The sequence below is a fragment of the Spermophilus citellus genome (genome assembly GCF_964194105.1).
Source record: "Spermophilus citellus genome assembly, chromosome: 1".
Taxonomy (NCBI): domain Eukaryota; kingdom Metazoa; phylum Chordata; class Mammalia; order Rodentia; family Sciuridae; genus Spermophilus; species Spermophilus citellus.
The window spans coordinates 152,657,925-152,946,282 of record NC_138182.1 but is presented as its reverse complement, the minus strand read 5'-3'; the positions used below and the strand labels follow the sequence as shown (position 1 = coordinate 152,946,282).

At 36.7% G+C, this 288,358-nt stretch overlaps 1 protein-coding gene across 1 annotated transcript; it reads right to left on the bottom strand.

Moving 5' to 3' along the window:
• Nucleotides 1-42,965: 42,965 nt before the first annotated feature.
• Nucleotides 42,966-45,827, bottom strand: LOC308655107 (S-phase kinase-associated protein 2-like). Its single transcript, XM_081304928.1, is given in 2 exon segments — nucleotides 42,966-45,424; nucleotides 45,426-45,827. Coding segments are annotated over 2 exon segments (1,275 nt in total). The 5' UTR covers nucleotides 45,744-45,827; the 3' UTR covers nucleotides 42,966-44,467.
• Between the last annotated feature and the right edge of the window lie 242,531 nt (nucleotides 45,828-288,358).

The following is a 288,358-nucleotide window of genomic DNA, read 5'->3' as shown; positions in this document are numbered from 1 at the left end:
TTGATGTATGTATAACTAGATTGAAACTCTAAAATTTCTGTTTCATTTAGCAGTGTATAATCAGCCCCAGTTAATAGTACCTGAAAAGCTTAGTAAATATTGTCCATATAGATGAATATTATGTAATTATGAGTCGTAGAATATATACTCACATAAAATGTATCAGTAATTTAATCAGTAAGTTAAAAGAATACTATAAAATTAATAATTTAAACCAATTTATATAAAAATGTACCTATATAACAGATAAATAGGAAACTATTGACATGATCTCTGTGGATTAATAATTTTCTTTTTGGTTCTTATAAAATTTGCCTTCTATTACAACTTCTACAATTGAACAATTGCAGTTTCTACATTTGAATCATTGAATAAGTAGCAGCTGAGTGCCTCTCACCGTAGAAGTTTTGTACATTGGTATATGGACATGAGCAAACTAATGACAATTGGGACAGGAGAACACTGATGGGGATCTCTCAAAGTTTGAAATGTGGTCTGGAATGGATGAATGATTAGAGTTGGTCTCACATCAATTCCAGTTGGTTTCCCCACATGACTATCTTGGGTTTTTGCACAGAATAAATACTGAAGCTGTTAAAACATTTTACGTGGTAACTGGCTGTCTCAGTGTGCACATTTTAAAAGATTTGGTTAAGAAGCTGCCAGTTTTTTTATGATCTGGTCTCAGAAACCTACCAACATACATCTGCTCTATTTTATTCATCATAGTATGTACAGATTAAGGGAGGGCATGAAAGAATCCTGTTTTTTAATAAGAAATACACACAGTGTAAGAGAAGGAGAAGGAATTGATGGCTCCATTTGGGAGACAAGATAAAATGTGTTTCAATCTATACCTAAAGTATGTATCTGGTTTTGGTTTTCCTATCCACTCTTAAACCCTTTTATTGATAGATGAGTTATTTGATACATGTATAGCTAAGGCAGATGGGTTCAGATTTAGTTCATCCTTAATATGATGGGATACATGTTTCCATTTTTTGTTTCAATTTTACATATTTTATATGTAGAGTATAATTTATTTTCAGAGATTTTTAATGCCAATATTCATCTTCTTTTAATAATTTAGTCGGCTTATAATCTGTTTTACTTGTTATAGTTTCTGCCTTCAGGACAGTTTACAGAATTTCAACATATTTAAATAAAATTATTTTTGATTCAACAACTTAAATAACTATTTAATCACTGTGGTGGTAGAAAAATAAATATACTTGAATTTCTCTATGTATCATCCCCTTGGATATCAATTCTTGATTCTGGTTGAATACCTTGATTTATTATTTCCTTTAGTTTCTATTTAAACCACGCATTTTGATCTTTATTAGTTGTGTGATCACCTTTTCCTAATCTAAATATTTTAAATACTCAAATGTCATAATTGAAATCACTGACAATATTTAGCTTAATCTATCTGTTTAAATGGATTCAAATTTTCCTACTGTTAGGTAAAGTTCTATTTTAACTGTTCATTTGCTGAAACTCAAATAACTATACTTCTTGACTTCAGGCATGTAAGCACATGTCTGATTATTATTTAGTCTTTAATAACAGCTGTCATCCTACTTCTGTCACATTTTTCTTTTCTGAGAAATCTATAGGGATGCACATATTGCTCTACTCTCACCTAACATTGAGCATTTTACCTTAAATATGTCATTATGCAAAATAAGTTTATATAATCATGTTATGGTATATTGAGGGATATTTTGTCTTCCTTATCCAGCATTTAAACCTTATTTATGATTTTTTTAATTTTGGTAAATCTTTATTTTTTTAGCATGTAACAGTTGGATTGATGTGCATGAGGACATTGAAAATTTAGATTCTTTCAAAGCCTCCAGAGAAGCAGAATTGATCTCCACCTTCTTGTTAGAGGACAGTGGCTTAAGTGGCCTACAGACCTTGAAAGACCTTACTTGAAATAAAAGCTTTATAAAAGGGGTTTTGTCCTCTCCACAATATTTAACTCTGCTCATTACCTCTTAGTCTAAAACTAAGGACAAGTCTTGGCATAGCCAAAAAAAAATAATAAAATTTAATCTCTTTTGTAAAAAGAACATCTTACCCCACCAAAGAACTGCAAGCCCTGTCTGGCCAGGGCAACCCTTCTGTTCAACAGATTACTCAGTCTCTCTCTGTCACTCAATTTTGTCTACCTTCTGCTTGCCCAATGGGTTTTGAAAATAATAGTCTTGATACCAAGGATGAAAATTGCTCATCAGCAACAAAACGTGGATTTCCTCTCACCCATGGCTAATCTAACTACAACACTGAAAATCTAAAGTGTCAATATAGAAACCAAAACAGCTTAGATTTCCATTATTTCAGAGATCAATAACACACTTCCATGTTCATTAAGAAGAAGGCAGACATTTCTCTTTCTGAGATTGATACTGAATTTGAATGTAGTTTGGTTTTAATGCTCAGTAACACTGTACATTCACCTTCAGAATACCTTATGTGATGATATGGCATTGTGTATGAGATCCCTTCTTATCAAGGAATCCAGAATGGTATAGATGAGTTATGACACAATAGTAATCATAAGAAATATCAATATTATGATCCAATAAGCTCTCAGTCACATGGTGTGTTGAAATGACCTTTGTAAGCCCAATGAAGTCTGTAACTAGTGGATAAAAAGATATGTGAGTAAGGTACTGTTTTCTAAAACATAATATATTGTTGAGATGATGGATTTTTAATGATGCTATCAATTCACAACTTCCAGAACTGTGGAAAAAAGAATTGGACCCTGTCACTAACCATGCATTGATGCACTTGGGGAATTTGTTTTTCCTATCTTCAGATCTTAAACCCCATTAGAATCGGATACCCCAGATAGAGGGGGAGCACAGTATGGGTTCCAATGAATTTAAAATCCATATCTGTCATCTGATAAGTTACTTGTGCAATTAGACTAGAGAGAAAGGAAAGGATTACTATGTTTCCAAGTAATAAACCCTGATTATAAGGAAACACTAGAATTTCTGCTGTATAATTACCACAAAGAGGAAAATATCAGGAACTTGAGGAAATCATTGGAACATATTTGGTAATTCCAAGCTCAGAAATAGCAATACATAGACAATTGCAAAAACTATGCTTTGAAAATTAAAAGAATTCCAACTTAGTGTTAGTGGAGGTCAGTGTCATGCTACTGACAAATGGAAATTCTAGTTGAGGCCAAAAGAAATATAAATGAATGTATAGAAATAACATGATAAGAAAGTAAACAGCTTATTCCTCTGACCCTTCAGTTTAAGAATTTTGTACAGGTTATGGTAAGTATCTGCCCAGAAGCTTCCCTAAGAAAATGGATTCAGTACAGAGTATAAACAGATCTGGGTTTAGTGTAGCCAATTCTCTTGATATCCTGGTCCATAACTTTTTACTTCACATGTTCTTGAAAATATTATCCAGCATTTTCAATTCCCCATCTGCTACATCTAAAAGTTTGCTCAGCCATAGTCAACTGCAAAGGGAAAATATTGCATTCAGTCTCCCAGTAAGTAATATTCCCTACATTGATTTCACCCAGTGCACAGAATTAGATAAAAAAAATTTTCTCAGCTTCTATGTTCTTTCAACACAATTCTGAAGGATGTAGCTCACCATAGTATGTAGAAAAATGCTCATTTGTTGAGTTTTCCTCTTCCCATGCCTCATTTTTCTTACTTCCTCAGTTATACATAGGTCATATCCCAGATAAATGATCTTTCCCCAAGACATCTCTCCAGGTCTGAGAGGATCCTAAGTTTGCATGCATGCACACAGACACACACACACACACACACACACACACAAACACACAAACACGCACACACACACGCACACACACACGAGTGCTTTCATATATATCTATATTTATATATTTATACATGGTGGTGTTTAGGGGCTATAACTTCAGGAAGAATGTACACAAACACATATTTATACATAATTCTGGGTTGATTAAAAGCAATTGCCAACTCTCATATTTTATCATGATGCAATGTTCTATCTCCTGCTTATATGAATATCTACTTATTTTCTATCATTGGACATTTTAATTTAAAATATTATGTAAATCAAATCATGGCTCACAATAAGCTATTCTAAGTTTTTCTCTCTCCATGTTGTGCATGTAGCTAAAGCAGATTTACTGTCACCACATTAACCCTAGAAATATAAGCTACATCTAAGAGTAAGGCAAACTCTTTCTTGTAAAGACTTTTTCGACATTACCAAATTGCTTAATAAGAAGAAAACATATAATCAGACAATGGAAAAGCACACTAATTTTATCCTAACCAAGTTTAAGCTCATTATCACAAGAAAATTAATATTTAATAAGTTGTCTCAGACTTGAAGCTTGCATAAATCAGGTTAGACTGTGAACAGTATTATATTTTCCATTTGTGTGTATGTAATTAGATTGTCTTGTTCAACAAGCTGCAGCATACTCTATTTCACACCCAATATCTGCTAGAATACCATTAACTACTCAAAGCATTATATATTAAGCCATGATTCATATTATTTTGTTTATCTTACATTAACTTATAAAGTCTTTTAAATTGAAATAAATATTAGAAAATCCTACCTCACTACACAGCTAAATAACACTTTCCCTGGGACTGAATTAGATCTGGAAGAAAAGTAAGAGAATGCTCCTACTCTTTTTATTTTTATTCAGTATCTCTGGGGATAATATTTAAGTAAAAATTACATTTACTTTTAAGTTATTGAATACATTGATAAGTGTTAAGTGCAAATTGAATTATCATTTTGTTTTCATGTTTCTGTCCCTGAAATTTTTATAATTATATATCTTTGCATAGATACAAACTATTTGTTATGTATACCCTTGTTCCTCATTTTCATGAATTCCATAAGGGATCCACTATGTACTAAATCATATGTGCAGACTGTATGAGATAATATTGTACAACCCTTAGAATAGCACCTGGCCATAGGAAAGTGTTTTATTACAGTGAAAAATTAGTTTAATTTAAAAATAACATTTTTGTGAATGAAGGAAATAAGATAAAATGGTAACCCAGAAACGTTCTTTCCTATAAGAGTAAAATTCTTACAGTTGTGCTCATCAAAACAGTACAGACTTAATTTTAAATCTGTATAGAGTTCCTCCTAATAAAATTTAATCCGTGAAGAATTTAAGTGTTTACTTATCTCCCACACAAGTCATTTTGTTGGGAATTTTAAAGTTCCTTTAGATAAAAAAGATATATTACAGTCCCTCCTCCACATTCCCAAAACAAACATGGGTTAGCAATTGAATAAATAAAAAGTGGGTCAGAGAACATAAAAAAAATGACATCTTTATTACTGAGAAGAACTGAATAAATGATATATCTTGCATCAGTTAGATTATTTTATTAATGCTGAAGTTCAGAATTATTCAACTGTAAGCACTATTACATGATCAATACTGAACCCTGGGCCAACACTTCTAAGATGTTGGGTTCCATGGTTCTCATTTGTCCCTGGATAGATGGTAAAAGTTCTGCTCTTGGCCAGTGTCATGCTTTAGATATGAGGTGTCCTTCAAAAGCTCATGTGTGAGACAATGCAAAAAAGTTTATAGAGGAAATGACTGGGTCATGAGAGCTTTAATCTAATCAGTTCATTAATCCTCTAATAGAGACTAACTGGGTCATAACTGTAGGCCTGTAGAGTGTGACTGAAGAAGGTGGGTCATTGGGGACATGCCTTTGGGGTATATGTTTTGTAAACTGAGCTTAGTCTCTCCCTGCTTCTTAGTGGCTAGTCTTTAGCCACTTTCCTCCATCACACTCTTACACCATATCATGCCACACCTTGGGCCCAAAGGAAAGTAATTGCCATCTATGAATTAAAACTCTGAGCCCCCAAATAAGTTTTCCTCTGCTAAAATTTATCTTGTCAGGTCTTTTGTTTACAGGAGTGAAAAAGCTGACTAAAACAGCCAGAGGCATATTAGTTCCTCTTTTTCTATGTACTAGGTGAACTCTAATTTTTATCAATTGAATATATAAAAATTAATTATTTATTTAAAAAATAAATGATAAAAGTTGTAATTTGAGTACTTTTCAGGTTGATTCCAAAGAAGCTATGCAGCCTTCAAGTCAATCCATAGAACTATTTTCAATGGCTTCTTGAGTCTCCATTTAAGAAGTTCAACTCTCCTGAGACTGAAATAGTGAAAGGCCACGGAAAGACATACTAGTCAATAGTTCTTATTTTGAATGGTCATCATTATCACTTGAGGTGATATAGAAATACAATCTATATCTAATGTATTTTCGTAAGGAAATTTTCAATCAAAATGTTGAAAGTGCTGCTTTCTTTTAGCCAGGAATAATGAGACATGAATAGAGAAATGAGCTATGAAGGAAATTGCCTAGTTTTCAAGCACAATTTAAAAGAAATATAATGGAGTGAAGGATTGAAGTATTTGAAAATAAAATTATTTCTTACTCATAGCCTTGTTTGACAGAAAAATACTCTTAAAATGAGAAATAGCTTTAGGGCAAAATCATGTTAATTTTGAGGCTTGAGGACCAACTGAAACTTTGGAAAGATTTAAGGATGTGTTTCATACATATTCCCAACTAGATAAAAAGTTTTCTAAGAACGTTAAACTTGTTTCTGTTAGACCACAATGCAAGAAAAGACTACTGACTCCAATTAAAATCAAACTAAAGCAAGCTTATTATTTCGACCGGCCCGGCTGCCTTGCCCATCAAAATTGTGGGAGCCAAGGACAGCCTCGAGGCTTCTTTGTGGCCCAGTTTTATAGCCCAAAAAGTTACACAAAGGGGGGTTACAGATAACAACACTCTGAGGAGCATAACACAAGTTTACATTTTTGCTGGCCCCGGCATCAGAATTTATGGAGATCTTAAGGACTCAGAGAGGGTCGTTATCTGGCCAGGGAAGGCCAGAATTTATGAGGCGTCACTAAGGTTTAGGAAAGGGTTGTTATCTGGTCAGGGAAAACAGGACATGGGTGAGTTCAGGGCACGGGCAGGCATTCCAATCAGCTACAACATCAGCTAATGGCCAGGACATACAGACATCCTGATATTTTTACAGAAAATAGAAATGAATCCTTCATAACTTGTGACAAGCTGGCTTCTGATCTAATGAGATAACTAGGCTAGGTGTATCAGTTTCCACACAACCTAATGATTCTCGGCCCCAATGAAAAAATACCAACTTCAGAGACTTTTGTGATTAGATATTTGTTTAATGGACCAAAACTAAATAAGATTCACAGGATGCCCATTCTTGAAAGAGATTTTGTTTGGTAGAAGCAAAGAGGCAGCATGAGATAAAAAATAAAAAAATAAAAAGACCTTACTCAATGGGAAGGATATAAGCTGAAACTGTGTGTCTGTTGTTGGAAACACATATAACAGCAGCCACACCCCAAAAAACCCAACATGGCGCCTGAGGAGCTTCTCTTCCTGCCTCTCCCTTTCCCGCTGGCGCCAATTCTCCCGCCAGCACCCATATTCAAATCCTGCTGGCGGGAAACCTTAGCCCCAATAAGAACTAACTTCTTGGGCTCTGGAACTGACATCTGGAAGAACTTACCAATAACTGGGTAACCCGTCATTTACCTAACCCTGCCACCTGTCCTTAGGTCTATATAAGCCCACAGCCTTTTGTAATAAAGCGGAACCTCTCTGGTGATTTGTGTCATGTGGTGTCTTTCATCTGTAAACTTGAGTCACCAGTTATGTAAGAGAGGAACTCAAAGAGAGGCACTGAGACTTCAGAGGGCTGAGGTAAGAGATGTAAGGAGTAATTCTCAGGAAAGCAGCCCTGAGCCCTAACCATGAAATTGGTGACAGGTTCCTTATACAATTTCAGAGTTGTGATAGGGTATTTTGTTTTCTTCTGTATTGTTATATTAGTTTCTGTATTGAATAGGTGTCCCAACATGTGACTGACTTAGGGTCACTGCAGGTTAATTGGGCTAGCTACTAAATAACCACACAGAGACAGAAAATATGTTTTGGGGGGCTCAGTGATGACTCCTCGACTTCAGCTCCCACAAAGGAGGCAAGAGAGACACGTGAAAGAGAGAAAGCACACCTAAAATCCTCCTATTTATTGGGAGGAAAGACATTCGAGAAAGTTACACCCAAATAAGGCAAGGAATTGGGTTTCAGGGGGTTGCTTGGAGATATCTTGTGGTCAGCAGATTGACTGACATCTTGGAAAGCCACACCCATTTCAGGTGCTGTGTGAGAATCATAGGCAGAGCAATCAAAAAAGGCTCATACATGGCACAGCGCAGTCAGAGCAGCAACATCAGTGCAGTCCCCTCCTGTACTCATATGTGCACAGTTCACATACACAGCCTATGGATGGCTCTTGACAAATAGGAGTGTTTATTGTGTTCACTCTGTCTTTCTGACACCTTTGTATATTGAGTGTATGGGTTCTTGAGTCTCCATATAAGAAGTTCAACTCTCCTGAAACTGAAATAATGAAAGGCCACAGAAAGACATACTAGTCAATAGTTCTTATTTTGTATGATCATCATTATCATTACAGGAAGAGAAACTGGTTTCTAGTTCAGAGGTCTTCAAGTTGAGATTAAGAACAGTGAGAGATCCTGTCCAAAGTTGTACAATTCTGGTCTTCCATTTGATTCCATAGTGAGACAAGATTTTGGAGGCCCTAAAGAAAAGATAATGGTACTTTTTAAGTAGGTGTAATATAAAAAATCATCTTGATTTTTTTGCGCAGAAGACATACTAGATAAAATAGCAAATACTTGCTATTCTATGGTTGAGAGGTAGACACTAATTCTCTGCCATTTCAATTTAGCTAGACTTGATAACATTTTTGATTAAATAATAATAAATAATATGGCATCTCCCTCTTCATGCAAGATGCAAATGACTTGTTTCTTTTGTATTGGTTTCTTGAAACATTCTTTCTGGGAGACAGGGGTCAACATGTAAGAAATTTGACTTCTTTGACATTGCTCTGTTGGAAAGTCAGTTCAGGCACTCAATTTGATAGTCTCCTCAGAACTAATCCTTCAATCCAACCTCATCAATCTTGAAGACATCTCAGCTAAGGTAGTTCCATCTTCAAGTTGGGACTTGGTGGCAGTCCCATCTGCCAGCAGAATAACATCAGTGACATCCATCAATCACACGAAGCAGTATAATTGCCTAAATGATCTCTGTCCGGACTCGTACTGCATGAGTTCTGAGATACGACAAAATGGTTGCTGTTTTAGCCTAAAAATTTATGAAATATCTTGTTAAATAATAGTAGATTGCTAGAATAAATGCCTGTCTATACATTGTGCCCCTAAATCAAAAGAGCATCATTCTTTATGGTCCAACAGAATTGGATTGCATTGGTTTCTTATACAATATGCACATTATCTTTATTATGTCATGCCTATGTTGCTATTTTACTTTTCTTGGTCAAAAAAGACAGTGATAAACCTGATTAAATACTCTAGTGCTACTGAGAAACTCATCAAATGTCAAAGAACCTCCTTTATTAGGGGGCCATCTTGGTATCATTAGGAGACTTTAAGGTGTTAAAATATCATCTTAACTATATTCATGGTTTTAATTAGGTATACCTTCCCTCCAGTTATCCAATGATCTTTATTGCCATTGACATATTTTTGGTAACCATTTACTTGTATAAATACATCCATAGGAATGTAAGTCCCATGATATTATAGTTCCCATGGCCTATTCACTGATTTTTATTCTGAAATATTTACATAATTGCTCATGTCTCTATTATAGTAACAATAACAACAAAAAGAAACTTTTCACGTTAATCCATGGTGTTTCTACAGTCAAGTTTGGTTGTGCTTTTGACTGTATCATTTCTGTTGGAGCAGTGAGAACTGTGAGGGAGGTTTCTACTTCCATGAGTGAACAATTCAGTTTGACTTACTATAAAATGAGGAAGTAAGGCCAGAAAGTCACAAAGTGATATCATAGTTTTTCATTTTCCATAGGCAATTTATTCTAGTATCTTCTACAGATACCAATATCTCTGGATGTTCAAGTTTTATATAAAATTGCTTAGTATTTGTATATAACCCACACATATTTTCCCATATACTTCAAATCATCTCTAGTTTGCTTTTGATTACTGGTACAAGGTAAAAGCTATGTTAATAGTTGTTATACTATTGTTTATAGAGTAATGACAAAAAAAAATGTCTGAACATGTAAAGTACAGAAGCAATGTTTAAAGATATTTATAATCAAGTTTGTTGGATCCGTGGATGTAGAAACTGCAGATATAGAGCACCCACTGTGCTCTACAATAGGCCCTTCATATTATGATATATTTGCACTCTAGATGATAGGATAATAAACACATCTCTGCTCTCTAGGAACTCTAACACATTTTTAGCCTATTTCTTTCCCTTAGTTTCCCCCCACCCTGGTCTTGAGCAATTTTGTTTTAAATATATGTTTAAATTTAAATTTTGCTTTACATATATATTCTGTTTTGTTTTAGTGGATTAGCATTCTACTAAAAAATTGATATTGCAATAACAACCTGTCCTACAAATTTATCCATCTGTGCGTTCTTGAATCTAGTATTTTGTTAGGGTCTGTAAACAAGTCAAAATGGTGTCTGGCATTTTGCCAGAGGGAGTGGTTTGTGAAGTAACACCAGCAAGCCATTAAGTGTGGAGATTCCTTATTGGTTGACTGCTGTATCTAGTTTATGTTAATTAAGATAAGCTTCAATGATGCACAAAATTATAAGAGGTTGTGAGGGGCAAGGGGGAGGGAAAAAAGGGGGGAGAGAATTGAACAACAGCAGAGGAGGTAGAGAGGGAAGATGGGAGGGGAGAGGAGAGGAGGGGGGATAGTAGGGGATAGGAAAGGTAGCAGAATACAACAGTCACTAATATGCCATTATGTAAAAATGTGAGTGTGTAACAGATGTGATTCTGCAATCTGTATTTGGGGTAAAAATGGGAGTTCAAAACCCAATTGAGTCAAATGTATGAAAGATGATATATCATGAGCTCTGTAATGTTTTGAACAATCAATAAAAAATAGCAATAATAAAAAAAAGATAAGCTGTGTGTAATGTATATATACCCCTCCTGTGCTACAATAAATGTCTCCCACTCCTGCTGTATCAATGTACACAAGTTGTTTGTCACCCCCCGGTTCGTTTGCTGCAGCCAGACTGTGGCAGTATTTCCCCCCTTATCCTAATAATTCTGAAAGCTCTATTTTGGTTGTACTGTGAATTGCCTTCCATCAGTGAGCTGCAACAATTGCAGGCCTCTCTGCTCTCCTTCTTGCAGAGATCATATTCTTTTATGCTTAATAGGTAATATTTGACAATTATTGTTTAATTTATATTAATATGTATTAACTCCTTTAGGTTATTGTTCTTTCTTTGTTTTTCCCCAGTTCCTTTAAAAAAAAAAAACAATTGGAAGTTAAAACCTGTTCCTATTAATCCAGAAGCAGAAATTTCTACTTTCTAGTTTAGATCAACTGGAAGGATTAACACAAAGTGTTTTTATAGTATATCTACATTTTATTCTCCACAAATCAGACATAACTATATGGTATTTCCACCATTTCCTATGCTTGACTATAATATTTTAAAAAGAGCATTATCTGATGTCTGCATCCTATCTATCAAGATTGGGAAATAAGCATTATGTTTTTCATGATACAGTGCACAGTTCAGGAAAACAATAGAACTGACGCTTTTTTTGGGGGGACACAAATTTCTGCATTTTCTGTTTTGTTTTTTTTCGAACAATTATGCATTTATGCTTATTATAACAACTTAGAAACCATATCTTTAGCATGACATTGAAACTAATTGGATAATATTTTCTTTGGGGAAAAATATTTTTGAAACATTAGAATTAACTATACTTTTCAAAGGTGATTTTTTTTATTTTTATTTATTTTTATTTTATTTTTTTATTGGTTGTTCATGACATTACAAAGCTCTTGACATATCATATTTCATACATTAGATTGAAGTGGGTTATGAACCCCCAATTTTACCCCAAATGCAGATTGCAGAATCACGTCGGTTACACATCCACAATTTTACATAATGCCCTATTAGTAATTGTTGTATTCTGCTACCTTTCCTATCCCCTACTATCCCCCCTCCCCTCCCCTCCCATCTTCTCTCTCTACCCCATCTACTGTAATTCATTTCTCTCCTTGTTTATTTTCCCATTCCCCTCACAGCCTCTTATATGTAATTTTGTATAGCAATGAGGGTCTCCCTTCATTTCCATGCAATTTCCCTTTTCTCTCCCTTTCCCTCCCATCTCATGTCTCTGTTTAATGTTACTCTTTTCTTCCTACTCTTCCTCCCTGCTCTGTTCATAGTTGCTCTCATTATATCAAAGAAGACATTTGGTATTTGTTTTTTAGGGATTGGCTAGCTTCACTAAGCATAATCTGCTCTAGTGCCATCCATTTCCCTGAAAATTCTATGATTTTGTCATTTTTTATTGCTGCATAGTACTCCATTGTGTATAGATGCCACATTTTTTTAATCAATTCATCTATTGAAGGGCATCTGGGTTGGTTCCACAGTCTAGCTATTGTGAATTGTGCTGCTATGAACATCGATGTGGCAGTATCCCTGTAGCATGCTCTTTTAAGGTCTTCAGGGAATAGTCTGAGAAGGGCAATAGCAGGGTCAAATGGTGGTTCCATTCCCATCTTTCCCAGGAATCTCCAAACTGCTTTCCAAATTGGCCACACCAATTTGCAGTCCCACCAGCAATGTACAAGTGTACCCTTTTCTCCACATCCTCGCCAGCACTTGTTGTTGTTTGACTTCATAGTGGCTGCCAATCTTACTGCAGTGAGATGGTATCTTAGGGTGGTTTTGATTTGCATTTCTCTGACTGCTAGAGATGGTGAGCATTTTTTCATGTACTTGTTGATTGATTGTATGTCCTCCTCTGAGAAGTGTCTGTTCAGGTCCTTGGCCCATTTGTTGATTGGGTTATTTGTCAGGAAGTGTGAATCAGGCGGTATAGTGATACCAGATTTCAAACTATATTACAGAGCAATAGTGACAAAAACAGCATGGTACTGGTACCAAAACAGGTGGGTGGACCAATGGTATAGAATAGAGGACACAGAGACTAATCCACAAAGTGACAACTATCTTATATTTGATAAAGGGGCTAAAAGCATGCAATGGAGGAAGGATAGCATCTTCAACAAATGGTGTTGGGAAAACTGGAAATCCATATGCAACAAAATGAAACTGAATCCCTTTCTCTCGCCATGCACAAAAGTTAACTCAAAATGGATCAAGGAGCTTGATATCAAATCAGAGACTCTGCATCTGATAGAAGAAAAAGTTGGCTCTGATCTACATATTGTGGGGTCGGGCTCCAAATCCCTTAATAGGACACCCATAGCACAAGAGTTAATAACAAGAATCAACAAATGGGACTTAATTAAACTTAAAAGTTTTTTTCTCAGCAAGAGAAACAATAAGAGAGGTAAATAGGGAGCCTACATCCTGGGAACAAATTTTTACTCCTCACACTTCAGATAGAGCCCTAATATCCAGAGTATACAAAGAACTCAAAAAATTAGACAAAGGTGATTTTTTTAAACAAATGAAAACTCTGTTATAGGCTACAGTTTAGACAGTTTTCCTGAGTGACATATTAAAAAGAAATATCTGCTGAAAACAGAAAATTGCCCATCAATGCAAAATGTATTGTTAATGGATGTCTGTTAATAAAAACTCACTACATAAATGTAAAATAGAGAAATATGCTGAAAGATGTGATAAAATTGAATACATATTTCTGATGAAAGCATAGAGTATACTAGAAATAGAAGAATGCATTGTTAACATGCTATCTTAAATCTGCAGCTCATATGCTACTAAAACTGAAAATGTTAGGCTTTTCTATTAAAATCTGAAATATGATAGAATATGTTCCCTAGTTCTTTTATTAAGAAAATAAAGGATATCGTTTGATAAAGTGGATGAAACTTATTACTATTTTAGATTATTTGAATGTCTAAAAAATTATACAAAGTAAACAAGGTTCTGTAAAATCTCATTGTAAAGAAAAGAAAAGCATTTAAATACAGATGTGTCCAAAATTATCTATAACATCAACATTATTACTATTGTAGATTTTTGAATATCTAGAAAATTATACAAAGTAAGCAAGGTTCTATAAAATCTCATTATAAAGAAAAGGAAGGCATTTAATACAGATGTGTCCAAAATTATCTATAACATAACTGCAAGTTAAAAATATACTTGAAAAAACAAAGGAAACTTGTCTGGTAAGCTGTTTTATTCACTTTTTCATTAAATTCATTTGAACGTGTATTCTGAATCACAATGAAGTTATAAATTAAAGAGAGAAAAGTCTATGGATCAAAATTCATGCATAATATTCACTAACAATACAAGTGATAGGGGAACTCAACTAGTAAAAGGCAGAAAAGACAGATACAGATAAACAAAGGTTTTACTCCGTGTTTTTTCATCTAATTCACATACACATGTGCTGAGCTAACTATAAAAAAATAAGTATTTTAAAATATCACCTGATTCTGATATATATGAAGCATAACCCATTCAGATTTTTTCAAAAATAATATTTATTTGTTTATTTATTCATCCATTCATTCATTCAGTACTGGGGATTGAACCCATGGCTGCTGTACTACTGAACTATATTCCCAGCCTGTTTCAATTTTTTTTTTTTTTGAAACCGGGTCTTGCTGAGTTGTACAAACTTGCCTCAAACTTCAGATCCTCCTGTGTCAGCCTTCTACTGAGATTATAGGCTGCACCACTGTGACTGGCTAAAATTTATGTTTTTTAATTGAGATATTAAAATTGTACATACTTATAGGATACCATATATGTTCCAATATGTATACATCATGTAATGTTTTAATCAGTTTAAATATATCTCTGCAAACATTTATCATTTCTTTATTGTAAAAACTTTCAAAATACTTGTAGCTTTTAAAAATATGAATATATTATCATCATCTATAGTCACCTTATTATGCAACAAAACCCAGAATTTTTTCATCCTCTTAACAGTAACTTAGTTTGCATTCATCTACCTTTCCTATTCCACCTTTCTCTACTCTAACCACCATTCTACTCACAATATCTATAAGATCGAGTTTTTTAGGTCCCATATATGAATAATGTAATGGGGGTACTTGTCTTTCTGTGTCTGGCTTATTTCACTTAAGGTAATAATCTTTAGTTTCATATGTAGCAAATAGCAGGATTTTATTCATTTTTATGGCTAAATATACAGCATTGTATACATGTACCAATTTACCCATTTATTTATTGATTGATTTTTAGGTTATTTCTATATCCTAGTGCTTGTGAATAGAAATGCAGAATACTCAGGAATACTGACATAATAAACATGCTGATTAATTTCCTTTGAATGTAGACCTAGTAGCGGGATTGCTGGATCCTGTGGAAATTCTACTTTTAATTATTAGAGATAACTCTAAATTGTTTTTCATTGTAGTTGCACTAAAATAAACTCCAACCAACAGTATGGAAGTTTTCCCTTTTTTTACCCTCATGCTTACCAATACTTTTGTTTTTATAATAGCCATCTTTTTTTGTTAATAACTATTTTTATTAGAGTGAGGTGATATCTCATTCCAGTTTTGATTTGCATCTTCCTGATATACCTATTGATTATTTGTATGTTTTTTGCATGCATTGTTTCCTTTGTTATAGTTTTTAAAATTAGATGTGATCCTATTTGTCTATTTATGCTTTTGTTTCTTGGGCTTTTGAGGTCTTATTTTAAAAATTCTTAACTATCCCAATATCATGAAGAATTTCTCCTATTTTTTCCTACTAGTTTCAAAATTTTAGGTCTTACATTTAAGTTTTTCAACCCATTTTAATTTATTTTTATAACTATCAGGAAATATGGGTCTAGTTTCATTCTTATGCATGTAGATATTCAATTTTCACCCCATCACCTAATGAAAAGATTCTCCCATATGTATTCTTAGCAACTTTCTCAAATATCTCAAATATCAGATATCGAAGTGTAACAACATTTTAAAACATTTTAAAAATATCCTTCTAATATCACCTTACTACATTAAATTGTGGAATGCAAGCTCCAGAAAACAAGGAAGCATAAAGATAATGGAAAGGTGTTTTATTTGCTAACCTTGGTAACTTATTGGAAAAAACAAATATGAACTAGGTATAGATGGGGAAAACATGGGAAAGTGTATATACTGGCAAGTATTGTAATGTTTAAGCAGGAATCTTCCTCTTATAAAATGTACCCTTTAAATCAGAAAGATTCTAGGAAACAAGTTGCTCTGAACTAAATTAATGCATATGGTAAAGGATTAATTGAAACATGATTTTCAGGAGATTCTGAGCTTCTTGTATTAGAAAGAAACCTTGCAGGAACCTACACAGAGAGTAAGGTCTAGAAGGACAATATTTCTAGAAGGACTTCAATATTTCTTTATTGTGAAACTTTGGAGCTACTACATCTATTCTGTCAGAAATCAGTACAGAAAAACAAGTTCAATAATAAAACTTAAATATTGATTAAATCATAAAGAACCATAAATTTTTGCTTTCTACAAAATTAAATGAATAGTATATTTCTGAAAAGAACATTGCTGAAACAAGTGAAAACACTACAGGTTATTTCCTGGTTTCACAGACAAATGTAGTAAGATAACACTCATATGAAATAAAAGGGATAAAGCATTTTTAAAGTAAAATATGGTAAGATCATGAAGAACATAAAAGTAGCTTTCTGGAAAAATAACTAATAAAAAAACAAACAAACCCAGCTAAAATCCGCATAAAGATGTTAATGATTTGCAACAATATTTCTGCATTCAGGAATACATGCAACAATAAATGTTGGCAAGGATGTGGGGAAACAGGTACACTCATACATTGCTGGTGGGACTGCAAATTTGTACAACCATTATGGAAAGCAGTATAGAGATCCTTAGAAAACTTGGAATTGAACCACCATTTAATCCAGCTATCTCACTCTTCACTTTATCCCTAAAGGACTTAAAATAAGCATGCTACAGTGACACCGCCACATTAATGTTTATAGCAGCTCAATTCACAATAGCTAAACTATAGAACCAATGTAGGTGTCCTTCTACAGATAAATTGATAAAGAAAATGTGATATATATACACAATGGAATATTACTCAGCCTTAAAGAAGAATGAAATGGTGACATCTTCCAGTAAATGGATGGAGCTGGAGAATATCATGCTAAGCAAAATAAGCCAATCACAAAAACAAAACAAAAAGCTGAATGTTTTCACTGATATATAGATCCTAATTCACAACAAGGCTGTGTGTGGCTAGGGAAGAATAGGGTTACTTTGGATTAGGCAGAGGGGAATGAAGGGAAGGGAGGGGTTATGGAGTTAGGAAGGATAGTAGAATCAGAATGAATCAGTCGGTATTATCCTGTGTACATATATGACTATAAGACCATTGTGATTCTATATCATGTACAACCAGAAGATTGAGAAATTATACTCCATATATGTTTGATGTGTCAAAGTACATCCTGTTGTCTTTTATAACTAATTAGAATAAATAAAATAATTTTAAAAACAGAACATAGTGCACATGAATTCAAAATGTGCTTTTCTACATAGCAAGAAGTTAATATTGGCCAAATTATATATATATATATATCTGCAGTATTTTTATTTATATGTCAACTCTATTTAACTCAAAGTGTTGTGTGTGCACACACACACATGAAGGTTTAATGAGACAATGCATGTATAATAATTGCACAATAATAGTTTAAAATTAAAATAATAACAGCAATTATATTACCAATAGTATAACAATATTATATTTAAGAATATTATGTGACAAACACACAATATAATTTTCATGAAAATTATTCATAACAAAAATAGATTTGTTATGAAAATAACAAAAATCTCTGTCATTGATTTTTGAATCCATTTGGAAGTTGATAGCAAAACTTGATTTAAAAATGTAAAAACTCAAAAACATAAATTTGTATAAAAATAGTATACTATAAGCAAAGAGGCCCTGACAAAAGAATGCAAGGACAGTGCAACATAGGAAATTGTACTGATACGTCATATCAACAACTAAAAGGAGAAAATTATAATTATATTAAGAGGTTTTTAAAAGACATGTAATAAATTTAGTACTCATTCAAAGAAAATTTCTCATTAAAATTTGAGTAATGTATATACACATGGGAATGTCTTTCTTGAAGGAAAGAACATATGCATCATTCTAAAGATAGAATGGAAAAAACAATTTCAATAATTAGCAAGGTAGAGTGCAAAAAATAAAATTATTTTAATTATTTTTGTATTTGCTCTTTATGATTTTTAGAGAATGTGTTAAGACTAAAAAATAAAATAGTTGATGTACTTGTTATAAACTATGGTAAAATGACACTTGCAAACAGCAGATATTTCATAACAGTCACTGCATGCAAACTAAATAAATAAACAAGTCAATTTATGGATTATTTTTACAATAATTAAATAATGGGAATTAAATATAAATATTAAATTCATGATAGCAAAAATATCAAGCAATAAGTTTGATGAGAGAGCAAATCTAAAAGAAAGTTTTATATATATATATATATATATATATATATATATATATATATATCTGTTTTAAGGATATTAATAAAATTATTTAAATAATGAATACAATACCATTTATTTGCTTGGGAAAAATTTGATTCAAGATTAACAATTCTCCAATGCAATTATATTTATAATGTTACTCTAGTTAGAAATCATGTCTATACTAGTTTTAAATATATTTTTTCATTAAAATAAAAATCACTTAAAAATATTTTTAAATAAAAAACTTTTGAGGGTTAGTGCTGTAGCTCAGCGGCAGAGCACTTGCCTTATACATGGGAGGCACTGAGTTCAATCCTCAGCATCACATTAAAAAATACACAAATAAAATAAAGGCATGCAGTCCATCTACAATTACAAAAAATAAATAAATAAATAAAAATTTGAAAATTACTTATGGATAAAATATCAGCATTGAATATTAAGTTGGTTCAATAGATAAATATATAAGAATAAAAGAAATTAAAGTATTAAAGTGCAAAATTAGCTTCCAATATATTCACAAAACTATTTTATAAAAAATACAACTTCAATTATAATTTACACTACCAAAATTTGTAGATAATTTTATCTGCGGTCCCATTTCCTGACTCTGCATTTACCAACCACATTTCTTGATAACCCTAGTAAAATATATACTAATTTACTGAATTATATAGCTTTATATTTTCCCACATAAAATAACAATCACTAAAAATTCTAAGAAATAAAAATAAAATTTACTTTTTCCATTGCAAAATAAAAGTGACCACCATATTTACTAAAAAGCAGATTTCAGAAAGTAATGTATAAATTGATTTTCAGGAAAAGATATTAAAATACTTTTCTTCTTAAAACCTGATTTAGGGTAAAATTTTATATACATCAAAGAAACAGTATATCATAACACACTGAATGGAAAAGCAACTAAAAAAACCCAGGAGCTTTCATTGAGACAGATTTAAAGAAATTTGCGAAAAATGTAAAAAGTGCTATTATCACTTATTACAATTTATTTTTAACTATAATTATTTTTCACATAAATTTGGTTTTTGTTAACATGTAATGTGTTTATTATTGTTATTTTAAAGGAATTAACAAATATTTAAAATTATTCTTCCTTGTAATTTTTATGCATTTGTTAATGAAAAATGTAATTTACACATAAAAATATTTCTTTGAGTGTTCAATAAGTTTCAAGGTTGTACAGTAATCATGACACCAGAATGATAAATGTTGTCATTAAAAAACAATATACATTTTGCAGGGTTTTAGGAAGGTTGTACTTAGTACAGAATCTAGTACTTAATAATCATTCACATTACTGTATCTTTTGTTTTTGTTTTCCTTCATGATAATAATGTTCTCTACAGTACCTTAAAAATAATTATTGCTTGAGAACAAACATTTAAGTATTCTTGAATTACATCTAAGTACTTTAAGTAAATGTCACAGTACTATTCATTACATAATGTAAACTTTAAATATTTTATTTACAATCTATTTGAAGCAAATGAAAACTGCATGCAGTAATTTCAGCTACAAAATCTATGTCTTTTTACAGCATTTAAATTGGTAATTTACTACTACATAGTATGTATTGGAATTAATAATTTTTAAATCAGTCATTATTCTCCCTCTATAATGCTTTAATGAAGATATAAGTAAGAAATAAATATTTAAATATTTCAGAAGAATCATATAATGGCAGTCTTGACAACTGGAGATTGTAAATTCTATTTTCACTATCAGGGATGAGTGAGTGAACCTGGATTTGGCACCATCTGTTTTAATATCCTCCTCTATAAAATGGGAATGATGCTAATGGTTCTACGAGGTGCTCTGAGAATAGTAGGTTACTAAGTACTATGATATTCCCAGATATGAAGTGTCACCCTAGAGCAGTGTATTATTAAAAACTTGTAGAGTTATGAAAATATGTCAGTTAAAAGAAAGAATACTATCACAAATGTGTTTTATTTTATGAAAGGAAGGTTAAATATGAAATCCTGTTTAGTCCTGAAAATGGAGAAATTAAGTACTTATTAGGTATTTCATTTTTGTATTAGTTGTTCAAAACATTACATAACTCTTGATATATCATATTTCATACATTTGATTCAAGTGGGTTATGAACTCCCATTTTTTTAGATGATGAAGTATTATTTGGTTCTTCTAAGAAACAGTGGGGATTAGCATAATAAATTACTTAACTCTGAATTGCTAGCACCTTCCTCAAAAAACCCAATCATTTCTGTACATTTATATACAGGTGGCCCATTTTGGGACATCTCATCTATGTCAGGGACTATATCTAGTTTGGTTTTGAATTTTCTTTCATGCCTTGAAACATATTTGACATGCTTAATAATTTTGCAAGTGAATCATATTGGTGGAATAATTTAAATAAACTAAGCCCTGTTGAGAGGAGGGAGATAATTAGAGAAAAGAAATCTAAGTACTTGTCCTAAGATAAAGTTTAATATAGCTGATAACACATGATATCTAAAGGAAATAATAACAGATTGATTTCTTAACATTGGACTCTAGGGCAACATGGAATAGGGAAATCTCAGTGGCAAGAGTGGACACCATGAACAGGATAGGAGGTGGAGTTAGAGATTAACAAGTAGGACAGGATTGTTTTTTCAGTAGTGTTAACATCTTCAATCCTTGTTGTAATTATAAATATAAAGTCAATAGTAATGTTTTTCATAACCTTTTGATCTTGTTGATCTATTTCTGTTTTAAGCACCATTTTTGATTATTTACAACTCATAACCAATCATAGCAATAAGGAAATGGAATCACAAGTGTTGCTTGACTTAACATCCAATAAAGAACAAGTGTGAGAATTATTTATTAGCATGATCTAAATTAAAAGCATCATGCATTTAACACCAATATTGATGCTTTTGCCTCTGCAGTAGTGTCTTGAGAATCATGGCATCAAATAGAAAATTAGAATATTTGAGATTTTGAAAAAACTGACTTAAGAAAAATACCTAAAATGAGACCTAGCATTTGAAGGAGGTTTTACTGAAATTTTAAGCTTGTAATAAAGGCAGCGATGTCTATCCAGTCACAGTCTATGAAAGAAAACACTAATTCATAAATATCTTTTCAATGAGATATGAAACATTGAATTTGACAGAATAATGGTCCCTAAAGACTTCTGCATCCTCAATCCTGGAACCTGTTAGTACATTGCCCTATGTATGTGGCAAAAGGAGTTTGCAGGTACAATGATATTAGGCTCTTCTTGTGGGAAGATTATCCCAGGTCATCGGAGTATAATCAGTGTAATCAGAAGGATTGTTATAAGTGAAAGAGATGGAGGAATCAAGAGTAAGAGATGGAGAAGAAATAGGTCAAAAAGACAAGTTGCAGCCTTTGATGTGGAAGAGGGCCACGGGACAAGAAATAGGAACAGTTTCTAGAAAGTACTAAAGGTTAATAAATTCCCTAGAATTTCCAGAAGGAACACAAGACTACCAAGACTTTGATTTTAGAAACATTTGACCTATTTCAGACAGAACCACCAGCAGTATACTTGATAAGTTTGCATTGTGTTAAGACACTATTTTGTGGTAATTGGTTACAGTAATAATAGGAATCCAATAAATATGCAAACACCAAAATTAACATCTTGCTCAGAAACTTTCCAGTTCATTTTTAGTTCACAAGCCTTGAATACTGGATAGCAGGTGCAGACCATCTGGTCTTCTGTTGTAATTAATACTACTTAGTCTCTACTATGGTTCCTAAAAGAACTGAATATTGGATTTTGCAAGCATAAATTTTCCTGAGATAATTGTCTTAGAATCTAAGGATTGTACTGCCTTCTAAATTGTACAGGTCTTGAGCCTCTGCTAGTCTTAGGTCAAGCTAAAATGTTCTTTTAAGGCTTTAACCTATAAAAATGAAGGAAAGGAGGAATTTGCAATCAAATTACTATAATTCCCAGCCAAAAGAACTACACCTGCTCTGTAGGCAAGATAGTTTAGGCCAGATGCCAATGTTGGTAGCCTCATTTCCTTTCAGAAATCAAGAAAACCCTGGCACACTCTAAACTAGACAAGAAAGTGACTATCATTGTTTTGGATTTTATTTAATTTAGAATTGTGGATGTAAGGCTTTTGATATTCAAGTTTTATAGCAAATGATCTTGAAGTTCAATTCCTTAGAACCTTGGATTTTAATTTTCAAAGGGAATTACTATTATAACAGATTCTTCCTTCGGAAATTTATGAGACGTATTCATATTTAAAATTGGTTTCATCTCTATGTTGTTTGCATGTGATTATTGAACTACCTTTATAGATTTTATTTTAAAGTGGCCTTTTATTTTTTAGTTTTATATGTGCTTTGCTTAAAACTCCAAGGCAAAGAGCTTTGAGGGTGTTCTTACAGAATGAGTTCTGAACTGTCTATTACTGTCCTGTTTAGCTGCCTGACTTGGAAAAGGTGGTAACTGTTGTTCCAATTTGTGATTACAACAGAGACAAACCCTGGTGGGTGTGCAGTTCTGTATTCCTAGAGCTTCAGATGATAACAATAATTTTCGTGAATTTGGTCATTATAAGCAAATTTAGATACATGTATTGCTATGATAATTTTCTCTCTTATGAAAGGTTTTTTTTTACATTTTTCTAAGAATGTGTAGATAGGTAACTATGTACTTAGTATTCTTATACATTGAAGAATGTGGGAAAGAAAATAGAGAAGAAAATACATGGCATCATAAAACCAGTGACTTATTTGATTGATAAATCAACAAAAATAACTGTGCATATTGGGCTCAGCTCATTCTTCCTTTGAGAGGAAGTCGGCTCAGGGTTTCCTTTCCAGCTTGTCCACGTAGTAAATCTTACTGGGGACTTCTACATATCAAGAAGCCTAGTCAAAGAAAGTCTGCCTGTGATTGAGTAATAAATTGTTCCAATTCTGCAAAGCAGCTCACAGATGTAAACAATATCTTCCAACCTGGCCTTTATTTGCAGTAAAGTTTATGTAGCAGCCTCCATCTTTACATTCTTTATTGACTAATTCATATATGGTCAGAGAAGAAGATTATAATTTAGTGGGTCTACTTCAGAAATGCCAACATATTTTATGTCCAAAATAAAATAATATACAGTATTTTTCAACCAGGCCATATTAGGTTAGAAAAGTGAGGCTATGTGTGTGCACACAAAACAACCAAACCTGCACACATCAGAATAGCTCCTTGGATGTGTGGGGTTGTGTAGTGCTTTTATTTAGGTACTTTATTCTTCTGAGCCACTAAACTTCAAAAAATAAAAAAAATAAATGGTTACTGAAGACAGGGCTAAGGATAAAAGTTGCACCTGAAAATTACAGCAATCTTATCAGAAGGAACATATTGCCAAGGCCAGAAGCAAGACAAAATAATGATAAAGTGCAATAAGTAACAGAAACAAACAAATAAACCAACCTTGGTTGGAAGCCACTAGAAAATAGGTTTACCTTTTGAAACAGTGTAATTTCTTGGAAATATTATTCTCTCTTTTTAAGCTCCAGTGCCATCAGGTTCAATGACAAATCTTTAGCAATACAGCAGGTTTTCTTACATTGGATTCTTGATCTGTGCAGGCCCATTTGCACAATATGACACCCTACTGTTAATGAAAAGTGCAGGGGACATCTATGTTGAGAGTTTGCAGAAGAGAAAACCCGCCATCTGTTAGTGCAGAAAACTTTATGAACAAACACCCAAAGTACTTCAGAAGCAGAGATTCATGAATACCTTACACCAGGCAACAGAAATTAGCCGTCTGAGTTCTGCCTTCTACATGTCTTTTCTGCTGCTGTGAAAGCAGAGTGTTTCTATAATGATTCCAAAGTAGGACGAAGTAACATGTTCAGAGATAAGTGTGAGGGCAGGTCTATGTCACACTCAAGATACAGAGATTATGAAATAACTACTAATATATGTAATCTGGAAATTTAGGAAAAAATTAATTCAACTCCCCCAAAGATAGTATTTCAAAAGAATGCCATAACCTTCTCATGGGTTTTGTGTCCTGTATATTTCCCACTTCCTTTGACTAAAGTCAACCTGTTATTCTATTACTGGCTTAAGTTAGCACCATACTGATACATTGCAGGTTTGGAAAATTATAATGGTTGAATTATAAAACCTCTGAACATTATTATATTTCTTACAATATATGAAAACATCTGAAGGCAGAAGATGCATAGTGTAATGATAACAAGAACAGTCCCTGGTGCTAACTTTCTGAGATTAATGCTTGTCTCTTCCACATTGTAACCATGAAATAATGGGCAGCTTCTGTGTCCTTGTTTCCCTCAGATTACAAAATCGGAATAAAAATAATTTTTCTTATCTTGTAATGTAGTTATTAATATAATTGACTCCAATACCCAACATTGTTTTGCACAAGAAAGCAATATATGCCTGTTAAAGAAAGTTTAATAATTGATATTTTAGAAGGCATCTTATGTTCTTTGAAACACTTATTGTCATCTAGAAACCAAATACATTCCCTTTTTATGTATCACTAAATATTGTACATTTTTTCTTTCATAGAATCTTTTTTTGTTTTTAAAAATGCTTATTTATTATTTACTTTTCAATAGAGTATAAAAACATTGTTTGTCATATTACCTGTTGATTACCTAATACTTAATAGAGTGTATGACAAATTAACTGACAAATATTCATTAAATAAATGATTGATGAAATGATTCATGTTTCAGATTATCTCCGATACATATATATATATATATATATGTGTGTGTGTGTGTGTGTATACACACACACACACACACACACATATACACATACACTACTTGTTAGGTACTCAATATTTGTTAAATTGAACTGAGTAATTTCTCTACAGGCTTCTCAGTCAAAATATCAGAAAATTACTAATTGCGGTCCTGTGTACCTTATAATATATTAGCTATAAGAAAGCAATGAGCAAAACTGTAAAAAAAAAAAAAAAGACAGCTTGAAAGTGTAATTATAGAGCATTTCTATTCCCTTCCTCTGTCACTTCAAAACTTCTAAAGGGTAGTAACTAATTTTTCAATCTAAACACCATACGAGAAGAGTTCTGGTGGATTTGTTAGGTCTTCGACATTCTCTATTTCCAGAGTTCCACGTGCATTACGTGACAACTAAATTGTGTGCAAATTTGGACATTGCAGAAAAGTAAATAATCTACATATTTACACATGTTTATGATGGGATATATTTCAAAAGAAGTTAAGTTGTACATTTATACAGGATATTTAACTATTTTTATTATATAGTTCTATGAATTAAAATGCCTATAGGTTCATTTAACCACCACAATAATCAATACACAGAATAATTCCATCATCTCAAATTGTTACTTCATGCTATCTTTCTGAGTCAAACCTCTCTCTACCACTGATTTTTGTCATTGCAATTTTTGTCATTTTGAGTATTCCATATAGGTGAAAAAGCAAGCTGTTTCGGCTGGCTTGGTTCACTTAACATCATGCTTCTATGATTCACATTATGTTTTTTCAGGTTTCAACACTTCACTATTTCTTTATTCCTGAGAAGTATTTCATTGAGTGAATTTGCCACTCTATTTACTCTCCCACTGAAGGAAACAAGTTGTTTCCAGTTTGGTTGATTCTGATCAAATAATTATAGAGAACCTACTATGTATCATGGGTTCTAATGGAAGGAATATGATGATGGCAATGGTAGAAAAGTTGAATCCTCATTAAAGTCCATTAAGTTAATTATGATTTAATATGCTACTCATATATAAAATAAGGGTTATGCTAGAATTATGAACAGAGTGTATTTTGTTTGTTTTTTGGTTAAGGGTAGTTTTTCAGAGTTACGAAGGCAAGAGCAGGCGACGTTTTGTTTAAGCCATTATAAATGAGTCTGATTAATACTTGGGGTCAAATTGACTGCTCTAAATTTTTCAAATAGAAAATCCAAGCAATGCTTACTTATATGTCACTTTATTTATTTATTTATTTGGTACCAGGGATTGAAACCAGAGGTGCTTAACTACTGAGCCTCATCCACAGCCCTTTTTTTTTTGTGTGTATATATATATATATATATATATATATATATATATATATATATATATATATTATATAACTAGTATATATATATATAAAATATTATATATACATATATATGTATATACATTATGTAGAAACTAAATAAGTTGCTGAGGCTGGGTTGAATTCACAATCATCCTGCCTCAGCCTCCAGATCCACTAGGATTATAGGCATGCATCACCTCACCCAGCATTTGTCACTTTAAAGACATTAATATAATCTAGTGGCTTCACTACTTAACATTAATTAGTAGTATATGATCTCATATTAATCTTCTTCCTATTAATGTATTGAGAGATACATATATCTATAACTTGACATTGATACCATTATAAAATAAGAGGCTATACAATGAGAATTTCTATAGTCCCCAAAAAGAGGATACACCAGTGTCAGCCTTCCTCTAAGACCTTTCACCTAAGGTATCTTAGAACAATCACATACATGCTCATCTTTCAGTCTTCTATCCTAGAAATCCATTTCTGTGCAATTATGATCTTTACATTAAATTTATTAAAAATCTAAATTTAATATATCAAATTTAATATATCTTCCAAATTAAATTTTATATTTAATATAAAAACCTAAATTTAATAATATTTGATAGTTTGAGTATCAAATGTGTCCATTCTGTAAATTTTAACCTGTTATTTAAATAAAAGAGTACATGAGTGTCTTATATTGCAGTTGAAATTCTCTCTTTAAAAACTCACCTATTTTCTCTTTTATCTGGTGGTATGAGATGTGCTATTTAAATCCTATATGTTTTACAAGAAATAAGTACAGATTTAGACTCAATCTAACCCAACAGGTAGGAGGGCAGCCAGAAAGAGGTGACAGTTTATATGAGTGTTAGAATAGTTAAAGAGAAACAAGGTTAGTATGAATTTCAGTAATTTTTTGAAGCACAGCTTTTCACCTAAATAACAATATTTTTCTCAAATCAGACTATATAGGAGAATTATAGGCATAAAATTTATAGATCAAATATATTTTATTATCATTGACCAATTTTTCTGTAAAAAACAATATCTATGATCATAAAAAATAGGAGACAAATAAAATAAAACATATGTTGCTTTTATGTAACAAAACTACTTCTATTTATGAACAATTACCTGTTGACCTGAAATGTTCATTCAGCTGATATCTTCTTTCTTTTTATGTATGGAGTTATTAATAATAATATCAATTACTCAAATATTTTAAAGCCCTGAAGCTCAAAGTTTGAGAAGAATGATCTCATAAGTTCCCTCTCTCTCTCTTATTGGAGAGATAATTGCATGATTGGTTTGGGTGAATTTCTGTAATATTCAACTTGAGACTGAGACTTTTTTTCATCCAAATGAATTTTAGAACACATTTTTCTCACTCTGTAAAGAATGTCATTGGTATTTTGATGGGGATTGCATTGAGTCTGTAAAAAATGATCCTATGGCTATTTTGGTAATATCAATTCTGCCCATCCAAAAACATGGAGGCCTTTCTATCTTCTAATGTCTTCTTCAATTTCTTTCTTCATGGTTTCATAATTTTCACTGTAGAGATTTTTCACCTTCTTTGTTAGATTAATTTCCAAGAATTCTTTTTTGAGGTTATTGTGAATGGGATAGTTTTCGGATTTCTTCTCAGCAAATTGATTATTGGAGTATAGGAGAGATATTGATTCACGTATGTTGAACTTATGTCTTTCTAAATTTGTTCATTAGCTCTAGAAGTTTCCTGGTAGAGGTTTTGTGGTCTTCTAGATAAAGGATTATGTCATCAATAAACATAATTTGACTTCTTTTCTTAATTGTATTTCTTTAATTTCTCTTATCCGATTGTTCTGGCTAGACTTTCAAGAACTAGGTTGAATAGAAGTGGTACATCCTTGTCTTGTCCAGGTTTTAGAGGAAATGATCTCAATTTTTTCTGTTCAATGTGATATTGGCCCTGAGTTAGTCATATATTTTTTTTATAACATTGAGGTAAGCTCCTTCTGTTCCTAGTTTTTCTAGTATTTTTACCATGAATGGACCCTGAGTTTTGTTGAATGTTTTTATTGTATCTATTGAGATTATCATGCTTCCTGTTCTTAACTCTATTTGTGTGGTGAATTACATTTATTGGTTTGTGTATGCTGAACCAACCTTGCATTTCTGGGATGAAACCCACTTGTACTATCTTCTTGATGTGTTTTTGAATGAGATTTGCCAATTAAGGACTTTTGCATCTGTATTCATCAGGGATATTGATCTGTAGTATTCTCTTCTTGGCATGTCTTTGTTCGGTTTTTGTATTGGGGTGATACTGACTTCATAGAATAAATGGGAGTGTTCCTCCACTTTCTGTTAATAATTGGAGGTAGAATTGGTGTTCACTTTTATTTGAAGATCTGATAGAACATGTTTGGGACTCCATCATGTCCTGGGTTTTTCTTTGTTGGAAGGCTTTTAATCTCTACTTTAATCTCATTGCTTCAAATAGATCTGTGTAGGTTTTATATATCTTCATAGTTTACTTTGGGCAGGTCATGGGTATCTAGACCTTCTAGATTTTCCAGTTTATTGGTGGATAAATTTTCAAAACACTTCCTAATGATGAAAATGGTTAAGTTCATAATGGTGACCACGTCAAAAGAAGGAAACATCAATTTTGTGTATTAAGGTTAAGGAAAATAAAAAGGAGTGAAATTGAATGATTTACTTATTTCAAGTAAGTATTAAGTTTTTATATAAGTTTTTAATTCCAGTTTCTTTTCAAAAATTTATCTAGGTTACTGGGAGTTCCTTCTGAAAGATTTATTTATGTGCTTAATTCATTTTAAAAAATGAAATTTAAAAAAATTGTCTATTTTTGTTTATAATCCAATGAACTTTTCTTTATGCCTTCTCTTTTATGCAAAATCAGGTTAAAATCATTTTAAAGTCACACTCATTGATGACATTAACTATTACCCCTACACTTAAATAGTGACAGATGATTCTGTTACAATTAACTATTTCCTTGGAACATTAAAATTCACAATATTTGAACATTTCATCCCAAGCTTCAAATTTAGTTTACAATTTTTTGTAATACAAATGCAGTTATACATTAAAAATGTCACTCTCTAAACATATCCATGAATTATACTTTAAATGTCAAAAGGGCTGGTATATTTACATGATTTTTCAAATGTTTTCATTTTAACATAAAAACAAAAACAAAATCACCAAATTAATTAGACCGAAGATGTGTTCCTAAAAAAAATTATAACTCGTTATCAAAGGGTAATTTTTTTTTTTAATTTTCATTTTTGCTGCTTCTTTCCTCTTAACTGTACAGGACTCATTCTCAGTGAGGCAGGTGAAATGATTGGCTTTCCCTGTAAGGACTTCAAAATGAAAAAAAGATTATTTTCATTACCACATCTGGGGGAGGCCAGATGTCTAAACAACCAAGAACACAAAGTTTTTTTAGTTTATTTTTTTGTGATATAAATAAGAATGAAAATTTACTGCCTTAATCATATTTAAGTTCACATACACATGCATGATTGTGTGTACCTGGGTGTATACACAATATATGCTATTTTCCTCCTGAAAAAAAAGTTAGATACTATAAAATGTCAAAGTGAACCTTCAGAGCAGGTTTAAACCTAAGACTATAATAAACCTGAAATGTGAAAACAGAACACACATGCAACAGAAGAGTTATTTAATTTTTAATCATATCACACATTTGCGATTTTTCTATTCTAATAAAACAATTAGTTTCCTACTAGTTTTGAAATATGTGTAGTGGGTAGAATGGTTCATGAAAACAAAGTGTGGATATTTTGTTTTTGATATTTTTGTAGTGGCTTGGTAAAGATTACAATAGCCACGATGCAGGTTTATAGTTATATTTTTAAATTTCTCTCCACACATGTCATGTTTTCTCTGTGTTTTCTGTTATTATTATTCTATTCCATTTTAGGAATAAAAAGACAAATCTAAGTGACCTGCTTAGTTTCCCAGAAACATTTAGTGGTAAAACCAGAGCTTTAAACAAGACTTTCCAACAGCCAAACACATTCTCTTAAAATACATTATTTCATGATCCTTTGGAAAGACTTTGATGAATATACTAGAAATATTAATGGCTCAATGCAGACAGATATTGTGGACTTTAAAATTTTGCTTCTAGAATTATATATTTTTTAATGAGGTTGATATTGAAATTTATCCCATAAAATGTTTTTGGGAAAAATATATTCAAATGCATCTATTTGATCCTTCACATATTGTTGCTTTTCTTTCTATCTATATTTGTTATACAACTCAGAGAAAAATAAGTCATGCGAAGTTGTAATAAAATGTCATAAGAGTCCTTATAATGCCTCACATTTATTTAAACTAACATCAAATTATAAATGCTGTTTCTCTCATGTTCCTCTTAAACATTGAGTGTTAACCTATTCTAGAAACAAATTATTTTAAATGATTAGAAAATTAAGTTCATGAAGACATTACAAGGTATTGATATGCAGGGAATGTTAACTCAAATGAAAGAGAAATTTTGAGATCTAACCCAAGTCTCTTGGGAGACTACCTGGGAGCTTTGATACTGCTTCATTGCATTTTCACATTTTTCTTTTTAATTTATACTCATATATAGTATTCATTCAGCAAACACAATGCTCAGGCATGCCACCAGTAAACTCATTTGAGTACTTAATAACATTTATAACTTTGGTCTTCTAATTTTAATTGTCAGCTGGGGATGTAGCTCAGTTGTAGAGCACTTGCCTAGCATGAGTGAGCCCCTAAGTTTAATCTCCAATACTAAAAAGGAAAAAAAAAACAAATTTTAATAATCATACATCCATTCTTCATAAAATAAAGTGGCTCTCTGGGTAATTCCAGGAATATGAAATATTTTCATTGACTAATAGGATAATTAGGGCAGAAATATTAAGTTTGATAGTTTATTTAAGAAGAGAGCTGCAAAAATCTCTGTATACCCTAAAGAAATCAAAGCTGATTTGTGAAGTTCTCCAAGTCAGTGGAGCTCTGTCCTCTCTTGTGATTCTCTGAAATAAAAGAATAATTAGAATTTTGAAAATTAAGGGTATTCTTTGAGGTAAGTAATTATAGACCCTAGCCAAATATATCAGTAAATTTAGAAATTCAGACTTTCAGAAATTTCCCTACAAGTATCACTAATTAATCTTGGGACCAGGTGCAAGATAAAACTATAACTTTCAAACACTCTCCATTTTCACCCAGAAGCTAAACATTATCACTTGTATTAAATATACTATGGAAATCATAAACTTATAAACTTTAAAGAACTCATACAGCTTTGTGTATTCTGGTCTCTGAAAGGAATCTCACCTGCAAAGCCTGTTCTCTAAAAGTGATGTGGCAATAAAAAGTAAATCTTGGCAGGATATGATACATCTCCACACCTCTGACGGTTCAAGTACATAGTTTTGTGTGGTGTTTTAAAGCGAATTCTTTCTTAGTCTTCAGGAAATAAATCAATTTTGTAAATTTGAAACTGTGTAAATTAAGTTTTTAAGGTGCCAGAAAGATCATGTATAAGTAGGTGTTTAATTGACTTGTATTAATCAAAGGTGTTCAAGTTCCATAGGACTTAATTTATTCATAGAAAACTTAATGGAGCAGGATTTTGCCTACATTTTAAGACAATCTTTTAATCTTAACTCCTCTTCTGCACTTTTTTTACTAAACCCACTAACAACTAAAATATAATGTAATTTGAGAAAAATATATTCAAATGCATCTATTTGATCCTTCACATACTTATTGCTTTTCTATCTGAATAAATATATAATATATATATTCCAATTTCTTTAAACCTTCTCAAAATATTCATAGTGTTACAACAAAACCTATATAATTCTCTTACCATTTTGAGTTACTGAATTAAAAAGTGACCTTCTGAAGCTTTTCATACAATACATCATTTTCATTTTCTATTACCCATGTTCTTTTAATTTTTTTTAATGTATTATTTTAATCATAAAATAGCATTTTGCATAGATGCCTATGCTATTTAAATAAAAAAACTGCCCTTGCTGTTTATGAATGGTTCTCCAAATAGCATAAATACTTACCATGAATATCACTTCTATTAAAAATAAATTTAGAACAAATAAATGTATCTCAAGATGAAGTTCACTATCACATTGACTGGAAAGACATAACCTAGGGTGCCCATTACCAGCATGGTGATCATGCACTCAGACAAATCATCTTGTGAGGTCAGAGGTATTCTTAACCTCATCTGGGAACACCTCCAGTTCCCACATGGCTCAAGGTAAAGGTCTTCTGTTTTATAACAATGTCTATATAAGGTAATGAACGTAGAGGAACATAGATATAATTATTGCAAATATTCAAAGTAAAACAAGAGAAAAATAATAAATTGCTTGGAATTATTGGTATCAGTAAGAAATACTGAAAGTCTAAGCCAGAAAAAAATAAGGAACAGAATATATATAATAAGTTAAAACCAGTAAATAGGAAAATAATGAAAAATACTGCACTAAAATATATATTCATAAGCATTCCATTATCATTTACCACCTTAATTCTTTTTTTACTAAATCTCTTTGTTGCTAATTATTCTAGATGATTTTAAGTGTGAACATATGGTCCATGCTGTAATTAAAGTCAACAAATATTAAAATCTTCTTTAAAATAATCATATACCAGCTAAGGAATATATCACATATACTTACTTGTTTAATACAGAATTCTCAATGGAATCTATTTTGAATATATTTGTTTATTGAATCAATCTGTGAAATATGGTATATTAAGAACTATGTAATGTTTTGAACAACCAACAATAAAATATTATAAAAAAAAAAGAATTAATCTAAATTGTATAAAAATTGTATAAACAATTTCCTGCAATGCCAGTCAGAGATGGTTAGTTCCTATTTTTCAACATTTGAATTATTTGTAGGAGATAATAAATATTATTTTTATTTATTTGACTTCAAAAAAAAAAAAAATCAAGGAAGGACTGTAGCTGAGTGGTACAGTGCTCACCTAGTATGGGTTTGATTCCTATCACTGGAAAAACAAAAACAAAAGAAGGAAAAACTAAACAAAATACAAATAACATATTAAATTTATATTATGCTTCTTTTCTTTTTTATAGCATTCTAAGATTTCCTTGAAACCTGTTTTTAAATCCAAATAAAGCAATTTCTATAGATAAATGGTTAATTTTGTTCATGCTTTTTTTCTGTCTCTGTTATTTTGCCTCTATCTCTGTCTCACTACACACACACACACACACACACACACACACACACACATAGAGCATATGTGTGTATATATATTTGTATATATATATATATGTGTGTGTGTGTGTGTGTGTGTGTGTATATGTGTGTAGACATATATACACATGTTTATACAAACATATTTGTGTGCATATATATCACAAATATGTATGCATTTGATTTAAAAATTGGTTTTAATGTTGCTTCTTTTTTAAATGTCTTTTTTTTGGTTGTAGATGGACACAATACCTTTATTTGATTTATTTATATGTGGTGCTGAGGATCGAACCCAGGGCCTCACACATGGAAGGGAAACACTCTAGCACTGAGCCACAACCCCAGCCCTGAAATATCCATATTTTTAATTTACTTTTTTTCTTCATTCTATGAGAAAAGTAATTTCTAGCCAATATCATTATTTATGTCTTACCTTTATTTAGGTTATTTTTCATTATCTAGACTAGGAAGAATAAAGCATTTGGGTGTTCAAAAGAAAATAAATGTAATTGAATTGATATTTTTATTCTCTCAGTGTAGCTAAATTATCTATACAAAGTCATTACTAATAGAATATATGTGTTTCATTTTAGTAGAAAGTTATATTTGTGTAACTTACTCTATTATGTTTACCATAATAAAGTTTTTAAAGTTTTACCATGCTCTAGACTAAGCTTAACATAGACTGATATACTTTATTTTTCAGCATACTCTAATAACTTTATATTTTTTTCCACTCTAGATACTTTTTTATTTATTGAAGTATGTGGAGATAGGTTTCTATAAAAATAATAATTTTATTGTCAAAATAGGTGTTCAAATAATTCAAATTTTGAGCTTTCAGTAAATTACAAGATGTAAAGAGAATGGAAATGGATTATGAAATTTTGTCTTAAAATGAAAATAGCTTTAATGACAATTTGTCAATGGCAATCATTCAGGATATCAACTAAAACCGTTTTGTTAAATTTGTGCAACTTTTGTTTAGATATCTTGATGTATTAAGCAATGTTTAAGATAAGTGATCTAATTGGACAAAGATTAATCATACTAAATAGAATTAGAAGGCATTTAAGTTAAAAAATAATTTACTTTTTTTGATCTTTTCTAAGCCCTTAGGTTTATGTTTTTATCTAGCTTCAAATCTGGTAGATGAGTTGCAAGTTAAGGCATTTCTGAAATCAGTGTTATATACCAATAACCAAAATAATATTAACATCTAAAGCTGGTTAGACAAGTCAAAATCTCTCTACCACATTATCTAATGACCTCATAAATATCTCTAAATTTCCTCCAGAGTCACAGTAAAAGTAGAAGTCAAACAGAGTTCTTTAAATCCCTTTCTTGGATCACAACTAGATGATGGTAATAAGCATATATACAATATTGGGATTTAGTAGTTTTCTGAAATACACAAATCTGTTGTAGTTGGCAGAGAAATTGATCTAGGTATATAGCTAATCTATGTGCCTGATTTTTCTGTTTGTTTGGTTATAAAATTTCAACCCACAGCCTTGCTTATGCTAAGTACATGCTTTACCACTGGATCACAGCCCAGCCCCTATTGATCTGAATTTCATTATTTAAAGTGATAAATACATGTAAATATCTTATTTTGCTAGCATTGCATGCTTATTTTATATAAATATAAAATAATTTTAAATGTTACAGTTCTTTAAAGAATCTTACAATTTGAAATATTGTACACTATTTTGAATTATAATGTATGACCCAAAAAGAGGTTTGGGTAAAATCTTGTCATTTAAGGATCACTTGGCATACACCTGTTATTAAATTAAATAGTCCCCTTAGGGACCACTCCCTTAAGTGGTAAGGATCTCACTGGTTAGTTTACACAGTCACTTTTCATAAGAGTCAAAACAATGCTTTCTAATTTATCATGAATTGAGTCTTGATATTTCCTACATTGGAAGATATTTTGATCTTTGTTGTCAACAATCCTTCTCTTATGTGATTTATAAGCAATGTTGAGAGACAACAAGTAAACCTATTAAATTAAAGAAGAACAATGAAGATACTACATAAGACAATGTATCAACAATTCCTATTAATATGTATATTTTTCTATAGGCTCTTGTGATAATAAAAGTTTGCATTATATGGGAATAAATAACTTGGTAGTAGGAAAGCTACTTTAATAGTCATTATATGTTGAATTTTATTATAAATTATATATGTAATACATACACCAATACTCTAGTATAATTCCTTTACCAAATATGAATTTTGGAAATATTTTCTTCAAGTAATTATTTTCTTCAAGTAATTATTTAATTTTTGAGGACATTAAATTTGTCAATTTTTATTTACATATTTCACCCCCTTTGCAATTTACATTTGCCTAAAACAAAATCACAAATATTTTCTCCATTTTATATAAATACAAATAACTTTAAATGTTATAGTTTTATAGGTTTAAATTTAAGTGTATGATATGTTTTTGAGTTTAATTAAGGCTCAATACTCTTTAGCTTTTGTAATAAATATCTGAATTTTTTAGCACCATTCTTTGAAATATTATTGTTTGTTTATCGTCTCATCTCAGTAGTTTTTTTCTTAGTATCTGTGTCTGGTTTTATAATCACAAATGGGCTTCATGTATCTTGGGTCTTATTCTGGGCTTAGGTAGGATTGGATTATGAAATTTTTTCTCACTGTTATTACTTTAACCTCAGTTTTAAACCAACTTTCTGTGACTACACAACAAAGGCAGTATTTCTCTAAGCTCTTTCCCTTCCTCCAGCAGGCAACTGTTATTTGTTGCTTAGTGCTTTCTAACTTTGTGGTACAGGGGCTGGGATGGTTTATTGTCCTGGAACAGCCTGAGTCTCAGGCAGGATCTGCATCCTTAAGTTCTTGGAGCTGGGACTTTCTCAGTGGCCCTTCCCCCACTTTCAACAGCAAGAATCTATGTCAAGACCTACAACCGTTTCCTGTCGTTCTGTTAGAGCTAAAAATTCATTTACTTTCCATCTTTCCCGGAGGCAGTGAGGTTCTTCATCTGTGTCCTGGGTGTGATTACTGAGGTTTAAGATTTTGTTCTTTAATACAGAAACAGGTGGACTTCCCAGTATTATTCATAACTATATGCTGTTTAAACATACAATGAGGGCTGTGTTTTAGAATCATGTACAGAGGGTATTTTGTTTATTTTTTTATTTGTTTTTTTGGTTGAGTATAATTTTCAGAATTACAAAGGCAAGTCCTGGATACATGCATTTTGTTTAAACTCTCATAAATGATTTTGATTCCTCTGGGAATAAGAATTAATGTTAGAGGTTTGCTCTACTGTCTTGATCTGCCCACATTGTTATTATTGCCAACCTATAATGGTCTCTGGAAAAAGCCTTGGAATGTGTACAAATTCCCCTTGAAATAATGACTCTGATGAGGTCTATATTCATATGCTCACACAAGCCAAGACTTTATAAACCCATTCACAAATTTTATTTGAATTCTCTATCCTTATGAATAATGGATTCATTTTCTTTGGGAGCCTTGCCATAAGTAACACCATGTTTATATGTCATCCCTCCTAAGGATACCTACCTTACATTATATTATAGGCTAGTTTACTGTCTTGCTGTATCACCTCTATGAAAGCTTCAAAAAGTAATGATTTTGTAGATAATGTAGATTTTTACCACCTAGAACGTTGCACATAGGAATTAATTATTTGCTATTTCTCTTTTAAATTTTACAGTTTAAAAGACTTGTAAACCAGTTTAAACCATACCTCTCTGAAGTCTTCTCCTGGTGATGAGATTAGCTCCTATTTCACAAAATAGATGTAAAGTCTAGGAACCACTCTCATCAGTCATGTGCCATTTCTGTACAAATTTTTCTGTGAGGGATAATTTCCCAGATCCCATTTATGAAATTCATTCTCCAGTATTTAACAATGCATCGTTTTGTGTGGTTCCTAAAAGATACCTGGCTTTATTTAAATATTCATCTGTAGATCAGATGCCTTTCCTCAGTTTGAGAAACTATTTCTAAGAGACTAATAGATATTTCTTGACTGTTTAAAGATACAATAAACTTCAAAACAAAATCAGTAACTGAGTGCATTTTTCCTTCCTATCCAACATGATCAATTTTGTGTTCAACATCTCAATTAAGTTTACCCCAATCAACACAATCTTTTGGGTGTATAGTCTTGCCATTAGCCTTATATAATTCATAACTTTATATATTAATAACTTATACAACTAACTCATAACTAAGTTTTATCTGTCTCTTATTCAAGAGCAGATAAATTTTTTTTCAATAAATTTTAGGGGGGCTGGGGATGTGGCTCAAGCGGTGGCACGCTCGCCTGGCGTGCGTGCGGCCCGGGTTCGATCCTCGGCACCACATACAAAGATGTTGTGTCCCCCGAGAACTAAGGAAAAATAAATAAATATTAAAATTCTCTCTCTCTCTCTCTCTCTCTCTCTCTCTCTCTCTCTCTCTCTCTCTGTCCCCCTCTCTCTTACACTCTCTTTAAAAAAAACAAATAAATAAATTTTAGGGATGCTAATTCTAATCTTCATCTTTATATCTTTACTAGTTGACCTCATATAATCCTTGTGGATCCACCTCACCATCAAATTTCATAAAATAGTGATCTATCCACCCAACCTCTGTAACAACTATTTGAAACCTATTAAATATTGAAAATGACAAATATTTTCTCCCTAAGTTAATGTGTTTAATAATTCTAATAATAAGATAGCTCCAGATAATAGTTAGAATGAGAAGAAAGAAACAATAACATATATAACGAGCTTAAGCCATGAAGAGTTAAAACTTGACAAAGTCAGGTCTAGAAAATGATGAAACCAAGTTGTGTTTTGGAATAGAATATCAATACTAATAGTTTTATGTGAATGATACCTTACTATGTATGGAGCTGTTGTAAAGAATTGAGATACAATAAATATATAGCTCTTGGAGGTCTGGAAATATAGGTTATATTATGTTTTCTTTAATAAATATGGACATAGAAATAACATTTAAATCATTATGATCAGTTATAAAGAAATCTGCTGTTTTCATTATTATATAACTATTGTAACATATGAAAAATTATGTAATTTTAGTACATTTGCTACTCCAAAAACTTATCTAGAGGGAATATTTTACATCAAATTTATACCTAAAACTATGCAAGCTAAGTGCCATGCCAATATTGAGTATTTTAAATGTTCATTGTATGTTATGAACTGATAGGCATATATGTATTTGCTTTCACATAAAATGGCAGATACAGAATAAATAAACAATAACAAAAAACATAGATAATGATAATAAATTTGTATATTGGTTATTTCCTTTCAGATGCTATTAATTTAGTTAAAACAGCCATCTCTGGGTGATCTGTTTTGAACTAGAGTAGGCGTGCATTGCTAAAAAGCATGTGACCTAATTGAAATGGTGTGTTATTCATCCTTTTATTCCTATTACCTAGAGCAAATCTTGACAAATACACAGGCAATACTAAATAAATATTTTTAAAATTAAAATTTAATTGTTTACTTTGGATTTTGTATATTAATCAAAGATTTTTTTCTACCAGAAATTAATATAACTCATTTGTATGCCATTAATAATCAATACCATTGACTTTTGATTAATTTATAGCATGAATAATTATCGAAATATTTTGCAGTACAAATAGACTTGAGAAAGAATTCTATAATAGTCTATTTATGTGATAGTTTGTGATTTTATAAACTATTACATAAAGTTATCTGTCTATAAATTTGGCTGATATACAGGAAAACTATAAATATAAACATTTAAAAGTAAATAGCTCTCTTTAAAATTGCTGTGATTTTTGTCTGTGCATTATGAATGTGCATGAGGCTGGGAGTGTTGCTCATTGATTCAGCACTTCCAGAGCATGTGCCAGTAGACCAAGGCAGGGCTCTAAGATGAATGTATATGTATGAAATAACTACCTTCTCTGATTTAAGTTCAAGGACTACTTTCTTGATTCAATAATGACTTTGGCAAATTCTGTTTAGTTACCTCCACACCTAATTTATCATGCTATCTTTGTTTGATTATAGTTAAAATGTAATATTTACTACTTGATGATATGTTTTGGAAAGTATTAAATAGGTTTGCTGCTTAAAAATGAATCATTTTTTATTTTATTTTTTTTTAAATACAGCTCATTAGGAACCTTCTGGGCAGGGAAAGATATGTTTTAATCATCATCATCACTATTTTTCAACAAAGATAGAAAGGGAGAAACCCAGGAGGTAGTTAGAAAGCAAGACTTGATCTGAATTCAGAACATGAACTCCTATTTGCTGTTGTAAGTTTTGCAAAGAAGTTTTAGCTACTGAATTATTAAAACTAATACTAATTTAATATTTGACATGATTTTTTTCTATAAAGATAGATTTACCTAAAATTTTAGTGTACCAAATTACTTCTAAACTGTGCATTAAATTTTTATAACAATGTTAAAGATGTTGGGAGTCAGAGAAAGTAAGGTTCTTGGTTGAATAAAAGTAGTATTTTCAGTGCTCAGTAAATGTTTTATTAGTCCAACTGGCCCAATGTAAATTTTGCTCTCGAATGGAATTAAACGATGTAAGATTTTCTAGCCCCTCTTGAGGATAACCTTGAGAACAGGTTTTGAGAAACACTGAGCTAATTCATCCAATATGGGATCATGTTCTGGAGAGGAAGTCCTATAGGTCCATATTTAAAGAAGCCTCCCTAAGCATCACCTTCAAGGAGATTTTTGAATTTTTCCTAAAATAAAACATTAGTGCTTTAATCCAAACTCTCAGCTTTTTTCTCTTTTCCTTTGTTGTACTTCCTCCAGCCACTTCTCTGTAGTTATATAACATATATGTTCTACTTCACTTATACTTAATGTGAATTTTCTTTCTATAATTTCTTTTGATTTTTTTTTCTCTTAATTCTTATGTAATATAAAGGAAAAGATTTTTGGTTTAGCCCCTGTATTAGATTTCAGTTCAATTCAAATGAAAAAATAAACTAAACCAAAAACAATAATTTAAATTATGTAGATAAATTTTTCTTTCTCATGCAAAACTCTAGGTAAATGGCAGTGTTGCTAAGATGTTCATGATGTAGGTAAGACTTAATACTCATTACTCCTCATTCTTTCTTTGAGAATGGCCTTGAAATCATGGTCCCTAGTAGCCATTTTTACCATCATTTACATTTCAGTCACCAGGAAGGCATAGAAAGGTAGAGATAAATAAACATTATATACATCTGATCCATTTTAACCTCAATAAATCTCTACAAAGTTCAATATAGCTGGAACAGGGATTTAGAAATGTGGATTTGTGGTGTCAAGGTGTTCAATTTAAATATGTACAATATAGAAATTCCATCAAAATTCATCATAGTCTTTCTGTGTAGTGAAAATATGTGGTAAGTACAGAGGGAAAACAAAGTGATACAGCATGCTTAAAATCAATTATAGCTGAAGACATACCAATTCATAAAAATTACTCCACTTTTCAAGGTTATCACTAACACTTATAGTCTGAAATTAATGGGTCTATTCATTTTCCATCTTACTTGACCTATGTATTTTCCCTTTTTTTATTCCTATTTTCCTTTCGTTTTTTGTCTTTCAACTTTTTAATTTAGGAGTGTTTTATGACTTCATTTTTGAAACTCTTCTATTATTTACATTTACTATCTTGATAATTTCCTTTAGCCTTCTCTTTGTAAATATCATCAAAGTTGATTTTAAAACATCTCCTCTAATCTCATTCCTTTATGGACTCCTCCTATAAGTACTGTTGAAAATCTGATAGATAGCCCAGTTTTGTTTGTTTTTCTAACAGGGATTAAACACGGGAGTACTTAACCAGTGAGCCACATTCCCAGTTCCTTTTTATTATTTTTATTTTGAGAAGGGTCTCACTAAATTGCTGAGGAGAACTTTGAATTTGTGATCTTCCTGCCTCAGCCTACTGAGCTTCTGGGAGAAGCTCAATTTTACCATGACCATACTGACCTGTTAACTGTTTCCTAAAAATTGTTTCTTCTGATATTTTCCCAACTCAGTTGAAGGCAACTCCATCTTGCTGTTCCACAGAGGAAAAAAATATTTCAGGAGTGTTTTACTTCTCTTTTCATCTACACTCCATGGACATTTTTTCAGCAATTACAAATGGCATAAAATAAAATACATAAAAATCTAACTCCTTCTCACCACCTCTACCACTACTTCTCCAGAACAAGTCAACATTATGTCTTCTGTACATTGTAGCAATGGTCTCTTAAATGGTCTCATGATTCCAAAATTGCCCTTATAGTTTGCTAAATAGTCACCATAGTAATACTGAAGTAATGCAAGCCAGATGAAGTGATATTTTTGCTCCAAATATTGCAGTGGTCTCACATTCTATTCAGACTCAACTTTCAAGTGTTTAAAACAGCTTCTAAGACTTTCCCATACCCATCATTACTTCCTTCTGTTTTCTTCTTTCTTTTCTCTTCCCTAAACACATTGACCATTTCTGTTTCCTGGTTACAGCCATCAGTATACTCTTGTTGAAAGGATTTTACTCTGTAATTCCTCTGTCTACAATGCTAATCACTTCTTTCTGCATCTCCAACAGTTTTACCTCCTTCAAATATCTTATGCTCAAATAGGCTTGCTTTTGTGATTTCATTTAAAATATCTACCACTATTAAATACTCCTAACCTTACTTTTATATTTTTTTTATTTCCAAGTTATTTTTTTTTCATTTTTATAAAAATGTGTTTTATTTTAAAACAAGTTTATAAAAGTAGAAATCACATACAAAAATACAGATTACTCCGACATGTTGGCAAAATAGCTTATGGCTGGACTTGAGTTTGGAAATACAGGCACTGTATGTTTGAGGGCATCTGGAAGTAAGTCCAACTGGATCCTACCACCAGCCCTTGTCACTAATCTGTAAACAATAATTTCAAGTAGTATTTAGCACTTTTTAGCTAATAAGAAATAGACACATCATCTCCTTGTGTAACACTACTTTAAAATTTTCTTCCTTAGGTCTGAGCAGATAAGGGCACTTCATGCTACTGTTTTTAACATTTAAAATCTTTGATTAAAGTAAAACCAGTTAATAGAAAAATGATGGATTTTGGCTTTTTTGGTACATTTTGCACATATGGGGAGGTCACTGACTTAAAATTAGTGTTTTTGTGATTTTTAAAAAGCAGAACTTGATCTTTTTGCCTTGATGAGAGGTTTTTAAAAAAACAAACCCACTCGTATTACTAAAAGGTTCAACACCTGAGTACTAACTCTTACATAGGTGCCAGTGCAGACTGTCCTGAAACTGCATGGAAAATACACTTGCTTCTAGTGTGTACTTCTGATTTACCGGAGCAAGCAATTCTTAAGATCAATAACCCTATAAAGTGGGTAGTTTCAAACAATTATTGCAAAATACCATATTTTAAAAAGGCAATTTAAAATACTTGATTCCAGAGTAATATACAAATAAACTTAGCACTAAAGGAAAACAGCAGGCAGTATCAGTTCAGAACTCTTTCAATTTTTCAAGAATAGAGACTGATTAGGTTAATACCACCTTCCTAAAACAAAGCAACTCATTTAAAAGCTAAACAACTCATGTTAACGTAATTTGATTATAAAATTAGAAACCACAATTATATTTCAGGAACACAGTACCTTAGTGATATTAAAGGATACTTCTGATTAACCTGGCATAGAAAATTACATCTTGAGCCTTCACATCCTATACCAACTCTATACCTCTGGCCATATGTTTAATTTGTTTGAAGGTTTAAGATGTGGGGATATGTTTCTGTTAAGCTAATTTCAAATCTTAAGATAGAAATGAAATGTTTTTTTTTAAATTCCCAGATACCTTAAATGCTACTATCTTATGACTCTTTCTGTTCAGCTCACCCTACACATAGCTTATTGTTCTTCCAAACTATGTCTTATTAAACAATACTGAAAAATTAAATAGATAAAAAAGTTATCACAAAGGCTATAAAAATCATTAGCCGTAAGTCATTTTTTAAGCTTGATTCTAAATAAGACTTAATCCAAAGGGCACTTGGAGAAAATGGCACAAATTTTGCTATGTAAAAAAGTAAATTGAAATCATAGGCTCAAACTCCTAAAATTTCTGATGGCCTACAACTTAGGTTCTTAAGGGCATAGCGTTGACAGAAACTTTTATAGTTATTTTTAAAAAAGGCAACACTTCATTGTTTTCCCTTGAAAATGGTTTCCTAATTTACTTGCAGGATAAAGGCTAAGAGAAAACGAATAATAAAAACTAGCCCAGTGCTCAGTAATTGGGCTTCCTGCCTACTTTCCCCATTCCAAAGGAAGAGGAGACACCATCCTACAAGAAATAATTTCATAGACAGCTGGGCTTTTGCAGTGTCAGTCGGCACCTGATGCCCCATATCTCCTGGTTCTTTTTGTTTCCGACAGTTGGCCTGGCAATGGTGGTGAAATAGGAGCAATTAATTTGCAGATGAGGAAGGGCTTCCCGTAACAGTTGAAGGGTACCATCTGGCACGATTCCAAAAACTTGTAGTGTTTTTAGTGTGGGAATTTCTCCAAGTTCAAGTAGAGTTTCAGGAATTATATCATAGCACCGACTGAGTGACAGGTGTTGGAGGTAGCTGAGCTGGAGAAATTCTGGAAAGCAGTCATGCTTTAGCATGACACTGTCACTTAAGTCCAGATGGACAAGGTTGGGGCATCTTCTAACTAAGGTAGAGACATCTGATTTCTGAAGATTCTTTCGGTAGCCACTAAGATTCAGCTGGGTGATGGTCTCTGACACATGTGCGACAGCCACCTGCACATGCTTTTCAGTGAATTCATAGCACCAGGAGAGGTTCAGCTCATCCAGTCTGGAACAGCTGCTTAGCAGAGTCTTCAGGGCAGACTCAGAAAATCCAGAACACCCACAAAGGTTGAGTCGTACTAAATTTGAGTTCTGCGCAAGATTACTGACAATGGGATCAGAAAGCTGTAGGCCTTCCAGGCTTAGATTCTGCAACTTGGAGCACTGAGAGAGAATGCCATGGAGGGTAGATACGTTTATAACTGAGTTAGACAGATCCAAGTGCTGGACACGAAAAGGGCTGCAATGTTCAGCCAAGGGTTGGTCCACAAATGATCGGGGGCAGCGGAAGGCCACCACGCCTCGAGACAGCAGACGAACAATCACATCTGGGTGCAGATTTTTACCTGTGAGGTCCAGGGTTTGCCAGAGAGATTCATCAAACGCGAGGCAGTACCACCTCTTACAAACGCCGGAGACTTTCAGCAGATCGGGGAGGCAGAGGCAAGAGAAGATCCCCCAGGAGCAGCTCATCTGGGAGGGAGTCCCACGAAACACCGGGGAAGTTCTCTCGATTGAGTTTAGGCCTGCGGATGATCACAAAGTCTTTGTCACTCCCTTTGCTTTTCAGCCGTTTCCCTGTGGGGCTCTGAGGGTGGCCCAGGTTAGAGAGCAGTTCCTGGGGGATGTTCTCACTGTCCACCTCCTCCTTCTCTAGGGCGGAGACCCCCATGCCTGACAGCAGTTCAGAAGTCTTGCTAGAATCCCATCCCCACGTGAAGCTGGTGGTAACGTTGCTACTCTGGTCCGGAATCTCCTGGAGGTGCTTCCTGTGCATGGTGTCCACAGGTTCGGGAGTTTAAAATACCTGCATTAATTGCACAACTGCCCGCCTCCCAGATTCCCGCTTTGGCGCACGACAGCTCCCAGCGTGCAGTTCCAGCCCCCTATTTCCAAGTTATAAACAGACTTTATAAGTTACTCTTATTGCTTACTAGCTATTATTTATGTTCTTCTAAAAGAATGCAAACTTCATAAAGCCAGGAGGTTTTTGGTATATATGTATTATTTGTTTAGTAAATAAATAACTAAGCAAAAAAATGAAATTAATTAATTTAACCCAAATAATAATCTGTGAATTGCAAGGAACCTCACCTTTATGCATAGGTAGAAATAACCGATTAAATATAAATAAATAGAAGAGACAAAGTAAGTCCTGTAGAGGAAAGAGAATGAGAGAGGGGAAGGAGGGCAAAGTTCAGGGAAAGGGAGAAAGAAACAGGGGAATCATGAAGTGAAATTAAATTCCATGCATGTAATAGTAGTTGGGTTCATCCCAACAAACTCAAACTATAAAACTCTAATTAAAAAAAAATACTGTGAATGGGCTTTTAAGTCATTTTATTGAAGTCAGATTCAAATTTTGATAATTTAAAGATAAAAGTAGAGATTCAGTATGACTAATTTACTATAAATTATAAAACTGAATTTAAGTTATAGTTTTATTCTAAAATTTAATGTATTTACATGATTATGATAGCCAATGTTAAGAACTGAAAATGCAAAAAAGAAATATTTAGTGGTATCTTACTCTCTTCAGGGGAAGATGATGAGCTGATCTTTTGATAAGTGTATTTGTGCTCAGCAGATCAATATATTCTGTTAACATTATCCTTATGTTATACAGCAAAATCCTTAATAACCAATTCTATATTTATGGAAGAGTATTATCATGACAATTTTGCTTCTCTCACATTTTTAGATAATAAAAAATATAGACATAGGCCAAAGCACTCTATTTGGCATTTATAAATTAAATTTTAAATTATTAAAAGATCTTCCTTAAATGGAAGTCTAATACATTTTTAATGTAAATTAGAATTCCTGATTACTTCTGATTTTACTAAAATGTTAGTCACTGGACTTAAAAAGCTAGTGTAGCCACCTAAGTGTATGGAATAAATATATGCCTAGGTAACTAAACCCTTTTGACTTTTATGTTAAGAATAAAGTTAATATGATAGCATGAGGGACTTTCACGCAGAAGGATAAACATGGTTTAATTTGCTGGTTTTGAAAGACATCTTTATTTTCTATGTACAAAATGCAAGATAGGGCAAGAATAGTGGTAGAACACAATTGGTAAAACCATTGCATTTACTTAAGAAAGATATGAATTAAGGTTGTGGTAATGGGGGTATAGATAAGTTGATAAGTAAATAAAAATTTAGGTGGCAAAATTGACATAACTTTGGAAGACCATATTATGTAATAAAGTCAGGTGTTTTAGTCAGCTTTCTCTCTGCTTTGACTATAGTATCTGACCAGCAAAACTGTGGAGGAGGAAGAGTTTATTTGAGGGCTCATGATCTCAGAGGTATTAGTCCATAGAAGGCCAGCTGCATTTCTTAGGACTCAAGGTGATGCTGAACATCATGATAGGAGAGGGTGGTGGAAGAATGCAGCTCAAATTTTGGTGCCCAGGAGGCAGAGAGACTCTACTCTCCAGATACAAATATACATCCAAAGCTATGCCCCAATTCCTACCTTCTCCAGCCACATCCTACCACTTCAGTTACCATTCAGTTAATGCCTATCAGGGGATTAAATCACTGATTGGGTTAAGACCCTTACAACACAATCCTTTCTCCTCTGAACCTTCTTACATTGTCTCACATATGAGCTTTGGGGGCACACCCCACATCCAAACCATAAAATCGGGCACCTTGCATTTTCTACTTCCTGAATTCTCCCTTCTTGGACAAATTACTTATTGCAGAAGCTGTTGTTATCTCCACAGTGATAATAGTAATTATCTCAGAGTTGATTAGATAGTTAAATGAGGTTATGAGTATATGCCTGACACATAAAACTTAATAAGTAACTAATATTATTATCGTTCATATTAACATTAGATGTTGATTATGTATGCAGTGTTAAAATTAGAGAGAAAGAAAAAAATCTTAATATTTTTACCTGAGGAGAAAAGTTAATTATCAATAATGGAAAAACTGAAGAAAATCCAAGATTGGAGGGTTGAGTTAAAATTGAAGATACAAAGTTTAATTTGAAAACATTCTTATAGTACATTTATGTGTGAGAGTTGTAATTCTGACTTTTCAGAGATTACTAATAGAAGCATTAGCTAATAGCCATAGTAGTCAATTCTATGGTTTTCTCTTACTCATTTCTTACAAGGTAGAAGTTCCCTCACCCTCTGGATGCTAAGGATAGCATGAGCATTGTGTCCCAGTAGAATTCTGGGAGACAGATTGGAGGAGATATTCAGTTCTCTCTAAAACACACTTGTCTACCAGTCTGGTTATTTTGCTGATGTTGACCACATAGCTGGTATTCTAAGCCTGTAAATGACAGATGTAATTAATCTTTCAGTAGCATTTGTTTGTTCACTTGCTATAATGTAGGATGGAGCAAATTAGAATCATGTTAGAAATTCAAATTATGCTAGCCAAAAGGACCACTATTTTATGTTTACCATAATCTTAAGTAACCTTAAAATGATAGAGAATACTGATAAAAATCAGGGATGAGGGAGGGAGAAAGATTGCTTAGCAAACAAAACAAAATAAAACAAACAACAAATCATCAAAAGTAGAAAAACAAAAATTCCGGATTTGTGTCCTTTCCTCAAATATGCAGGTAGCAGGATTTTCTATTTCAAATACCTTCCAATATGTCAAATAAAAAACTTAAGTGTTTTCCTTAAGTCCTTACTTTGTGTCTCATCACATATTCAATATATCAGCAGATATTATTAGCTTCATATTCAAATTATACTCAAAAATGATTACCTTTATCACCCTCACAACTATCAGTCTGGTCTTGGACTCCTTTATCTCTAGTCTGGATTAGTGTAATGACTTTCTGTCTTGAACATGTTTTTATTCTTGGCCTCTTTTAGTCTATTCTTCATCCATTAAGGATATCATTTTTAAATATAAACCTTATTGAATTATTTCTCTGCTTCAAACCTTGCAATCTGTCTTCTCACTTCCTTTAAATTAAAGTTATAGATTTGACAATTCCCTCAGATCATACATATTCCATTCATTTTCCTGATTTTAAGTTCTACTACATTACCTCCTTCAGCCAACCTGGCCTCCATTATTCTCCTTTGCTCATGTTGGGCAGCCATCCATCATAGGTACGTTTTTCTTGCTGCCTTCTCTTCTTGAAACATTCCTCTATGAAATACTCATCAGCATTGATATCCATTATGTATTCGGTAGTTGCTCAAATATCACCTTCTGTATGAAACTCATCCTGATGATTCTTGGTAAAGTGTTAGAGTATGCTTAACATGGAAGCTATTTCCCTTACTTTGAATCAGCTTCCTATGTATAGAACATAGTCCATTTCAACATGCTAAACTATATTAATCATATAAATTTTGGGAGGTGGGTGGGTACTAGGGATTAAACTCAGGTCAACAACTCATGTTGACCACTGAGCAACATCCCAGCCCTATTTTGCATTTTATTTAGAGAGGGGGTCTCACTGAATTGCTTAGCACCTTGCTTTTTTGCTGAGGTTGGCTTTAAACTCATGATCCTCCTGCTTCAATCTCCCAAGCCACTGGGATTACAGACAAGCACCACCATGCCCAGTTTAATATGTATTAATATTTAATATCTATATTCTCTTCTTGAATATACTCTATGAGAGCACCAAACTTTATATTGTTTATTGACAGGTACAAGTATATACTAAAGTTTCTAGCACAAATATAGTAGTTCTTAAAAAATTTAACAGTAAATTAATGAATAAGAGAAAGGTACAGGAAAATTATGGAGACATTCCTATAGGATTGGCTTCTAAAAAAATCTGTAAACAAATCAATGGCAACTTGTTAGTTGTATTATGCTAGTTAGAGCATCAACCTGTACTTCTAAGTATAATTCAGGATAAAATCAGAGCATAATATAGGTGATTAATTGGAGTAATGTGTTTTAATATACAAAGTAAGTTCCACTGTCTTTAGGTTCAGTTAATTATGTACACTATCTTTTATTATAGAAATAGGTTCATATTTATTAAATCATGCTTATACAAAAATGCTATTCAATAATATATTCAATGTATATATTGTCATATACCATGTAATACAGAATAATATCATGATTTATATTATCTCATTATGCAAAGCAAAAACAAAGACTGACTCAGAAGAGCAAAGGCAATTTATTCAGAGTTTTCTATAGTAAGGGAGACAGCCATTGTCACCCATATTTTGGCAGAGACCCAAACAGGTAGAGGAAGGGAAAAACATTATAGTCAGAAAAAATTCATGGCTTCAGTTACACCTAATTTGAGGCTATTGGTATGGGGAAGTTGTAGATGAATAACAGCTATTAAAGCAACCAGTCGTTAATCAAGTGTTGGCCAATTGGGACTGATTTTTACAGAAATTATTTAGCTTGCAGTATTGTTACTAGAAATAGCAATCTGACTTTTTTACAAAACTGGAATTTTGTAGGCCTGCTTCCTGAGTTATCTACTATGGTAAGTGTTTGGTTTTGTGAGCAACTGATGCTGGTTATAGTTTCAAATCTAAATACACACACACACACACACACACACACACAAACACACACACATATATATATGTAATCTCCATTGTCCATTTGTGAATTCAGCTCTCAGTATCTCAAAACATTTATTGATCACTTATTATAAAATTATGTTATCTTCACAAAACTCTATTATAGATTTTGTACTTTTCAAATCTACATTTTATTGGTGAGATGTGACAGGTAGCAGTTTGGAGATTCAGCTTTGGTTACATAGTTAAAAGGTGGTAACAATTTGATTAAAATCTGGATTTATCTTGCTTAGGAGTCTTAATAATTTTTTTAACTTAATAACCGTATACTATCTGAAAGACCTAGATTTCAAAAGATAATTTAAGCATGATAGAAAATTTTCTCATAAATATTATGCAACAGAAATAAAGAGCTAAGAATCACTAGAAATATTCAAACTAAAATCATACTAATATATATAGCATATGTATTTATATGTTTGTGAATATATTTAAAGATACATATGTAGATAGCAATTTCAGTTTATTTAGGTATAAATAGGATCATAATTAAATTTATTATACTCTTTCAATTAAGTTTTAAACAATAATCATAATTATCACATTTCAAAAGAATATAACAAGTTTTGGTTTCTGTGGATTATATCTACTTTCTGTACATTATATTTTGAAATAAAATTTTCCTGCAAGGGCTATATATTGCAATTTCAGTATGATAAATATTCATAATAACCACATAACTGGCTTCATGTAAAAAAAATCTTATTTAATCTTTCAGCAAGTCTGCTTTCATGAAGAAATAATACATCCACAAAGTAAAGCAAATTAATATACCCACAAAGTAAAGCCAGAAACTAACCAAACTGAGGCATAAAATATCCCTAAAGTAAAACTGACAACTTAAAGGTGATTTTCTATATTAAGAAATATAGTATAAGTTAAATCCCAATTAAGCTACTAGATTCTTTTCACAAAATTAACTATCCCAAGTCAATATGGGTAAGCTTTCAGTGAATTAAAATGCAAGTATAACTAATGGAACTAATCAGTAATCTTATATTTGCATACAAAATATAATGTCAAACTACAACTTGCTTTTAGAACTATAAAGTTTATTTAAAAATCCAGTATAAACCTATCAAAATAAGGGAACTGAAATCCAATAAAGTAAGTGGTATATCTCCAGGAACATGCAACTAGTAAAAGAATGGAGTTAGGCTATAGCTCTCTTGACTTCCGGTTCAGTTATTTTTCTTTATTATCACTCTCTCATTACCCTGCCATAAATGCTTCCATCCTTTGTCCAGATATTATTTATAGATTCCAATATAATTTTAAGAGGTCTTGTTCAGTGGAGCACAGAACATGATTTACACAAGGCCATGACACCATAATCCCTTAGTAATCACTTGTATTCAGTGGCCCTGGAAATTAATAGAGTCAATTTTATATGTAGACAATCTAGAATAGAAAACCTTGTGAATTATATTAATGGCTATATTATAATCATAAAGATCTTTATGTCTCTCAATAATTAGTATTTGATAGAAGCAAACACTAGTCAGATCCAAAAGAGAAAAATCAACATTAGTATAAATATGCTTATTGTGCTTGTAATTTTTATTATAACTGGCTGAACATCAACAAATCAAAAGAATCAATGTTTACTTAAATACATTGTAAGTTTTAAGTTTAGTGCCACTAACACTAACACTAAATATTTTCATATATTTTTGCATATATTTGTATTATCTTGATTACTTAGGATCAGTTAACCTTGTATAATGAATGTTGTATATAAAATATAATTGTACCTGATAAGTACATTTGGAAATAAGTTACTTACAATATTTTGAAATATGACATGTACCTTGATTTTATAATTTTAAAATATGCTTTGGTGAAAAGGACTACAAAATTTTCAAAATTAAACTTTTACATATGTTTTTATGTTAATGAAGATTAATAATAATAAAAGTTAACAAAGCCACATTACGGTGATTACATGTTGCAGTAAGTAATTAAAGTACTTATTTATAATACAGTTTACATGTAATAATTTCAGTTTAACAATGTAAACTGTGTTATATTAATTATTTTAAAAATAATACATATAATTGTGAAATAACTTAGTCAAAAGCACAATGTTTTTAACATGTTTCTAAAATCTGATGTTTAGAAATATTTAAAACAATATTTCTAACTATTTTCTTCACTTATTAGACAGCTTATGAATTGTTTCTATGTTAAATTTCCAACATCCTTTTCATAATTTCACTGTACTATGATTTTTATCCTTTTAGAAAAATTGACCTCAAAATGATGAGTTTAGTTTTTGATCTCTAATTACACTTGGAATTAAATTATAAACCCCTTTAACTGAGAATTGAAATCACTCTCTTCTCTCTCCTACCTTATTTCTCTTTTTCTTGCTCTATTAAAAAAAACTGTGCATAATATTTTCTCAGGAACTTACTTGTCTTTTCAAATCTTTAAAGACATAGCCAATTCTACTGAATCAGTAGTAGTTTTTTTTTTTTTTTTCCTGTCTCATTCATAGTTTGTGGGTTACCTCACACTCAAGAAAGAAGAAATTTGAAGTGTATATGTATGGTAAATTTCCAACATCCTTTTCATAATTTCACTGAGCTATGAAAAGTGTGTATTCCACATTTAAATATGCTTATGGTGCTTGTAAATTTTATTGTAAATGGCAGAATATCAACAAATCAAGAGAATCAACACTCAATTAGTGTATATCATGTGATAAATCTTAATGAACACCTATATTATGCATAGATATGATATTTTATTTATAAAGTTAGAGATAAGTGAAAATTTATAAAGAAAATATTTTTGCAAGATATCAATAGGAAAGGATAAAAAAGGAAATAAATAGAAAAAGAGGAAAACAGAAATAGGGAGAAATAAAGCACCATAATCTCTTTATTGTCTCTGGCAATAATTATTAGATATGATGATGGATGAAAGGGAGAAAAGATTGTGTTATTGATTTTATTCACTTCTAGTTAATAACCACATTAGTCTGATAAATCTGGGAATAAATTTTAGATTGCTTCTTTTGCCCATTCCATTATCCCACTTCAAGAAATATATTACCTAAATATACTTCCCACATAATTAGTATCTGTTTTTCTCCAAATTCTTTTGATCATTAAAAACATATTATAGATCTGAGGTCTAGATTCAAATGAACCATTATAATATGTTTTAAATAGTGAAACATAAGTAGAAAATATGAATTAATTATTACTTTATTTTGCATTCATTTCTACAATAGAAATGCAAAAATATTAAGGCCCAACACATTGGCTATTGAGTAATTACCCATTTCAGTCAATCTGTGATGCAATATACTTAACTAATATTTGAGGAAATGAATTTTTTAGAGTTACTGCTTTCACTTGTTTCACTTGGCACTTGAAACACACCTTCATAAATAGTATTATTTTCTCCAATCTTGACTTCATTTTAAAGTTTATTTTACCACTTCACAGATCCTTTAGGGAGATGTTAAACCCTTTGAAAAATCCAGTTATTAGTTAGAGCACACTTAATCATGCATTAGTAAAAAAGAAATATTTCTAAGTCATTATAACATTTACAGGGCTAGGAAAATGAGTCATTGATAATTGGAAGGGATGACATTTTCAAATAAGACAGATTAGATAATCCTTGCATACTGCAAACTTTAAGTAATTTAGGAAACTGATCAGTTAAAACACCAAGATTACCATGTATGGCAGCTTGAAAACAATATCAGTGATCCACGAATTGTTTGACCCAGGATGTCATTCCATTTGTATATTATTGGGTGTATATAGGCATTATACAAATTAGTGCTAGCAGAAAGATAAAGGAATAGAAATCCACTAGGATTACTGTCTGAACAATGACATTAGTGTATAGGTGTACCAGTCAGTCATGTGATTTTTAAACCAGCATTTTAATTTTTCTAAGCCTCAATTTTCTTGTTAAAAATTTGAATGAGAACAGTTGCCTTTCCTGTCTCCCACTGGCATCATTGATTTTCAATGGAGAAAAGTAGATGAAAGTTTCTATTAAATTCCCAATACCATTCCTCATTCTTTTTATTATCAAAATAATGTAATAGCTATTAACACCTGAGACTCTTTTTGCCTCTGCACGTCTCAGCAATATGTTCCTAATTTGTCTCCCAATCTTTTGTCTTTATATCTTACTTTTCTCTATTGTGCTCGTAGTCATTTTTCTTAAATTTCTGTCTGTGTCAATCTTTTGATAAAGCAGCTTAAGTAGATTCCACTTGCTTGTAAATTAAATTCCACAGGTTTCCAACTTCATGAAATAAAATCCATTCCCAACATAATAAAATAAAACTTTGCCTCTAGGCAAAATTCACTGTAAAGGAGTCCTCCCTTATAAATAGAGGATTCCATCTCCAGGGCTCCCAGTGGATACCTGAAACAACAGATATTACTAAAATATATATATACATATAGATTATCCTTTATACAAATTCATCAATAATGTTTAATTTATAAATTAGGCATATTGAAATTAACTACACTAACAAAACAACAATTTAAACAATATTCTGGGATAATATACCCACAGACCAAGCAGGTGGAACATCATTAGTCAGTTGGCCATAGGAATGACTCTACCAATCCACACTCAGCCTCAGACACCAAGCAGGGAGCAAGAATTTAACCACTGGGGAGCAAGCCATGAAAGCTAGGACAGGACTTTGCCCTGGAGATCATTGAAGAAACTAGCACAGTAAAACACAGCATCAGGCATCAAATAAAGATCCTTATACCCAGGTCAGAATTTATGTATAGATCTTTTCTTCTAGCTTTTTTAACTATACAGTATGTTATCATCATCTCTAATTATCCTTATTATGTAATGAAAAACCATAACTTCTTACTCCTATCCAGCTATAATCTCAGTACCTATCAATTAACATTTCCCTATCCCTTCCCTTGGTAATCTCTCTGACTGTTCCAGGAGCTTTGTGTATGTCAGTCATAGCTGAGCACAGGAGTTGTGGGACAACACTAGCATTGGTTTCACTGGCAAGCTTGGTACTGAGCTTCAGGTCTCAGACCTAGACACAATTCCTTCCTCCTTTCCCATTGGGAGGTATCCTTCACTCATCACTGTGGTCTGGAATTAAGAGAGGTAATGTGGGCAACTCTTTCCTTTCTGTTACCTTTGAAGCATCTGTTTATTGCACTAAAATCAGCCACTATGGTCTCTTACATGGCTTCCATAGTTAATTCTTATGAAGGTCGTTCAGTCAATGAATAGCTGTTCAATCTGGTGTGTATGTGGGGAGACGACCAGTGGAGGATTCTTACTCACCCACCATCTTGTTCCACTCCTGTTTTTTAGGTTTGTGTTGCTACTAACTTTTCTAATTTAAAAGTTCCTTATTTTTAAACAACACTCAAGAAAAATTTTCTTAATGTGGGAGATTGAATGATGCTTAATAAAGTTTTTTGGTGTGTAAGATTTTATTTCATTTCTTTCTTTTTGGTACTAGGAATTGAATCCAGAGGCACTTTAATACTGATCCCAAAGGCACTTTACTGCTGAGCGACATCCCCAGCCTTTTCTATTTTTATTTTGATATGTCTCACTAAGTTGCTTAGGGTCTCACTAAGCTGCTGAGGCTGGTTTTGAACTTGTGATCCTGCCTTCCTCAGCCTCTCTAGTCACCAGGATTATAGGTGTAAGCCGCTAGAAGATATTTTTAAAAAATCATAAAAAAACTTTGTAAATATATTGCAATTTTTTTTGTGATTGGTGTGTATACCCCTTCACGTGTATATGTGTGTCTATCTGTAATCTGTGAGAAAAAAATAAGATTTAAAAAACACCTCTGTCTTATTACATATGCAGTTCCAAATATTAATGCAAACTAATACTGATTAATGAGGAAAAGGCAATAAGTTTTGGATTTTTATTATAGCACTAGTTTTACAAGATGATGAATTAATGTTATCTTTGGACTCTGATACTACTATAGAGAGCAATGAGTAGAAATGATTTTCACATCATTTCAATGTAATGATTGTCACCATTACATTTACTGAAAAGTAATAAAATTTGAAAAAATTTTTCTCAAGGCATATTAATTAGTCTCTTCAAATCTAAACATACTTCTTCTGGAATTAAGGTTCTATGTCTACATACTCTCCATATTCTAATTGTTCATGCAGCCTCTGGCACATCAGTTTCTTCTTTCTAATATGTTGTACTTTTTGTATTATCTGAATTTTCATTCTAGAGTATTTTTCACCATTTTCCATTTAAAATATTTTTAAATAAATATGTCAAAAATGACATTTTAGAATCAGATTTTTTTTCTGCTTCATGTTTGAATGAAATTCTAAAACAGAAGATTTTAAGGTGAAAGGTATGACCAAGAGAAATCCATTTCAAACAAATAGCAGTCACTTCTAAAGACAGCGCATGAAGTCCTTTCAGGTACATCAAGCATATGAAAGGCATAATAAAGGATTTTGTGGGGAAGGGGACACATGCCTCTGTAGAAGAAACTATTGATGTTGTGGGAGTTTCTATGCTACACCCACATGAGGGGAGGAACTTGCCTTGAGTATTTCCTGTACCTCAGATATTAAAACTGCAAAGAATTTTCCTGTTTGATCAGGAAACACTGAAGACAATTAAGAAGTGGTTGATTAACCTGTTTCCCAAGCTACTGCAATAAGACCATTCTGTTCTTTGCTAGGTGTTTGAGGAGAGTGAGGCCTTTAAAAGGATTTCTCATTGTGGGAAAGGACCAGGCATGGAATGGGCTTGGCTCCTGTCCTAGAGAACTAAGGGAAAAGGTGAGAAGGAGCAACCAGAGATGCAGGGGGCGGCCTTCTCTAGACATACAGTGCTGAGGGCTATAAGGATACCCAAAGGAGATCAGCATTATTTTAGAATCAAGAAAAATGCTAAAGAGTGGGGCCAGCAGAGCATCCTTTGAATTGCTTTAAATAAATATGCACATTTAATCATTTTCCAGTCCTTGTACTTCAAGGTGTTCACATTTCTTCCATCTATGTCCACTCTCACCTGGTATTGAGAAGTCAGACTCACGAATAGCAACATTTTCCCTTCTATATGTTCAAGCATCATTTATATTCACCTTGCTTAAAAATTGTATTTGGATTCACTGCTTAATACAAATTTGTGGTGGGCATATGTGAAACAAAATATAAAGAAACGAGACTGAGACATCAAACATTTTTTTTCTAGCATGTTTTTGAAGTTCTGAGTTACTTAAAGGGAAATATCTTTTAAAAACTTTTTTCTCTTCTCTTTAACTTGTGGATTAAAAAAAAAAAAGAATTTGATCTATCCCCTGAGGAAACACAAACTCAAACAAATTCATCCAAAAAGCATTTTGTAGGCTATCCTATGTAAATATTTCAATACTAAGACATTTTATGCCAACATTATTTAAGAACTCTTTATTAAAGGGGATATAAATTTTCATGAACTGGAGCCATATTATGCTTTCCTTTCATCTAATTTACATGAATCACTGCCAATAAATAATATCCTTTGAATACCTGCACCGATTGTGCAAACCCTGTTGATCTTTCACATTATTAATTTCATTTTTTTATAATAATATAAACTTATTTTCACATTCCTTTTTAACTATGCTCTTTGGATTTGGGATGAATAATTTATTTGAAGAACAGCTAAGGTTGTATACAATGAAAATATTTTAGACTTTTGGAGAGAACTGAGTTTGATGTGGTCAAGAACAATACAATCTCAAAAGATAATTTTATTACTTTTTAGTTAAATGAGTATTGTATGAACATGATTCTGAAAAATATAATATGCCTAATAAGTAGGTACTATGTGAAGTCATGCCCAAAGATTAATAAATAAAACATAATCTCTGGAATAAAAATTATCATTTTTAGGATAGGATACTAGAAAAGAGAATTGATATTGAAACATTTTTTAAGATCAACTTTATTCTGCATACAATGCTTTTTCTTTTAATAGGAGAGTTGGGTTGATGTGTGCATGTGTGGATAAAGCAAGACTTGGGTTTTAAAGCCATTTGATTTATACTTGAAGTATCATCATTAATTTACTAGACATACACTTTTAAAAATGACTTCATTAGTGAGATCTTGTCTCAAACTAAAAAAATAAAAAGGGGCTGGGAATGTGGTTCAGTGGTTGAGAGTCCCTGGTTCAATACCTGGTACCAAAAACAACAACAAAGACCACATATTTTTAAATCCTTAAAACTAAGGTAATAATATTTTTGTTTAATAAAAGAGCTATTTATTTATAATGTTTAGAATATTAGGGTAGTCATGAATATCCATCTTGCACTTCACCTGTAAAATACAGTGAAATGAAGCTTGAATCCCTGCATGCTTTTAATTTGCAACGTGAGGTAGTAATTATTGATACCTTCTTATTAGGAACTTTTAAATTTAATATTCTAAAATTTAATTTTTATATAAATATGCATTGTTATATATAAATGCACACAGAACACGAATGCATGTGTGTATATAAACATACACTTACAATATACATATATACGTTTTCTTTTTTAAAATTTATGATTTTATACTTAAAAACAATTCATAAGCATATTATTTAAAATTGTCATTTTATTACTTTTTAAAATTTTTCTTAAATTATTATAAAGCAAATGCCTGTTTAACAAAAACATAGACTAAAGATTCAAATTTTCATAATTTCCTAGAAACAGAGGTTTGTGTTTCTAGAAATTCCCAACACATTGCCCAGTGTAATGCTGTAGACTGAATTATTGGTTGCTGGCAAGGTAAAATAAAGTAAAACTAACTCATGGAGCAGTTTAAACCATGAATGAGCTGAGCTAATGAGCAAATGACTCATCATTTTCGTATTATGATAGTTATCAGCGTTACATGTTAGCAAGCAGGAACTATAAAAATATAAGACATTTTTATATTCTTATGCCCATTTTTCCTTTCTAGATAGTGTCATGATTTTCTAAATTCAGATCCCAGCTGATAGTAGGTGCAGCTGTATTTCAGAGAGGGTGGTTATCTGGTCAGTTGGGCGGGGGGAGTCAGGATTTATGAGGTTCCACTAACATTTTAGAGAGGGTTGTTATCTGGTCAGGGAAAGCCAGGCAAGGGTAGGAATTCCAAACAAGTTTGGAAATCACAGTAATTTATACTAAAGCAGAAATTAACTTTTCATGATCTTGTGATGAGATAGCTCCCAATCTTAACATGGAATTAGGCCAGGTTCATCAGCAGAAGAGACTCTTCAATCTTATAATTTCTGAAGTTTTAAATCCTGATTCTTTTGTATTTCAAATATCAAGATATATTTTCAGAATGTTGGCCATTTGGAAGTCTTGCAGAGTGCTAAAAGAGAAACAGAATTCTAGAGTTTAAGAGTACCTACATTGTGAATCTCTTGTGATAGCATCTGCCTTAAATGTAGGAAAAGTTTATCCTTTATATACCACATCATGGAGATATGTAGCAAGATATGTGCTTTTTTTTAATCATAATGAACATTATACCTGGCTATAAAGAGCCATAGTAACTCTAGAATCTAGAAAGTCTGCCACAGTAAATGATCATTTGTCTTAAAACTGTAACAAAAAAAAAATTAAATTGCTGAGCACTGAAAATTATAATTATTTCCATAAATAAGCCTAAAAATATTGTTTTCTCTCATTCCCAAATGCTTTCTACTTTAAAAGTGAAATAGAAATGCCTCCAAATTGTTTTTTTTTCATTTATGTTTACCACATTTTATATTCTTTACCATTCTGAATCCATGTTTAATTAAGTTCCACCAATAGTTATAGAGCTAGAGTGCTCTAAAATGTTTTGTTTCACAAATTCTTAGAAATGTCTTACATTTGTTGAAATGTCACTTTGGAATCAGTTTTAAATAGATGTTTAAATTCCACAAAGGTTTCTTCAGGCTTCAGGGTTCCATTTCCCAAATGGTTGGTGTGCTTTGGATATAGGGGTAGAGAAAGGTCCCAAATGCATCCCAGGAACTTCATCATAGAGAAAAAAAAAATGAGAAATACATGATGAAGATGACTTTTATATTTCTTTACCAGTTGAATGGCCAGATACTTATAGCACCAACTACATAATTTCATAAAATTCAGGTGTTTCTTGGTAAATAGGTCAGGTCTATTCTTAAATCCCACTCTATATTTATGTAATCAAATAACACTCAAGATAATGTAATCTAGCTTGGCAGGTTTCAATTTCTCCTCAGGCCTGGAATACAATACCTATTGGATACTTAAGCATATGTGCATACATGCACGCACACACACTACAGAAAATGTTTTTGTCTACATGTAACTTGGTTTTCTCTCATCTGTTTACTTGGGAAGTTAAAAATCTATGATTAAGAATATTTTTCTTGGGGCAAGTAACCAAAAAAAAAAAAAACTTTAAAGAAACATTCTGATAGGTTTGCACCCTTCAGATAAGAAGAGGTCAAAGTCAAGCCCAAAAGTCCCTCAAAGCTTCTGCATCTTAAGTGTTACCACAGTGAAGCACAGGAACAGAATGAATTTGGGCAGCTTCTCTACCATAGTGTGGACTGGCACCATATTCTCAGGGGACAGCTTATTTTTTCTCCACCTCTTCTGCCTTCAGCCCAATTTGTTTCAAAGCATCTTGCTCTGATGCATCCCTTCTTACTCAACCTCTTCAAAATCCATTTAATAATGGCTCTCAAATTGCTATGCTATATGCTGATATACGTGTTGCAGTCTATTTATTGTCAAATAGTGGTCTAAGTCCCTGCATCAAAATCACTTGGGGTACTGGTTAACTATGTCATCTTCTTGGCCCATACTGTAGACCAGCACTGTCCAAGAGAAGCAGAATATGAGTTCCATGTGCCATTTTAATAAGTGTTCTGGTAAACACTTGAAAAATAAAGAAAATAAGTGAAATTATTTTATTTTAATCAAATGCATGCAAATATAGTTTTGATTTTTAATCAATTAGAAAACATATTGTGATATTTTATATTTTACCCCTCATCTTTGCTTTCTGCAATTTATAACTTTGTACCTGCAATTTATTTCAAGTGCTTAAGAGCCACTTGTCAATAGTGACTATCAAATTGGGCTGGCCTAGCCTTGGGGAGAGAGGATTCAGAGCCTGGAATTTTCGAATACCCAGGAAATTCTACATACTCAATTCTGAGGACCACCATCTAGACTTCCCTATACACAATCCATTCTTCAACCATCACTGACTAACACTTAAAAAACATTCCTTTAACAATTCAATCCTAAGAACCTGGAAATCCCTGGTACCTTCAGTTTAGTCTACTCAGATGCCATTCAAATTTCCCTAAAAGTGGCCTTGCTCCTTTATGCTACCTATTCTCCAATTAGAAAACATCTTGGGTTCTTTCTTAAAGTTTTCCTAGACGAACATACAAATGCTCATTTGTTAAATAAATATCTTTAAACATATTTAAGGAATACCATCATTCCAGGTGTAAAAGAAAAATCAAAGTGGAGGACATAATTTAGACATACCTGAAGTCAAGTGCCATAGCCACATAGCCAAAATTTATGTCATCTGATCTCTCAAAAAATTCTCTATTTAGTCACAAACACAAGACTCAAGATTTATGGCCATATACTTGACAGTATGAGTCAGTGAAATCAAGCTAATATACTATAGACAAGCCAGTATAAACAGCAGTTGGCCCTAAGAAACTAATTCAGCATGCAAAATACAATCACAAAAAAAGGTCACAGCACTTCCTCCTGCTCTTGACACATTTTGCTTGGCTATGTCTCCTGGACAACAAACTTTTAGATTCACTCCCAATTTGACCTTATTGTATTTTTGACACACAGTGGAAACATAAATAAATTATTATGTGATTGTTAACAATGAAGGAAATCCTTTGAAGCAGACTCGTGTGATGCCAAACTTCAGGTCAAGTCCCTAAACTATCTGAGGGTCCAAAGCAAATTTCTAACATTTAGGGCAATGGTTAGGTAAGACAGACATGAGTCTATTAGAAATGTGAACAATGAAAGTGTATTCTTAGCTAGAGCAAAGCACACGGCAGTAGCCCTGTGTGGAAATCCCATGGATAGCCAAATGTGGAAAGCAATCATGGGCCAGATGGCTGTGGGGACAAGTTCATAAGAAATGCAGCATTGCACACTTGCTCATTCCTTAGTCATCTGGAGCACTTGCACCATTACAACACAGGTTTCTGTGCACCTGTGCTTCACACCCACACACAGCATACTGTATAAACCAACACAATGTCACTAGGGTAAATCACTATTTGAGCATCTCCACACATACATGTACCTCAATATAAAAGGCACAGTAAAAGTACTATGGAGGACTTTTATATAACAATTGTACTCTTATGGGACCACTACCCTGTTAATAGTGATTGCTGTTGATCAAAATGTCATCATGCTACAAATGTCTGGCCTCTGAAAAACAGCCACCAAGCTTTCCTGCAGACCCTGTACTGTGGGAGCTCCACCTCCCAGGTAAGATCATGCAACAACAACAACATAGGCACCACACCAACTGAGATTAGGGAGGCCTGAAAATTTCCACTGTTATACCTTCCCTTCCCTTCACATCTGTGCTTAAAAGGAGGGTTGGATTCCTAGGTTTCTGACAAGACCCTCGTTCTCCCACATTGACTGGAAATTGTCTCCTCAGATCTGCCAAGAATATTTCCCCTGAGCCATGTGGCATTGTGTTTGCATGCAATGCCCTGTGGCCTGTAAAAACTGTGAGGTGTTTAGGACTTCCTGACTTCCCCTAGGCTGTGCCTGTCTGGCAAGTTGCTTTACCACAGGACTTCTCAGCAGGTCAGACCTATGTCTAGGGAAAGGGGTGGAAATATTTCTTCATTTGTACCTTCTATTCCACCCTCTTGGAGTTCTACCTGGTTATACTGTGCATGTATAAATCATGATCAAAGTGAAGTTGATGCAGATATACTAATGTGCTTCTTTCCACCAATCAGAACTGTTATTCTGACTCTTATACCCATGGCCCATTTTTAGTAATACCAATAGCTTCCTCCATGTACATTCATGACAAACATTTGTTGTTTCCTTCAAAGTTCAAAACTTATCTGACTCATTGGCACATGCATTTAATTCCAAGTAACTCAAGAGACGGAGGCAAGAGGATTCCAAGTTGAAGGCAAGTACCAGCAACTTAGTGAGATGGCCTCAAAACTAAAAATGAGCAAGGCCTGAAGATGTAACTATATTATAGAATGACTCTGTGTTCTTTTTCCATAACTATAAAATAAATAAATAAGCTAATTAATTAAATTTAAAGGGTAAAAAATTTAAAAACTTATGAAAAGTTTAAGGGTTTGATTACATTAGACTACAAAACCCTGGTACCACCTATTAATGATTCTCTGCTTACTCTTTTCCCTATACTGCTCACTGGAGGCTAGGGGAGCACCTATTTTGAGATCTACAAGCCATTTTTAAACTACATATATTTGGCCACGATGAGCACTGGCCCTGATGCTTTCAAATGAATAATGTAAACCTGGTAATGCTACAGGGAACAATTCCTAACACTCTGTCATCTTAGTAAGAACCTGCCTTTGGATCCCTCTGCCTCTTGTGATTCATTGCTTCTCATACAAGTTGTTTTCAAACTGCACATATTCAGTCAAACTATGTGGTTAACCTACTAAGCCAACACGAAGAATGTGAATCTGTTGCTGTAACAGGAAAAATCACAATGACCTCTCTGTGAATGAAAGTACCTGCCTTTGGGCTCTCCCAGCCAATACCCTTTCTTTGTGTGTGTTTGGGGTGAGGAAGATTACCAGAGATTGAATTTTGGGGCACCTGACCACTGAGCCACATCGCCAGCCCTATTCTGTTTTTTTTTATTGGTTGTTCAAAACATTACAATGCTCTTGACATATCATATTTGATTCAAGTGGGTTATGAAATCCCATTTTTACCACGTGTACAGATTGCAGATTCACATTGGTTATACATCCACGTTTATACATACTTCCATACTAGTGTCTGTTGTATTCTGCTGCCTTTCCTATCCCCTTCCTATCCCCTCCTCTGTTCCCCTCCCCTCCCATCACCTCTCTCTACCCCATCTACTGTAATTCATTTCTCTCTCTCTTTTTTTCCCTTTCCCCTCACATCCTTTTATATGTAATTTTGTATAACAATGAGGGTCTCCTTCCATTTCCATGCAATTCCCCTTCTCTCTCCCATTCCCTCTTACCTCTTGTCCCTGTTTAATGGTAATCTTCTCATGCTCTTCCTCCCCGCTCTGTTTTGAGTTGCCCTCATATCAAAAAAGACATTTGGCATTTGTGTTTTAGGGATTGGCTAGCTTCACTTAGCATAATCTGCTCTAATGCCATCCATTTCCCTGCAAATGCCATGATTTTGTTATGTTTTAGTGCTGAGTAAAGTTCCATTGTGTACAAATGCCACTTTTTTTAATCCATCTATTGGCAGGCATCCAGGTTGGTTCCAAATTCTAGCTATTGTGAATTGTGCTGCTATGAACATTGATGTGGCTGTATCCCTATAGTATGCTCTTTTTAGGTCTTTGGGGAATAGTCCAAGAAGGGGAATAGCTGGGTCGAATGGTGGTTCCATTCCCAGCTTTCCAAGGAATCTCCATACTGCTTTCCAGATTGGCTGCACCAATTTGCAGTCCCACCAGCAATGTATAAGTGAACCCCTTCCCCCATATCCTCGCCAGCACTTGTTGTTGTTTGACTTCATAATGGCTGCCATTCTTACTAGAGTGAGATGGTATCTTAGAGTGGTTTTAATTTGCATTTCTCTGATTGCTAGAGACGGTGAGCATTTTTTAATGTATTTGTTGATTAACTGTATATCCTTCTCTGAGAAGTGTCTGTTCAGGTCCTTGGCCCATTTGTTGATTGGGTTATTTGTTTTCTTGTTTAATTTTTTGAGTTCTTTGTATACTATGGATATTAGGGTTCTATCTGAAGTGTGAGGAGTAAAAATTTTTACTCTTATTCTGTATTTTATTTAGAGATAGGATTTCACTGAGTTGCCTACAACTAGTCCTATGTGCTGCCAGGTTCAAGGGAGCGTTGGAACATGGGTTTCCTCTGGCCTTTCCAACCTGTATGACCCCCTGCAAAACGGTCTCCATGCCAGAAATTCTCTGTGCCAGAAATTCTGCTGATTTGTTAGGCTCAGTTTATAGCTCTTGGTTGGTGTCTGCTGAATTCATGTATTGGACTTAGTGCCAAACTCATGGATCTAAGTTCCCAATCCAGTTTGGTGCTACTGTTGCATGAAGATACCATGCTGGGCTTAGACAGACCCAACTGACTTTCATGCATTTTAATGAGCCAAATAGCCTCTAGATTAGCTCAGTGCAGGCTTCCCCTCTGATCCTGGAATTTCCCATGTCAAGAATTCCCCAGCACTTTTTAATATTTTTCTCCATTTTGTCTACTAATTTTCCTCACAATTTCCAGGAGCTCAGCTAAAATTGTCTTCTCATCTTTGTCTGATGTACTGTCAGTTTCCCAGTCTTCAAGCTTATCTGTCCACTATTGAGTATCAGTCAAGTGCTTTTTTTCACTCCCCTCAGAGAGAAATAGTTTTCTCACTGAGTTCAGAGTCATAGAGCTGTGAGAAAAGCCACTTTCCACTAATCCCAATGGAATATTGCTCAGCTATAAAGAAAAATAAAATTATAGCATTTGCTGGCAAATGGATGGAACTAGAGAATATCATGGTAAGCAAAATAAGCAATCCTCACCACCGCCCCCACAAGAAAAGGCCCCATATTCTCTCTGTGGATACCACACAATAAGGAGCAGGGGGATGAAAGAATACAAGTTCAATTGATTAGACAAAGGGAAATAAAGTGAAGGGAGAATGGATGGGAATAGGAAAGACAACAGAATGGATCAGACATAACACTCCTATATTCATATATGAATATAAGACCAATGAATCTCTGTATCATGTTCAATTGCAAGAAAGGGATCCTAATTAGAAAAAGTTATGCTTAATGTATGTACAATATTTCAAAATATAATCTACTGTCACGTATATCTAAAAGGAACAATTTTTTTAAAATGAAAATGAATAAATAAATAAATGGAAGGACAGTAGTGCTGGACAAAGGGACTAAGGGGACAGAAGAAAGCATGAAAAGAGGGAGTACTGAGTATTGAAATGAAGAAAACTACGTGTATTTATGAAAATGTTAACCATGACCCCACCATTATTTATAACTGGAATGCACTAAAAAACAAAAACAGGTTCAGAATTTGTATTTTTTAAAAATCATTGAAATTAAATAGTAGTACATTTAACAAAAAAAATCTAAATTTATTATAAGAACGGCAAATATGTATTATATCTACAATAAATTATATAAATAAATTATTTAAGACATATTTAAATAAAAAACAAACTACATAAAGTATAGAAAATGTAATTAATTAAGAAAAATTAAAAATAAGCCGCTGAACCGGAAGTCTCCTGTCTATCAACCGCTGCCCTCAGCATTGTTGCCTCTGATTCTGCAGCTGACAGCCTGAGACAACCTGGACGTCTTTTTTTCTGGACTACCGCAGAAGTCACTGCAGCGCTGGAGGTCTCTTCTCTGGGCAAGGCCTCAGTTACCTCTGAGGTGAATTCCTTTGCTACCTCCCAGGTAGCTGCTGCTGAACCGGGAGTCTCCTGTCAATCAACCGCCACCGGCACCGCAACCGCCATTGCTGGCTCTGATTCTGCTGCCGCCAGCCTAAGATCACCTGCAGGACTTCTTTCTGGACTACCACAGAAGTCTCTGACGTTCCTGAAGGTCTCTTCTCTGGGCAAGGCCTCAGGTCCCTCGGAGGTGAATTCCTTTGCTACCTCCCAGGTAGCTGCTGCTGAACCGGAAGTCTCCTGTCACTCAACTGCCACCTGCACCACAACCGCCATTGCTGTCTCTGCTTCCGCTGCCGCCAGCCTAAGATCACCTGGAGGACTTCTTTCTGGGCTGCCGCAGAAGTCACTGACGTTCCCGAAGGTCTCTTCTCTGGGCAAGGGGTCAGGTACCTCAGAAGTGAATTCCTTTGCTAACTCTGGGGTGGTTGCTGCTGAACCGGAAGTCTCCTGTCAATCAACCGCCACCGGCACCGCAACTGCCATTGCTGGCTCTGATTCCGCTGCCGCCAGCCTAAGATCACCTGGAGGACTTCTTTCTGGACTACTGCAGAAGTCTCTGACGTTCCCGAAGGTCTCTTCTCTGGGCAAGGCCTCAGGTACCTTGGAGGTGAATTCCTTTGCTACTTCCAAGGTAGCTGCTGCTGAACCGGAAGTCTCCTGTCAGTCAACCGCCATTTGCACTGCTAACTCCATTGCTGCCTCTGATTCCGCTGCCGCCAGCCTGAGATTCTATGGAGGTCTTCTTTCTGGATGCTACTGCCACAGAAGGAAACCACTGCCTTGGATGCAACTGAAGCCTACACTGCTGCTGACCCTGGAGATCACCTAGATACAATGCCCCCTCAATTGCTATTGTAGCTAACGCTGCAACCACCACTACTGCTGACTCCCTGCCAGCAACTACCACCACTACCGCTGCTACCATAGCCTAGAGGACTACTTCGAGGGAGACTTAAGGTTTGGTTGCATGTGGCTGCACCCATTTGGGGACACCAGTCAGTGCGGGGGCCTGGGTGCCAGCAGGTTTACCACCACAAGAGCCTCTGTCTGGGGACTCCCGCTGGGACATGCAGGTCCAGTGTGGGGGTGCCAGAAGGTTTGAAGGAGCCTGGGGTCTTCCTGGTGAAAGTGCTGGTGGCCATTGTCTTGCTGCTGCTGCATCTCAGAGTTGCTCCTTTGCATGAGTGTATCCCTGGTGGTCTCTCAGCAAGTATGAGCAGCATTGAGATCTTGGGACTGCAGCGTGGCCAATCCTGAGGAATCTGAAGCTCAGATTGGTGGGATAGAGGCTGGGTTTGCAAGGGCTGATCTGGGTTTGGTGATCCCAAGAGATGTCAGAGATAGGGCTGAGAAACTGATGAACACTGACAGTTCGACTTTACAGCATGATTTGTTTTATTTTATTTTATTTTTTAATTCACTAATCTCTCTACCATATTTGGAACAGCTTGTTTTTTATGCATCAGTGTGTGGAGGACAATGACATATGAATGGTGTTTTGCATTTTTGTTGTACTCTTATGGCTTTATTTTTTTCCTCTTTGTATTCTTCCTTTATGTTTTCTATTTTCTTGGAATTTCTTTCTCCAACCAAGAGTCAATCTCTGTCGGTTATTATTCCACACTTCCTGTGAATTTTTACTTCTAGCTTCTATCTTTCTCCCTCGTGAATATTGCATACTACACTACCTTTGTTCTCTCATTCACCATTTTAAATCATAAATTGTTTTAGCGAATATTTTGTTTATACTATAGATAGTTATTGAACTAATTATTTTTGGTTCTATGTGAGAAAGCAGTAGATGTCTTAGTGGGAGTTATTAGGTTTAAGGGAGTTATTAGGTTATAAGGTTAAGTTATTGTGTTCATTGGGTCCTGTTGATATTGGTCTTACCAGTAAAAGCAAAGCACCAGAAACCTTTAGGAATACTATAGGTCTACAGGGTAGAATTTATCTTGACTTAGATCCATACTTTTAGGTAGGAAAGAACACTAACAACATGAAAAAACAAGGGAACAAAGCACCCCAAACAAACCAAGATGCTTCAACAACAGAAGTCACTGATAACACAGTAGAAGAAATGTCTAAGAAGGAGTTCAGACCGTATATGGTTAAACTGATATGTGAAGTATAGTATAAGGAGAGAAATCAAAGAAAAATACTGGATGTGAAATACCACTTCAATAAAGAGTTAAAAAATAAAAATCCTCAAAATGAAGGAATCAGTAAACCAAATTATAAACACCAACAGATTAGATGACTTGTAAGGCAGAACCACAGAAAATGAAGACAAAATATATAACCTTGAAAGTAGAGTTGAACATGTGGAGAAGATGGTAAGAAACCATGAAAATATCATCCAAGAATTATGGTATAACATGAAAAGGCCAAATTTAAGAGTTATAAGAATAGATAAAGGAGCAGAGATACAAACCAAAGGAATCCAAAATCTTTCAATGATAGAATAGCAGAAAAATTTTCAAACCTAAAGAATGGAGTGGAAGATCAAATACAAGAGGCTTACAGGACCCCAAAAGTACAAAATTACAGCAGACCCACACCAAGACACGTTATAATGAAAATGACTAACACAGAGAATAAAGATAAAATCCCAAAGGTTTTGAGAAAAAAAATCAAATTACATATTGGGGGGGGGGGGACAATTCAGATCCAAACTGATTTCTCAGCCCATATCTTCAAAGCTAGGAGGTCCTGGAATAATATATTTCAAGCTCTGAAAGAAAATGGATGCTAACCAAGAATTTTATATTTAGAAAAATTTTCAAATTTGAAAACGAAATTAAAACATTGCATGATAAACAAAAATTAAAAGAATTCACAACTAGAAAGCCTACACTACATAGCATTCTCAACAGAATATTCCTTGAGGATAAAGGGGTGGGGGGAGTGAAAACCAGCAAAGGGAGGATCTACAGTAAAGTGACATTCAACCAAATGAGAAACTAAGACAAATCAAAAATCAGAAATAAATCAAAATGACAGGGAATACAAATCATATCTCAAAAATAACCTTGAATGTTAATAACCTAAAGTCATCAATCAAATGACACGAATTGGCAGATTGGATTAAAATGTAAGATCCAACAATATGCTGTCTTCAAGAGACTCACCTCATGGGCAAAGACATCCACAGGCTGAAGGTGAAAGGATGGGAAAAAATTTACCACTCATTTGGATTGCATAAACAAGTAGGGTTCTCCACTCTCATTTCAGATAAAGTAGATTCAAACCAAAGTTAATCAGAAGAGGAAAAGAAGGGAAGTATATATAAGAAGAATATAACAATTATAAATATTTATGCCCCAAACAGTGGAGCATCCATGTACATCAAACAAACCCTTCTCAATTTCAAGAGTCAAACAGACCAAAATACAATAGTACTGGATGATTTTAACAATCCTCTCTCACTACTGGACAGATCTTCCAAACAAAAACTAAAAGAAAATTATAGAACTAAATAATATAATCAATAACTTAGACTTAACAGACACATATAGAATATTTTGTCCATCAATGAACAAATATACTTTCTTCTCAGCAACACATGGCTCTTTCTCTAAAACAGATCATATCTTATGCCACAAACAACTCTTAGTAAATACAAAGAAGCAGAGCTAATGCCTTGCATTCTAATAGACCACAATGGAAGGAAAATAGAAATCAATGATAAAATTTAAAAAAAATAGAAGCTACTGTAACAAATGGAGACGAAATAATACACAATTGAATGATGAGTGGATAGTAGAAGATATCAAGGATAAAATTTAAAAAAAAATCTTAGAGGTAAATGAGAACACTGATACAACATATCAAAACCTTTGGGACACTCTGAAGGTAGTACTAAGAGGAAAGTTTATTGCATTGAGTGCATTCATTAAAAGAATAAAAACCCAACAAATAAATGGCCTAACACTACACCTCAAAGCCTTAGAAAAAGAAGAACAAATCAATACCAAAAGCAGAAGACAGGAAATAATTAAAATCAGAGCTGAAATTAATGGTACTGAAACAAATAAACAAAACACAATTGAAAAAAATGACAAAACAAAAAGTTGGTTCTTTGAAAAGCTAAATAAAATAGATAAACCCTTGGCATGCTAATGAAGACAAAAAGAGAGAAAACTCAAATTACTAAAATACAAGATGAAAGAAATATCACAATGAACATGTCTGAAATACAGAAAAAAATTGGAAACTTGCAAATTTATACTCTAGTAAAATAGAAAGACATTGACAAATTTCTAGAGACATATGACCTACACAAACTGAATGAGGAGGTTGTACATGATTTAAATAGATCAATTTCAAGTAATTAAATAGAAAATGCCATCAAACGCCTACCAACCAAGAAAAGCCCAGGACCAGATGGATTCTCAGCCAAATTCTTCAAGACTTTCAAAGAATTAACACCAATACTCCTCAAAGTAGTACATGAAATTTCCACAAAACAGAAAATGGGGGAACCCTTCCAAACTCATTCTGTGAGATTAATATCACCCTGACACCAAAACCAAATAAAGAGCCATCAAGGAAAGAAAACTTCAGATCAAATATCCCTGATGAATATATATGCAAAAATTCTCAATAAAGTCCTGGCAAGTCACAAACAAAAACATACTAAAAAGACAGTGCACCATGATCAAGTGGGATTCATCCCAGAGATGCAGGATTGGTTCAACATATACAAATATAAACATAATACATCATATTAATAGATGTAATAGAATTAAAATTAATAGACTTAAAAACAAGAATCATATGATCATCTTGACAGATGCAGAAAAAGCATTTGACAAAATCCAGCACACCTTCATGTTCAAAATACTAGAAAAACTAGGGATAGTAGGAACATACCTCAACATTGAAAAAGCTATATATGCTAAACCCAAGGCCAGCACCATTCTAAAAGGAGAAAATTGAAATTATTCCCACTACAAACTGGAACAAGACAAGGATGTCTTTTTTCACCACTTCTATTCAACATCATCCTTGAAACTCTAGCCAGAGAAATTAGACAAAATAAAGAAATTAAAGGGATACAAATAGGTGAAGAAAAACTCAAACTATCACTATTTGCTGATGACATGATTCTATATCTAGAAGATCCAAAAATATCAGCAGAAAACTTCTAGAACTAATAAATGAATTTAGCGAAGTAGCAGGATATACAATAAACACCTATAAATCATACATGTTCCTATACGTCAGCAAAGAATCCATTGAAAGAAAAAATTAGGAAAATGACTCCATTCCCAATAGCCTCAAAAAAATAAAATAAAATACTTAAGAATTAATATGATAAAAGAGGTGAAAGATCTCTACAGTGAAAACTATAGACCACTAAAGAAAGAAATTGAAGAAAACCTCAGAAGATAAAAAGATCTCCAATGCTCCTGAATATGCCAAATTAATATCGTGAAAATGACCATACTACCAAAAGCATTATTCAGATTTAATGCAATTTCTATTGAAATCCCAATGGCATTCTTCATATAATTAGAAAAAAAATCATAAAATTTATTTGGAAAAATGAGACCCAGAATAGTTAAAGTTATCCTTAGCAAGAAAAGTGAAGCAGGAGGCATCACAATACCAGAACTTAAACTATACTACAGAGCTATAGTAATAAAAATGGCATGGTATTGGCACCAAAATAGCCTTGTAGACCAATGGTACAAAATAGAGGACACAGAAACAAACCCACATAAATATGGTTATGTCATACTAGACAAAGATGCCAAAAGCATTCACTGGAGAAAAGATAGCCTATTCAATAAGTGGTAGTGGCAAAACTGGAAATTTGCACATAGCAAAATGCAATTAAACCTCTATCTCTCACCCTAAACAAAAATCAACTCAAGTGGATTAAAGACTTAGGTACTAGAAAAGAGACCCTGTGCCTAAATTGTCTAGAAATAGAAGAAAAAATAGGCCCAAATGTTCACCATGTCAGAATAGGATCTGACTTCCTTAACAAGATTCCTATAGGGTAAGAAGTAAAATCAAGAATAAATAAATGTGATGGATTCAAATTAAAAAGTTTTTTCTCAGCAAAGGAAACAATAAGATGAGGATTGAGCCTACAGATTGAGAGAAAATCTGTATCACATCCACCTCCAAAAAAAAGACAAAAAAATAACACAACCAATAAATGGGCAAACAGTCATTTCACAGAGGAAGAAATACAATTGATCAACAAATGTATAAAAAAATGTTCAACATCTTTAACAATTAAATAAATGCAAATCAAAACTACTCTAAGATTTCATCTCACTCCCATCAGAATGGCAATCATCAAGAATACAGGAAACAATGTTGTCGAGGATGTGGTGAAAAAGATACACTCATACATTGTAGGTAGGACTGCAAATTGGTGCAACCACTATGGAAAGCAGTATGGAGAGTCCTCAGAAAATTGGGAATAGAACCACCATTTGACTCAACTGTCCCACTCCTTGGTTTATACCTAAAGGACTTAAAATCAGCATAATATAGTGACACAGCCACATCAATGTTTATAGCAGCTCAATTCACAATAGCTAGACTATGGAGCCAAACTAGGTGTCTCTCAATAGATGAATGGATAAAGAAAATGTGGTACATATAATTCATGGACTATAACTTAGCTTTAAAGAAGAGAAAAATTATGGCATTTTCCAGAAAATGGTTGGAGTTGGAGAATATCATGCTAAGAGAAATAAGCCAATCCCACAAAACCAAGGATCAAATGTTTTCTCTAATATACAGATGCTAATTCTACAATAAGGCAGGGGGTAGTAGGCAAGAGTAGCATTGCCTTAGACTAGGTAGAAGGAAGTGGTGGGAGGGGAGGGAAGGGGACATGGGGATAGGAAAAATAGTAGAATGAAACAGACATTATTACTGTATGTATATATGTGAATTCATGACCAATATGATTCTGCAACATGTACACTCAGAAAAATGAGAAATTATATCCCATCTATGTATGATATATCAAAGTGCATAATCAAAGTGAATTCTACTATCAGGTAAAACTAATTAAAACTAATATAAAACACAGTATTGTTGATTAAATAAAATAAAAATGATACTATTAAAAAGTGAAACCAGGCAAGGTAAGCCATGCCTCTAATTCCAGAAACCCAGAACAGAATCAAGAAAAGCACAAGTTCCATGACAGCCTCAGCAATTTACTGAGACCATGTCTCAAAATAAAAATAAAAATGTCTTCGGATGTATCTTATGGTAAAGTACCTTGGGTCCAATCCCCATTAATTAATAAATAGATTATTAATTACAAATAAATAAATATCAGCTTGAGAAGAATTTGTATGATGAACATAACTTCACCATTGTTTGGGGCATAGGCATATATATTTATGATTGTTATGTCTTGTTGGTGTATGATTTCCTTGAGCAATATGTAATGCTTAACTTTATCTCTTTTGATTAACTTTGGCTTGAAGTCTACTTCATTTGATATGAGGGTTGAAACCCCTGCTTGCTTCTGCAGTCCATGTGAGTGGTATGATTTTTCCCAACCTTTCACCTTTGGTCTGTGTATGTCTTTTCCTAGGAGTTTCCTGGAGGCAGCATATTGTTGGGTCTTGTTTTTTAAATCCAATCTGCTAGCCTATGTCTTTTGATTGGTGAGTTTAAGCCATTGATATTTAGGGTTATTATTGAGATCTGATTTGTATTCCCAGCCATATTTGATTATTTTTGTTATTTACCTTGACTTGATTTTCTTCTTTGATTAGTTTTTCCTTTAGGGTACTACTACCACCCTCTGATTATTTTCATTGTTGTTTTTCACTTCCTATTCATGGAATATTTTTCCAAGGATGTTTTGCAGTGCCAGTTTTCTAGCTATAAATTCTTTTAACTTTTATTTGTCATGGAAGGTTTTTATTTCATTTTCAAGTCTAAAGCTTAGTTTTGCTGCATACAAGATTCTCGGTTGGCACCCATTTTCTTTCAGAGCTTGATATATGTTGTACCAGGATCTTCTAGCTTTCAGGGTTTATGTTGAAAAATCTGCTGTTATCCTAATTGGTTTTCTCCTATATGTAATCTAATTTCTTTCTCTTGTGGCTTTTAAAATTCTCTCCTTATTCTGTATATTGGGCGTTTTCATTATTATGTGCTGTGGTGTGGATCTGATGTGACTTTTTGTATTTGACACCCTGTAGCCTTCTTGAATTTGTATTTCCAATTCATTCTTCATGTTTGGAAAGTTTTCTGATATTATTTCATTGAATAGATTGTTCATTCCTTTGATGTGGACCTGTATGCCTTCCTCTATCCCAATAACTCTTAAATTTGGTCTTTTTATGCTATCCAATATTTCTTGACTGTTCTGCTCATGGTTTCTTATCATTATCACTGTGTGGCCTCTGTACTTTTCAAGATTATATATTTTGCTTTCATTGTGTGATGTCCTATCTTCCAAGTGGTCTATTCTGTTGGTGATACTTTAATTTGAGCTTTCAATTTGGTTTATTGTTTCTGGATTTTTTTTGTTATTGTTGTGGTTGTTGTTTTTTTTTTAGAACCTCTATCTCCCTGTTGAGATGATCTTTTGCTTCCTGTGTTTGTTTAAGTACCTTTTTGTCAAAGTGATCTTTCACTGCCTGTATTTCCTCTCTTATATCTTCCTTGAGTTCATAGAACATTATAACCATGTACACCCTGAACTCCTTATCTGTAATTTCTTCTGATGTGGCTGCCAATGATTCTAATGATGTGGTGTCTTGATTTATTTGGGGCATTTTCTTTCTTTTTCTTTTCATGTTGCTCATGTGTCTTCCTTTTCATCTCTGTGGGTCTGGAGTGTTATTGGTTTTACCCTATAGGTTTTTAGTGCTCTTTTAGGGTTACAAGACCTTTCCTTTGTGGGGGTCTTTTCCTTTGTGGGTAAGGACAATGTTAACAGAACCCAATATCAATAATATACCACCTATGAACAACTTGTTGTTATTAAGACGTTTACAGTTTAGTCTCAATGTACAGAAATGTTGGATTCAATTATTATCTAAAATATAATAAGTAGTTTTGTAAAAAGGTTTACTGTCTCTGCTGGTGGACAAATGAACTGGGAATGGAGCATAAGATGATATCCTGAGGAGGTAGGATGTGAGGATATAGAGTTAATATACCTTAGGAGGTGTAAAGAAGAAATCTAATGGAGAGGGTTAGTAGCAAAGGAATAGACAGGAGGTAATTTAGGGTAGACAAGTACTTGGGAAGACAGTAGAGTACATAAAACCAACATATATATCTATATATATATCTATATATATATCTATATATATCTATATCTATATCTATATATATATTTAGAAAAATGCACATGTTAAAATAGCAAATTATGGAAGGGGAAAGAAAAATGAAAGAAGAAAAAGGAAAAGAAAAAAATGAGATATACAACAACTCTATACTATATTATTCAGATGACTCAGTCCTCTAAGTCCTATTTCATGCAAAGTTCTTGTTTTCACATATGGTGGGGATGTGAGGGCTGGAGGATAGAAGAGTAGAAGAGGGGAAAAAATCTCAAAGGAAGAAACCGGGGTTGTTGCTAATTTTAGAGATCTGTATCATTCCTGCTTCTCTTCTCATCCAATAGAAGGGGTTTTCTGTTGTAAGCTGGTGTCTTTGCCCTCAGGAGGGTGGAGGTAACCAGGGTGAAAAGATTGGTTCTGGTGCAGGGATTCTGGAAGCAGGGAGTTGCACCTGCCAGTCCCTGCAGGGAGACTGCACCTCATGAGTCTCTTTGGGGGGTCACTTCTATGACTTGAGCACCTGGTACTATCTCCCTATCTTGCCTGGAGATTCCCTAGTTCCTGGTCTCTCTGTTAGGCTCCAAACTTTCATCCTTTCTCCCTTAGAAGTTCTCAATTGAGGAGCCTCTCACACAGGGGCTCCTGTGGGAAACTCCCTGGTCGCACTGCACACCTGTGTTAGACAGCTACTGTGTTGGGTTAACAATGCTGAAGAGGGGGGGATGTTATTTTGGTACCTGGCTGCTGAAGATCTGATCTGGGAGCTGCCCCCACCTAATATGGTGAGACTGTTGAGCCAAAATGGAGGCAGTCTTCTTTCAGTGCCAGGGTATCTGGTGAGGTGGGGGAAGCTGGATGATGGCGTTGTGCTGTGGGTAAGTAGCAGCTGAGTGACCTACATGGGAGTAGAGCAAAGTCTTGGAGATCTGCAGATGTGTTGATAGGTGATTCTGCTAAGGTGCTCATGAGTCCTGTTTTGGCTAGAACTTGGAGCTTTGGGTTCTACTCAAATGCCAAGTGTCCTGCTCTAAAACTGAGGCCCAGAACCCTGTGCAGGGTCACAGTGCTGGTGATTTCTGCAGAGAGCAGGTGTATAGGAGTCTTCTAACACTCTCAGAGATGCAGTATTCTGAGTAGGTGAGATCTGGATCACAGCGCGATCCAGAATGTTGCCTCCCTCTAGCCCTCCATCTTCCTCCCTCATAAATAAATAAATATCAGTGGAAAAAGTCTTTCCTAAGCTTTACACCTTGCCCTGTGATCCACAATAAATCATGGACTGATTTAAAATGGGAAATTAAATAGAAGAAAAGAAAGCATATAAGGAAAGCTAGTCCAAAGGGAAGGGGCAGGGGCAAGCAGAAATGCTTTTTATTATATCTGGAGAATTTACTGGCTTCTCCCCAAAAGTTTGTGTCTCTATTACTGCATGTGCTAAATTCCCCTACAGCCATGCTAGGAACCAGGTGGATGTGGGAGGGATATATAGATTTGAGGAGACTGTGTTATGCTAGTTTACTTAGAGACCAAGCATTCATAATCCTGATGTTCTGATCTACCCTGTCATCAGCCTCTGGTGTCTGGAAGGCTGCAGAGCAGGTACCCTGGACAAGTTCAGACTTTGAGCCATCACCTGGAGCCTCATCCCAGTGTCCTCATCCTTCATGGAGGTAAACAACTACAGCTTGGAAAGGGCAGCTGTCTTGGAGGGGGTATCCCCAGTGACACAGGGACAACTGAACTGGCAGAATCTCATTCTTAGCCTGTGGGTGTCTGCTCCAGCTCAGGCAGGGTACTTCCTGGCATACTACAGGGCATGAAACATGGTGGAAAATCTCAAACCATGACTCTGAGCTGCCTAGGACGCTAGAACATAGGGACTCCAAAGAAGAGCTTGGCCAGAGCATAGCCCACAAAGAGAGTGAGCCCAAACATCACTCTACCCTCTCTAAACTGCAGACTGGCCCCTGGGTCTTGGGGACTCCAGGTGGCCTGCCATGAATGTTGGGTGCAGCAGTGTGGCCTTGGAGGTAGTGAATCTACATGCCACAGATTGTCCTTCCATAAGCTCAGGTAGGTCTTCTCCTTGCACCATGCTCAGTAAGTTTTGTTTTGGCACCATGAGGCTTAAATTTCATCCAGCTCTATCTCTGCTGCTTGCTGCTGCTACTGCTGCTGCTGAAGCAGCAGCAAGCTGTGACGTTAAGGTGAGACTTTCCTTCCCCCACCAATATTGGGATGTATTGGGCCTGAGGCAACCACTTTTACTTCCGCTCTAGTGCCACCCATAATACTGCATATCCTACACTTCCATCTACTACTGGACAGAAGAGCCAATAGCTGACTAGTAGGTGGTTGAGTCTGCCAGGAGCCAATCACTGCTGGCCTAGCTGATTCTATCCAGCAAGAGGCCCTGCCCCCCACAAACAGTTCTGTTTATTGGTGTTGCCTGGCAACGGCTATTTTCCCGTGGAGAGATACTAATCTCCCAGCGGCTGGCTATACTGTTGGGCGCTTTGCAGCGATTTAGTTCAGCTAATCTTTATTTCAAAGAATGCGAGTTGGAGGCAGAGGAAGCCCCCAAGGGGAGCGAGTATCCAATGCCTCACAATGATATCGGTCTGGAGGAAAATTGTTGCCTACCGCTCGGAAAATAAGGTTTACAAATTTCACCAGGCTGTCAGAAATGGTGACTTACCTCGAGTGAAATATTTCCTAGATCGTGGAAGTCACGTTGATGACACGGACAGAAAGAAAAGGTATGGGATCTGGGAAGTCAGGGGCTGAAGGACAAGGGGCCAACTGGGGAAAGCAGGGTAATGGGTCTTCACTATTGAAGCTGTGCCCATGGGGGCAGAGCAGGAGGGAGACCGACCCTTCTTTCAACAGGATACTCGACTTTCATACCCCCATGGAGCTTCTGTACCAGGCACCTGCAAACCTTGGAGGTCTAGCACCCAGGCAGACTTAATGAGCCGTAAAACAAAAACAAATCTGTAGCTGGTTTCCCAGGGGCATATAATTCCTAATTGTTAAACTAATTGTTAACGATTAAGTACATACAGCAGTTTATTGTTAATGTACACACTTTCACAATAGGTCACATACATTGCAGAAAAGTAAATAATGAGAAAAAAATATTACTCATAATATAGCAACAAAAGGGATAAAAAAATTCTTCAAATATAACCCACTACCTGTTGTCTACTGAGGAACATTTATTAGAACTCTTTGAATTAAGAACATGGCTCCACGTTTGTTGTTGTTCTTTTGTTTTTTACCTTACTTCGCACTAGTACATTTAGGAGGAGCACTTTCACTCCTCACTAGATATTACTTATTTCTCACATGCCTAACTCACTATTTCATCAAATTCTGAAGGATAACTTGATGTCATCTTCATTAGCCAACCAACTTCATAACAAGGCTTGTTGAATAGCCCCGATTTTTTTGCAAATATTCCATTCACTTAATTTACTTTTCAAGAGAGCAGACAATAGAGTTCACTGGCAGCCTTCCCACTTTCCAAGCATCAAACACATGTTGCTTTTCTAATTTTGTACACTTCAGGCGGATTACACTTTAAAAAAAATGTGCCAAAAACTTTCTGCACAAAATTGTTGATTCCCCTGTTCCAATATACTTTCTGTAGTTATCTTTTAGTGTTTATTTGTTTATTTAAACAGGAGAGCAGAGCATTGGTCCACAGGATCTGGCAGTGCAGGCCTTCAGTCAGAAGAACAAGAGAGCAGCAAACAGAAGGTTCCCAGGCTGCACAAGCTGCCTGCTTCTCCCCTAATGTCCCTTGCTCTGCCTTGTTCTCAAGGGACAAAGGCTATCCATAGTAGGTCTGTGCCCTGGTGACAGTGTTTGTGAAAAGGAATATTCATTGTCTCCAATGTGTGAGCTCTTTCTATGGTTCCCAATTTCACAAAAATTTTAAAATAAAAAATTAAAATATCAGGGTTATAACATTTTTGAGTCCCACCTGCATGCAGTATTTAAGATCATGATGACACTACAAAAATGTTTATGTAGTAGACAAAGTCTTGCCAATCTGGGTATCAAAATACATTGTAAACTTTTATGAATTACTTCTTTGCCAACAGCCAAAATATAAGTGAGTATATCAGGATAAAAACAAAACATGAAAATATCTGAAAGTATATTTAGTATACTAGAATAGGTGGGTAGAAACATATACTTTCTAAATGTTGCACAGAAATTACCATCAAATCATCTATTTGAGGAGTGAGTCTTAAGTAGCTGAACCTTAAGCTGCAGAGTAAGTGCAACTTCTCTGCATCCTCAAAATTTTGAAATATATTTCATTTCTTGTTAAATTAAATTCCTTCCCTTACAAGAAGCACAAATAGTTTTTTCCTATGTTCATATGTTTCTTGAGCATCTGGAAAAAGAGTACTTTGTCTAATATAATTCATTTTGGCTTTAGCAAACTCAAGGCCATGCATTCAATCCTCAGCACCAGAATCAAATAAATAAATAAATAAATAAATAAATAAATAAATAAATAAATAAATAAAAGATTTTAAAAAGAGGTAGGAAAAAAGTAAGTCTTCTTTTAAGTTCTTTCTTTCTTAGGAAAGTTCTTGCCAATATAAAATGTATAAAGAGGCATTTGTGTTTTCTTCTAGTACATTTCTATGTAGAAGCAAAGGGGAACTTTTCATCTGTGCTTATAGATATTATTGCATTTCTTATATATATATATGTTTTAATACATGCATGCAATTATATGTTACTAATTCTGTTTTAGTGGCATGCTGATAAGAAAGAGAACAAGTAATAAAGATTATTCCTACTGCCAAATTATTGCTTTCCTTCATAATTTTTGCTTTAAAAAACTGAACTCAAGTATACTTATCTGTTCTTTTATTTTATTCATTTATACCCATACTCTGAATACCTAGTATGTAATTGACATAATGACTCTTAAGACTCTTCCTTAAAAGATTTATGTTTGATCAGAAATTTAAAACTTCAGAGAGAGGACTCAGTTTCAAGTAAAACTTTTCCTCTTCCATTTCAAACAGAAGCACTCTGGTGGTAGGAAATTGTAAACTGCCCATTTTTAAAGTTGAGACAGTGTTAAAAACTTAACATTGGAAATACCAGATTTATGTATATCCTGTAAATCTAAATATTGAATAGATTGAACCATGCTAATTCATTTGAGTCCTACATTTCCTTTAGCTTTAAATTACTTTAAAAAAAGAAAAGCAAGGATTACTATGGTTTTAATTTGGTCTTTTATTATTGTTTTATCATTCATCTCTCCTTACCTATAGTATTTTTAACAACTAAAATTAATTTAAGTGTCACTCATATGACTGTAACCACTGTAGACCTCCTGTGTATATCACATTTCACTTAAGGTAAGGTACTGCATGATGGTCCTTTATTTCATGTATGAATAAAAAAATTGAATGCTGCCATTATACTTGTAGTGGCTTTCCAATGTCAGTGATGTCAAAATGATAGAAAAAAAGAGCATCTAAGAGTCATTGAAATACATAGTCCCTACAAGATATTTGTAAAATCACTATAATAGTACTTCTTCATTAAGTGAAATACTCTGTTGATTCATAGTAATGGTAATGATTACAATAGCCAACAATTATTGAGCTGTTGATTGTGCTAGAAACTGTTCAAACATTTTACATAGATTTTAATTTTAAGCATCACACTATCATCCCAGTAGGTAACTACTAATTTTAATCAGTATTTTATTGATGGATAGGAGAACTAAATAGCATGTCACAGAGATTAAAGTAGAATTTAAGCAAATGTTGAGCTAAATTCAAGGTCTATGCTCTTTCTAGGCAAGTAGGACACTCTGGGATGGGATATAGCTCCATGGTACAGACTTTATCTAGAAGGCTCCAGGTCCTGGTTTCTATGCCAGCACCAAAAATAAATAAATAAATAAAAAATAAAAGATCAATGGGACCAGACCCAGTAGCTCATGCCTATATTTCTAGTTACTTGAGAGAATGAAGCAGAACCATTGCAAGTTCAATGATAGCCTGGGCAACTTATGGAGACTCTGCCTCAAAATTAAAAAAAAAAAATCATCATAATAAAAATGGGCTTAGGATATTGCTCCTGGATTGAGTGTGCCTGGCTTCAGTCCCTAGCAGTATCCAAAAAAGACAAAAGAAAAAGTCAACAGAATAGGCTGCTCATTTATTAACTTAGTGTGTACTAACAGCTAGTAAATATTATTCTTTCTTTAGAAAATAGTAGAGGACTTGCATACTATTTAATGTTGATAATTGAATAAATAATCATGTATTTTGAGAGGATGCTTTATGAACTTCTAACAAAGCCTCTTGCCTTCATAGGACTGCTCTACATTATGCCTGTGCCTTTGGCCACCCAGAATTGGTGGCTTTCTTAGTAAAGGAAAAATGTAATGTTCATCTCTATGACCGTGATGGCAACACACCATTGATGAAGGTAGATGTAGCCAAGGATATCTGCAGAAAAAAATGATAGAAATGCTTTGAAGAAAAATTGATTAATTCTATTTAATATGATTAATTAGTAAAACAGATGAAATGTTTTTCTTGGATTGTCAAAATTTACAGTTTATTTCTTGGTATAAACCCAACAGGCCCTACAATATCTGGAAGAGAAATGTGCAACTATCCTTCTAGAAAATGGTGCTGATCCAAATGTTCACAACAACCAAAATGAAACTCCTCTTCACTTTGCTCTTTCTATGAAGAAAACATCACTAGCAGAAAAACTGCTTTCACTCAATGCAAATATAGAAGCCAGAACTACGGTATACACCAAAGATGATTATTTCCAAAATATTTAAAATATGTTTAAGTGTGACATTTTTCAACAAATGTGGATTTTTAAGCAGGGTTTTATTGATCAGAATAGTAATAGTTGTTGAAATTTCTGTCCATCTTCTCTTTATCTCATGAATTTATTTAATTTACATCTAAGCATTGTGTCCATATTTAAAATTAAGATGACTGATGCAGAAACCTGGAATCCAAGCTTCTTTTAAGAACCAAATGAGGTCCCCTTTGAGCCATGTTACTGTGTGGTGTGGTGGACAGAGAGTGCCTCCTAATAGCATAGATGAGTGTTCTCTAGTTTGCGGCTGGCAAAATATAGCATTCACTCAGATGATCTGTTTTCCTCAATAAATAAATATACATAAATAATTCATACTTTTTTGGTATTTTTATCAATTAAAAAGAATTTGGATTGTATAACAAACTATAAAAATCTTTGAAATGGGATTAAATTTTAGAATTTAGAAATTGGCAATTTTCTTTCTTTTAAAATCATTATTATACTTTTATAATTATACATGGTACTTTGTTTACTTTGACAAACTTATGTGCATGGGCCTCAATTTTCCTCTCTTTTGTTCCTCCTTGGATTCTTGTTGATAGTTCAGGGGATTTATCTCCTCACTTCTTTGGGTTAAAGTAATGTGAGGGAATGTTTAGTTCAGCAGTACATTTTTTAACCTGTGAATTCTTAGTGTCCCTGTGGCTTCTCAACACATCACAGAATAGGGTTCAAAGAAACAGTAGTGATAACTGTTCCAAATAATATTCCACAGAGTTAACGTTAATACCTAGATCCTGCTCTGATGTCTCAACATTAAGGTAGCCATAAAGAGGAGTAGTGAATTTAGCAATTGTCAAATTATAAACAATATCCATGAACTACCTGTGGCTTTAAAGCCAATAGCAGGTGTCAGTCATATAACCTACAATACTAACGATTGTATTAGCATTAAAGGTGGGGGGGGCAGGAGCTACAATGTTAAAAATGCAGTTAAGTAGAAAAAAAGAAATGTCTTACAAAGTTAGTTAAGATTTATAAGAAAGTGGACAGAGAGAGTGCAGAAGATATTTGGCAGTAATGTTTAGAAGAAGATAAGGAAAATAGAAGAACAAAGGTATTGGGAGAGAGGGAGAGAGAACAATAGAATTTGGTTGTTACCAGAAGATAAGAGAAAATGAGAGGGCTGGGATGGTTATGCAGTCGTGGAGCACTTGCCTAGCACATATGAGGCACTGCATTTGATCCTCAGCACCACATAAAAAATAAATAAATAAAAGTATTATGTCCATCTACAACTAAAAATTATGTACTGAAATTATGTGTAACTTTTAGTTATGTACTGATAGAGCAAAGGAAGTGGGTGTTAACCTCTTCCTGCTTTTTTTGTTACTAGTTGGAGTGGCCTAAGATTGAAGCTGTTTTACATAAGAGACATTTTCTTCTTTTCTGCATGAAGGGGGATGAGTTAGTAGTGTCCATTAAGACCAGTTTGATGCACTCCTGGGCTACCACTTCTGCAGCTTTCTTTAAGGGGTGTTCTAGCTGCTGGCACTGAGATCTAGTTGGCCTCAGGTCTAATTAGGTTTTGTTGCACCTGGCTTTCTTTGAAGAAACTAGATTGACCTACTCTTAGGCTACACAGCAGCCAATTTCTTCAATGGATCTGGTTCTCAGAAGCCTCCCAAGAAATCTAACTGTGGTTCATGGGGGATGATTCTACACTCACTGGAGCCCCAGAGCATAGCCTTTCTGGATTTAGTCCCTGACTGCATTCCCCCTCAACCACTCATATTGTTGGCCCCTTTCAGATGGTCTTTGAGCTGCCAAACACAAAGGAGAAATGAATAGAACTCCCCTTTCCCCTTCCAACAGAGCATGATTTTTAAGCATCTAGTGCAGTCTCTGGATCACATGAGTTTAGGCAGTGTTTCTGATGTGAGATTTCTCTGAATCAAGAAATTCCAAAAATGCAGCTTGCAATGCAACCTCCTTTACTCCCCCTTATAAGTCAACAAGTCTGTGCCAAATCCACTTCTGGCAGCCATTGGTCATGGGTAATGGCACTTTCTTTCTTCAGTTTTTTTAAACTCAAATTTTGGAATCCCTAAGTCTCTTTGAATGTCCAATATTTAATTTTTGGTGAAATTTCTCCTTTACCTACCTAGGCTGAGAAGCTGTATACCCACTTATTTGGTCTTTTAACACAGCACAGCTTGAAATGCAGCTTCCTTTATTCTGCGATCTTCTTCCAATTCTCATAAATTAGAATTTTAAACACATTTTCTTATGTATACTATAAAAATCATATTCCCATTGGAATTTTTAAAGCCTGTTTAGGTTACAAATTGTTATAAATTTAAAAAAAATTATTCACACTGTAAGCAATACTATCTCTTTCTCTTCAGTTTTGTCCCAGAAAAATGCAAAAGATTTAGTGTCTTTCATTATGCAAAAAACAGTTCATCGATATAGATCACTATGAAGCTCATCAATTTGCAAAATTTCTGAGTTACATTTTGCCTCAATTTATAAATTGTTTTAAGTAGCAACAAAAATGACATAAGATTAAAAGAATCTTGAAAACCAGATGTTCATTAGGGTCCCAGAATTACCATTAAAACTGAGGATATATGTTATGATCTTATTTTTATTAGATTGTAATAGTTATACATAGAAGTTGAATGCATAGTAGTATAGTCATTGTTACAAAATTATACATGCATGGAATTTGATTTCAGTTCAAGATTCAATTCCTTTCCTGACCCTCTCTCCCTCTGTCCTTCCTGTCCTCCATTGTTCTCTTTCCTCTACTCTGATAGACATATGCTCCTTTCTCTATTTATTTAGTTTTGATTGGTTCTTTTTACTTAAACAGAAATATGACATTTCCTGTGGTATATTTATATATGTACATGACATAATTTTTGAAGAATTCATTATTTGTTGACTCTCCTTTGTTATCCTTCTACTTGGCCCCTCCATCTTCTCCTACTACACTACTGATCTTCCCTGTATCTTTTTGATATCCTATCCTTCCTTCCTCCTTTTCTTCATTTTACACTAGCTTCAACATATTAGAGAATACATTCAACCCTTGAGTTTCTGAGTTTGTCTTTTTTTCACTTAACATGATATTCTCCATTTCGACAAATTAACTAGCAAATTCCATAATTTAATTATTCTTTATGGGTGAGTAGAATGACATTGTGTATACATACAACAATTTCTTAATCTTTTCATCCACCAGTGGGCATCTGGGTTGATTTTATAACATAGTCATTAAGAATTGGACTACTATAAACTTCAAGTAGCTATATCAGTATAGTATGCTGATTTTAGTTCTTTTACAAAAATAACCAGGAGTGAAATATCTTGGTTCTATTGTGATTTGATCCCTAGATTTTTTTAGGAATATTCAAACTGCTTTGCAGAGTGAACATACTAGTCTTCATTGTTTCCAACGATGTACAAATGTTCCTTTATCCACACAACCTTGCCAGCATTTATTGTTGTTTGTATACTTGCTCATTACCATTCCAATTGGAGTGATATTAGCCCTTTTTGTAGCATTTCTTTGATTGCTACAGATGTTGAACATTTGTTTATATATTTGTTGTTCATTCATTTTCTTCTTTTGAAAAATGTCTCCTCAGTTCTTTTGCCCATTTATTGGAATAGGTTGTTTTGGGGGTATATTGTTGTCTGTGTTATATATTCTGGATATTAACCCCTATCAGTTGAGTAGCTGACAGACTTTCACTGATTCCCAGGGAGAATATATTTTTGATTTCATCTTTATAACATGGAAGGTAAATATTTTTTATCTAATAATAGCAGAAAACAAGATTCAGTTCCTTTCCTTTAAGAAAAAAGCAGCATAGTGTACTCAAAGTCTATTCTTTCAATTCAGAGCCCACTTCTTTTGTGAACAATTTGGAGCACAAGTGCCTGATATTGTATGTGGGATTCTGACACCATAAATGGAATAGAATCAAGAGGACTCGAGTAACATGAAGAAAACTTCCATGTTATTGGAAAGTGTATACCTGCAACTTTAGTTCTTCGCATGTAAATGTTTGCTATGAAAAATCAATGTCAAGGAGGTGTTAAGCAATAGTAAAGATATTTCTGTAGTACTGGATATATAATGCACAGTCTTGTAAAAATTCTCTAACAGTGAATCAAGGAACCTTTCTGATAAGGGCTGGTATTTCTGGAAAAGTATGTATTCTTTGGTATGTAGATTAATAAACCCTGATATAGAGTTAAAAATTTGGCTTATTAAATAAAATATTTAAATCCTTTACTAATTGTTTTAGGGTACAGGGCTATTGAGAAAAGAGGTCTCTGTCTTCAAGAAATGACTAGAGTTTATGTGGCCACTCTAAGTAGAGGATAGACATTGCAAAGTTAAGGGTCAGCAAATATGAAAGTGGAATGAGATGAGAAGGAAGAGGTTACTCTTAATTTACATTATTTTTTATATTCTTATGTTCAGACAGCAGTTTATAAGAGGTTCAGTTCAGTTTAATAATTTTGAAAACTTTTTGTTGTTTTCCAGAGGGGCTATACACCACTTTTACTTGCCATAGAGCAAAACAGACAGCAGATGGTTGAAACATTAATTCAGAACAAAGCAAATATACATGCAGTTGACCAGAAGGGAAGGTATAGTACTTTATATATATTATATATATATAGTAACAATCACTCAAGGAAAAATGACTAGTTTAATGGGAAGGTCAATATTATCATATTTAGAAAAGATTGGTATAAAAAACAAACCACAATTAAGGTAAAAAATCAATTATTCGAAGTGAGAAATACAAATAAGTATATTAATATGATTCAAAATTATTGGCAGATATCTGTTATTGGTTTATTGGGCACATGATTTTTTATTAACTAAAGAGTTTTACTATTACTATTAGTTTTGTAAAATATGGAGTTTTAGTTTACATTTTGGTTTCTATTATATTTTTAACTTCTGCATCTGATTTATTTTTCTTTTGGAAAAGATGTATTGATCATAAATAGGCATTGGAAATTATTTTTTTATTTGGTTGACTGTTCTAAATCCTTGTAGAATATTTGTTAGTTTATTCCTAAGTGTTTATTAATTGCTACTGCCAAATACTGCTAATTTTTAACATATTTTGGTGCTTTTGCTTTTAATTGGAAGGTACAGAGGGAAGAAAGTAGCTTTAAAGGAATAAATATTTTCTTTAATAAAGATAAGGCATAGGCAGGTTTTAAAGAGGAAAAAAAAGCCTTAGATTCTCACACAATTGGTTTTTATTCCAAGCTTTTGTAGTACATCACCTTAAAAACAATACTTATGACTAAATATATTTCCTGATATGAAAAATAGGATAATACATGCTTGAAGGATGATTGTGAAATTGTACATATTGCATTGCATTCAATGTTTAGCAACTACTTATCAGTACCATTAATTGAAATAATGACTATTATTTTTATTATTATTATTATTAGTGTGCAAATAGCCTTTTCTGCTTGACCTTTAGCTGACTGTGAGTTACAGTACATTGTTTCACACTAGAAAGGAAATGGAGCTTTCTTCATTGAAAGGTTTACCAATTTCAGATAAATGACCTCATCATAGTTACTATCCATTGAAGGATTTTAAGTTTGTTAACATCTCCCTCATTGGGAAAAGAGATTTTTTTTTCCTTTTAGACTTTGAGATGAATTGCAAAAGAGAATATTTGTTCTCTTAGATGTTTGTCTATTAATATCTGTAAAGTAAGATGTCGAATTGGGAAAATATTATAAATTATCTCTTTGAATTTTCTTTATTAAAATACTAAATGTTGAAGTTATCTCTCTTATTATAGAACAGCCCTCATGTTTGCTTTGGAACAAAAATCCAAACACATAGTTGAGATGCTTCTTCAGAGTGGTATTGATGTCTCTGCTGCAGATAACTTTGGGAAGATGGCATTAGCTTATGCTATTGCTAGTGGTGATAATAGGTAAGTATTTACATTAAAGTACTAATCAATATTGATTGGAGGCTGAAAATAATTAAAACTATTGCATTTTACACATGAGGTTAGATTTTATAGTACAGCTATATGTGGAACGATAATGAGTTAGAGTTCATCAGCCAGGAACCCTGCAACAGTCTAGACAAAAATAGTGATGAATGTGGGCTGGAGATGTGGCTCAAGCGGTAGCGTGCTCATCACCACATACAAACAAAGATGTTGTGTCTGCCAAAAGCTAAAAAATAAATATTAAAAAATTCTCTCTCTCTCTCTCTCTCTCTCTCTCTCTCTCTCTCTCTCTCTCTCTCTCTCTCCTCTCTGACTCTCTCTTTAAAAAAATAGTAATGAATGTAAGAGTCTTCTCAGAGGTTCCTTTCTTCCCCTTTCTATTTTTCTTTTTTTTACTTTTTCCCTTATACATGCTACTAAGTTGCTCTACCACTGAGATACATCACTAGTCAGCATCTTAGGATTCTTTAAAAACACTTTGTCATTATGATTCCCAGTCTTTTCTCTTTTATTCCAAGAATAACTCCTCACTGTGGAGTAGAAATAGTGTCACACTTTGATTTTTATAATTAGCTATTTGGGTCTTAAAATGCCTAGTTGAGCAGAAAATATTTTTACTCTCCTATGAAAGTTAGCTTTTCTACCACCCTTCTTTAATTTCCCAAAGACCTGAGAATTTCCTTAAAGTCTAAAGAGCAGGTGGAATGACTTTTAAAATGTTAATTTTTTCTCTGTCAATTCTGTTGCTGTGGTGTTGCTGTTAGAACTGGCTCTTCAGTCTGGTGATGATTAACTTTTACCACAAAATGTCCTGATTGATCCCAATCCTTGAGTATTCATGGTAATGCACACTTAGATTTAAAAGTTACAATGCTATTTTTAGTTCATATATACATATGCTTGTTCAGCTATTATTCCCAAACAGCAGAATTCTGTTTTGGCAATTTGGCCTCCTAGCTTTAGCCACACAAATATTAAGAACTCTGGCCCTGTCCCACATCTCAAACCTTTATGTGGAACAACCCCCATGTTAGCCTAGACCTTCCTGATGCATTATCCTTTGAGGACTTTGTCTTTTCTTGCATAAACTAATCATTCAGAACTATCAGATAGCTTCAAATAATATCAATGAAGAGATGAGAATTTCCAATCATCTTTCCTAAAAGATCTGTTCCTCAAAACCTCTCATCCCTTGAAATATATATATATATATATATATATATATATATATATATATATATATATATATATATATATTTTACTGCAGGAGGCCCAATATTAATGTTTCCCAGGTTGGATGTGTCTAGTGATTTGCTTTCCAAAGTAAGAAAATTTCCCAAACTATTGCAATCAGTCTAAAGTTTTCAGCATATATCAAGTTCTCCCTTACAAGGAAGAGATAAATTCTCTGAGCTTAAAGTAGATTCATTGAATCTAAGAGCGCTAAGCCCCATTCTGACTTATTAGTAGCCATGTGTAAAGAGGATTTGGTCTTCCAAGTCAGTTAGAGGTCGACATGGAGATTTAGCTTCTTCTAAAAATTATCCGTTGATTCTTTTCAACTAGGTAGAGAAGAAATAGTAGCAGTCCAAGCCAATTCTTGGCATTGGTTAATTCCCCATTTTTGGTGTTATTGATTAGTTTCACAATAGGGGATGAATATATTCTGTAAAGAGATATGTTACTTATAAATAAATTATTATAAATTATTTAATGTCTAATTTGCCCTGAGACATAAAGCAAAAATAAGACTACAATCAATAAGCAAAATTAGAACTCAAAAGCATTTTTCAGTAATTTCAACACTTGAATATTAGAATCTGTGAAGAATACACATTAGTTTATTTGGGATTCCAATTATAGTTGAATAAAAAGATCAAATTATGCCATTATTTTCCTATTTCTTTTGACATGTTTTAATATTACCTCATTGAGTCTTCCGAACAACTTTGTAAACTGAAGTGGTACAACCCTTATTTTTTAGAAGAAACCCTTAATTTTAAGAGAAAGTAATTGTGCAAGAAGAAAGAGATATTATTTACATGACATTTTCTGAGTTCTATCTGTATCAGTTAATATACTTACCTATATATTGTTCTCAATTTATGATCATTTTATCTTACTTTGTTTTCTTAATATAAGTTTATGGATACAATGGCATGCATATTTACCACAGCTTCTTGGGGGAAATAATGAGGCAGGATGATTGTTTGAACCAGGGAATTCCAGACTAGCTTGTGCATCATTGTGAAATCCCATCTCAAAAACAAAAGAAAACCAAACAATTTACAAATAATTGTCAAGTTAATAAAATGTCTAGGCTTACAAATTTGAAGTGCATATTATAAAGTTCTGATATAAGATCTAATATTGTTTAAAATACTATTATATATTGAATGTTTATTGTTTTTATACCAATATTAAAATGCTAATTTGAGTAATTTTTTTATCTATAGCCTCAAGGAATTAATTCTTCAATATATGAAAGTAGAATCTAAACATCCTGAAAATATCAACCCAGGTAAGACTTCTGAAAGTGAATTAATCATGGTATTCATGGCTTATATAAGAAAAGTAAGAGTATGCCAGGTGCAGTGTTGGCAAGCCTGTAATCAGGTGGCTCAGGAGGCTGAGGCAAAAGGACTGCAAGTTCAAAGTCAACCTCAGCAATTTAGCAAGGCCCTAAGCAACTTAGCAAGACACTTTCTCAAAAATTACAAAAGGAATGGGATGTCTGTGAGTGGTTAAGCTCTCCTGGGCTCAATTCCTGGTACCAAAGTAAGTAAATAAATAGGAGTAAGAAAGTTTGTACTGCAAAGGAACAGTGGAAAAATTAATGTGTTACATTCATATTGATCTTAATATTTTTCTTAATAATCTAGAATTCATGATTATTTAAGCCATTAATTGTAGGAAATTTATAATATCAAATGATATTGTCTGAAGTAATTTTAGGCTAACTTAATCTTGGCCCCTGAAATCTTATATTTACGTGCATAAATAAGTAAAAAAATTCAAATTAGCATGTTGTCTTTCCTATATAATGACATTGTAGCAAAGTGGACTTGTAATAAAAACAGATGTTCTATTTTTACTATAGATATCAACTCTTACTGGGTATACAAATTCGTGGATTTCACAGTGATATTTCCATACATATGTAAATAGTACTTGAATCCCAACCACTTTCCCTACTTCCGTTTCTATCTGTCTCTTCATTTCTTCATCCCTTGTTACCTTCCCTCTTCCCTAATAACCCCTTTTCCATTTCCAAGTCATTCTTAATTTGTTTTCAAATTGCACATGTTTTAGAGAATGTGATATTTGATTTATGTTTCTGACTTATTCTGCTTAACATAATAGCCACCCTTTCCATCCATCTTAAGTTTTTGTCTTTGTTTCTTTCTTTTCTCTTAAGGGCCTGGATTATAGCATTTCATGTTCCCTGGCCTTCAAAGTTTCTGTTGATAACACTTATGTTCTTCTTATGATTTATTATATAAGTGCTTTGGTCTTTTTTACTTCTTTAATGTACTTTTGTCAATTTTTATAAACGAACGTGGAGAAGTTCTATTCTGGTCATGTCCATTTGGTGTTCTAAATGCTTCCTGTATCTGGACATCCATAACATTCAAAAATTTTAAGAAATTTTCTGCTATTTTTTTCTCCAAATAAATTGCATTGCCTATAAACCTGTACTAATACACCATTGTCTATGTTTATAATTTATAAGTTTAGTCTATAAATCAGGTACCAAGGACTTCGTATATTCTGTTTCTTCTTCTTTTTGTTGTCATAACTAACTAAACGTGACATTCATCATTGCCTTCCAACTCTGATATTTTTCTTCTTAATCTAGTCTATGATTGAAACTTAGATTTATTTTTTTTTTAAATTTGAAATATTATGCTATTTATTTCCAAGATTGCTGTTTGATTTCTTTTCAGAAGCTCTATTTTTGCACTGTTCTCTAATGACTTGTAAGGTTTTTATTACTTTATTCATCTTCTATTTGTATCATCTTTGAATTCATACATTAATTTTAATATCTTTTTGAATCCTTTTTTCTGGCATTTTGTCTACTGCAGTGTCATTGGAATCAGTTGCTAGAGAGTTATGAACTTTTGGAGGATCCATGTTACCTTATTTATTCATCTTTCTTATATTTGTGCTAAATTCTGTGCATCTGTGGTGATATATGTTTCTTCCACATTTATGTGAGAGTCTTCTTAGGAAATAACCTAAGATGATGTATCCTGGGCTATTGGTTTATTTTGTCAAGATTATTTCCAAATTATAGACTTTGTATTATAGACTTTTATGTTTTACCTGACTGTGATTCATGGGTTTTGTCACAGTTTGTACTATCATAGCCTGAAGTACCAACTTTTTTTGTCAATCTTGTGAGAATGGAGTCACATGATGTAGGCAGTGGATTATGTGGGATGCATTTTTTGTGGTCATTACTGTAGCCTTGTCAATAATTTTCTGTCTGCAAAGACATGGGAGAGACCTAGTGCCGCAGTCCAGCTGGGCAAAGTAACTGAGAGGTGACAAGCAACTGAAGGTTGAAGCGGGAACTGAAGATAACTGAAGGTAACTGCTTTATTGCAGAACAGCAGTGGTATATATATCTAACCGATTTACATAAAGCATGACTCAATGAGCATAATCCAATCATAGCATTGCTCCTCTACAGATACAGCAATCAGACAATAAGGAGTCCCTACCATCTTGATGAGTCAGCGGCATTGCCTCACAAGCCACTCTTCCTGGCAAACTGCCAGGCACCATCTTGACTTGGTCGTGGCCTCCAACAACCTAGGCTGAGGTGCTGCTTGGTGCAGACTTCATACCTGCACAACTCTGTAAACAGAGTTGTTTCACCTCTCTCTGCTCATGCTATGAGGGTGGCTGCCAGACACTGGATTATAGTACATTTGATCCATACCAACATGGGTACATGTCAGCTGAGGGCTTTTATTTACCCTGTTATTTTACTTGAAGTACCTGTCAAGTTATAAGTGGGAATGTATGTCTTCGGTGGAAAGTAAGATGCATTTTTTCTTACCTTTGCTGTGGGTTTTTAGAAGTTGCAAAGTACCTGCCAATGTGTTCAAGGAATGGGGCTGGATCCCCAGTGCAGATGGAAGAAGACAAACAACAATAATACAGCATGAAGGCAAACTAGATATAGGTATACAGAAACAATCAACAAGAAGAAAAAAAAAACACCAGTAACAACAGAGAAGAAAGGGATAAAATATTTAGGATCCACTAAATTTTTAAAGGTTCATAAAAGTAAAATTAATTTTAAAAAAAGGAAGAATGAGAAATTAGAAGAAAATTTTTAAAATTCTATTAAATTATGACAATAAGATAAAAATAATGAAACAAAATGACAAAATAATAATTAAAGAAAGAAACATAAAGCAAAATCTAGTCAAGAATTTCTTCTACATGAGTTGTATGTGCACACACACTCCTAGTCTGTGCCCAGGGCAATGGTCAATGCCTGCATAGCAGAAAGCCCTTCATACCTGCAGAGCTTTGGCATTATGAGGGTTGTGCCAGAAAGTCATATATTCTGCCTGTAGAACTATAGTCTGTGTAGGCTGGGGATGTGGCTCAAGTGGTAGCATGCTGGCCTGGCAAGCATATGGCCCAGGTTCGATCCTCAGCACCACATACAAAGATTTTGTGTCCGCCAAAAACTAAAATAAATAAATAAATTAAAAAATAAAATTTATTCTCTCTTTCTCTCTCTCTCTCTCTTTAAAAAAAAAAAAAAAAGAACTATAGTTTCTGTGACCAGGGATGTGGCAAATGTCTGAACTCCAGTATCTAAACCAAATGTGAATTGAGATTGCTCCAAAGAGCAAATGTATTTTCTAATATTTTTTCTATAAGTTCATTGTATTTAGTAAATAAAAAATATTTGTGTAACTAAAACTGAGTTTTCTCATTAAAATGAGGTGAAATACTTTGTGGCATTTTTAAACTTTTTTTTTGCGTAAATATGTAATTAAATTATTCAATTTCTTCAACTTACGAGAATAGCCATATTCTATTGCTTTGATATTTATCACCAATTTGGAGGTGACTATCTTGCCATAATATATATTAACTGTTAATGGTCAGCTCAGTTAGTATCTTTATCTTTTGATTTAGTATCTTTTTTGTGTGTACAGTACTGTAATCAAATCTAGGGCATTATGCATTCAGCTAATTGCTCTACCACTGAGGTATATCCTTGGTCCCTAATACATAGTTTTAAATTCACAAAAAAATATGGAAGGTACCGAGATATTTTCTTCTGTACTTCCTTTACTTTCATAGTCTTCCTCCATTATTAATGTCCACTACTAGGGGCATACTCTTGCTACCAATGATGAGCCTACATTTATGCATTATTCTCACTCACACATTTAATTTATATTAGGATTCTTTCTTAGTGCTATACAACCTGTGGTTTTTAGAAAAATGGATAATAGGATGTATTCCTAGTTGTAGCTTCAGAAACAAAATCTTTTATTGTCCTTATCTTCTTCCTAATCACCGCAACACACACGTAACCCCTTCCAACCACTTATCTCTATTATATCTGGAATATTTTTTTTCCAGAGTAACCTTATATTTGGAAAAGTATAGTATATTTAAAATATGTTTGATGTCACACTCATGTGTGTAAACAGAATACTTTAAGATATTTATTCCACCTATACTAAGAAATTTTCTAACATATTCATATAAAAGACTATGAAACACAATACTTCACTCCTATCTGTCAATTCTGCTTCCTTTCATATCACAGTTTCTTGTGGATGGCCATATCTAAATTCGTTTGCTTTCTCACATTTTTTTTTCAGGTACAAGACATGTATCTTTGCACAAGGCTGATAACGACAACATTCTATTGCCTAAAACAAAGGAAGCAGGATTAGAAGATGTACCAGGGTCCCAGACGGGTATGAAAAGAACAAACATATATGTATGTTTACCTGTTTTTCTAAATGCATATATCTGGTACAATAAATTCAGAAAAAAAAAACAATTTGAGGAGAAATAAAGTGTACATTTCTGCAGATCTTGGATGAAAACTTTTTAATAATTAGACAAATGAGGTACAGGATACTCACTTAAAATAAAATGGATTAAAGAATTCATAGGTCACTTGACATATGTACTGCCATCTGACTAGTTCAGGTTTGAAATTGAAGTTCTCAGGTTTTCCTTTTGCTTCTCTAAATACAGATCACTGTGGTCTCCAGATTGTGCATCTTCACATTTGTATACGTAATTTGCCTAAATATTTATGATGGTTGCAAAGGTGTTCGTATTATTTGAAACTTAACTACAATTTTAATTACTAAAGATATTTTCTCCATATTGATTTACTACATTTCAGTCTTGTCATTGTACTCAACAAAATCCACAAACACAAAACACTAAGCGAATGTAGTCTGTATCAATGAAATTGAAAATTGTTATCACTCAGACTGAGCCCTCTACTTATTTCATAGACACATGAATGTGTTTTTCTTAATATTCAGGTTTTATTGATTATATATTTCACTTGCTTTTCAGGCTCTAACGACGTACATGCTTCCTACAAGGTAATTCATCTTCTATGTTTAAGTGATATTATTAAGAGTATGCTGAATGTACTGTAAAATACTTACATAATATCTTCTCTGCATGCACATCAAGCTGACCACCAAAAGCAAAGATACAGCTCCCATTAAACCAAAAAGGAAGAATCGACCAAAAACACTGGACTCAGGTAATGGTTGCAGTACAGCTTCTATAAAACCACCTATGTTTAAACCTTGGAAATGATAGCAATCTTCTCACTCCTGATATATCCATTTTCTGCCATGTGTTGGGAGGATTTGCCCCATGGGGTCTGTGTTGCTGCTGCATCCACATTTCAAAATATTTCTGTTAATGTCTGAGGAAATGTTGTTTTAAAATCACCTCTATCATAGGCGTCTACAGTTAAATTCATGACACCTCTTAGTTGGGTTGTGGGCCTCATTTTTCTTCCCACCCAAATTTTAAAAATAGGTCTGGGGAGAAGGATTGAAGTCCAGAATCCTGATATTCAGTGGAATTCTAGTTTTTTGGAAGCCGAGATATCAAGGCCAGTCAGTGAAATACAGGAAAATCTCATTTATAAGGCAATGTGCACTCTACTGTGACATCTAATGTATCAACCAAATGCATCAAACTTGAGTGAAGTTTTATATACAACATCATTTCATGACTTTGACAACTCTTGTGGGAAGTTTGAGGCAAGAAATAATAAGATGTATGATCATATGTACTTTAGTTTATCCCTTGTTTCTAAAGTGAACATTTGCTGGTGAACACTCTTTCCTGAAATTTTATCTCAGAGTAGTCAATCCATAAATTCTTCCACATCCCAATGGAGTGTTTGCTCATTATTCTTTGTCTTTGACTTGTTGTTTGTTTGTTACCTCTGTATGCTAAAAACAGAACCCAGATCCTTTTGGAGACATGCCTTCCATTCAGGCCTGCATCAACCTCATAGTGCAATTTGCATTCTCATCATTCATCTCCAATCATGAACATGCCCCTCAAGATCACATGCCCACAGAATTGAGATGGTTCCAGAAATATATGTGCCCATGACATAGATGACATGCTTTGGTATGTGTATGTCCAAGCACCTTAATGTTTCCAGGCATCTTTCACAATGCAAGTCTTCCTCAGTCTATCTTTAGCCCGTTTTCTACCGACATGAACTTCTGGCAGTTTTCACCAATCTCTGTATTATCAGACACATGCCATCCCCCTTAACCCTTGTCTCTATGTCATGCTATATAGCCTTCCACTTTTTCACCATTCTCTGCCTCTGGCCGATGGCCTCACTCCTCAAGTCTCCATTCAACCCTACCTCTAGAAAAGACACCATCCACGCCAAGTGTTATTGCCTCAGACACTTACCTGACACTTTATTATGGGTGTTCAAACCAATTTGTTGTAAAACTAGCCCCTGAAGTCCAGGACCTTGAGAACTAGACAGAGAAGGAATAATTTACAGGTCAAGTGGTTGTTACCCAGTACCATAGGGGTCATGTTTTGAGGTAGCTAACACCAGAGAAGCAAAACCAGTTGATTTCAGGCACCAAGACCCGAATCCTTTCAAAACCAGAGTGAACCCTAACAGAAGAAATGAAGGCAAAGGGAAGGAAAGGAATATGTGGTTCACTGTCAAAGATATCACAGTGATCATATATACACACATATTTTTGTTGACACCAATGTTACATGCAGTGGTTCATTAAAAATTATTATTAGGAAAAAACGTAGGAGACATCGTGAAGTTTCTTTTTTCCATTGTAATTTCAACATTGTTTTTCTACAAAATATCATTTTTCCTGGAATGGTTGAATCTTTGAGATATGCATTGAAAAAAGTGACCTCCATTGTCTCTGAAGTATTGGATTAGTAAAACTACTCCCCAAATCACTCAATATGAACCGGAGAAAGAAGGACTCCTCTGTAATAAAAAGCTTAGTGGGAGGCTGAGACAGGCTGATGTCAGATTTCCAGTGAGCAAGGGAATATTCAGTCACTCTGTCTCCAAAAAAATTGAAGACCTGGGATTTGAAGATCGGGCTACAGTTCTTGCCAAGGATACACTTGGCTCTGGGTATAACCACCAAGTTCACACAACAATCAAAAAAATTCAAGCAACATGAACATTCACCTAAAATTAAGCTTCACTTGAAAATATTGTGAAAATAAAATTTTAGGATTCTTACAATTATGTTTTTGTTGGCTAGAAATTCACTCAGTCTAACTCTTTTAAGTAATTTAAGTACATCTGTGCATTCATCCCCAGAGGAACATGACAATATGTCATCATCAGGAGAGAAGGATACGACTGATGGCATGGAAAAGACCACTCTGCAGGTAGGTAAAGGTGTCAATATTAATTCATGTTTTATTTTTCTCTTTTTCTTATGACGGGAAATTATGCAAAACAAAATGACCTCACACAAGACTTACGTGGAAATCAAACATCATAATTTAATATTTAAGTCTAAAGAATGTAATAGGACATGAAAATAGCTTTAGAAATCAAGGAAGCAGACAATGAAATTGGTTATAATAACTAGAGACTGAAGAGGAGATGAGGATGAAATTCCATATAAAAGAGAAGAGGAAAGAATTTAAAATGAGAATGAAAAGGAATCAGAGAAGTAAAACAAAAATGAGTGAAAATATCTTAGAAAATTAACTATATTACAAAATATAAATAAATCGGCAAACCCTTAGAATTATCAGGCCAAACAAATGTAAGGGTCCGGCGGAGCGTGGGAGAAAGAGACCACACAAGAGACTGGCTCCATGCAATTGGCAAAAGGGGATTTATTAATCCAGCATGCTGAGGTTCCAGGCTCACTCAGGAAGATAGAGGAGCCCAGAGCCCAGAGCAGAGGTCAAGCAGAGCTTAAGTACACTTTTTGGAGAGGGTGGGGGGCTTTGCATACATCAGAACAAATCATCATGAGGCGCGGGAAAATTGAACAACAACTCTGAGACAGGATTAGTACATTCATGGGCGGGAACAGTCTGGGCAGGGGTGATTGGTCACTCCTAAGTGGGGTACACATTTAAACTGATTGGTTTTGGGACCTGGATGCTTACTTGCGGAGCTACTTGGAGCCCTTAGCTATTAAACAACCAGGGAACCAGGAGAAATATTTACTGGGCAGTTCAGGTATTGTCCTAACAGCTACAGGGATTCCAGGTTCCAGGGGTAGCAGAGGAATTGTAACAATACCTGGTCTTTTACTCTTTAACCCAGGCCTTGCAATTTAGAGACTTTACAATGCCCAGGCTTTTCCACTTTAACTCAGGCTTTTGCAGCTTAGAATCAGCTTAGAAATTTTACCTTTACACAAAAGGCTTAAACAAAACCAAGGGAATCTTCACAAAAACCTGAAAGTAATGTAACTGAAATGGAGAAATATCTGTCCGGGATTTCTAATTTTGGAAAGCTAAGGCTTTGTGTGGTTTGGGGGGTGCAAATATTGTGGAAATACATTCTCAGTATTGGATTCTTTGCTCAGAGACATGGGTCTATCCAATGTAGAAATTGCCTAATAAACCCTGTGGGCATGGAGGCTAGAGACTAATCTGTAGTGCAGACTCCAATTATGGAATTCTGTACTCAGTGGTCTTGTACTGTGCATGATTCGAAGTCACTGAGGCTTTTCCTACAACCTCTTGGAGCATGAGAGACATGGCCTGGTTTCAGAATCTGTGGCTTCTTCTGAGAACTCAGTGGAAATACCATTCTCCCTGATCCTGCCCCAGCACTTCTGGAATCTTCTGTCCTTTGAATTCTCAACTAGAAGTTCTTGCTCACTATCATTATTCCCAAAGCACCAGTTTGAAAGGGGCCGAGCCTCTGTGATCCTCTACTCTACAGAACGTCCACAGCAGCAACATACCTCTTCCTGATGAGAGCCTTCAGCACATGCCTGTCACTCACTATCCTGAGCCCATATGATGAGTAACCATGTAAAATTCTGGGAGGATACCTGGCTACTGCATCATGGAGGTGTAAGGGATGCAGTGGTTCCTGAGGAGACACCACTGAGAGTCCATGTCTTCAGGGCAATATTGTAATTCTTAAGAGGGTGCCTTTAACTTCCTGTGTGATGTTAATGGGGGTAAGTGTTCTAAATCATTCTCAGCAGGGTGGGTTGCCCATGCCTAGTATTCATTTCATGTTTATGGTACTGCAGGCTGCCCTTTGTCTACCAGAGTTACCCTTGGCCCTTGCTGTCACACTATGATGCCATGACAGTGCCATAAACTACTATTCTTAACATAGACTACAGGGTCATGCTCTAAGTGCCTAGCTCTCTCAGCAACTCTGTGTCTGTTTATCTCCTACTCTCACCTGATTGTGGTTATGGGTACCTCCAAACCACTGTTTTATGGCAAGTTCAGCCTTTGAATAGCTAAAAAGAAACTGGGTGGTGTTTTTTTCTACATCCCAGGAAGAAAGCCTAGGTAAACTAACATGAGTGGAGAGGCTCCTAAACACATGCTCAGATTCTGCCTGGCAGGTTTGGATTTCATCAAATATTCTTTGACATTGCGGGGGGAAAAGAAGTCTCACCTTTGCTGAAATGATTGTATTTGGCCTTAGAATTGTCTACATAAGTTTCCTACATTTTTGCTTTAAAATGCCATCCTTGTATAATCTTAGGGATTTGGGTGTTACAAGTTTTATATTTTAGAATTTTTTAGGACAGTGTTTTAATATGCTATATGAGGACTCATTTTGACATGATGGTGTATCATGAAAAAATAGTTTGCTCAAATGTATTGTCATGTTTCTAGGTGTTTATTATCCATTTTTGTGTTGATGTGCATCTGGGCTCATTCATATCTTTCTAATGGTGATAGAAACCACTGTAAATATTGAAGTTCCAGTGTCTCATGTGTATACAGAACCATTGTAAATTGGGAATAAGGAGAAGGCTTGGGAATCCTGGGCACATGGTGTTCATATTCCTAGTCTTCTGCTGACTCTCCATACTACTTTTCAGATGGGAAGTCCTGATTTTCGGTCTCACAGTGTATCTTTGTACATTTTTACCCACATCCTCTCCAGCACTTATTATTTGGAGTCTTGATGAATACCTAACTGGCTGGCATGAGCTGAAATATCAATGGAGTTTGGGATGGTATTTCTCTGAATGCTAAACATTTTTTTTTCATGTATTTATAGTGAACTTGTATTTGTTGTTTTGAGAACTGTCTATCTTGTGCTTTTCTCCATTTCCTAATTGGATGGGTGAGATTCTCCTCAGATCACCAGTCAGAATATTTCTCTCTCATAGCCAGCTAGTTTTCCCTACCCTGGCTTTACCCTATTTCCTCCATGAATGCATTTCCTCTTTGAGTATCTTAATATTTCTTGGTTTCATCTGGTCACAGGCTCTCCATTGTGTCACTCCTGTGTTTTCCCACAGCTTCTCTTTTTTTAGCAAGCAGCTATGCACCAGTTCAAATGACTCCCACCTCTGCAAATAGTCAGCTTTTAAGACATGGGAGTCACCTTTACTTTTGAAATACCTCTTAACTTTCTTCTTCAATGGAAGTGTTGCATATTCTACCCAAGTTGTGTGTGGAACTGTTATGTTCATGTTAAACACAGACATTTTCCTCACTATATTTTACTTTTTTAAAGTAATAAGTTTTGACTTGGTAAATATTTTGCTGAAATACATTAAATTTTGGAAGTCTCTGATTAATCAAATGAAGCAAGAACAACAGTTTCCCATTCCTACACAAGGTGACAGAATTGAAACTCTCATCTTACCAAGTATCGTACTTTCAGAATAAAATATTGACCATTCAGGGTATAAAATTTGAATGCTCTAGAGCATCAAGGGCCATTCTCAAAAGGCTTTCAAAGAAGAATTCTACAGCATTCTTAGAAATGCTGGAAGTGCAAAGTTGACTGATTAAATGCTGATGCTAGTTTTGGGGGTATATGAATGTCAGTGTGTATATTCTGAGGGAACAGGGTTCCTATGTCCCTCATCCTGGTTTTATCCAATCAGTAGCCAGAATGATATAAGGCTCACTTAATCTGAGGTGCCTAAGGCAGTGAAACTAATGCATACATTCTTGCTTAAAATGCACTCATCTAATTTCCAATTGGGATGATTTCAAAAATAGACATATGGTGATGAGATAAAGGTACTGATGAAATCTTTGTGCAACTCACTATTGGCATTACTTTCTCCAGAGTGTCTGTGAGAAACCTCGAGAGGTTTGTGCTTCTAGCGCATCTGGTGAGTCCCGTTCAGAAGCCGAGAAGAGAATAAATGGACATAGAGAAGGTAAGAGTCATGAATAATGCAAAATACATTGCGGAGCCTATTGCCTTAATACATGAGCACTAGTATATTATAATTGTTCAAGGAGAGTATGTATTCCCTGATAAGGACAAAGAAATATAATGAGTCATATGGTATTAGGTTTCTGTCACAGGCTACACTGGGGATGTCGCTAAAGGATCTGAATTAGGAATTGCATTTCGAGACATGCTTCCATCAAAGTAAAGTAGAAATCAGAGAGAAGAAGAGGATATGAACACTGAGACAGGCATTAATTAATTACAGGGTATCAAATGAAGAAAGAGGCAGCAGCTGTAGTCAGTGGAGTCAAGGACACTCAGGTACATATGAGCAGGGAAAAGAGCAGCTTTTTGATAATCTGGGGAGCATATTTGAGTTGCCAGGTCCAAAACTGAATGAAGTGTAGAGTGAAAATTTTCCAACCTTCTTAACGTAGTCACAGTGGAATCAAATTGAGGAGTGAAGAAGGAATCCCATATTGCTAGGTTTGTTTATCCATGTATACAACATAATGACACATAAAACCTTGCTAGTCTGTACAAAGATTTTATAGAGCAGAAACGCCAATTAGGAGAGTGGAAAGAAATAGGAATGATTACGGGTTGGTCCCCAAATTCCCAGATAGCTAAAATTAAATTTGGAAAGATTAGACCTTTTTCTAAACTTCCATTTGAGTGGATCATCTTAGGGAGAATCCCAGGGTTATGTTCAAGTTAAGGTAGAGGTATTGGATGCAAACAGCATTTACACTGGAGCTCTCAAACTGTAGTGTATGGTCAGTTGGGGCCAGGAGATTCTCCTTGTGACTCAGTAGTTCTTTCCTTCTACATTAGCTTTATGTTCGTAGGTGAGTCCAATGATCCTAGTTTGCCAACAGCATTTTTGTAGCCAAGAAATGAATGTTCCTGTGGGACATCAAAGAGCATTCTAGTAGATCCTACACACCAGAAGAAAATATGATCAAGCGCCAGGATAAATATTGCTATACTTCTGAGCATAATTCTTAGGTAGTGGGGATAACAAAAAGACCAAAATTTAGAAATCATTTTCTCATATAAATTTTCTACATTGGTAGATAGGAAGGAGTTGAAATGACCCATGCAAACAATGCATAGTGGAAAGAATCAAGTCTCCCACACCCGAAGTTTGTGTTTGTCTGTTTGTTGTTTTGTTTGTTGTTTTGCTTGAATCAGCTAGAAGGAAGGGGAAATGTGGGAGAAAATAAAGAAGTTAGCAAGGAAATTTTGGAGGGGAAAATGAGAAAAGGCAATTCAGCATTTTTCAGTGTGCCTGCCTTCAACCCAAAAGTGAGATGATACCTGGTCCACAGATGATTGAAACAAGTAGGGACTGCAAAAATCAGGACAACCCTCCTGCACACGTACCAGGCACCACCATGTGTGTGACATCCATAAGAGTGATTTAGATCAGGGACCTAGTGTTTCTGAAGCTGTTTTTTTTTAAAGATAGTGACTTATTATTAATTTGGTTATAGTATTATATGATGATGATGATGATGATGACACTGATTATGATTTTAATTTTTATATTATATTGGTGCTTTGGAATGAAACCATGTCCCTGGTGCTGTGAGAATAAACTCCATTCCCGTGCTTAATTCTGATGTCTAGATGCCTCAAATTCTGCTCTTCAGTACTTTCAGAAAATATGTGATATCATGTCTGGGTGTTTTATGTCACACTCATGTTTTTAAACAGAATTCTTTAAGAAATTTATTCCACCTATACGAAGACATTTTCTAACATGTTCACATAAAAGATTTTGAAACACAATACTTCAGTCCTATCTGGTAATTCTGCTTCCTTTCAGATTCCAGTTTGCTGTGGATGGCCATATCTAAATTCTTTATGCTTTCTCACATTTTTTTTTCCGATGCAGGACATGTATCTCTGAACGAGGCTGAAAACGACAACATTCTATTGCCTAAAACAAAGGAAGCAGGATTAGAAGATGTCCCAGGGTCCCAGACGGGTATGAAAAGAACACACATATATGTATTACCTGTTTTTCTAAATGCATATATCTGGTACAATAAATTCAGGAAAAAAAAACAATTTGAGGAGAAATAAAGTGTACATTTCCGCAGATCATGGATGAAAACTTTTTAATAATTAGACAAATGAGGTACAGGATACTCACTTATAATAAAATGGATTAAAGAATTCATAGGTCACTTGACATATGTACTGCCATCTGACTAGTTCAGGTTTGAAATTGAAGTTCTCAGGTTTTCCTTTTGCTTCTCTAAATACAGATCACTGTGGTCTCCAGATTGTGCATCTTCACATTTGTATACGTAATTTGCCTAAATATTTATGATGGTTGCAAAGGTGTTCGTATTATTTGAAACTTAACTACAAGTTTTAATTACTAAAGATATTTTCTCCATATTGATTTACTACATTTCAGTCTTGTCATTGTACTCAACAAAATCCACAAACACAAAACCCCTAAGCGAATGTAGTCTGTATCAACGCAAATGAAAATTGTTATCACTCAGACTGAGCTCTCTACTTATTTCATAGACTCATGAATGTGTTTTTCTTAATATTCAGGTTTTATTGATTATATATTTCACTTGCTTTTCAGGCTCTAACGACGTACATGCTTCCTACAAGGTAATTCATCTTCTATGTTTATGTGATATTATTAAGAGTATGCTGAATGTACTGTAAAATACTTACATAATATCTTCTCTGCATGCACATCAAGCTGACCACCAAAAGCAAAGATACAGCTCCCATTAAACCAAAAAGGAAGAATCGACCAAAAACACTGGACTCAGGTAATGGTTGCAGTACAGCTTCTATAAAACCACCTATGTTTAAACCTTGGAAATGATAGCAATCTTCTCACTCCTGATATATCCATTTTCTGCCATGTGTTGGGAGGATTTGCCCCATGGGGTCTGTGTTGCTGCTGCATCCACATTTCAAAATATTTCTGTAAATGTCTGAGGAAATGTTGTTTTAAAATCACCTCTATCATAGGCGTCTACAATTAAATTCATGACACCTCTTAGTTGGGTTGTGGGCCTCATTTTTCTTCCCACCCAAATTTTAAAAATAGGTCTGGGGAGAAGGATTGAAGTCCAGAATCCTGATATTCAGTGGAATTCTAGTTTCTTTGCAAGCCGAGATATCAAGGCCAGTCTGTGAAATACAGGAAAATCTCATTTATAAGGCAATGTGCACTCTACTGTGACATCTAGTGTATCAACCAAATGCATCAAACTTGAGTGATGTTTTATATACAACATCATTTCATGACTTTGACAACTCTTGTGGGAAGTTTGAGGCAAGAAATAATAAGATGTATGATCATATGTACTTTAGTTTATCCCTTGTTTCTAAAGTGAACATTTGCTGGTGAACACTCTTTCCTGAAATTTTATCTCAGAGTAGTCAATCCATAAATTCTTCCACATCCCAATGGAGTGTTTGCTCATTATTCTTTGTCTTTGGCTTGTTGTATGTTTGTTACCTCTGTATGCTAAAAACAGAACCCAGATCCTTTTGGAGACATGCCTTCCATTCAGGCCTGCATCAACCTCATAGTGCAATTTGCATTCTCATTATTCATCTCCAATCATGAACATGCCCCTCAAGATCACATGCCCACAGAATTGAGATGGTTCCAGAAATATATGTGCCCATGACATAGATGACATTCTTTAGTATGTGTATGTCCAAGCACCTTAATATTTCCAGGCATCATTCACAATGCAAGTCTTCCTCAGTCTATCTTTAGCCCGTTTTCTACCGACATGAACTTCTGGCAGTTTTCACCAATCTCTGTATTATCAGACACATGCCATCCCCCTTAACCCTTGTCTCTATGTCATGCTATATAGCCTTCCACTTTTTCACCATTCTCTGCCTCTGGCCTATGGCCTCACTCCTCAAGTCTCCATTCATCCCTACCTCTAGAAAAGACACTGTTCACGCCAAGTGTTATTGCCTCAGACACTTACCTGACACTTTATTATGGGTGTTCAGACCAATTTGTTGTAAAACTTGCCCCTGAAGTCCAGGACCTTGAGAACTAGACAGAGAAGGAATAATTTACAGGTCAAGTGGTTGTTACCCAGTACCATAGGGGTCATGTTTTGAGGTAGCTAACACCAGAGAAGCAAAACCAGTTGATTTCAGGCACCAAGACCCGAATCCTTTCAAAAACAGAGTGAACCCTAACAGAAGAAATGAAGGCAAAGGGAAGGAAAGGAATATGTGGTTTACTGTCAAAGATATCACAGTGATCATATATACACACATATTTTGTTGACACCAATGTTACACGCAGTGGTTCATTAAAAATTATTATTAGGAACAAAATAGGAGACAGTGTGAAGTTTCTTTTTTCCATTGTAATTTCAACATTGTTTTTCTACAAAATATCATTTTTCCTGGAATGGTTGGATCTTTGAGATATGCATTGAACAAAGTGACCTCCATTGTCTCTGAAGTATTGGATTAGTAAAACTACTCCCCAAATCACTCAATATGCCCTGGGGGAAGAAGGACTCCTCTGTAATGAAAAGCTTAGTGGGAGGCTGAGACAGGCTGATGTCAGGTTTCCAGTGAGCCAGGGAATATTCAGTCACTCTGTCTCCAAAAAAAAATTGAAGGCCTGGGATTTGAAGATCGGGCTACAGTTCTTGCCAAGGATACACTTGGCTCAGGGTACAACCACCAAGTTCACCCAACAATCAAAAAAATTCAAGCAACATGAACATTCACCTAAAATTAAGCTTCACTTGAAAATATTGTGAAAATAAAATTTTAGGATTCTTACAATTATGTTTTTGTTGGCTAGAAATTCACTCAGTCTAACTCTTTTAAGTAATTTAAGTACATCTGTGCATTCATCCCCAGAGGAACATGACAATATGTCATCATCAGGAGAGAAGGATACGACTGATGGCATGGAAAAGACCACTCTGCAGGTAGGTAAAGGTGTCAATATTAATTCATGTTTTATTTTTCTCTTTTTCTTATGACGGGAAATTATGCAAAACAAAATGACCTCACACAAGACTTACGTGGAAATCAAACATCATAATTTAATATTTAAGTCTAAAGAATGTAATAGGACATGAAAATAGCTTTAGAAATCAAGGAAGCAGACAATGAAATTGGTTATAATAACTAGAGACTGAAGAGGAGATGAGGATGAAATTCCATATAAAAGAGAAGAGGAAAGAATTTAAAATGAGAATGAAAAGGAATCAGAGAAGTAAAACAAAAATGAGTGAAAATATCTTAGAAAATTAACTATATTACAAAATATAAATAAATCGGCAAACCCTTAGAATTATCAGGCCAAACAAATGTAAGGGTCCGGCGGAGCGTGGGAGAAAGAGACCACACAAGAGACTGGCTCCATGCAATTGGCAAAAGGGGATTTATTAATCCAGCATGCTGAGGTTCCAGGCTCACTCAGGAAGATAGAGGAGCCCAGAGCCCAGAGCAGAGGTCAAGCAGAGCTTAAGTACACTTTTTGGAGAGGGTGGGGGGCTTTGCATACATCAGAACAAATCATCATGAGGCGCGGGAAAATTGAACAACAACTCTGAGACAGGATTAGTACATTCATGGGCGGGAACAGTCTGGGCAGGGGTGATTGGTCACTCCTAAGGGGGGTACACATTTAAACTGATTGGTTTTGGGACCTGGATGCTTACTTGCGGAGCTACTTGGAGCCCTTAGCTATTAAACAACCAGGGAACCAGGAGAAATATTTACTGGGCAGTTCAGGTATTGTCCTAACAGCTACACGGATTCCAGGTTCCAGGGGTAGCAGAGGAATTGTAACAATACCTGGTCTTTTACTCTTTAACCCAGGCCTTGCAATTTAGAGACTTTACAATGCCCAGGCTTTTCCACTTTAACTCAGGCTTTTGCAGCTTAGAATCAGCTTAGAAATTTTACCTTTACACAAAAGGCTTAAACAAAACCAAGGGAATCTTCACAAAAACCTGAAAGTAATGTAACTGAAATGGAGAAATATCTGTCCGGGATTTCTAATTTTGGAAAGCTAAGGCTTTGTGTGGTTTGGGGGGTGCAAATATTGTGGAAATACATTCTCAGTATTGGATTCTTTGCTCAGAGACATGGGTCTATCCAATGTAGAAATTGCCTAATAAACCCTGTGGGCATGGAGGCTAGAGACTAATCTGTAGTGCAGACTCCAATTATGGAATTCTGTACTCAGTGGTCTTGTACTGTGCATGATTCGAAGTCACTGAGGCTTTTCCTACAACCTCTTGGAGCATGAGAGACATGGCCTGGTTTCAGAATCTGTGGCTTCTTCTGAGAACTCAGTGGAAATACCATTCTCCCTGATCCTGCCCCAGCACTTCTGGAATCTTCTGTCCTTTGAATTCTCAACTAGAAGTTCTTGCTCACTATCATTATTCCCAAAGCACCAGTTTGAAAGGGGCCGAGCCTCTGTGATCCTCTACTCTACAGAACGTCCACAGCAGCAACATACCTCTTCCTGATGAGAGCCTTCAGCACATGCCTGTCACTCACTATCCTGAGCCCATATGATGAGTAACCATGTAAAATTCTGGGAGGATACCTGGCTACTGCATCATGGAGGTGTAAGGGATGCAGTGGTTCCTGAGGAGACACCACTGAGAGTCCATGTCTTCAGGGCAATATTGTAATTCTTAAGAGGGTGCCTTTAACTTCCTGTGTGATGTTAATGGGGGTAAGTGTTCTAAATCATTCTCAGCAGGGTGGGTTGCCCATGCCTAGTATTCATTTCATGTTTATGGTACTGCAGGCTGCCCTTTGTCTACCAGAGTTACCCTTGGCCCTTGCTGTCACACTATGATGCCATGACAGTGCCATAAACTACTATTCTTAACATAGACTACAGGGCCATGCTCTAAGTGCCCAGCTCTCTCAGCAACTCTGTGTCTGTTTATCTCCTACTCTCACCTGATTGTGGTTATGGGTACCTCCAAACCACTGTTTTATGGCAAGTTCAGCCTTTGAATAGCTAAAAAGAAACTGGGTGGTGTTTTTTTCTACATCCCAGGAAGAAAGCCTAGGTAAACTAACATGAGTGGAGAGGCTCCTAAACACATGCTCAGATTCTGCCTGGCAGGTTTGGATTTCATCAAATATTCTTTGACATTGCGGGGGGAAAAGAAGTCTCACCTTTGCTGAAATGATTGTATTTGGCCTTAGAATTGTCTACATAAGTTTCCTACATTTTTGCTTTAAAATGCCATCCTTGTATAATCTTAGGGATTTGGGTGTTACAAGTTTTATATTTTAGAATTTTTTAGGACAGTGTTTTAATATGCTATATGAGGACTCATTTTGACATGATGGTGTATCATGAAAAAATAGTTTGCTCAAATGTATTGTCATGTTTCTAGGTGTTTATTATCCATTTTTGTGTTGATGTGCATCTGGGCTCATTCATATCTTTCTAATGGTGATAGAAACCACTGTAAATATTGAAGTTCCAGTGTCTCATGTGTATACAGAACCATTGTAAATTGGGAATAAGGAGAAGGCTTGGGAATCCTGGGCACATGGTGTTCATATTCCTAGTCTTCTGCTGACTCTCCATACTACTTTTCAGATGGGAAGTCCTGATTTTCGGTCTCACAGTGTATCTTTGTACATTTTTACCCACATCCTCTCCAGCACTTATTATTTGGAGTCTTGATGAATACCTAACTGGCTGGCATGAGCTGAAATATCAATGGAGTTTGGGATGGTATTTCTCTGAATGCTAAACATTTTTTTTTCATGTATTTATAGTGAACTTGTATTTGTTGTTTTGAGAACTGTCTATCTTGTGCTTTTCTCCATTTCCTAATTGGATGGGTGAGATTCTCCTCAGATCACCAGTCAGAATATTTCTCTCTCATAGCCAGCTAGTTTTCCCTACCCTGGCTTTACCCTATTTCCTCCATGAATGCATTTCCTCTTTGAGTATCTTAATATTTCTTGGTTTCATCTGGTCACAGGCTCTCCATTGTGTCACTCCTGTGTTTTCCCACAGCTTCTCTTTTTTTAGCAAGCAGCTATGCACCAGTTCAAATGACTCCCACCTCTGCAAATAGTCAGCTTTTAAGACATGGGAGTCACCTTTACTTTTGAAATACCTCTTAACTTTCTTCTTCAATGGAAGTGTTGCATATTCTACCCAAGTTGTGTGTGGAACTGTTATGTTCATGTTAAACACAGACATTTTCCTCACTATATTTTACTTTTTTAAAGTAATAAGTTTTGACTTGGTAAATATTTTGCTGAAATACATTAAATTTTGGAAGTCTCTGATTAATCAAATGAAGCAAGAACAACAGTTTCCCATTCCTACACAAGGTGACAGAATTGAAACTCTCATCTTACCAAGTATCGTACTTTCAGAATAAAATATTGACCATTCAGGGTATAAAATTTGAATGCTCTAGAGCATCAAGGGCCATTCTCAAAAGGCTTTCAAAGAAGAATTCTACAGCATTCTTAGAAATGCTGGAAGTGCAAAGTTGACTGATTAAATGCTGATGCTAGTTTTGGGGGTATATGAATGTCAGTGTGTATATTCTGAGGGAACAGGGTTCCTATGTCCCTCATCCTGGTTTTATCCAATCAGTAGCCAGAATGATATAAGGCTCACTTAATCTGAGGTGCCTAAGGCAGTGAAACTAATGCATACATTCTTGCTTAAAATGCACTCATCTAATTTCCAATTGGGATGATTTCAAAAATAGACATATGGTGATGAGATAAAGGTACTGATGAAATCTTTGTGCAACTCACTATTGGCATTACTTTCTCCAGAGTGTCTGTGAGAAACCTCGAGAGGTTTGTGCTTCTAGCGCATCTGGTGAGTCCCGTTCAGAAGCCGAGAAGAGAATAAATGGACATAGAGAAGGTAAGAGTCATGAATAATGCAAAATACATTGCGGAGCCTATTGCCTTAATACATGAGCACTAGTATATTATAATTGTTCAAGGAGAGTATGTATTCCCTGATAAGGACAAAGAAATATAATGAGTCATATGGTATTAGGTTTCTGTCACAGGCTACACTGGGGATGTCGCTAAAGGATCTGAATTAGGAATTGCATTTCGAGACATGCTTCCATCAAAGTAAAGTAGAAATCAGAGAGAAGAAGAGGATATGAACACTGAGACAGGCATTAATTAATTACAGGGTATCAAATGAAGAAAGAGGCAGCAGCTGTAGTCAGTGGAGTCAAGGACACTCAGGTACATATGAGCAGGGAAAAGAGCAGCTTTTTGATAATCTGGGGAGCATATTTGAGTTGCCAGGTCCAAAACTGAATGAAGTGTAGAGTGAAAATTTTCCAACCTTCTTAACGTAGTCACAGTGGAATCAAATTGAGGAGTGAAGAAGGAATCCCATATTGCTAGGTTTGTTTATCCATGTATACAACATAATGACACATAAAACCTTGCTAGTCTGTACAAAGATTTTATAGAGCAGAAACGCCAATTAGGAGAGTGGAAAGAAATAGGAATGATTACGGGTTGGTCCCCAAATTCCCAGATAGCTAAAATTAAATTTGGAAAGATTAGACCTTTTTCTAAACTTCCATTTGAGTGGATCATCTTAGGGAGAATCCCAGGGTTATGTTCAAGTTAAGGTAGAGGTATTGGATGCAAACAGCATTTACACTGGAGCTCTCAAACTGTAGTGTATGGTCAGTTGGGGCCAGGAGATTCTCCTTGTGACTCAGTAGTTCTTTCCTTCTACATTAGCTTTATGTTCGTAGGTGAGTCCAATGATCCTAGTTTGCCAACAGCATTTTTGTAGCCAAGAAATGAATGTTCCTGTGGGACATCAAAGAGCATTCTAGTAGATCCTACACACCAGAAGAAAATATGATCAAGCGCCAGGATAAATATTGCTATACTTCTGAGCATAATTCTTAGGTAGTGGGGATAACAAAAAGACCAAAATTTAGAAATCATTTTCTCATATAAATTTTCTACATTGGTAGATAGGAAGGAGTTGAAATGACCCATGCAAACAATGCATAGTGGAAAGAATCAAGTCTCCCACACCCGAAGTTTGTGTTTGTCTGTTTGTTGTTTTGTTTGTTGTTTTGCTTGAATCAGCTAGAAGGAAGGGGAAATGTGGGAGAAAATAAAGAAGTTAGCAAGGAAATTTTGGAGGGGAAAATGAGAAAAGGCAATTCAGCATTTTTCAGTGTGCCTGCCTTCAACCCAAAAGTGAGATGATACCTGGTCCACAGATGATTGAAACAAGTAGGGACTGCAAAAATCAGGACAACCCTCCTGCACACGTACCAGGCACCACCATGTGTGTGACATCCATAAGAGTGATTTAGATCAGGGACCTAGTGTTTCTGAAGCTGTTTTTTTTTAAAGATAGTGACTTATTATTAATTTGGTTATAGTATTATATGATGATGATGATGATGATGATGACACTGATTATGATTTTAATTTTTATATTATATTGGTGCTTTGGAATGAAACCATGTCCCTGGTGCTGTGAGAATAAACTCCATTCCCGTGCTTAATTCTGATGTCTAGATGCCTCAAATTCTGCTCTTCAGTACTTTCAGAAAATATGTGATATCATGTCTGGGTGTTTTATGTCACACTCATGTTTTTAAACAGAATTCTTTAAGAAATTTATTCCACCTATACGAAGACATTTTCTAACATGTTCACATAAAAGATTTTGAAACACAATACTTCAGTCCTATCTGGTAATTCTGCTTCCTTTCAGATTCCAGTTTGCTGTGGATGGCCATATCTAAATTCTTTATGCTTTCTCACATTTTTTTTTCCGATGCAGGACATGTATCTCTGAACGAGGCTGAAAACGACAACATTCTATTGCCTAAAACAAAGGAAGCAGGATTAGAAGATGTCCCAGGGTCCCAGACGGGTATGAAAAGAACACACATATATGTATTACCTGTTTTTCTAAATGCATATATCTGGTACAATAAATTCAGGAAAAAAAAACAATTTGAGGAGAAATAAAGTGTACATTTCCGCAGATCATGGATGAAAACTTTTTAATAATTAGACAAATGAGGTACAGGATACTCACTTATAATAAAATGGATTAAAGAATTCATAGGTCACTTGACATATGTACTGCCATCTGACTAGTTCAGGTTTGAAATTGAAGTTCTCAGGTTTTCCTTTTGCTTCTCTAAATACAGATCACTGTGGTCTCCAGATTGTGCATCTTCACATTTGTATACGTAATTTGCCTAAATATTTATGATGGTTGCAAAGGTGTTCGTATTATTTGAAACTTAACTACAAGTTTTAATTACTAAAGATATTTTCTCCATATTGATTTACTACATTTCAGTCTTGTCATTGTACTCAACAAAATCCACAAACACAAAACCCCTAAGCGAATGTAGTCTGTATCAACGCAAATGAAAATTGTTATCACTCAGACTGAGCTCTCTACTTATTTCATAGACTCATGAATGTGTTTTTCTTAATATTCAGGTTTTATTGATTATATATTTCACTTGCTTTTCAGGCTCTAACGACGTACATGCTTCCTACAAGGTAATTCATCTTCTATGTTTATGTGATATTATTAAGAGTATGCTGAATGTACTGTAAAATACTTACATAATATCTTCTCTGCATGCACATCAAGCTGACCACCAAAAGCAAAGATACAGCTCCCATTAAACCAAAAAGGAAGAATCGACCAAAAACACTGGACTCAGGTAATGGTTGCAGTACAGCTTCTATAAAACCACCTATGTTTAAACCTTGGAAATGATAGCAATCTTCTCACTCCTGATATATCCATTTTCTGCCATGTGTTGGGAGGATTTGCCCCATGGGGTCTGTGTTGCTGCTGCATCCACATTTCAAAATATTTCTGTAAATGTCTGAGGAAATGTTGTTTTAAAATCACCTCTATCATAGGCGTCTACAATTAAATTCATGACACCTCTTAGTTGGGTTGTGGGCCTCATTTTTCTTCCCACCCAAATTTTAAAAATAGGTCTGGGGAGAAGGATTGAAGTCCAGAATCCTGATATTCAGTGGAATTCTAGTTTCTTTGCAAGCCGAGATATCAAGGCCAGTCTGTGAAATACAGGAAAATCTCATTTATAAGGCAATGTGCACTCTACTGTGACATCTAGTGTATCAACCAAATGCATCAAACTTGAGTGATGTTTTATATACAACATCATTTCATGACTTTGACAACTCTTGTGGGAAGTTTGAGGCAAGAAATAATAAGATGTATGATCATATGTACTTTAGTTTATCCCTTGTTTCTAAAGTGAACATTTGCTGGTGAACACTCTTTCCTGAAATTTTATCTCAGAGTAGTCAATCCATAAATTCTTCCACATCCCAATGGAGTGTTTGCTCATTATTCTTTGTCTTTGGCTTGTTGTATGTTTGTTACCTCTGTATGCTAAAAACAGAACCCAGATCCTTTTGGAGACATGCCTTCCATTCAGGCCTGCATCAACCTCATAGTGCAATTTGCATTCTCATTATTCATCTCCAATCATGAACATGCCCCTCAAGATCACATGCCCACAGAATTGAGATGGTTCCAGAAATATATGTGCCCATGACATAGATGACATTCTTTAGTATGTGTATGTCCAAGCACCTTAATATTTCCAGGCATCATTCACAATGCAAGTCTTCCTCAGTCTATCTTTAGCCCGTTTTCTACCGACATGAACTTCTGGCAGTTTTCACCAATCTCTGTATTATCAGACACATGCCATCCCCCTTAACCCTTGTCTCTATGTCATGCTATATAGCCTTCCACTTTTTCACCATTCTCTGCCTCTGGCCTATGGCCTCACTCCTCAAGTCTCCATTCATCCCTACCTCTAGAAAAGACACTGTCCACGCCAAGTGTTATTGCCTCAGACACTTACCTGACACTTTATTATGGGTGTTCAGACCAATTTGTTGTAAAACTTGCCCCTGAAGTCCAGGACCTTGAGAACTAGACAGAGAAGGAATAATTTACAGGTCAAGTGGTTGTTACCCAGTACCATAGGGGTCATGTTTTGAGGTAGCTAACACCAGAGAAGCAAAACCAGTTGATTTCAGGCACCAAGACCCGAATCCTTTCAAAAACAGAGTGAACCCTAACAGAAGAAATGAAGGCAAAGGGAAGGAAAGGAATATGTGGTTTACTGTCAAAGATATCACAGTGATCATATATACACACATATTTTGTTGACACCAATGTTACACGCAGTGGTTCATTAAAAATTATTATTAGGAAAAAAATAGGAGACAGTGTGAAGTTTCTTTTTTCCATTGTAATTTCAACATTGTTTTTCTACAAAATATCATTTTTCCTGGAATGGTTGGATCTTTGAGATATGCATTGAACAAAGTGACCTCCATTGTCTCTGAAGTATTGGATTAGTAAAACTACTCCCCAAATCACTCAATATGCCCTGGGGGAAGAAGGACTCCTCTGTAATGAAAAGCTTAGTGGGAGGCTGAGACAGGCTGATGTCAGGTTTCCAGTGAGCCAGGGAATATTCAGTCACTCTGTCTCCAAAAAAAAATTGAAGGCCTGGGATTTGAAGATCGGGCTACAGTTCTTGCCAAGGATACACTTGGCTCAGGGTACAACCACCAAGTTCACCCAACAATCAAAAAAATTCAAGCAACATGAACATTCACCTAAAATTAAGCTTCACTTGAAAATATTGTGAAAATAAAATTTTAGGATTCTTACAATTATGTTTTTGTTGGCTAGAAATTCACTCAGTCTAACTCTTTTAAGTAATTTAAGTACATCTGTGCATTCATCCCCAGAGGAACATGACAATATGTCATCATCAGGAGAGAAGGATATGACTGATGGCATGGAAAAGACCACTCTGCAGGTAGGTAAAGGTGTCAATATTAATTCATGTTTTATTTTTCTTTTTTTCTTATGAAGGGAAATTATGCGAATCAAAATGACCTCACACAAGACTTACGTGGAAATCAAACATCATAATTTAATATTTAAGTCTAAAGAATGTAATAGGACATGAAAATAGCTTTAGAAATACAGGAAGCAGAATCTGAAAAGTAACCTTCATTTCATATCAATAGAGAAAATTTTTTGAATATTGTTTCAGTTTTCTTCTTGGTGACGTCCTCATATCATAAGGAAAAAGTTTAATACTCTGAAAGATCAATCAAATTCGGAAAATACTTAACCTGTAATGGCCAGTGAAGACATTTCTGTTAAATGATCATCATTCCCAAAGGCTCAAAATTTTAGTTTCCCATTTCCACTAATCCATGTCGGTCTTAAATCTTCCATTCTCCCTTGACTCCACTATGTAAGTTGAGGCAGGAAATGGGCTTAAATGAGAAACCAAAGGGCCTGTTGAAGGAGTCACATCCTTTCAGGATGTATCCATTCTGTTAGCATGCAAACAAAACTTTCTAGTTCATTGACTTTTTAATGCAAGAAATCAAGAAAATCACTAAATATGTTCATCCTACCTCTGAAGTGAACATTAGTAAAAAGATCTTGGATGCAGTTATGGGGGACACACAATATTTGGTGGTATCATAATCCCCCCCCCTTTCTTTTCCCTGTTGCGTGCATTCCTAGGAGGAGATTTTGCAAGCATTTTAGTTCTAAAGTTATGCGTGTGTCCTTTCGGTGTGTAAGTTTTTCTTTAGGATGTGTTCGGGTCAGGCCATCAGTCTCAGCGTCAAGTTCCCAAATGAGCATGTTTAACATATTTAGTCACCAGCATCCCATCAAGGGGAAAGATGAATCTCTGAGAACAATCATAGCTTAAAGAAAAACATGCAAATCATACAAATAAAATGTATATTTCACATGATTTCCTATAATACTTAGTAATTAATCGAACTTCATAGGAAATAGCAATGGGCACCTTGAAGAAAAAAAAAAAAGACCTCAGTGACAATAAAATCATCATAACAAAATTTAAAATGAAAAGACAATGAAATTGGTTATAATAACTAGAGACTGAAGAGGAGATGAGGATGAAATTCCATATAAAAGAGAAGAGGAAAGAATTTAAAATGAGAATGAAAAGGAATCAGAGAACTAAAACAAAAATGAGTGAAAATATCTTAGAAAATTAACTATATTACAAAATATAAATAAATCGGCAAACCCTTAGAATTATCAGGCCAAACAAATGTAAGGGTCCGGCGGAGCGTGGGAGAAAGAGACCACACAAGAGACTGGCTCCATGCAATTGGCAAAAGGGAATTTATTAATCCAGCATGCTGAGGTTCCAGGCTCACTCAGGAAGATAGAGGAGCCCAGAGCCCAGAGCAGAGGTCAAGCAGAGCTTAAGTACACTTTTGGAGAGGGTGGGGGGCTTTGCATACATCAGAACAAATCATCATGAGGCGCGGGAAAATTGAACAACAACTCTGAGACAGGATTAGTACATTCATGGGCGGGAACAGTCTGGGCAGGGGTGATTGGTCACTCCTAAGTGGGGTACACATTTAAACTGATTGGTTTTGGGACCTGGATGCTTACTTGCGGAGCTACTTGGAGCCCTTAGCTATTAAACAACCAGGGAACCAGGAGAAATATTTACTGGGCAGTTCAGGTATTGTCCTAACAGCTACAGGGATTCCAGGTTCCAGGGGTAGCAGAGGAATTGTAACAATACCTGGTCTTTTACTCTTTAACCCAGGCCTTGCAATTTAGAGACTTTACAGTGCCCAGGCTTTTCCACTTTAACTCAGGCTTTTGCAGCTTAGAATCAGCTTAGAAATTTTACCTTTACACAAAAGGCTTAAACAAAAACCAAGGGAATCTTCACAAAAACCTGAAAGTAATGTAACTGAAATGGAGAAATATCTGTCCGGGATTTCTAATTTTGGAAAGCTAAGGCTTTGTGTGGTTTGGGGGGTGCAAATATTGTGGAAATACATTCTCAGTATTGGATTCTTTGCTCAGAGACATGGGTCTATCCAATGTCGAAATTGCCTAATAAACCCTGTGGGCATGGAGGCTAGAGACTAATCTGTAGTGCAGACTCCAATTATGGAATTCTGTACTCAGTGGTCTTGTACTGTGCATGATTCGAAGTCACTGAGGCTTTTCCTACAACCTCTTGGAGCATGAGAGACATGGCCTGGTTTCAGAATCTGTGGCTTCTTCTGAGAACTCAGTGGAAATACCATTCTCCCTGATCCTGCCCCAGCACTTCTGGAATCTTCTGTCCTTTGAATTCTCAACTAGAAGTTCTTGCTCACTATCATTATTCCCAAAGCACCAGTTTGAAAGGGGCCGAGCCTCTGTGATCCTCTACTCTACAGAACGTCCACAGCAGCAACATACCTCTTCCTGATGAGAGCCTTCAGCACATGCCTGTCACTCACTATCCTGAGCCCATATGATGAGTAACCATGTAAAATTCTGGGAGGATACCTGGCTACTGCATCATGGAGGTGTAAGGGATGCAGTGGTTCCTGAGGAGACACCACTGAGAGTCCATGTCTTCAGGGCAATATTGTAATTCTTAAGAGGGTGCCTTTAACTTCCTGTGTGATGTTAATGGGGGTAAGTGTTCTAAATCATTCTCAGCAGGGTGGGTTGCCCATGCCTAGTATTCATTTCATGTTTATGGTACTGCAGGCTGCCCTTTGTCTACCAGAGTTACCCTTGGCCCTTGCTGTCACACTATGATGCCATGACAGTGCCATAAACTACTATTCTTAACATAGACTACAGGGCCATGCTCTAAGTGCCCAGCTCTCTCAGCAACTCTGTGTCTGTTTATCTCCTACTCTCACCTGATTGCAGTTATGGGTACCTCCAAACCACTGTTTTATGGCAAGTTCAGCCTTTGAATAGCTAAAAAGAAACTGGGTGGTGTTTTTTTCTACATCCCAGGAAGAAAGCCTAGGTAAACTAACATGAGTGGAGAGGCTCCTAAACACACGCTCAGATTCTGCCTGGCAGGTTTGGATTTCATCAAATATTCTTTGACATTGCGGGGGGAAAAGAAGTCTCACCTTTGCTGAAATGATTGTATTTGGCCTTAGAATTGTCTACATAAGTTTCCTACATTTTTGCTTTAAAATGCCATCCTTGTATAATCTTAGGGATTTGGGTGTTACAAGTTTTATATTTTAGAATTTTTTAGGACAGTGTTTTAATATGCTATATGAGGACTCATTTTGACATGATGGTGTATCATGAAAAAATAGTTTGCTCAAATGTATTGTCATGTTTCTAGGTGTTTATTATCCATTTTTGTGTTGATGTGCATCTGGGCTCATTCATATCTTTCTAATGGTGATAGAAACCACTGTAAATATTGAAGTTCCAGTGTCTCATGTGTATACAGAACCATTGTAAATTGGGAATAAGGAGAAGGCTTGGGAATCCTGGGCACATGGTGTTCATATTCCTAGTCTTCTGCTGACTCTCCATACTACTTTTCAGATGGGAAGTCCTGATTTTCGGTCTCACAGTGTATCTTTGTACATTTTTACCCACATCCTCTCCAGCACTTATTATTTGGAGTCTTGATGAATACCTAACTGGCTGGCATGAGCTGAAATATCAATGGAGTTTGGGATGGTATTTCCCTGAATGCTAAACATTTTTTTTTTCATGTATTTATAGTGAACTTGTATTTGTTGTTTTGAGAACTGTCTATCTCGTGCTTTTCTCCATTTCCTAATTGGATGGGTGAGATTCTCCTCAGATCACCAGTCAGAATATTTCTCTCTCATAGCCAGCTAGTTTTCCCTACCCTGGCTTTACCCTATTTCCTCCATGAATGCATTTCCTCTTTGAGTATCTTAATATTTCTTGGTTTCATCTGGTCACAGGCTCTCCATTGTGTCACTCCTGTGTTTTCCCACAGCTTCTCTTTTTTTAGCAAGCAGCTATGCACCAGTTCAAATGACTCCCACCTCTGCAAATAGTCAGCTTTTAAGACATGGGAGTCACCTTTACTTTTGAAATACCTCTTAACTTTCTTCTTCAATGGAAGTGTTGCATATTCTACCCAAGTTGTGTGTGGAACTGTTATGTTCATGTTAAACACAGACATTTTCCTCACTATATTTTACATTTTTAAAGTAATAAGTTTTGACTTGGTAAATATTTTGCTGAAATACATTAAATTTTGGAAGTCTCTGATTAATCAAATGAAGCAAGAACAACAGTTTCCCATTCCTACACAAGGTGACAGAATTGAAACTCTCATCTTACCAAGTATCGTACTTTCAGAATAAAATATTGACCATTCAGGGTATAAAATTTGAATGCTCTAGAGCATCAAGGGCCATTCTCAAAAGGCTTTCAAAGAAGAATTCTACAGCATTCTTAGAAATGCTGGAAGTGCAAAGTTGACTGATTAAATGCTGATGCTAGTTTTGGGGGTATATGAATGTCAGTGTGTATATTCTGAGGGAACAGGGTTCCTACGTCCCTCATCCTGGTTTTATCCAATCAGTAGCCAGAATGATATAAGGCTCACTTAATCTGAGGTGCCTAAGGCAGTGAAACTAATGCATACATTCTTGCTTAAAATGCACTCATCTAATTTCCAATTGGGATGATTTCAAAAATAGACATATGGTGATGAGATAAAGGTACTGATGAAATCTTTGTGCAACTCACTATTGGCATTACTTTCTCCAGAGTGTCTGTGAGAAACCTCGAGAGGTTTGTGCTTCTAGCGCATCTGGTGAGTCCCGTTCAGAAGCCGAGAAGAGAATAAATGGACATAGAGAAGGTAAGAGTCATGAATAATGCAAAATACATTGCGGAGCCTATTGCCTTAATACATGAGCACTAGTATATTATAATTGTTCAAGGAGAGTATGTATTCCCTGATAAGGACAAAGAAATATAATGAGTCATATGGTATTAGGTTTCTGTCACAGGCTACACTGGGGATGTCGCTAAAGGATCTGAATTAGGAATTGCATTTCGAGACATGCTTCCATCAAAGTAAAGTAGAAATCAGAGAGAAGAAGAGGATATGAACACTGAGACAGGCATTAATTAATTACAGGGTATCAAATGAAGAAAGAGGCAGCAGCTGTAGTCAGTGGAGTCAAGGACACTCAGGTACATATGAGCAGGGAAAAGAGCAGCTTTTTGATAATCTGGGGAGCATATTTGAGTTGCCAGGTCCAAAACTGAATGAAGTGTAGAGTGAAAATTTTCCAACCTTCTTAACGTAGTCACAGTTGGAATCAAATTGAGGAGTGAAGAAGGAATCCCATATTGCTAGGTTTGTTTATCCATGTATACAACATAATGACACATAAAACCTTGCTAGTCTGTACAAAGATTTCATAGAGCAGAAACGCCAATTAGGAGAGTGGAAAGAAATAGGAATGATTACGGGTTGGTCCCCAAATTCCCAGATAGCTAAAATTAAATTTGGAAAGATTAGACCTTTTTCTAAACTTCCATTTGAGTGGATCATCTTAGGGAGAATCCCAGGGTAATGTTCAAGCTAAGGTAGAGGTATTGGATGCGAACAGCATTTACACTGGAGCTCTCAAGCTGTAGTGTATGGTCAGTTGGGGCCAGGAGATTCTCCTTGTGACTCAGTAGTTCTTTCCTTCTACATTAGCTTTATGTTCGTAGGTGAGTCCAATGATCCTAGTTTGCCAACAGCATTTTTGTAGCCAAGAAATGAATGTTCCTGTGGGACATCAAAGAGCATTCTAGTAGATCCTACACACCAGAAGAAAATATGATCAAGCGCCAGGATAAATATTGCTATACTTCTGAGCATAATTCTTAGGTAGTGGGGATAACAAAAGGACCAAAATTTAGAAATCATTTTCTCAGATAAATTTTCTACATTGGTAGATAGGAAGGAGTTGAAATGACCCATGCAAACAATGCATAGTGCAAAGAATCAAGTCTCCCACACCCGAAGTTTGTGTTTGTCTGTTTGTTGTTTTGTTTGTTGTTTTGCTTGAATCAGCTAGAAGGAAGGGGAAATGTGGGAGAAAATAAAGAAGTTAGCAAGGAAATTTTGGAGGGGAAAATGAGAAAAGGCAATTCAGCATTTTTCAGTGTGCCTGCCTTCAAACCAAAAGTGAGATGATACCTGGTCCACAGATGATTGAAACAAGTAGGGACTGCAAAAATCAGGGCAACCCTCCTGCACGCGTACCAGGCACCACCATGTGTGTGACATCCATAAGAGTGATTTAGATCAGGGACCTAGTGTTTCTGAAGCTGTTTTTTTTTAAAGATAGTGACTTATTATTAATATGGTTATAGTATTATATGATGATGATGATGATGACACTGATTATGATTTTAATTTTTATGTTATATTGATGCTTTGGAATGAAACCATGTCCCTGGTGCTGCAAGAATAAACTCCATTCCCGTGCTTAATTCTGATGTCTAGATGCCTCAAATTCTGCTCTTCAGTACTTTCAGAAAATATGTGATATCATGTCTGGGTGTTTTATGTCACACTCATGTTTTTAAACAGAATTCTTTAAGAAATTTATTCCACCTATACGAAGACATTTTCTAACATGTTCACATAAAAGATTTTGAAACACAATACTTCAGTCCTATCTGGTAATTCTGCTTCCTTTCAGATTCCAGTTTGCTGTGGATGGCCATATCTAAATTCTTTATGCTTTCTCACATTTTTTTTTCCGATGCAGGACATGTATCTCTGAACGAGGCTGAAAACGACAACATTCTATTGCCTAAAACAAAGGAAGCAGGATTAGAAGATGTCCCAGGGTCCCAGACGGGTATGAAAAGAACACACATATATGTATTACCTGTTTTTCTAAATGCATATATCTGGTACAATAAATTCAGGAAAAAAAAACAATTTGAGGAGAAATAAAGTGTACATTTCCGCAGATCTTGGATGAAAACTTTTTAATAATTAGACAAATGAGGTACAGGATACTCACTTATAATAAAATGGATTAAAGAATTCATAGGTCACTTGACATATGTACTGCCATCTGACTAGTTCAGGTTTGAAATTGAAGTTCTCAGGTTTTCCTTTTGCTTCTCTAAATACAGATCACTGTGGTCTCCAGATTGTGCATCTTCACATTTGTATACGTAATTTGCCTAAATATTTATGATGGTTGCAAACGTGTTCGTATTATTTGAAACTTAACTACAAGTTTTAATTACTAAAGATATTTTCTCCATATTGATTTACTGCATTTGAGTCTTGTCATTGTACTCAACAAAATCCACAAACACAAAACCCCTAAGCGAATGTAGTCTGTATCAACGCAAATGAAAATTGTTATCACTCAGACTGAGCTCTCTACTTATTTCATAGACTCATGAATGTGTTTTTCTTAATATTCAGGTTTTATTGATTATATATTTCACTTGCTTTTCAGGCTCTAACGACGTACATGCTTCCTACAAGGTAATTCATCTTCTATGTTTATGTGATATTATTAAGAGTATGCTGAATGTACTGTAAAATACTTACATAATATCTTCTCTGCATGCACATCAAGCTGACCACCAAAAGCAAAGATACAGCTCCCATTAAACCAAAAAGGAAGAATCGACCAAAAACACTGGACTCAGGTAATGGTTGCAGTACAGCTTCTATAAAACCACCTATGTTTAAACCTTGGAAATGATAGCAATCTTCTCACTCCTGATATATCCATTTTCTGCCATGTGTTGGGAGGATTTGCCCCATGGGGTCTGTGTTGCTGCTGCATCCACATTTCAAAATATTTCTGTAAATGTCTGAGGAAATGTTGTTTTAAAATCACCTCTATCATAGGCGTCTACAATTAAATTCATGACACCTCTTAGTTGGGTTGTGGGCCTCATTTTTCTTCCCACCCAAATTTTAAAAATAGGTCTGGGGAGAAGGATTGAAGTCCAGAATCCTGATATTCAGTGGAATTCTAGTTTCTTTGCAAGCCGAGATATCAAGGCCAGTCTGTGAAATACAGGAAAATCTCATTTATAAGGCAATGTGCACTCTACTGTGACATCTAGTGTATCAACCAAATGCATCAAACTTGAGTGATGTTTTATATACAACATCATTTCATGACTTTGACAACTCTTGTGGGAAGTTTGAGGCAAGAAATAATAAGATGTATGATCATATGTACTTTAGTTTATCCCTTGTTTCTAAAGTGAACATTTGCTGGTGAACACTCTTTCCTGAAATTTTATCTCAGAGTAGTCAATCCATAAATTCTTCCACATCCCAATGGAGTGTTTGCTCATTATTCTTTGTCTTTGACTTGTTGTTTGTTTGTTACCTCTGTATGCTAAAAACAGAACCCAGATCCTTTTGGAGACATGCCTTCCATTCAGGCCTGCATCAACCTCATAGTGCAATTTGCATTCTCATTATTCATCTCCAATCATGAACATGCCCCTCAAGATCACATGCCCACAGAATTGAGATGGTTCCAGAAATATATGTGCCCATGACATAGATGACATGCTTTGGTATGTGTATGTCCAAGCACCTTAATATTTCCAGGCATCTTTCACAATGCAAGTCTTCCTCAGTCTATCTTTAGCCCGTTTTCTACCGACATGAACTTCTGGCAGTTTTCACCAATCTCTGTATTATCAGACACATGCCATCCCCCTTAACCCTTGTCTCTATGTCATGCTATATAGCCTTCCACTTTTTCACCATTCTCTGCCTCTGGCCGATGGCCTCACTCCTCAAGTCTCCATTCATCCCTACCTCTAGAAAAGACACCGTCCACGCCAAGTGTTATTGCCTCAGACACTTACCTGACACTTTACTATGGGAGTTCAAACCAATTTGTTGTAAAACTAGCCCCTGAAGTCCAGGACCTTGAGAACTAGACAGAGAAGGAATAATTTACAGGTCAAGTGGTTGTTACCCAGTACCATAGGGGTCATGTTTTGAGGTAGCTAACACCAGAGAGGCAAAACCACTTGATTTCAGGCACCAAGACCCGAATCCTTTCAAAAACAGAGTGAACCCTAACAGAAGAAATGAAGGCAAAGGGAAGGAAAGGAATATGTGGTTTACTGTCAAAGATATCACAGTGATCATATATACACACATATTTTGTTGACACCAATGTTACACGCAGTGGTTCATTAAAAATTATTATTAGGAAAAAAATAGGAGACAGTGTGAAGTTTCTTTTTTCCATTGTAATTTCAACATTGTTTTTCTACAAAATATCATTTTTCCTGGAATGGTTGGATCTTTGAGATATGCATTGAACAAAGTGACCTCCATTGTCTCTGAAGTATTGGATTAGTAAAACTACTCCCCAAATCACTCAATATGCCCTGGGGGAAGAAGGACTCCTCTGTAATGAAAAGCTTAGTGGGAGGCTGAGACAGGCTGATGTCAGGTTTCCAGTGAGCCAGGGAATATTCAGTCACTCTGTCTCCAAAAAAAATTGAAGGCCTGGGATTTGAAGATCGGGCTACAGTTCTTGCCAAGGATACACTTGGCTCAGGGTACAACCACCAAGTTCACCCAACAATCAAAAAAATTCAAGCAACATGAACATTCACCTAAAATTAAGCTTCACTTGAAAATATTGTGAAAATAAAATTTTAGGATTCTTACAATTATGTTTTTGTTGGCTAGAAATTCACTCAGTCTAACTCTTTTAAGTAATTTAAGTACATCTGTGCATTCATCCCCAGAGGAACATGACAATATGTCATCATCAGGAGAGAAGGATATGACTGATGGCATGGAAAAGACCACTCTGCAGGTAGGTAAAGGTGTCAATATTAATTCATGTTTTATTTTTCTTTTTTTCTTATGAAGGGAAATTATGCGAATCAAAATGACCTCACACAAGACTTACGTGGAAATCAAACATCATAATTTAATATTTAAGTCTAAAGAATGTAATAGGACATGAAAATAGCTTTAGAAATACAGGAAGCAGAATCTGAAAAGTAACCTTCATTTCATATCAATAGAGAAAATTTTTTGAATATTGTTTCAGTTTTCTTCTTGGTGATGTCCTCATATCATAAGGAAAAAATTTAATACTCTGAAAGATCAATCAAATTCGGAAAATACTTAACCTGTAATGGCCAGTGAAGACATTTCTGTTAAATGATCATCATTCCCAAAGGCTCCAAATTTTAGTTTCCCATTTCCACTAATCCATGCCGGTCTTAAATCTTCCATTCTCCCTTGACTCCACTATGTAAGTTGAGGCAGGAAATGGGCTTAAATGAGAAACCAAAGGGCCTGTTGGAGGAGTCACATCCTTTCAGGATGTATCCATTCTGTTAGCATGCAAACAAAACTTTCTAGTTCATTGACTTTTTAATGCAAGAAATCAAGAAAATCACTAAATATGTTCATCCTACCTCTGAAGTGAACATTAGTAAAAAGATCTTGGATGCAGTTATGGGGGACACACAATATTTGGTGGTATCATAATCCCCCCCCCTTTCTTTTCCCTGTTGCGTGCATTCCTAGGAGGAGATTTTGCAAGCATTTTAGTTCTAAAGTTATGCGTGTGTCCTTTCGGTGTGTAAGTTTTTCTTTAGGATGTGTTCGGGTCAGGCCATCAGTCTCAGCGTCAAGTTCCCAAATGAGCATGTTTAACATATTTAGTCACCAGCATCCCATCAAGGGGAAAGATGAATCTCTGAGAACAATCATAGCTTAAAGAAAAACATGCAAATCATACAAATAAAATGTATATTTCACATGATTTCCTATAATACTTAGTAATTAATCGAACTTCATAGGAAATAGCAATGGGCACCTTGAAGAAAAAAAAAAGACCTCAGTGACAATAAAATCATCATAACAAAATTTAAAACGAAAAGACAATGAAATTGGTTATAATAACTAGAGACTGAAGAGGAGATGAGGATGAAATTCCATATAAAAGAGAAGAGGAAAGAATTTAAAATGAGAATGAAAAGGAATCAGAGAACTAAAACAAAAATGAGTGAAAATATCTTAGAAAATTAACTATATTACAAAATATAAATAAATCGGCAAACCCTTAGAATTATCAGGCCAAACAAATGTAAGGGTCCGGCGGAGCGTGGGAGAAAGAGACCACACAAGAGACTGGCTCCATGCAATTGGCAAAAGGGGATTTATTAATCCAGCATGCTGAGGTTCCAGGCTCACTCAGGAAGATAGAGGAGCCCAGAGCCCAGAGCAGAGGTCAAGCAGAGCTTAAGTACACTTTTTGGAGAGGGCGGGGGGCTTTGCATACATCAGAACAAATCATCATGAGGCGCGGGAAAATTGAACAACAACTCTGAGACAGGATTAGTACATTCATGGGCGGGAACAGTCTGGGCAGGGGTGATTGGTCACTCCTAAGTGGGGTACACATTTAAACTGATTGGTTTTGGGACCTGGATGCTTACTTGCGGAGCTACTTGGAGCCCTTAGCTATTAAACAACCAGGGAACCAGGAGAAATATTTACTGGGCAGTTCAGGTATTGTCCTAACAGCTACAGGGATTCCAGGTTCCAGGGGTAGCAGAGGAATTGTAACAATACCTGGTCTTTTACTCTTTAACCCAGGCCTTGCAATTTAGGGACTTTACAATGCCCAGGCTTTTCCACTTTAACTCAGGCTTTTGCAGCTTAGAATCAGCTTAGAAATTTTACCTTTACACAAAAGGCTTAAACAAAACCAAGGGAATCTTCACAAAAACCTGAAAGCAATGTAACTGAAATGGAGAAATATCTGTCCGGGATTTCTAATTTTGGAAAGCTAAGGCTTTGTGTGGTTTGGGGGGTGCAAATATTGTGGAAATACATTCTCAGTATTGGATACTTTGCTCAGAGACATGGGTCTATCCAATGTAGAAATTGCCTAATAAACCCTGTGGGCATGGAGGCTAGAGACTAATCTGTAGTGCAGACTCCAATTATGGAATTCTGTACTCAGTGGTCTTGTACTGTGCATGATTCGAAGTCACTGAGGCTTTTCCTACAACCTCTTGGAGCATGAGAGACATGGCCTGGTTTCAGAATCTGTGGCTTCTTCTGAGAACTCAGTGAAAATACCATTCTCCCTGATCCTGCCCCAGCACTTCTGGAATCTTCTGTCCTTTGAATTCTCAACTAGAAGTTCTTGCTCACTATCATTATTCCCAAAGCACCAGTTTGAAAGGGGCCGAGCCTCTGTGATCCTCTACTCTACAGAATGTCCACAGCAGCAACATACCTCTTCCTGATGAGAGCCTTCAGCACATCCCTGTCACTCACTATCCTGAGCCCATATGATGAGTAACCATGTAAAATTCTGGGAGGATACCTGGCTACTGCATCATGGAGGTGTAAGGGATGCAGTGGTTCCTGAGGAGACACCACTGAGAGTCCATGTCTTCAGGGCAATATTGTAATTCTTAAGAGGGTGCCTCTAACTTCCTGTGTGATGTTAATGGGGGTAAGTGTTCTAAATCATTCTCAGCAGGGTGGGTTGCCCATGCCTAGTATTCATTTCATGTTTATGGTACTGCAGGCTGCCCTTTGTCTACCAGAGTTAGCCTTGGCCCTTGCTGTCACACTATGATGCCATGACAGTGCCATAAACTACTATTCTTAACATAGACTACAGGGCCATGCTCTAAGTGCCCAGCTCTCTCAGCAACTCTGTGTCTGTTTATCTCCTACTCTCACCTGATTGCGGTTATGGGTACCTCCAAACCACTGTTTTATGGCAAGTTCAGCCTTTGAATAGCTAAAAAGAAACTGGGTGGTGTTTTTTTCTACATCCCAGGAAGAAAGCCTAGGTAAACTAACATGAGTGGAGAGGCTCCTAAACACACGCTCAGATTCTGCCTGGCAGGTTTGGATTTCATCAAATATTCTTTGACATTGCGGGGGGAAAAGAAGTCTCACCTTTGCTGAAATGATTGTATTTGGCCTTAGAATTGTCTACATAAGTTTCCTACATTTTTGCTTTAAAATGCCATCCTTGTATAATCTTAGGGATTTGGGTGTTACAAGTTTTATATTTTAGAATTTTTAGGACAGTGTTTTAATATGCTATATGAGGACTCATTTTGACATGATGGTGTATCATGAAAAAATAGTTTGCTCAAATGTATTGTCATGTTTCTAGGTGTTTATTATCCATTTTTGTGTTGATGTGCATCTGGGCTCATTCATATCTTTCTAATGGTGATAGAAACCACTGTAAATATTGAAGTTCCAGTGTCTCATGTGTATACAGAACCATTGTAAATTGGGAATAAGGAGAAGGCTTGGGAATCCTGGGCACATGGTGTTCATATTCCTAGTCTTCTGCTGACTCTCCATACTACTTTTCAGATGGGAAGTCCTGATTTTCGGTCTCACAGTGTATCTTTGTACATTTTTACCCACATCCTCTCCAGCACTTATTATTTGGAGTCTTGATGAATACCTAACTGGCTGGCATGAGCTGAAATATCAATGGAGTTTGGGATGGTATTTCCCTGATTGCTAAACATTTTTTTTTTCATGTATTTATAGTGAACTTGTATTTGTTGTTTTGAGAACTGTCTATCTCGTGCTTTTCTCCATTTCCTAATTGGATGGGTGAGATTCTCCTGAGATCACCAGTCAGAATATTTCTCTCTCATAGCCAGCTAGTTTTCCCTACCCTGGCTTTACCCTATTTCCTCCATGAATGCATTTCCTCTTTGAGTATCTTAATATTTCTTGGTTTCATCTGGTCACAGGCTCTCCATTGTGTCACTCCTGTGTTTTCCCACAGCTTCTCTTTTTTTAGCAAGCAGCTATGCACCAGTTCAAAAGACTCCCACCTCTGCAAATAGTCAGCTTTTAAGACATGGGAGTCACCTTTACTTTTGAAATACCTCTTAACTTTCTTCTTCAATGGAAGTGTTGCATATTCTACCCAAGTTGTGTGTGGAACTGTTATGTTCATGTTAAACACAGACATTTTCCTCACTATATTTTACTTTTTTAAAGTAATAAGTTTTGACTTGGTAAATATTTTGCTGAAATACATTAAATTTTGGAAGTCTCTGATTAATCAAATGAAGCAAGAACAACAGTTTCCCATTCCTACACAAGGTGACAGAATTGAAACTCTCATCTTACCAAGTATCGTACTTTCAGAATAAAATATTGACCATTCAGGGTATAAAATTTGAATGCTCTAGAGCATCAAGGGCCATTCTCAAAAGGCTTTCAAAGAAGAATTCTACAGCATTCTTAGAAATGCTGGAAGTGCAAAGTTGACTGATTAAATGCTGATGCTAGTTTTGGGGGTATATGTATGTCAGTGTGTATATTCTGAGGGAACAGGGTTCCTATGTCCCTCATCCTGGTTTTATCCAATCAGTAGCCAGAATGATATAAGGCTCACTTAATCTGAGGTGCCTAAGGCAGTGAAACTAATGCATACATTCTTGCTTAAAATGCACTCATCTAATTTCCAATTGGGATGATTTCAAAAATAGACATATGGTGATGAGATAAAGGTACTGATGAAATCTTTGTGCAACTCACTATTGGCATTACTTTCTCCAGAGTGTCTGTGAGAAACCTCGAGAGGTTTGTGCTTCTAGCGCATCTGGTGAGTCCCGTTCAGAAGCCGAGAAGAGAATAAATGGACATAGAGAAGGTAAGAGTCATGAATAATGCAAAATACATTGCGGAGCCTATTGCCTTAATACATGAGCACTAGTATATTATAATTGTTCAAGGAGAGTATGTATTCCCTGATAAGGACAAAGAAATATAATGAGTCATATGGTATTAGGTTTCTGTCACAGGCTACACTGGGGATGTCGCTAAAGGATCTGAATTAGGAATTGCATTTCGAGACATGCTTCCATCAAAGTAAAGTAGAAATCAGAGAGAAGAAGAGGATATGAACACTGAGACAGGCATTAATTAATTACAGGGTATCAAATGAAGAAAGAGGCAGCAGCTGTAGTCAGTGGAGTCAAGGACACTCAGGTACATATGAGCAGGGAAAAGAGCAGCTTTTTGATAATCTGGGGAGCATATTTGAGTTGCCAGGTCCAAAACTGAATGAAGTGTAGAGTGAAAATTTTCCAACCTTCTTAACGTAGTCACAGTTGGAATCAAATTGAGGAGTGAAGAAGGAATCCCATATTGCTAGGTTTGTTTATCCATGTATACAACATAATGACACATAAAACCTTGCTAGTCTGTACAAAGATTTTATAGAGCAGAAACGCCAATTAGGAGAGTGGAAAGAAATAGGAATGATTACGGGTTGGTCCCCAAATTCCCAGATAGCTAAAATTAAATTTGGAAAGATTAGACCTTTTTCTAAACTTCCATTTGAGTGGATCATCTTAGGGAGAATCCCAGGGTAATGTTCAAGTTAAGGTAGAGGTATTGGATGCGAACAGCATTTACACTGGAGCTCTCAAGCTGTAGTGTATGGTCAGTTGGGGCCAGGAGATTCTCCTTGTGACTCAGTAGTTCTTTCCTTCTACATTAGCTTTATGTTCGTAGGTGAGTCCAATGATCCTAGTTTGCCAACAGCATTTTTGTAGCCAAGAAATGAATGTTCCTGTGGGACATCAAAGAGCATTCTAGTAGATCCTACACACCAGAAGAAAATATGATCAAGCGCCAGGATAAATATTGCTATACTTCTGAGCATAATTCTTAGGTAGTGGGGATAACAAAAGGACCAAAATTTAGAAATCATTTTCTCAGATAAATTTTCTACATTGGTAGATAGGAAGGAGTTGAAATGACCCATGCAAACAATGCATAGTGGAAAGAATCAAGTCTCCCACACCCGAAGTTTGTGTTTGTCTGTTTGTTGTTTTGTTTGTTGTTTTGCTTGAATCAGCTAGAAGGAAGGGGAAATGTGGGAGAAAATAAAGAAGTTAGCAAGGAAATTTTGGAGGGGAAAATGAGAAAAGGCAATTCAGCATTTTTCAGTGTGCCTGCCTTCAAACCAAAAGTGAGATGATACCTGGTCCACAGATGATTGAAACAAGTAGGGACTGCAAAAATCAGGGCAACCCTCCTGCACGCGTACCAGGCACCACCATGTGTGTGACATCCATAAGAGTGATTTAGATCAGGGACCTAGTGTTTCTGAAGCTGTTTTTTTTTTAAAGATAGTGACTTATTATTAATATGGTTATAGTATTATATGATGATGATGATGATGACACTGATTATGATTTTAATTTTTATGTTATATTGATGCTTTGGAATGAAACCATGTCCCTGGTGCTGCAAGAATAAACTCCATTCCCGTGCTTAATTCTGATGTCTAGATGCCTCAAATTCTGCTCTTCAGTACTTTCAGAAAATATGTGATATCATGTCTGGGTGTTTTATGTCACACTCATGTTTTTAAACAGAATTCTTTAAGAAATTTATTCCACCTATACGAAGACATTTTCTAACATGTTCACATAAAAGATTTTGAAACACAATACTTCAGTCCTATCTGGTAATTCTGCTTCCTTTCAGATTCCAGTTTGCTGTGGATGGCCATATCTAAATTCTTTATGCTTTCTCACATTTTTTTTTCCGATGCAGGACATGTATCTCTGAACGAGGCTGAAAACGACAACATTCTATTGCCTAAAACAAAGGAAGCAGGATTAGAAGATGTCCCAGGGTCCCAGACGGGTATGAAAAGAACACACATATATGTATTACCTGTTTTTCTAAATGCATATATCTGGTACAATAAATTCAGGAAAAAAAAACAATTTGAGGAGAAATAAAGTGTACATTTCCGCAGATCTTGGATGAAAACTTTTTAATAATTAGACAAATGAGGTACAGGATACTCACTTATAATAAAATGGATTAAAGAATTCATAGGTCACTTGACATATGTACTGCCATCTGACTAGTTCAGGTTTGAAATTGAAGTTCTCAGGTTTTCCTTTTGCTTCTCTAAATACAGATCACTGTGGTCTCCAGATTGTGCAACTTCACATTTGTATACGTAATTTGCCTAAATATTTATGATGGTTGCAAAGGTGTTCGTATTATTTGAAACTTAACTACAAGTTTTAATTACTAAAGATATTTTCTCCATATTGATTTACTGCATTTCAGTCTTGTCATTGTACTCAACAAAATCCACAAACACAAAACCCCTAAGCGAATGTAGTCTGTATCAACGCAAATGAAAATTGTTATCACTCAGACTGAGCTCTCTACTTATTTCATAGACTCATGAATGTGTTTTTCTTAATATTCAGGTTTTATTGATTATATATTTCACTTGCTTTTCAGGCTCTAACGACGTACATGCTTCCTACAAGGTAATTCATCTTCTATGTTTATGTGATATTATTAAGAGTATGCTGAATGTACTGTAAAATACTTACATAATATCTTCTCTGCATGCACATCAAGCTGACCACCAAAAGCAAAGATACAGCTCCCATTAAACCAAAAAGGAAGAATCGACCAAAAACACTGGACTCAGGTAATGGTTGCAGTACAGCTTCTATAAAACCACCTATGTTTAAACCTTGGAAATGATAGCAATCTTCTCACTCCTGATATATCCATTTTCTGCCATGTGTTGGGAGGATTTGCCCCATGGGGTCTGTGTTGCTGCTGCATCCACATTTCAAAATATTTCTGTAAATGTCTGAGGAAATGTTGTTTTAAAATCACCTCTATCATAGGCGTCTACAATTAAATTCATGACACCTCTTAGTTGGGTTGTGGGCCTCATTTTTCTTCCCACCCAAATTTTAAAAATAGGTCTGGGGAGAAGGATTGAAGTCCAGAATCCTGATATTCAGTGGAATTCTAGTTTCTTTGCAAGCCGAGATATCAAGGCCAGTCTGTGAAATACAGGAAAATCTCATTTATAAGGCAATGTGCACTCTACTGTGACATCTAGTGTATCAACCAAATGCATCAAACTTGAGTGATGTTTTATATACAACATCATTTCATGACTTTGACAACTCTTGTGGGAAGTTTGAGGCAAGAAATAATAAGATGTATGATCATATGTACTTTAGTTTATCCCTTGTTTCTAAAGTGAACATTTGCTGGTGAACACTCTTTCCTGAAATTTTATCTCAGAGTAGTCAATCCATAAATTCTTCCACATCCCAATGGAGTGTTTGCTCATTATTCTTTGTCTTTGACTTGTTGTTTGTTTGTTACCTCTGTATGCTAAAAACAGAACCCAGATCCTTTTGGAGACATGCCTTCCATTCAGGCCTGCATCAACCTCATAGTGCAATTTGCATTCTCATTATTCATCTCCAATCATGAACATGCCCCTCAAGATCACATGCCCACAGAATTGAGATGGTTCCAGAAATATATGTGCCCATGACATAGATGACATGCTTTGGTATGTGTATGTCCAAGCACCTTAATATTTCCAGGCATCTTTCACAATGTAAGTCTTCCTCAGTCTATCTTTAGCCCGTTTTCTACCGACATGAACTTCTGGCAGTTTTCACCAATCTCTGTATTATCAGACACATGCCATCCCCCTTAACCCTTGTCTCTATGTCATGCTATATAGCCTTCCACTTTTTCACCATTCTCTGCCTCTGGCCGATGGCCTCACTCCTCAAGTCTCCATTCATCCCTACCTCTAGAAAAGACACCGTCCACGCCAAGTGTTATTGCCTCAGACACTTACCTGACACTTTACTATGGGAGTTCAAACCAATTTGTTGTAAAACTAGCCCCTGAAGTCCAGGACCTTGAGAACTAGACAGAGAAGGAATAATTTACAGGTCAAGTGGTTGTTACCCAGTACCATAGGGGTCATGTTTTGAGGTAGCTAACACCAGAGAGGCAAAACCACTTGATTTCAGGCACCAAGACCCGAATCCTTTCAAAAACAGAGTGAACCCTAACAGAAGAAATGAAGGCAAAGGGAAGGAAAGGAATATGTGGTTTACTGTCAAAGATATCACAGTGATCATATATACACACATATTTTGTTGACACCAATGTTACACGCAGTGGTTCATTAAAAATTATTATTAGGAAAAAAATAGGAGACAGTGTGAAGTTTCTTTTTTCCATTGTAATTTCAACATTGTTTTTCTACAAAATATCATTTTTCCTGGAATGGTTGGATCTTTGAGATATGCATTGAACAAAGTGACCTCCATTGTCTCTGAAGTATTGGATTAGTAAAACTACTCCCCAAATCACTCAATATGCCCTGGGGGAAGAAGGACTCCTCTGTAATGAAAAGCTTAGTGGGAGGCTGAGACAGGCTGATGTCAGGTTTCCAGTGAGCCAGGGAATATTCAGTCACTCTGTCTCCAAAAAAAATTGAAGGCCTGGGATTTGAAGATCGGGCTACAGTTCTTGCCAAGGATACACTTGGCTCAGGGTACAACCACCAAGTTCACCCAACAATCAAAAAAATTCAAGCAACATGAACATTCACCTAAAATTAAGCTTCACTTGAAAATATTGTGAAAATAAAATTTTAGGATTCTTACAATTATGTTTTTGTTGGCTAGAAATTCACTCAGTCTAACTCTTTTAAGTAATTTAAGTACATCTGTGCATTCATCCCCAGAGGAACATGACAATATGTCATCATCAGGAGAGAAGGATATGACTGATGGCATGGAAAAGACCACTCTGCAGGTAGGTAAAGGTGTCAATATTAATTCATGTTTTATTTTTCTTTTTTTCTTATGAAGGGAAATTATGCGAATCAAAATGACCTCACACAAGACTTACGTGGAAATCAAACATCATAATTTAATATTTAAGTCTAAAGAATGCAATAGGACATGAAAATAGCTTTAGAAATACAGGAAGCAGAATCTGAAAAGTAACCTTCATTTCATATCAATAGAGAAAATTTTTTGAATATTGTTTCAGTTTTCTTCTTGGTGACGTCCTCATATCATAAGGAAAAAATTTAATACTCTGAAAGATCAATCAAATTCGGAAAATACTTAACCTGTAATGGCCAGTGAAGACATTTCTGTTAAATGATCATCATTCCCAAAGGCTCCAAATTTTAGTTTCCCATTTCCACTAATCCATGCCGGTCTTAAATCTTCCATTCTCCCTTGACTCCACTATGTAAGTTGAGGCAGGAAATGGGCTTAAATGAGAAACCAAAGGGCCTGTTGGAGGAGTCACATCCTTTCAGGATGTATCCATTCTGTTAGCATGCAAACAAAACTTTCTAGTTCATTGACTTTTTAATGCAAGAAATCAAGAAAATCACTAAATATGTTCATCCTACCTCTGAAGTGAACATTAGTAAAAAGATCTTGGATGCAGTTATGGGGGACACACAATATTTGGTGGTATCATAATCCCCCCCCCTTTCTTTTCCCTGTTGCGTGCATTCCTAGGAGGAGATTTTGCAAGCATTTTAGTTCTAAAGTTATGCGTGTGTCCTTTCGGTGTGTAAGTTTTTCTTTAGGATGTGTTCGGGTCAGGCCATCAGTCTCAGCGTCAAGTTCCCAAATGAGCATGTTTAACATATTTAGTCACCAGCATCCCATCAAGGGGAAAGATGAATCTCTGAGAACAATCATAGCTTAAAGAAAAACATGCAAATCATACAAATAAAATGTATATTTCACATGATTTCCTATAATACTTAGTAATTAATCGAACTTCATAGGAAATAGCAATGGGCACCTTGAAGAAAAAAAAAAAAAGACCTCAGTGACAATAAAATCATCATAACAAAATTTAAAACGAAAAGACAATGAAATTGGTTATAATAACTAGAGACTGAAGAGGAGATGAGGATGAAATTCCATATAAAAGAGAAGAGGAAAGAATTTAAAATGAGAATGAAAAGGAATCAGAGAACTAAAACAAAAATGAGTGAAAATATCTTAGAAAATTAACTATATTACAAAATATAAATAAATCGGCAAACCCTTAGAATTATCAGGCCAAACAAATGTAAGGGTCCGGCGGAGCGTGGGAGAAAGAGACCACACAAGAGACTGGCTCCATGCAATTGGCAAAAGGGGATTTATTAATCCAGCATGCTGAGGTTCCAGGCTCACTCAGGAAGATAGAGGAGCCCAGAGCCCAGAGCAGAGGTCAAGCAGAGCTTAAGTACACTTTTTGGAGAGGGCGGGGGGCTTTGCATACATCAGAACAAATCATCATGAGGCGCGGGAAAATTGAACAACAACTCTGAGACAGGATTAGTACATTCATGGGCGGGAACAGTCTGGGCAGGGGTGATTGGTCACTCCTAAGGGGGGTACACATTTAAACTGATTGGTTTTGGGACCTGGATGCTTACTTGCGGAGCTACTTGGAGCCCTTAGCTATTAAACAACCAGGGAACCAGGAGAAATATTTACTGGGCAGTTCAGGTATTGTCCTAACAGCTACAGGGATTCCAGGTTCCAGGGGTAGCAGAGGAATTGTAACAATACCTGGTCTTTTACTCTTTAACCCAGGCCTTGCAATTTAGAGACTTTACAGTGCCCAGGCTTTTCCACTTTAACTCAGGCTTTTGCAGCTTAGAATCAGCTTAGAAATTTTACCTTTACACAAAAGGCTTAAACAAAACCAAGGGAATCTTCACAAAAACCTGAAAGTAATGTAACTGAAATGGAGAAATATCTGTCAGGGATTTCTAATTTTGGAAAGCTAAGGCTTTGTGTGGTTTGGGGGGTGCAAATATTGTGGAAATACATTCTCAGTATTGGATTCTTTGCTCAGAGACATGGGTCTATCCAATGTCGAAATTGCCTAATAAACCCTGTGGGCATGGAGGCTAGAGACTAATCTGTAGTGCAGACTCCAATTATGGAATTCTGTACTCAGTGGTCTTGTACTGTGCATGATTCGAAGTCACTGAGGCTTTTCCTACAACCTCTTGGAGCATGAGAGACATGGCCTGGTTTCAGAATCTGTGGCTTCTTCTGAGAACTCAGTGAAAATACCATTCTCCCTGATCCTGCCCCAGCACTTCTGGAATCTTCTGTCCTTTGAATTCTCAACTAGAAGTTCTTGCTCACTATCATTATTCCCAAAGCACCAGTTTGAAAGGGGCCGAGCCTCTGTGATCCTCTACTCTACAGAACGTCCACAGCAGCAACATACCTCTTCCTGATGAGAGCCTTCAGCACATGCCTGTCACTCACTATCCTGAGCCCATATGATGAGTAACCATGTAAAATTCTGGGAGGATACCTGGCTACTGCATCATGGAGGTGTAAGGGATGCAGTGGTTCCTGAGGAGACACCACTGAGAGTCCATGTCTTCAGGGCAATATTGTAATTCTTAAGAGGGTGGCTTTAACTTCCTGTGTGATGTTAATGGGGGTAAGTGTTCTAAATCATTCTCAGCAGGGTGGGTTGCCCATGCCTAGTATTCATTTCATGTTTATGGTACTGCAGGCTGCCCTTTGTCTACCAGAGTTAGCCTTGGCCCTTGCTGTCACACTATGATGCCATGACAGTGCCATAAACTACTATTCTTAACATAGACTACAGGGCCATGCTCTAAGTGCCCAGCTCTCTCAGCAACTCTGTGTCTGTTTATCTCCTACTCTCACCTGATTGCGGTTATGGGTACCTCCAAACCACTGTTTTATGGCAAGTTCAGCCTTTGAATAGCTAAAAAGAAACTGGGTGGTGTTTTTTTCTACATCCCAGGAAGAAAGCCTAGGTAAACTAACATGAGTGGAGAGGCTCCTAAACACACGCTCAGATTCTGCCTGGCAGGTTTGGATTTCATCAAATATTCTTTGACATTGCGGGGGGAAAAGAAGTCTCACCTTTGCTGAAATGATTGTATTTGGCCTTAGAATTGTCTACATAAGTTTCCTACATTTTTGCTTTAAAATGCCATCCTTGTATAATCTTAGGGATTTGGGTGTTACAAGTTTTATATTTTAGAATTTTTAGGACAGTGTTTTAATATGCTATATGAGGACTCATTTTGACATGATGGTGTATCATGAAAAAATAGTTTGCTCAAATGTATTGTCATGTTTCTAGGTGTTTATTATCCATTTTTGTGTTGATGTGCATCTGGGCTCATTCATATCTTTCTAATGGTGATAGAAACCACTGTAAATATTGAAGTTCCAGTGTCTCATGTGTATACAGAACCATTGTAAATTGGGAATAAGGAGAAGGCTTGGGAATCCTGGGCACATGGTGTTCATATTCCTAGTCTTCTGCTGACTCTCCATACTACTTTTCAGATGGGAAGTCCTGATTTTCAGTCTCACAGTGTATCTTTGTACATTTTTACCCACATCCTCTCCAGCACTTATTATTTGGAGTCTTGATGAATACCTAACTGGCTGGCATGAGCTGAAATATCAATGGAGTTTGGGATGGTATTTCTCTGAATGCTAAACATTTTTTTTTTCATGTATTTATAGTGAACTTGTATTTGTTGTTTTGAGAACTGTCTATCTCGTGCTTTTCTCCATTTCCTAATTGGATGGGTGAGATTCTCCTCAGATCACCAGTCAGAATATTTCTCTCTCATAGCCAGCTAGTTTTCCCTACCCTGGCTTTACCCTATTTCCTCCATGAATGCATATCCTCTTTGAGTATCTTAATATTTCTTGGTTTCATCTGGTCACAGGCTCTCCATTGTGTCACTCCTGTGTTTTCCCACAGCTTCTCTTTTTTTAGCAAGCAGCTATGCACCAGTTCAAATGACTCCCACCTCTGCAAATAGTCAGCTTTTAAGACATGGGAGTCACCTTTACTTTTGAAATACCTCTTAACTTTCTTCTTCAATGGAAGTGTTGCATATTCTACCCAAGTTGTGTGTGGAACTGTTATGTTCATGTTAAACACAGACATTTTCCTCACTATATTTTACTTTTTTAAAGTAATAAGTTTTGACTTGGTAAATATTTTGCTGAAATACATTAAATTTTGGAAGTCTCTGATTAATCAAATGAAGCAAGAACAACAGTTTCCCATTCCTACACAAGGTGACAGAATTGAAACTCTCATCTTACCAAGTATCGTACTTTCAGAATAAAATATTGACCATTCAGGGTATAAAATTTGAATGCTCTAGAGCATCAAGGGCCATTCTCAAAAGGCTTTCAAAGAAGAATTCTACAGCATTCTTAGAAATGCTGGAAGTGCAAAGTTGACTGATTAAATGCTGATGCTAGTTTTGGGGGTATATGTATGTCAGTGTGTATATTCTGAGGGAACAGGGTTCCTATGTCCCTCATCCTGGTTTTATCCAATCAGTAGCCAGAATGATATAAGGCTCACTTAATCTGAGGTGCCTAAGGCAGTGAAACTAATGCATACATTCTTGCTTAAAATGCACTCATCTAATTTCCAATTGGGATGATTTCAAAAATAGACATATGGTGATGAGATAAAGGTACTGATGAAATCTTTGTGCAACTCACTATTGGCATTACTTTCTCCAGAGTGTCTGTGAGAAACCTCGAGAGGTTTGTGCTTCTAGCGCATCTGGTGAGTCCCGTTCAGAAGCCGAGAAGAGAATAAATGGACATAGAGAAGGTAAGAGTCATGAATAATGCAAAATACATTGCGGAGCCTATTGCCTTAATACATGAGCACTAGTATATTATAATTGTTCAAGGAGAGTATGTATTCCCTGATAAGGACAAAGAAATATAATGAGTCATATGGTATTAGGTTTCTGTCACAGGCTACACTGGGGATGTCGCTAAAGGATCTGAATTAGGAATTGCATTTCGAGACATGCTTCCATCAAAGTAAAGTAGAAATCAGAGAGAAGAAGAGGATATGAACACTGAGACAGGCATTAATTAATTACAGGGTATCAAATGAAGAAAGAGGCAGCAGCTGTAGTCAGTGGAGTCAAGGACACTCAGGTACATATGAGCAGGGAAAAGAGCAGCTTTTTGATAATCTGGGGAGCATATTTGAGTTGCCAGGTCCAAAACTGAATGAAGTGTAGAGTGAAAATTTTCCAACCTTCTTAACGTAGTCACAGTTGGAATCAAATTGAGGAGTGAAGAAGGAATCCCATATTGCTAGGTTTGTTTATCCATGTATACAACATAATGACACATAAAACCTTGCTAGTCTGTACAAAGATTTTATAGAGCAGAAACGCCAATTAGGAGAGTGGAAAGAAATAGGAATGATTACGGGTTGGTCCCCAAATTCCCAGATAGCTAAAATTAAATTTGGAAAGATTAGACCTTTTTCTAAACTTCCATTTGAGTGGATCATCTTAGGGAGAATCCCAGGGTAATGTTCAAGTTAAGGTAGAGGTATTGGATGCGAACAGCATTTACACTGGAGCTCTCAAGCTGTAGTGTATGGTCAGTTGGGGCCAGGAGATTCTCCTTGTGACTCAGTAGTTCTTTCCTTCTACATTAGCTTTATGTTCGTAGGTGAGTCCAATGATCCTAGTTTGCCAACAGCATTTTTGTAGCCAAGAAATGAATGTTCCTGTGGGACATCAAAGAGCATTCTAGTAGATCCTACACACCAGAAGAAAATATGATCAAGCGCCAGGATAAATATTGCTATACTTCTGAGCATAATTCTTAGGTAGTGGGGATAACAAAAGGACCAAAATTTAGAAATCATTTTCTCAGATAAATTTTCTACATTGGTAGATAGGAAGGAGTTGAAATGACCCATGCAAACAATGCATAGTGGAAAGAATCAAGTCTCCCACACCCGAAGTTTGTGTTTGTCTGTTTGTTGTTTTGTTTGTTGTTTTGCTTGAATCAGCTAGAAGGAAGGGGAAATGTGGGAGAAAATAAAGAAGTTAGCAAGGAAATTTTGGAGGGGAAAATGAGAAAAGGCAATTCAGCATTTTTCAGTGTGCCTGCCTTCAAACCAAAAGTGAGATGATACCTGGTCCACAGATGATTGAAACAAGTAGGGACTGCAAAAATCAGGGCAACCCTCCTGCACGCGTACCAGGCACCACCATGTGTGTGACATCCATAAGAGTGATTTAGATCAGGGACCTAGTGTTTCTGAAGCTGTTTTTTTTTTTAAAGATAGTGACTTATTATTAATATGGTTATAGTATTATATGATGATGATGATGATGACACTGATTATGATTTTAATTTTTATGTTATATTGATGCTTTGGAATGAAACCATGTCCCTGGTGCTGCAAGAATAAACTCCATTCCCGTGCTTAATTCTGATGTCTAGATGCCTCAAATTCTGCTCTTCAGTACTTTCAGAAAATATGTGATATCATGTCTGGGTGTTTTATGTCACACTCATGTTTTTAAACAGAATTCTTTAAGAAATTTATTCCACCTATACGAAGACATTTTCTAACATGTTCACATAAAAGATTTTGAAACACAATACTTCAGTCCTATCTGGTAATTCTGCTTCCTTTCAGATTCCAGTTTGCTGTGGATGGCCATATCTAAATTCTTTATGCTTTCTCACATTTTTTTTTCCGATGCAGGACATGTATCTCTGAACGAGGCTGAAAACGACAACATTCTATTGCCTAAAACAAAGGAAGCAGGATTAGAAGATGTCCCAGGGTCCCAGACGGGTATGAAAAGAACACACATATATGTATTACCTGTTTTTCTAAATGCATATATCTGGTACAATAAATTCAGGAAAAAAAAACAATTTGAGGAGAAATAAAGTGTACATTTCCGCAGATCTTGGATGAAAACTTTTTAATAATTAGACAAATGAGGTACAGGATACTCACTTATAATAAAATGGATTAAAGAATTCATAGGTCACTTGACATATGTACTGCCATCTGACTAGTTCAGGTTTGAAATTGAAGTTCTCAGGTTTTCCTTTTGCTTCTCTAAATACAGATCACTGTGGTCTCCAGATTGTGCAACTTCACATTTGTATACGTAATTTGCCTAAATATTTATGATGGTTGCAAAGGTGTTCGTATTATTTGAAACTTAACTACAAGTTTTAATTACTAAAGATATTTTCTCCATATTGATTTACTACATTTCAGTCTTGTCATTGTACTCAACAAAATCCACAAACACAAAACCCCTAAGCGAATGTAGTCTGTATCAACGCAAATGAAAATTGTTATCACTCAGACTGAGCTCTCTACTTATTTCATAGACTCATGAATGTGTTTTTCTTAATATTCAGGTTTTATTGATTATATATTTCACTTGCTTTTCAGGCTCTAACGACGTACATGCTTCCTACAAGGTAATTCATCTTCTATGTTTATGTGATATTATTAAGAGTATGCTGAATGTACTGTAAAATACTTACATAATATCTTCTCTGCATGCACATCAAGCTGACCACCAAAAGCAAAGATACAGCTCCCATTAAACCAAAAAGGAAGAATCGACCAAAAACACTGGACTCAGGTAATGGTTGCAGTACAGCTTCTATAAAACCACCTATGTTTAAACCTTGGAAATGATAGCAATCTTCTCACTCCTGATATATCCATTTTCTGCCATGTGTTGGGAGGATTTGCCCCATGGGGTCTGTGTTGCTGCTGCATCCACATTTCAAAATATTTCTGTAAATGTCTGAGGAAATGTTGTTTTAAAATCACCTCTATCATAGGCGTCTACAATTAAATTCATGACACCTCTTAGTTGGGTTGTGGGCCTCATTTTTCTTCCCACCCAAATTTTAAAAATAGGTCTGGGGAGAAGGATTGAAGTCCAGAATCCTGATATTCAGTGGAATTCTACTTTCTTTGCAAGCCGAGATATCAAGGCCAGTCTGTGAAATACAGGAAAATCTCATTTATAAGGCAATGTGCACTCTACTGTGACATCTAGTGTATCAACCAAATGCATCAAACTTGAGTGATGTTTTATATACAACATCATTTCATGACTTTGACAACTCTTGTGGGAAGTTTGAGGCAAGAAATAATAAGATGTATGATCATATGTACTTTAGTTTATCCCTTGTTTCTAAAGTGAACATTTGCTGGTGAACACTCTTTCCTGAAATTTTATCTCAGAGTAGTCAATCCATAAATTCTTCCACATCCCAATGGAGTGTTTGCTCATTATTCTTTGTCTTTGACTTGTTGTTTGTTTGTTACCTCTGTATGCTAAAAACAGAACCCAGATCCTTTTGGAGACATGCCTTCCATTCAGGCCTGCATCAACCTCATAGTGCAATTTGCATTCTCATTATTCATCTCCAATCATGAACATGCCCCTCAAGATCACATGCCCACAGAATTGAGATGGTTCCAGAAATATATGTGCCCATGACATAGATGACATGCTTTGGTATGTGTATGTCCAAGCACCTTAATATTTCCAGGCATCTTTCACAATGTAAGTCTTCCTCAGTCTATCTTTAGCCCGTTTTCTACCGACATGAACTTCTGGCAGTTTTCACCAATCTCTGTATTATCAGACACATGCCATCCCCCTTAACCCTTGTCTCTATGTCATGCTATATAGCCTTCCACTTTTTCACCATTCTCTGCCTCTGGCCGATGGCCTCACTCCTCAAGTCTCCATTCATCCCTACCTCTAGAAAAGACACCGTCCACGCCAAGTGTTATTGCCTCAGACACTTACCTGACACTTTACTATGGGAGTTCAAACCAATTTGTTGTAAAACTAGCCCCTGAAGTCCAGGACCTTGAGAACTAGACAGAGAAGGAATAATTTACAGGTCAAGTGGTTGTTACCCAGTACCATAGGGGTCATGTTTTGAGGTAGCTAACACCAGAGAGGCAAAACCACTTGATTTCAGGCACCAAGACCCGAATCCTTTCAAAAACAGAGTGAACCCTAACAGAAGAAATGAAGGCAAAGGGAAGGAAAGGAATATGTGGTTTACTGTCAAAGATATCACAGTGATCATATATACACACATATTTTGTTGACACCAATGTTACACGCAGTGGTTCATTAAAAATTATTATTAGGAAAAAAATAGGAGACAGTGTGAAGTTTCTTTTTTCCATTGTAATTTCAACATTGTTTTTCTACAAAATATCATTTTTCCTGGAATGGTTGGATCTTTGAGATATGCATTGAACAAAGTGACCTCCATTGTCTCTGAAGTATTGGATTAGTAAAACTACTCCCCAAATCACTCAATATGCCCTGGGGGAAGAAGGACTCCTCTGTAATGAAAAGCTTAGTGGGAGGCTGAGACAGGCTGATGTCAGGTTTCCAGTGAGCCAGGGAATATTCAGTCACTCTGTCTCCAAAAAAAATTGAAGGCCTGGGATTTGAAGATCGGGCTACAGTTCTTGCCAAGGATACACTTGGCTCAGGGTACAACCACCAAGTTCACCCAACAATCAAAAAAATTCAAGCAACATGAACATTCACCTAAAATTAAGCTTCACTTGAAAATATTGTGAAAATAAAATTTTAGGATTCTTACAATTATGTTTTTGTTGGCTAGAAATTCACTCAGTCTAACTCTTTTAAGTAATTTAAGTACATCTGTGCATTCATCCCCAGAGGAACATGACAATATGTCATCATCAGGAGAGAAGGATATGACTGATGGCATGGAAAAGACCACTCTGCAGGTAGGTAAAGGTGTCAATATTAATTCATGTTTTATTTTTCTTTTTTTCTTATGAAGGGAAATTATGCGAATCAAAATGACCTCACACAAGACTTACGTGGAAATCAAACATCATAATTTAATATTTAAGTCTAAAGAATGCAATAGGACATGAAAATAGCTTTAGAAATACAGGAAGCAGAATCTGAAAAGTAACCTTCATTTCATATCAATAGAGAAAATTTTTTGAATATTGTTTCAGTTTTCTTCTTGGTGACGTCCTCATATCATAAGGAAAAAATTTAATACTCTGAAAGATCAATCAAATTCGGAAAATACTTAACCTGTAATGGCCAGTGAAGACATTTCTGTTAAATGATCATCATTCCCAAAGGCTCCAAATTTTAGTTTCCCATTTCCACTAATCCATGCCGGTCTTAAATCTTCCATTCTCCCTTGACTCCACTATGTAAGTTGAGGCAGGAAATGGGCTTAAATGAGAAACCAAAGGGCCTGTTGAAGGAGTCACATCCTTTCAGGATGTATCCATTCTGTTAGCATGCAAACAAAACTTTCTAGTTCATTGACTTTTTAATGCAAGAAATCAAGAAAATCACTAAATATGTTCATCCTACCTCTGAAGTGAACATTAGTAAAAAGATCTTGGATGCAGTTATGGGGGACACACAATATTTGGTGGTATCATAATCCCCCCCCCCTTTCTTTTCCCTGTTGCGTGCATTCCTAGGAGGAGATTTTGCAAGCATTTTAGTTCTAAAGTTATGCGTGTGTCCTTTCGGTGTGTAAGTTTTTCTTTAGGATGTGTTCGGGTCAGGCCATCAGTCTCAGCGTCAAGTTCCCAAATGAGCATGTTTAACATATTTAGTCACCAGCATCCCATCAAGGGGAAAGATGAATCTCTGAGAACAATCATAGCTTAAAGAAAAACATGCAAATCATACAAATAAAATGTATATTTCACATGATTTCCTATAATACTTAGTAATTAATCGAACTTCATAGGAAATAGCAATGGGCACCTTGAAGAAAAAAAAAAAAAGACCTCAGTGACAATAAAATCATCATAACAAAATTTAAAACGAAAAGACAATGAAATTGGTTATAATAACTAGAGACTGAAGAGGAGATGAGGATGAAATTCCATATAAAAGAGAAGAGGAAAGAATTTAAAATGAGAATGAAAAGGAATCAGAGAACTAAAACAAAAATGAGTGAAAATATCTTAGAAAATTAACTATATTACAAAATATAAATAAATCGGCAAACCCTTAGAATTATCAGGCCAAACAAATGTAAGGGTCCGGCGGAGCGTGGGAGAAAGAGACCACACAAGAGACTGGCTCCATGCAATTGGCAAAAGGGGATTTATTAATCCAGCATGCTGAGGTTCCAGGCTCACTCAGGAAGATAGAGGAGCCCAGAGCCCAGAGCAGAGGTCAAGCAGAGCTTAAGTACACTTTTTGGAGAGGGCGGGGGGCTTTGCATACATCAGAACAAATCATCATGAGGCGCGGGAAAATTGAACAACAACTCTGAGACAGGATTAGTACATTCATGGGCGGGAACAGTCTGGGCAGGGGTGATTGGTCACTCCTAAGGGGGGTACACATTTAAACTGATTGGTTTTGGGACCTGGATGCTTACTTGCGGAGCTACTTGGAGCCCTTAGCTATTAAACAACCAGGGAACCAGGAGAAATATTTACTGGGCAGTTCAGGTATTGTCCTAACAGCTACAGGGATTCCAGGTTCCAGGGGTAGCAGAGGAATTGTAACAATACCTGGTCTTTTACTCTTTAACCCAGGCCTTGCAATTTAGAGACTTTACAGTGCCCAGGCTTTTCCACTTTAACTCAGGCTTTTGCAGCTTAGAATCAGCTTAGAAATTTTACCTTTACACAAAAGGCTTAAACAAAACCAAGGGAATCTTCACAAAAACCTGAAAGTAATGTAACTGAAATGGAGAAATATCTGTCCGGGATTTCTAATTTTGGAAAGCTAAGGCTTTGTGTGGTTTGGGGGGTGCAAATATTGTGGAAATACATTCTCAGTATTGGATTCTTTGCTCAGAGACATGGGTCTATCCAATGTCGAAATTGCCTAATAAACCCTGTGGGCATGGAGGCTAGAGACTAATCTGTAGTGCAGACTCCAATTATGGAATTCTGTACTCAGTGGTCTTGTACTGTGCATGATTCGAAGTCACTGAGGCTTTTCCTACAACCTCTTGGAGCATGAGAGACATGGCCTGGTTTCAGAATCTGTGGCTTCTTCTGAGAACTCAGTGAAAATACCATTCTCCCTGATCCTGCCCCAGCACTTCTGGAATCTTCTGTCCTTTGAATTCTCAACTAGAAGTTCTTGCTCACTATCATTATTCCCAAAGCACCAGTTTGAAAGGGGCCGAGCCTCTGTGATCCTCTACTCTACAGAACGTCCACAGCAGCAACATACCTCTTCCTGATGAGAGCCTTCAGCACATGCCTGTCACTCACTATCCTGAGCCCATATGATGAGTAACCATGTAAAATTCTGGGAGGATACCTGGCTACTGCATCATGGAGGTGTAAGGGATGCAGTGGTTCCTGAGGAGACACCACTGAGAGTCCATGTCTTCAGGGCAATATTGTAATTCTTAAGAGGGTGGCTTTAACTTCCTGTGTGATGTTAATGGGGGTAAGTGTTCTAAATCATTCTCAGCAGGGTGGGTTGCCCATGCCTAGTATTCATTTCATGTTTATGGTACTGCAGGCTGCCCTTTGTCTACCAGAGTTAGCCTTGGCCCTTGCTGTCACACTATGATGCCATGACAGTGCCATAAACTACTATTCTTAACATAGACTACAGGGCCATGCTCTAAGTGCCCAGCTCTCTCAGCAACTCTGTGTCTGTTTATCTCCTACTCTCACCTGATTGCGGTTATGGGTACCTCCAAACCACTGTTTTATGGCAAGTTCAGCCTTTGAATAGCTAAAAAGAAACTAGGTGGTGTTTTTTTCTACATCCCAGGAAGAAAGCCTAGGTAAACTAACATGAGTGGAGAGGCTCCTAAACACACGCTCAGATTCTGCCTGGCAGGTTTGGATTTCATCAAATATTCTTTGACATTGCGGGGGGAAAAGAAGTCTCACCTTTGCTGAAATGATTGTATTTGGCCTTAGAATTGTCTACATAAGTTTCCTACATTTTTGCTTTAAAATGCCATCCTTGTATAATCTTAGGGATTTGGGTGTTACAAGTTTTATATTTTAGAATTTTTAGGACAGTGTTTTAATATGCTATATGAGGACTCATTTTGACATGATGGTGTATCATGAAAAAATAGTTTGCTCAAATGTATTGTCATGTTTCTAGGTGTTTATTATCCATTTTTGTGTTGATGTGCATCTGGGCTCATTCATATCTTTCTAATGGTGATAGAAACCACTGTAAATATTGAAGTTCCAGTGTCTCATGTGTATACAGAACCATTGTAAATTGGGAATAAGGAGAAGGCTTGGGAATCCTGGGCACATGGTGTTCATATTCCTAGTCTTCTGCTGACTCTCCATACTACTTTTCAGATGGGAAGTCCTGATTTTCGGTCTCACAGTGTATCTTTGTACATTTTTACCCACATCCTCTCCAGCACTTATTATTTGGAGTCTTGATGAATACCTAACTGGCTGGCATGAGCTGAAATATCAATGGAGTTTGGGATGGTATTTCCCTGATTGCTAAACATTTTTTTTTTCATGTATTTATAGTGAACTTGTATTTGTTGTTTTGAGAACTGTCTATCTCGTGCTTTTCTCCATTTCCTAATTGGATGGGTGAGATTCTCCTCAGATCACCAGTCAGAATATTTCTCTCTCATAGCCAGCTAGTTTTCCCTACCCTGGCTTTACCCTATTTCCTCCATGAATGCATTTCCTCTTTGAGTATCTTAATATTTCTTGGTTTCATCTGGTCACAGGCTCTCCATTGTGTCACTCCTGTGTTTTCCCACAGCTTCTCTTTTTTTAGCAAGCAGCTATGCACCAGTTCAAATGACTCCCACCTCTGCAAATAGTCAGCTTTTAAGACATGGGAGTCACCTTTACTTTTGAAATACCTCTTAACTTTCTTCTTTAATGGAAGTGTTGCATATTCTACCCAAGTTGTGTGTGGAACTGTTATGTTCATGTTAAACACAGACATTTTCCTCACTATATTTTACTTTTTTAAAGTAATAAGTTTTGACTTGGTAAATATTTTGCTGAAATACATTAAATTTTGGAAGTCTCTGATTAATCAAATGAAGCAAGAACAACAGTTTCCCATTCCTACACAAGGTGACAGAATTGAAACTCTCATCTTACCAAGTATCGTACTTTCAGAATAAAATATTGACCATTCAGGGTATAAAATTTGAATGCTCTAGAGCATCAAGGGCCATTCTCAAAAGGCTTTCAAAGAAGAATTCTACAGCATTCTTAGAAATGCTGGAAGTGCAAAGTTGACTGATTAAATGCTGATGCTAGTTTTGGGGGTATATGTATGTCAGTGTGTATATTCTGAGGGAACTGGGTTCCTATGTCCCTCATCCTGGTTTTATCCAATCAGTAGCCAGAATGATATAAGGCTCACTTAATCTGAGGTGCCTAAGGCAGTGAAACTAATGCATACATTCTTGCTTAAAATGCACTCATCTAATTTCCAATTGGGATGATTTCAAAAATAGACATATGGTGATGAGATAAAGGTACTGATGAAATCTTTGTGCAACTCACTATTGGCATTACTTTCTCCAGAGTGTCTGTGAGAAACCTCGAGAGGTTTGTGCTTCTAGCGCATCTGGTGAGTCCCGTTCAGAAGCCGAGAACAGAATAAATGGACATAGAGAAGGTAAGAGTCATGAATAATGCAAAATACATTGCGGAGCCTATTGCCTTAATACATGAGCACTAGTATATTATAATTGTTCAAGGAGAGTATGTATTCCCTGATAAGGACAAAGAAATATAATGAGTCATATGGTATTAGGTTTCTGTCACAGGCTACACTGGGGATGTCGCTAAAGGATCTGAATTAGGAATTGCATTTCGAGACATGCTTCCATCAAAGTAAAGTAGAAATCAGAGAGAAGAAGAGGATATGAACACTGAGACAGGCATTAATTAATTACAGGGTATCAAATGAAGAAAGAGGCAGCAGCTGTAGTCAGTGGAGTCAAGGACACTCAGGTACATATGAGCAGGGAAAAGAGCAGCTTTTTGATAATCTGGGGAGCATATTTGAGTTGCCAGGTCCAAAACTGAATGAAGTGTAGAGTGAAAATTTTCCAACCTTCTTAACGTAGTCACAGTTGGAATCAAATTGAGGAGTGAAGAAGGAATCCCATATTGCTAGGTTTGTTTATCCATGTATACAACATAATGACACATAAAACCTTGCTAGTCTGTACAAAGATTTTATAGAGCAGAAACGCCAATTAGGAGAGTGGAAAGAAATAGGAATGATTACGGGTTGGTCCCCAAATTCCCAGATAGCTAAAATTAAATTTGGAAAGATTAGACCTTTTTCTAAACTTCCATTTGAGTGGATCATCTTAGGGAGAATCCCAGGGTAATGTTCAAGTTAAGGTAGAGGTATTGGATGCGAACAGCATTTACACTGGAGCTCTCAAGCTGTAGTGTATGGTCAGTTGGGGCCAGGAGATTCTCCTTGTGACTCAGTAGTTCTTTCCTTCTACATTAGCTTTATGTTCGTAGGTGAGTCCAATGATCCTAGTTTGCCAACAGCATTTTTGTAGCCAAGAAATGAATGTTCCTGTGGGACATCAAAGAGCATTCTAGTAGATCCTACACACCAGAAGAAAATATGATCAAGCGCCAGGATAAATATTGCTATACTTCTGAGCATAATTCTTAGGTAGTGGGGATAAAAAAAAAAAAGACCAAAATTTAGAAATCATTTTCTCAGATAAATTTTCTACATTGGTAGATAGGAAGGAGTTGAAATGACCCATGCAAACAATGCATAGTGGAAAGAATCAAGTCTCCCACACCCGAAGTTTGTGTTTGTCTGTTTGTTGTTTTGTTTGTTGTTTTGCTTGAATCAGCTAGAAGGAAGGGGAAATGTGGGAGAAAATAAAGAAGTTAGCAAGGAAATTTTGGAGGGGAAAATGAGAAAAGGCAATTCAGCATTTTTCAGTGTGCCTGCCTTCAAACCAAAAGTGAGATGATACCTGGTCCACAGATGATTGAAACAAGTAGGGACTGCAAAAATCAGGGCAACCCTCCTGCACGCGTACCAGGCACCACCATGTGTGTGACATCCATAAGAGTGATTTAGATCAGGGACCTAGTGTTTCTGAAGCTGTTTTTTTTTTTAAAGATAGTGACTTATTATTAATATGGTTATAGTATTATATGATGATGATGATGATGACACTGATTATGATTTTAATTTTTATGTTATATTGATGCTTTGGAATGAAACCATGTCCCTGGTGCTGCAAGAATAAACTCCATTCCCGTGCTTAATTCTGATGTCTAGATGCCTCAAATTCTGCTCTTCAGTACTTTCAGAAAATATGTGATATCATGTCTGGGTGTTTTATGTCACACTCATGTTTTTAAACAGAATTCTTTAAGAAATTTATTCCACCTATACGAAGACATTTTCTAACATGTTCACATAAAAGATTTTGAAACACAATACTTCAGTCCTATCTGGTAATTCTGCTTCCTTTCAGATTCCAGTTTGCTGTGGATGGCCATATCTAAATTCTTTATGCTTTCTCACATTTTTTTTTCCGATGCAGGACATGTATCTCTGAACGAGGCTGAAAACGACAACATTCTATTGCCTAAAACAAAGGAAGCAGGATTAGAAGATGTCCCAGGGTCCCAGACGGGTATGAAAAGAACACACATATATGTATTACCTGTTTTTCTAAATGCATATATCTGGTACAATAAATTCAGGAAAAAAAAAACAATTTGAGGAGAAATAAAGTGTACATTTCCGCAGATCTTGGATGAAAACTTTTTAATAATTAGACAAATGAGGTACAGGATACTCACTTATAATAAAATGGATTAAAGAATTCATAGGTCACTTGACATATGTACTGCCATCTGACTAGTTCAGGTTTGAAATTGAAGTTCTCAGGTTTTCCTTTTGCTTCTCTAAATACAGATCACTGTGGTCTCCAGATTGTGCATCTTCACATTTGTATACGTAATTTGCCTAAATATTTATGATGGTTGCAAAGGTGTTCATATTATTTGAAACTTAACTACAAGTTTTAATTACTAAAGATATTTTCTCCATATTGATTTACTGCATTTGAGTCTTGTCATTGTACTCAACAAAATCCACAAACACAAAACCCCTAAGCGAATGTAGTCTGTATCAACGCAAATGAAAATTGTTATCACTCAGACTGAGCTCTCTACTTATTTCATAGACTCATGAATGTGTTTTTCTTAATATTCAGGTTTTATTGATTATATATTTCACTTGCTTTTCAGGCTCTAACGACGTACATGCTTCCTACAAGGTAATTCATCTTCTATGTTTATGTGATATTATTAAGAGTATGCTGAATGTACTGTAAAATACTTACATAATATCTTCTCTGCATGCACATCAAGCTGACCACCAAAAGCAAAGATACAGCTCCCATTAAACCAAAAAGGAAGAATCGACCAAAAACACTGGACTCAGGTAATGGTTGCAGTACAGCTTCTATAAAACCACCTATGTTTAAACCTTGGAAATGATAGCAATCTTCTCACTCCTGATATATCCATTTTCTGCCATGTGTTGGGAGGATTTGCCCCATGGGGTCTGTGTTGCTGCTGCATCCACATTTCAAAATATTTCTGTAAATGTCTGAGGAAATGTTGTTTTAAAATCACCTCTATCATAGGCGTCTACAATTAAATTCATGACACCTCTTAGTTGGGTTGTGGGCCTCATTTTTCTTCCCACCCAAATTTTAAAAATAGGTCTGGGGAGAAGGATTGAAGTCCAGAATCCTGATATTCAGTGGAATTCTAGTTTCTTTGCAAGCCGAGATATCAAGGCCAGTCTGTGAAATACAGGAAAATCTCATTTATAAGGCAATGTGCACTCTACTGTGACATCTAGTGTATCAACCAAATGCATCAAACTTGAGTGATGTTTTATATACAACATCATTTCATGACTTTGACAACTCTTGTGGGAAGTTTGAGGCAAGAAATAATAAGATGTATGATCATATGTACTTTAGTTTATCCCTTGTTTCTAAAGTGAACATTTGCTGGTGAACACTCTTTCCTGAAATTTTATCTCAGAGTAGTCAATCCATAAATTCTTCCACATCCCAATGGAGTGTTTGCTCATTATTCTTTGTCTTTGACTTGTTGTTTGTTTGTTACCTCTGTATGCTAAAAACAGAACCCAGATCCTTTTGGAGACATGCCTTCCATTCAGGCCTGCATCAACCTCATAGTGCAATTTGCATTCTCATTATTCATCTCCAATCATGAACATGCCCCTCAAGATCACATGCCCACAGAATTGAGATGGTTCCAGAAATATATGTGCCCATGACATAGATGACATGCTTTGGTATGTGTATGTCCAAGCACCTTAATATTTCCAGGCATCTTTCACAATGTAAGTCTTCCTCAGTCTATCTTTAGCCCGTTTTCTACCGACATGAACTTCTGGCAGTTTTCACCAATCTCTGTATTATCAGACACATGCCATCCCCCTTAACCCTTGTCTCTATGTCATGCTATATAGCCTTCCACTTTTTCACCATTCTCTGCCTCTGGCCGATGGCCTCACTCCTCAAGTCTCCATTCATCCCTACCTCTAGAAAAGACACCGTCCACGCCAAGTGTTATTGCCTCAGACACTTACCTGACACTTTACTATGGGAGTTCAAACCAATTTGTTGTAAAACTAGCCCCTGAAGTCCAGGACCTTGAGAACTAGACAGAGAACGAATAATTTACAGGTCAAGTGGTTGTTACCCAGTACCATAGGGGTCATGTTTTGAGGTAGCTAACACCAGAGAGGCAAAACCACTTGATTTCAGGCACCAAGACCCGAATACTTTCAAAAACAGAGTGAACCCTAACAGAAGAAATGAAGGCAAAGGGAAGGAAAGGAATATGTGGTTTACTGTCAAAGATATCACAGTGATCATATATACACACATATTTTGTTGACACCAATGTTACACGCAGTGGTTCATTAAAAATTATTATTAGGAAAAAAATAGGAGACAGTGTGAAGTTTCTTTTTTCCATTGTAATTTCAACATTGTTTTTCTACAAAATATCATTTTTCCTGGAATGGTTGGATCTTTGAGATATGCATTGAACAAAGTGACCTCCATTGTCTCTGAAGTATTGGATTAGTAAAACTACTCCCCAAATCACTCAATATGCCCTGGGGGAAGAAGGACTCCTCTGTAATGAAAAGCTTAGTGGGAGGCTGAGACAGGCTGATGTCAGGTTTCCAGTGAGCCAGGGAATATTCAGTCACTCTGTCTCCAAAAAAAATTGAAGGCCTGGGATTTGAAGATCGGGCTACAGTTCTTGCCAAGGATACACTTGGCTCAGGGTACAACCACCAAGTTCACCCAACAATCAAAAAAATTCAAGCAACATGAACATTCACCTAAAATTAAGCTTCACTTGAAAATATTGTGAAAATAAAATTTTAGGATTCTTACAATTATGTTTTTGTTGGCTAGAAATTCACTCAGTCTAACTCTTTTAAGTAATTTAAGTACATCTGTGCATTCATCCCCAGAGGAACATGACAATATGTCATCATCAGGAGAGAAGGATATGACTGATGGCATGGAAAAGACCACTCTGCAGGTAGGTAAAGGTGTCAATATTAATTCATGTTTTATTTTTCTTTTTTTCTTATGAAGGGAAATTATGCGAATCAAAATGACCTCACACAAGACTTACGTGGAAATCAAACATCATAATTTAATATTTAAGTCTAAAGAATGCAATAGGACATGAAAATAGCTTTAGAAATACAGGAAGCAGAATCTGAAAAGTAACCTTCATTTCATATCAATAGAGAAAATTTTTTGAATATTGTTTCAGTTTTCTTCTTGGTGACGTCCTCATATCATAAGGAAAAAATTTAATACTCTGAAAGATCAATCAAATTCGGAAAATACTTAACCTGTAATGGCCAGTGAAGACATTTCTGTTAAATGATCATCATTCCCAAAGGCTCCAAATTTTAGTTTCCCATTTCCACTAATCCATGCCGGTCTTAAATCTTCCATTCTCCCTTGACTCCACTATGTAAGTTGAGGCAGGAAATGGGCTTAAATGAGAAACCAAAGGGCCTGTTGAAGGAGTCACATCCTTTCAGGATGTATCCATTCTGTTAGCATGCAAACAAAACTTTCTAGTTCATTGACTTTTTAATGCAAGAAATCAAGAAAATCACTAAATATGTTCATCCTACCTCTGAAGTGAACATTAGTAAAAAGATCTTGGATGCAGTTATGGGGGACACACAATATTTGGTGGTATCATAATCCCCCCCCCTTTCTTTTCCCTGTTGCGTGCATTCCTAGGAGGAGATTTTGCAAGCATTTTAGTTCTAAAGTTATGCGTGTGTCCTTTCGGTGTGTAAGTTTTTCTTTAGGATGTGTTCGGGTCAGGCCATCAGTCTCAGCGTCAAGTTCCCAAATGAGCATGTTTAACATATTTAGTCACCAGCATCCCATCAAGGGGAAAGATGAATCTCTGAGAACAATCATAGCTTAAAGAAAAACATGCAAATCATACAAATAAAATGTATATTTCACATGATTTCCTATAATACTTAGTAATTAATCGAACTTCATAGGAAATAGCAATGGGCACCTTGAAGAAAAAAAAAAAAAGACCTCAGTGACAATAAAATCATCATAACAAAATTTAAAACGAAAAGACAATGAAATTGGTTATAATAACTAGAGACTGAAGAGGAGATGAGGATGAAATTCCATATAAAAGAGAAGAGGAAAGAATTTAAAATGAGAATGAAAAGGAATCAGAGAACTAAAACAAAAATGAGTGAAAATATCTTAGAAAATTAACTATATTACAAAATATAAATAAATCGGCAAACCCTTAGAATTATCAGGCCAAACAAATGTAAGGGTCCGGCGGAGCGTGGGAGAAAGAGACCACACAAGAGACTGGCTCCATGCAATTGGCAAAAGGGGATTTATTAATCCAGCATGCTGAGGTTCCAGGCTCACTCAGGAAGATAGAGGAGCCCAGAGCCCAGAGCAGAGGTCAAGCAGAGCTTAAGTACACTTTTTGGAGAGGGCGGGGGGCTTTGCATACATCAGAACAAATCATCATGAGGCGCGGGAAAATTGAACAACAACTCTGAGACAGGATTAGTACATTCATGGGCGGGAACAGTCTGGGCAGGGGTGATTGGTCACTCCTAAGGGGGGTACACATTTAAACTGATTGGTTTTGGGACCTGGATGCTTACTTGCGGAGCTACTTGGAGCCCTTAGCTATTAAACAACCAGGGAACCAGGAGAAATATTTACTGGGCAGTTCAGGTATTGTCCTAACAGCTACAGGGATTCCAGGTTCCAGGGGTAGCAGAGGAATTGTAACAATACCTGGTCTTTTACTCTTTAACCCAGGCCTTGCAATTTAGAGACTTTACAGTGCCCAGGCTTTTCCACTTTAACTCAGGCTTTTGCAGCTTAGAATCAGCTTAGAAATTTTACCTTTACACAAAAGGCTTAAACAAAACCAAGGGAATCTTCACAAAAACCTGAAAGTAATGTAACTGAAATGGAGAAATATCTGTCCGGGATTTCTAATTTTGGAAAGCTAAGGCTTTGTGTGGTTTGGGGGGTGCAAATATTGTGGAAATACATTCTCAGTATTGGATTCTTTGCTCAGAGACATGGGTCTATCCAATGTAGAAATTGCCTAATAAACCCTGTGGGCATGGAGGCTAGAGACTAATCTGTAGTGCAGACTCCAATTATGGAATTCTGTACTCAGTGGTCTTGTACTGTGCATGATTCGAAGTCACTGAGGCTTTTCCTACAACCTCTTGGAGCATGAGAGACATGGCCTGGTTTCAGAATCTGTGGCTTCTTCTGAGAACTCAGTGAAAATACCATTCTCCCTGATCCTGCCCCAGCACTTCTGGAATCTTCTGTCCTTTGAATTCTCAACTAGAAGTTCTTGCTCACTATCATTATTCCCAAAGCACCAGTTTGAAAGGGGCCGAGCCTCTGTGATCCTCTACTCTACAGAACGTCCACAGCAGCAACATACCTCTTCCTGATGAGAGCCTTCAGCACATGCCTGTCACTCACTATCCTGAGCCCATATGATGAGTAACCATGTAAAATTCTGGGAGGATACCTGGCTACTGCATCATGGAGGTGTAAGGGATGCAGTGGTTCCTGAGGAGACACCACTGAGAGTCCATGTCTTCAGGGCAATATTGTAATTCTTAAGAGGGTGGCTTTAACTTCCTGTGTGATGTTAATGGGGGTAAGTGTTCTAAATCATTCTCAGCAGGGTGGGTTGCCCATGCCTAGTATTCATTTCATGTTTATGGTACTGCAGGCTGCCCTTTGTCTACCAGAGTTACCCTTGGCCCTTGCTGTCACACTATGATGCCATGACAGTGCCATAAACTACTATTCTTAACATAGACTACAGGGCCATGCTCTAAGTGCCCAGCTCTCTCAGCAACTCTGTGTCTGTTTATCTCCTACTCTCACCTGATTGCGGTTATGGGTACCTCCAAACCACTGTTTTATGGCAAGTTCAGCCTTTGAATAGCTAAAAAGAAACTAGGTGGTGTTTTTTTCTACATCCCAGGAAGAAAGCCTAGGTAAACTAACATGAGTGGAGAGGCTCCTAAACACACGCTCAGATTCTGCCTGGCAGGTTTGGATTTCATCAAATATTCTTTGACATTGCGGGGGGAAAAGAAGTCTCACCTTTGCTGAAATGATTGTATTTGGCCTTAGAATTGTCTACATAAGTTTCCTACATTTTTGCTTTAAAATGCCATCCTTGTATAATCTTAGGGATTTGGGTGTTACAAGTTTTATATTTTAGAATTTTTAGGACAGTGTTTTAATATGCTATATGAGGACTCATTTTGACATGATGGTGTATCATGAAAAAATAGTTTGCTCAAATGTATTGTCATGTTTCTAGGTGTTTATTATCCATTTTTGTGTTGATGTGCATCTGGGCTCATTCATATCTTTCTAATGGTGATAGAAACCACTGTAAATATTGAAGTTCCAGTGTCTCATGTGTATACAGAACCATTGTAAATTGGGAATAAGGAGAAGGCTTGGGAATCCTGGGCACATGGTGTTCATATTCCTAGTCTTCTGCTGACTCTCCATACTACTTTTCAGATGGGAAGTCCTGATTTTCGGTCTCACAGTGTATCTTTGTACATTTTTACCCACATCCTCTCCAGCACTTATTATTTGGAGTCTTGATGAATACCTAACTGGCTGGCATGAGCTGAAATATCAATGGAGTTTGGGATGGTATTTCCCTGATTGCTAAACATTTTTTTTTTCATGTATTTATAGTGAACTTGTATTTGTTGTTTTGAGAACTGTCTATCTCGTGCTTTTCTCCATTTCCTAATTGGATGGGTGAGATTCTCCTCAGATCACCAGTCAGAATATTTCTCTCTCATAGCCAGCTAGTTTTCCCTACCCTGGCTTTACCCTATTTCCTCCATGAATGCATTTCCTCTTTGAGTATCTTAATATTTCTTGGTTTCATCTGGTCACAGGCTCTCCATTGTGTCACTCCTGTGTTTTCCCACAGCTTCTCTTTTTTTAGCAAGCAGCTATGCACCAGTTCAAAAGACTCCCACCTCTGCAAATAGTCAGCTTTTAAGACATGGGAGTCACCTTTACTTTTGAAATACCTCTTAACTTTCTTCTTCAATGGAAGTGTTGCATATTCTACCCAAGTTGTGTGTGGAACTGTTATGTTCATGTTAAACACAGACATTTTCCTCACTATATTTTACTTTTTTAAAGTAATAAGTTTTGACTTGGTAAATATTTTGCTGAAATACATTAAATTTTGGAAGTCTCTGATTAATCAAATGAAGCAAGAACAACAGTTTCCCATTCCTACACAAGGTGACAGAATTGAAACTCTCATCTTACCAAGTATCGTACTTTCAGAATAAAATATTGACCATTCAGGGTATAAAATTTGAATGCTCTAGAGCATCAAGGGCCATTCTCAAAAGGCTTTCAAAGAAGAATTCTACAGCATTCTTAGAAATGCTGGAAGTGCAAAGTTGACTGATTAAATGCTGATGCTAGTTTTGGGGGTATATGTATGTCAGTGTGTATATTCTGAGGGAACTGGGTTCCTATGTCCCTCATCCTGGTTTTATCCAATCAGTAGCCAGAATGATATAAGGCTCACTTAATCTGAGGTGCCTAAGGCAGTGAAACTAATGCATACATTCTTGCTTAAAATGCACTCATCTAATTTCCAATTGGGATGATTTCAAAAATAGACATATGGTGATGAGATAAAGGTACTGATGAAATCTTTGTGCAACTCACTATTGGCATTACTTTCTCCAGAGTGTCTGTGAGAAACCTCGAGAGGTTTGTGCTTCTAGCGCATCTGGTGAGTCCCGTTCAGAAGCCGAGAACAGAATAAATGGACATAGAGAAGGTAAGAGTCATGAATAATGCAAAATACATTGCGGAGCCTATTGCCTTAATACATGAGCACTAGTATATTATAATTGTTCAAGGAGAGTATGTATTCCCTGATAAGGACAAAGAAATATAATGAGTCATATGGTATTAGGTTTCTGTCACAGGCTACACTGGGGATGTCGCTAAAGGATCTGAATTAGGAATTGCATTTCGAGACATGCTTCCATCAAAGTAAAGTAGAAATCAGAGAGAAGAAGAGGATATGAACACTGAGACAGGCATTAATTAATTACAGGGTATCAAATGAAGAAAGAGGCAGCAGCTGTAGTCAGTGGAGTCAAGGACACTCAGGTACATATGAGCAGGGAAAAGAGCAGCTTTTTGATAATCTGGGGAGCATATTTGAGTTGCCAGGTCCAAAACTGAATGAAGTGTAGAGTGAAAATTTTCCAACCTTCTTAACGTAGTCACAGTTGGAATCAAATTGAGGAGTGAAGAAGGAATCCCATATTGCTAGGTTTGTTTATCCATGTATACAACATAATGACACATAAAACCTTGCTAGTCTGTACAAAGATTTTATAGAGCAGAAACGCCAATTAGGAGAGTGGAAAGAAATAGGAATGATTACGGGTTGGTCCCCAAATTCCCAGATAGCTAAAATTAAATTTGGAAAGATTAGACCTTTTTCTAAACTTCCATTTGAGTGGATCATCTTAGGGAGAATCCCAGGGTAATGTTCAAGTTAAGGTAGAGGTATTGGATGCGAACAGCATTTACACTGGAGCTCTCAAGCTGTAGTGTATGGTCAGTTGGGGCCAGGAGATTCTCCTTGTGACTCAGTAGTTCTTTCCTTCTACATTAGCTTTATGTTCGTAGGTGAGTCCAATGATCCTAGTTTGCCAACAGCATTTTTGTAGCCAAGAAATGAATGTTCCTGTGGGACATCAAAGAGCATTCTAGTAGATCCTACACACCAGAAGAAAATATGATCAAGCGCCAGGATAAATATTGCTATACTTCTGAGCATAATTCTTAGGTAGTGGGGATAAAAAAAAAAGACCAAAATTTAGAAATCATTTTCTCAGATAAATTTTCTACATTGGTAGATAGGAAGGAGTTGAAATGACCCATGCAAACAATGCATAGTGGAAAGAATCAAGTCTCCCACACCCGAAGTTTGTGTTTGTCTGTTTGTTGTTTTGTTTGTTGTTTTGCTTGAATCAGCTAGAAGGAAGGGGAAATGTGGGAGAAAATAAAGAAGTTAGCAAGGAAATTTTGGAGGGGAAAATGAGAAAAGGCAATTCAGCATTTTTCAGTGTGCCTGCCTTCAAACCAAAAGTGAGATGATACCTGGTCCACAGATGATTGAAACAAGTAGGGACTGCAAAAATCAGGGCAACCCTCCTGCACGCGTACCAGGCACCACCATGTGTGTGACATCCATAAGAGTGATTTAGATCAGGGACCTAGTGTTTCTGAAGCTGTTTTTTTTTTTTAAAGATAGTGACTTATTATTAATATGGTTATAGTATTATATGATGATGATGATGATGACACTGATTATGATTTTAATTTTTATGTTATATTGATGCTTTGGAATGAAACCATGTCCCTGGTGCTGCAAGAATAAACTCCATTCCCGTGCTTAATTCTGATGTCTAGATGCCTCAAATTCTGCTCTTCAGTACTTTCAGAAAATATGTGATATCATGTCTGGGTGTTTTATGTCACACTCATGTTTTTAAACAGAATTCTTTAGGAAATTTATTCCACCTATACGAAGACATTTTCTAACATGTTCACATAAAAGATTTTGAAACACAATACTTCAGTCCTATCTGGTAATTCTGCTTCCTTTCAGATTCCAGTTTGCTGTGGATGGCCATATCTAAATTCTTTATGCTTTCTCACATTTTTTTTCAGATGCAGGACATGTATCTCTGAACGAGGCTGAAAACGACAACATTCTATTGCCTAAAACAAAGGAAGCAGGATTAGAAGATGTCCCAGGGTCCCAGACGGGTATGAAAAGAACACACATATATGTATTACCTGTTTTTCTAAATGCATATATCTGGTACAATAAATTCAGGAAAAAAAAACAATTTGAGGAGAAATAAAGTGTACATTTCCGCAGATCTTGGATGAAAACTTTTTAATAATTAGACAAATGAGGTACAGGATACTCACTTATAATAAAATGGATTAAAGAATTCATAGGTCACTTGACATATGTACTGCCATCTGACTAGTTCAGGTTTGAAATTGAAGTTCTCAGGTTTTCCTTTTGCTTCTCTAAATACAGATCACTGTGGTCTCCAGATTGTGCATCTTCACATTTGTATACGTAATTTGCCTAAATATTTATGATGGTTGCAAAGGTGTTCGTATTATTTGAAACTTAACTACAAGTTTTAATTACTAAAGATATTTTCTCCATATTGATTTACTACATTTCAGTCTTGTCATTGTACTCAACAAAATCCACAAACACAAAACCCCTAAGCGAATGTAGTCTGTATCAACGCAAATGAAAATTGTTATCACTCAGACTGAGCTCTCTACTTATTTCATAGACTCATGAATGTGTTTTTCTTAATATTCAGGTTTTATTGATTATATATTTCACTTGCTTTTCAGGCTCTAACGACGTACATGCTTCCTACAAGGTAATTCATCTTCTATGTTTATGTGATATTATTAAGAGTATGCTGAATGTACTGTAAAATACTTACATAATATCTTCTCTGCATGCACATCAAGCTGACCACCAAAAGCAAAGATACAGCTCCCATTAAACCAAAAAGGAAGAATCGACCAAAAACACTGGACTCAGGTAATGGTTGCAGTACAGCTTCTATAAAACCACCTATGTTTAAACCTTGGAAATGATAGCAATCTTCTCACTCCTGATATATCCATTTTCTGCCATGTGTTGGGAGGATTTGCCCCATGGGGTCTGTGTTGCTGCTGCATCCACATTTCAAAATATTTCTGTAAATGTCTGAGGAAATGTTGTTTTAAAATCACCTCTATCATAGGCGTCTACAATTAAATTCATGACACCTCTTAGTTGGGTTGTGGGCCTCATTTTTCTTCCCACCCAAATTTTAAAAATAGGTCTGGGGAGAAGGATTGAAGTCCAGAATCCTGATATTCAGTGGAATTCTAGTTTCTTTGCAAGCCGAGATACCAAGGCCAGTCTGTGAAATACAGGAAAATCTCATTTATAAGGCAATGTGCACTCTACTGTGACATCTAGTGTATCGACCAAATGCATCAAACTTGAGTGATGTTTTATATACAACATCATTTCATGACTTTGACAACTCTTGTGGGAAGTTTGAGGCAAGAAATAATAAGATGTATGATCATATGTACTTTAGTTTATCCCTTGTTTCTAAAGTGAACATTTGCTGGTGAACACTCTTTCCTGAAATTTTATCTCAGAGTAGTCAATCCATAAATTCTTCCACATCCCAATGGAGTGTTTGCTCATTATTCTTTGTCTTTGACTTGTTGTTTGTTTGTTACCTCTGTATGCTAAAAACAGAACCCAGATCCTTTTGGAGACATGCCTTCCATTCAGGCCTGCATCAACCTCATAGTGCAATTTGCATTCTCATTATTCATCTCCAATCATGAACATGCCCCTCAAGATCACATGCCCACAGAATTGAGATGGTTCCAGAAATATATGTGCCCATGACATAGATGACATGCTTTGGTATGTGTATGTCCAAGCACCTTAATATTTCCAGGCATCTTTCACAATGTAAGTCTTCCTCAGTCTATCTTTAGCCCGTTTTCTACCGACATGAACTTCTGGCAGTTTTCACCAATCTCTGTATTATCAGACACATGCCATCCCCCTTAACCCTTGTCTCTATGTCATGCTATATAGCCTTCCACTTTTTCACCATTCTCTGCCTCTGGCCGATGGCCTCACTCCTCAAGTCTCCATTCATCCCTACCTCTAGAAAAGACACCGTCCACGCCAAGTGTTATTGCCTCAGACACTTACCTTACACTTTACTATGGGAGTTCAAACCAATTTGTTGTAAAACTAACCCCTGAAGTCCAGGACCTTGAGAACTAGACAGAGAAGGAATAATTTACAGGTCAAGTGGTTGTTACCCAGTACCATAGGGGTCATGTTTTGAGGTAGCTAACACCAGAGAGGCAAAACCACTTGATTTCAGGCACCAAGACCCGAATCCTTTCAAAAACAGAGTGAACCCTAACAGAAGAAATGAAGGCAAAGGGAAGGAAAGGAATATGTGGTTTACTGTCAAAGATATCACAGTGATCATATATACACACATATTTTGTTGACACCAATGTTACACGCAGTGGTTCATTAAAAATTATTATTAGGAAAAAAATAGGAGACAGTGTGAAGTTTCTTTTTTCCATTGTAATTTCAACATTGTTTTTCTACAAAATATCATTTTTCCTAGAATGGTTGGATCTTTGAGATATGCATTGAACAAAGTGACCTCCATTGTCTCTGAAGTATTGGATTAGTAAAACTACTCCCCAAATCACTCAATATGCCCTGGGGGAAGAAGGACTCCTCTGTAATGAAAAGCTTAGTGGGAGGCTGAGACAGGCTGATGTCAGGTTTCCAGTGAGCCAGGGAATATTCAGTCACTCTGTCTCCAAAAAAAATTGTAGGCCTGGGATTTGAAGATCGGGCTACAGTTCTTGCCAAGGATACACTTGGCTCAGGGTACAACCACCAAGTTCACCCAACAATCAAAAAAATTCAAGCAACATGAACATTCACCTAAAATTAAGCTTCACTTGAAAATATTGTGAAAATAAAATTTTAGGATTCTTACAATTATGTTTTTGTTGGCTAGAAATTCACTCAGTCTAACTCTTTTAAGTAATTTAAGTACATCTGTGCATTCATCCCCAGAGGAACATGACAATATGTCATCATCAGGAGAGAAGGATATGACTGATGGCATGGAAAAGACCACTCTGCAGGTAGGTAAAGGTGTCAATATTAATTCATGTTTTATTTTTCTTTTTTTCTTATGAAGGGAAATTATGCGAATCAAAATGACCTCACACAAGACTTATGTGGAAATCAAACATCATAATTTAATATTTAAGTCTAAAGAATGCAATAGGACATGAAAATAGCTTTAGAAATACAGGAAGCAGAATCTGAAAAGTAACCTTCATTTCATATCAATAGAGAAAATTTTTTGAATATTGTTTCAGTTTTCTTCTTGGTGACGTCCTCATATCATAAGGAAAAAATTTAATACTCTGAAAGATCAATCAAATTCGGAAAATACTTAACCTGTAATGGCCAGTGAAGACATTTCTGTTAAATGATCATCATTCCCAAAGGCTCCAAATTTTAGTTTCCCATTTCCACTAATCCATGCCGGTCTTAAATCTTCCATTCTCCCTTGACTCCACTATGTAAGTTGAGGCAGGAAATGGGCTTAAATGAGAAACCAAAGGGCCTGTTGAAGGAGTCACATCCTTTCAGGATGTATCCATTCTGTTAGCATGCAAACAAAACTTTCTAGTTCATTGACTTTTTAATGCAAGAAATCAAGAAAATCACTAAATATGTTCATCCTACCTCTGAAGTGAACATTAGTAAAAAGATCTTGGATGCAGTTATGGGGGACACACAATATTTGGTGGTATCATAATCCCCCCCCTTTCTTTTCCCTGTTGCGTGCATTCCTAGGAGGAGATTTTGCAAGCATTTTAGTTCTAAAGTTATGCGTGTGTCCTTTCGGTGTGTAAGTTTTTCTTTAGGATGTGTTCGGGTCAGGCCATCAGTCTCAGCGTCAAGTTCCCAAATGAGCATGTTTAACATATTTAGTCACCAGCATCCCATCAAGGGGAAAGATGAATCTCTGAGAACAATCATAGCTTAAAGAAAAACATGCAAATCATACAAATAAAATGTATATTTCACATGATTTCCTATAATACTTAGTAATTAATCGAACTTCATAGGAAATAGCAATGGGCACCTTGAAGAAAAAAAAAAAGACCTCAGTGACAATAAAATCATCATAACAAAATTTAAAATGAAAAGACAATGAAATTGGTTATAATAACTAGAGACTGAAGAGGAGATGAGGATGAAATTCCATATAAAAGAGAAGAGGAAAGAATTTAAAATGAGAATGAAAAGGAATCAGAGAACTAAAACAAAAATGAGTGAAAATATCTTAGAAAATTAACTATATTACAAAATATAAATAAATCGGCAAACCCTTAGAATTATCAGGCCAAACAAATGTAAGGGTCCGGCGGAGCGTGGGAGAAAGAGACCACACAAGAGACTGGCTCCATGCAATTGGCAAAAGGGGATTTATTAATCCAGCATGCTGAGGTTCCAGGCTCACTCAGGAAGATAGAGGAGCCCAGAGCCCAGAGCAGAGGTCAAGCAGAGCTTAAGTACACTTTTTGGAGAGGGCGGGGGGCTTTGCATACATCAGAACAAATCATCATGAGGCGCGGGAAAATTGAACAACAACTCTGAGACAGGATTAGTACATTCATGGGCGGGAACAGTCTGGGCAGGGGTGATTGGTCACTCCTAAGCGGGGTACACATTTAAACTGATTGGTTTTGGGACCTGGATGCTTACTTGCGGAGCTACTTGGAGCCCTTAGCTATTAAACAACCAGGGAACCAGGAGAAATATTTACTGGGCAGTTCAGGTATTGTCCTAACAGCTACAGGGATTCCAGGTTCCAGGGGTAGCAGAGGAATTGTAACAATACCTGGTCTTTTACTCTTTAACCCAGGCCTTGCAATTTAGAGACTTTACAGTGCCCAGGCTTTTCCACTTTAACTCAGGCTTTTGCAGCTTAGAATCAGCTTAGAAATTTTACCTTTACACAAAAGGCTTAAACAAAACCAAGGGAATCTTCACAAAAACCTGAAAGTAATGTAACTGAAATGGAGAAATATCTGTCCGGGATTTCTAATTTTGGAAAGCTAAGGCTTTGTGTGGTTTGGGGGGTGCAAATATTGTGGAAATACATTCTCAGTATTGGATTCTTTGCTCAGAGACATGGGTCTATCCAATGTAGAAATTGCCTAATAAACCCTGTGGGCATGGAGGCTAGAGACTAATCTGTAGTGCAGACTCCAATTATGGAATTCTGTACTCAGTGGTCTTGTACTGTGCATGATTCGAAGTCACTGAGGCTTTTCCTACAACCTCTTGGAGCATGAGAGACATGGCCTGGTTTCAGAATCTGTGGCTTCTTCTGAGAACTCAGTGAAAATACCATTCTCCCTGATCCTGCCCCAGCACTTCTGGAATCTTCTGTCCTTTGAATTCTCAACTAGAATTTCTTGCTCACTATCATTATTCCCAAAGCACCAGTTTGAAAGGGGCCGAGCCTCTGTGATCCTCTACTCTACAGAACGTCCACAGCAGCAACATACCTCTTCCTGATGAGAGCCTTCAGCACATGCCTGTCACTCACTATCCTGAGCCCATATGATGAGTAACCATGTAAAATTCTGGGAGGATACCTGGCTACTGCATCATGGAGGTGTAAGGGATGCAGTGGTTCCTGAGGAGACACCACTGAGAGTCCATGTCTTCAGGGCAATATTGTAATTCTTAAGAGGGTGGCTTTAACTTCCTGTGTGATGTTAATGGGGGTAAGTGTTCTAAATCATTCTCAGCAGGGTGGGTTGCCCATGCCTAGTATTCATTTCATGTTTATGGTACTGCAGGCTGCCCTTTGTCTACCAGAGTTAGCCTTGGCCCTTGCTGTCACACTATGATGCCATGACAGTGCCATAAACTACTATTCTTAACATAGACTACAGGGCCATGCTCTAAGTGCCCAGCTCTCTCAGCAACCCTGTGTCTGTTTATCTCCTACTCTCACCTGATTGCGGTTATGGGTACCTCCAAACCACTGTTTTATGGCAAGTTCAGCCTTTGAATAGCTAAAAAGAAACTGGGTGGTGTTTTTTTCTACATCCCAGGAAGAAAGCCTAGGTAAACTAACATGAGTGGAGAGGCTCCTAAACACACGCTCAGATTCTGCCTGGAAGGTTTGGATTTCATCAAATATTCTTTGACATTGCGGGGGGAAAAGAAGTCTCACCTTTGCTGAAATGATTGTATTTGGCCTTAGAATTGTCTACATAAGTTTCCTACATTTTTGCTTTAAAATGCCATCCTTGTATAATCTTAGGGATTTGGGTGTTACAAGTTTTATATTTTAGAATTTTTTAGGACAGTGTTTTAATATGCTATATGAGGACTCATTTTGACATGATGGTGTATCATGAAAAAATAGTTTGCTCAAATGTATTGTCATGTTTCTAGGTGTTTATTATCCATTTTTGTGTTGATGTGCATCTGGGCTCATTCATATCTTTCTAATGGTGATAGAAACCACTGTAAATATTGAAGTTCCAGTGTCTCATGTGTATACAGAACCATTGTAAATTGGGAATAAGGAGAAGGCTTGGGAATCCTGGGCACATGGTGTTCATATTCCTAGTCTTCTGCTGACTCTCCATACTACTTTTCAGATGGGAAGTCCTGATTTTCGGTCTCACAGTGTATCTTTGTACATTTTTACCCACATCCTCTCCAGCACTTATTATTTGGAGTCTTGATGAATACCTAACTGGCTGGCATGAGCTGAAATATCAATGGAGTTTGGGATGGTATTTCCCTGAATGCTAAACATTTTTTTTTCATGTATTTATAGTGAACTTGTATTTGTTGTTTTGAGAACTGTCTATCTCGTGCTTTTCTCCATTTCCTAATTGGATGGGTGAGATTCTCCTCAGATCACCAGTCAGAATATTTCTCTCTCATAGCCAGCTAGTTTTCCCTACCCTGGCTTTACCCTATTTCCTCCATGAATGCATTTCCTCTTTGAGTATCTTAATATTTCTTGGTTTCATCTGGTCACAGGCTCTCCATTGTGTCACTCCTGTGTTTTCCCACAGCTTCTCTTTTTTTAGCAAGCAGCTATGCACCAGTTCAAATGACTCCCACCTCTGCAAATAGTCAGCTTTTAAGACATGGGAGTCACCTTTACTTTTGAAATACCTCTTAACTTTCTTCTTCAATGGAAGTGTTGCATATTCTACCCAAGTTGTGTGTGGAACTGTTATGTTCATGTTAAACACAGACATTTTCCTCACTATATTTTACTTTTTTAAAGTAATAAGTTTTGACTTGGTAAATATTTTGCTGAAATACATTAAATTTTGGAAGTCTCTGATTAATCAAATGAAGCAAGAACAACAGTTTCCCATTCCTACACAAGGTGACAGAATTGAAACTCTCATCTTACCAAGTATCGTATTTTCTGAATAAAATATTGACCATTCAGGGTATAAAATTTGAATGCTCTAGAGCATCAAGGGCCATTCTCAAAAGACTTTCAAAGAAGAATTCTACAGCATTCTTAGAAATGCTGGAAGTGCAAAGTTGACTGATTAAATGCTGATGCTAGTTTTGGGGGTATATGAATGTCAGTGTGTATATTCTGAGGGAACAGGGTTCCTATGTCCCTCATCCTGGTTTTATCCAATCAGTAGCCTGAATGATATAAGGCTCACTTAATCTGAGGTGCCTAAGGCAGTGAAACTAATGCATACATTCTTGCTTAAAATGTACTCATCTAATTTCCAATTGGGATGATTTCAAAAATAGACATATGGTGATGAGATAAAGGTACTGATGAAATCTTTGTGCAACTCACTATTGGCATTACTTTCTCCAGAGTGTCTGTGAGAAACCTCGAGAGGTTTGTGCTTCTAGCGCATCTGGTGAGTCCCGTTCAGAAGCCGAGAAGAGAATAAATGGACATAGAGAAGGTAAGAGTCATGAATAATGCAAAATACATTGCGGAGCCTATTGCCTTAATACATGAGCACTAGTATATTATAATTGTTCAAGGAGAGTATGTATTCCCTGATAAGGACAAAGAAATATAATGAGTCATATGGTATTAGGTTTCTGTCACAGGCTACACTGGGGATGTCGCTAAAGGATCTGAATTAGGAATTGCATTTCGAGACATGCTTCCATCAAAGTAAAGTAGAAATCAGAGAGAAGAAGAGGATATGAACACTGAGACAGGCATTAATTAATTACAGGGTATCAAATGAAGAAAGAGGCAGCAGCTGTAGTCAGTGGAGTCAAGGACACTCAGGTACATATGAGCAGGGAAAAGAGCAGCTTTTTGATAATCTGGGGAGCATATTTGAGTTGCCAGGTCCAAAACTGAATGAAGTGTAGAGTGAAAATTTTCCAACCTTCTTAATGTAGTCACAGTTGGAATCAAATTGAGGAGTGAAGAAGGAATCCCATATTGCTAGGTTTGTTTATCCATGTATACAACATAATGACACATAAAACCTTGCTAGTCTGTACAAAGATTTCATAGAGCAGAAACGCCAATTAGGAGAGTGGAAAGAAATAGGAATGATTACGGGTTGGTCCCCAAATTCCCAGATAGCTAAAATTAAATTTGGAAAGATTAGACCTTTTTCTAAACTTCCATTTGAGTGGATCATCTTAGGGAGAATCCCAGGGTAATGTTCAAGTTAAGGTAGAGGTATTGGATGCGAACAGCATTTACACTGGAGCTCTCAAGCTGTAGTGTATGGTCAGTTGGGGCCAGGAGATTCTCCTTGTGACTCAGTAGTTCTTTCCTTCTACATTAGCTTTATGTTTGTAGGTGAGTCCAATGATCCTAGTTTGCCAACAGCATTTTTGTAGCCAAGAAATGAATGTTCCTGTGGGACATCAAAGAGCATTCTAGTAGATCCTACACACCAGAAGAAAATATGATCAAGCGCCAGGATAAATATTGCTATACTTCTGAGCATAATTCTTAGGTAGTGGGGATAAAAAAAAAAGACCAAAATTTAGAAATCATTTTCTCAGATAAATTTTCTACATTGGTAGATAGGAAGGAGTTGAAATGACCCATGCAAACAATGCATAGTGGAAAGAATCAAGTCTCCCACACCCGAAGTTTGTGTTTGTCTGTTTGTTGTTTTGTTTGTTGTTTTGCTTGAATCAGCTAGAAGGAAGGGGAAATGTGGGAGAAAATAAAGAAGTTAGCAAGGAAATTTTGGAGGGGAAAATGAGAAAAGGCAATTCAGCATTTTTCAGTGTGCCTGCCTTCAAACCAAAAGTGAGATGATACCTGGTCCACAGATGATTGAAACAAGTAGGGACTGCAAAAATCAGGGCAACCCTCCTGCACACGTACCAGGCACAACCATGTGTGTGACATCCATAAGAGTGATTTAGATCAGGGACCTAGTGTTTCTGAAGCTGTTTTTTTTTTAAAGATAGTGACTTATTATTAATATGGTTATAGTATTATATGATGATGATGATGATGATGACACTGATTATGATATTAATTTTTATATTATATTGGTGCTTTGGAATGAAACCATGTCCCTGGTGCTGCAAGAATAAACTCCATTCCCGTGCTTAATTCTGATGTCTAGATGCCTCAAATTCTGCTCTTCAGTACTTTCAGAAAATATGTGATATCATGTCTGGGTGTTTTATGTCACACTCATGTTTTTAAACAGAATTCTTTAAGAAATTTATTCCATCTATACGAAGACATTTTCTAACATGTTCACATAAAAGATTTTGAAACACAATACTTCAGTCCTATCTGTTAATTCTGCTTCCTTTCAGATCCCAGTTTTCTGTGGATGGCCATATCTAAATTCTTTATGCTTTCTCACATTTTTTTTTTCAGATGCAGGACATGTATCTCTGAACGAGGCTGAAAACGACAACATTCTATTGCCTAAAACAAAGGAAGCAGGATTAGAAGATGTCCCAGGGTCCCAGACGGGTATGAAAAGAACACACATATATGTATTACCTGTTTTTCTAAATGCATATATCTGGTACAATAAATTCAGGGAAAAAAAACAATTTGAGGAGAAATAAAGTGTACATTTCCGCAGATCTTGGATGAAAACTTTTTAATAATTAGACAAATGAGGTACAGGATACTCACTTATAATAAAATGGATTAAAGAATTCATAGGTCACTTGACATATGTACTGCCATCTGACTAGTTCAGGTTTGAAATTGAAGTTCTCAGGTTTTCCTTTTGCTTCTCTAAATACAGATCACTGTGGTCTCCAGATTGTGCATCTTCACATTTGTATACGTAATTTGCCTAAATATTTATGATGGTTGCAAAGGTGTTCGTATTATTTGAAACTTAACTACAAGTTTTAATTACTAAAGATATTTTCTCCATATTGATTTACTGCATTTGAGTCTTGTCATTGTACTCAACAAAATCCACAAACACAAAACCCCTAAACGAATGTAGTCTGTATCAACGCAAATGAAAATTGTTATCACTCAGACTGAGCTCTCTACTTATTTCATAGACTCATGAATGTGTTTTTCTTAATATTCAGGTTTTATTGATTATATATTTCACTTGCTTTTCAGGCTCTAACGACGTACATGCTTCCTACAAGGTAATTCATCTTCTATGTTTATGTGATATTATTAAGAGTATGCTGAATGTACTGTAAAATACTTACATAATATCTTCTCTGCATGCACATCAAGCTGACCACCAAAAGCAAAGATACAGCTCCCATTAAACCAAAAAGGAAGAATCGACCAAAAACACTGGACTCAGGTAATGGTTGCAGTACAGCTTCTATAAAACCACCTATGTTTAAACCTTGGAAATGATAGCAATCTTCTCACTCCTGATATATCCATTTTCTGCCATGTGTTGGGAGGATTTGCCCCATGGGGTCTGTGTTGCTGCTGCATCCACATTTCAAAATATTTCTGTAAATGTCTGAGGAAATGTTGTTTTAAAATCACCTCTATCATAGGCGTCTACAATTAAATTCATGACACCTCTTAGTTGGGTTGTGGGCCTCATTTTTCTTCCCACCCAAATTTTAAAAATAGGTCTGGGGAGAAGGATTGAAGTCCAGAATCCTGATATTCAGTGGAATTCTAGTTTCTTTGCAAGCCGAGATATCAAGGCCAGTCTGTGAAATACAGGAAAATCTCATTTATAAGGCAATGTGCACTCTACTGTGACATCTAGTGTATCAACCAAATGCATCAAACTTGAGTGATGTTTTATATACAACATCATTTCATGACTTTGACAACTCTTGTGGGAAGTTTGAGGCAAGAAATAATAAGATGTATGATCATATGTACTTTAGTTTATCCCTTGTTTCTAAAGTGAACATTTGCTGGTGAACACTCTTTCCTGAAATTTTATCTCAGAGTAGTCAATCCATAAATTCTTCCACATCCCAATGGAGTGTTTGCTCATTATTCTTTGTCTTTGACTTGTTGTTTGTTTGTTACCTCTGTATGCTAAAAACAGAACCCAGATCCTTTTGGAGACATGCCTTCCATTCAGGCCTGCATCAACCTCATAGTGCAATTTGCATTCTCATTATTCATCTCCAATCATGAACATGCCCCTCAAGATCACATGCCCACAGAATTGAGATGGTTCCAGAAATATATGTGCCCATGACATAGATGACATGCTTTGGTATGTGTATGTCCAAGCACCTTAATATTTCCAGGCATCTTTCACAATGCAAGTCTTCCTCAGTCTATCTTTAGCCCGTTTTCTACCGACATGAACTTCTGGCAGTTTTCACCAATCTCTGTATTATCAGACACATGCCATCCCCCTTAACCCTTGTCTCTATGTCATGCTATATAGCCTTCCACTTTTTCACCATTCTCTGCCTCTGGCCGATGGCCTCACTCCTCAAGTCTCCATTCATCCCTACCTCTAGAAAAGACACCGTCCACGCCAAGTGTTATTGCCTCAGACACTTACCTGACACTTTACTATGGATGTTCAAACCAATTTGTTGTAAAACTAGCCCCTGAAGTCCAGGACCTTGAGAACTAGACAGAGAAGGAATAATTTACAGGTCAAGTGGTTGTTACCCAGTACCATAGGGGTCATGTTTTGAGGTAGCTAACACCAGAGAAGCAAAACCAGTTGATTTCAGGCACCAAGACCCGAATCCTTTCAAAAACAGAGTGAACCCTAACAGAAGAAATGAAGGCAAAGGGAAGGAAAGGAATATGTGGTTTACTGTCAAAGATATCACAGTGATCATATATACACACATATTTTGTTGACACCAATGTTACACGCAGTGGTTCATTAAAAATTATTATTAGGAAAAAAATAGGAGACAGTGTGAAGTTTCTTTTTTCCATTGTAATTTCAACATTGTTTTTCTACAAAATATCATTTTTCCTAGAATGGTTGGATCTTTGAGATATGCATTGAACAAAGTGACCTCCATTGTCTCCTGAAGTATTGGATTAGTAAAACTACTCCCCAAATCACTCAATATGCCCTGGGGGAAGAAGAACTCCTCTGTAATGAAAAGCTTAGTGGGAGGCTGAGACAGGCTGATGTCAGGTTTCCAGTGAGCCAGGGAATATTCAGTCACTCTGTCTCCAAAAAAAATTGAAGGCCTGGGATTTGAAGATCGGGCTACAGTTCTTGCCAAGGATACACTTGGCTCAGGGTACAACCACCAAGTTCACCCAACAATCAAAAAAATTCAAGCAACATGAACATTCACCTAAAATTAAGCTTCACTTGAAAATATTGTGAAAATAAAATTTTAGGATTCTTACAATTATGTTTTTGTTGGCTAGAAATTCACTCAGTCTAACTCTTTTAAGTAATTTAAGTACATCTGTGCATTCATCCCCAGAGGAACATGACAATATGTCATCATCAGGAGAGAAGGATATGACTGATGGCATGGAAAAGACCACTCTGCAGGTAGGTAAAGTGTCAATATTAATTCATGTTTTATTTTTCTTTTTTTCTTATGAAGGGTAATTATGCGAATCAAAATGACCTCACACAAGACTTACGTGGAAATCAAACATCATAATTTAATATTTAAGTCTAAAGAATGTAATAGGACATGAAAATAGCTTTAGAAATACAGGAAGCAGAATCTGAAAAGTAACCTTCATTTCATATCAATAGAGAAAATTTTTTGAATATTGTTTCAGTTTTCTTCTTGGTGACGTCCTCATATCATAAGGAAAAAATTTAATACTCTGAAAGATCAATCAAATTCGGAAAATACTTAACCTGTAATGGCCAGTGAAGACATTTCTGTTAAATGATCATCATTCCCAAAGGCTCCAAATTTTAGTTTCCCATTTCCACTAATCCATGCCGGTCTTAAATCTTCCATTCTCCCTTGACTCCACTATGTAAGTTGAGGCAGGAAATGGGCTTAAATGAGAAACCAAAGGGCCTGTTGAAGGAGTCACATCCTTTCAGGATGTATCCATTCTGTTAGCATGCAAACAAAACTTTCCAGTTCATTGACTTTTTAATGCAAGAAATCAAGAAAATCACTAAATATGTTCATCCTACCTCTGAAGTGAACATTAGTAAAAAGATCTTGGATGCAGTTATGGGGGACACACAATATTTGGTGGTATCATAATCCCCCCCCCTTTCTTTTCCCTGTTGCGTGCATTCCTAGGAGGAGATTTTGCAAGCATTTTAGTTCTAAAGTTATGCGTGTGTCCTTTCGGTGTGTAAGTTTTTCTTTAGGATGTGTTCGGGTCAGGCCATCAGTCTCAGCGTCAAGTTCCCAAATGAGCATGTTTAACATATTTAGTCACCAGCATCCCATCAAGGGGAAAGATGAATCTCTGAGAACAATCATAGCTTAAAGAAAAACATGCAAATCATACAAATAAAATGTATATTTCACATGATTTCCTATAATACTTAGTAATTAATCGAACTTCATAGGAAATAGCAATGGGCACCTTGAAGAAAAAAAAAAAAGACCTCAGTGACAATAAAATCATCATAACAAAATTTAAAACGAAAAGACAATGAAATTGGTTATAATAACTAGAGACTGAAGAGGAGATGAGGATGAAATTCCATATAAAAGAGAAGAGGAAAGAATTTAAAATGAGAATGAAAAGGAATCAGAGAACTAAAACAAAAATGAGTGAAAATATCTTAGAAAATTAACTATATTACAAAATATAAATAAATCGGCAAACCCTTAGAATTATCAGGCCAAACAAATGTAAGGGTCCGGCGGAGCGTGGGAGAAAGAGACCACACAAGAGACTGGCTCCATGCAATTGGCAAAAGGGGATTTATTAATCCAGCATGCTGAGGTTCCAGGCTCACTCAGGAAGATAGAGGAGCCCAGAGCCCAGAGCAGAGGTCAAGCAGAGCTTAAGTACACTTTTTGGAGAGGGCGGGGGGCTTTGCATACATCAGAACAAATCATCATGAGGCGCGGGAAAATTGAACAACAACTCTGAGACAGGATTAGTACATTCATGGGCGGGAACAGTCTGGGCAGGGGTGATTGGTCACTCCTAAGCGGGGTACACATTTAAACTGATTGGTTTTGGGACCTGGATGCTTACTTGCGGAGCTACTTGGAGCCCTTAGCTATTAAACAACCAGGGAACCAGGAGAAATATTTACTGGGCAGTTCAGGTATTGTCCTAACAGCTACAGGGATTCCAGGTTCCAGGGGTAGCAGAGGAATTGTAACAATACCTGGTCTTTTACTCTTTAACCCAGGCCTTGCAATTTAGAGACTTTACAGTGCCCAGGCTTTTCCACTTTAACTCAGGCTTTTGCAGCTTAGAATCAGCTTAGAAATTTTACCTTTACACAAAAGGCTTAAACAAAACCAAGGGAATCTTCACAAAAACCTGAAAGTAATGTAACTGAAATGGAGAAATATCTGTCCGGGATTTCTAATTTTGGAAAGCTAAGGCTTTGTGTGGTTTGGGGGGTGCAAATATTGTGGAAATACATTCTCAGTATTGGATTCTTTGCTCAGAGACATGGGTCTATCCAATGTAGAAATTGCCTAATAAACCCTGTGGGCATGGAGGCTAGAGACTAATCTGTAGTGCAGACTCCAATTATGGAATTCTGTACTCAGTGGTCTTGTACTGTGCATGATTCGAAGTCACTGAGGCTTTTCCTACAACCTCTTGGAGCATGAGAGACATGGCCTGGTTTCAGAATCTGTGGCTTCTTCTGAGAACTCAGTGAAAATACCATTCTCCCTGATCCTGCCCCAGCACTTCTGGAATCTTCTGTCCTTTGAATTCTCAACTAGAAGTTCTTGCTCACTATCATTATTCCCAAAGCACCAGTTTGAAAGGGGCCGAGCCTCTGTGATCCTCTACTCTACAGAACGTCCACAGCAGCAACATACCTCTTCCTGATGAGAGCCTTCAGCACATGCCTGTCACTCACTATCCTGAGCCCATATGATGAGTAACCATGTAAAATTCTGGGAGGATACCTGGCTACTGCATCATGGAGGTGTAAGGGATGCAGTGGTTCCTGAGGAGACACCACTGAGAGTCCATGTCTTCAGGGCAATATTGTAATTCTTAAGAGGGTGGCTTTAACTTCCTGTGTGATGTTAATGGGGGTAAGTGTTCTAAATCATTCTCAGCAGGGTGGGTTGCCCATGCCTAGTATTCATTTCATGTTTATGGTACTGCAGGCTGCCCTTTGTCTACCAGAGTTAGCCTTGGCCCTTGCTGTCACACTATGATGCCATGACAGTGCCATAAACTACTATTCTTAACATAGACTACAGGGCCATGCTCTAAGTGCCCAGCTCTCTCAGCAACTCTGTGTCTGTTTATCTCCTACTCTCACCTGATTGCGGTTATGGGTACCTCCAAACCACTGTTTTATGGCAAGTTCAGCCTTTGAATAGCTAAAAAGAAACTGGGTGGTGTTTTTTTCTACATCCCAGGAAGAAAGCCTAGGTAAACTAACATGAGTGGAGAGGCTCCTAAACACACGCTCAGATTCTGCCTGGCAGGTTTGGATTTCATCAAATATTCTTTGACATTGCGGGGAGAAAAGAAGTCTCACCTTTGCTGAAATGATTGTATTTGGCCTTAGAATTGTCTACATAAGTTTCCTACATTTTTGCTTTAAAATGCCATCCTTGTATAATCTTAGGGATTTGGGTGTTACAAGTTTTATATTTTAGAATTTTTAGGACAGTGTTTTAATATGCTATATGAGGACTCATTTTGACATGATGGTGTATCATGAAAAAATAGTTTGCTCAAATGTATTGTCATGTTTCTAGGTGTTTATTATCCATTTTTGTGTTGATGTGCATCTGGGCTCATTCATATCTTTCTAATGGTGATAGAAACCACTGTAAATATTGAAGTTCCAGTGTCTCATGTGTATACAGAACCATTGTAAATTGGGAATAAGGAGAAGGCTTGGGAATCCTGGGCACATGGTGTTCATATTCCTAGTCTTCTGCTGACTCTCCATACTACTTTTCAGATGGGAAGTCCTGATTTTCGGTCTCACAGTGTATCTTTGTACATTTTTACCCACATCCTCTCCAGCACTTATTATTTGGAGTCTTGATGAATACCTAACTGGCTGGCATGAGCTGAAATATCAATGGAGTTTGGGATGGTATTTCCCTGATTGCTAAACATTTTTTTTTTCATGTATTTATAGTGAACTTGTATTTGTTGTTTTGAGAACTGTCTATCTCGTGCTTTTCTCCATTTCCTAATTGGATGGGTGAGATTCTCCTCAGATCACCAGTCAGAATATTTCTCTCTCATAGCCAGCTAGTTTTCCCTACCCTGGCTTTACCCTATTTCCTCCATGAATGCATTTCCTCTTTGAGTATCTTAATATTTCTTGGTTTCATCTGGTCACAGGCTCTCCATTGTGTCACTCCTGTGTTTTCCCACAGCTTCTCTTTTTTTAGCAAGCAGCTATGCACCAGTTCAAATGACTCCCACCTCTGCAAATAGTCAGCTTTTAAGACATGGGAGTCACCTTTACTTTTGAAATACCTCTTAACTTTCTTCTTCAATGGAAGTGTTGCATATTCTACCCAAGTTGTGTGTGGAACTGTTATGTTCATGTTAAACACAGACATTTTCCTCACTATATTTTACTTTTTTAAAGTAATAAGTTTTGACTTGGTAAATATTTTGCTGAAATACATTAAATTTTGGAAGTCTCTGATTAATCAAATGAAGCAAGAACAACAGTTTCCCATTCCTACACAAGGTGACAGAATTGAAACTCTCATCTTACCAAGTATCGTACTTTCAGAATAAAATATTGACCATTCAGGGTATAAAGTTTGAATGCTCTAGAGCATCAAGGGCCATTCTCAAAAGGCTTTCAAAGAAGAATTCTACAGCATTCTTAGAAATGCTGGAAGTGCAAAGTTGACTGATTAAATGCTGATGCTAGTTTTGGGGGTATATGAATGTCAGTGTGTATATTCTGAGGGAACAGGGTTCCTATGTCCCTCATCCTGGTTTTATCCAATCAGTAGCCAGAATGATATAAGGCTCACTTAATCTGAGGTGCCTAAGGCAGTGAAACTAATGCATACATTCTTGCTTAAAATGCACTCATCTAATTTCCAATTGGGATGATTTCAAAAATAGACATATGGTGATGAGATAAAGGTACTGATGAAATCTTTGTGCAACTCACTATTGGCATTACTTTCTCCAGAGTGTCTGTGAGAAACCTCGAGAGGTTTGTGCTTCTAGCGCATCTGGTGAGTCCCGTTCAGAAGCCGAGAAGAGAATAAATGGACATAGAGAAGGTAAGAGTCATGAATAATGCAAAATACATTGCGGAGCCTATTGCCTTAATACATGAGCACTAGTATATTATAATTGTTCAAGGAGAGTATGTATTCCCTGATAAGGACAAAGAAATATAATGAGTCATATGGTATTAGGTTTCTGTCACAGGCTACACTGGGGATGTCGCTAAAGGATCTGAATTAGGAATTGCATTTCGAGACATGCTTCCATCAAAGTAAAGTAGAAATCAGAGAGAAGAAGAGGATATGAACACTGAGACAGGCATTAATTAATTACAGGGTATCAAATGAAGAAAGAGGCAGCAGCTGTAGTCAGTGGAGTCAAGGACACTCAGGTACATATGAGCAGGGAAAAGAGCAGCTTTTTGATAATCTGGGGAGCATATTTGAGTTGCCAGGTCCAAAACTGAATGAAGTGTAGAGTGAAAATTTTCCAACCTTCTTAACGTAGTCACAGTTGGAATCAAATTGAGGAGTGAAGAAGGAATCCCATATTGCTAGGTTTGTTTATCCATGTATACAACATAATGACACATAAAACCTTGCTAGTCTGTACAAAGATTTCATAGAGCAGAAACGCCAATTAGGAGAGTGGAAAGAAATAGGAATGATTACGGGTTGGTCCCCAAATTCCCAGATAGCTAAAATTAAATTTGGAAAGATTAGACCTTTTTCTAAACTTCCATTTGAGTGGATCATCTTAGGGAGAATCCCAGGGTTATGTTCAAGTTAAGGTAGAGGTATTGGATGCGAACAGCATTTACACTGGAGCTCTCAAGCTGTAGTGTATGGTCAGTTGGGGCCAGGAGATTCTCCTTGTGACTCAGTAGTTCTTTCCTTCTACATTAGCTTTATGTTCGTAGGTGAGTCCAATGATCGTAGTTTGCCAACAGCATTTTTGTAGCCAAGAAATGAATGTTCCTGTGGGACATCAAAGAGCATTCTAGTAGATCCTACACACCAGAAGAAAATATGATCAAGCGCCAGGATAAATATTGCTATACATCTGAGCATAATTCTTAGGTAGTGGGGATAAAAAAAAAAGACCAAAATTTAGAAATCATTTTCTCAGATAAATTTTCTACATTGGTAGATAGGAAGGAGTTGAAATGACCCATGCAAACAATGCATAGTGGAAAGAATCAAGTCTCCCACACCAGAAGTTTGTGTTTGTCTGTTTGTTGTTTTGTTTGTTGTTTTGCTTGAATCCGCTAGAAGGAAGGGGAAATGTGGGAGAAAATAAAGAAGTTAGCAAGGAAATTTTGGAGGGGAAAATGAGAAAAGGCAATTCAGCATTTTTCAGTGTGCCTGCCTTCAAACCAAAAGTGAGATGATACCTGGTCCACAGATGATTGAAACAAGTAGGGACTGCAAAAATCAGGGCAACCCTCCTGCACACGTACCAGGCACAACCATGTGTGTGACATCCATAAGAGTGATTTAGATCAGGGACCTAGTGTTTCTGAAGCTGTTTTTTTTTTAAAGATAGTGACTTATTATTAATATGGTTATAGTATTATATGATGATGATGATGATGATGACACTGATTATGATTTTAATTTTTATATTATATTGGTGATTTGGAATGAAACCATGTCCCTGGTGCTGCAAGAATAAACTCCATTCCTGTGCTTAATTCTGATGTCTAGATGCCTCAAATTCTGCTCTTCAGTACTTTCAGAAAATATGTGATATCATGTCTGGGTGTTTTATGTCACACTCATGTTTTTAAACAGAATTCTTTAAGAAATTTATTCCACCTATACGAAGACATTTTCTAACATGTTCACATAAAAGATTTTGAAACACAATACTTCAGTCCTATCTGTTAATTCTGCTTCCTTTCAGATCCCAGTTTTCTGTGGATGGCCATATCTAAATTCTTTATGCTTTCTCACATTTTTTTTTTCAGATGCAGGACATGTATCTTTGAACGAGGCTGAAAACGACAACATTCTATTGCCTAAAACAAAGGAAGCAGGATTAGAAGATGTCCCAGGGTCCCAGACGGGTATGAAAAGAACACACATATATGTATTACCTGTTTTTCTAAATGCATATATCTGGTACAATAAATTCAGGAAAAAAAAACAATTTGAGGAGAAATAAAGTGTACATTTCCGCAGATCTTGGATGAAAACTTTTTAATAATTAGACAAATGAGGTACAGGATACTCACTTATAATAAAATGGATTAAAGAATTCATAGGTCACTTGACATATGTACTGCCATCTGACTAGTTCAGGTTTGAAATTGAAGTTCTCAGGTTTTCCTTTTGCTTCTCTAAATACAGATCACTGTGGTCTCCAGATTGTGCATCTTCACATTTGTATACGTAATTTGCCTAAATATTTATGATGGTTGCAAAGGTGTTCGTATTATTTGAAACTTAACTACAAGTTTTAATTACTAAAGATATTTTCTCCATATTGATTTACTGCATTTGAGTCTTGTCATTGTACTCAACAAAATCCACAAACACAAAACCCCTAAGCGAATGTAGTCTGTATCAACGCAAATGAAAATTGTTATCACTCAGACTGAGCTCTCTACTTATTTCATAGACTCATGAATGTGTTTTTCTTAATATTCAGGTTTTATTGATTATATATTTCACTTGCTTTTCAGGCTCTAATGACGTACATGCTTCCTACAAGGTAATTCATCTTCTATGTTTATGTGATATTATTAAGAGTATGCTGAATGTACTGTAAAATACTTACATAATATCTTCTCTGCATGCACATCAAGCTGACCACCAAAAGCAAAGATACAGCTCCCATTAAACCAAAAAGGAAGAATCGACCAAAAACACTGGACTCAGGTAATGGTTGCAGTACAGCTTCTATAAAACCACCTATGTTTAAACCTTGGAAATGATAGCAATCTTCTCACTCCTGATATATCCATTTTCTGCCATGTGTTGGGAGGATTTGCCCCATGGGGTCTGTGTTGCTGCTGCATCCACATTTCAAAATATTTCTGTAAATGTCTGAGGAAATGTTGTTTTAAAATCACCTCTATCATAGGCGTCTACAATTAAATTCATGACACCTCTTAGTTGGGTTGTGGGCCTCATTTTTCTTCCCACCCAAATTTTAAAAATAGGTCTGGGGAGAAGGATTGAAGTCCAGAATCCTGATATTCAGTGGAATTCTAGTTTCTTTGCAAGCCGAGATATCAAGGCCAGTCTGTGAAATACAGGAAAATCTCATTTATAAGGCAATGTGCACTCTACTGTGACATCTAGTGTATCAACCAAATGCATCAAACTTGAGTGATGTTTTATATACAACATCATTTCATGACTTTGACAACTCTTGTGGGAAGTTTGAGGCAAGAAATAATAGGATGTATGATCATATGTACTTTAGTTTATCCCTTGTTTCTAAAGTGAACATTTGCTGGTGAACACTCTTTCCTGAAATTTTATCTCAGAGTAGTCAATCCACAAATTCTTCCACATCCCAATGGAGTGTTTGCTCATTATTCTTTGTCTTTGGCTTGTTGTTTGTTTGTTACCTCTGTATGCTAAAAACAGAACCCAGATCCTTTTGGAGACATGCCTTCCATTCAGGCCTGCATCAACCTCATAGTGCAATTTGCATTCTCATTATTCATCTCCAATCATGAACATGCCCCTCAAGATCACATGCCCACAGAATTGAGATGGTTCCAGAAATATATGTGCCCATGACATAGATGACATGCTTTGGTATGTGTATGTCCAAGCACCTTAATATTTCCAGGCATCTTTCACAATGCAAGTCTTCCTCAGTCTATCTTTAGCCCGTTTTCTACCGACATGAACTTCTGGCAGTTTTCACCAATCTCTGTATTATCAGACACATGCCATCCCCCTTAACCCTTGTCTCTATGTCATGCTATATAGCCTTCCACTTTTTCACCATTCTCTGCCTCTGGCCGATGGCCTCACTCCTCAAGTCTCCATTCATCCCTACCTCTAGAAAAGACACCGTCCACGCCAAGTGTTATTGCCTCAGACACTTACCTGACACTTTACTATGGGTGTTCAAACCAATTTGTTGTAAAACTAGCCCCTGAAGTCCAGGACCTTGAGAACTAGACAGAGAAGGAATAATTTACAGGTCAAGTGGTTGTTACCCAGTACCATAGGGGTCATGTTTTGAGGTAGCTAACACCAGAGAAGCAAAACCAGTTGATTTCAGGCACCAAGACCCGAATCCTTTCAAAAACAGAGTGAACCCTAACAGAAGAAATGAAGGCAAAGGGAAGGAAAGGAATATGTGGTTTACTGTCAAAGATATCACAGTGATCATATATACACACATATTTTGTTGACACCAATGTTACACGCAGTGGTTCATTAAAAATTATTATTAGGAAAAAAATAGGAGACAGTGTGAAGTTTCTTTTTTCCATTGTAATTTCAACATTGTTTTTCTACAAAATATCATTTTTCCTGGAATGGTTGGATCTTTGAGATATGCATTGAACAAAGTGACCTCCATTGTCTCTGAAGTATTGGATTAGTAAAACTACTCCCCAAATCACTCAATATGCCCTGGGGGAAGAAGGACTCCTCTGTAATGAAAAGCTTAGTGGGAGGCTGAGACAGGCTGATGTCAGGTTTCCAGTGAGCCAGGGAATATTCAGTCACTCTGTCTCCAAAAAAAATTGAAGGCCTGGGATTTGAAGATCGGGCTACAGTTCTTGCCAAGGATACACTTGGCTCAGGGTACAACCACCAAGTTCACCCAACAATCAAAAAAATTCAAGCAACATGAACATTCACCTAAAATTAAGCTTCACTTGAAAATATTGTGAAAATAAAATTTTAGGATTCTTACAATTATGTTTTTGTTGGCTAGAAATTCACTCAGTCTAACTCTTTTAAGTAATTTAAGTACATCTGTGCATTCATCCCCAGAGGAACATGACAATATGTCATCATCAGGAGAGAAGGATATGACTGATGGCATGGAAAAGACCACTCTGCAGGTAGGTAAAGGTGTCAATATTAATTCATGTTTTATTTTTCTTTTTTTCTTATGAAGGGAAATTATGCGAATCAAAATGACCTCACACAAGACTTACGTGGAAATCAAACATCATAATTTAATATTTAAGTCTAAAGAATGTAATAGGACATGAAAATAGCTTTAGAAATACAGGAAGCAGAATCTGAAAAGTAACCTTCATTTCATATCAATAGAGAAAATTTTTTGAATATTGTTTCAGTTTTCTTCTTGGTGACGTCCTCATATCATAAGGAAAAAATTTAATACTCTGAAAGATCAATCAAATTCGGAAAATACTTAACCTGTAATGGCCAGTGAAGACATTTCTGTTAAATGATCATCATTCCCAAAGGCTCCAAATTTTAGTTTCCCATTTCCACTAATCCATGCCGGTCTTAAATCTTCCATTCTCCCTTGACTCCACTATGTAAGTTGAGGCAGGAAATGGGCTTAAATGAGAAACCAAAGGGCCTGTTGAAGGAGTCACATCCTTTCAGGATGTATCCATTCTGTTAGCATGCAAACAAAACTTTCTAGTTCATTGACTTTTTAATGCAAGAAATCAAGAAAATCACTAAATATGTTCATCCTACCTCTGAAGTGAACATTAGTAAAAAGATCTTGGATGCAGTTATGGGGGATACACAATATTTGGTGGTATCATAATCCCCCCCCCTTTCTTTTCCCTGTTGCGTGCATTCCTAGGAGGAGATTTTGCAAGCATTTTAGTTCTAAAGTTATGCGTGTGTCCTTTCGGTGTGTAAGTTTTTCTTTAGGATGTGTTCGGGTCAGGCCATCAGTCTCAGCGTCAAGTTCCCAAATGAGCATGTTTAACATATTTAGTCACCAGCATCCCATCAAGGGGAAAGATGAATCTCTGAGAACAATCATAGCTTAAAGAAAAACATGCAAATCATACAAATAAAATGTATATTTCACATGATTTCCTATAATACTTAGTAATTAATCGAACTTCATAGGAAATAGCAATGGGCACCTTGAAGAAAAAAAAAAGACCTCAGTGACAATAAAATTATCATAACAAAATTTAAAACGAAAAGACAATGAAATTGGTTATAATAACTAGAGACTGAAGAGGAGATGAGGATGAAATTCCATATAAAAGAGAAGAGGAAAGAATTTAAAATGATAATGAAAAGGAATCAGAGAACTAAAACAAAAATGAGTGAAAATATCTTAGAAAATTAACTATATTACAAAATATAAATAAATCGGCAAACCCTTAGAATTATCAGGCCAAACAAATGTAAGGGTCCGGCGGAGCGTGGGAGAAAGAGACCACACAAGAGACTGGCTCCATGCAATTGGCAAAAGGGGATTTATTAATCCAGCATGCTGAGGTTCCAGGCTCACTCAGGAAGATAGAGGAGCCCAGAGCCCAGAGCAGAGGTCAAGCAGAGCTTAAGTACACTTTTTAGAGAGGGCGGGGGGCTTTGCATACATCAGAACAAATCATCATGAGGCACGGGAAAATTGAACAACAACTCTGAGACAGGATTAGTACATTCATGGGCGGGAACAGTCTGGGCAGGGGTGATTGGTCACTCCTAAGCGGGGTACACATTTAAACTGATTGGTTTTGGGACCTGGATGCTTACTTGCGGAGCTACTTGGAGCCCTTAGCTATTAAACAACCAGGGAACCAGGAGAAATATTTACTGGGCAGTTCAGGTATTGTCCTAACAGCTACAGGGATTCCAGGTTCCAGGGGTAGCAGAGGAATTGTAACAATACCTGGTCTTTTACTCTTTAACCCAGGCCTTGCAATTTAGAGACTTTACAGTGCCCAGGCTTTTCCACTTTAACTCAGGCTTTTGCAGCTTAGAATCAGCTTAGAAATTTTACCTTTACACAAAAGGCTTAAACAAAACCAAGGGAATCTTCACGAAAACCTGAAAGTAATGTAACTGAAATGGAGAAATATCTGTCCGGGATTTCTAATTTTGGAAAGCTAAGGCTTTGTGTGGTTTGGGGGGCGCAAATATTGTGGAAATACATTCTCAGTATTGGATTCTTTGCTCAGAGACATGGGTCTATCCAATGTAGAAATTGCCTAATAAACCCTGTGGGCATGGAGGCTAGAGACTAATCTGTAGTGCAGACTCCAATTATGGAATTCTGTACTCAGTGGTCTTGTACTGTGCATGATTCGAAGTCACTGAGGCTTTTCCTACAACCTCTTGGAGCATGAGAGACATGGCCTGGTTTCAGAATCTGTGGCTTCTTCTGAGAACTCAGTGAAAATACCATTCTCCCTGATCCTGCCCCAGCACTTCTGGAATCTTCTGTCCTTTGAATTCTCAACTAGAAGTTCTTGCTCACTATCATTATTCCCAAAGCACCAGTTTGGAAGGGGCCGAGCCTCTGTGATCCTCTACTCTACAGAACGTCCACAGCAGCAACATACCTCTTCCTGATGAGAGCCTTCAGCACATGCCTGTCACTCACTATCCTGAGCCCATATGATGAGTAACCATGTAAAATTCTGGGAGGATACCTGGCTACTGCATCATGGAGGTGTAAGGGATGCAGTGGTTCCTGAGGAGACACCACTGAGAGTCCATGTCTTCAGGGCAATATTGTAATTCTTAAGAGGGTGTCTTTAACTTCCTGTGTGATGTTAATGGGGGTAAGTGTTCTAAATCATTCTCAGCAGGGTGGGTTGCCCATGCCTAGTATTCATTTCATGTTTATGGTACTGCAGGCTGCCCTTTGTCTACCAGAGTTACCCTTGGCCCTTGCTGTCACACTATGATGCCATGACAGTGCCATAAACTACTATTCTTAACATAGACTACAGGGCCATGCTCTAAGTGCCCAGCTCTCTCAGCAACTCTGTGTCTGTTTATCTCCTACTCTCACCTGATGCGGTTATGGGTACCTCCAAACCACTGTTTTATGGCAAGTTCAGCCTTTGAATAGCTAAAAAGAAACTGGGTGGTGTTTTTTTCTACATCCCAGGAAGAAAGCCTAGGTAAACTAACATGAGTGGAGAGGCTCCTAAACACACGCTCAGATTCTGCCTGGAAGGTTTGGATTTCATCAAATATTCTTTGACATTGCGGGGGGAAAAGAAGTCTCACCTTTGCTGAAATGATTGTATTTGGCCTTAGAATTGTCTACATAAGTTTCCTACATTTTTGCTTTAAAATGCCATCCTTGTATAATCTTAGGGATTTGGGTGTTACAAGTTTTATATTTTAGAATTTTTTAGGACAGTGTTTTAATATGCTATATGAGGACTCATTTTGACATGATGGTGTATCATGAAAAAATAGTTTGCTCAAATGTATTGTCATGTTTCTAGGTGTTTATTATCCATTTTTGTGTTGATGTGCATCTGGGCTCATTCATATCTTTCTAATGGTGATAGAAACCACTGTAAATATTGAAGTTCCAGTGTCTCATGTGTATACAGAACCATTGTAAATTGGGAATAAGGAGAAGGCTTGGGAATCCTGGGCACATGGTGTTCATATTCCTAGTCTTCTGCTGACTCTCCATACTACTTTTCAGATGGGAAGTCCTGATTTTCGGTCTCACAGTGTATCTTTGTACATTTTTACCCACATCCTCTCCAGCACTTATTATTTGGAGTCTTGATGAATACCTAACTGGCTGGCATGAGCTGAAATATCAATGAAGTTTGGGATGGTATTTCCCTGAATGCTAAACATTTTTTTTTCATGTATTTATAGTGAACTTGTATTTGTTGTTTTGAGAACTGTCTATCTCGTGCTTTTCTCCATTTCCTAATTGGATGGGTGAGATTCTCCTCAGATCACCAGTCAGAATATTTCTCTCTCATAGCCAGCTAGTTTTCCCTACCCTGGCTTTACCCTATTTCCTCCATGAATGCATTTCCTCTTTGAGTATCTTAATATTTCTTGGTTTCATCTGGTCACAGGCTCTCCATTGTGTCACTCCTGTGTTTTCCCACAGCTTCTCTTTTTTTAGCAAGCAGCTATGCGCCAGTTCAAATGACTCCCACCTCTGCAAATAGTCAGCTTTTAAGACATGGGAGTCACCTTTACTTTTGAAATACCTCTTAACTTTCTTCTTCAATGGAAGTGTTGCATATTCTACCCAAGTTGTGTGTGGAACTGTTATGTTCATGTTAAACACAGACATTTTCCTCACTATATTTTACTTTTTTAAAGTAATAAGTTTTGACTTGGTAAATATTTTGCTGAAATACATTAAATTTTGGAAGTCTCTGATTAATCAAATGAAGCAAGAACAACAGTTTCCCATTCCTACACAAGGTGACAGAATTGAAACTCTCATCTTACCAAGTATCGTACTTTCAGAATAAAATATTGACCATTCAGGGTATAAAGTTTGAATGCTCTAGAGCATCAAGGGCCATTCTCAAAAGGCTTTCAAAGAAGAATTCTACAGCATTCTTAGAAATGCTGGAAGTGCAAAGTTGACTGATTAAATGCTGATGCTAGTTTTGGGGGTATATGAATGTCAGTGTGTATATTCTGAGGGAACAGGGTTCCTATGTCCCTCATCCTGGTTTTATCCAATCAGTAGCCAGAATGATATAAGGCTCACTTAATCTGAGGTGCCTAAGGCAGTGAAACTAATGCATACATTCTTGCTTAAAATGCACTCATCTAATTTCCAATTGGGATGATTTCAAAAATAGACATATGGTGATGAGATAAAGGTACTGATGAAATCTTTGTGCAACTCACTATTGGCATTACTTTCTCCAGAGTGTCTGTGAGAAACCTCGAGAGGTTTGTGCTTCTAGCGCATCTGGTGAGTCCCGTTCAGAAGCCGAGAAGAGAATAAATGGACATAGAGAAGGTAAGAGTCATGAATAATGCAAAATACATTGCGGAGCCTATTGCCTTAATACATGAGCACTAGTATATTATAATTGTTCAAGGAGAGTATGTATTCCCTGATAAGGACAAAGAAATATAATGAGTCATATGGTATTAGGTTTCTGTCACAGGCTACACTGGGGATGTCGCTAAAGGATCTGAATTAGGAATTGCATTTCGAGACATGCTTCCATCAAAGTAAAGTAGAAATCAGAGAGAAGAAGAGGATATGAACACTGAGACAGGCATTAATTAATTACAGGGTATCAAATGAAGAAAGAGGCAGCAGCTGTAGTCAGTGGAGTCAAGGACACTCAGGTACATATGAGCAGGGAAAAGAGCAGCTTTTTGATAATCTGGGGAGCATATTTGAGTTGCCAGGTCCAAAACTGAATGAAGTGTAGAGTGAAAATTTTCCAACCTTCTTAACGTAGTCACAGTTGGAATCAAATTGAGGAGTGAAGAAGGAATCCCATATTGCTAGGTTTGTTTATCCATGTATACAACATAATGACACATAAAACCTTGCTAGTCTGTACAAAGATTTCATAGAGCAGAAACGCCAATTAGGAGAGTGGAAAGAAATAGGAATGATTACGGGTTGGTCCCCAAATTCCCAGATAGCTAAAATTAAATTTGGAAAGATTAGACCTTTTTCTAAACTTCCATTTGAGTGGATCATCTTAGGGAGAATCCCAGGGTTATGTTCAAGTTAAGGTAGAGGTATTGGATGCGAACAGCATTTACACTGGAGCTCTCAAGCTGTAGTGTATGGTCAGTTGGGGCCAGGAGATTCTCCTTGTGACTCAGTAGTTCTTTCCTTCTACATTAGCTTTATGTTCGTAGGTGAGTCCAATGATCCTAGTTTGCCAACAGCATTTTTGTAGCCAAGAAATGAATGTTCCTGTGGGACATCAAAGAGCATTCTAGTAGATCCTACACACCAGAAGAAAATATGATCAAGCGCCAGGATAAATATTGCTATACTTCTGAGCATAATTCTTAGGTAGTGGGGATAAAAAAAAAAAGACCAAAATTTAGAAATCATTTTCTCAGATAAATTTTCTACATTGGTAGATAGGAAGGAGTTGAAATGACCCATGCAAACAATGCATAGTGGAAAGAATCAAGTCTCCCACACCAGAAGTTTGTGTTTGTCTGTTTGTTGTTTTGTTTGTTGTTTTGCTTGAATCCGCTAGAAGGAAGGGGAAATGTGGGAGAAAATAAAGAAGTTAGCAAGGAAATTTTGGAGGGGAAAATGAGAAAAGGCAATTCAGCATTTTTCAGTGTGCCTGCCTTCAAACCAAAAGTGAGATGATACCTGGTCCACAGATGATTGAAACAAGTAGGGACTGCAAAAATCAGGGCAACCCTCCTGCACACGTACCAGGCACAACCATGTGTGTGACATCCATAAGAGTGATTTAGATCAGGGACCTAGTGTTTCTGAAGCTGTTTTTTCTTAAAGATAGTGACTTATTATTAATATGGTTATAGTATTATATGATGATGATGATGATGATGACACTGATTATGATTTTAATTTTTATATTATATTGGTGCTTTGGAATGAAACCATGTCCCTGGTGCTGCAAGAATAAACTCCATTCCCGTGCTTAATTCTGATGTCTAGATGCCTCAAATTCTGCTCTTCAGTACTTTCAGAAAATATGTGATATCATGTCTGGGTGTTTTATGTCACACTCATGTTTTTAAACAGAATTCTTTAAGAAATTTATTCCACCTATACGAAGACATTTTCTAACATGTTCACATAAAAGATTTTGAAACACAATACTTCAGTCCTATCTGTTAATTCTGCTTCCTTTCAGATCCCAGTTTTCTGTGGATGGCCATATCTAAATTCTTTATGCTTTCTCACATTTTTTTTTCAGATGCAGGACATGTATCTTTGAACGAGGCTAAAAACGACAACATTCTATTGCCTAAAACAAAGGAAGCAGGATTAGAAGATGTCCCAGGGTCCCAGACGGGTATGAAAAGAACACACATATATGTATTACCTGTTTTTCTAAATGCATATATCTGGTACAATAAATTCAGGAAAAAAAAAACAATTTGAGGAGAAATAAAGTGTACATTTCCGCAGATCTTGGATGAAAACTTTTTAATAATTAGACAAATGAGGTACAGGATACTCACTTATAATAAAATGGATTAAAGAATTCATAGGTCACTTGACATATGTACTGCCATCTGACTAGTTCAGGTTTGAAATTGAAGTTCTCAGGTTTTCCTTTTGCTTCTCTAAATACAGATCACTGTGGTCTCCAGATTGTGCATCTTCACATTTGTATACGTAATTTGCCTAAATATTTATGATGGTTGCAAAGGTGTTCGTATTATTTGAAACTTAACTACAAGTTTTAATTACTAAAGATATTTTCTCCATATTGATTTACTGCATTTGAGTCTTGTCATTGTACTCAACAAAATCCACAAACACAAAACCCCTAAGCGAATGTAGTCTGTATCAACGCAAATGAAAATTGTTATCACTCAGACTGAGCTCTCTACTTATTTCATAGACTCATGAATGTGTTTTTCTTAATATTCAGGTTTTATTGATTATATATTTCACTTGCTTTTCAGGCTCTAACGACGTACATGCTTCCTACAAGGTAATTCATCTTCTATGTTTATGTGATATTATTAAGAGTATGCTGAATGTACTGTAAAATACTTACATAATATCTTCTCTGCATGCACATCAAGCTGACCACCAAAAGCAAAGATACAGCTCCCATTAAACCAAAAAGGAAGAATCGACCAAAAACACTGGACTCAGGTAATGGTTGCAGTACAGCTTCTATAAAACCACCTATGTTTAAACCTTGGAAATGATAGCAATCTTCTCACTCCTGATATATCCATTTTCTGCCATGTGTTGGGAGGATTTGCCCCATGGGGTCTGTGTTGCTGCTGCATCCACATTTCAAAATATTTCTGTAAATGTCTGAGGAAATGTTGTTTTAAAATCACCTCTATCATAGGCGTCTACAATTAAATTCATGACACCTCTTAGTTGGGTTGTGGGCCTCATTTTTCTTCCCACCCAAATTTTAAAAATAGGTCTGGGGAGAAGGATTGAAGTCCAGAATCCTGATATTCAGTGGAATTCTAGTTTCTTTGCAAGCCGAGATATCAAGGCCAGTCTGTGAAATACAGGAAAATCTCATTTATAAGGCAATGTGCACTCTACTGTGACATCTAGTGTATCAACCAAATGCATCAAACTTGAGTGATGTTTTATATACAACATCATTTCATGACTTTGACAACTCTTGTGGGAAGTTTGAGGCAAGAAATAATAAGATGTATGATCATATGTACTTTAGTTTATCCCTTGTTTCTAAAGTGAACATTTGCTGGTGAACACTCTTTCCTGAAATTTTATCTCAGAGTAGTCAATCCATAAATTCTTCCACATCCCAATGGAGTGTTTGCTCATTATTCTTTGTCTTTGACTTGTTGTTTGTTTGTTACCTCTGTATGCTAAAAACAGAACCCAGATCCTTTTGGAGACATGCCTTCCATTCAGGCCTGCATCAACCTCATAGTGCAATTTGCATTCTCATTATTCATCTCCAATCATGAACATGCCCCTCAAGATCACATGCCCACAGAATTGAGATGGTTCCAGAAATATATGTGCCCATGACATAGATGACATGCTTTGGTATGTGTATGTCCAAGCACCTTAATATTTCCAGGCATCTTTCACAATGCAAGTCTTCCTCAGTCTATCTTTAGCCCGTTTTCTACCGACATGAACTTCTGGCAGTTTTCACCAATCTCTGTATTATCAGACACATGCCATCCCCCTTAACCCTTGTCTCTATGTCATGCTATATAGCCTTCCACTTTTTCACCATTCTCTGCCTCTGGCCGATGGCCTCACTCCTCAAGTCTCCATTCATCCCTACCTCTAGAAAAGACACCGTCCACGCCAAGTGTTATTGCCTCAGACACTTACCTGACACTTTACTATGGGTGTTCAAACCAATTTGTTGTAAAACTAGCCCCTGAAGTCCAGGACCTTGAGAACTAGACAGAGAAGGAATAATTTACAGGTCAAGTGGTTGTTACCCAGTACCATAGGGGTCATGTTTTGAGGTAGCTAACACCAGAGAAGCAAAACCAGTTGATTTCAGGCACCAAGACCCGAATCCTTTCAAAAACAGAGTGAACCCTAACAGAAGAAATGAAGGCAAAGGGAAGGAAAGGAATATGTGGTTTACTGTCAAAGATATCACAGTGATCATATATACACACATATTTTGTTGACACCAATGTTACACGCAGTGGTTCATTAAAAATTATTATTAGGAAAAAAATAGGAGACAGTGTGAAGTTTCTTTTTTCCATTGTAATTTCAACATTGTTTTTCTACAAAATATCATTTTTCCTGGAATGGTTGGATCTTTGAGATATGCATTGAACAAAGTGACCTCCATTGTCTCTGAAGTATTGGATTAGTAAAACTACTCCCCAAATCACTCAATATGCCCTGGGGGAAGAAGGAATCCTCTGTAATGAAAAGCTTAGTGGGAGGCTGAGACAGGCTGATGTCAGGTTTCCAGTGAGCCAGGGAATATTCAGTCACTCTGTCTCCAAAAAAAATTGAAGGCCTGGGATTTGAAGATCGGGCTACAGTTCTTGCCAAGGATACACTTGGCTCAGGGTACAACCACCAAGTTCACCCAACAATCAAAAAAATTCAAGCAACATGAACATTCACCTAAAATTAAGCTTCACTTGAAAATATTGTGAAAATAAAATTTTAGGATTCTTACAATTATGTTTTTGTTGGCAAGAAATTCACTCAGTCTAACTCTTTTAAGTAATTTAAGTACATCTGTGCATTCATCCCCAGAGGAACATGACAATATGTCATCATCAGGAGAGAAGGATATGACTGATGGCATGGAAAAGACCACTCTGCAGGTAGGTAAAGGTGTCAATATTAATTCATGTTTTATTTTTCTTTTTTTCTTATGAAGGGTAATTATGCGAATCAAAATGACCTCACACAAGACTTACGTGGAAATCAAACATCATAATTTAATATTTAAGTCTAAAGAATGTAATAAGACATGAAAATAGCTTTAGAAATACAGGAAGCAGAATCTGAAAAGTAACCTTCATTTCATATCAATAGAGAAAATTTTTTGAATATTGTTTCAGTTTTCTTCTTGGTGACGTCCTCATATCATAAGGAAAAAATTTAATACTCTGAAAGATCAATCAAATTCGGAAAATACTTAACCTGTAATGGCCAGTGAAGACATTTCTGTTAAATGATCATCATTCCCAAAGGCTCAAAATTTTAGTTTCCCATTTCCACTAATCCATGCCGGTCTTAAATCTTCCATTCTCCCTTGACTCCACTATGTAAGTTGAGGCAGGAAATGGGCTTAAATGAGAAACCAAAGGGCCTGTTGAAGGAGTCACATCCTTTCAGGATGTATCCATTCTGTTAGCATGCAAACAAAACTTTCTAGTTCATTGACTTTTTAATGCAAGAAATCAAGAAAATCACTAAATATGTTCATCCTACCTCTGAAGTGAACATTAGTAAAAAGATCTTGGATGCAGTTATGGGGGACACACAATATTTGGTGGTATCATAATCCCCCCCCCTTTCTTTTCCCTGTTGCGTGCATTCCTAGGAGGAGATTTTGCAAGCATTTTAGTTCTAAAGTTATGCGTGTGTCCTTTCGGTGTGTAAGTTTTTCTTTAGGATGTGTTCGGGTCAGGCCATCAGTCTCAGCGTCAAGTTCCCAAATGAGCATGTTTAACATATTTAGTCACCAGCATCCCATCAAGGGGAAAGATGAATCTCTGAGAACAATCATAGCTTAAAGAAAAACATGCAAATCATACAAATAAAATGTATATTTCACATGATTTCCTATAATACTTAGTAATTAATCGAACTTCATAGGAAATAGCAATGGGCACCTTGAAGAAAAAAAAAAAGACCTCAGTGACAATAAAATCATCATAACAAAATTTAAAACGAAAAGACAATGAAATTGGTTATAATAACTAGAGACTGAAGAGGAGATGAGGATGAAATTCCATATAAAAGAGAAGAGGAAAGAATTTAAAATGATAATGAAAAGGAATCAGAGAACTAAAACAAAAATGAGTGAAAATATCTTAGAAAATTAACTATATTACAAAATATAAATAAATCGGCAAACCCTTAGAATTATCAGGCCAAACAAATGTAAGGGTCCGGCGGAGCGTGGGAGAAAGAGACCACACAAGAGACTGGCTCCATGCAATTGGCAAAAGGGGATTTATTAATCCAGCATGCTGAGGTTCCAGGCTCACTCAGGAAGATAGAGGAGCCCAGAGCCCAGAGCAGAGGTCAAGCAGAGCTTAAGTACACTTTTTGGAGAGGGCGGGGGGCTTTGCATACATCAGAACAAATCATCATGAGGCACGGGAAAATTGAACAACAACTCTGAGACAGGATTAGTACATTCATGGGCGGGAACAGTCTGGGCAGGGGTGATTGGTCACTCCTAAGCGGGGTACACATTTAAACTGATTGGTTTTGGGACCTGGATGCTTACTTGCGGAGCTACTTGGAGCCCTTAGCTATTAAACAACCAGGGAACCAGGAGAAATATTTACTGGGCAGTTCAGGTATTGTCCTAACAGCTACAGGGATTCCAGGTTCCAGGGGTAGCAGAGGAATTGTAACAATACCTGGTCTTTTACTCTTTAACCCAGGCCTTGCAATTTAGAGACTTTACAGTGCCCAGGCTTTTCCACTTTAACTCAGGCTTTTGCAGCTTAGAATCAGCTTAGAAATTTTACCTTTACACAAAAGGCTTAAACAAAACCAAGGGAATCTTCACAAAAACCTGAAAGTAATGTAACTGAAATGGAGAAATATCTGTCCGGGATTTCTAATTTTGGAAAGCTAAGGCTTTGTGTGGTTTGGGGGGTGCAAATATTGTGGAAATACATTCTCAGTATTGGATTCTTTGCTCAGAGACATGGGTCTATCCAATGTAGAAATTGCCTAATAAACCCTGTGGGCATGGAGGCTAGAGACTAATCTGTAGTGCAGACTCCAATTATGGAATTCTGTACTCAGTGGTCTTGTACTGTGCATGATTCGAAGTCACTGAGGCTTTTCCTACAACCTCTTGGAGCATGAGAGACATGGCCTGGTTTCAGAATCTGTGGCTTCTTCTGAGAACTCAGTGAAAATACCATTCTCCCTGATCCTGCCCCAGCACTTCTGGAATCTTCTGTCCTTTGAATTCTCAACTAGAAGTTCTTGCTCACTATCATTATTCCCAAAGCACCAGTTTGAAAGGGGCCGAGCCTCTGTGATCCTCTACTCTACAGAACGTCCACAGCAGCAACATACCTCTTCCTGATGAGAGCCTTCAGCACATGCCTGTCACTCACTATCCTGAGCCCATATGATGAGTAACCATGTAAAATTCTGGGAGGATACCTGGCTACTGCATCATGGAGGTGTAAGGGATGCAGTGGTTCCTGAGGAGACACCACTGAGAGTCCATGTCTTCAGGGCAATATTGTAATTCTTAAGAGGGTGGCTTTAACTTCCTGTGTGATGTTAATGGGGGTAAGTGTTCTAAATCATTCTCAGCAGGGTGGGTTGCCCATGCCTAGTATTCATTTCATGTTTATGGTACTGCAGGCTGCCCTTTGTCTACCAGAGTTACCCTTGGCCCTTGCTGTCACACTATGATGCCATGACAGTGCCATAAACTACTATTCTTAACATAGACTACAGGGCCATGCTCTAAGTGCCCAGCTCTCTCAGCAACTCTGTGTCTGTTTATCTCCTACTCTCACCTGATTGCGGTTATGGGTACCTCCAAACCACTGTTTTATGGCAAGTTCAGCCTTTGAATAGCTAAAAAGAAACTGGGTGGTGTTTTTTTCTACATCCCAGGAAGAAAGCCTAGGTAAACTAACATGAGTGGAGAGGCTCCTAAACACACGCTCAGATTCTGCCTGGCAGGTTTGGATTTCATCAAATATTCTTTGACATTGCAGGGGGAAAAGAAGTCTCACCTTTGCTGAAATGATTGTATTTGGCCTTAGAATTGTCTACATAAGTTTCCTACATTTTTGCTTTAAAATGCCATCCTTGTATAATCTTAGGGATTTGGGTGTTACAAGTTTTATATTTTAGAATTTTTTAGGACAGTGTTTTAATATGCTATATGAGGACTCATTTTGACATGATGGTGTATCATGAAAAAATAGTTTGCTCAAATGTATTGTCATGTTTCTAGGTGTTTATTATCCATTTTTGTGTTGATGTGCATCTGGGCTCATTCATATCTTTCTAATGGTGATAGAAACCACTGTAAATATTGAAGTTCCAGTGTCTCATGTGTATACAGAACCATTGTAAATTGGGAATAAGGAGAAGGCTTGGGAATCCTGGGCACATGGTGTTCATATTCCTAGTCTTCTGCTGACTCTCCATACTACTTTTCAGATGGGAAGTCCTGATTTTCGGTCTCACAGTGTATCTTTGTACATTTTTACCCACATCCTCTCCAGCACTTATTATTTGGAGTCTTGATGAATACCTAACTGGCTGGCATGAGCTGAAATATCAATGGAGTTTGGGATGGTATTTCCCTGAATGCTAAACATTTTTCTTTTCATGTATTTATAGTGAACTTGTATTTGTTGTTTTGAGAACTGTCTATCTCGTGCTTTTCTCCATTTCCTAATTGGATGGGTGAGATTCTCCTCAGATCACCAGTCAGAATATTTCTCTCTCATAGCCAGCTAGTTTTCCCTACCCTGGCTTTACCCTATTTCCTCCATGAATGCATTTCCTCTTTGAGTATCTTAATATTTCTTGGTTTCATCTGGTCACAGGCTCTCCATTGTGTCACTCCTGTGTTTTCCCACAGCTTCTCTTTTTTTAGCAAGCAGCTATGCACCAGTTCAAATGACTCCCACCTCTGCAAATAGTCAGCTTTTAAGACATGGGAGTCACCTTTACTTTTGAAATACCTCTTAACTTTCTTCTTCAATGGAAGTGTTGCATATTCTACCCAAGTTGTGTGTGGAACTGTTATGTTCATGTTAAACACAGACATTTTCCTCACTATATTTTACTTTTTTAAAGTAATAAGTTTTGACTTGGTAAATATTTTGCTGAAATACATTAAATTTTGGAAGTCTCTGATTAATCAAATGAAGCAAGAACAACAGTTTCCCATTCCTACACAAGGTGACAGAATTGAAACTCTCATCTTACCAAGTATCGTACTTTCAGAATAAAATATTGACCATTCAGGGTATAAAGTTTGAATGCTCTAGAGCATCAAGGGCCATTCTCAAAAGGCTTTCAAAGAAGAATTCTACAGCATTCTTAGAAATGCTGGAAGTGCAAAGTTGACTGATTAAATGCTGATGCTAGTTTTGGGGGTATATGAATGTCAGTGTGTATATTCTGAGGGAACAGGGTTCCTATGTCCCTCATCCTGGTTTTATCCAATCAGTAGCCAGAATGATATGAGGCTCACTTAATCTGAGGTGCCTAAGGCAGTGAAACTAATGCATACATTCTTGCTTAAAATGCACTCATCTAATTTCCAATTGGGATGATTTCAAAAATAGACATATGGTGATGAGATAAAGGTACTGATGAAATCTTTGTGCAACTCACTATTGGCATTACTTTCTCCAGAGTGTCTGTGAGAAACCTCGAGAGGTTTGTGCTTCTAGCGCATCTGGTGAGTCCCGTTCAGAAGCCGAGAAGAGAATAAATGGACATAGAGAAGGTAAGAGTCATGAATAATGCAAAATACATTGCGGAGCCTATTGCCTTAATACATGAGCACTAGTATATTATAATTGTTCAAGGAGAGTATGTATTCCCTGATAAGGACAAAGAAATATAATGAGTCATATGGTATTAGGTTTCTGTCACAGGCTACACTGGGGATGTCGCTAAAGGATCTGAATTAGGAATTGCATTTCGAGACATGCTTCCATCAAAGTAAAGTAGAAATCAGAGAGAAGAAGAGGATATGAACACTGAGACAGGCATTAATTAATTACAGGGTATCAAATGAAGAAAGAGGCAGCAGCTGTAGTCAGTGGAGTCAAGGACACTCAGGTACATATGAGCAGGGAAAAGAGCAGCTTTTTGATAATCTGGGGAGCATATTTGAGTTGCCAGGTCCAAAACTGAATGAAGTGTAGAGTGAAAATTTTCCAACCTTCTTAACGTAGTCACAGTTGGAATCAAATTGAGGAGTGAAGAAGGAATCCCATATTGCTAGGTTTGTTTATCCATGTATACAACATAATGACACATAAAACCTTGCTAGTCTGTACAAAGATTTCATAGAGCAGAAACGCCAATTAGGAGAGTGGAAAGAAATAGGAATGATTACGGGTTGGTCCCCAAATTCCCAGATAGCTAAAATTAAATTTGGAAAGATTAGACCTTTTTCTAAACTTCCATTTGAGTGGATCATCTTAGGGAGAATCCCAGGGTTATGTTCAAGTTAAGGTAGAGGTATTGGATGCGAACAGCATTTACACTGGAGCTCTCAAGCTGTAGTGTATGGTCAGTTGGGGCCAGGAGATTCTCCTTGTGACTCAGTAGTTCTTTCCTTCTACATTAGCTTTATGTTCGTAGGTGAGTCCAATGATCCTAGTTTGCCAACAGCATTTTTGTAGCCAAGAAATGAATGTTCCTGTGGGACATCAAAGAGCATTCTAGTAGATCCTACACACCAGAAGAAAATATGATCAAGCGCCAGGATAAATATTGCTATACATCTGAGCATAATTCTTAGGTAGTGGGGATAACAAAAAGACGAAAATTTAGAAATCATTTTCTCAGATAAATTTTCTACATTGGTAGATAGGAAGGAGTTGAAATGACCCATGCAAACAATGCATAGTGGAAAGAATCAAGTCTCCCACACCAGAAGTTTGTGTTTGTCTGTTTGTTGTTTTGTTTGTTGTTTTGCTTGAATCCGCTAGAAGGAAGGGGAAATGTGGGAGAAAATAAAGAAGTTAGCAAGGAAATTTTGGAGGGGAAAATGAGAAAAGGCAATTCAGCATTTTTCAGTGTGCCTGCCTTCAAACCAAAAGTGAGATGATACCTGGTCCACAGATGATTGAAACAAGTAGGGACTGCAAAAATCAGGGCAACCCTCCTGCACACGTACCAGGCACCACCATGTGTGTGACATCCAAAAGAGTGATTTAGATCAGGGACCTAGTGTTTCTGAAGCTGTTTTTTTTTAAAGATAGTGACTTATTATTAATATGGTTATAGTATTATATGATGATGATGATGATGACACTGATTATGATTTTAATTTTTATATTATATTGGTGCTTTGGAATGAAACCATGTCCCTGGTGCTGCAAGAATAAACTCCATTCCCGTGCTTAATTCTGATGTCTAGATGCCTCAAATTCTGCTCTTCAGTACTTTCAGAAAATATGTGATATCATGTCTGGGTGTTTTATGTCACACTCATGTTTTTAAACAGAATTCTTTAAGAAATTTATTCCACCTATACGAAGACATTTTCTAACATGTTCACATAAAAGATTTTGAAACACAATACTTCAGTCCTATCTGGTAATTCGGCTTCCTTTCAGATTCCAGTTTTCTGTGGATGGCCATATCTAAATTCTTTATGCTTTCTCACATTTTTTTTCAGATGCAGGACATGTATCTCTGAACGAGGCTGAAAATGACAACATTCTATTGCCTAAAACAAAGGAAGCAGGATTAGAAGATGTCCCAGGGTCCCAGACGGGTATGAAAAGAACACACATATATGTATTACCTGTTTTTCTAAATGCATATATCTGGTACAATAAATTCAGGAAAAAAAAACAATTTGAGGAGAAATAAAGTGTACATTTCCGCAGATCTTGGATGAAAACTTTTTAATAATTAGACAAATGAGGTACAGGATACTCACTTATAATAAAATGGATTAAAGAATTCATAGGTCACTTGACATATGTACTGCCATCTGACTAGTTCAGGTTTGAAATTGAAGTTCTCAGGTTTTCCTTTTGCTTCTCTAAATACAGATCACTGTGGTCTCCAGATTGTGCATCTTCACATTTGTATACGTAATTTGCCTAAATATTTATGATGGTTGCAAAGGTGTTCGTATTATTTGAAACTTAACTACAAGTTTTAATTACTAACTAAAGATATTTTCTCCATATTGATTTACTACATTTGAGTCTTGTCATTGTACTCAACAAAATCCACAAACACAAAACCCCTAAGCGAATGTAGTCTGTATCAACGCAAATGAAAATTGTTATCACTCAGACTGAGCTCTCTACTTATTTCATAGACTCATGAATGTGTTTTTCTTAATATTCAGGTTTTATTGATTATATATTTCACTTGCTTTTCAGGCTCTAACGACGTACATGCTTCCTACAAGGTAATTCATCTTCTATGTTTATGTGATATTATTAAGAGTATGCTGAATGTACTGTAAAATACTTACATAATATCTTCTCTGCATGCACATCAAGCTGACCACCAAAAGCAAAGATACAGCTCCCATTAAACCAAAAAGGAAGAATCGACCAAAAACACTGGACTCAGGTAATGGTTGCAGTACAGCTTCTATAAAACCACCTATGTTTAAACCTTGGAAATGATAGCAATCTTCTCACTCCTGATATATCCATTTTCTGCCATGTGTTGGGAGGATTTGCCCCATGGGGTCTGTGTTGCTGCTGCATCCACATTTCAAAATATTTCTGTAAATGTCTGAGGAAATGTTGTTTTAAAATCACCTCTATCATAGGCGTCTACAATTAAATTCATGACACCTCTTAGTTGGGTTGTGGGCCTCATTTTTCTTCCCACCCAAATTTTAAAAATAGGTCTGGGGAGAAGGATTGAAGTCCAGAATCCTGATATTCAGTGGAATTCTAGTTTCTTTGCAAGCCGAGATATCAAGGCCAGTCTGTGAAATACAGGAAAATCTCATTTATAAGGCAATGTGCACTCTACTGTGACATCTAGTGTATCAACCAAATGCATCAAACTTGAGTGATGTTTTATATACAACATCATTTCATGACTTTGACAACTCTTGTGGGAAGTTTGAGGCAAGAAATAATAAGATGTATGATCATATGTACTTTAGTTTATCCCTTGTTTCTAAAGTGAACATTTGCTGGTGAACACTCTTTCCTGAAATTTTATCTCAGAGTAGTCAATCCATAAATTCTTCCACATCCCAATGGAGTGTTTGCTCATTATTCTTTGTCTTTGACTTGTTGTTTGTTTGTTACCTCTGTATGCTAAAAACAGAACCCAGATCCTTTTGGAGACATGCCTTCCATTCAGGCCTGCATCAACCTCATAGTGCAATTTGCATTCTCATTATTCATCTCCAATCATGAACATGCCCCTCAAGATCACATGCCCACAGAATTGAGATGGTTCCAGAAATATATGTGCCCATGACATAGATGACATGCTTTGGTATGTGTATGTCCAAGCACCTTAATATTTCCAGGCATCTTTCACAATGTAAGTCTTCCTCAGTCTATCTTTAGCCCGTTTTCTACCGACATGAACTTCTGGCAGTTTTCACCAATCTCTGTATTATCAGACACATGCCATCCCCCTTAACCCTTGTCTCTATGTCATGCTATATAGCCTTCCACTTTTTCACCATTCTCTGCCTCTGGCTGATGGCCTCACTCCTCAAGTCTCCATTCATCCCTACCTCTAGAAAAGACACCGTCCACGCCAAGAGTTATTGCCTCAGACACTTACCTGACACTTTACTATGGGTGTTCAAACCAATTTGTTGTAAAACTAGCCCCTGAAGTCCAGGACCTTGAGAACTAGACAGAGAAGGAATAATTTACAGGTCAAGTGGTTGTTACCCAGTACCATAGGGGTCATGTTTTGAGGTAGCTAACACCAGAGAAGCAAAACCAGTTGATTTCAGGCACCAAGACCCGAATCCTTTCAAAAACAGAGTGAACCCTAACAGAAGAAATGAAGGCAAAGGGAAGGAAAGGAATATGTGGTTTACTGTCAAAGATATCACAGTGATCATATATACACACATATTTTGTTGACACCAATGTTACACGCAGTGGTTCATTAAAAATTATTATTAGGAAAAAAATAGGAGACAGTGTGAAGTTTCTTTTTTCCATTGTAATTTCAACATTGTTTTTCTACAAAATATCATTTTTCCTGGAATGGTTGGATCTTTGAGATATGCATTGAACAAAGTGACCTCCATTGTCTCTGAAGTATTGGATTAGTAAAACTACTCCCCAAATCACTCAATATGCCCTGGGGGAAGAAGGACTCCTCTGTAATGAAAAGCTTAGTGGGAGGCTGAGACAGGCTGATGTCAGGTTTCCAGTGAGCCAGGGAATATTCAGTCACTCTGTCTCCAAAAAAAATTGAAGGCCTGGGATTTGAAGATCGGGCTACAGTTCTTGCCAAGGATACACTTGGCTCAGGGTACAACCACCAAGTTCACCCAACAATCAAAAAAATTCAAGCAACATGAACATTCACCTAAAATTAAGCTTCACTTGAAAATATTGTGAAAATAAAATTTTAGGATTCTTACAATTATGTTTTTGTTGGCTAGAAATTCACTCAGTCTAACTCTTTTAAGTAATTTAAGTACATCTGTGCATTCATCCCCAGAGGAACATGACAATATGTCATCATCAGGAGAGAAGGATATGACTGATGGCATGGAAAAGACCACTCTTCAGGTAGGTAAAGGTGTCAATATTAATTCATGTTTTATTTTTCTTTTTTTCTTATGAAGGGAAATTATGCGAATCAAAATGACCTCACACAAGACTTACGTGGAAATCAAACATCATAATTTAATATTTAAGTCTAAAGAATGTAATAAGACATGAAAATAGCTTTAGAAATACAGGAAGCAGAATCTGAAAAGTAACCTTCATTTCATATCAATAGAGAAAATTTTTTGAATATTGTTTCAGTTTTCTTCTTGGTGACGTCCTCATATCATAAGGAAAAAATTTAATACTCTGAAAGATCAATCAAATTCGGAAAATACTTAACCTGTAATGGCCAGTGAAGACATTTCTGTTAAATGATCATCATTCCCAAAGGCTCAAAATTTTAGTTTCCCATTTCCACTAATCCATGCCGGTCTTAAATCTTCCATTCTCCCTTGACTCCACTATGTAAGTTGAGGCAGGAAATGGGCTTAAATGAGAAACCAAAGGGCCTGTTGAAGGAGTCACATCCTTTCAGGATGTATCCATTCTGTTAGCATGCAAACAAAACTTTCTAGTTCATTGACTTTTTAATGCAAGAAATCAAGAAAATCACTAAATATGTTCATCCTACCTCTGAAGTGAACATTAGTAAAAAGATCTTGGATGCAGTTATGGGGGACACACAATATTTGGTGGTATCATAATCCCCCCCCTTTCTTTTCCCTGTTGCGTGCATTCCTAGGAGGAGATTTTGCAAGCATTTTAGTTCTAAAGTTATGCGTGTGTCCTTTCGGTGTGTAAGTTTTTCTTTAGGATGTGTTCGGGTCAGGCCATCAGTCTCAGCGTCAAGTTCCCAAATGAGCATGTTTAACATATTTAGTCACCAGCATCCCATCAAGGGGAAAGATGAATCTCTGAGAACAATCATAGCTTAAAGAAAAACATGCAAATCATACAAATAAAATGTATATTTCACATGATTTCCTATAATACTTAGTAATTAATCGAACTTCATAGGAAATAGCAATAGGCACCTTGAAGAAGAAAAAAAAAAGACCTCAGTGACAATAAAATCATCATAACAAAATTTAAAACGAAAAGACAATGAAATTGGTTATAATAACTAGAGACTGAAGAGGAGATGAGGATGAAATTCCATATAAAAGAGAAGAGGAAAGAATTTAAAATGATAATGAAAAGGAATCAGAGAACTAAAACAAAAATGAGTGAAAATATCTTAGAAAATTAACTATATTACAAAATATAAATAAATCGGCGAACCCTTAGAATTATCAGGCCAAACAAATGTAAGGGTCCGGCGGAGCGTGGGAGAAAGAGACCACACAAGAGACTGGCTCCATGCAATTGGCAAAAGGGGATTTATTAATCCAGCATGCTGAGGTTCCAGGCTCACTCAGGAAGATAGAGGAGCCCAGAGCCCAGAGCAGAGGTCAAGCAGAGCTTAAGTACACTTTTTGGAGAGGGCGGGGGGCTTTGCATACATCAGAACAAATCATCATGAGGCGCGGGAAAATTGAACAACAACTCTGAGACAGGATTAGTACATTCATGGGCGGGAACAGTCTGGGCAGGGGTGATTGGTCACTCCTAAGCGGGGTACACATTTAAACTGATTGGTTTTGGGACCTGGATGCTTACTTGCGGAGCTACTTGGAGCCCTTAGCTATTAAACAACCAGGGAACCAGGAGAAATATTTACTGGGCAGCTCAGGTATTGTCCTAACAGCTACAGGGATTCCAGGTTCCAGGGGTAGCAGAGGAATTGTAACAATACCTGGTCTTTTACTCTTTAACCCAGGCCTTGCAATTTAGAGACTTTACAGTGCCCAGGCTTTTCCACTTTAACTCAGGCTTTTGCAGCTTAGAATCAGCTTAGAAATTTTACCTTTACACAAAAGGCTTAAACAAAACCAAGGGAATCTTCACAAAAACCTGAAAGTAATGTAACTGAAATGGAGAAATATCTGTCCGGGATTTCTAATTTTGGAAAGCTAAGGCTTTGTGTGGTTTGGGGGGTGCAAATATTGTGGAAATACATTCTCAGTATTGGATTCTTTGCTCAGAGACATGGGTCTATCCAATGTAGAAATTGCCTAATAAACCCTGTGGGCATGGAGGCTAGAGACTAATCTGTAGTGCAGACTCCAATTATGGAATTCTGTACTCAGTGGTCTTGTACTGTGCATGATTCGAAGTCACTGAGGCTTTTCCTACAACCTCTTGGAGCATGAGAGACATGGCCTGGTTTCAGAATCTGTGGCTTCTTCTGAGAACTCAGTGAAAATACCATTCTCCCTGATCCTGCCCCAGCACTTCTGGAATCTTCTGTCCTTTGAATTCTCAACTAGAAGTTCTTGCTCACTATCATTATTCCCAAAGCACCAGTTTGAAAGGGGTTGAGCCTCTGTGATCCTCTACTCTACAGAACGTCCACAGCAGCAACATACCTCTTCCTGATGAGAGCCTTCAGCACATGCCTGTCACTCACTATCCTGAGCCCATATGATGAGTAACCATGTAAAATTCTGGGAGGATACCTGGCTACTGCATCATGGAGGTGTAAGGGATGCAGTGGTTCCTGAGGAGACACCACTGAGAGTCCATGTCTTCAGGGCAATATTGTAATTCTTAAGAGGGTGGCTTTAACTTCCTGTGTGATGTTAATGGGGGTAAGTGTTCTAAATCATTCTCAGCAGGGTGGGTTGCCCATGCCTAGTATTCATTTCATGTTTATGGTACTGCAGGCTGCCCTTTGTCTACCAGAGTTACCCTTGGCCCTTGCTGTCACACTATGATGCCATGACAGTGCCATAAACTACTATTCTTAACATAGACTACAGGGCCATGCTCTAAGTGCCCAGCTCTCTCAGCAACTCTGTGTCTGTTTATCTCCTACTCTCACCTGATTGCGGTTATGGGTACCTCCAAACCACTGTTTTATGGCAAGTTCAGCCTTTGAATAGCTAAAAAGAAACTGGGTGGTGTTTTTTTCTACATCCCAGGAAGAAAGCCTAGGTAAACTAACATGAGTGGAGAGGCTCCTAAACACACGCTCAGATTCTGCCTGGCAGGTTTGGATTTCATCAAATATTCTTTGACATTGCAGGGGGAAAAGAAGTCTCACCTTTGCTGAAATGATTGTATTTGGCCTTAGAATTGTCTACATAAGTTTCCTACATTTTTGCTTTAAAATGCCATCCTTGTATAATCTTAGGGATTTGGGTGTTACAAGTTTTATATTTTAGAATTTTTTAGGACAGTGTTTTAATATGCTATATGAGGACTCATTTTGACATGATGGTGTATCATGAAAAAATAGTTTGCTCAAATGTATTGTCATGTTTCTAGGTGTTTATTATCCATTTTTGTGTTGATGTGCATCTGGGCTCATTCATATCTTTCTAATGGTGATAGAAACCACTGTAAATATTGAAGTTCCAGTGTCTCATGTGTATACAGAACCATTGTAAATTGGGAATAAGGAGAAGGCTTGGGAATCCTGGGCACATGGTGTTCATATTCCTAGTCTTCTGCTGACTCTCCATACTACTTTTCAGATGGGAAGTCCTGATTTTCGGTCTCACAGTGTATCTTTGTACATTTTTACCCACATCCTCTCCAGCACTTATTATTTGGAGTCTTGATGAATACCTAACTGGCTGGCATGAGCTGAAATATCAATGGAGTTTGGGATGGTATTTCCCTGAATGCTAAACATTTTTCTTTTCATGTATTTATAGTGAACTTGTATTTGTTGTTTTGAGAACTGTCTATCTCGTGCTTTTCTCCATTTCCTAATTGGATGGGTGAGATTCTCCTCAGATCACCAGTCAGAATATTTCTCTCTCATAGCCAGCTAGTTTTCCCTACCCTGGCTTTACCCTATTTCCTCCATGAATGCATTTCCTCTTTGAGTATCTTAATATTTCTTGGTTTCATCTGGTCACAGGCTCTCCATTGTGTCACTCCTGTGTTTTCCCACAGCTTCTCTTTTTTTAGCAAGCAGCTATGCACCAGTTCAAATGACTCCCACCTCTGCAAATAGTCAGCTTTTAAGACATGGGAGTCACCTTTACTTTTGAAATACCTCTTAACTTTCTTCTTCAATGGAAGTGTTGCATATTCTACCCAAGTTGTGTGTGGAACTGTTATGTTCATGTTAAACATAGACATTTTCCTCACTATATTTTACTTTTTTAAAGTAATAAGTTTTGACTTGGTAAATATTTTGCTGAAATACATTAAATTTTGGAAGTCTCTGATTAATCAAATGAAGCAAGAACAACAGTTTCCCATTCCTACACAAGGTGACAGAATTGAAACTCTCATCTTACCAAGTATCGTACTTTCAGAATAAAATATTGACCATTCAGGGTATAAAGTTTGAATGCTCTAGAGCATCAAGGGCCATTCTCAAAAGGCTTTCAAAGAAGAATTCTACAGCATTCTTAGAAATGCTGGAAGTGCAAAGTTGACTGATTAAATGCTGATGCTAGTTTTGGGGGTATATGAATGTCAGTGTGTATATTCTGAGGGAACAGGGTTCCTATGTCCCTCATCCTGGTTTTATCCAATCAGTAGCCAGAATGATATGAGGCTCACTTAATCTGAGGTGCCTAAGGCAGTGAAACTAATGCATACATTCTTGCTTAAAATGCACTCATCTAATTTCCAATTGGGATGATTTCAAAAATAGACATATGGTGATGAGATAAAGGTACTGATGAAATCTTTGTGCAACTCACTATTGGCATTACTTTCTCCAGAGTGTCTGTGAGAAACCTCGAGAGGTTTGTGCTTCTAGCGCATCTGGTGAGTCCCGTTCAGAAGCCGAGAAGAGAATAAATGGACATAGAGAAGGTAAGAGTCATGAATAATGCAAAATACATTGCGGAGCCTATTGCCTTAATACATGAGCACTAGTATATTATAATTGTTCAAGGAGAGTATGTATTCCCTGATAAGGACAAAGAAATATAATGAGTCATATGGTATTAGGTTTCTGTCACAGGCTACACTGGGGATGTCGCTAAAGGATCTGAATTAGGAATTGCATTTCGAGACATGCTTCCATCAAAGTAAAGTAGAAATCAGAGAGAAGAAGAGGATATGAACACTGAGACAGGCATTAATTAATTACAGGGTATCAAATGAAGAAAGAGGCAGCAGCTGTAGTCAGTGGAGTCAAGGACACTCAGGTACATATGAGCAGGGAAAAGAGCAGCTTTTTGATAATCTGGGGAGCATATTTGAGTTGCCAGGTCCAAAACTGAATGAAGTGTAGAGTGAAAATTTTCCAACCTTCTTAACGTAGTCACAGTTGGAATCAAATTGAGGAGTGAAGAAGGAATCCCATATTGCTAGGTTTGTTTATCCATGTATACAACATAATGACACATAAAACCTTGCTAGTCTGTACAAAGATTTCATAGAGCAGAAACGCCAATTAGGAGAGTGGAAAGAAATAGGAATGATTACGGGTTGGTCCCCAAATTCCCAGATAGCTAAAATTAAATTTGGAAAGATTAGACCTTTTTCTAAACTTCCATTTGAGTGGATCATCTTAGGGAGAATCCCAGGGTAATGTTCAAGTTAAGGTAGAGGTATTGGATGCGAACATCATTTACACTGGAGCTCTCAAGCTGTAGTGTATGGTCAGTTGGGGCCAGGAGATTCACCTTGTGACTCAGTAGTTCTTTCCTTCTACATTAGCTTTATGTTCGTAGGTGAGTCCAATGATCCTAGTTTGCAAACAGCATTTTTGTAGCCAAGAAATGAATGTTCCTGTGGGTCATCAAAGAGCATTCTAGTAGATCCTACACACCAGAAGAAAATATGATCAAGCGCCAGGATAAATATTGCTATACTTCTGAGCATAATTCTTAGGTAGTGGGGATAACAAAAAGACCAAAATTTAGAAATCATTTTCTCAGATAAATTTTCTACATTGGTAGATAGGAAGGAGTTGAAATGACCCATGCAAACAATGCATAGTGGAAAGAATCAAGTCTCCCACACCCGAAGTTTGTGTTTGTCTGTTTGTTGTTTTGTTTGTTGTTTTGCTTGAATCAGCTAGAAGGAAGGGGAAATGTGGGAGAAAATAAAGAAGTTAGCAAGGAAATTTTGGAGGGGAAAATGAGAAAAGGCAATTCAGCATTTTTCAGTGTGCCTGCCTTCAAACCAAAAGTGAGATGATACCTGGTCCACAGATGATTGAAACAAGTAGGGACTGCAAAAATCAGGGCAACCCTCCTGCACACGTACCAGGCACCACCATGTGTGTGACATCCATAAGAGTGATTTAGATCAGGGACCTAGTGTTTCTGAAGCTGTTTTTTTTTAAAGATAGTGACTTATTATTAATATGGTTATAGTATTATATGATGATGATGATGATGACACTGATTATGATTTTAATTTTTATATTATATTGGTGCTTTGGAATGAAACCATGTCCCTGGTGCTGCAAGAATAAACTCCATTCCCGTGCTTAATTCTGATGTCTAGATGCCTCAAATTCTGCTCTTCAGTACTTTCAGAAAATATGTGATATCATGTCTGGGTGTTTTATGTCACACTCATGTTTTTAAACAGAATTCTTTAAGAAATTTATTCCACCTATACGAAGACATTTTCTAACATGTTCACATAAAAGATTTTGAAACACAATACTTCAGTCCTATCTGGTAATTCTGCTTCCTTTCAGATTCCAGTTTGCTGTGGATGGCCATATCTAAATTCTTTATGCTTTCTCACATTTTTTTTCAGATGCAGGACATGTATCTCTGAACGAGGCTGAAAACGACAACATTCTATTGCCTAAAACAAAGGAAGCAGGATTAGAAGATGTCCCAGGGTCCCAGACGGGTATGAAAAGAACACACATATATGTATTACCTGTTTTTCTAAATGCATATATCTGGTACAATAAATTCAGGAAAAAAAAAACAATTTGAGGAGAAATAAAGTGTACATTTCCGCAGATCTTGGATGAAAACTTTTTAATAATTAGACAAATGAGGTACAGGATACTCACTTATAATAAAATGGATTAAAGAATTCATAGGTCACTTGACATATGTACTGCCATCTGACTAGTTCAGGTTTGAAATTGAAGTTCTCAGGTTTTCCTTTTGCTTCTCTAAATACAGATCACTGTGGTCTCCAGATTGTGCATCTTCACATTTGTATACGTAATTTGCCTAAATATTTATGATGGTTGCAAAGGTGTTCGTATTATTTGAAACTTAACTACAAGTTTTAATTACTAACTAAAGATACTTTCTCCATATTGATTTACTACATTTGAGTCTTGTCATTGTACTCAACAAAATCCACAAACACAAAACCCCTAAGCGAATGTAGTCTGTATCAACGCAAATGAAAATTGTTATCACTCAGACTGAGCTCTCTACTTATTTCATAGACTCATGAATGTGTTTTTCTTAATATTCAGGTTTTATTGATTATATATTTCACTTGCTTTTCAGGCTCTAACGACGTACATGCTTCCTACAAGGTAATTCATCTTCTATGTTTATGTGATATTATTAAGAGTATGCTGAATGTACTGTAAAATACTTACATAATATCTTCTCTGCATGCACATCAAGCTGACCACCAAAAGCAAAGATACAGCTCCCATTAAACCAAAAAGGAAGAATCGACCAAAAACACTGGACTCAGGTAATGGTTGCAGTACAGCTTCTATAAAACCACCTATGTTTAAACCTTGGAAATGATAGCAATCTTCTCACTCCTGATATATCCATTTTCTGCCATGTGTTGGGAGGATTTGCCCCATGGGGTCTGTGTTGCTGCTGCATCCACATTTCAAAATATTTCTGTAAATGTCTGAGGAAATGTTGTTTTAAAATCACCTCTATCATAGGCGTCTACAATTAAATTCATGACACCTCTTAGTTGGGTTGTGGGCCTCATTTTTCTTCCCACCCAAATTTTAAAAATAGGTCTGGGGAGAAGGATTGAAGTCCAGAATCCTGATATTCAGTGGAATTCTAGTTTCTTTGCAAGCCGAGATATCAAGGCCAGTCTGTGAAATACAGGAAAATCTCATTTATAAGGCAATGTGCACTCTACTGTGACATCTAGTGTATCAACCAAATGCATCAAACTTGAGTGATGTTTTATATACAACATCATTTCATGACTTTGACAACTCTTGTGGGAAGTTTGAGGCAAGAAATAATAGGATGTATGATCATATGTACTTTAGTTTATCCCTTGTTTCTAAAGTGAACATTTGCTGGTGAACACTCTTTCCTGAAATTTTATCTCAGAGTAGTCAATCCATAAATTCTTCCACATCCCAATGGAGTGTTTGCTCATTATTCTTTGTCTTTGACTTGTTGTTTGTTTGTTACCTCTGTATGCTAAAAACAGAACCCAGATCCTTTTGGAGACATGCCTTCCATTCAGGCCTGCATCAACCTCATAGTGCAATTTGCATTCTCATTATTCATCTCCAATCATGAACATGCCCCTCAAGATCACATGCCCACAGAATTGAGATGGTTCCAGAAATATATGTGCCCATGACATAGATGACATGCTTTGGTATGTGTATGTCCAAGCACCTTAATATTTCCAGGCATCTTTCACAATGCAAGTCTTCCTCAGTCTATCTTTAGCCCGTTTTCTACCGACATGAACTTCTGGCAGTTTTCACCAATCTCTGTATTATCAGACACATGCCATCCCCCTTAACCCTTGTCTCTATGTCATGCTATATAGCCTTCCACTTTTTCACCATTCTCTGCCTCTGGCCGATGGCCTCACTCCTCAAGTCTCCATTCATCCCTACCTCTAGAAAAGACACCGTCCACGCCAAGTGTTATTGCCTCAGACACTTACCTGACACTTTATTATGGGTGTTCAAACCAATTTGTTGTAAAACTAGCCCCTGAAGTCCAGGACCTTGAGAACTAGACAGAGAAGGAATAATTTACAGGTCAAGTGGTTGTTACCCAGTACCATAGGGGTCATGTTTTGAGGTAGCTAACACCAGAGAAGCAAAACCAGTTGATTTCAGGCACCAAGACCCGAATCCTTTCAAAAACAGAGTGAACCCTAACAGAAGAAATGAAGGCAAAGGGAAGGAAAGGAATATGTGGTTTACTGTCAAAGATATCACAGTGATCATATATACACACATATTTTGTTGACACCAATGTTACACGCAGTGGTTCATTAAAAATTATTATTAGGAAAAAAATAGGAGACAGTGTGAAGTTTCTTTTTTCCATTGTAATTTCAACATTGTTTTTCTACAAAATATCATTTTTCCTGGAATGGTTGGATCTTTGAGATATGCATTGAACAAAGTGACCTCCATTGTCTCTGAAGTATTGGATTAGTAAAACTACTCCCCAAATCACTCAATATGCCCTGGGGGAAGAAGGACTCCTCTGTAATGAAAAGCTTAGTGGGAGGCTGAGACAGGCTGATGTCAGGTTTCCAGTGAGCCAGGGAATATTCAGTCACTCTGTCTCCAAAAAAAATTGAAGGCCTGGGATTTGAAGATCGGGCTACAGTTCTTGCCAAGGATACACTTGGCTCAGGGTACAACCACCAAGTTCACCCAACAATCAAAAAAATTCAAGCAACATGAACATTCACCTAAAATTAAGCTTCACTTGAAAATATTGTGAAAATAAAATTTTAGGATTCTTACAATTATGTTTTTGTTGGCTAGAAATTCACTCAGTCTAACTCTTTTAAGTAATTTAAGTACATCTGTGCATTCATCCCCAGAGGAACATGACAATATGTCATCATCAGGAGAGAAGGATATGACTGATGGCATGGAAAAGACCACTCTGCAGGTAGGTAAAGGTGTCAATATTAATTCATGTTTTATTTTTCTTTTTTTCTTATGAAGGGAAATTATGCGAATCAAAATGACCTCACACAAGACTTACGTGGAAATCAAACATCATAATTTAATATTTAAGTCTAAAGAATGTAATAAGACATGAAAATAGCTTTAGAAATACAGGAAGCAGAATCTGAAAAGTAACCTTCATTTCATATCAATAGAGAAAATTTTTTGAATATTGTTTCAGTTTTCTTCTTGGTGACGTCCTCATATCATAAGGAAAAAATTTAATACTCTGAAAGATCAATCAAATTCGGAAAATACTTAACCTGTAATGGCCAGTGAAGACATTTCTGTTAAATGATCATCATTCCCAAAGGCTCAAAATTTTAGTTTCCCATTTCCACTAATCCATGCCGGTCTTAAATCTTCCATTCTCCCTTGACTCCACTATGTAAGTTGAGGCAGGAAATGGGCTTAAATGAGAAACCAAAGGGCCTGTTGAAGGAGTCACATCCTTTCAGGATGTATCCATTCTGTTAGCATGCAAACAAAACTTTCTAGTTCATTGACTTTTTAATGCAAGAAATCAAGAAAATCACTAAATATGTTCATCCTACCTCTGAAGTGAACATTAGTAAAAAGATCTTGGATGCAGTTATGGGGGACACACAATATTTGGTGGTATCATAATCCCCCCCCTTTCTTTTCCCTGTTGCGTGAATTCCTAGGAGGAGATTTTTGCAAGCATTTTAGTTCTAAAGTTATGCGTGTGTCCTTTCGGTGTGTAAGTTTTTCTTTAGGATGTGTTCGGGTCAGGCCATCAGTCTCAGCGTCAAGTTCCCAAATGAGCATGTTTAACATATTTAGTCACCAGCATCCCATCAAGGGGAAAGATGAATCTCTGAGAACAATCATAGCTTAAAGAAAAACATGCAAATCATACAAATAAAATGTATATTTCACATGATTTCCTATAATACTTAGTAATTAATCGAACTTCATAGGAAATAGCAATAGGCACCTTGAAGAAAAAAAAAAAGACCTCAGTGACAATAAAATCATCATAACAAAATTTAAAACGAAAAGACAATGAAATTGGTTATAATAACTAGAGACTGAAGAGGAGATGAGGATGAAATTCCATATAAAAGAGAAGAGGAAAGAATTTAAAATGAGAATGAAAAGGAATCAGAGAACTAAAACAAAAATGAGTGAAAATATCTTAGAAAATTAACTATATTACAAAATATAAATAAATCGGCAAACCCTTAGAATTATCAGGCCAAACAAATGTAAGGGTCCGGCGGAGCGTGGGAGAAAGAGACCACACAAGAGACTGGCTCCATGCAATTGGCAAAAGGGGATTTATTAATCCAGCATGCTGAGGTTCCAGGCTCACTCAGGAAGATAGAGGAGCCCAGAGCCCAGAGCAGAGGTCAAGCAGAGCTTAAGTACACTTTTTGGAGAGGGCGGGGGGCTTTGCATACATCAGAACAAATCATCATGAGGCGCGGGAAAATTGAACAACAACTCTGAGACAGGATTAGTACATTCATGGGCGGGAACAGTCTGGGCAGGGGTGATTGGTCACTCCTAAGCGGGGTACACATTTAAACTGATTGGTTTTGGGACCTGGATGCTTACTTGCGGAGCTACTTGGAGCCCTTAGCTATTAAACAACCAGGGAACCAGGAGAAATATTTACTGGGCAGCTCAGGTATTGTCCTAACAGCTACAGGGATTCCAGGTTCCAGGGGTAGCAGAGGAATTGTAACAATACCTGGTCTTTTACTCTTTAACCCAGGCCTTGCAATTTAGAGACTTTACAGTGCCCAGGCTTTTCCACTTTAACTCAGGCTTTTGCAGCTTAGAATCAGCTTAGAAATTTTACCTTTACACAAAAGGCTTAAACAAAACCAAGGGAATCTTCACAAAAACCTGAAAGTAATGTAACTGAAATGGAGAAATATCTGTCCGGGATTTCTAATTTTGGAAAGCTAAGGCTTTGTGTGGTTTGGGGGGTGCAAATATTGTGGAAATACATTCTCAGTATTGGATTCTTTGCTCAGAGACATGGGTCTATCCAATGTAGAAATTGCCTAATAAACCCTGTGGGCATGGAGGCTAGAGACTAATCTGTAGTGCAGACTCCAATTATGGAATTCTGTACTCAGTGGTCTTGTACTGTGCATGATTCGAAGTCACTGAGGCTTTTCCTACAACCTCTTGGAGCATGAGAGACATGGCCTGGTTTCAGAATCTGTGGCTTCTTCTGAGAACTCAGTGGAAATACCATTCTCCCTGATCCTGCCCCAGCACTTCTGGAATCTTCTGTCCTTTGAATTCTCAACTAGAAGTTCTTGCTCACTATCATTATTCCCAAAGCACCAGTTTGAAAGGGGCCGAGCCTCTGTGATCCTCTACTCTACAGAGCGTCCACAGCAGCAACATACCTCTTCCTGATGAGAGCCTTCAGCACATGCCTGTCACTCACTATCCTGAGCCCATATGATGAGTAACCATGTAAAATTCTGGGAGGATACCTGGCTACTGCATCATGGAGGTGTAAGGGATGCAGTGGTTCCTGAGGAGACACCACTGAGAGTCCATGTCTTCAGGGCAATATTGTAATTCTTAAGAGGGTGGCTTTAACTTCCTGTGTGATGTTAATGGGGGTAAGTGTTCTAAATCATTCTCAGCAGGGTGGGTTGCCCATGCCTAGTATTCATTTCATGTTTATGGTACTGCAGGCTGCCCTTTGTCTACCAGAGTTACCCTTGGCCCTTGCTGTCACACTATGATGCCATGACAGTGCCATAAACTACTATTCTTAACATAGACTACAGGGCCATGCTCTAAGTGCCCAGCTCTCTCAGCAACTCTGTGTCTGTTTATCTCCTACTCTCACCTGATTGCGGTTATGGGTACCTCCAAACCACTGTTTTATGGCAAGTTCAGCCTTTGAATAGCTAAAAAGAAACTGGGTGGTGTTTTTTTCTACATCCCAGGAAGAAAGCCTAGGTAAACTAACATGAGTGGAGAGGCTCCTAAACACACGCTCAGATTCTGCCTGGAAGGTTTGGATTTCATCAAATATTCTTTGACATTGCGGGGGGAAAAGAAGTCTCACCTTTGCTGAAATGATTGTATTTGGCCTTAGAATTGTCTACATAAGTTTCCTACATTTTTGCTTTAAAATGCCATCCTTGTATAATCTTAGGGATTTGGGTGTTACAAGTTTTATATTTTAGAATTTTTTAGGACAGTGTTTTAATATGCTATATGAGGACTCATTTTGACATGATGGTGTATCATGAAAAAATAGTTTGCTCAAATGTATTGTCATGTTTCTAGGTGTTTATTATCCATTTTTGTGTTGATGTGCATCTGGGCTCATTCATATCTTTCTAATGGTGATAGAAACCACTGTAAATATTGAAGTTCCAGTGTCTCATGTGTATACAGAACCATTGTAAATTGGGAATAAGGAGAAGGCTTGGGAATCCTGGGCACATGGTGTTCATATTCCTAGTCTTCTGCTGACTCTCCATACTACTTTTCAGATGGGAAGTCCTGATTTTCGGTCTCACAGTGTATCTTTGTACATTTTTACCCACATCCTCTCCAGCACTTATTATTTGGAGTCTTGATGAATACCTAACTGGCTGGCATGAGCTGAAATATCAATGGAGTTTGGGATGGTATTTCCCTGAATGCTAAACATTTTTCTTTTCATGTATTTATAGTGAACTTGTATTTGTTGTTTTGAGAACTGTCTATCTCGTGCTTTTCTCCATTTCCTAATTGGATGGGTGAGATTCTCCTCAGATCACCAGTCAGAATATTTCTCTCTCATAGCCAGCTAGTTTTCCCTACCCTGGCTTTACCCTATTTCCTCCATGAATGCATTTCCTCTTTGAGTATCTTAATATTTCTTGGTTTCATCTGGTCACAGGCTCTCCATTGTGTCACTCCTGTGTTTTCCCACAGCTTCTCTTTTTTTAGCAAGCAGCTATGCACCAGTTCAAATGACTCCCACCTCTGCAAATAGTCAGCTTTTAAGACATGGGAGTCACCTTTACTTTTGAAATACCTCTTAACTTTCTTCTTCAATGGAAGTGTTGCATATTCTACCCAAGTTGTGTGTGGAACTGTTATGTTCATGTTAAACATAGACATTTTCCTCACTATATTTTACTTTTTTAAAGTAATAAGTTTTGACTTGGTAAATATTTTGCTGAAATACATTAAATTTTGGAAGTCTCTGATTAATCAAATGAAGCAAGAACAACAGTTTCCCATTCCTACACAAGGTGACAGAATTGAAACTCTCATCTTACCAAGTATCGTACTTTCAGAATAAAATATTGACCATTCAGGGTATAAAGTTTGAATGCTCTAGAGCATCAAGGGCCATTCTCAAAAGGCTTTCAAAGAAGAATTCTACAGCATTCTTAGAAATGCTGGAAGTGCAAAGTTGACTGATTAAATGCTGATGCTAGTTTTGGGGGTATATGAATGTCAGTGTGTATATTCTGAGGGAACAGGGTTCCTATGTCCCTCATCCTGGTTTTATCCAATCAGTAGCCAGAATGATATGAGGCTCACTTAATCTGAGGTGCCTAAGGCAGTGAAACTAATGCATACATTCTTGCTTAAAATGCACTCATCTAATTTCCAATTGGGATGATTTCAAAAATAGACATATGGTGATGAGATAAAGGTACTGATGAAATCTTTGTGCAACTCACTATTGGCATTACTTTCTCCAGAGTGTCTGTGAGAAACCTCGAGAGGTTTGTGCTTCTAGCGCATCTGGTGAGTCCCGTTCAGAAGCCGAGAAGAGAATAAATGGACATAGAGAAGGTAAGAGTCATGAATAATGCAAAATACATTGCGGAGCCTATTGCCTTAATACATGAGCACTAGTATATTATAATTGTTCAAGGAGAGTATGTATTCCCTGATAAGGACAAAGAAATATAATGAGTCATATGGTATTAGGTTTCTGTCACAGGCTACACTGGGGATGTCGCTAAAGGATCTGAATTAGGAATTGCATTTCGAGACATGCTTCCATCAAAGTAAAGTAGAAATCAGAGAGAAGAAGAGGATATGAACACTGAGACAGGCATTAATTAATTACAGGGTATCAAATGAAGAAAGAGGCAGCAGCTGTAGTCAGTGGAGTCAAGGACACTCAGGTACATATGAGCAGGGAAAAGAGCAGCTTTTTGATAATCTGGGGAGCATATTTGAGTTGCCAGGTCCAAAACTGAATGAAGTGTAGAGTGAAAATTTTCCAACCTTCTTAACGTAGTCACAGTTGGAATCAAATTGAGGAGTGAAGAAGGAATCCCATATTGCTAGGTTTGTTTATCCATGTATACAACATAATGACACATAAAACCTTGCTAGTCTGTACAAAGATTTCATAGAGCAGAAACGCCAATTAGGAGAGTGGAAAGAAATAGGAATGATTACGGGTTGGTCCCCAAATTCCCAGATAGCTAAAATTAAATTTGGAAAGATTAGACCTTTTTCTAAACTTCCATTTGAGTGGATCATCTTAGGGAGAATCCCAGGGTAATGTTCAAGTTAAGGTAGAGGTATTGGATGCGAACATCATTTACACTGGAGCTCTCAAGCTGTAGTGTATGGTCAGTTGGGGCCAGGAGATTCACCTTGTGACTCAGTAGTTCTTTCCTTCTACATTAGCTTTATGTTCGTAGGTGAGTCCAATGATCCTAGTTTGCCAACAGCATTTTTGTAGCCAAGAAATGAATGTTCCTGTGGGACATCAAAGAGCATTCTAGTAGATCCTACACACCAGAAGAAAATATGATCAAGCGCCAGGATAAATATTGCTATACTTCTGAGCATAATTCTTAGGTAGTGGGGATAACAAAAAGACCAAAATTTAGAAATCATTTTCTCAGATAAATTTTCTACATTGGTAGATAGGAAGGAGTTGAAATGACCCATGCAAACAATGCATAGTGGAAAGAATCAAGTCTCCCACACCCGAAGTTTGTGTTTGTCTGTTTGTTGTTTTGTTTGTTGTTTTGCTTGAATCAGCTAGAAGGAAGGGGAAATGTGGGAGAAAATAAAGAAGTTAGCAAGGAAATTTTGGAGGGGAAAATGAGAAAAGGCAATTCAGCATTTTTCAGTGTGCCTGCCTTCAAACCAAAAGTGAGATGATACCTGGTCCACAGATGATTGAAACAAGTAGGGACTGCAAAAATCAGGGCAACCCTCCTGCACACGTACCAGGCACCACCATGTGTGTGACATCCATAAGAGTGATTTAGATCAGGGACCTAGTGTTTCTGAAGCTGTTTTTTTTTAAAGATAGTGACTTATTATTAATATGGTTATAGTATTATATGATGATGATGATGATGACACTGATTATGATTTTAATTTTTATATTATATTGGTGCTTTGGAATGAAACCATGTCCCTGGTGCTGCAAGAATAAACTCCATTCCCGTGCTTAATTCTGATGTCTAGATGCCTCAAATTCTGCTCTTCAGTACTTTCAGAAAATATGTGATATCATGTCTGGGTGTTTTATGTCACACTCATGTTTTTAAACAGAATTCTTTAAGAAATTTATTCCACCTATACGAAGACATTTTCTAACATGTTCACATAAAAGATTTTGAAACACAATACTTCAGTCCTATCTGGTAATTCTGCTTCCTTTCAGATTCCAGTTTGCTGTGGATGGCCATATCTAAATTCTTTATGCTTTCTCACATTTTTTTTCAGATGCAGGACATGTATCTCTGAACGAGGCTGAAAACGACAACATTCTATTGCCTAAAACAAAGGAAGCAGGATTAGAAGATGTCCCAGGGTCCCAGACGGGTATGAAAAGAACACACATATATGTATTACCTGTTTTTCTAAATGCATATATCTGGTACAATAAATTCAGGAAAAAAAAACAATTTGAGGAGAAATAAAGTGTACATTTCCGCAGATCTTGGATGAAAACTTTTTAATAATTAGACAAATGAGGTACAGGATACTCACTTATAATAAAATGGATTAAAGAATTCATAGGTCACTTGACATATGTACTGCCATCTGACTAGTTCAGGTTTGAAATTGAAGTTCTCAGGTTTTCCTTTTGCTTCTCTAAATACAGATCACTGTGGTCTCCAGATTGTGCATCTTCACATTTGTATACGTAATTTGCCTAAATATTTATGATGGTTGCAAAGGTGTTCGTATTATTTGAAACTTAACTACAAGTTTTAATTACTAACTAAAGATATTTTCTCCATATTGATTTACTGCATTTGAGTCTTGTCATTGTACTCAACAAAATCCACAAACACAAAACCCCTAAGCGAATGTAGTCTGTATCAACGCAAATGAAAATTGTTATCACTCAGACTGAGCTCTCTACTTATTTCATAGACTCATGAATGTGTTTTTCTTAATATTCAGGTTTTATTGATTATATATTTCACTTGCTTTTCAGGCTCTAACGACGTACATGCTTCCTACAAGGTAATTCATCTTCTATGTTTATGTGATATTATTAAGAGTATGCTGAATGTACTGTAAAATACTTACATAATATCTTCTCTGCATGCACATCAAGCTGACCACCAAAAGCAAAGATACAGCTCCCATTAAACCAAAAAGGAAGAATCGACCAAAAACACTGGACTCAGGTAATGGTTGCAGTACAGCTTCTATAAAACCACCTATGTTTAAACCTTGGAAATGATAGCAATCTTCTCACTCCTGATATATCCATTTTCTGCCATGTGTTGGGAGGATTTGCCCCATGGGGTCTGTGTTGCTGCTGCATCCACATTTCAAAATATTTCTGTAAATGTCTGAGGAAATGTTGTTTTAAAATCACCTCTATCATAGGCGTCTACAATTAAATTCATGACACCTCTTAGTTGGGTTGTGGGCCTCATTTTTCTTCCCACCCAAATTTTAAAAATAGGTCTGGGGAGAAGGATTGAAGTCCAGAATCCTGATATTCAGTGGAATTCTAGTTTCTTTGCAAGCCGAGATATCAAGGCCAGTCTGTGAAATACAGGAAAATCTCATTTATAAGGCAATGTGCACTCTACTGTGACATCTAGTGTATCAACCAAATGCATCAAACTTGAGTGATGTTTTATATACAACATCATTTCATGACTTTGACAACTCTTGTGGGAAGTTTGAGGCAAGAAATAATAGGATGTATGATCATATGTACTTTAGTTTATCCCTTGTTTCTAAAGTGAACATTTGCTGGTGAACACTCTTTCCTGAAATTTTATCTCAGAGTAGTCAATCCATAAATTCTTCCACATCCCAATGGAGTGTTTGCTCATTATTCTTTGTCTTTGACTTGTTGTTTGTTTGTTACCTCTGTATGCTAAAAACAGAACCCAGATCCTTTTGGAGACATGCCTTCCATTCAGGCCTGCATCAACCTCATAGTGCAATTTGCATTCTCATTATTCATCTCCAATCATGAACATGCCCCTCAAGATCACATGCCCACAGAATTGAGATGGTTCCAGAAATATATGTGCCCATGACATAGATGACATGCTTTGGTATGTGTATGTCCAAGCACCTTAATATTTCCAGGCATCTTTCACAATGCAAGTCTTCCTCAGTCTATCTTTAGCCCGTTTTCTACCGACATGAACTTCTGGCAGTTTTCACCAATCTCTGTATTATCAGACACATGCCATCCCCCTTAACCCTTGTCTCTATGTCATGCTATATAGCCTTCCACTTTTTCACCATTCTCTGCCTCTGGCCGATGGCCTCACTCCTCAAGTCTCCATTCATCCCTACCTCTAGAAAAGACACCGTCCACGCCAAGTGTTATTGCCTCAGACACTTACCTGACACTTTACTATGGGTGTTCAAACCAATTTGTTGTAAAACTAGCCCCTGAAGTCCAGGACCTTGAGAACTAGACAGAGAAGGAATAATTTACAGGTCAAGTGGTTGTTACCCAGTACCATAGGGGTCATGTTTTGAGGTAGCTAACACCAGAGAAGCAAAACCAGTTGATTTCAGGCACCAAGACCCGAATCCTTTCAAAAACAGAGTGAACCCTAACAGAAGAAATGAAGGCAAAGGGAAGGAAAGGAATATGTGGTTTACTGTCAAAGATATCACAGTGATCATATATACACACATATTTTGTTGACACCAATGTTACACGCAGTGGTTCATTAAAAATTATTATTAGGAAAAAAATAGGAGACAGTGTGAAGTTTCTTTTTTCCATTGTAATTTCAACATTGTTTTTCTACAAAATATCATTTTTCCTGGAATGGTTGGATCTTTGAGATATGCATTGAACAAAGTGACCTCCATTGTCTCTGAAGTATTGGATTAGTAAAACTACTCCCCAAATCACTCAATATGCCCTGGGGGAAGAAGGACTCCTCTGTAATGAAAAGCTTAGTGGGAGGCTGAGACAGGCTGATGTCAGGTTTCCAGTGAGCCAGGGAATATTCAGTCACTCTGTCTCCAAAAAAAATTGAAGGCCTGGGATTTGAAGATCGGGCTACAGTTCTTGCCAAGGATACACTTGGCTCAGGGTACAACCACCAAGTTCACCCAACAATCAAAAAAATTCAAGCAACATGAACATTCACCTAAAATTAAGCTTCACTTGAAAATATTGTGAAAATAAAATTTTAGGATTCTTACAATTATGTTTTTGTTGGCTAGAAATTCACTCAGTCTAACTCTTTTAAGTAATTTAAGTACATCTGTGCATTCATCCCCAGAGGAACATGACAATATGTCATCATCAGGAGAGAAGGATATGACTGATGGCATGGAAAAGACCACTCTGCAGGTAGGTAAAGGTGTCAATATTAATTCATGTTTTATTTTTCTTTTTTTCTTATGAAGGGAAATTATGCGAATCAAAATGACCTCACACAAGACTTACGTGGAAATCAAACATCATAATTTAATATTTAAGTCTAAAGAATGTAATAAGACATGAAAATAGCTTTAGAAATACAGGAAGCAGAATCTGAAAAGTAACCTTCATTTCATATCAATAGAGAAAATTTTTTGAATATTGTTTCAGTTTTCTTCTTGGTGACGTCCTCATATCATAAGGAAAAAATTTAATACTCTGAAAGATCAATCAAATTCGGAAAATACTTAACCTGTAATGGCCAGTGAAGACATTTCTGTTAAATGATCATCATTCCCAAAGGCTCCAAATTTTAGTTTCCCATTTCCACTAATCCATGCCGGTCTTAAATCTTCCATTCTCCCTTGACTCCACTATGTAAGTTGAGGCAGGAAATGGGCTTAAATGAGAAACCAAAGGGCCTGTTGAAGGAGTCACATCCTTTCAGGATGTATCCATTCTGTTAGCATGCAAACAAAACTTTCTAGTTCATTGACTTTTTAATGCAAGAAATCAAGAATATCACTAAATATGTTCATCCTACCTCTGAAGTGAACATTAGTAAAAAGATCTTGGATGCAGTTATGGGGGACACACAATATTTGGTGGTATCATAATCCCCCCCCTTTCTTTTCCCTGTTGCGTGCATTCCTAGGAGGAGATTTTGCAAGCATTTTAGTTCTAAAGTTATGCGTGTGTCCTTTCGGTGTGTAAGTTTTTCTTTAGGATGTGTTCGGGTCAGGCCATCAGTCTCAGCGTCAAGTTCCCAAATGAGCATGTTTAACATATTTAGTCACCAGCATCCCATCAAGGGGAAAGATGAATCTCTGAGAACAATCATAGCTTAAAGAAAAACATGCAAATCATACAAATAAAATGTATATTTCACATGATTTCCTATAATACTTAGTAATTAATCGAACTTCATAGGAAATAGCAATAGGCACCTTGAAGAAAAAAAAAAAGACCTCAGTGACAATAAAATCATCATAACAAAATTTAAAACGAAAAGACAATGAAATTGGTTATAATAACTAGAGACTGAAGAGGAGATGAGGATGAAATTCCATATAAAAGAGAAGAGGAAAGAATTTAAAATGAGAATGAAAAGGAATCAGAGAACTAAAACAAAAATGAGTGAAAATATCTTAGAAAATTAACTATATTACAAAATATAAATAAATCGGCAAACCCTTAGAATTATCAGGCCAAACAAATGTAAGGGTCCGGCGGAGCGTGGGAGAAAGAGACCACACAAGAGACTGGCTCCATGCAATTGGCAAAAGGGGATTTATTAATCCAGCATGCTGAGGTTCCAGGCTCACTCAGGAAGATAGAGGAGCCCAGAGCCCAGAGCAGAGGTCAAGCAGAGCTTAAGTACACTTTTTGGAGAGGGCGGGGGGCTTTGCATACATCAGAACAAATCATCATGAGGCGCGGGAAAATTGAACAACAACTCTGAGACAGGATTAGTACATTCATGGGCGGGAACAGTCTGGGCAGGGGTGATTGGTCACTCCTAAGCAGGGTACACATTTAAACTGATTGGTTTTGGGACCTGGATGCTTACTTGCGGAGCTACTTGGAGCCCTTAGCTATTAAACAACCAGGGAACCAGGAGAAATATTTACTGGGCAGTTCAGGTATTGTCCTAACAGCTACAGGGATTCCAGGTTCCAGGGGTAGCAGAGGAATTGTAACAATACCTGGTCTTTTACTCTTTAACCCAGGCCTTGCAATTTAGAGACTTTACAGTGCCCAGGCTTTTCCACTTTAACTCAGGCTTTTGCAGCTTAGAATCAGCTTAGAAATTTTACCTTTACACAAAAGGCTTAAACAAAACCAAGGGAATCTTCACAAAAACCTGAAAGTAATGTAACTGAAATGGAGAAATATCTGTCCGGGATTTCTAATTTTGGAAAGCTAAGGCTTTGTGTGGTTTGGGGGGTGCAAATATTGTGGAAATACATTCTCAGTATTGGATTCTTTGCTCAGAGACATGGGTCTATCCAATGTAGAAATTGCCTAATAAACCCTGTGGGCATGGAGGCTAGAGACTAATCTGTAGTGCAGACTCCAATTATGGAATTCTGTACTCAGTGGTCTTGTACTGTGCATGATTCGAAGTCACTGAGGCTTTTCCTACAACCTCTTGGAGCATGAGAGACATGGCCTGGTTTCAGAATCTGTGGCTTCTTCTGAGAACTCAGTGAAAATACCATTCTCCCTGATCCTGCCCCAGCACTTCTGGAATCTTCTGTCCTTTGAATTCTCAACTAGAAGTTCTTGCTCACTATCATTATTCCCAAAGCACCAGTTTGAAAGGGGCCGAGCCTCTGTGATCCTCTACTCTACAGAACGTCCACAGCAGCAACATACCTCTTCCTGATGAGAGCCTTCAGCACATGCCTGTCACTCACTATCCTGAGCCCATATGATGAGTAACCATGTAAAATTCTGGGAGGATACCTGGCTACTGCATCATGGAGGTGTAAGGGATGCAGTGGTTCCTGAGGAGACACCACTGAGAGTCCATGTCTTCAGGGCAATATTGTAATTCTTAAGAGGGTGGCTTTAACTTCCTGTGTGATGTTAATGGGGGTAAGTGTTCTAAATCATTCTCAGCAGGGTGGGTTGCCCATGCCTAGTATTCATTTCATGTTTATGGTACTGCAGGCTGCCCTTTGTCTACCAGAGTTACCCTTGGCCCTTGCTGTCACACTATGATGCCATGACAGTGCCATAAACTACTATTCTTAACATAGACTACAGGGCCATGCTCTAAGTGCCCAGCTCTCTCAGCAACTCTGTGTCTGTTTATCTCCTACTCTCACCTGATTGCGGTTATGGGTACCTCCAAACCACTGTTTTATGGCAAGTTCAGCCTTTGAATAGCTAAAAAGAAACTGGGTGGTGTTTTTTTCTACATCCCAGGAAGAAAGCCTAGGTAAACTAACATGAGTGGAGAGGCTCCTAAACACACGCTCAGATTCTGCCTGGCAGGTTTGGATTTCATCAAATATTCTTTGACATTGCAGGGGGAAAAGAAGTCTCACCTTTGCTGAAATGATTGTATTTGGCCTTAGAATTGTCTACATAAGTTTCCTACATTTTTGCTTTAAAATGCCATCCTTGTATAATCTTAGGGATTTGGGTGTTACAAGTTTTATATTTTAGAATTTTTTAGGACAGTGTTTTAATATGGTATATGAGGACTCATTTTGACATGATGGTGTATCATGAAAAAATAGTTTGCTCAAATGTATTGTCATGTTTCTAGGTGTTTATTATCCATTTTTGTGTTGATGTGCATCTGGGCTCATTCATATCTTTCTAATGGTGATAGAAACCACTGTAAATATTGAAGTTCCAGTGTCTCATGTGTATACAGAACCATTGTAAATTGGGAATAAGGAGAAGGCTTGGGAATCCTGGGCACATGGTGTTCATATTCCTAGTCTTCTGCTGACTCTCCATACTACTTTTCAGATGGGAAGTCCTGATTTTCGGTCTCACAGTGTATCTTTGTACATTTTTACCCACATCCTCTCCAGCACTTATTATTTGGAGTCTTGATGAATACCTAACTGGCTGGCATGAGCTGAAATATCAATGGAGTTTGGGATGGTATTTCCCTGAATGCTAAACATTTTTCTTTTCATGTATTTATAGTGAACTTGTATTTGTTGTTTTGAGAACTGTCTATCTCGTGCTTTTCTCCATTTCCTAATTGGATGGGTGAGATTCTCCTCAGATCACCAGTCAGAATATTTCTCTCTCATAGCCAGCTAGTTTTCCCTACCCTGGCTTTACCCTATTTCCTCCATGAATGCATTTCCTCTTTGAGTATCTTAATATTTCTTGGTTTCATCTGGTCACAGGCTCTCCATTGTGTCACTCCTGTGTTTTCCCACAGCTTCTCTTTTTTTAGCAAGCAGCTATGCACCAGTTCAAATGACTCCCACCTCTGCAAATAGTCAGCTTTTAAGACATGGGAGTCACCTTTACTTTTGAAATACCTCTTAACTTTCTTCTTCAATGGAAGTGTTGCATATTCTACCCAAGTTGTGTGTGGAACTGTTATGTTCATGTTAAACACAGACATTTTCCTCACTATATTTTACTTTTTTAAAGTAATAAGTTTTGACTTGGTAAATATTTTGCTGAAATACATTAAATTTTGGAAGTCTCTGATTAATCAAATGAAGCAAGAACAACAGTTTCCCATTCCTACACAAGGTGACAGAATTGAAACTCTCATCTTACCAAGTATCGTACTTTCAGAATAAAATATTGACCATTCAGGGTATAAAGTTTGAATGCTCTAGAGCATCAAGGGCCATTCTCAAAAGGCTTTCAAAGAAGAATTCTACAGCATTCTTAGAAATGCTGGAAGTGCAAAGTTGACTGATTAAATGCTGATGCTAGTTTTGGGGGTATATGAATGTCAGAGTGTATATTCTGAGGGAACAGGGTTCCTATGTCCCTCATCCTGGTTTTATACAATCAGTAGCCAGAATGATATGAGGCTCACTTAATCTGAGGTGCCTAAGGCAGTGAAACTAATGCATACATTCTTGCTTAAAATGCACTCATCTAATTTCCAATTGGGATGATTTCAAAAATAGACATATGGTGATGAGATAAAGGTACTGATGAAATCTTTGTGCAACTCACTATTGGCATTACTTTCTCCAGAGTGTCTGTGAGAAACCTCGAGAGGTTTGTGCTTCTAGCGCATCTGGTGAGTCCCGTTCAGAAGCCGAGAAGAGAATAAATGGACATAGAGAAGGTAAGAGTCATGAATAATGCAAAATACATTGCGGAGCCTATTGCCTTAATACATGAGCACTAGTATATTATAATTGTTCAAGGAGAGTATGTATTCCCTGATAAGGACAAAGAAATATAATGAGTCATATGGTATTAGGTTTCTGTCACAGGCTACACTGGGGATGTCGCTAAAGGATCTGAATTAGGAATTGCATTTCGAGACATGCTTCCATCAAAGTAAAGTAGAAATCAGAGAGAAGAAGAGGATATGAACACTGAGACAGGCATTAATTAATTACAGGGTATCAAATGAAGAAAGAGGCAGCAGCTGTAGTCAGTGGAGTCAAGGACACTCAGGTACATATGAGCAGGGAAAAGAGCAGCTTTTTGATAATCTGGGGAGCATATTTGAGTTGCCAGGTCCAAAACTGAATGAAGTGTAGAGTGAAAATTTTCCAACCTTCTTAACGTAGTCACAGTTGGAATCAAATTGAGGAGTGAAGAAGGAATCCCATATTGCTAGGTTTGTTTATCCATGTATACAACATAATGACACATAAAACCTTGCTAGTCTGTACAAAGATTTCATAGAGCAGAAACGCCAATTAGGAGAGTGGAAAGAAATAGGAATGATTACGGGTTGGTCCCCAAATTCCCAGATAGCTAAAATTAAATTTGGAAAGATTAGACCTTTTTCTAAACTTCCATTTGAGTGGATCATCTTAGGGAGAATCCCAGGGTAATGTTCAAGTTAAGGTAGAGGTATTGGATGCGAACATCATTTACACTGGAGCTCTCAAGCTGTAGTGTATGGTCAGTTGGGGCCAGGAGATTCACCTTGTGACTCAGTAGTTCTTTCCTTCTACATTAGCTTTATGTTCGTAGGTGAGTCCAATGATCCTAGTTTGCCAACAGCATTTTTGTAGCCAAGAAATGAATGTTCCTGTGGGACATCAAAGAGCATTCTAGTAGATCCTACACACCAGAAGAAAATATGATCAAGCGCCAGGATAAATATTGCTATACTTCTGAGCATAATTCTTAGGTAGTGGGGATAACAAAAAGACCAAAATTTAGAAATCATTTTCTCAGATAAATTTTCTACATTGGTAGATAGGAAGGAGTTGAAATGACCCATGCAAACAATGCATAGTGGAAAGAATCAAGTCTCCCACACCAGAAGTTTGTGTTTGTCTGTTTGTTGTTTTGTTTGTTGTTTTGCTTGAATCAGCTAGAAGGAAGGGGAAATGTGGGAGAAAATAAAGAAGTTAGCAAGGAAATTTTGGAGGGGAAAATGAGAAAAGGCAATTCAGCATTTTTCAGTGTGCCTGCCTTCAAACCAAAAGTGAGATGATACCTGGTCCACAGATGATTGAAACAAGTAGGGACTGCAAAAATCAGGGCAACCCTCCTGCACACGTACCAGGCACCACCATGTGTGTGACATCCATAAGAGTGATTTAGATCAGGGACCTAGTGTTTCTGAAGCTGTTTTTTTTTAAAGATAGTGACTTATTATTAATATGGTTATAGTATTATATGATGATGATGATGATGACACTGATTATGATTTTAATTTTTATATTATATTGGTGCTTTGGAATGAAACCATGTCCCTGGTGCTGCAAGAATAAACTCCATTCCCGTGCTTAATTCTGATGTCTAGATGCCTCAAATTCTGCTCTTCAGTACTTTCAGAAAATATGTGATATCATGTCTGGGTGTTTTATGTCACACTCATGTTTTTAAACAGAATTCTTTAAGAAATTTATTCCACCTATACGAAGACATTTTCTAACATGTTCACATAAAAGATTTTGAAACACAATACTTCAGTCCTATCTGGTAATTCTGCTTCCTTTCAGATTCCAGTTTGCTGTGGATGGCCATATCTAAATTCTTTATGCTTTCTCACATTTTTTTTCAGATGCAGGACATGTATCTCTGAACGAGGCTGAAAACGACAACATTCTATTGCCTAAAACAAAGGAAGCAGGATTAGAAGATGTCCCAGGGTCCCAGACGGGTATGAAAAGAACACACATATATGTATTACCTGTTTTTCTAAATGCATATATCTGGTACAATAAATTCAGGGAAAAAAAACAATTTGAGGAGAAATAAAGTGTACATTTCCGCAGATCTTGGATGAAAACTTTTTAATAATTAGACAAATGAGGTACAGGATACTCACTTATAATAAAATGGATTAAAGAATTCATAGGTCACTTGACATATGTACTGCCATCTGACTAGTTCAGGTTTGAAATTGAAGTTCTCAGGTTTTCCTTTTGCTTCTCTAAATACAGATCACTGTGGTCTCCAGATTGTGCATCTTCACATTTGTATACGTAATTTGCCTAAATATTTATGATGGTTGCAAAGGTGTTCGTATTATTTGAAACTTAACTACAAGTTTTAATTACTAACTAAAGATATTTTCTCCATATTGATTTACTACATTTGAGTCTTGTCATTGTACTCAACAAAATCCACAAACACAAAACCCCTAAGCGAATGTAGTCTGTATCAACGCAAATGAAAATTGTTATCACTCAGACTGAGCTCTCTACTTATTTCATAGACTCATGAATGTGTTTTTCTTAATATTCAGGTTTTATTGATTATATATTTCACTTGCTTTTCAGGCTCTAACGACGTACATGCTTCCTACAAGGTAATTCATCTTCTATGTTTATGTGATATTATTAAGAGTATGCTGAATGTACTGTAAAATACTTACATAATATCTTCTCTGCATGCACATCAAGCTGACCACCAAAAGCAAAGATACAGCTCCCATTAAACCAAAAAGGAAGAATCGACCAAAAACACTGGACTCAGGTAATGGTTGCAGTACAGCTTCTATAAAACCACCTATGTTTAAACCTTGGAAATGATAGCAATCTTCTCACTCCTGATATATCCATTTTCTGCCATGTGTTGGGAGGATTTGCCCCATGGGGTCTGTGTTGCTGCTGCATCCACATTTCAAAATATTTCTGTAAATGTCTGAGGAAATGTTGTTTTAAAATCACCTCTATCATAGGCGTCTACAATTAAATTCATGACACCTCTTAGTTGGGTTGTGGGCCTCATTTTTCTTCCCACCCAAATTTTAAAAATAGGTCTGGGGAGAAGGATTGAAGTCCAGAATCCTGATATTCAGTGGAATTCTAGTTTCTTTGCAAGCCGAGATATCAAGGCCAGTCTGTGAAATACAGGAAAATCTCATTTATAAGGCAATGTGCACTCTACTGTGACATCTAGTGTATCAACCAAATGCATCAAACTTGAGTGATGTTTTATATACAACATCATTTCATGACTTTGACAACTCTTGTGGGAAGTTTGAGGCAAGAAATAATAAGATGTATGATCATATGTACTTTAGTTTATCCCTTGTTTCTAAAGTGAACATTTGCTGGTGAACACTCTTTCCTGAAATTTTATCTCAGAGTAGTCAATCCATAAATTCTTCCACATCCCAATGGAGTGTTTGCTCATTATTCTTTGTCTTTGACTTGTTGTTTGTTTGTTACCTCTGTATGCTAAAAACAGAACCCAGATCCTTTTGGAGACATGCCTTCCATTCAGGCCTGCATCAACCTCATAGTGCAATTTGCATTCTCATTATTCATCTCCAATCATGAACATGCCCCTCAAGATCACATGCCCACAGAATTGAGATGGTTCCAGAAATATATGTGCCCATGACATAGATGACATGCTTTGGTATGTGTATGTCCAAGCACCTTAATATTTCCAGGCATCTTTCACAATGCAAGTCTTCCTCAGTCTATCTTTAGCCCGTTTTCTACCGACATGAACTTCTGGCAGTTTTCACCAATCTCTGTATTATCAGACACATGCCATCCCCCTTAACCCTTGTCTCTATGTCATGCTATATAGCCTTCCACTTTTTCACCATTCTCTGCCTCTGGCCGATGGCCTCACTCCTCAAGTCTCCATTCATCCCTACCTCTAGAAAAGACACCGTCCACGCCAAGTGTTATTGCCTCAGACACTTACCTGACACTTTACTATGGGTGTTCAAACCAATTTGTTGTAAAACTAGCCCCTGAAGTCCAGGACCTTGAGAACTAGACAGAGAAGGAATAATTTACAGGTCAAGTGGTTGTTACCCAGTACCATAGGGGTCATGTTTTGAGGTAGCTAACACCAGAGAAGCAAAACCAGTTGATTTCAGGCACCAAGACCCGAATCCTTTCAAAAACAGAGTGAACCCTAACAGAAGAAATGAAGGCAAAGGGAAGGAAAGGAATATGTGGTTTACTGTCAAAGATATCACAGTGATCATATATACACACATATTTTGTTGACACCAATGTTACACGCAGTGGTTCATTAAAAATTATTATTAGGAAAAAAAATAGGAGACAGTGTGAAGTTTCTTTTTTCCATTGTAATTTCAACATTGTTTTTCTACAAAATATCATTTTTCCTGGAATGGTTGGATCTTTGAGATATGCATTGAACAAAGTGACCTCCATTGTCTCTGAAGTATTGGATTAGTAAAACTACTCCCCAAATCACTCAATATGCCCTGGGGGAAGAAGGACTCCTCTGTAATGAAAAGCTTAGTGGGAGGCTGAGACAGGCTGATGTCAGGTTTCCAGTGAGCCAGGGAATATTCAGTCACTCTGTCTCCAAAAAAAAATTGAAGGCCTGGGATTTGAAGATCGGGCTACAGTTCTTGCCAAGGATACACTTGGCTCAGGGTACAACCACCAAGTTCACCCAACAATCAAAATTTCAAGCAACATGAACATTCACCTAAAATTAAGCTTCACTTGAAAATATTGTGAAAATAAAATTTTAGGATTCTTACAATTATGTTTTTGTTGGCTAGAAATTCACTCAGTCTAAATCTTTTAAATAATTTAAGTACATCTGTGCATTCATCCCCAGAGGAACATGACAATATGTCATCATCAGGAGAGAAGGATATGACTGATGGCATGGAAAAGACCACTCTGCAGGTAGGTAAAGGTGTCAATATTAATTCATGTTTTATTTTTCTTTTTTTCTTATGAAGGGAAATTATGCGAATCAAAATGACCTCACACAAGACTTACGTGGAAATCAAACATCATAATTTAATATTTAAGTCTAAAGAATGTAATAGGACATGAAAATAGCTTTAGAAATACAGGAAGCAGAATCTGAAAAATAACCTTCATTTCATATCAATAGAGAAAATTTTTTGAATATTGTTTCAGTTTTCTTCTTGGTGACGTCCTCATATCATAAGGAAAAAATTTAATACTCTGAAAGATCAATCAAATTCTGAAAATACTTAACCTGTAATGGCCAGTGAAGACATTTCTGTTAAATGATCATCATTCCCAAAGGCTCAAAATTTTAGTTTCCCATTTCCACTAATCCATGCCGGTCTTAAATCTTCCATTCTCCCTTGACTCCACTATGTAAGTTGAGGCAGGAAATGGGCTTAAATGAGAAACCAAAGGGCCTGTTGAAGGAGTCACACCCTTTCAGGATGTATCCATTCTGTTAGCATGCAAACAAAACTTTCTAGTTCATTGACTTTTTAATGCAAGAAATCAAGAAAATCACTAAATATGTTCATCCTACCTCTGAAGTGAACATTAGTAAAAAGATCTTGGATGCAGTTATGGGGGACACACAATATTTGGTGGTATCATAATCCCCCCCCCTTTCTTTTTCCTGTTGCGTGCATTCCTAGGAGGAGATTTTGCAAGCATTTTAGTTCTAAAGTTATGCGTGTGTCCTTTCGGTGTGTAAGTTTTTCTTTAGGATGTGTTCGGGTCAGGCCATCAGTCTCAGCGTCAAGTTCCCAAATGAGCATGTTTAACATATTTAGTCACCAGCATCCCATCAAGGGGAAAGATGAATCTCTGAGAACAATCATAGCTTAAAGAAAAACATGCAAATCATACAAATAAAATGTATATTTCACATGATTTCCTATAATACTTAGTAATTAATCGAACTTCATAGGAAATAGCAATGGGCACCTTGAAGAAAAAAAAAAAAGACCTCAGTGACAATAAAATCATCATAACAAAATTTAAAACGAAAAGACAATGAAATTGGTTATAATAACTAGAGACTGAAGAGGAGATGAGGATGAAATTCCATATAAAAGAGAAGAGGAAAGAATTTAAAATGAGAATGAAAAGGAATCAGAGAACTAAAACAAAAATGAGTGAAAATATCTTAGAAAATTAACTATATTACAAAATATAAATAAATCGGCAAACCCTTAGAATTATCAGGCCAAACAAATGTAAGGGTCCGGCGGAGCGTGGGAGAAAGAGACCACACAAGAGACTGGCTCCATGCAATTGGCAAAAGGGGATTTATTAATCCAGCATGCTGAGGTTCCAGGCTCACTCAGGAAGATAGAGGAGCCCAGAGCCCAGAGCAGAGGTCAAGCAGAGCTTAAGTACACTTTTTGGAGAGGGCGGGGGGCTTTGCATACATCAGAACAAATCATCATGAGGCGCGGGAAAATTGAACAACAACTCTGAGACAGGATTAGTACATTCATGGGCGGGAACAGTCTGGGCAGGGGTGATTGGTCACTCCTAAGCGGGGTACACATTTAAACTGATTGGTTTTGGGACCTGGATGCTTACTTGCGGAGCTACTTGGAGCCCTTAGCTATTAAACAACCAGGGAACCAGGAGAAATATTTACTGGGCAGCTCAGGTATTGTCCTAACAGCTACAGGGATTCCAGGTTCCAGGGGTAGCAGAGGAATTGTAACAATACCTGGTCTTTTACTCTTTAACCCAGGCCTTGCAATTTAGAGACTTTACAGTGCCCAGGCTTTTCCACTTTAACTCAGGCTTTTGCAGCTTAGAATCAGCTTAGAAATTTTACCTTTACACAAAAGGCTTAAACAAAACCAAGGGAATCTTCACAAAAACCTGAAAGTAATGTAACTGAAATGGAGAAATATCTGTCCGGGATTTCTAATTTTGGAAAGCTAAGGCTTTGTGTGGTTTGGGGGGTGCAAATATTGTGGAAATACATTCTCAGTATTGGATTCTTTGCTCAGAGACATGGGTCTATCCAATGTAGAAATTGCCTAATAAACCCTGTGGGCATGGAGGCTAGAGACTAATCTGTAGTGCAGACTCCAATTATGGAATTCTGTACTCAGTGGTCTTGTACTGTGCATGATTCGAAGTCACTGAGGCTTTTCCTACAACCTCTTGGAGCATGAGAGACATGGCCTGGTTTCAGAATCTGTGGCTTCTTCTGAGAACTCAGTGGAAATACCATTCTCCCTGATCCTGCCCCAGCACTTCTGGAATCTTCTGTCCTTTGAATTCTCAACTAGAAGTTCTTGCTCACTATCATTATTCCCAAAGCACCAGTTTGAAAGGGGCCGAGCCTCTGTGATCCTCTACTCTACAGAACGTCCACAGCAGCAACATACCTCTTCCTGATGAGAGCCTTCAGCACATGCCTGTCACTCACTATCCTGAGCCCATATGATGAGTAACCATGTAAAATTCTGGGAGGATACCTGGCTACTGCATCATGGAGGTGTAAGGGATGCAGTGGTTCCTGAGGAGACACCACTGAGAGTCCATGTCTTCAGGGCAATATTGTAATTCTTAAGAGGGTGGCTTTAACTTCCTGTGTGATGTTAATGGGGGTAAGTGTTCTAAATCATTCTCAGCAGGGTGGGTTGCCCATGCCTAGTATTCATTTCATGTTTATGGTACTGCAGGCTGCCCTTTGTCTACCAGAGTTACCCTTGGCCCTTGCTGTCACACTATGATGCCATGACAGTGCCATAAACTACTATTCTTAACATAGACTACAGGGCCATGCTCTAAGTGCCCAGCTCTCTCAGCAACCCTGTGTCTGCTTATCTCCTACTCTCACCTGATTGCGGTTATGGGTACCTCCAAACCACTGTTTTATGGCAAGTTCAGCCTTTGAATAGCTAAAAAGAAACTGGGTGGTGTTTTTTTCTACATCCCAGGAAGAAAGCCTAGGTAAACTAACATGAGTGGAGAGGCTCCTAAACACACGCTCAGATTCTGCCTGGAAGGTTTGGATTTCATCAAATATTCTTTGACATTGCGGGGGGAAAAGAAGTCTCACCTTTGCTGAAATGATTGTATTTGGCCTTAGAATTGTCTACATAAGTTTTCTACATTTTTGCTTTAAAATGCCATCCTTGTATAATCTTAGGGATTTGGGTGTTACAAGTTTTATATTTTAGAATTTTTTAGGACAGTGTTTTAATATGCTATATGAGGACTCATTTTGACATGATGGTGTATCATGAAAAAATAGTTTGCTCAAATGTATTGTCATGTTTCTAGGTGTTTATTATCCATTTTTGTGTTGATGTGCATCTGGGCTCATTCATATCTTTCTAATGGTGATAGAAACCACTGTAAATATTGAAGTTCCAGTGTCTCATGTGTATACAGAACCATTGTAAATTGGGAATAAGGAGAAGGCTTGGGAATCCTGGGCACATGGTGTTCATATTCCTAGTCTTCTGCTGACTCTCCATACTACTTTTCAGATGGGAAGTCCTGATTTTCGGTCTCACAGTGTATCTTTGTACATTTTTACCCACATCCTCTCCAGCACTTATTATTTGGAGTCTTGATGAATACCTAACTGGCTGGCATGAGCTGAAATATCAATGGAGTTTGGGATGGTATTTCCCTGAATGCTAAACATTTTTCTTTTCATGTATTTATAGTGAACTTGTATTTGTTGTTTTGAGAACTGTCTATCTCGTGCTTTTCTCCATTTCCTAATTGGATGGGTGAGATTCTCCTCAGATCACCAGTCAGAATATTTCTCTCTCATAGCCAGCTAGTTTTCCCTACCCTGGCTTTACCCTATTTCCTCCATGAATGCATTTCCTCTTTGAGTATCTTAATATTTCTTGGTTTCATCTGGTCACAGGCTCTCCATTGTGTCACTCCTGTGTTTTCCCACAGCTTCTCTTTTTTTAGCAAGCAGCTATGCACCAGTTCAAATGACTCCCACCTCTGCAAATAGTCAGCTTTTAAGACATGGGAGTCACCTTTACTTTTGAAATACCTCTTAACTTTCTTCTTCAATGGAAGTGTTGCATATTCTACCCAAGTTGTGTGTGGAACTGTTATGTTCATGTTAAACATAGACATTTTCCTCACTATATTTTACTTTTTTAAAGTAATAAGTTTTGACTTGGTAAATATTTTGCTGAAATACATTAAATTTTGGAAGTCTCTGATTAATCAAATGAAGCAAGAACAACAGTTTCCCATTCCTACACAAGGTGACAGAATTGAAACTCTCATCTTACCAAGTATCGTACTTTCAGAATAAAATATTGACCATTCAGGGTATAAAGTTTGAATGCTCTAGAGCATCAAGGGCCATTCTCAAAAGGCTTTCAAAGAAGAATTCTACAGCATTCTTAGAAATGCTGGAAGTGCAAAGTTGACTGATTAAATGCTGATGCTAGTTTTGGGGGTATATGAATGTCAGTGTGTATATTCTGAGGGAACAGGGTTCCTATGTCCCTCATCCTGGTTTTATCCAATCAGTAGCCAGAATGATATGAGGCTCACTTAATCTGAGGTGCCTAAGGCAGTGAAACTAATGCATACATTCTTGCTTAAAATGCACTCATCTAATTTCCAATTGGGATGATTTCAAAAATAGACATATGGTGATGAGATAAAGGTACTGATGAAATCTTTGTGCAACTCACTATTGGCATTACTTTCTCCAGAGTGTCTGTGAGAAACCTCGAGAGGTTTGTGCTTCTAGCGCATCTGGTGAGTCCCGTTCAGAAGCCGAGAAGAGAATAAATGGACATAGAGAAGGTAAGAGTCATGAATAATGCAAAATACATTGCGGAGCCTATTGCCTTAATACATGAGCACTAGTATATTATAATTGTTCAAGGAGAGTATGTATTCCCTGATAAGGACAAAGAAATATAATGAGTCATATGGTATTAGGTTTCTGTCACAGGCTACACTGGGGATGTCGCTAAAGGATCTGAATTAGGAATTGCATTTCGAGACATGCTTCCATCAAAGTAAAGTAGAAATCAGAGAGAAGAAGAGGATATGAACACTGAGACAGGCATTAATTAATTACAGGGTATCAAATGAAGAAAGAGGCAGCAGCTGTAGTCAGTGGAGTCAAGGACACTCAGGTACATATGAGCAGGGAAAAGAGCAGCTTTTTGATAATCTGGGGAGCATATTTGAGTTGCCAGGTCCAAAACTGAATGAAGTGTAGAGTGAAAATTTTCCAACCTTCTTAACGTAGTCACAGTTGGAATCAAATTGAGGAGTGAAGAAGGAATCCCATATTGCTAGGTTTGTTTATCCATGTATACAACATAATGACACATAAAACCTTGCTAGTCTGTACAAAGATTTCATAGAGCAGAAACGCCAATTAGGAGAGTGGAAAGAAATAGGAATGATTACGGGTTGGTCCCCAAATTCCCAGATAGCTAAAATTAAATTTGGAAAGATTAGACCTTTTTCTAAACTTCCATTTGAGTGGATCATCTTAGGGAGAATCCCAGGGTAATGTTCAAGTTAAGGTAGAGGTATTGGATGCGAACATCATTTACACTGGAGCTCTCAAGCTGTAGTGTATGGTCAGTTGGGGCCAGGAGATTCACCTTGTGACTCAGTAGTTCTTTCCTTCTACATTAGCTTTATGTTCGTAGGTGAGTCCAATGATCCTAGTTTGCCAACAGCATTTTTGTAGCCAAGAAATGAATGTTCCTGTGGGACATCAAAGAGCATTCTAGTAGATCCTACACACCAGAAGAAAATATGATCAAGCGCCAGGATAAATATTGCTATACTTCTGAGCATAATTCTTAGGTAGTGGGGATAACAAAAAGACCAAAATGTAGAAATCATTTTCTCAGATAAATTTTCTACATTGGTAGATAGGAAGGAGTTGAAATGACCCATGCAAACAATGCATAGTGGAAAGAATCAAGTCTCCCACACCCGAAGTTTGTGTTTGTCTGTTTGTTGTTTTGTTTGTTGTTTTGCTTGAATCAGCTAGAAGGAAGGGGAAATGTGGGAGAAAATAAAGAAGTTAGCAAGGAAATTTTGGAGGGGAAAATGAGAAAAGGCAATTCAGCATTTTTCAGTGTGCCTGCCTTCAAACCAAAAGTGAGATGATACCTGGTCCACAGATGATTGAAACAAGTAGGGACTGCAAAAATCAGGGCAACCCTCCTGCACACGTACCAGGCACCACCATGTGTGTGACATCCATAATAGTGATTTAGATCAGGGACCTAGTGTTTCTGAAGCTGTTTTTTTTTAAAGATAGTGACTTATTATTAATATGGTTATAGTATTATATGATGATGATGATGATGACACTGATTATGATTTTAATTTTTATATTATATTGGTGCTTTGGAATGAAACCATGTCCCTGGTGCTGCAAGAATAAACTCCATTCCCGTGCTTAATTCTGATGTCTAGATGCCTCAAATTCTGCTCTTCAGTACTTTCAGAAAATATGTGATATCATGTCTGGGTGTTTTATGTCACACTCATGTTTTTAAACAGAATTCTTTAAGAAATTTATTCCACCTATACGAAGACATTTTCTAACATGTTCACATAAAAGATTTTGAAACACAATACTTCAGTCCTATCTGGTAATTCTGCTTCCTTTCAGATTCCAGTTTGCTGTGGATGGCCATATCTAAATTCTTTATGCTTTCTCACATTTTTTTTCAGATGCAGGACATGTATCTCTGAACGAGGCTGAAAACGACAACATTCTATTGCCTAAAACAAAGGAAGCAGGATTAGAAGATGTCCCAGGGTCCCAGACGGGTATGAAAAGAACACACATATATGTATTACCTGTTTTTCTAAATGCATATATCTGGTACAATAAATTCAGGAAAAAAAAACAATTTGAGGAGAAATAAAGTGTACATTTCCGCAGATCTTGGATGAAAACTTTTTAATAATTAGACAAATGAGGTACAGGATACTCACTTATAATAAAATGGATTAAAGAATTCATAGGTCACTTGACATATGTACTGCCATCTGACTAGTTCAGGTTTGAAATTGAAGTTCTCAGGTTTTCCTTTTGCTTCTCTAAATACAGATCACTGTGGTCTCCAGATTGTGCATCTTCACATTTGTATACGTAATTTGCCTAAATATTTATGATGGTTGCAAAGGTGTTCGTATTATTTGAAACTTAACTACAAGTTTTAATTACTAACTAAAGATATTTTCTCCATATTGATTTACTACATTTGAGTCTTGTCATTGTACTCAACAAAATCCACAAACACAAAACCCCTAAGCGAATGTAGTCTGTATCAACGCAAATGAAAATTGTTATCACTCAGACTGAGCTCTCTACTTATTTCATAGACTCATGAATGTGTTTTTCTTAATATTCAGGTTTTATTGATTATATATTTCACTTGCTTTTCAGGCTCTAACGACGTACATGCTTCCTACAAGGTAATTCATCTTCTATGTTTATGTGATATTATTAAGAGTATGCTGAATGTACTGTAAAATACTTACATAATATCTTCTCTGCATGCACATCAAGCTGACCACCAAAAGCAAAGATACAGCTCCCATTAAACCAAAAAGGAAGAATCGACCAAAAACACTGGACTCAGGTAATGGTTGCAGTACAGCTTCTATAAAACCACCTATGTTTAAACCTTGGAAATGATAGCAATCTTCTCACTCCTGATATATCCATTTTCTGCCATGTGTTGGGAGGATTTGCCCCATGGGGTCTGTGTTGCTGCTGCATCCACATTTCAAAATATTTCTGTAAATGTCTGAGGAAATGTTGTTTTAAAATCACCTCTATCATAGGCGTCTACAATTAAATTCATGACACCTCTTAGTTGGGTTGTGGGCCTCATTTTTCTTCCCACCCAAATTTTAAAAATAGGTCTGGGGAGAAGGATTGAAGTCCAGAATCCTGATATTCAGTGGAATTCTAGTTTCTTTGCAAGCCGAGATATCAAGGCCAGTCTGTGAAATACAGGAAAATCTCATTTATAAGGCAATGTGCACTCTACTGTGACATCTAGTGTATCAACCAAATGCATCAAACTTGAGTGATGTTTTATATACAACATCATTTCATGACTTTGACAACTCTTGTGGGAAGTTTGAGGCAAGAAATAATAGGATGTATGATCATATGTACTTTAGTTTATCCCTTGTTTCTAAAGTGAACATTTGCTGGTGAACACTCTTTCCTGAAATTTTATCTCAGAGTAGTCAATCCATAAATTCTTCCACATCCCAATGGAGTGTTTGCTCATTATTCTTTGTCTTTGACTTGTTGTTTGTTTGTTACCTCTGTATGCTAAAAACAGAACCCAGATCCTTTTGGAGACATGCCTTCCATTCAGGCCTGCATCAACCTCATAGTGCAATTTGCATTCTCATTATTCATCTCCAATCATGAACATGCCCCTCAAGATCACATGCCCACAGAATTGAGATGGTTCCAGAAATATATGTGCCCATGACATAGATGACATGCTTTGGTATGTGTATGTCCAAGCACCTTAATATTTCCAGGCATCTTTCACAATGCAAGTCTTCCTCAGTCTATCTTTAGCCCGTTTTCTACCGACATGAACTTCTGGCAGTTTTCACCAATCTCTGTATTATCAGACACATGCCATCCCCCTTAACCCTTGTCTCTATGTCATGCTATATAGCCTTCCACTTTTTCACCATTCTCTGCCTCTGGCCGATGGCCTCACTCCTCAAGTCTCCATTCATCCCTACCTCTAGAAAAGACACCGTCCACGCCAAGTGTTATTGCCTCAGACACTTACCTGACACTTTACTATGGGTGTTCAAACCAATTTGTTGTAAAACTAGCCCCTGAAGTCCAGGACCTTGAGAACTAGACAGAGAAGGAATAATTTACAGGTCAAGTGGTTGTTACCCAGTACCATAGGGGTCATGTTTTGAGGTAGCTAACACCAGAGAAGCAAAACCAGTTGATTTCAGGCACCAAGACCCGAATCCTTTCAAAAACAGAGTGAACCCTAACAGAAGAAATGAAGGCAAAGGGAAGGAAAGGAATATGTGGTTTACTGTCAAAGATATCACAGTGATCATATATACACACATATTTTGTTGACACCAATGTTACACGCAGTGGTTCATTAAAAATTATTATTAGGAAAAAAATAGGAGACAGTGTGAAGTTTCTTTTTTCCATTGTAATTTCAACATTGTTTTTCTACAAAATATCATTTTTCCTGGAATGGTTGGATCTTTGAGATATGCATTGAACAAAGTGACCTCCATTGTCTCTGAAGTATTGGATTAGTAAAACTACTCCCCAAATCACTCAATATGCCCTGGGGGAAGAAGGACTCCTCTGTAATGAAAAGCTTAGTGGGAGGCTGAGACAGGCTGATGTCAGGTTTCCAGTGAGCCAGGGAATATTCAGTCACTCTGTCTCCAAAAAAAAATTGAAGGCCTGGGATTTGAAGATCGGGCTACAGTTCTTGCCAAGGATACACTTGGCTCAGGGTACAACCACCAAGTTCACCCAACAATCAAAATTTCAAGCAACATGAACATTCACCTAAAATTAAGCTTCACTTGAAAATATTGTGAAAATAAAATTTTAGGATTCTTACAATTATGTTTTTGTTGGCTAGAAATTCACTCAGTCTAAATCTTTTAAATAATTTAAGTACATCTGTGCATTCATCCCCAGAGGAACATGACAATATGTCATCATCAGGAGAGAAGGATATGACTGATGGCATGGAAAAGACCACTCTGCAGGTAGGTAAAGGTGTCAATATTAATTCATGTTTTATTTTTCTTTTTTTCTTATGAAGGGAAATTATGCGAATCAAAATGACCTCACACAAGACTTACGTGGAAATCAAACATCATAATTTAATATTTAAGTCTAAAGAATGTAATAGGACATGAAAATAGCTTTAGAAATACAGGAAGCAGAATCTGAAAAATAACCTTCATTTCATATCAATAGAGAAAATTTTTTGAATATTGTTTCAGTTTTCTTCTTGGTGACGTCCTCATATCATAAGGAAAAAATTTAATACTCTGAAAGATCAATCAAATTCGGAAAATACTTAACCTGTAATGGCCAGTGAAGACATTTCTGTTAAATGATCATCATTCCCAAAGGCTCAAAATTTTAGTTTCCCATTTCCACTAATCCATGCCGGTCTTAAATCTTCCATTCTCCCTTGACTCCACTATGTAAGTTGAGGCAGGAAATGGGCTTAAATGAGAAACCAAAGGGCCTGTTGAAGGAGTCACACCCTTTCAGGATGTATCCATTCTGTTAGCATGCAAACAAAACTTTCTAGTTCATTGACTTTTTAATGCAAGAAATCAAGAAAATCACTAAATATGTTCATCCTACCTCTGAAGTGAACATTAGTAAAAAGATCTTGGATGCAGTTATGGGGGACACACAATATTTGGTGGTATCATAATCCCCCCCCCTTTCTTTTTCCTGTTGCGTGCATTCCTAGGAGGAGATTTTGCAAGCATTTTAGTTCTAAAGTTATGCGTGTGTCCTTTCGGTGTGTAAGTTTTTCTTTAGGATGTGTTCGGGTCAGGCCATCAGTCTCAGCGTCAAGTTCCCAAATGAGCATGTTTAACATATTTAGTCACCAGCATCCCATCAAGGGGAAAGATGAATCTCTGAGAACAATCATAGCTTAAAGAAAAACATGCAAATCATACAAATAAAATGTATATTTCACATGATTTCCTATAATACTTAGTAATTAATCGAACTTCATAGGAAATAGCAATGGGCACCTTGAAGAAAAAAAAAAAAGACCTCAGTGACAATAAAATCATCATAACAAAATTTAAAACGAAAAGACAATGAAATTGGTTATAATAACTAGAGACTGAAGAGGAGATGAGGATGAAATTCCATATAAAAGAGAAGAGGAAAGAATTTAAAATGAGAATGAAAAGGAATCAGAGAACTAAAACAAAAATGAGTGAAAATATCTTAGAAAATTAACTATATTACAAAATATAAATAAATCGGCAAACCCTTAGAATTATCAGGCCAAACAAATGTAAGGGTCCGGCGGAGCGTGGGAGAAAGAGACCACACAAGAGACTGGCTCCATGCAATTGGCAAAAGGGGATTTATTAATCCAGCATGCTGAGGTTCCAGGCTCACTCAGGAAGATAGAGGAGCCCAGAGCCCAGAGCAGAGGTCAAGCAGAGCTTAAGTACACTTTTTGGAGAGGGCGGGGGGCTTTGCATACATCAGAACAAATCATCATGAGGCGCGGGAAAATTGAACAACAACTCTGAGACAGGATTAGTACATTCATGGGCGGGAACAGTCTGGGCAGGGGTGATTGGTCACTCCTAAGCGGGGTACACATTTAAACTGATTGGTTTTGGGACCTGGATGCTTACTTGCGGAGCTACTTGGAGCCCTTAGCTATTAAACAACCAGGGAACCAGGAGAAATATTTACTGGGCAGCTCAGGTATTGTCCTAACAGCTACAGGGATTCCAGGTTCCAGGGGTAGCAGAGGAATTGTAACAATACCTGGTCTTTTACTCTTTAACCCAGGCCTTGCAATTTAGAGACTTTACAGTGCCCAGGCTTTTCCACTTTAACTCAGGCTTTTGCAGCTTAGAATCAGCTTAGAAATTTTACCTTTACACAAAAGGCTTAAACAAAACCAAGGGAATCTTCACAAAAACCTGAAAGTAATGTAACTGAAATGGAGAAATATCTGTCCGGGATTTCTAATTTTGGAAAGCTAAGGCTTTGTGTGGTTTGGGGGGTGCAAATATTGTGGAAATACATTCTCAGTATTGGATTCTTTGCTCAGAGACATGGGTCTATCCAATGTAGAAATTGCCTAATAAACCCTGTGGGCATGGAGGCTAGAGACTAATCTGTAGTGCAGACTCCAATTATGGAATTCTGTACTCAGTGGTCTTGTACTGTGCATGATTCGAAGTCACTGAGGCTTTTCCTACAACCTCTTGGAGCATGAGAGACATGGCCTGGTTTCAGAATCTGTGGCTTCTTCTGAGAACTCAGTGGAAATACCATTCTCCCTGATCCTGCCCCAGCACTTCTGGAATCTTCTGTCCTTTGAATTCTCAACTAGAAGTTCTTGCTCACTATCATTATTCCCAAAGCACCAGTTTGAAAGGGGCCGAGCCTCTGTGATCCTCTACTCTACAGAACGTCCACAGCAGCAACATACCTCTTCCTGATGAGAGCCTTCAGCACATGCCTGTCACTCACTATCCTGAGCCCATATGATGAGTAACCATGTAAAATTCTGGGAGGATACCTGGCTACTGCATCATGGAGGTGTAAGGGATGCAGTGGTTCCTGAGGAGACACCACTGAGAGTCCATGTCTTCAGGGCAATATTGTAATTCTTAAGAGGGTGGCTTTAACTTCCTGTGTGATGTTAATGGGGGTAAGTGTTCTAAATCATTCTCAGCAGGGTGGGTTGCCCATGCCTAGTATTCATTTCATGTTTATGGTACTGCAGGCTGCCCTTTGTCTACCAGAGTTACCCTTGGCCCTTGCTGTCACACTATGATGCCATGACAGTGCCATAAACTACTATTCTTAACATAGACTACAGGGCCATGCTCTAAGTGCCCAGCTCTCTCAGCAACTCTGTGTCTGTTTATCTCCTACTCTCACCTGATTGCGGTTATGGGTACCTCCAAACCACTGTTTTATGGCAAGTTCAGCCTTTGAATAGCTAAAAAGAAACTGGGTGGTGTTTTTTTCTACATCCCAGGAAGAAAGCCTAGGTAAACTAACATGAGTGGAGAGGCTCCTAAACACACGCTCAGATTCTGCCTGGAAGGTTTGGATTTCATCAAATATTCTTTGACATTGCGGGGGGAAAAGAAGTCTCACCTTTGCTGAAATGATTGTATTTGGCCTTAGAATTGTCTACATAAGTTTCCTACATTTTTGCTTTAAAATGCCATCCTTGTATAATCTTAGGGATTTGGGTGTTACAAGTTTTATATTTTAGAATTTTTTAGGACAGTGTTTTAATATGCTATATGAGGACTCATTTTGACATGATGGTGTATCATGAAAAAATAGTTTGCTCAAATGTATTGTCATGTTTCTAGGTGTTTATTATCCATTTTTGTGTTGATGTGCATCTGGGCTCATTCATATCTTTCTAATGGTGATAGAAACCACTGTAAATATTGAAGTTCCAGTGTCTCATGTGTATACAGAACCATTGTAAATTGGGAATAAGGAGAAGGCTTGGGAATCCTGGGCACATGGTGTTCATATTCCTAGTCTTCTGCTGACTCTCCATACTACTTTTCAGATGGGAAGTCCTGATTTTCGGTCTCACAGTGTATCTTTGTACATTTTTACCCACATCCTCTCCAGCACTTATTATTTGGAGTCTTGATGAATACCTAACTGGCTGGCATGAGCTGAAATATCAATGGAGTTTGGGATGGTATTTCCCTGAATGCTAAACATTTTTCTTTTCATGTATTTATAGTGAACTTGTATTTGTTGTTTTGAGAACTGTCTATCTCGTGCTTTTCTCCATTTCCTAATTGGATGGGTGAGATTCTCCTCAGATCACCAGTCAGAATATTTCTCTCTCATAGCCAGCTAGTTTTCCCTACCCTGGCTTTACCCTATTTCCTCCATGAATGCATTTCCTCTTTGAGTATCTTAATATTTCTTGGTTTCATCTGGTCACAGGCTCTCCATTGTGTCACTCCTGTGTTTTCCCACAGCTTCTCTTTTTTTAGCAAGCAGCTATGCACCAGTTCAAATGACTCCCACCTCTGCAAATAGTCAGCTTTTAAGACATGGGAGTCACCTTTACTTTTGAAATACCTCTTAACTTTCTTCTTCAATGGAAGTGTTGCATATTCTACCCAAGTTGTGTGTGGAACTGTTATGTTCATGTTAAACATAGACATTTTCCTCACTATATTTTACTTTTTTAAAGTAATAAGTTTTGACTTGGTAAATATTTTGCTGAAATACATTAAATTTTGGAAGTCTCTGATTAATCAAATGAAGCAAGAACAACAGTTTCCCATTCCTACACAAGGTGACAGAATTGAAACTCTCATCTTACCAAGTATCGTACTTTCAGAATAAAATATTGACCATTCAGGGTATAAAGTTTGAATGCTCTAGAGCATCAAGGGCCATTCTCAAAAGGCTTTCAAAGAAGAATTCTACAGCATTCTTAGAAATGCTGGAAGTGCAAAGTTGACTGATTAAATGCTGATGCTAGTTTTGGGGGTATATGAATGTCAGTGTGTATATTCTGAGGGAACAGGGTTCCTATGTCCCTCATCCTGGTTTTATCCAATCAGTAGCCAGAATGATATGAGGCTCACTTAATCTGAGGTGCCTAAGGCAGTGAAACTAATGCATACATTCTTGCTTAAAATGCACTCATCTAATTTCCAATTGGGATGATTTCAAAAATAGACATATGGTGATGAGATAAAGGTACTGATGAAATCTTTGTGCAACTCACTATTGGCATTACTTTCTCCAGAGTGTCTGTGAGAAACCTCGAGAGGTTTGTGCTTCTAGCGCATCTGGTGAGTCCCGTTCAGAAGCCGAGAAGAGAATAAATGGACATAGAGAAGGTAAGAGTCATGAATAATGCAAAATACATTGCGGAGCCTATTGCCTTAATACATGAGCACTAGTATATTATAATTGTTCAAGGAGAGTATGTATTCCCTGATAAGGACAAAGAAATATAATGAGTCATATGGTATTAGGTTTCTGTCACAGGCTACACTGGGGATGTCGCTAAAGGATCTGAATTAGGAATTGCATTTCGAGACATGCTTCCATCAAAGTAAAGTAGAAATCAGAGAGAAGAAGAGGATATGAACACTGAGACAGGCATTAATTAATTACAGGGTATCAAATGAAGAAAGAGGCAGCAGCTGTAGTCAGTGGAGTCAAGGACACTCAGGTACATATGAGCAGGGAAAAGAGCAGCTTTTTGATAATCTGGGGAGCATATTTGAGTTGCCAGGTCCAAAACTGAATGAAGTGTAGAGTGAAAATTTTCCAACCTTCTTAACGTAGTCACAGTTGGAATCAAATTGAGGAGTGAAGAAGGAATCCCATATTGCTAGGTTTGTTTATCCATGTATACAACATAATGACACATAAAACCTTGCTAGTCTGTACAAAGATTTCATAGAGCAGAAACGCCAATTAGGAGAGTGGAAAGAAATAGGAATGATTACGGGTTGGTCCCCAAATTCCCAGATAGCTAAAATTAAATTTGGAAAGATTAGACCTTTTTCTAAACTTCCATTTGAGTGGATCATCTTAGGGAGAATCCCAGGGTAATGTTCAAGTTAAGGTAGAGGTATTGGATGCGAACATCATTTACACTGGAGCTCTCAAGCTGTAGTGTATGGTCAGTTGGGGCCAGGAGATTCACCTTGTGACTCAGTAGTTCTTTCCTTCTACATTAGCTTTATGTTCGTAGGTGAGTCCAATGATCCTAGTTTGCCAACAGCATTTTTGTAGCCAAGAAATGAATGTTCCTGTGGGACATCAAAGAGCATTCTAGTAGATCCTACACACCAGAAGAAAATATGATCAAGCGCCAGGATAAATATTGCTATACTTCTGAGCATAATTCTTAGGTAGTGGGGATAACAAAAAGACCAAAATTTAGAAATCATTTTCTCAGATAAATTTTCTACATTGGTAGATAGGAAGGAGTTGAAATGACCCATGCAAACAATGCATAGTGGAAAGAATCAAGTCTCCCACACCCGAAGTTTGTGTTTGTCTGTTTGTTGTTTTGTTTGTTGTTTTGCTTGAATCAGCTAGAAGGAAGGGGAAATGTGGGAGAAAATAAAGAAGTTAGCAAGGAAATTTTGGAGGGGAAAATGAGAAAAGGCAATTCAGCATTTTTCAGTGTGCCTGCCTTCAAACCAAAAGTGAGATGATACCTGGTCCACAGATGATTGAAACAAGTAGGGACTGCAAAAATCAGGGCAACCCTCCTGCACACGTACCAGGCACCACCATGTGTGTGACATCCATAAGAGTGATTTAGATCAGGGACCTAGTGTTTCTGAAGCTGTTTTTTTTTAAAGATAGTGACTTATTATTAATATGGTTATAGTATTATATGATGATGATGATGATGACACTGATTATGATTTTAATTTTTATATTATATTGGTGCTTTGGAATGAAACCATGTCCCTGGTGCTGCAAGAATAAACTCCATTCCCGTGCTTAATTCTGATGTCTAGATGCCTCAAATTCTGCTCTTCAGTACTTTCAGAAAATATGTGATATCATGTCTGGGTGTTTTATGTCACACTCATGTTTTTAAACAGAATTCTTTAAGAAATTTATTCCACCTATACTAAGACATTTTCTAACATGTTCACATAAAAGATTTTGAAACACAATACTTCAGTCCTATCTGGTAATTCTGCTTCCTTTCAGATTCCAGTTTGCTGTGGATGGCCATATCTAAATTCTTTATGCTTTCTCACATTTTTTTTTCAGATGCAGGACATGTATCTCTGAACGAGGCTGAAAACGACAACATTCTATTGCCTAAAACAAAGGAAGCAGGATTAGAAGATGTCCCAGGGTCCCAGACGGGTATGAAAAGAACACACATATATGTATTACCTGTTTTTCTAAATGCATATATCTGGTACAATAAATTCAGGAAAAAAAAACAATTTGAGGAGAAATAAAGTGTACATTTCCGCAGATCTTGGATGAAAACTTTTTAATAATTAGACAAATGAGGTACAGGATACTCACTTATAATAAAATGGATTAAAGAATTCATAGGTCACTTGACATATGTACTGCCATCTGACTAGTTCAGGTTTGAAATTGAAGTTCTCAGGTTTTCCTTTTGCTTCTCTAAATACAGATCACTGTGGTCTCCAGATTGTGCATCTTCACATTTGTATACGTAATTTGCCTAAATATTTATGATGGTTGCAAAGGTGTTCGTATTATTTGAAACTTAACTACAAGTTTTAATTACTAACTAAAGATATTTTCTCCATATTGATTTACTACATTTGAGTCTTGTCATTGTACTCAACAAAATCCACAAACACAAAACCCCTAAGCGAATGTAGTCTGTATCAACGCAAATGAAAATTGTTATCACTCAGACTGAGCTCTCTACTTATTTCATAGACTCATGAATGTGTTTTTCTTAATATTCAGGTTTTATTGATTATATATTTCACTTGCTTTTCAGGCTCTAACGACGTACATGCTTCCTACAAGGTAATTCATCTTCTATGTTTATGTGATATTATTAAGAGTATGCTGAATGTACTGTAAAATACTTACATAATATCTTCTCTGCATGCACATCAAGCTGACCACCAAAAGCAAAGATACAGCTCCCATTAAACCAAAAAGGAAGAATCGACCAAAAACACTGGACTCAGGTAATGGTTGCAGTACAGCTTCTATAAAACCACCTATGTTTAAACCTTGGAAATGATAGCAATCTTCTCACTCCTGATATATCCATTTTCTGCCATGTGTTGGGAGGATTTGCCCCATGGGGTCTGTGTTGCTGCTGCATCCACATTTCAAAATATTTCTGTAAATGTCTGAGGAAATGTTGTTTTAAAATCACCTCTATCATAGGCGTCTACAATTAAATTCATGACACCTCTTAGTTGGGTTGTGGGCCTCATTTTTCTTCCCACCCAAATTTTAAAAATAGGTCTGGGGAGAAGGATTGAAGTCCAGAATCCTGATATTCAGTGGAATTCTAGTTTCTTTGCAAGCCGAGATATCAAGGCCAGTCTGTGAAATACAGGAAAATCTCATTTATAAGGCAATGTGCACTCTACTGTGACATCTAGTGTATCAACCAAATGCATCAAACTTGAGTGATGTTTTATATACAACATCATTTCATGACTTTGACAACTCTTGTGGGAAGTTTGAGGCAAGAAATAATAGGATGTATGATCATATGTACTTTAGTTTATCCCTTGTTTCTAAAGTGAACATTTGCTGGTGAACACTCTTTCCTGAAATTTTATCTCAGAGTAGTCAATCCATAAATTCTTCCACATCCCAATGGAGTGTTTGCTCATTATTCTTTGTCTTTGACTTGTTGTTTGTTTGTTACCTCTGTATGCTAAAAACAGAACCCAGATCCTTTTGGAGACATGCCTTCCATTCAGGCCTGCATCAACCTCATAGTGCAATTTGCATTCTCATTATTCATCTCCAATCATGAACATGCCCCTCAAGATCACATGCCCACAGAATTGAGATGGTTCCAGAAATATATGTGCCCATGACATAGATGACATGCTTTGGTATGTGTATGTCCAAGCACCTTAATATTTCCAGGCATCTTTCACAATGCAAGTCTTCCTCAGTCTATCTTTAGCCCGTTTTCTACCGACATGAACTTCTGGCAGTTTTCACCAATCTCTGTATTATCAGACACATGCCATCCCCCTTAACCCTTGTCTCTATGTCATGCTATATAGCCTTCCACTTTTTCACCATTCTCTGCCTCTGGCCGATGGCCTCACTCCTCAAGTCTCCATTCATCCCTACCTCTAGAAAAGACACCGTCCACGCCAAGTGTTATTGCCTCAGACACTTACCTGACACTTTACTATGGGTGTTCAAACCAATTTGTTGTAAAACTAGCCCCTGAAGTCCAGGACCTTGAGAACTAGACAGAGAAGGAATAATTTACAGGTCAAGTGGTTGTTACCCAGTACCATAGGGGTCATGTTTTGAGGTAGCTAACACCAGAGAAGCAAAACCAGTTGATTTCAGGCACCAAGACCCGAATCCTTTCAAAAACAGAGTGAACCCTAACAGAAGAAATGAAGGCAAAGGGAAGGAAAGGAATATGTGGTTTACTGTCAAAGATATCACAGTGATCATATATACACACATATTTTGTTGACACCAATGTTACACGCAGTGGTTCATTAAAAATTATTATTAGGAAAAAAATAGGAGACAGTGTGAAGTTTCTTTTTTCCATTGTAATTTCAACATTGTTTTTCTACAAAATATCATTTTTCCTGGAATGGTTGGATCTTTGAGATATGCATTGAACAAAGTGACCTCCATTGTCTCTGAAGTATTGGATTAGTAAAACTACTCCCCAAATCACTCAATATGCCCTGGGGGAAGAAGGACTCCTCTGTAATGAAAAGCTTAGTGGGAGGCTGAGACAGGCTGATGTCAGGTTTCCAGTGAGCCAGGGAATATTCAGTCACTCTGTCTCCAAAAAAAATTGAAGGCCTGGGATTTGAAGATCGGGCTACAGTTCTTGCCAAGGATACACTTGGCTCAGGGTACAACCACCAAGTTCACCCAACAATCAAAAAAATTCAAGCAACATGAACATTCACCTAAAATTAAGCTTCACTTGAAAATATTGTGAAAATAAAATTTTAGGATTCTTACAATTATGTTTTTGTTGGCTAGAAATTCACTCAGTCTAACTCTTTTAAGTAATTTAAGTACATCTGTGCATTCATCCCCAGAGGAACATGACAATATGTCATCATCAGGAGAGAAGGATATGACTGATGGCATGGAAAAGACCACTCTGCAGGTAGGTAAAGGTGTCAATATTAATTCATGTTTTATTTTTCTTTTTTTCTTATGAAGGGAAATTATGCGAATCAAAATGACCTCACACAAGACTTACGTGGAAATCAAACATCATAATTTAATATTTAAGTCTAAAGAATGTAATAAGACATGAAAATAGCTTTAGAAATACAGGAAGCAGAATCTGAAAAGTAACCTTCATTTCATATCAATAGAGAAAATTTTTTGAATATTGTTTCAGTTTTCTTCTTGGTGACGTCCTCATATCATAAGGAAAAAATTTAATACTCTGAAAGATCAATCAAATTCGGAAAATACTTAACCTGTAATGGCCAGTGAAGACATTTCTGTTAAATGATCATCATTCCCAAAGGCTCAAAATTTTAGTTTCCCATTTCCACTAATCCATGCCGGTCTTAAATCTTCCATTCTCCCTTGACTCCACTATGTAAGTTGAGGCAGGAAATGGGCTTAAATGAAAAACCAAAGGGCCTGTTGAAGGAGTCACATCCTTTCAGGATGTATCCATTCTGTTAGCATGCAAACAAAACTTTCTAGTTCATTGACTTTTTAATGCAAGAAATCAAGAAAATCACTAAATATGTTCATCCTACCTCTGAAGTGAACATTAGTAAAAAGATCTTGGATGCAGTTATGGGGGACACACAATATTTGGTGGTATCATAATCCCCCCCCTTTCTTTTCCCTGTTGCGTGCATTCCTAGGAGGAGATTTTTGCAAGCATTTTAGTTCTAAAGTTATGCGTGTGTCCTTTCGGTGTGTAAGTTTTTCTTTAGGATGTGTTCGGGTCAGGCCATCAGTCTCAGCGTCAAGTTCCCAAATGAGCATGTTTAACATATTTAGTCACCAGCATCCCATCAAGGGGAAAGATGAATCTCTGAGAACAATCATAGCTTAAAGAAAAACATGCAAATCATACAAATAAAATGTATATTTCACATGATTTCCTATAATACTTAGTAATTAATCGAACTTCATAGGAAATAGCAATAGGCACCTTGAAGAAAAAAAAAAAAGACCTCAGTGACAATAAAATCATCATAACAAAATTTAAAACGAAAAGACAATGAAATTGGTTATAATAACTAGAGACTGAAGAGGAGATGAGGATGAAATTCCATATAAAAGAGAAGAGGAAAGAATTTAAAATGAGAATGAAAAGGAATCAGAGAACTAAAACAAAAATGAGTGAAAATATCTTAGAAAATTAACTATATTACAAAATATAAATAAATCGGCAAACCCTTAGAATTATCAGGCCAAACAAATGTAAGGGTCCGGCGGAGCGTGGGAGAAAGAGACCACACAAGAGTCTGGCTCCATGCAATTGGCAAAAGGGGATTTATTAATCCAGCATGCTGAGGTTCCAGGCTCACTCAGGAAGATAGAGGAGCCCAGAGCCCAGAGCAGAGGTCAAGCAGAGCTTAAGTACACTTTTTGGAGAGGGCGGGGGGCTTTGCATACATCAGAACAAATCATCATGAGGCGCGGGAAAATTGAACAACAACTCTGAGACAGGATTAGTACATTCATGGGCGGGAACAGTCTGGGCAGGGGTGATTGGTCACTCCTAAGCGGGGTACACATTTAAACTGATTGGTTTTGGGACCTGGATGCTTACTTGCGGAGCTACTTGGAGCCCTTAGCTATTAAACAACCAGGGAACCAGGAGAAATATTTACTGGGCAGCTCAGGTATTGTCCTAACAGCTACAGGGATTCCAGGTTCCAGGGGTAGCAGAGGAATTGTAACAATACCTGGTCTTTTACTCTTTAACCCAGGCCTTGCAATTTAGAGACTTTACAGTGCCCAGGCTTTTCCACTTTAACTCAGGCTTTTGCAGCTTAGAATCAGCTTAGAAATTTTACCTTTACACAAAAGGCTTAAACAAAACCAAGGGAATCTTCACAAAAACCTGAAAGTAATGTAACTGAAATGGAGAAATATCTGTCCGGGATTTCTAATTTTGGAAAGCTAAGGCTTTGTGTGGTTTGGGGGGTGCAAATATTGTGGAAATACATTCTCAGTATTGGATTCTTTGCTCAGAGACATGGGTCTATCCAATGTAGAAATTGCCTAATAAACCCTGTGGGCATGGAGGCTAGAGACTAATCTGTAGTGCAGACTCCAATTATGGAATTCTGTACTCAGTGGTCTTGTACTGTGCATGATTCGAAGTCACTGAGGCTTTTCCTACAACCTCTTGGAGCATGAGAGACATGGCCTGGTTTCAGAATCTGTGGCTTCTTCTGAGAACTCAGTGAAAATACCATTCTCCCTGATCCTGCCCCAGCACTTCTGGAATCTTCTGTCCTTTGAATTCTCAACTAGAAGTTCTTGCTCACTATCATTATTCCCAAAGCACCAGTTTGAAAGGGGCCGAGCCTCTGTGATCCTCTACTCTACAGAACGTCCACAGCAGCAACATACCTCTTCCTGATGAGAGCCTTCAGCACATGCCTGTCACTCACTATCCTGAGCCCATATGATGAGTAACCATGTAAAATTCTGGGAGGATACCTGGCTACTGCATCATGGAGGTGTAAGGGATGCAGTGGTTCCTGAGGAGACACCACTGAGAGTCCATGTCTTCAGGGCAATATTGTAATTCTTAAGAGGGTGGCTTTAACTTCCTGTGTGATGTTAATGGGGGTAAGTGTTCTAAATCATTCTCAGCAGGGTGGGTTGCCCATGCCTAGTATTCATTTCATGTTTATGGTACTGCAGGCTGCCCTTTGTCTACCAGAGTTACCCTTGGCCCTTGCTGTCACACTATGATGCCATGACAGTGCCATAAACTACTATTCTTAACATAGACTACAGGGCCATGCTCTAAGTGCCCAGCTCTCTCAGCAACTCTGTGTCTGTTTATCTCCTACTCTCACCTGATTGCGGTTATGGGTACCTCCAAACCACTGTTTTATGGCAAGTTCAGCCTTTGAATAGCTAAAAAGAAACTGGGTGGTGTTTTTTTCTACATCCCAGGAAGAAAGCCTAGGTAAACTAACATGAGTGGAGAGGCTCCTAAACACATGCTCAGATTCTGCCTGGAAGGTTTGGATTTCATCAAATATTCTTTGACATTGCGGGGGGAAAAGAAGTCTCACCTTTGCTGAAATGATTGTATTTGGCCTTAGAATTGTCTACATAAGTTTCCTACATTTTTGCTTTAAAATGCCATCCTTGTATAATCTTAGGGATTTGGGTGTTACAAGTTTTATATTTTAGAATTTTTTAGGACAGTGTTTTAATATGCTATATGAGGACTCATTTTGACATGATGGTGTATCATGAAAAAATAGTTTGCTCAAATGTATTGTCATGTTTCTAGGTGTTTATTATCCATTTTTGTGTTGATGTGCATCTGGGCTCATTCATATCTTTCTAATGGTGATAGAAACCACTGTAAATATTGAAGTTCCAGTGTCTCATGTGTATACAGAACCATTGTAAATTGGGAATAAGGAGAAGGCTTGGGAATCCTGGGCACATGGTGTTCATATTCCTAGTCTTCTGCTGACTCTCCATACTACTTTTCAGATGGGAAGTCCTGATTTTCGGTCTCACAGTGTATCTTTGTACATTTTTACCCACATCCTCTCCAGCACTTATTATTTGGAGTCTTGATGAATACCTAACTGGCTGGCATGAGCTGAAATATCAATGGAGTTTGGGATGGTATTTCCCTGAATGCTAAACATTTTTTTTTCATGTATTTATACTGAACTTGTATTTGTTGTTTTGAGAACTGTCTATCTCGTGCTTTTCTCCATTTCCTAATTGGATGGGTGAGATTCTCCTCAGATCACCAGTCAGAATATTTCTCTCTCATAGCCAGCTAGTTTTCCCTACCCTGGCTTTACCCTATTTCCTCCATGAATGCATTTCCTCTTTGAGTATCTTAATATTTCTTGGTTTCATCTGGTCACAGGCTCTCCATTGTGTCACTCCTGTGTTTTCCCACAGCTTCTCTTTATTTAGCAAGCAGCTATGCACCAGTTCAAATGACTCCCACCTCTGCAAATAGTCAGCTTTTAAGACATGGGAGTCACCTTTACTTTTGAAATACCTCTTAACTTTCTTCTTCAATGGAAGTGTTGCATATTCTACCCAAGTTGTGTGTGGAACTGTTATGTTCATGTTAAACACAGACATTTTCCTCACTATATTTTACTTTTTTAAAGTAATAAGTTTTGACTTGGTAAATATTTTGCTGAAATACATTAAATTTTGGAAGTCTCTGATTAATCAAATGAAGCAAGAACAACAGTTTCCCATTCCTACACAAGGTGACAGAATTGAAACTCTCATCTTACCAAGTATCGTACTTTCAGAATAAAATATTGACCATTCAGGGTATAAAGTTTGAATGCTCTAGAGCATCAAGGGCCATTCTCAAAAGGCTTTCAAAGAAGAATTCTACAGCATTCTTAGAAATGCTGGAAGTGCAAAGTTGACTGACTAAATGCTGATGCTAGTTTTGGGGGTATATGAATGTCAGTGTGTATATTCTGAGGGAACAGGGTTCCTATGTCCCTCATCCTGGTTTTATCCAATCAGTAGCCAGAATGATATGAGGCTCACTTAATCTGAGGTGCCTAAGGCAGTGAAACTAATGCATACATTCTTGCTTAAAATGCACTCATCTAATTTCCAATTGGGATGATTTCAAAAATAGACATATGGTGATGAGATAAAGGTACTGATGAAATCTTTGTGCAACTCACTATTGGCATTACTTTCTCCAGAGTGTCTGTGAGAAACCTCGAGAGGTTTGTGCTTCTAGCGCATCTGGTGAGTCCCATTCAGAAGCCGAGAACAGAATAAATGGACATAGAGAAGGTAAGAGTCATGAATAATGCAAAATACATTGCGGAGCCTATTGCCTTAATACATGAGCACTAGTATATTATAATTGTTCAAGGAGAGTATGTATTCCCTGATAAGGACAAAGAAATATAATGAGTCATATGGTATTAGGTTTCTGTCACAGGCTACACTGGGGATGTCGCTAAAGGATCTGAATTAGGAATTGCATTTCGAGACATGCTTCCATCAAAGTAAAGTAGAAATCAGAGAGAAGAAGAGGATATGAACACTGAGACAGGCATTAATTAATTACAGGGTATCAAATGAAGAAAGAGGCAGCAGCTGTAGTCAGTGGAGTCAAGGACACTCAGGTACATATGAGCAGGGAAAAGAGCAGCTTTTTGATAATCTGGGGAGCATATTTGAGTTGCCAGGTCCAAAACTGAATGAAGTGTAGAGTGAAAATTTTCCAACCTTCTTAATGTAGTCACAGTTGGAATCAAATTGAGGAGTGAAGAAGGAATCCCATATTGCTAGGTTTGTTTATCCATGTATACAACATAATGACACATAAAACCTTGCTAGTCTGTACAAAAATTTTATAGAGCAGAAACGCCAATTAGGAGAGTGGAAAGAAATAGGAATGATTACGGGTTGGTCCCCAAATTCCCAGATAGCTAAAATTAAATTTGGAAAGATTAGACCTTTTTCTAAACTTCCATTTGAGTGGATCATCTTAGGGAGAATCCCAGGGTAATGTTCAAGTTAAGGTAGAGGTATTGGATGCGAACAGCATTTACACTGGAGCTCTCAAGCTGTAGTGTATGGTCAGTTGGGGCCAGGAGATTCACCTTGTGACTCAGTAGTTCTTTCCTTCTACATTAGCTTTATGTTCGTAGGTGAGTCCAATGATCCTAGTTTGCCAACAGCATTTTTGTAGCCAAGAAATGAATGTTCCTGTGGGACATCAAAGAGCATTCTAGTAGATCCTACACACCAGAAGAAAATATGATCAAGCGCCAGGATAAATATTGCTATACTTCTGAGCATAATTCTTAGGTAGTGGGGATAACAAAAAGACCAAAATTTAGAAATCATTTTCTCAGATAAATTTTCTACATTGGTAGATAGGAAGGAGTTGAAATGACCCATGCAAACAATGCATAGTGGAAAGAATCAAGTCTCCCACACCCGAAGTTTGTGTTTGTCTGTTTGTTGTTTTGTTTGTTGTTTTGCTTGAATCAGCTAGAAGGAAGGGGAAATGTGGGAGAAAATAAAGAAGTTAGCAAGGAAATTTTGGAGGGGAAAATGAGAAAAGGCAATTCAGCATTTTTCAGTGTGCCTGCCTTCAAACCAAAAGTGAGATGATACCTGGTCCACAGATGATTGAAACAAGTAAAGACTGCAAAAATCAGGGCAACCCTCCTGCACACGTACCAGGCACCACCATGTGTGTGACATCCATAAGAGTGATTTAGATCAGGGACCTAGTGTTTCTGAAGCTGTTTTTTTTTAAAGATAGTGACTTATTATTAATATGGTTATAGTATTATATGATGATGATGATGATGACACTGATTATGATTTTAATTTTTATATTATATTGGTGCTTTGGAATGAAACCATGTCCCTGGTGCTGCAAGAATAAACTCCATTCCCGTGCTTAATTCTGATGTCTAGATGCCTCAAATTCTGCTCTTCAGTACTTTCAGAAAATATGTGATATCATGTCTGGGTGTTTTATGTCACACTCATGTTTTTAAACAGAATTCTTTAAGAAATTTATTCCACCTATACTAAGACATTTTCTAACATGTTCACATAAAAGATTTTGAAACACAATACTTCAGTCCTATCTGGTAATTCTGCTTCCTTTCAGATTCCAGTTTGCTGTGGATGGCCATATCTAAATTCTTTATGCTTTCTCACATTTTTTTTCAGATGCAGGACATGTATCTCTGAACGAGGCTGAAAATGACAACATTCTATTGCCTAAAACAAAGGAAGCAGGATTAGAAGATGTCCCAGGGTCCCAGATGGGTATGAAAAGAACACACATATATGTATTACCTGTTTTTCTAAATGCATATATCTGGTACAATAAATTCAGGAAAAAAAAACAATTTGAGGAGAAATAAAGTGTACATTTCCGCAGATCTTGGATGAAAACTTTTTAATAATTAGACAAATGAGGTACAGGATACTCACTTATAATAAAATGGATTAAAGAATTCATAGGTCACTTGACATATGTACTGCCATCTGACTAGTTCAGGTTTGAAATTGAAGTTCTCAGGTTTTCCTTTTGCTTCTCTAAATACAGATCACTGTGGTCTCCAGATTGTGCATCTTCACATTTGTATACGTAATTTGCCTAAATATTTATGATGGTTGCAAAGGTGTTCGTATTATTTGAAACTTAACTACAAGTTTTAATTACTAACTAAAGATATTTTCTCCATATTGATTTACTACATTTGAGTCTTGTCATTGTACTCAACAAAATCCACAAACACAAAACCCCTAAGCGAATGTAGTCTGTATCAACGCAAATGAAAATTGTTATCACTCAGACTGAGCTCTCTACTTATTTCATAGACTCATGAATGTGTTTTTCTTAATATTCAGGTTTTATTGATTATATATTTCACTTGCTTTTCAGGCTCTAACGACGTACATGCTTCCTACAAGGTAATTCATCTTCTATGTTTATGTGATATTATTAAGAGTATGCTGAATGTACTGTAAAATACTTACATAATATCTTCTCTGCATGCACATCAAGCTGACCACCAAAAGCAAAGATACAGCTCCCATTAAACCAAAAAGGAAGAATCGACCAAAAACACTGGACTCAGGTAATGGTTGCAGTACAGCTTCTATAAAACCACCTATGTTTAAACCTTGGAAATGATAGCAATCTTCTCACTCCTGATATATCCATTTTCTGCCATGTGTTGGGAGGATTTGCCCCATGGGGTCTGTGTTGCTGCTGCATCCACATTTCAAAATATTTCTGTAAATGTCTGAGGAAATGTTGTTTTAAAATCACCTCTATCATAGGCGTCTACAATTAAATTCATGACACCTCTTAGTTGGGTTGTGGGCCTCATTTTTCTTCCCACCCAAATTTTAAAAATAGGTCTGGGGAGAAGGATTGAAGTCCAGAATCCTGATATTCAGTGGAATTCTAGTTTCTTTGCAAGCCGAGATATCAAGGCCAGTCTGTGAAATACAGGAAAATCTCATTTATAAGGCAATGTGCACTCTACTGTGACATCTAGTGTATCAACCAAATGCATCAAACTTGAGTGATGTTTTATATACAACATCATTTCATGACTTTGACAACTCTTGTGGGAAGTTTGAGGCAAGAAATAATAGGATGTATGATCATATGTACTTTAGTTTATCCCTTGTTTCTAAAGTGAACATTTGCTGGTGAACACTCTTTCCTGAAATTTTATCTCAGAGTAGTCAATCCATAAATTCTTCCACATCCCAATGGAGTGTTTGCTCATTATTCTTTGTCTTTGACTTGTTGTTTGTTTGTTACCTCTGTATGCTAAAAACAGAACCCAGATCCTTTTGGAGACATGCCTTCCATTCAGGCCTGCATCAACCTCATAGTGCAATTTGCATTCTCATTATTCATCTCCAATCATGAACATGCCCCTCAAGATCACATGCCCACAGAATTGAGATGGTTCCAGAAATATATGTGCCCATGACATAGATGACATGCTTTGGTATGTGTATGTCCAAGCACCTTAATATTTCCAGGCATCTTTCACAATGCAAGTCTTCCTCAGTCTATCTTTAGCCCGTTTTCTACCGACATGAACTTCTGGCAGTTTTCACCAATCTCTGTATTATCAGACACATGCCATCCCCCTTAACCCTTGTCTCTATGTCATGCTATATAGCCTTCCACTTTTTCACCATTCTCTGCCTCTGGCCGATGGCCTCACTCCTCAAGTCTCCATTCATCCCTACCTCTAGAAAAGACACCGTCCACGCCAAGTGTTATTGCCTCAGACACTTACCTGACACTTTACTATGGGTGTTCAAACCAATTTGTTGTAAAACTAGCCCCTGAAGTCCAGGACCTTGAGAACTAGACAGAGAAGGAATAATTTACAGGTCAAGTGGTTGTTACCCAGTACCATAGGGGTCATGTTTTGAGGTAGCTAACACCAGAGAAGCAAAACCAGTTGATTTCAGGCACCAAGACCCGAATCCTTTCAAAAACAGAGTGAACCCTAACAGAAGAAATGAAGGCAAAGGGAAGGAAAGGAATATGTGGTTTACTGTCAAAGATATCACAGTGATCATATATACACACATATTTTGTTGACACCAATGTTACACGCAGTGGTTCATTAAAAATTATTATTAGGAAAAAAATAGGAGACAGTGTGAAGTTTCTTTTTTCCATTGTAATTTCAACATTGTTTTTCTACAAAATATCATTTTTCCTGGAATGGTTGGATCTTTGAGATATGCATTGAACAAAGTGACCTCCATTGTCTCTGAAGTATTGGATTAGTAAAACTACTCCCCAAATCACTCAATATGCCCTGGGGGAAGAAGGACTCCTCTGTAATGAAAAGCTTAGTGGGAGGCTGAGACAGGCTGATGTCAGGTTTCCAGTGAGCCAGGGAATATTCAGTCACTCTGTCTCCAAAAAAAATTGAAGGCCTGGGATTTGAAGATCGGGCTACAGTTCTTGCCAAGGATACACTTGGCTCAGGGTACAACCACCAAGTTCACCCAACAATCAAAAAAATTCAAGCAACATGAACATTCACCTAAAATTAAGCTTCACTTGAAAATATTGTGAAAATAAAATTTTAGGATTCTTACAATTATGTTTTTGTTGGCTAGAAATTCACTCAGTCTAACTCTTTTAAGTAATTTAAGTACATCTGTGCATTCATCCCCAGAGGAACATGACAATATGTCATCATCAGGAGAGAAGGATATGACTGATGGCATGGAAAAGACCACTCTGCAGGTAGGTAAAGGTGTCAATATTAATTCATGTTTTATTTTTCTTTTTTTCTTATGAAGGGAAATTATGCGAATCAAAATGACCTCACACAAGACTTACGTGGAAATCAAACATCATAATTTAATATTTAAGTCTAAAGAATGTAATAAGACATGAAAATAGCTTTAGAAATACAGGAAGCAGAATCTGAAAAGTAACCTTCATTTCATATCAATAGAGAAAATTTTTTGAATATTGTTTCAGTTTTCTTCTTGGTGACGTCCTCATATCATAAGGAAAAAATTTAATACTCTGAAAGATCAATCAAATTCGGAAAATACTTAACCTGTAATGGCCAGTGAAGACATTTCTGTTAAATGATCATCATTCCCAAAGGCTCAAAATTTTAGTTTCCCATTTCCACTAATCCATGCCGGTCTTAAATCTTCCATTCTCCCTTGACTCCACTATGTAAGTTGAGGCAGGAAATGGGCTTAAATGAAAAACCAAAGGGCCTGTTGAAGGAGTCACATCCTTTCAGGATGTATCCATTCTGTTAGCATGCAAACAAAACTTTCTAGTTCATTGACTTTTTAATGCAAGAAATCAAGAAAATCACTAAATATGTTCATCCTACCTCTGAAGTGAACATTAGTAAAAAGATCTTGGATGCAGTTATGGGGGACACACAATATTTGGTGGTATCATAATCCCCCCCCTTTCTTTTCCCTGTTGCGTGCATTCCTAGGAGGAGATTTTTGCAAGCATTTTAGTTCTAAAGTTATGCGTGTGTCCTTTCGGTGTGTAAGTTTTTCTTTAGGATGTGTTCGGGTCAGGCCATCAGTCTCAGCGTCAAGTTCCCAAATGAGCATGTTTAACATATTTAGTCACCAGCATCCCATCAAGGGGAAAGATGAATCTCTGAGAACAATCATAGCTTAAAGAAAAACATGCAAATCATACAAATAAAATGTATATTTCACATGATTTCCTATAATACTTAGTAATTAATCGAACTTCATAGGAAATAGCAATAGGCACCTTGAAGAAAAAAAAAAAAGACCTCAGTGACAATAAAATCATCATAACAAAATTTAAAACGAAAAGACAATGAAATTGGTTATAATAACTAGAGACTGAAGAGGAGATGAGGATGAAATTCCATATAAAAGAGAAGAGGAAAGAATTTAAAATGAGAATGAAAAGGAATCAGAGAACTAAAACAAAAATGAGTGAAAATATCTTAGAAAATTAACTATATTACAAAATATAAATAAATCGGCAAACCCTTAGAATTATCAGGCCAAACAAATGTAAGGGTCCGGCGGAGCGTGGGAGAAAGAGACCACACAAGAGACTGGCTCCATGCAATTGGCAAAAGGGGATTTATTAATCCAGCATGCTGAGGTTCCAGGCTCACTCAGGAAGATAGAGGAGCCCAGAGCCCAGAGCAGAGGTCAAGCAGAGCTTAAGTACACTTTTTGGAGAGGGCGGGGGGCTTTGCATACATCAGAACAAATCATCATGAGGCGCGGGAAAATTGAACAACAACTCTGAGACAGGATTAGTACATTCATGGGCGGGAACAGTCTGGGCAGGGGTGATTGGTCACTCCTAAGCAGGGTACACATTTAAACTGATTGGTTTTGGGACCTGGATGCTTACTTGCGGAGCTACTTGGAGCCCTTAGCTATTAAACAACCAGGGAACCAGGAGAAATATTTACTGGGCAGCTCAGGTATTGTCCTAACAGCTACAGGGATTCCAGGTTCCAGGGGTAGCAGAGGAATTGTAACAATACCTGGTCTTTTACTCTTTAACCCAGGCCTTGCAATTTAGAGACTTTACAGTGCCCAGGCTTTTCCACTTTAACTCAGGCTTTTGCAGCTTAGAATCAGCTTAGAAATTTTACCTTTACACAAAAGGCTTAAACAAAACCAAGGGAATCTTCACAAAAACCTGAAAGTAATGTAACTGAAATGGAGAAATATCTGTCCGGGATTTCTAATTTTGGAAAGCTAAGGCTTTGTGTGGTTTGGGGGGTGCAAATATTGTGGAAATACATTCTCAGTATTGGATTCTTTGCTCAGAGACATGGGTCTATCCAATGTAGAAATTGCCTAATAAACCCTGTGGGCATGGAGGCTAGAGACTAATCTGTAGTGCAGACTCCAATTATGGAATTCTGTACTCAGTGGTCTTGTACTGTGCATGATTCGAAGTCACTGAGGCTTTTCCTACAACCTCTTGGAGCATGAGAGACATGGCCTGGTTTCAGAATCTGTGGCTTCTTCTGAGAACTCAGTGAAAATACCATTCTCCCTGATCCTGCCCCAGCACTTCTGGAATCTTCTGTCCTTTGAATTCTCAACTAGAAGTTCTTGCTCACTATCATTATTCCCAAAGCACCAGTTTGAAAGGGGCCGAGCCTCTGTGATCCTCTACTCTACAGAACGTCCACAGCAGCAACATACCTCTTCCTGATGAGAGCCTTCAGCACATGCCTGTCACTCACTATCCTGAGCCCATATGATGAGTAACCATGTAAAATTCTGGGAGGATACCTGGCTACTGCATCATGGAGGTGTAAGGGATGCAGTGGTTCCTGAGGAGACACCACTGAGAGTCCATGTCTTCAGGGCAATATTGTAATTCTTAAGAGGGTGGCTTTAACTTCCTGTGTGATGTTAATGGGGGTAAGTGTTCTAAATCATTCTCAGCAGGGTGGGTTGCCCATGCCTAGTATTCATTTCATGTTTATGGTACTGCAGGCTGCCCTTTGTCTACCAGAGTTACCCTTGGCCCTTGCTGTCACACTATGATGCCATGACAGTGCCATAAACTACTATTCTTAACATAGACTACAGGGCCATGCTCTAAGTGCCCAGCTCTCTCAGCAACTCTGTGTCTGTTTATCTCCTACTCTCACCTGATTGCGGTTATGGGTACCTCCAAACCACTGTTTTATGGCAAGTTCAGCCTTTGAATAGCTAAAAAGAAACTGGGTGGTGTTTTTTTCTACATCCCAGGAAGAAAGCCTAGGTAAACTAACATGAGTGGAGAGGCTCCTAAACACATGCTCAGATTCTGCCTGGAAGGTTTGGATTTCATCAAATATTCTTTGACATTGCGGGGGGAAAAGAAGTCTCACCTTTGCTGAAATGATTGTATTTGGCCTTAGAATTGTCTACATAAGTTTCCTACATTTTTGCTTTAAAATGCCATCCTTGTATAATCTTAGGGATTTGGGTGTTACAAGTTTTATATTTTAGAATTTTTTAGGACAGTGTTTTAATATGCTATATGAGGACTCATTTTGACATGATGGTGTATCATGAAAAAATAGTTTGCTCAAATGTATTGTCATGTTTCTAGGTGTTTATTATCCATTTTTGTGTTGATGTGCATCTGGGCTCATTCATATCTTTCTAATGGTGATAGAAACCACTGTAAATATTGAAGTTCCAGTGTCTCATGTGTATACAGAACCATTGTAAATTGGGAATAAGGAGAAGGCTTGGGAATCCTGGGCACATGGTGTTCATATTCCTAGTCTTCTGCTGACTCTCCATACTACTTTTCAGATGGGAAGTCCTGATTTTCGGTCTCACAGTGTATCTTTGTACATTTTTACCCACATCCTCTCCAGCACTTATTATTTGGAGTCTTGATGAATACCTAACTGGCTGGCATGAGCTGAAATATCAATGGAGTTTGGGATGGTATTTCCCTGAATGCTAAACATTTTTTTTTCATGTATTTATACTGAACTTGTATTTGTTGTTTTGAGAACTGTCTATCTCGTGCTTTTCTCCATTTCCTAATTGGATGGGTGAGATTCTCCTCAGATCACCAGTCAGAATATTTCTCTCTCATAGCCAGCTAGTTTTCCCTACCCTGGCTTTACCCTATTTCCTCCATGAATGCATTTCCTCTTTGAGTATCTTAATATTTCTTGGTTTCATCTGGTCACAGGCTCTCCATTGTGTCACTCCTGTGTTTTCCCACAGCTTCTCTTTATTTAGCAAGCAGCTATGCACCAGTTCAAATGACTCCCACCTCTGCAAATAGTCAGCTTTTAAGACATGGGAGTCACCTTTACTTTTGAAATACCTCTTAACTTTCTTCTTCAATGGAAGTGTTGCATATTCTACCCAAGTTGTGTGTGGAACTGTTATGTTCATGTTAAACATAGACATTTTCCTCACTATATTTTACTTTTTTAAAGTAATAAGTTTTGACTTGGTAAATATTTTGCTGAAATACATTAAATTTTGGAAGTCTCTGATTAATCAAATGAAGCAAGAACAACAGTTTCCCATTCCTACACAAGGTGACAGAATTGAAACTCTCATCTTACCAAGTATCGTACTTTCAGAATAAAATATTGACCATTCAGGGTATAAAGTTTGAATGCTCTAGAGCATCAAGGGCCATTCTCAAAAGGCTTTCAAAGAAGAATTCTACAGCATTCTTAGAAATGCTGGAAGTGCAAAGTTGACTGACTAAATGCTGATGCTAGTTTTGGGGGTATATGAATGTCAGTGTGTATATTCTGAGGGAACAGGGTTCCTATGTCCCTCATCCTGGTTTTATCCAATCAGTAGCCAGAATGATATGAGGCTCACTTAATCTGAGGTGCCTAAGGCAGTGAAACTAATGCATACATTCTTGCTTAAAATGCACTCATCTAATTTCCAATTGGGATGATTTCAAAAATAGACATATGGTGATGAGATAAAGGTACTGATGAAATCTTTGTGCAACTCACTATTGGCATTACTTTCTCCAGAGTGTCTGTGAGAAACCTCGAGAGGTTTGTGCTTCTAGCGCATCTGGTGAGTCCCATTCAGAAGCCGAGAACAGAATAAATGGACATAGAGAAGGTAAGAGTCATGAATAATGCAAAATACATTGCGGAGCCTATTGCCTTAATACATGAGCACTAGTATATTATAATTGTTCAAGGAGAGTATGTATTCCCTGATAAGGACAAAGAAATATAATGAGTCATATGGTATTAGGTTTCTGTCACAGGCTACACTGGGGATGTCGCTAAAGGATCTGAATTAGGAATTGCATTTCGAGACATGCTTCCATCAAAGTAAAGTAGAAATCAGAGAGAAGAAGAGGATATGAACACTGAGACAGGCATTAATTAATTACAGGGTATCAAATGAAGAAAGAGGCAGCAGCTGTAGTCAGTGGAGTCAAGGACACTCAGGTACATATGAGCAGGGAAAAGAGCAGCTTTTTGATAATCTGGGGAGCATATTTGAGTTGCCAGGTCCAAAACTGAATGAAGTGTAGAGTGAAAATTTTCCAACCTTCTTAACGTAGTCACAGTTGGAATCAAATTGAGGAGTGAAGAAGGAATCCCATATTGCTAGGTTTGTTTATCCATGTATACAACATAATGACACATAAAACCTTGCTAGTCTGTACAAAAATTTTATAGAGCAGAAACGCCAATTAGGAGAGTGGAAAGAAATAGGAATGATTACGGGTTGGTCCCCAAATTCCCAGATAGCTAAAATTAAATTTGGAAAGATTAGACCTTTTTCTAAACTTCCATTTGAGTGGATCATCTTAGGGAGAATCCCAGGGTAATGTTCAAGTTAAGGTAGAGGTATTGGATGCGAACAGCATTTACACTGGAGCTCTCAAGCTGTAGTGTATGGTCAGTTGGGGCCAGGAGATTCACCTTGTGACTCAGTAGTTCTTTCCTTCTACATTAGCTTTATGTTCGTAGGTGAGTCCAATGATCCTAGTTTGCCAACAGCATTTTTGTAGCCAAGAAATGAATGTTCCTGTGGGACATCAAAGAGCATTCTAGTAGATCCTACACACCAGAAGAAAATATGATCAAGCGCCAGGATAAATATTGCTATACTTCTGAGCATAATTCTTAGGTAGTGGGGATAACAAAAAGACCAAAATTTAGAAATCATTTTCTCAGATAAATTTTCTACATTGGTAGATAGGAAGGAGTTGAAATGACCCATGCAAACAATGCATAGTGGAAAGAATCAAGTCTCCCACACCCGAAGTTTGTGTTTGTCTGTTTGTTGTTTTGTTTGTTGTTTTGCTTGAATCAGCTAGAAGGAAGGGGAAATGTGGGAGAAAATAAAGAAGTTAGCAAGGAAATTTTGGAGGGGAAAATGAGAAAAGGCAATTCAGCATTTTTCAGTGTGCCTGCCTTCAAACCAAAAGTGAGATGATACCTGGTCCACAGATGATTGAAACAAGTAAAGACTGCAAAAATCAGGGCAACCCTCCTGCACACGTACCAGGCACCACCATGTGTGTGACATCCATAAGAGTGATTTAGATCAGGGACCTAGTGTTTCTGAAGCTGTTTTTTTTTAAAGATAGTGACTTATTATTAATATGGTTATAGTATTATATGATGATGATGATGATGACACTGATTATGATTTTAATTTTTATATTATATTGGTGCTTTGGAATGAAACCATGTCCCTGGTGCTGCAAGAATAAACTCCATTCCCGTGCTTAATTCTGATGTCTAGATGCCTCAAATTCTGCTCTTCAGTACTTTCAGAAAATATGTGATATCATGTCTGGGTGTTTTATGTCACACTCATGTTTTTAAACAGAATTCTTTAAGAAATTTATTCCACCTATACTAAGACATTTTCTAACATGTTCACATAAAAGATTTTGAAACACAATACTTCAGTCCTATCTGGTAATTCTGCTTCCTTTCAGATTCCAGTTTGCTGTGGATGGCCATATCTAAATTCTTTATGCTTTCTCACATTTTTTTTCAGATGCAGGACATGTATCTCTGAACGAGGCTGAAAATGACAACATTCTATTGCCTAAAACAAAGGAAGCAGGATTAGAAGATGTCCCAGGGTCCCAGATGGGTATGAAAAGAACACACATATATGTATTACCTGTTTTTCTAAATGCATATATCTGGTACAATAAATTCAGGAAAAAAAAACAATTTGAGGAGAAATAAAGTGTACATTTCCGCAGATCTTGGATGAAAACTTTTTAATAATTAGACAAATGAGGTACAGGATACTCACTTATAATAAAATGGATTAAAGAATTCATAGGTCACTTGACATATGTACTGCCATCTGACTAGTTCAGGTTTGAAATTGAAGTTCTCAGGTTTTCCTTTTGCTTCTCTAAATACAGATCACTGTGGTCTCCAGATTGTGCATCTTCACATTTGTATACGTAATTTGCCTAAATATTTATGATGGTTGCAAAGGTGTTCGTATTATTTGAAACTTAACTACAAGTTTTAATTACTAACTAAAGATATTTTCTCCATATTGATTTACTACATTTGAGTCTTGTCATTGTACTCAACAAAATCCACAAACACAAAACCCCTAAGCGAATGTAGTCTGTATCAACGCAAATGAAAATTGTTATCACTCAGACTGAGCTCTCTACTTATTTCATAGACTCATGAATGTGTTTTTCTTAATATTCAGGTTTTATTGATTATATATTTCACTTGCTTTTCAGGCTCTAACGACGTACATGCTTCCTACAAGGTAATTCATCTTCTATGTTTATGTGATATTATTAAGAGTATGCTGAATGTACTGTAAAATACTTACATAATATCTTCTCTGCATGCACATCAAGCTGACCACCAAAAGCAAAGATACAGCTCCCATTAAACCAAAAAGGAAGAATCGACCAAAAACACTGGACTCAGGTAATGGTTGCAGTACAGCTTCTATAAAACCACCTATGTTTAAACCTTGGAAATGATAGCAATCTTCTCACTCCTGATATATCCATTTTCTGCCATGTGTTGGGAGGATTTGCCCCATGGGGTCTGTGTTGCTGCTGCATCCACATTTCAAAATATTTCTGTAAATGTCTGAGGAAATGTTGTTTTAAAATCACCTCTATCATAGGCGTCTACAATTAAATTCATGACACCTCTTAGTTGGGTTGTGGGCCTCATTTTTCTTCCCACCCAAATTTTAAAAATAGGTCTGGGGAGAAGGATTGAAGTCCAGAATCCTGATATTCAGTGGAATTCTAGTTTCTTTGCAAGCCGAGATATCAAGGCCAGTCTGTGAAATACAGGAAAATCTCATTTATAAGGCAATGTGCACTCTACTGTGACATCTAGTGTATCAACCAAATGCATCAAACTTGAGTGATGTTTTATATACAACATCATTTCATGACTTTGACAACACTTGTGGGAAGTTTGAGGCAAGAAATAATAGGATGTATGATCATATGTACTTTAGTTTATCCCTTGTTTCTAAAGTGAACATTTGCTGGTGAACACTCTTTCCTGAAATTTTATCTCAGAGTAGTCAATCCATAAATTCTTCCACATCCCAATGGAGTGTTTGCTCATTATTCTTTGTCTTTGACTTGTTGTTTGTTTGTTACCTCTGTATGCTAAAAACAGAACCCAGATCCTTTTGGAGACATGCCTTCCATTCAGGCCTGCATCAACCTCATAGTGCAATTTGCATTCTCATTATTCATCTCCAATCATGAACATGCCCCTCAAGATCACATGCCCACAGAATTGAGATGGTTCCAGAAATATATGTGCCCATGACATAGATGACATGCTTTGGTATGTGTATGTCCAAGCACCTTAATATTTCCAGGCATCTTTCACAATGCAAGTCTTCCTCAGTCTATCTTTAGCCCGTTTTCTACCGACATGAACTTCTGGCAGTTTTCACCAATCTCTGTATTATCAGACACATGCCATCCCCCTTAACCCTTGTCTCTATGTCATGCTATATAGCCTTCCACTTTTTCACCATTCTCTGCCTCTGGCCGATGGCCTCACTCCTCAAGTCTCCATTCATCCCTACCTCTAGAAAAGACACCGTCCACGCCAAGTGTTATTGCCTCAGACACTTACCTGACACTTTACTATGGGTGTTCAAACCAATTTGTTGTAAAACTAGCCCCTGAAGTCCAGGACCTTGAGAACTAGACAGAGAAGGAATAATTTACAGGTCAAGTGGTTGTTACCCAGTACCATAGGGGTCATGTTTTGAGGTAGCTAACACCAGAGAAGCAAAACCAGTTGATTTCAGGCACCAAGACCCGAATCCTTTCAAAAACAGAGTGAACCCTAACAGAAGAAATGAAGGCAAAGGGAAGGAAAGGAATATGTGGTTTACTGTCAAAGATATCACAGTGATCATATATACACACATATTTTGTTGACACCAATGTTACACGCAGTGGTTCATTAAAAATTATTATTAGGAAAAAAATAGGAGACAGTGTGAAGTTTCTTTTTTCCATTGTAATTTCAACATTGTTTTTCTACAAAATATCATTTTTCCTGGAATGGTTGGATCTTTGAGATATGCATTGAACAAAGTGACCTCCATTGTCTCTGAAGTATTGGATTAGTAAAACTACTCCCCAAATCACTCAATATGCCCTGGGGGAAGAAGGACTCCTCTGTAATGAAAAGCTTAGTGGGAGGCTGAGACAGGCTGATGTCAGGTTTCCAGTGAGCCAGGGAATATTCAGTCACTCTGTCTCCAAAAAAAATTGAAGGCCTGGGATTTGAAGATCGGGCTACAGTTCTTGCCAAGGATACACTTGGCTCAGGGTACAACCACCAAGTTCACCCAACAATCAAAAAAATTCAAGCAACATGAACATTCACCTAAAATTAAGCTTCACTTGAAAATATTGTGAAAATAAAATTTTAGGATTCTTACAATTATGTTTTTGTTGGCTAGAAATTCACTCAGTCTAACTCTTTTAAGTAATTTAAGTACATCTGTGCATTCATCCCCAGAGGAACATGACAATATGTCATCATCAGGAGAGAAGGATATGACTGATGGCATGGAAAAGACCACTCTGCAGGTAGGTAAAGGTGTCAATATTAATTCATGTTTTATTTTTCTTTTTTTCTTATGAAGGGAAATTATGCGAATCAAAATGACCTCACACAAGACTTACGTGGAAATCAAACATCATAATTTAATATTTAAGTCTAAAGAATGTAATAGGACATGAAAATAGCTTTAGAAATACAGGAAGCAGAATCTGAAAAGTAACCTTCATTTCATATCAATAGAGAAAATTTTTTGAATATTGTTTCAGTTTTCTTCTTGGTGACGTCCTCATATCATAAGGAAAAAATTTAATACTCTGAAAGATCAATCAAATTCGGAAAATACTTAACCTGTAATGGCCAGTGAAGACATTTCTGTTAAATGATCATCATTCCCAAAGGCTCAAAATTTTAGTTTCCCATTTCCACTAATCCATGCCGGTCTTAAATCTTCCATTCTCCCTTGACTCCACTATGTAAGTTGAGGCAGGAAATGGGCTTAAATGAGAAACCAAAGGGCCTGTTGAAGGAGTCACATCCTTTCAGGATGTATCCATTCTGTTAGCATGCAAACAAAACTTTCTAGTTCATTGACTTTTTAATGCAAGAAATCAAGAAAATCACTAAATATGTTCATCCTACCTCTGAAGTGAACATTAGTAAAAAGATCTTGGATGCAGTTATGGGGGACACACAATATTTGGTGGTATCATAATCCCCCCCCTTTCTTTTCCCTGTTGCGTGCATTCCTAGGAGGAGATTTTTGCAAGCATTTTAGTTCTAAAGTTATGCGTGTGTCCTTTCGGTGTGTAAGTTTTTCTTTAGGATGTGTTCGGGTCAGGCCATCAGTCTCAGCGTCAAGTTCCCAAATGAGCATGTTTAACATATTTAGTCACCAGCATCCCATCAAGGGGAAAGATGAATCTCTGAGAACAATCATAGCTTAAAGAAAAACATGCAAATCATACAAATAAAATGTATATTTCACATGATTTCCTATAATACTTAGTAATTAATCGAACTTCATAGGAAATAGCAATAGGCACCTTGAAGAAAAAAAAAAAGACCTCAGTGACAATAAAATCATCATAACAAAATTTAAAACGAAAAGACAATGAAATTGGTTATAATAACTAGAGACTGAAGAGGAGATGAGGATGAAATTCCATATAAAAGAGAAGAGGAAAGAATTTAAAATGAGAATGAAAAGGAATCAGAGAACTAAAACAAAAATGAGTGAAAATATCTTAGAAAATTAACTATATTACAAAATATAAATAAATCGGCAAACCCTTAGAATTATCAGGCCAAACAAATGTAAGGGTCCGGCGGAGCGTGGGAGAAAGAGACCACACAAGAGACTGGCTCCATGCAATTGGCAAAAGGGGATTTATTAATCCAGCATGCTGAGGTTCCAGGCTCACTCAGGAAGATAGAGGAGCCCAGAGCCCAGAGCAGAGGTCAAGCAGAGCTTAAGTACACTTTTTGGAGAGGGCGGGGGGCTTTGCATACATCAGAACAAATCATCATGAGGCGCGGGAAAATTGAACAACAACTCTGAGACAGGATTAGTACATTCATGGGCGGGAACAGTCTGGGCAGGGGTGATTGGTCACTCCTAAGCAGGGTACACATTTAAACTGATTGGTTTTGGGACCTGGATGCTTACTTGCGGAGCTACTTGGAGCCCTTAGCTATTAAACAACCAGGGAACCAGGAGAAATATTTACTGGGCAGTTCAGGTATTGTCCTAACAGCTACAGGGATTCCAGGTTCCAGGGGTAGCAGAGGAATTGTAACAATACCTGGTCTTTTACTCTTTAACCCAGGCCTTGCAATTTAGAGACTTTACAGTGCCCAGGCTTTTCCACTTTAACTCAGGCTTTTGCAGCTTAGAATCAGCTTAGAAATTTTACCTTTACACAAAAGGCTTAAACAAAACCAAGGGAATCTTCACAAAAACCTGAAAGTAATGTAACTGAAATGGAGAAATATCTGTCCGGGATTTCTAATTTTGGAAAGCTAAGGCTTTGTGTGGTTTGGGGGGTGCAAATATTGTGGAAATACATTCTCAGTATTGGATTCTTTGCTCAGAGACATGGGTCTATCCAATGTAGAAATTGCCTAATAAACCCTGTGGGCATGGAGGCTAGAGACTAATCTGTAGTGCAGACTCCAATTATGGAATTCTGTACTCAGTGGTCTTGTACTGTGCATGATTCGAAGTCACTGAGGCTTTTCCTACAACCTCTTGGAGCATGAGAGACATGGCCTGGTTTCAGAATCTGTGGCTTCTTCTGAGAACTCAGTGAAAATACCATTCTCCCTGATCCTGCCCCAGCACTTCTGGAATCTTCTGTCCTTTGAATTCTCAACTAGAAGTTCTTGCTCACTATCATTATTCCCAAAGCACCAGTTTGAAAGGGGCCGAGCCTCTGTGATCCTCTACTCTACAGAACGTCCACAGCAGCAACATACCTCTTCCTGATGAGAGCCTTCAGCACATGCCTGTCACTCACTATCCTGAGCCCATATGATGAGTAACCATGTAAAATTCTGGGAGGATACCTGGCTACTGCATCATGGAGGTGTAAGGGATGCAGTGGTTCCTGAGGAGACACCACTGAGAGTCCATGTCTTCAGGGCAATATTGTAATTCTTAAGAGGGTGGCTTTAACTTCCTGTGTGATGTTAATGGGGGTAAGTGTTCTAAATCATTCTCAGCAGGGTGGGTTGCCCATGCCTAGTATTCATTTCATGTTTATGGTACTGCAGGCTGCCCTTTGTCTACCAGAGTTACCCTTGGCCCTTGCTGTCACACTATGATGCCATGACAGTGCCATAAACTACTATTCTTAACATAGACTACAGGGCCATGCTCTAAGTGCCCAGCTCTCTCAGCAACTCTGTGTCTGTTTATCTCCTACTCTCACCTGATTGCGGTTATGGGTACCTCCAAACCACTGTTTTATGGCAAGTTCAGCCTTTGAATAGCTAAAAAGAAACTGGGTGGTGTTTTTTTCTACATCCCAGGAAGAAAGCCTAGGTAAACTAACATGAGTGGAGAGGCTCCTAAACACATGCTCAGATTCTGCCTGGAAGGTTTGGATTTCATCAAATATTCTTTGACATTGCGGGGGGAAAAGAAGTCTCACCTTTGCTGAAATGATTGTATTTGGCCTTAGAATTGTCTACATAAGTTTCCTACATTTTTGCTTTAAAATGCCATCCTTGTATAATCTTAGGGATTTGGGTGTTACAAGTTTTATATTTTAGAATTTTTTAGGACAGTGTTTTAATATGCTATATGAGGACTCATTTTGACATGATGGTGTATCATGAAAAAATAGTTTGCTCAAATGTATTGTCATGTTTCTAGGTGTTTATTATCCATTTTTGTGTTGATGTGCATCTGGGCTCATTCATATCTTTCTAATGGTGATAGAAACCACTGTAAATATTGAAGTTCCAGTGTCTCATGTGTATACAGAACCATTGTAAATTGGGAATAAGGAGAAGGCTTGGGAATCCTGGGCACATGGTGTTCATATTCCTAGTCTTCTGCTGACTCTCCATACTACTTTTCAGATGGGAAGTCCTGATTTTCGGTCTCACAGTGTATCTTTGTACATTTTTACCCACATCCTCTCCAGCACTTATTATTTGGAGTCTTGATGAATACCTAACTGGCTGGCATGAGCTGAAATATCAATGGAGTTTGGGATGGTATTTCCCTGAATGCTAAACATTTTTTTTTCATGTATTTATACTGAACTTGTATTTGTTGTTTTGAGAACTGTCTATCTCGTGCTTTTCTCCATTTCCTAATTGGATGGGTGAGATTCTCCTCAGATCACCAGTCAGAATATTTCTCTCTCATAGCCAGCTAGTTTTCCCTACCCTGGCTTTACCCTATTTCCTCCATGAATGCATTTCCTCTTTGAGTATCTTAATATTTCTTGGTTTCATCTGGTCACAGGCTCTCCATTGTGTCACTCCTGTGTTTTCCCACAGCTTCTCTTTTTTTAGCAAGCAGCTATGCACCAGTTCAAATGACTCCCACCTCTGCAAATAGTCAGCTTTTAAGACATGGGAGTCACCTTTACTTTTGAAATACCTCTTAACTTTCTTCTTCAATGGAAGTGTTGCATATTCTACCCAAGTTGTGTGTGGAACTGTTATGTTCATGTTAAACACAGACATTTTCCTCACTATATTTTACTTTTTTAAAGTAATAAGTTTTGACTTGGTAAATATTTTGCTGAAATACATTAAATTTTGGAAGTCTCTGATTAATCAAATGAAGCAAGAACAACAGTTTCCCATTCCTACACAAGGTGACAGAATTGAAACTCTCATCTTACCAAGTATCGTACTTTCAGAATAAAATATTGACCATTCAGGGTATAAAGTTTGAATGCTCTAGAGCATCAAGGGCCATTCTCAAAAGGCTTTCAAAGAAGAATTCTACAGCATTCTTAGAAATGCTGGAAGTGCAAAGTTGACTGATTAAATGCTGATGCTAGTTTTGGGGGTATATGAATGTCAGTGTGTATATTCTGAGGGAACAGGGTTCCTATGTCCCTCATCCTGGTTTTATCCAATCAGTAGCCAGAATGATATGAGGCTCACTTAATCTGAGGTGCCTAAGGCAGTGAAACTAATGCATACATTCTTGCTTAAAATGCACTCATCTAATTTCCAATTGGGATGATTTCAAAAATAGACATATGGTGATGAGATAAAGGTACTGATGAAATCTTTGTGCAACTCACTATTGGCATTACTTTCTCCAGAGTGTCTGTGAGAAACCTCGAGAGGTTTGTGCTTCTAGCGCATCTGGTGAGTCCCATTCAGAAGCCGAGAACAGAATAAATGGACATAGAGAAGGTAAGAGTCATGAATAATGCAAAATACATTGCGGAGCCTATTGCCTTAATACATGAGCACTAGTATATTATAATTGTTCAAGGAGAGTATGTATTCCCTGATAAGGACAAAGAAATATAATGAGTCATATGGTATTAGGTTTCTGTCACAGGCTACACTGGGGATGTCGCTAAAGGATCTGAATTAGGAATTGCATTTCGAGACATGCTTCCATCAAAGTAAAGTAGAAATCAGAGAGAAGAAGAGGATATGAACACTGAGACAGGCATTAATTAATTACAGGGTATCAAATGAAGAAAGAGGCAGCAGCTGTAGTCAGTGGAGTCAAGGACACTCAGGTACATATGAGCAGGGAAAAGAGCAGCTTTTTGATAATCTGGGGAGCATATTTGAGTTGCCAGGTCCAAAACTGAATGAAGTGTAGAGTGAAAATTTTCCAACCTTCTTAACGTAGTCACAGTTGGAATCAAATTGAGGAGTGAAGAAGGAATCCCATATTGCTAGGTTTGTTTATCCATGTATACAACATAATGACACATAAAACCTTGCTAGTCTGTACAAAGATTTCATAGAGCAGAAACGCCAATTAGGAGAGTGGAAAGAAATAGGAATGATTACGGGTTGGTCCCCAAATTCCCAGATAGCTAAAATTAAATTTGGAAAGATTAGACCTTTTTCTAAACTTCCATTTGAGTGGATCATCTTAGGGAGAATCCCAGGGTTATATTCAAGTTAAGGTAGAGGTATTGGATGCGAACATCATTTACACTGGAGCTCTCAAGCTGTAGTGTATGGTCAGTTGGGGCCAGGAGATTCTCCTTGTGACTCAGTAGTTCTTTCCTTCTACATTAGCTTTATGTTCGTAGGTGAGTCCAATGATCCTAGTTTGCCAACAGCATTTTTGTAGCCAAGAAATGAATGTTCCTGTGGGACATCAAAGAGCATTCTAGTAGATCCTACACACCAGAAGAAAATATGATCAAGCGCCAGGATAAATATTGCTATACTTCTGAGCATAATTCTTAGGTAGTGGGGATAACAAAAAGACCAAAATGTAGAAATCATTTTCTCAGATAAATTTTCTACATTGGTAGATAGGAAGGAGTTGAAATGACCCATGCAAACAATGCATAGTGGAAAGAATCAAGTCTCCCACACCCGAAGTTTGTGTTTGTCTGTTTGTTGTTTTGTTTGTTGTTTTGCTTGAATCAGCTAGAAGGAAGGGGAAATGTGGGAGAAAATAAAGAAGTTAGCAAGGAAATTTTGGAGGGGAAAATGAGAAAAGGCAATTCAGCATTTTTCAGTGTGCCTGCCTTCAAACCAAAAGTGAGATGATACCTGGTCCACAGATGATTGAAACAAGTAGGGACTGCAAAAATCAGGGCAACCCTCCTGCACACGTACCAGGCACCACCATGTGTGTGACATCCATAAGAGTGATTTAGATCAGGGACCTAGTGTTTCTGAAGCTGTTTTTTTTAAAGATAGTGACTTATTTAATATGGTTATAGTATTATATGATGATGATGATGATGACACTGATTATGATTTTAATTTTTATATTATATTGGTGCTTTGGAATGAAACCATGTCCCTGGTGCTGCAAGAATAAACTCCATTCCCGTGCTTAATTCTGATGTCTAGATGCCTCAAATTCTGCTCTTCAGTACTTTCAGAAAATATGTGATATCATGTCTGGATGTTTTATGTCACACTCATGTTTTTAAACAGAATTCTTTAAGAAATTTATTCCACCTATACTAAGACATTTTCTAACATGTTCACATAAAAGATTTTGAAACACAATACTTCAGTCCTATCTGGTAATTCTGCTTTTTTTCAGATTCCAGTTTGCTGTGGATGGCCATATCTAAATTCTTTATGCTTTCTCACATTTTTTTTCAGATGCAGGACATGTATCTCTGAACGAGGCTGAAAATGACAACATTCTATTGCCTAAAACAAAGGAAGCAGGATTAGAAGATGTCCCAGGGTCCCAGACGGGTATGAAAAGAACACACATATATGTATTACCTGTTTTTCTAAATGCATATATCTGGTACAATAAATTCAGGAAAAAAAAAACAATTTGAGGAGAAATAAAGTGTACATTTCCGCAGATCTTGGATGAAAACTTTTTAATAATTAGACAAATGAGGTACAGGATACTCACTTATAATAAAATGGATTAAAGAATTCATAGGTCACTTGACATATGTACTGCCATCTGACTAGTTCAGGTTTGAAATTGAAGTTCTCAGGTTTTCCTTTTGCTTCTCTAAATACAGATCACTGTGGTCTCCAGATTGTGCATCTTCACATTTGTATACGTAATTTGCCTAAATATTTATGATGGTTGCAAAGGTGTTCGTATTATTTGAAACTTAACTACAAGTTTTAATTACTAAAGATATTTTCTCCATATTGATTTACTACATTTCAGTCTTGTCATTGTACTCAACAAAATCCACAAACACAAAACCCCTAAGCGAATGTAGTCTGTATCAACGCAAATGAAAATTGTTATCACTCAGACTGAGCTCTCTACTTATTTCATAGACTCATGAATGTGTTTTTCTTAATATTCAGGTTTTATTGATTATATATTTCACTTGCTTTTCAGGCTCTAACGACGTACATGCTTCCTACAAGGTAATTCATCTTCTATGTTTATGTGATATTATTAAGAGTATGCTGAATGTACTGTAAAATACTTACATAATATCTTCTCTGCATGCACATCAAGCTGACCACCAAAAGCAAAGATACAGCTCCCATTAAACCAAAAAGGAAGAATCGACCAAAAACACTGGACTCAGGTAATGGTTGCAGTACAGCTTCTATAAAACCACCTATGTTTAAACCTTGGAAATGATAGCAATCTTCTCACTCCTGATATATCCATTTTCTGCCATGTGTTGGGAGGATTTGCCCCATGGGGTCTGTGTTGCTGCTGCATCCACATTTCAAAATATTTCTGTAAATGTCTGAGGAAATGTTGTTTTAAAATCACCTCTATCATAGGCATCTACAATTAAATTCATGACACCTCTTAGTTGGGTTGTGGGCCTCATTTTTCTTCCCACCCAAATTTTAAAAATAGGTCTGGGGAGAAGGATTGAAGTCCAGAATCCTGATATTCAGTGGAATTCTAGTTTCTTTGCAAGCCGAGATATCAAGGCCAGTCTGTGAAATACAGGAAAATCTCATTTATAAGGCAATGTGCACTCTACTGTGACATCTAGTGTATCAACCAAATGCATCAAACTTGAGTGATGTTTTATATACAACATCATTTCATGACTTTGACAACTCTTGTGGGAAGTTTGAGGCAAGAAATAATAGGATGTATGATCATATGTACTTTAGTTTATCCCTTGTTTCTAAAGTGAACATTTGCTGGTGAACACTCTTTCCTGAAATTTTATCTCAGAGTAGTCAATCCATAAATTCTTCCACATCCCAATGGAGTGTTTGCTCATTATTCTTTGTCTTTGACTTGTTGTTTGTTTGTTACCTCTGTATGCTAAAAACAGAACCCAGATCCTTTTGGAGACATGCCTTCCATTCAGGCCTGCATCAACCTCATAGTGCAATTTGCATTCTCATTATTCATCTCCAATCATGAACATGCCCCTCAAGATCACATGCCCACAGAATTGAGATGGTTCCAGAAATATATGTGCCCATGACATAGATGACATGCTTTGGTATGTGTATGTCCAAGCACCTTAATATTTCCAGGCATCTTTCACAATGCAAGTCTTCCTCAGTCTATCTTTAGCCCGTTTTCTACCGACATGAACTTCTGGCAGTTTTCACCAATCTCTGTATTATCAGACACATGCCATCCCCCTTAACCCTTGTCTCTATGTCATGCTATATAGCCTTCCACTTTTTCACCATTCTCTGCCTCTGGCCGATGGCCTCACTCCTCAAGTCTCCATTCATCCCTACCTCTAGAAAAGACACCGTCCACGCCAAGTGTTATTGCCTCAGACACTTACCTGACACTTTACTATGGGTGTTCAAACCAATTTGTTGTAAAACTAGCCCCTGAAGTCCAGGACCTTGAGAACTAGACAGAGAAGGAATAATTTACAGGTCAAGTGGTTGTTACCCAGTACCATAGGGGTCATGTTTTGAGGTAGCTAACACCAGAGAAGCAAAACCAGTTGATTTCAGGCACCAAGACCCGAATCCTTTCAAAAACAGAGTGAACCCTAACAGAAGAAATGAAGGCAAAGGGAAGGAAAGGAATATGTGGTTTACTGTCAAAGATATCACAGTGATCATATATACACACATATTTTGTTGACACCAATGTTACACGCAGTGGTTCATTAAAAATTATTATTAGGAAAAAAATAGGAGACAGTGTGAAGTTTCTTTTTTCCATTGTAATTTCAACATTGTTTTTCTACAAAATATCATTTTTCCTGGAATGGTTGGATCTTTGAGATATGCATTGAACAAAGTGACCTCCATTGTCTCTGAAGTATTGGATTAGTAAAACTACTCCCCAAATCACTCAATATGCCCTGGGGGAAGAAGGAATCCTCTGTAATGAAAAGCTTAGTGGGAGGCTGAGACAGGCTGATGTCAGGTTTCCAGTGAGCCAGGGAATATTCAGTCACTCTGTCTCCAAAAAAAATTGAAGGCCTGGGATTTGAAGATCGGGCTACAGTTCTTGCCAAGGATACACTTGGCTCAGGGTACAACCACCAAGTTCACCCAACAATCAAAAAAATTCAAGCAACATGAACATTCACCTAAAATTAAGCTTCACTTGAAAATATTGTGAAAATAAAATTTTAGGATTCTTACAATTATGTTTTTGTTGGCTAGAAATTCACTCAGTCTAACTCTTTTAAGTAATTTAAGTACATCTGTGCATTCATCCCCAGAGGAACATGACAATATGTCATCATCAGGAGAGAAGGATATGACTGATGGCATGGAAAAGACCACTCTGCAGGTAGGTAAAGGTGTCAATATTAATTCATGTTTTATTTTTCTTTTTTTCTTATGAAGGGAAATTATGCGAATCAAAATGACCTCACACAAGACTTACGTGGAAATCAAACATCATAATTTAATATTTAAGTCTAAAGAATGTAATAGGACATGAAAATAGCTTTAGAAATACAGGAAGCAGAATCTGAAAAGTAACCTTCATTTCATATCAATAGAGAAAATTTTTTGAATATTGTTTCAGTTTTCTTCTTGGTGACGTCCTCATATCATAAGGAAAAAATTTAATACTCTGAAAGATCAATCAAATTCGGAAAATACTTAACCTGTAATGGCCAGTGAAGACATTTCTGTTAAATGATCATCATTCCCAAAGGCTCAAAATTTTAGTTTCCCATTTCCACTAATCCATGCCGGTCTTAAATCTTCCATTCTCCCTTGACTCCACTATGTAAGTTGAGGCAGGAAATGGGCTTAAATGAGAAACCAAAGGGCCTGTTGAAGGAGTCACATCCTTTCAGGATGTATCCATTCTGTTAGCATGCAAACAAAACTTTCTAGTTCATTGACTTTTTAATGCAAGAAATCAAGAAAATCACTAAATATGTTCATCCTACCTCTGAAGTGAACATTAGTAAAAAGATCTTGGATGCAGTTATGGGGGACACACAATATTTGGTGGTATCATAATCCCCCCCCTTTCTTTTCCCTGTTGCGTGCATTCCTAGGAGGAGATTTTGCAAGCATTTTAGTTCTAAAGTTATGCGTGTGTCCTTTCGGTGTGTAAGTTTTTCTTTAGGATGTGTTCGGGTCAGGCCATCAGTCTCAGCGTCAAGTTCCCAAATGAGCATGTTTAACATATTTAGTCACCAGCATCCCATCAAGGGGAAAGATGAATCTCTGAGAACAATCATAGCTTAAAGAAAAACATGCAAATCATACAAATAAAATGTATATTTCACATGATTTCCTATAATACTTAGTAATTAATCGAACTTCATAGGAAATAGCAATGGGCACCTTTTCCTACAATCTTTTGGAGCATGAGAGACATGGCTTGGTTTCAGAATCTGTGACTTCTTCTGAGAACTTCCTAAAAATATCATTCCATCTGATCCTGCCCCAGAACTTCTGGAATCATCAGTCCCTTAAATTTTCAAACAGCACTTCTCCCTCACTATGATTTATTTCCAAAGCACCCATTTGAATGAGGCAGTGCTCCTGTGGACCTTTACTCTATAGTTTTTCCAACAGGACCAACACTCATCTTCCTGATGAGAGCTTTGAAAACATTGAAATCAATCATTATCTTGAGGCTATAAGATTGAGGAACTCCCCAACATTTTGTTAGGTCTGGTTGCATGTCTTGGAGGTGTATGACAAGCATCGTTTGTGACCTTTCACTGAGTATTGCTAAAATTGTACCCTTCTTAAAAGGATTTTGTCTGAGTTGTATATTGTAATTTTCAGGATGCTGCCCCTCAACACTAGTATGGTATAATGGGAGCAATATCTCCAAATGACTCAAAGCACCATGTGTTGACCTGATATATCTGCTCATGTGTGTTGTTCTGCATGCAGCCAGTTTTCTACCAGACTTATCCCTGGTGTTGTCACAGAAATGAAAACACCATGAATGTTTTTCAATGAATGTGCCATATGCTTCTATTATGTAGATATAACCGAAGACCATGCTCTAGCTGCACACATCTACATCTGACTCTCTCTACTATACCCACCATGATTCTTATTGCAAGTGCTTTATGTTTTATACTTTATGCAACTGTTTTCTGCCACAGTTCAGACTTACAAAAGTTACGAATACAAATTAGTGGGGTTTTTTTATATCCTAGGAAGAAAACCTGCACAAATTAACATTAGTGAAGGTGCTCCTGCACAGACACTCTGATTCTCTCTGGCAATTTTTTTAGTACACTGAATTTTCCTTTTGGAAAAAGCCAAGTCTTTACTTTGCATAAAATGTTGTATTTGAATTGAGAGGAATTTATGCAAGTTTCATGTTTTTACTACAAAATATCATACTTTTATAAATTTAGGAAGATTTTGATGTTACAACTTTCATATTATAGAAATTTTAGGGAACTCTTTTCATCCATGATTTGTGGACTTTTTGACAAAATGGTGTATCATGAAAATCTAACTTGTTCAAGTTAAGTGCCAAGTATTACCCCAAATTTTTATCTTTTCTTCTGTTGGAGAGTGGGTTAGTTCCATAACTTTCTGGTTGTGACTTGCACCACTATGAACATTGAAGTCCATATGTCACATGTGCATAAATATTTAAGTACATTGGGGAAAAAAGCATGGACTGGGAAATCTGGGCCATATGGTATCATTTTTCTAGTATTCTGACCAATATTCATACTGCTTTGCAGAATAGAAGTGCTAAATTTTAGTCTCACGGTATATTATTTACTTTTCCCTCACATGTTCACCAGCACTTATTATTTGAATACTTGATGAATGTTATTTGACAGGGTCAGCTGAGAAGTCAACAGAGTTTTGAATGGTATTTCCCTGAAAGCTGGAAATGTTAAAAAAAAACTTTTTCATATGGTTGTAAGCCATTTGTATTTCTTATTTTGGGAACACTCTATCTACTCATTTCTTCATTTCCTAATTGGATTGGTGAAGTTTTCCTCAGGTAAAAAAGGGAAAATTCCACTTATCCACCCAGCTAGTTTTCCCCTAGCATTTCTACAGCTTTTTTTCTTATATTAATGCATTTATTCTTTTACAAAACACTGTTTCTGATTTCATCTGGTCACAGGCTCTTCATAGTGGCTTTCCCATGTTTTCCCATAGCCCATCTTTTTCATCATGCAGCCACACACCAAATCATCTGACTCCTATCTCCAATAATTTGCAGTCAGTAAGCATCAAATGATCCTGTGCTTCTACCATTGTCCCTTGGGATTCCTGTTAGTTCTGTCTTCAATGAAAAGTGTTGCATACTGTACCCAAACTGAGCATTTTTTTAAATTAAATGATCTTATTTATATGTGGAATATTTAAAAAATCCAATATACAAAAGTAGAGTGTAGAATGAAGGTTGCTATAGGCTAGGAATAGGGGAAAATGAGATGTTGATCAAGGAGTACAAAGTTTTAGTTTTTCAGAATGATAAATCCCTAGCTTCTTAATGTATGATAAGGATGTCATATAAAATGTACTTGATTTTGTATTTAAAATTTGCTAATAGGTCTATTGTCAGTGTTCTTACAACAAATAAAAGGAAGAAAGTGATAACTGTTCAAGATTATGTTATATTATTTGTAATGATTATATCATAAAGTATATGTATATTGAATTATTACTTTGTATATATTTAATTTACATAATATACCTCAATTTTAAAAAAGTAAATTACCACCAAAATAAAAATGTTTCTATCTAAAATGATGAAATAAAAATAAAAATTGCTAAATTTTGATGAAATAATAAATAGTATCAAATATGCATTATGTTAGATGAGAAAAATAACTCACATTCCTGCTTCTATTTAACATAGTGATCTTAAAATTTATGTTTAAATCCCTTATTCTTAGTATGAAAATATTGTTCTCTACTGAGACAAGCAGTATGCTATAATTGTATTTCTCTTTTGGTTCAGGTTTATGTTTTACACAAGTAGATGATTGTATTTTTCATTTGCATTTCACTGAATTTATGGAAAAGCATTGTAGCATATTTCTCACCATAGTTTTCTACATTTTTAATTCTGTCACATAATTAATACCTTATTTTCCTCATTG